The 221356-nt window shown below is 37.1% G+C and overlaps 2 protein-coding genes and 1 long non-coding RNA gene across 24 annotated transcripts in view; 2 read left to right on the forward strand and 1 right to left on the reverse strand.

Moving 5' to 3' along the window:
- Positions 1-15137: 15137 nt before the first annotated feature.
- nbeaa (neurobeachin a) lies at positions 15138-178043 on the forward strand. Of its 17 annotated transcripts, XM_048181554.1 has the most exons (59): positions 15138-15781; positions 83001-83232; positions 85009-85109; positions 88660-88755; positions 90731-90852; positions 92667-92793; positions 96378-96497; positions 96940-97086; positions 109530-109727; positions 110145-110278; positions 113148-113256; positions 113499-113651; positions 119867-120035; positions 124240-124319; positions 128505-128567; positions 128972-129069; positions 131737-131829; positions 134385-134493; positions 135789-135870; positions 135997-136120; positions 137591-137783; positions 138124-139143; positions 140322-140539; positions 140835-140988; positions 141606-141629; positions 142442-142525; positions 143310-143490; positions 144404-144528; positions 144732-144839; positions 144929-145097; positions 146229-146712; positions 150827-150981; positions 151325-151451; positions 151975-152094; positions 153717-153850; positions 156237-156298; positions 157688-157752; positions 157942-158050; positions 158168-158334; positions 158438-158562; positions 159729-159875; positions 160784-160920; positions 161148-161265; positions 161362-161464; positions 161954-162069; positions 163710-163822; positions 164180-164320; positions 164419-164538; positions 164622-164774; positions 165054-165221; positions 167517-167606; positions 168117-168309; positions 168398-168469; positions 169950-170105; positions 170194-170364; positions 170989-171090; positions 173861-174057; positions 174150-174301; positions 176193-178043. In XM_048181554.1, exons 1-59 carry the CDS (start codon positions 15497-15499, stop codon positions 176281-176283), a joined length of 9006 nt encoding a protein of 3001 aa, XP_048037511.1. In that variant the 5' UTR covers positions 15138-15496; the 3' UTR covers positions 176284-178043. The 17 variants fall into 17 exon arrangements, with proteins under 17 accessions (XP_048037511.1, XP_048037502.1, XP_048037506.1 ...); XM_048181545.1 differs by lacking the exon at positions 142442-142525 and having other exon boundaries at positions 168132-168309; XM_048181542.1 differs by lacking the exon at positions 142442-142525 and having other exon boundaries at positions 15139-15781.
- An 11700-nt stretch (positions 178044-189743) lies between these two features.
- The window catches only part of dclk1a (doublecortin-like kinase 1a), a 62752-nt gene continuing 31139 nt past the window's right edge, over positions 189744-221356 (reverse strand). The window contains exons 5-17 of one of the 5 annotated variants that reach the window (XM_048181587.1): positions 220700-220807; positions 207288-207382; positions 200998-201082; positions 198711-198886; positions 198485-198604; positions 196418-196564; positions 193975-194108; positions 193739-193816; positions 193312-193408; positions 192671-192751; positions 192434-192547; positions 192174-192247; positions 190824-191020 (exon numbers count right to left, since the gene is read on the reverse strand). In XM_048181587.1, the coding sequence (XP_048037544.1) occupies positions 190963-191020; positions 192174-192247; positions 192434-192547; positions 192671-192751; positions 193312-193408; positions 193739-193816; positions 193975-194108; positions 196418-196564; positions 198485-198604; positions 198711-198886; positions 200998-201082; positions 207288-207382; positions 220700-220807 (1367 nt within the window). In that variant the 3' untranslated portion in view covers positions 190824-190962. Of the gene's footprint in view, positions 191021-192173; positions 192248-192433; positions 192548-192670; positions 192752-193311; positions 193409-193738; positions 193817-193974; positions 194109-196417; positions 196565-198484; positions 198605-198710; positions 198887-200997; positions 201083-202824; positions 207016-207287; positions 207383-208578; positions 208725-220699; positions 220808-221356 lie in introns of those variants that run through there. The other 4 variants (XM_048181589.1, XM_048181585.1, XM_048181588.1 and 1 more) reach the window with 4 other exon arrangements.
- LOC125262775 overlaps positions 220818-221356 on the forward strand; it is a 12551-nt gene continuing 12012 nt past the window's right edge. For both annotated transcript variants that reach the window (XR_007183604.1, XR_007183603.1), the window contains exon 1: positions 220818-221125. This is a non-coding gene — a long non-coding RNA (uncharacterized LOC125262775). The remainder of the gene's footprint in view (positions 221126-221356) is intronic.

Genomic DNA, 221356 nt, shown 5'->3' on the forward strand with positions numbered 1-221356 from the left:
GTCTTTATTCACAGAAGTATTGAAGGCAGAGAACACTCACTGCGGGCCATACATCATCATTAGGGAGCAAAAAAGCAATGGCATGTCTTTATACCAAAAAAGGTCAAATTTCATAAACATTGTAGACAACAAGCTATCCCTTCTGCTGCATCTTTCAAGAATGATTTTAGACGGTGCGGTTTTTTTATTTAGCTATTTTTACAAGATTTTCGAACTAATTTGATTGGAAAAAGCAGTGAATGTTTTATGCGTACTTGTCTACTACGTAGTATGCAAAAGCAGTAGGTTAAATGAGTAGAATGTCCGAATATGCAGTTTTTATGTGATTCTTAAGTGTGCGACCAGTGAACACAATACTATCCCATATCCCATACAAAAAAAAAAAAAAACTATCAAAAAATCCTGAAGAAATGTCACAAAAATGTTAAGCAGAACAACTATTTTAAACATTGATGGTATTAAAGGGTTAGTTCACCCAAAAATGAAAATTCTGTCATTTATTACTCACCTTCGTGCCGTTCCACACCCGTAATACCTTCGTTAATCTTCAGAACACAAATTAAGATATTTTAGTATAAATCCGATGGCTCCGTGAGGCCTCCATAGGGAGCAATGGACACTTCCTCTCTCAAGATCCATAAAGGTACTAAAAATATATATAAATCGGTTCATGTGAGTACAGTGGTTCAATATTAATATTATAAAGCGACGAGAATATTTTTGGAGCGCCAAAAAACAAAATAACGACTTATTTAGTGATGGCCGATTTCAAAACAATGTTTCAGGAAGCATCGGAGCACAGATGAATCAGTGTGTCGAATCTGCTGTTCGGAGCGCCAAAGTCACGTGATTTCAGCCGTTGGCAGTTTGACACGCGATCTGAATCATGATTCAATACACTGATTCATTTGTGCTCTGATGCTTCATGAAGCAGTGTTTTGAAATCGGCCATCACTAAATAAGTTGTTATTTTGTTTTTTGGCGCTCCAAAAATATTCTCGTCGCTTTATAATATTAATATTGAACCACTTTACTCACATGAACCGATTTAAATATGTTTTTAGTACCTTTATGGATCTTGAGAGAAGAAGTGTCCATTGCTCCTTATGGAGGCCTCACGGAGCTATCGAATTTCAACTAAAATATCTTAATTTTTGTTCTGAAGATCTGAACGAAGGTCTTACGGTTGTGGAACAGCATGAGGGTGAGTAATAAATGACAGAATTTTCATTTTTGGGTGAACTAACCCTTTAAGAAATGTTTCTTGAGCACCAAATCAGCATATAGAATGATTTCTGAAGGATCATGTGACACTGAAGACTGAAGTAATGATGTTGACAATTCAGTTCTGCCATCATAGGAATAAATGACTTTCAAATATATTCAAATAGATTTTTTTTTTTTTTAAATCAAATAAATGCAGCCTTGGTGAGCACAAAAGACTTCTTTCAAAAAAAAAAAAAAAGACTTTTTCTAATATTTCTAAATATCTTCTAATACTTTGAGTGGATTTTATAAATGTCCATTAAATTAGAGCATTTTTGTGAAAGTCTCACTTGTCATCATTAATTTGTATAATATTATACATATATCAGGCATCCCCCACCCTGCGCTCTAGATGTCTGCATTAGCATCTGCCTTTGAAAATCCCATATTAATCGACCACTGCTCTGCAGGCATGATACAGCGCTGCCATAGACAAGGATATGGTGACCATATCATCGTTTTATGACGCCTTCATGCTGTCCAGACTTGTTTTTGTTTTTTTCAGTTGGCATCTGACTAAATCTTTCACTCTCTTTTAGAGATTCAGTGCAGATATGCACACGGCCTCAGAGGAAGCTTGGCAGATTGAATTCCAAAAACATAAATGAACAAAAAGCAATCACTTTCTGTAGTTCTGACAATCCAAGCACAGCAATAAGGTCATTAATAAATAAAATATCAAATACGTGAATTATTGATGTTTGTGTCTGTGTGTGTGTGTGTGTGAGAGAGAGAAAGAGAGACTATGGGTGTTTTTGCACTTTGGAGAGGATAATGTCTGGTTTGGCCTTTCAACGAAACAAAACGTGCAAAACATCCCATAAACAGATCTATAGCTTAAATCAGACGGCTTCATTAGACATAATTCTCCTGTGAATAGCAATTAGCAATGTGGAGCTACAACCTTCTGCTAATTACTGTCTACCTTTCTATACTCCTTTGGAAAGCTGTGGAGGATTTAAAAAATTCACTTTGTTTGGAGTAAAAGAATCTACCAGAGACATGCAGCATGACCTCTCTTTCCCCTCCTCTCCTGTTTATTTCAGCTTCTCATGCTTTTAGAGTTGACAGAGTGTCAATTTGGTGGCTGGATATGGTCCTAATGTAGATGTATATGCAGAGAGTGAGAGAGAGAGAGAATCAAAGATGCATACATCGAGAAAAAAATAATACATGAGTTACAAACAGCCCCAGAGAGACAGACAGACAAAAAAGAGAAAAAGAGAGAAATTCAGTTGCCTTGGCTACCATTTTGTTCATGTCACTGACTTCCTCACTATCTCCTGGCCCCTCTAGCACTCTCGTCTATCGTCTTTTCTTTTGTTTCTCCTTCCATTTCCCACACAATACACGGGCTATCTGGAAGACAGGATTGAGCTCACCGTCCATTTTTCTTTCTTCCTCACCAGTCGGATAAAACCAACTGAATCATTTTTTCTTTATCAGTCTATTGTTATCATTTTTGCTTCCCATCCTGAACCGCACAACCTCTTTTGTTGTTTAGGTGTCCTTATTTACTACTGTATGATTTACTGTTTTATTTATCTCATAAGATTTTGTTTTTGAGGTATTTATTTTTAATATGATCTACCGAGGTAGGTCTGAAAAAGTCAATTCAGTCTGTATTGTTTTTCCACAACCAGCATAGACTGCAACAGTCCCAGTCTACTTTTTTAGTGGCTGTTCTGGAAGTATTTTTCTCCTAAAACTGGAAGTATTTAACTCCTAATAGGAATTTTTTTTAAAAATCTTGGAAAGGAGTTATAAGCCATGAACCAAACCAAACCAACCCTCTACATTGTAAATCATGACAAACTTTGATTTGAAGAAAAAAGGCAAAGGTATAAGCAGAGCTGGGTAGTAAGTGATTGCATGTAATCTGGATTATGTAGTCAATTTTTCAAAAATTAAATATTTGTAAATGAGTTAGGTCAAAAGTCATCTAAAAGTAATCAAAAAGTAGTCGGATTGTATTACCTAAAATGTGCAATGTCATAGATTACGTTGCTAACTACAATTTTTATAACATAATTTGTATTCCGTAATGGACTACAATTTGTAAGTAATGTACCCAGCACTGGGTATAAGATTGAGTACTTAACTGCTTCAACAAGAGAAAGAACTACAATCCCATGAAGCACCGTGAATGACAATCAAATTAAAGATGTTTATTGTGTATGGTGAATTCGGGTAAATTGGGACACATTTTCCCATTGAGATGACTGGGAAAAAAATGTTGCAATTATCTTGAATTAACCCTATATATAAACAGAGTGTAGGGAGACTGACTTGATTATTTCATTCGCAGAGTAGGTGCTGATTGGCAGAGATTTCTTTGTAGAATCATGGGTAATGTAGCTTTTCACCTGGAATTCCACTGTTAAACATGATTATTTATGACTATAATATGGTTATAAGTTATTAACAGTTCCCCTATGGAGGAAAATAATGATTCAGTTTCAGTGCAGCTTCAAAGGGCTTTAAACGATACCAGACGAGGAATAAGGGTCTTATCTAGCGAAACAATCTGTCATATACGTTTTATCCATAGACGCTCGTCTTGAACTAGCTCTCTTCTTCTTTTCTATTAGAATTCCGGCAGTGTAGACGCTGCTAAGTGTATTACTGCCCTCAACAGGTCAAAGTTTGAACTAATTGTTATATACTTGCACTAGCATATTGTATATGACAATTTAGTTCAAACTTTGACCTGTGGAGGGCAGTAACACACTTAGCAGCGTCTACACTGCCGGAATTCTAAGTTTTAACCATAGACGCTAGTTCAACACAAGCGTCTATGGTTAAAACTAGGGATGTGACGAGATCTCGTGTCACGAGAATGTGACGAGATTTCTCGTCGAGGCGAAAAGTAGTCTTGTGATATTGCCATGACAGAGTGATAGGATGATTTGGAAAGAATATGCCACCACTACATTTATATTACGCCTCCACTGTCGTTTTGCTTTGTATTTAAATAAAAAACATTTAATTCAGTTGGATAACGGTCGCCGCCGCTCCATATTTACAGAGTTACGCGCGATCGTGAAAGTGAAAGTAAACGCGCGAGCGCATTCAAACGCGATTTCAATACCCCACATTTTTAAAGCGGCTCCCTGAGGAATGCAAATATCTCTCAATATGAAAGCTATTTTAGGCTGGGCAGTGTAATTGTAACCTCTCAACTCTGTATCAAAGAAAAATTTGGTCTTATTTGCACTTTGAATATTGCGAGTGCGATTATGGTTGCACTTATTGTAAAGTGTTACCATAAAAACGAATAACAGTTTTCTCTTAATCTTATTAAGCACAAACAATAAGGTTTCATTTTTTAACATTAGTTAATGAACTATCATGAATGAACTAACAATGAATGACTATTTTTATTAACTAACATAAACAAAGATTAATAAATACTGTAGCACATATGTTGCTGCATTGTTAGTTGATGTTGGTTAATTAATGTTAATAAATGAGACCTTATTGTAAAGTGTTACCATTTTTATTTATACTGTTTTTATTTCTTTGATCAGTTTGTGGAAAGGAGTTCAGTTAGGAGGTCAACAGTTGTAGAAGCTCATAAATCATGTACAGTAAGGTCTGAAGAGACTGAAATCATACAGAAGAGAACCCAGTCAGTTGAGTTTGTGGCAAAACCTTTTACAGTACTTGAGTATTGTTGTCTTTTACTGCATATGATAATTCAAAATCAGAAAGTAGAACTGAAATGACATTCATTGCAAGATGATTAGTTAAAACATTTCAAATACACCTGCAGAATATTTTTTCTAGTCATGTATTTCGCCATTGAGGATTTCTTAAAAATAGTGTGTAAAAATCTTGTCTCGTCTCGTCTCGTGAACTCAATCTCGAGTCTCGTCTCGCCTCGTGAGATACCTGTCTCGTCACACCCCTAGTTAAAACGTAGGATATAATTTCTTATTTTTTTAGAAAATGACCGATCGTTTCGCTAGATAAGTCCCTTATTCGTCGTCTGGTATCATTTAAAGCCCTTTGAAGCTGCAGTGAAACTGTAATTTTTACCACTATTCTCCACTATATGGAGAAAAATCCTGGAATGTTTTCATCAAAAACCTTAATTTCTTTTCGACTGAAAAAAGAAGGACATGGACATCTTGGATGACATGGGGGTGAGTAAATTATCAGGAAATTTTAATTTGAAAGCGGACTAATCCTTTAAGTCCTCAAGTTTCTGTTGATTACTAGTCAAACTGCGTATCAGGTGACTGATCACTGTCTGCATATTGTGTTGCTGCTCATTGGCATAAAGTAAAACTCATCTTTTTGGCATGTTGCTAGAAATCATCTAATTGAAAATGAATGAGTTTGCAATTGCAAGAGTGTGAACGCCTCTTCATTGTGAACCGAAAAAATACACGTCGCAACTGATTAGGATGCACAATTGTGGACCAATGAGATTCAGTTGTGGGTGGGGCCATTCCAACACGGCATGCAAGAAATACACACCAAGCAACCAAAAACATGGTTTTGATATGGTGATTTTATTGAATTCAGGATTCATCTCATCTGCTGCCCTATGACTCATTGTTCGATCTCCTTTTCTCCAACTGATGGCTTTTCTTCAACAGACAACACACACACACTCTGCTTGCTTGCGTATGTGCGAACACACTTTTCTCTCTCCCATAAAAACAGTCACGCTGTCTCTCACACTGTGGCTGTATGCTGTCAATGACGCAAGTAGCATATTAAATCATTTTCTAGGAAATGTAAAGCTATTTGCTGATTGTAATACAAGCCTTAAAGCTGGCATGTGCAGTTATGGTAGACCTGATTTAAAATAATTTTAAAAAGCTTTACAACATATAGAAATCCTATTATACCTGGGCAGTGACAGTATGGAGATTGAATCTTGAATCTGAATTCGTATTCCAACAGTATGTCATGCAAAGCTTTCAGTTTTGGGAATAATACAATATGCATTCTTGGAAATCACCATGTTATTCTAGGAATGGTCAATCCGTTTTAAGTGCATCACAAGTATCTTTCATCTTATGCCTGGTTTCTCTGATGATTGCCTTTCTCTCGGGCACACGCACACATCCTGTGAATCACATCCACTCCAGGATGTGACCAATTACTTAGACCTCTCATCAGCAGAACCTTTTACATGAGTCTCATCTGTGAGTTCCTGTGATAGCAGGTACTTTAGTCCACAGGGATATGTGTTTCTGTGTGTGTCACATGCATGTCACATACGCTGGGTTTACAGTCTTTATTGTGTGAGGATATATATGCAGCTGTCATGACTGCTCAGAGAAGATGTACTTGTTATATCCCTCATAAAAAATACTGTGGCATGTACAGTGATGGGATCCATATACACATACCATGGTATTTACTTAGGACTTCTAAGATTACCTTGGTACACACCATGCTACTTTTTGGTTATTTTTTGATAGTGAGGTCTGAACACTTTTCAAGAACATTGTGGCTGTTCCATATTCCATATTTTTGAGGGCCAGTAAAAAAGAAAATGCATTTTTATTCATTTTTGTTCTATATAATATAATATAATATAATATAATATAATATATAATTGAGGTGCTCACAAGTAAAAAAAGATTATAAATGGGTCAAAAATGTCTTAAAATTGTATACATACTTTTAGGTAGTAGAATATAAAAATGAAATTTTTGTCAATTATTGGTTATTTATTAACTAAAAATATTTATTTCTAAAAATATTATATATACAGTGTGTGTGTGTGTGTGTGTGTGTGTGTGTGTGTGTGTGTGTGTGTGTGCGTTTTTGTGACATATCACAAATTTGTATAATGACATGGGTATGGCAGGTATTACAAGGAGAGGGTGACTTATGAGGACATTACCCCATGTCCCCATTTTTCAAAAGGCTTATAATTCATACAGAATGAGTTTTTTTGAGAAAGTAAAAATGTAAACAGTTTCTTGTGATGGGTAGGTTTAGGTGTCGGGTGATAGAAAATACAGTTTGTATAGTATAAAAACCATTACGCCTATGGAATGTCCCCACAATTCACAAAAACAAACCTGTGTGTGTGTGTGTGTGTGTGTGTGTGTGTGTGTGTGTGTGAGAGAGAGAGAGGAATGGTTTGAGGTTTAGACCATCAGAGTGAGGACAAGAGTCAAGACTTTGTTTTAGGGATAAGATTATAATATACTACAGTACAGTCCAAAAGTTTGGAACCACTAAGATTTTTAATGTTTTTAAAAGAAGTTTCATCTGCTCACCAAAGCTACATTTATTTAATTAAAAATACAGTAAAAACAGTAATATTGTGAAATATTATTACAATTTAAAATAACTGTTTTCTATTTGAATATATTTCACAAAGTAATTTATTCCTGTGATGGCAAAGCTGAATTTTCAGCATCATTACTCCAGTCTTCAGTGTCACATGATCCTTCAGAAATCATTCTAATATGCTGATCTGCTGCTCAAGAAACATTTAATGTGTACAATTGTACAAAATATTTGTGTACAATATTTTTTTTCAGGATTATTTGATGAATAGAAAGTTCAAAAGAACAGTGTTTATCTGAAATCTAATCTTTTGTAACATTATAAATGTCTTTACTGCCACTTTTGATTGATTTAATGCATCCTTGCTGAATAAAAGTATTCATTTCTTTAATTTCTTTTCAAAAAAATAAAAATAAAAATTCTTACTGACCCCAAACTTTTGAACGGTAGTGTATAATGCTACAGAAGCTTTGTATTTCAGATAAATGCTGTTCTTTTGAACTTTCTATTCATCAAGGAATCCTGGAAAAAAAAAGTACACAACTGTTTTCAACATTGAAAATAATCATAAATGTTTATTGAGCAGCAAATCAGCATATTAGAATGATTTCTGAAGGATCATGTGACACTGAAGACTGGAGTAACGATGCTGAAAATTCAGCTTTGCATCACAGGAATAAATTACTTTGTCAAATTTATTTAAATAGTACACAGTTATTTTAAATTGTAATAATATTTCACAATATTACTGTTTTTTACTGTATTTTTAATTAAATAAATGTAGCTTTGGTGAGCAGACGAAACTTCTTTTAAAAACATTAAAAATCTTAGTGGTTCCAAACTTTTGGACTGTACTGTATATAAGGTTATAATGGATGGATACAAGAATGTGTGTGTGTCCATGTGTGTTTGTTCATGTGGTTCAGGTAAACCCTATTATGGGAAAAAATGTCCCCTGAAAAATGGCAATATCCGATTCCAATAAGTTTAAATTTAGGGGACAGAATATACAAACCCAACGTGTGTGTGTGTGTGTGTGTGTGTATGTATGTGGTGGATGTCACTTTAATCTAACATGCCTGTTCATTTCTCCTGCCAGTGTTGAGCATGTCACATATATGGACAGGGTGAAACGGCAAAGTGACAGCACTCCGTCCTCTCCCTCTCTCTACTCATTCGTCCTTTCTCTCTCTCTCTCTCTCTCTCTCTCTCTCTCTCTCTTTCTCCGCCCCTGTCTGTCTGCACCTCTTTCTTCTCTAGGAAAAGAACATCCTTGGTCACTGTGCATTTTCTCATCTGTTTTCTCTCTGCTTTCAGAGCTGAGGCGCATGACAGGCTGTTAGCACTGAAGGAAGTCGCTTCTACTTAAAAGTTCTTTATGAACTTCTCTCCACCAAACCTGAAGATTCCATCTTCTTGCCATAATTCAGCATACAAAACAAATGATGATGTACATCTGTATCTGCACAAGCCAATTCGTTTCCCATTCACATACGAAATGGAAATGTACAACGGCAGCTGGGACCCTGCTGTTCACGTGCTGTTTAAAGCACACACACATTAGTTCTTTGCCCACTGGGACAGTGCTGACCCATGATAACCAACAGCTGTTCATGATACCAAAACAAACGTTTTGGTGATAGATAAACATTGTTTTTTAAACAATTAAAAAAAAAAACATTTTGTTACCTTTCTGTAAGATGTCGGGATTCATTTTATATCAAACAAATAAATAAACATGCATATAAAATGATTATCCCCACAATTATGCACATATTAAGTGTTTAAATTACTTCATTAGGAGATCCGATTCAGATCTTCATTAAGAATTTGCTCTTGAGATGCTGTTTGCATTTGCTTAGTGGTTTATTGGTTTTGATTTTTTATATTTGTAATTAAATTTGGCCAGGTTAAAAGCCCTTGATGCTTATATTTCGTGTTTTACAGCCTCTGGGCATGTGCATGATAAATTATACTAGGATGTGTTGAACTCTGGGCCAAATTAAAATAAGCACCAAAAGATGCCCTGATGATTCATTCCACTAAATTGCACCACAAATATATTATCAGTGCATTTGCATTACCATATGCAAGGAAAACAATAACATGCAGACTGGAGATGGGATCTTTTGACTATAGTGCCAGTAAACAACCATCTAGAAACCACATTTGTGATGGACAGACAAAAAAAAATATATATATATATATATAAATATTTTCTGGTACACTGAAATGGTGAGAATGTGTTAACCAAAAAACAAGTGTAAAAATCTGAATGCGCAAGTCACGGACTTTAGCAGCTCTTGTGTTTTCTCCTGTTGTTTTGCTGTTGAGTCCAGTTGAGAACAGACCTGTCTGTCAAACCCACACGCTCTACGGGAACAGGGAGATGTGGGCGAGTGGTGAACGGAGCAGCTATTTTAAACATAAATGCTCCCTCCTCCTTTTTGAAGCACTCTTTCATCCCTGATATGGACATAAAGGGGTTTTTCCTCTCCTGTGACAGAAGATGTGGAGCAGAATAGTGCTATGTTTATGACATTCCCTCAGCCAACCAGTGAGAGGCCAAGTCTCAGACTTTTCCTGATCAGAACAGGAAAGCAGTTCTGCCTCACTCTTAAAGGTATAGTTCACAAAAATTCTGCCATCATTTACTCACCCTCATGTAGTTCCAAACCTCTGGCTTTCTCTCTTTTTGGACCACTAAAGGCAGACTTTACAGACTGACAATTACTATTTACTTCCATTCAACTTTTTTTCCCCCATAAATCTCTCTTCCCCTCTCACCCCCACCTGGCTCCATTCTAGTGTGTAACGACCGCTATTCATGATCAGATCAATTCTGCATGCATAAAGTCCATTGTTTCATTTCATTCAGCAAAGGTTCCAATTGGGAACTTTCAATACTTTATATGAGCTGTATGTGCTTCATATGAACTTGAAACAATCCTTCCAAATGTTGGCAGATATTCTTGTCCAGGAAACCTGTTTGGAATCATTATATTTGCAACTCTGTTTATTAAATTATTAAATAAATTACACAATGTTTTTCCAAATAAATATTTGAATATTGATGTTTTATTGTCTTGTCTTAAATACCATTTCCATTCAAAAGTATGGGATAAGTATGTTTTTTTTTTTAAGAAAATTAATAATTTTATTCATCAATAACTCGTTAAATTGATCAAAAGTTACAGTAAAGACTGAAAAAAAATTCTGTCGCTGTTCTTTTGAACGTTCTATTCATCAAAGAATCCGGAAAAAATGCATCACGGTCTCTGCAAAAATAAAAGTGCTACTGTTTTCAACACTGATAATAAGAAGAAATGTTTCTTGAGCACCATATCAGCATATTAAAATGATTTCTGAAGGATCATGTGACACTAAAGATGGAATAATGGCTGCTATCACAGGAATAAATTACATTAAAAATATATATATATATATTTAAAGACCCCCCTGTGGTGAAAATCAAGTTTTTAATGTTGTTTATATGTCTATGTGGTGTTTTTAATATGCTTTAAGACAAACCATGTGCAAACAGCATTGCTGAGTATTTTCTCTTTAAAACTGCAGTGATCTACAGACAGTTTCAAAAACGCGTTTGAAATCGCTGGTGTTTCTGACGTCACAAACTACCTTGTAACCAATCACATCAACGTGCTGACGGGCTTTAGCATATCATTAACTCTGAAGCAGGGAAGTCTCAAGAGAATTATCCCAGTATAATATTTAGCAATATAGCATCTGTATGATGTATATTACGATGTTGGGATGAACTATATGCCTTTCTCCACTGACTTTCTGAGTTGTTCAAAGCTTTTCTAAGGATATTGATATACAGACAGCTGTCTGACTCGCAAATGGGAACATGGTTTGTGTAACATTAGCAACACATTGTTAGCTGTTTGATAAAGCTAAAGATAAAGGCTAATCATATTAATAAACGTTGTTGTAAAAACCAGTACCATTGATCGAGTGGATCTCTGAGCCTGTGCGAGTAAGTGGAGGCAAGGATAATTATCATATTCATAGATCCGCTTACGTGAAGCAGTAGAGTTACATTAAAGCTATTTTAAGGCATGAAGAATTTTTTTTCACATAAAAACAAACAGATGCTGGGCATGTTTTCTGCATCAGTGTGTCTGAGTGTTGCAGGTTTCCAGTCTGGTGACGGGACGTAAAGCTCTGAATGCAGACTCAGCCTCCTGTCAGCCTTTGTATTGGCTGAAGACTCTTCCTCACTATCCAGCTGCTGGTCCCTTCTGTTCCCCTCCTCCTCTGAGCAGAGCCCATCCCCCTCTCCACCCCTCCTCCTCTCCTTCACTCCATATATGCATCTCCCCACACTAAAAAAGGAATTATGTCTCTCTCTTTACCTTTTTTTTTTTATCCTACTTGGGATAAGAGTGCTGGTAAAGTAGGAAAGAAAGGGACTTTTAAGGAAATTACTGTAAGATAAGCAAGTGAAAGTCAAATAAAACTACATCTCTTAGTTTGCTTTGTCTATAGCAGAATTTTGTATGTCAGCAATAGCTTGTTAAAGATACTTTCTATTTTGAAAGAACGGGATGCAAGCAAATGAGTGAGTGAGAGAGAAAGAGACAGCGAGAGAAAAGAGAAATAAAGAAAGAGGAGAAGAGAAGAAAGGGTGGGGGGAGGAAGAAAGAGCTTAGGAAAAGCTCACTTTCATTCAGACAGACAGACTTTAAACCGCTAGCCAGGCTTGTGCCAAAATGAGGTAGGATTCGTGTCCTTCTGAGTGAAGGAGAGCTCACGTCCCCATTCACAGCTTTCTACTGCAGTGCTAAAATTAAAACATCACAATAGCAAGGTTCTCTTCAATGGCAGGCAGAGTGAAGAAAAACTGTGAGTGTGTCTTATGTTTTCTGTGTAGTCTTCAACTCATTTTTTATGACCAATGCTGATTTCAAGACTGATATAGCTAATACAATTTAATGCAAGCAAATTTGATGTACACAAAATGGCACTTATTTTACACAATAAAGCCACAAGGGCTTTTTCTCATTAACAATAAGGGTCAAAATTCCAATTACACAAATGCTTGTTTTCTCCAGCAGTGGATTTGTATGATGCTTTCAAAACATATATTCAAAAACCACTCAAAAGAGCAATAATAATATGTAAAATTGCATTTATTTTACACATTAAAGTTTTTACAAGGGCTTTAGTTCAGTAAAAAATAAGGGAGAAAAGTCCAGGTACACAAATACTTCTTTTCTCTCAAGAACTAGTTTGCTTTGTATGCTCTCTCTCTCTTTCTATATTATTTTTCCCAACATTTTTTCATAATGAACAGTTGTTCCATGGCAGCCAATACTTTAATGTATGTCTCTATACAAAAATTGGGTTTAAAAAAAAATATAACCTACTCTGAGAAATAGTCTTTAAAGGGTTAGTTCACCCAAAAATGAAATTTCTGTCATTATTTACTCACCCTCATGTCGTTCCAAACCTGCAAGACCTTCATTCAGCTTCAGAACACAAATCAAGATGTTTTTGATGAAATACAAGGTTTTTTATCTCCCATATAAGCAACAAAATAACCACATTCAAGGTCCAGAAAAGTAGTAAAGACATTGTTAATCAGTGGTTCAACCTTCAATAATTTTATGAACCGATGAGAATACTTTTTGTGAGATTCTCTGTCAGTCTCCTACGCAGTTGATGCATGAACGCAGTGCAGCACTTCCGTATTTACGTCCGAACCCCGGCTCAGTATTGGCAGACGCTGTTCACGTGAGTGCCACAATGTATGCGTGTGATGCTGACGCAGGAGCCGGCCAACACAGTCGCCGTTCTGATGTAGAACACGCAAACTCTGCAATGTGTTTTTAACATAAACTGCGTAGGAGAATGACACTGTAAAAACAAATTTGTTCAGTTTACTTAACTCAATTGTGCAAACTTGTTGCCTTAATTCAATTAAGCTTTACTGAATTGTATTAAATTGATCTTAGTTAAACCATTTAAGTTTTGTCAACTTAATTCTATCTGTGATCTGAAGAAGTGTAGTCCCAGTGTGCATTGCGGCACAAATAAAGTAATTGCTTTGTTTTACTGTTTGTGGCTTTATTTTACATTCAGCATGCAAATGTATAACAGTTAAGTTTTTTTTAATTAAGACCAATTCAGTTTTATTTGCTGTCATTGTTGGGGTAATACTGACACAAGACAGCAAATAAAACTGAATTGGTCTTAATTAAAAAAAACTTAACTGTTATACATTTGCATGCTGAATGTTGATGTCTGTGTGTGACTCGAGCAAGGCTGATTGCAAGGCACTGGCTCAACTAGAGAGGAATCAACCCCCTTAAAAATTTGATGTTTCACAATAGTATGGTGTTTATGATATATAGGCTATGATAATGATATAATCTAATAAACCAAAATTCTACACAAAGTCTAAATTAGTTATTGGTTTAATGCCAAATTATGTCACTTTTAAAAGCGATCTATTTAATACGTCTATTCCTTTGAAACCACGAATAACTGTAATTTCCCATTTAGAAATCAATTGGAATCAACTGAAAGAGAATTATAATAATATAAGTTAAGTTCCAAGTGACCAAAGGAGATGCTAATAACTAAAATGGTGAGAAGAAATTTTAGGAAATCAGCATGAATTTATGGTCAACTTATGTGACGTTATCCCAAACGTTTTTGTTGTATTGATAATTTAACATTCAAGATCACTTTAAGAAAATGAGTGAATGCAACTAAAGGAAGAAAACTGCAGAAGTGGAAAAAATTATATTAATATTGCCCAGCCTTAAAAACCTTTTGCCTCACCCTTTTTTCTTTTCTTTTTTTTTCTTGATGAAATGGTACTCAAACCAGTCAAGTAATTTTTACTTGGGTTTTGTGAGTAACATAGCATAGCATGCAAACAGTAAAGATTACTCAATCGTTTTAAGTAAATTCAACAAATTCTTCAAGTAACGTTTACTAAAAAGGGTTAGATAGAACAACTGTTAGATGCAAACAGTACAGATTACTAAATTATTTAAGTAAATTCAACAAATTCTTGGACATTAAGTTTACTAAAAAAGGTTAGTTAGAACAACTGTTAGATTTTATGAGGAAATTGTTGAATAAAGTGGTTATTTTAGTTTTGTTTTTGTGCACAAAAAAGTATTCTCATCGCTTCATAACATTAAGGTTGAACCACTGTAGTCATGTTGACGATGTCTTTACTACTTTTCTGGACCTTGAATGTGGTTTCGTTGCTTTCTATGGGAGATAAAAAAATCCTCTGGGATTTCATTAAAAATATCTTAATTTGTGTTCTGAAGATGAACGAAGGTCTTACGGATTTGTAACGACATGAGGGTGAATAATTAATGACAGAAATTTCATTTTTGAGTGAACTAACCCTTTAAGCTGTATATACTGTGAAAGAGTGAGAGAGAATGTCACATTATGATCGCATCATTGGACTAAGGCATTATTTACAATTGTTTAACGGTCCAAAATAATCCCACTATAATTTTTATAGTCAACAAAACATTAATCTGATTTGCCTAATGCTGAGACACCTATTAATGGGACGCGCGCACGTGCTCCTGCTTGGTTACCACCTTTTGATTGACAGTCGGGCAGCAGCACGCAGGCGTGGTGAGCGCTCCCGCAGACAGGGGGCGTCAATATGGCGTCCTGAGAAAGACAACACAGTCCGACACCGCACCGATCTTCGGCTGACATCGGGAGGAGAGAGGGACCGTTTCGCCAAACATTAGACGTGATTTCATTCTGTGCATCCCTCTGAACGGCTGCAAGCATCGGGTTTGGATGTGCACATCTCGGAGGAGGAGGAGGACAGCCTTGTGACACCTGATCGAGAATTTTCCTTTTTCATCTGTATTTGATGCTGCTGCTCAGTGCTCGGTGATACAAAAGCAGGTGAGACCGAGGCGACCGCTCCTTTTTGGGATTCGGGTCGGAAATGTCGAGCGAGAAACCGGTTTTGGCACCGGGTTCCGCCTCGCTCACGGACCGAGAAGCCCCCCCACCACCAGCAGCACCACCGGGCTCGGGGCAGCAAGTCGTAACGGGCTCCGTTACCGGGGACATGATGGTGTCTGGATCGGGCGCCGTGGTTCTACCGGCCGGGGTGATAAACCCTTCGGTTCCGATCCGGAATATCAAGATGAAATTCGCCGTGCTCATCGGTTTGATCCAGGTCGGGGAGGTTAGCAACAGAGATATCGTGGAGACAGTTTTAAATCTGGTAAGCATCTGCATATATAGAGTATTGAACGCATGTTTTATTTAGCGCGCTTGGTGTTATAAGATGATGTCATATTTGAATTGATTTCTTGATCAAATGCCCTAAAGCCAGAAATATTACCCTGAGGAATGTCACCCTGTCTTTTGTTGACATCCCATTTAGATTCATTACTAGCAGCTTTGCTTTGGGGTGACAAAATATCGTACACATAACGTCATAATTCATTTTCCCAGCGTACTATTACATAGTGATCGCAAAATTGACAGTGTATCAACACGCCGGCCTGCAACAATGACTCGCCAAATAAGGGAATGCATCTTTTCTTTCGCGGAATATGCGATTAGATTAATAATTCTCGCCTAGACGACATACAAAACACAGGTCTTGTGTTATCAAAACGATATTTCCGAATATGGGTTCCGTTTTTGATGTGTAAATATGACTGGTGGGTGTTACGCGACGCAGGCATACATGGATTAATTCTCATAGATGTACAGCAGTGTGGGTGTAATTAATATTCAGAGCGCGTTAACGTGTGGTCTGTGATGCCTCTTATTTTTAAGCTTTAATAGTATGCTGTGTGTGTTTCGGCACCTGTTATATCCTCCTGTGTGCGTATATGTTAGATATGGCTGCTGTTTTTGCTCATGGAGGCCACAGGCTGGTAAGCGAGGTGGATTAAAGCGGGCTTTAACTGAATTCTTGTTATGAAACGGCTTAGAAAACGTATTAACACAGATTCAGTAATGCCCGCTGCATGGGATGCTGGGAGGATTGTTGTTTTGAAGGAAGGAATGGAGAATTTCTTTACCGACGTCCTTATCAATAATTACAATTTGCCGAGACAGGCCTCCTTAAAGCTGTACTAGCAAGCATGAAACGTTTTAACATGTGACAACGTTGCAGTCAGGTAACGTCGCAGTTAAAAAAAAAAAAAAAAAAAAGTTCTAGAAATTACACCTCAGATTAAAAAAAGACAATATGATGTTCTTTACGATGAAAACAAAACCAAAATGGAAAGGAGTGAGCGTATTTGCCTACGTTTTATTTTCTTTTCTTTTATTTACAAACTGCAAATATGTTTTTTTTTGAATGGAGGATGTTTGAATGAGAGGAAAAAAACGTTAAACGACATGAGCGGCACACGCACATTGAGTTCGACAGGTTTTCTGAGGTAAAACACTTTTACCTCAGGACAAATTTTGTTAACTTCTAAAAAGTTTTGAAAATACCTCATGAGAGTAATGTCTTGAGAATATTTAGGTGTTGGTTACTCACAGTTTTCGAAGGTAGGCCTATATTTAGTATCAGTTCTTAAAACTGCGTGCTAGCAACCTCTTAACAATGTTTCTGCAACGTTGTGAAAACGTATCTATGACGTTATCCCCATTCCACGACTTAGCAAAACGTGTTTACAAGGCTTGCTGGGTAATTATATGCACTATAGAAACCGTAAGCGTTCGATTTATGGTCACAATTGGTGCTTACTGCAGCGATAAGGCCGTTTACTCTTTAATAGAAGGCGTCGGTCATGAAGTTTCCAGTGGGTCATTAATTTAGAGTGCTGGGTGTTTAGAAACATGTCAGTGGTGATTCCAGTGAAGGGATGCTGCAGCAGTTGCTCTATGCGCAGGGATGCAGAGTTCCTGTAGCCGTGCATGTGGAAGCAGGTGGCGGAGGAGGAGGAGGGTGGGGGCTGCTGCAGTGGTGATGTGCTCTGAAACCTCGAGCCAACGCGATTTAAACTGAGGAGAGTAGCGCAGCACCACGGCGGAGAGGCGGTTCGATCCCTTTCCTAGCTGGAGCTACCGGCGGGTCATGTGACTCCATTGAGTTCGGTGTTTCAGATCGGAATGAAATACCAACGCACTTCCTATTGTATGCTGCGCTTCGGAGAATACGAAGCGGACGATGAACGTTTTAAACCGGTCACTTGACATCCAGTCAGCCCATAGCCCTTCTGTTGTTTGTTTTTGGCTAATTTTGGCCCATTTCAAGTGTAGAATATGTAAATATCACATAGTTTTTGTCATGAGAAGCTTTGTACACTCTGTAGTCTGTAACATTGTCAAGAACACATTAACAGTCACAACTAGCAAATTTTCAGTGTTATATAAAATAGCCCATATTTGTAGAACATATTCTGGCCTTTCACTATTTGCCTACTAGCAACAGTAGATAGTTATTTTGAAAATCTATTAAAGGTGCAATATGTAGTAAAATATCCAAAAACCACTAGGCCAGTGTTATATATTTTGTTCACTTGAGCACTTACAATATCCCAAATGTTTGTAACTATTTGTAAATCGTTAGAAAATTGCAATTTTAACCAAGGCTCCGGGACATGTGAGCAGTCGCCTGTCAATTGCGTCATACCCGCGCTACCCTCGGTAGCTCATCATGTTTAGTCTTATTGTTTAAATCTAATTTTCTTGATTTTTTTTTTTTTTTTTTTGCGAGTACCATGCTTTACCATGCCTCAGACAAAAACATTATTTTGTGAAGTAGCTAACATAGCATAATCAGATGCAGCTTTATTTTTAGTAACAGTAATACAGCATTTTCTCCATCATACAATACGTTTTAAAATTAATTGCATGCCATTTATCAACACAAGCCATCCAGCATTTAATATAATATTCTAAAATCGATCTATCTTACTGCAGTGTGCAACAGTGTCTCACAGCAGCCACCGAGTGAACGCACAGAGTAACGTTATAGCACCATTTTCAATACACTCAAATGTATCTAATATGATAAACAGAGCTGCGTTAACTCATACTCATGACCGGAAAAGCAGAAGCGGTACCGGCGACTGTGGCATTATAATAGTTCAGCTGCTCCTGAGGCGTGAGTTGCGCAATCGCTCCAGCGGCCTCGTTCAGATCCCACAACACTCGGTCCTGCTCTGCTTCATACTACAGCATTGTTAATAATCCATGAACACGATTTCTGCCCGAGTCCTATCCCTATTCTTTTCCACCGGACGTTGAGGTGAAGACCACATGTCCCAAGATTCCGTGCTAAAACTTGGCGTCATCAAGCTACGCCTTTGTTTTGAATAGGCCTCTAGCGACCTCTAGCGGACAGAACATTTTACATATTGCACCTTTAATCAAATTTGAACACACTCTCTCTCTCTCGCTCTCTCTATTTAATAATATTTAATAGGCCTACTCTTCTTGTATGAAAGGGTATGGGGCTTTAGATGTCGTGTATTATGATAAAACTACATGGTAACAAAAGCACTACAGCACTTTCCCAAACATGTGGTCCTGCAACAAATTGATTTTCATATGTGGGGAGGAATGGATTTGTCGTGATGATGTGCATTGTTGGCCCATATTGACTGCTTCAGTCACAATGGAGAATTTTTTATTTGTGAAATGCACATTGAATGGTTTCAAAATACCACAGTTACTAAGATTATTGTTACTGCAAGTCTACACAATTCATCAGTCATTAATAAAAATGTTTTACACTAAAGGGAATCCCTTTGATTATTTTAATGTTGCAATAGTAACAATAACTAACAATTATGGTATTTTGGCAGAAATTATGGTTGCCATCGTTTTTTAAGAGAGAATGCTGCTGGTCAAAGAACATAATAGCCGTATTATTGTGCACTAGGGAAACAGAGAAGCATCACATGGCGTTTGGCACAATGCCGATACACAGCTGTAGGTGGGGTAGACCTTATGTATTATTCAGCTTCGTCTGAAACCGCTGCTTGTGCCTGAGTACAGCCAGTATCGATTGATGGTGAATGCCATTTAACAGAGCAGATGTACCGATCACCTTAATTAATTGGCGATTCCGCAGGGCTTGGGAGAGGTCTTATGCGTTTCAGGAAAAAAAAAGATACTCCGAACAGGATTCACCTTTGGTTTGGTTGTTCTGCTTTTGAAGGCATTTGATGAGTTCGCATATGATGGATTGTTTCTGTAGGCTTCGTCTTTTGCCAGTTTCTGAGGGCTAATTCGTACAGTGTGCTAGATTCAAAAGCCCTTTTTTTTTTTTCAGTGTCTCCCTACTTGCTATTGAAATTCAGACCAGAGAACACATGTTGTGAAGCACTGCTGTTAGACCCTGAATGTAATTAGACTCGTCCTCAACCTCATGGCCTTACAGTGGTATGCCAGACATCCCTGCCACCCAGCTTCTGAACAAATGACACACGCAGGAGGTGTTGAGAGGGCTTGATCTGGCAGAGGGATGAAAGAGTGTCCTGTGGCCCTCTTCATGAGGGCAGTTCCTTATAATGTGCCAGACAGCATGCAAGCATGCAAATGTACTTTATGCTCTAGTTTATTACGAGCAATTGATGAGCAGCCTAGCTACCAGATGTATTTTAAGACTCAATTTCTTACTGTAATCCTACCGCTGGTCTATTTTCAAATCACTTCTGTTGATGTGTATAGGGTCACAGTGTCTTTTATTTAGCGTGGCTCATATGAAGACTTCCCTGACTGTATGCAGGGCTCACAGCTCCCTGTGGATCTGACATAGTTACTATTGTAGTCGTCGCTGCAATCTTGCGGAGTTCACCCTCAGATAAATCAGGAAACGGGCTTCGTCTTTTTGATTGCTGTACTGTATTACATTAATTCCAGTTTACTTTACATGGTTACTGGAAATATGTAGGCTGAAATTATAATATTAGTGGCAATTTGGGTGCATGGCGAGGGAGATGCAATGTTGTTTATACAGTAATTTTATTTGCCTTTCTTTGATGCGTAGTCGTCCTTCACCTTCCGCCATTCAGAGAGGCACACTGAGCCAATCTGCTCACTGTCTGTCGTTTTTTCCCCTTTGCTTTTCTCTCTCTCTTTTCTCTACCCCCACGTAACGCACACACATGCACAGACTGGCACCGAGGGCCTGACGTTTAGTCTCCCCTGCCATTAGTGAAGCATCATAGTTGCCATGGAAACGGCACCATGGGATTTTGCTGCTTGCTTCCCACCATACCAACTGTTGTCATCTTTTCCCGGCCAACTGGATCTGCTTTGCGATCTGGACAGGAGGATATACAAAATAGTTTATTTGACACTAAAGCTACTGGTGTGTGTAAAAGTAGTAAATATTTTAAACCATGTAAATGAGTTAATCTGTGTCCTTATCAGTGTCGAGCATTTTTTCTGTGCGCAATGAAAACGAAAATGCGGTTGATTTGGTGCTCAAACATTTCTTGTTATTATCAAAGTTGACAAAAGTTCTGCAACTTAATATTTTTGTGGAAACCCTGATACATTTTTTTCAGGATTCTATGATGAATAGAAAATTCAAAATAAAAGCCTTTATTTGAAATAGGATTCTTTACGAATCTTTTATAGACATTAAGAATGTCTTTCACTTTTGATCAATTTAATGCATCCTTTCTTAAAGGCAGGGTAGGTGATTTTGTTCCAAAAACATTTTTTTTGTTATGCTGGTTGAAAGTCTCTTCACATCCTGAAAGCAAACACTAAGTTAAAGGCACAACATGTCATTTTTGCCATTAGAGGTTGCTTATTCAAAACAAAGGCGTAGCTCGATGACGCCTTGATTTCGTGGAATCATGGGAGGTGTTGTCTTCACATCTACAGCCGGTGGAAAAGAATCCGATGAGACTTGGGCAGAAATCATATTCATGGATGAGCTAATGTGTTAATGATTTATTTACATTACTGTAGTATGAAGCAGGCTGTAGCTGAACAAAGCCGCTGGAGCGATTGCTAATGAGAGACGAGCACAACACACGGCTCGAGAGCAGTGAAGCTTTTATTATGCCGCAGACGAGTGCTTCCGCAACTTCCGGTCATGCGTATGTGGGGTAAAGCAGTGCTGTTTTATTTTAGATGCATTTGTGTGTTGAAAGTTGTTATAGTGCTACACTCTGCATTTGCTCTGCGGCTATTATAAGACACTTGTTGCACACTGCAGTAAGCTAGATGGATATTAGGCAGGGTATTGCTGTAAATCAAGAAAACAATATTTAAACAGTAATATTTAATGTGTTGAGCTATATAACAATGATTAGTTTTCTGTCGATGAATGTATCCAAACAGTTGCTCACCTGTCTAATAAAACACATCATATATTAAAGCGTCTTTGGTGTTTCCATGGTTTCTACAATATAAAACTGGAAACCGAGGGTAACGCTGGAACGATGTCACTGATAGACGACACATGGACATGGTCCGTCTCCTGCTTAAAGTTGCTTATTTCTCTGGATTTAAACATTCTTGGAAACATTTGGGATAATGTAAGTACACAAGTCAACAAAATATATAACACTGTTCTAGTGGTTTTTGGATATTTTAATCTAAAAATCTTGCATATTGTGACTTAAAGTGGTCTAAATGTATTTATTGAAGGCATTGGACCATAAAATGTTTGTCCTGCCTGCCTGTCAATGTACCTCCGCGCACCCTGCTCGCCCAGACATCACATGTCGTCAGTGTGTTTCATGCTATGCAGAGGTCAGTCACCAAGCACCACAACCAAAACAGCAGCCACCCTTTTACAGTTCCTCCACCTGCATTCACACCATAACTACTGTAATTTGGAAGAGATGGAAACCTGTGATGTTATACCAAAGACCTATAGAATAACACAAGACGTGTCACTCCTATTGTTTTGAATGGGAGAAAGTGTAACGCGCAATATGGCGGAATAAGTCCCGTCTTCTAAATAAGAGCCAATCGCCGACTGGTAAAGTCATCGCGTCACTGCAGCAGCCGTTAGAAGCACCGGTTTCTATAGAAACAGTCAGACGCGCGCCTCTGAAACATGGCAGAAGAGACGCGCATTTAGGTCTGCGCATGCGCATTAGCTTGATCCAGCCTAAAAAATACAGTTTTTTGTCATGATTCGAGCGTTTGGATACAACATTTATAAGACAGCTGTTGTCAGAATTCATTGGTGATTTCAAATATGAAATGTAATCATAAGGTTGGCGAACAGTTTTGGAGAATTTGATGTTTCCCCATTCAAAGAGATAGGGCATGATGCACACTATCAAGGCCGAAATAAATTTGCAGCAGTCATTGCTCTTTAAGTTGTTTGTTCATTATTATTGTAATGTTATGTGCTTTGAGACATAAGGTAGTTTAACGCGGTCTTTCGTGACGCTTTTTTTGCTCCCCGCTGTATGCGTTCATGTGTTTTGAAGGAGGCGTGGCTTTGGAGGCGCTTTGAATGGAGGGTGGGTTCTTATGCTTTCAAAGCTAGCTCGCTATTGCTAGCCTCTCCAAAATTGCCTACCCTACCTTTTAAAAAAAGTATTAATTTTCTAAAAAAAAAAAAAAAAAAAAAAAATCTAAATGACCCTAAACTTTTGGCAGGATTTTATGTTGGGCGAGGCTCCGTAGTGCTATGCGATGCACTTTCTCACATCACGTCTAGTTAGTATGCGTTTTAATATTGAAATGTATGATATATGCTTAGAGGTGTCTGTTTGTATCTTAAGTACACATTAGGAGCATCTTTCTCTCCCTCTCTCTTTCTTTCGCGCTCTCTTGTGGCTGAGCTGTTGTTGTCTGTCCAAAGGGATCATCTCATTATTCACATCCACTCTGCAGAATCACCAAGGTCAGGATGCTGTGCACAGTCAGCACAAACAGTCCTCGTTGACCACAGAGACAGCAGCACAGCTCTATAACGCTCATTCAGGACGTAGCCATGAACAGAACGCTATGAGACCGCACAGCGTAAGACAAAGAACATGCAAATCTTCCTTACACTGGATCAGTAATCTCTAAGGTCAGAAGAGCACAGGGGAACGTAAAATGGCACAGCGCAGGTAGCCTATAGGATCACTTTGTTTGTCTGCAGAACTAATCAACAATAGCGGATATGAAATCAGACTCTCACAATCAGATAAGCTGCATAATCAATTAATTAATTGTTTACTGTACATTTACATTTCAGAGATCAAGCAGATGTGACAGTAGCTAATGAATATGTGAACAAAGCCATGGTAATCTTCTTTACCTCCTACTGTAAGACTGATCTCTTGCTTTAATGAAAGTGCTTGCATTAACCTGTGACAGTGCTGCATCATCGTTCAGCGCTGAAAGCTTTCAGAGAGAAGGGGATGTGTGCTCTCTGCCTCTGCCACAGTGGAGTTAAAGACCCTGCAAAATGTAAATTGGTGTTTTGTGGTTTTTAGTGCATGTATTTTAGCTTTGAGGTCATTTATATGCGAGTATTCATGAAACATTTAAAATCACTTTTAGCTAATGTACACGATACAGTTCAGAAGGTGGAGGTCAGTAAGATATTTTAAGGTTTTTGAAAGAAGTCTCTTATTCTCACCAAGGCTGCATTTATTTAATCAAAAATACAGTAAAATCACTCATATTGTAACTCATATTGTAAAATAACTATTTACTATTTTTATATATTTAAAAAAAAAAAAAAAATTCTGCAACGGCAAAGCTAAATTTTTAACATCATTACTTCATTACATCATTACTAGTCTTCAGTGTCACATGATCCTTTAGAAATCATTCTAACGTGCTGATTTGGTGCTCAAGAAACATATTTATCATATAATATTTTTATGGAATATTAGTTGGTTAATTGATTTGAAATTGTAAAAGGACAGAATTTATTTGAAATATAACTTATTAATATAAATAATTTACATGATACAATAATTTACATTACATAAAATATGTAAAAATACATAAATGAGTCCTTGCTGAATAAAAGTATGAATTTCTTAAAAAAAAAAAAAAAAAAAAAATCTTACTAACCCAAACTTTTGAATGCAAAATTTATAGTCTTTCTCTTTGGGAAAAGGGAGACACAATATTGTTGACTCATCTTGCACTACACAGATTTCTGTCCAATCAGATGCCCTCTGGTATGAGAATGTCCCTCCTTATCACCACCTGCAGCTGGCGTAACTATAGACCATTGGATCTAACAAAAAGATTTGTCCTTCCTTCTCTATGCCCAAACTTCCTGTTTCAATGTAAATTGCTTGAGCTTGAATTATAACATCTGTCTTTGTGAAGACCTTGAGACAAGAATTTCATTAAATCTGGCGGTTTCATTAGAGACCAAGTGCATACAGGCAAGGTGCAGCTCCTGGCATTCGTCATTATTGACTTCACTCATTAGTTATGTAGATGGAAGTGATTCATGCTCTTGTCTGACATGGAGAATGCTTTGTGAGCAATGTATCGTGATAGATTACATTCATAACAAGGTGCAAGGGCCACTCTCACTAAAATGCTTTATGAATCACATTCAGGCATACAGTTCTTTAGCTGGCAGGTCTGTGAAATATTTTATATATGTAGTAAGTCAGATGAACAGTATTGTGAGTTTTAATGTAAAAATTATCATTCCAAGTACAAACGGAAAGATTAATTTTATCACCAGTGTATTAGATAGAAAATGATTTGGGATTTCCTACATGAGCATCAGGGCTCAACATGGCTTAATAATGTGTGGTAACCTCTAGGTAAAGGTTCTGATATGTTATGTCGATTTTAAAAAACAGACACAACTATTTGACATTTAGTTTGCTTTAATATGCATGTACAAAATGTTTATGTTGATGTACACACACAAAGTCATCCAGTAAAGAACTGCATAACATCACTCAGTATGAGACTGATTTGTTGGGAAGGACGAAGCTGAACATCTGCGGGTGTCACAGCTTGCTGTGTCCATATTTTATCCTCGGGCAGATGGACATAAAGCAAGGACACAGGCATTGATTAAAATCATGTTACAGTACATGACTATGCCTGATGTGCAGATTTACTACAATATTTTTTACCTTGAGCTATAATGCGTTTATTGATTGTAAATCAAGACAACTTTGTAGTACTTCTCTCATGCTCTTTTTCACTTATGTATGTGTTTTTTTTTCTCCTGTGACCATCATGCTTATTTTGACACGTTTCATGTTAAAGCAGTGTCCTGTTAGCTGCCCGCGGCGAGCATGACTGGGGGCTTTTAGCACTTCTGCTCTTCCTTTCCACACCATGACCAGTTGGCCACTGATATTTGCATCCAATGTTTTCTCAAAAGCTAAACTATTAGTGATGTAATTTTCCCAAAGTGTGCCCAATTTCGTTGTGACTTGTTTCTTGTCGCTGTCCCATATTAATATGGAACAGGTAGGGTTTATCGTTTTTGTCATATTGTCTCTGGTTATGACCCAGTGTTAAGGGCCATTCACACCAAGGATGATAAAGTTTTAATAATCATTCTATTTCTTTGAGAATAGAAAAGTCCACACTACAACTATAATGATAACGACACAGGAATGATATCGTTGGAATCCTTTTCACAATGATTTTTTTCCAGCTGATGAACAATAAACATTTAAATCAAATCAGAATCCATATGACTTTAAAGAGCTCGAGCATTTACTGCAGCAGCACTCTTATAATAAAAAGAACATTATCACCCATTGGTGTGGATTTTCAATACTAATGCATGTTACCACTGTTTGTGTCTTTTAGGGTGTGTTCACACTTTTAGTTCGGTTCGCTTGGTTAGTTTCATCCGGACCAAAACAAAAAAAAAACCCAAAACAAAACATTTTTCTCCTGGTCTGCTTATCGTTCACATTGGCATTTTTAACAATGAACCTAAAGATACCAAACCTAAAGGCATAGGGATATGTTCACAACCTGATTGGTTGGCTTTTATGACATATATATATATATGGTGACGAAAATTACCGAACATTCAATAGAATGCTGTGTGCTTGGCTAAATGTTATTGTTGTATGTGCATAGTTTATATGATGGTATTTTGACCAGCTGCACTCAAAAAAATGAATTGTTGGATTTACTTAACAAAAGAAGCGTCAAGTGGTTCCACGCAAGTATATTGAGTAATTTGTACAAATAACAATTTAGTTGTATGAACAAAAGCATTTTAAAGTAAAGCTGACAAAATTTCTTTGAGTAAATACAAATAATTTGAATTTCACTGTTACATAATATTTATATGTGCAGTTTATTAATAATGTTATGTTTATTATGTAAGGTGAACACATTTATTGACTTAATTTACCTTATTAAATGAACTATTTGCTCTACAAAATGCACTCAAAAAATAACTCATTGAACAGACTCAATTGACCCTTCGTCGGGAGTTTGATTGACAAGCGATCTAACCAATCAGAACGCCAAACACCGACAAAGCAGTCAGGAGTTATAAAATTAACCTCGGTGGAGTTAAACTTGAAAAATTGTGTATATTGACATCTTTCCGCGTTTGAAACAACATGCATTCTCATATTCATTCATGTTTATTTGATCCTATAAATGGACTAGTAGTAAGAGATGATCAGTTTACGAGTCTCTTGAGCTGAGGCGCTACAGCATGACCATGGTCACAACACATTAAAGAGCAACAAAACGTTTTTTATTGTTTGAATTTCTTAAAAAAACTACACAGTTTGAAACCTGGGACTTTGTTTAATATCATAAGTAACTTGCTTTGTCTTGTCTGTCGATGTGTTGTCCGTATCCTCTTTGCTCCACGATGTATTTTTTACTGTGCGTGGCATGACAGCGCCACGGCTTGTCGGACAAAGCAGCAGTAACTAAGGGGGGGCGGGTCTTTGCGAAGGGTCAATTGAATTGAGAGCAGGAATTCTATCCTAAACATGCATGTATGAGGTTCACAGCCTAAACACAGGCAACACTCTTCTGCATAATGGTAACCACAAAATTAAAAAACATTACAGAAACTACTCTAAATGTCCAACATAAATGAACATTAAACACTAAGATAAACTAACAACATCTTTCCCTTTACTGAAAAACACATAAAATAATACTTTAATCCCTAAATTTACTCTCCTAATGCAGTCCCTTGCAAAGCATGCTGGGAACTACGGATCCACTGCCCAGTCAACATTAATTTGTGCGTTTCACTCAGCAATATTAAGTTGACTGAACAAACACTTACTAAGTAAATTTGACAATACTCATTTTTAGTAGAAACAATGCAGTTAAATTACGTTCATGTTGTTACATGAGTTTAAGTAATGTGAACAAGGGTGGTTTGAGTGAAACTAACAACAGTGAAAGTTCATTTTATTGAGTGCAAGAACTCATGAAGAGCTTATATATAATTGTGTAAAGTAGTCAAAACAGCAGCAGGAATCCCTCCGTCACACATAAAGGAAAATCTGGCCAAGTGGCCGTTGTTCTGATGTCTGTACCAAACTGTAATAGGGCATATCACGACTATAATGAGAAAAAAACAGGTATGCTTGAGCATTCTGTCCATTTTAGGGTCGCATCTTGTGACATCATGTCCTGTTTTTGGTTTGTTTACACGTCTTTGGTCTGTGTTGCATTCATATTTCATTCGAACCACACCAGAGTTCGGTTGGAAGCAGACCGAGACCCAACTTTTCAGCGGCTTCGGTCCACTTGTTTGGTGCGCACCAGGGTTTAGATGGCACACTTATTCAAATGAACCGCACTAATCGAGCAATCGCACCAGGGTTCATTTTAATTGAACCAAACATGCCAAGTGTGAACACACCTTTAAATACATAAATTGACATGAAAATAGCCATAGATGCTGGTATGGCAAAAATAAATAAATAAATCACTCATTGGTGTGGATGCTAATATAGTTTACGTTCTTGGTGTAAACGGGCCTTTGGGCTAGATCACTCTCAGCTCCCTTTAGCACATTTTACCATGTTTAAATCCATATTTGCTCAACATCAGTGCAGCAAATGTTAAAATGTCCGCAGATTCCACCTAGGTCTGGGCTAGATGCACAAACATCATCCTTTTCCCACGATTTTCATCTTGACCTTTTGTTTGGATTTAAAATGGCTGCTATATTCCACTTGATAAGGTTGCAACTTGGGCAGTACCCCCTTTCATAAAAGAGCTTTTCATATTGAGAGGCCCTTATGAAAGAAGAGGGTTTTAAAAAAAAGAACTGTAACATAATTCTAGGTCGGTACAGTCTTCCTGCCAATTTTGGAACCAGTGCCCCATCATGACGTAGTTCAACCAGTGCTTCACTGTCCAGGGCCTTCTTTATAAAGCTTCACGAACACGACTCTTATCTCTGCCAATGAGAGTCTCTATGCATGTAATCTCTATGCTATTTCAGAGCTGTTTCAAAACAGATAAGTTGGTATTGTCTATCATCAAGCTTCTGCACACTGGGAACGATTCTCTTCAGCATCCCCTGGATGAAAGCCCAGAATCTGACATTGAAGTTAGATTTTTGAGTCGGAGACGATCATAAATTTGCTTGTGTTTGACGGCAGCAGAATTCTAACCTCAGCGTAAGTGAAACATGTACCATATGGAACGTATTTCAACTGAATCATTCCACACTTCTTTGTCGATGTCAGCTGTCCATTGGAAAATAAAGTTGGTAAAGTGCTACACAGCCATTACTGTTATATTTATACTGTTATAGTTATTTTGCCTGGCTTTACTGGTTTTGTGAGGTGGAACGTTTTGCAGAGGTTTAGCACACAAATCAAGGGTGAATGGAGGCAACTAGGGCTAGGTTGAAAATATAGATTTCTCATGTCTCATGTAATCACTCAATCAGTGTTTCAACAGTGGGAAGATGTCAATAAAACAGCTTCTAGAGAGGAGAATCCTGGGAGTGTTTGCTGCAAGGTCAAAACACATTCATTGATGTCAGAGGCCAGACAATGTGATGATAAAGGACAAACCTTTTCATAGAACTTTTAAACCATTCTTGTCCTAAAGGCAGTGTAATGGTGGTGTACACACACTGTGTACCACCTGGCTTCCAATTTCTTTCTGAATAATCAGAACCTCGTTTGGCTAGACGTGAGGCACAAATGCTGGGAGTAAGCATTAAAAAAACAATCAAAAAATGAAATGATAAACTGAATAGAATGGAATGATTCTGACTCCTGAGTAGACAGTCTTTGTCACGCCATCTGATAACAAAGCTCCTGCTTCTGCTGAAATGATTGAAATTGAAAATAGATTTGATGGTTTTCAGCTGCAAACAACTTCAGTTTGGGAACAATAATAGGACAAACAAATAAAAATGCTTATATCATAGTGTGTTCATTGTTATTGCTGTTCATGTTTTCATTTTTTAATTAACTGCCATTGCGCTGTGAATGAAATGGGTTCGGTTGATTTGCGAGTCGTTATTTTCCAGGTTGAATTTGGGAATGTGAAACTGCAATGTCACAATCAAATCTCCAGATAAGTTGGATAAAACTCTTTCTTGTTCCCGATAGTGAACAAAGTTGTCTCTATTTAGCTCAGACATCCAGTGCTGGCAGGAATGTCATGTACGTCCAGGCATTACAAGCCTCTTGGAAGCTGTGATCGGCAGGTATGTGTCGGATAAGCTGTTCTGCACCAAATGAGATGTTCTTGAGAAGAAAATCAGGGCTCAAAATATACTTATAAAGCTGTAAACCACTCACCAAATACTCAAATGGGTATCTGAATATCATACTGCACTACAGAATATCATGGTACATTATATTCAGGACCTAGACTTCACATCGAACATAAACCTGAAGCAAAACCTGTCGAGTGTCACTGCTGTATTGATGCACATTTGCCAATTTGATGTTGATTCATATGCATTTGATTTAGATTTTAATCGGATACAATTCAGTTTTTGTTTGATTGGGGTTGGTAAGATTTTTTTAAATGTTTTTGAAAGAATTCTCTTACTTTCACCAAGTCTGATCAATTATTTGATCAAAAATAGTCAAAAACAGAAATATTGTAAAATATTATTACAATAATTTATGTGATGGAAAAGCTGAATTTTCATTACGCCAGTCTTCAGCATCACATGATCCTTCATAAATCATTCTAATATGCTGATTTGGTGCTCAAGAAACATTTCTTATTATTTTGTGGAAACTGTGATACATTTTTTACAGGATTTTTTAATGAATAGAGTCTGAAAGAACAGAAATTGAAATCTTTTTAACAATGTCAGAAAGTCTATACTGTCACTTTTGATCAATTTAATGTATCCTTGCTGAATAGAAGTATTAATTTCTTTTTAAAAATGGTTATGATGTCTTTTTTGCTTGTATATAAAATAAATTCTCTCAGATATTGCTGTAAATTATACAGGTATCCTTTGAAATTAACTGATGAATTCAGTGAGTAAGGAAGGATTCGTCAGACTGATTCAAATAGCCGTTTTTGAGACATTTTGAATGATTCATTAAAAAGACAGGATCAAAAAATAATTTGTTCATGAATCAGACTATCAGACTAGTTGTGCTATATATTTTTGATTCACTAAAAAGAATTGGTTCATAAGAGCCATTGGACTAGAATTGAATTAGAATAGAATTGAATAGAACTAGACTACGCTGGTCACGCTTCATGTCACTCTGAGCATCTTATGAGGAAAGATGTGTCTTGCATTTATTTCATAGCACATGCCTATTAATACATTCAATTCAGACTGGATTTTAATTATCGATATTGAGAATGTTCAAATGAGAATTACAATCCATCTGTAAACGTATATTTTTACCCAACTTTAATCTTGAATAATGTTTGTCAAATAGCCAAAAAACGTAACGGTGCTTTTCAGCATCTAGCAAACCGCACCCTCCTTTTCAGACACCCCACCCAAACAACAAACCCCTCTCCTCTCTCTCCTTTAGATTACACACATCTACTTCTCTTACTGCATTAACACAAAGGCATTTGATGCACATTGGCTTGTTTTTCTATCTCTTGTGAGTGTGTGTGCTGTTTGTGTAAAATCAAACACATCAGTGCAGGCACGACTAGATGTCCATCTCCTCAAAAGAATTGCTAAAAGGTCATATTTCTTTAATTCAGTGCTTTTCAGAAAAGAGGTTCATTTCTCCATCAGCATGTTCCAGACAGCAACGGATCTATTATAGAAAAGGGCAGCAGGGAGAAAATATGCTTTTAAGTCCCACTGTCGAACTGTTCGAGGAGAAGTGCTCGCATTTACATGCACGTGTCTCTCTGCTGCTGGAGTGATTTTTGTTTTTCACGTCTGACCAGAGGCACATTTACACAAAAAATGACAAGTGCTTGTGTAGGGAGATGATTTCGGATAGAGTAGCCAGGCACTAGGATTCGTTTTGAGTTCTGCACACGTATGTAGACGCTAGCATGTGTCTTTGTTTGTGAACGAGACCAGGTGCCTGCTCTGATCATACACAAGCTCCATCTTTTTGCTGCAAAGAGTTTCGCTGATACTAGTGTCTGGGTCACACACACACACACACACACACTTTTGTGGTGCAGACAGCCAATTGCATTCTCCACCACACTGCATATGATGCCGGATTTACTGATTTTTTTCGCTCCACCCGACCCAGCCCCCCACTACACACACACACACACACACATCTTTCTTGTACTTGGTGAGAGTCATATGAAATTCATGTTGGCCTAGTTTTTTGCCTGTCCGCTGCCTGCACCCGCTAAAAGCAGCATGGTATGCTTTATGGACTGAATTAAACAGGCTCCAATGATGTTTCACCCCAGCTGGCATTTTTGTTTTACCTAAAGACTCTGCTGTATGGGGTCCATGTGACTGTATAAGCCTGACAACATATCGTTAAGTTATTAAAAATATAAATGCAGGCTGCAGATGGAATTGATCTGTTTTATAAAGTGGTGCGATATGAGTGTAGTGTATTATCTAGGTCATTCAAATCTGAGGTAAATAGTCATACAATACAGTACAATGCAGCTTTATTCATATCTGAAGATTAGTTTAGTGGGTCTTGCAATAATTTAACCCACAACAATTTTGGGTAACATCTAAGATAAATTATCTATACTACATATTGACAAGATATGGCAGTTGCAGGAAATTTTGTGCAGGGTTTTTTTTTTTTACCTCCTAAAAAAAAAAAAAAAAATCAGATTGGACTAGGGGTGTAATGGTACACAAACATGACGGCCAGGTATGTACTTTGGTATTAAAGTCACGGTTCGGTTTGGTTCGGTTCGGTTCACATAAAGTGCTTTTTTATTAAACAGTGGTTTATTGAAATAAATTCAATTATAATTAGACTTTTTTTATCCGTAAGAAAATTTGATCTCAGCTAATGCTGTAAACTATGTTCAGAGAGCCCTTTCTTGCACATTACCTGTAATATTAAAGGTTACAATTAACAATATAATTTCAGTTGCTATTTATTTTTTAGATATAATAAACACTGAACCTAAAAAAAATAAAAATAAGGCAGGATTTGCATTAACTTTCTAATTATAAAATTATTTTTCAATAATTTTTGTACTCCAATTCATTTTTTAAATATAATCATTTACACAGTTGCTGTCATAACTTGTTTTCATGACAAATTTATTTAAGCATATTTTAAATAATTAAGACATCACTAACAGGTAAATATAATGAATATATAAGTGCATATATTTAGCAAAATTCTGCCCTCTAAAGTTAATTTCTCTAGTGAACTAATACGCTGTGGACACTAAATGACTTGCCTGAGGTAAATGTAATGCTACGTGAGATATTATTTTTATGCTGCGTTCACACCGAACGCGTCTGGGGCGTCAAATTCGCGTCTGACGCGTCTAGTTGGACGCTTGAACATTTTGAAGTCAGACGCGCATCAAATTCGCTCTATTCACGCGTCTAAACAAAGTGTGTTCATACGCGAATTCGCGTCATGGGAGGGGCTTCCATGTCTTTCTGCACAGATCCTCTGAATAAACACGTCTTCTTGTCAGTTGGAAGCTAGTAGCGGCAATTTAACTCTGTTATGCCGGCCGGCTTTTCGATAGCGAGCAGGTGGGCTATGATCAACGGCTAAAATCATGCAAAGCGTTTTACAACTAACCAGATTGTCTGAATTTCTTCGCTTATCCTCTTCCAGGCAAGGTCCTTTTTATTCCTGTCTCGATAAAAAAATATGATGACACATCATAGGTGGCCACACACAGACTATTATCATTGTTCTGGTCTCCACCGCTGATCACGTCATAAACACGTTACCAAAGCAGAGTCCCTGATCGGTTAACGTGCCGCGAATTTTCGCCAAAGTTCAGATTTTTCAACTTGGGCGTCTAGGGCGTCAGACACTCAATTCGCGCGTCAGACGCGTGAACGGTCAATTCGCGCCGTGCTATACGCTTGATTCGCGCCGCAGGATGACTAGACGCGCGTTTACATTGACTTAGCATGTAAATCAGACGCCCCAGATGCGTTCGGTGTGAACGCAGCATAAAGCTGTTTTATTGATGTCTTTCCGTGGTTGAAACACTTTGAGATTACACGTAAACATATCTATGCATAGATCGTCTCTTCTGTGCTTTTTCCTGTTGTGGCAGTTACTAAACAGCATTGTATTACCACATGCGTCCTCTTTTGGATTGGAGTGTGGATCACCTGTGAATGACTGTATTCGTCGCCTGACTGTATGCACCGAACCGTGACGTCCGTACCGTGACAGTTCAGGATGAATACATGTACCGTTACACCCCTAGTAAAGACTGTTTAAGAACTTTTTAGGACAGATATCATGGCGCAAATGCAATTAGCATGCCAACTGAATCTTTTGAACATTAAACATCATCAATAATAAAACTCATATATTCATTAGTCCTCCTTCAGAGCATCATTGTGTTCATACTAGAGCTCTTGCATGCAAACTATACCAAGTCAACCTTTCCAACTTGTTTTAAACTTTCCAACATTTTAAATAAAGATCGAAAGAGTTGTCAGAATTATAGTGATAGTGACGTTGCAGTCATGCGATCGTGGTGTAGTTTGTTTATAGCTTCACATTAGCTTTTTACTTCTAGAGATTGTATTGGGGCTTCAAAATTCATTAAAGTTGTGTTTGTTTGTGAAGATTATCTTGATGAACAAAATGTGTAAGAATCATAAACTGTTGTTGGTCACAGAGCATATTTTCTGCAATAATCAAAAAAGCCAATGGAAAAATCCTATTTGACTTTTTGTCGAGGGAACCTGGGTGATGCTAACTTCCAGGTTGGAAAACTAGCATATGGCAGCACTCTATTGTCATGGTTAAACAGTTCTAGAGTTTAGTCTTTCTCTCTTTTCTTTCACCCTTTTTGGGCACATGCTGTGTTTCTCATTTAGTTTTCCCCCCTTCAGATGGGGGAAGTTGGACCAACCCTCTGAATTCTGAGTTCACCCAAATCCCTCCAACTGCCACAAGGTCTCGCAGTGGGCTCGAACTCAGTCTGGCCTAGTAAAATCTTGCACCGGTAAAGGGTCTGTCCTCCAACATGCCCTCTGGCGTACTCACCGCTCTGACTCATTCTTCGTCTGGCATTAGACTAGAAGAGGGAGGGCGGTAGAGAGAGGAACAGAAAGGGGAGGGTTAGAAGAGAGAACAAGAGTGAAGAACCGAGGCAGCGATGGAGAGGAGAAGCTTTCCGACTCTTGTTTCCAGCACTACAGGGCCATTGTGTTGCATGCTGGGGGAATAAACAGCTCAAGAGGGTTATTTAGGACCCACATTATGTTGGTTCTGGTGTTGAGAGCACAGTCCTGCGGGTTGGAAGGCAAAGATAAGCCAGACAAGAGGATTTGAGTCGGCTTTGTGGGCTGGAATGCTGATCTTTTGACTCATTATCACTTTGTACATTTGAAGTGTCGCTACATTTGCTGGGGATATGTGGACGGCTCACAAAAAAGGGGGTTTGTTGAGTCAGATCCAAACAAGTTTTAGTTTTGGTCTTTTTACCACTGTAGGGACAGTAGAGCTAGATTTGAACTACTGTTGCTTGCATGAGCACTTTCGCTCAATGTGTAAGAGCACACTGTTAGACCTGTTTATAAGAGAAAGAAATGATACATGATAAATGTTATGCCTCTGGTATTACCACAAGAGTTTTCAGTCTGAATTATTCACTGTCAACATCTGCGAATGTCCTCTAATACGTTTTATGCAGATTTTCATCGGTCATGTTATTTGATTCACCTCAATTTGTTCTGTCTTCCCTTCTCAACTCAGTACAAACCAGCCACCCATTTAATTCCACATCGATTAAGGGTAGAAAAAGCATGGATTGCAGTCTGTATTTTCATTGCAGTCCTGACTGCCAATGGGCATCTGATCTATAGTCATGGGTAAATGTAGAACAGAAAAATGTTACATTCAGCTTGTTTTCTTGTTCAGAAAAGGTGTGGGGCTCACATCGAGCGCATATTGAAGATCTTAAAACACTCTATTTTGACTCCCAAAAAGGACGATTCCTGGCAAACATATTTGGCAGAAGTACAGTATCTCACTTTCCATCTCTTTGTGTGTAGTCTTTCATTCCAAGATTAGTATGTAAAACACAAAGATATGCCTGGATGTCTGGCCTAGTGTCAAAGCCTCAGTTGATGGTATTTCTTTTATAGCTATTTATTTTTAACATGTAAATTGCATCTCAAGGTCACTTATATGCAGTGTTGTTATTGTATAAACAGATTATTAGTACCTTTTTTTTTATTGAAATATATTTTTCATCAAAATATATGATGAAAAACTTAAAAATAATAAAATAATTAAAATAATTTTATGTTGAAGTACTAAAACTAAATTAAAGTTAAATCTTAAAAAATGAATACAAAAATTACAAAAGCACATAACAAAATTACTAAAATTTACTGATTACTAAATTACTAATTTTAATTACTACAATTAAAATGAAAACTGAATATATATAAAATTAAAGAGTATATAAAATATAGGGCTGCCCGCTAATATTCGACTAATCGTTATTCGACTAGAAGAAGCTTAGTCGACTAAAAAATGTATTAGTCACTTTTTCGCAGGGGTAAAAAAACTTGTGGCGAAGTTACACAATCCGCGAGGGACAGACCGTTAACAGCGTCTCAATGTATACTTGCCTCAAAGACATGAGAAATATATCTATAGAAAGCTTGAAATGTCAAGCAATTCTCAACCAATTCAAGTGGAAAACAAATATTCTCAGATATATAACTCGTTACGGGCATATAGGCGCACCCACTACTGTGGAGATGGCGAGTCAGAAAACATTATCAATAAATTATTAAAATGTTTAGACAGTCTCCTTGCTGTTTTTTCACGACACATTCATAATTATTGTTTTTGCCGGTGCACTGTGGCAAGCTTTGTGTGTATTATATATAGGCAATTAAAGGTTCATTATTATGATTTATATGGCTTACTAATAAACACGTGCGATTAGTCGACTAATCGCTTAAATGAAGTTTGTTGATGCTAAAGTTCTGGAGTTTTTTGATTTATTATCAATGTTTTGTCTGCGATTAAATATGGTGTCTACCCATATAAGGTCGATAGGACAAAGTTGTGTGTGAAAGAGTGGGTGAAAGCTTTTAAGAGCCTTCAAGGTCCCTTTTAAACTTGTGCAAGTGCTGTTGTGTGGCAGTTACTGGTGTCTGACATTATTTGATGGTTAATGCAGTGAGCACAGTGTGACCCAGATCACCTCATTAGTGGAAGCTAATGGCCTTTCTGTCATTTAATTAATATTGTATTGTTCTTTTATTTGTGTTTAATATTACAATGCCATAAATGTATTTTCAAAGGTCATTTATATGATTTTTTTTTTCTTTGTGTATCATCATTCTCATCATGAATATAGACATCATTTGGCTTTATATTTAAGTAGATATGCTGCCATTTACGTTGACTTGAGTGATTCTGAAGGTTTGGTTTTCTGAACGGGTTATGGCATGCCGGGTGGATGACCCAGGGTCAAAGGTCAAGCCCTTGCCTCATTCAGCCTTAGCAACAAGCTCAGTTCCAGCTTGGTCTTGTGATGCCGGATTACTCCAGCTTACCCGATTGTTGTTTTTCTCTATAACACAAGTGGCTATTGTTCAGCAGGCCATGTGCTTAAGTCACAACGTTGGGGATCGGAAGTTAGAAGAAAATAAATAAAAGGTCAGGAAGGTAGAAGAGGCTTAAGTCAACTTTGATGAAATAAACACAACGTGAGAGTTGTCAGTACATGCAGGTGTATAGTAGGCATGTAACTAACATAGACTATGCAAATTGATTTTCCTTTGTGGCTTTGCCTGCTGTAATCATCAATGAGAGATACTTTCCCTCACCTACATTTCACCGTTACATCAGAATGCGTGATAATTGCTGGTGTGCCGTTGTGGATTACGTGACTTTGAGGTGTTGAGAGATGATTGTGTGTGCTGTCAGCCTCATCCAAGTCTGGCAATATTTCAATTCTTATTGGTATATTTGGTTCTTGTTAGAGTAATGCATCCCCTCCGGGTGAGAAACATGAGAAACATGGTCATTTATCAGACTGTATCAGTGTGTCCCTGCGACCTCTAACCGTTCATTTGCAGCAAGTTTGTCTGCATAAGATATATATATATATATATATAATATATATAGCAGAGGTGCATTATGGACCAGCATTTCCTCTTTCTCTGTCCAGCTTAGTCATCTTCAGAGGGAAATATTTACAGATGCTGTTTGGGTGTTGTTTGTGTCTTCCTAATTTGTTTTTTCCCATGCATTTGCTATATGAAATTGTTTTGATATGCTTTTTGTACGACCTAAAAAAAACTCCATTTGAAATGACAGGAAGCAACATTACAAAGCTCTTGACTCATCTGAGCTAATGTACCTGCGCTTCTGTTTTTAATAGCATGATAGCCCCCTCACCTGTTTCCATAGGAACCCCGAGATGACCTCCCACTGTGCAATAACCTTCATTTACTGTGGTTTCTGAGGCTCTTATGGTGGTCTGCTTTTAATGTTGTCAAGCTCTCATACAAATATTACTTAAATCTCAGGGTCAGGGCAGTAATGTTAGTATGCGTGTGTGTGTGTGTGTGTGTTACGTGTGTGTGTGTGTGCGCTTGTGACACAGCAAGCAAAACAAAAAAAAGACCTGGATTTTTGTTCCTACAGCTTTTAAAGTCCCACAGTCATGGCTGGACAGATGCCAGTGGTGTTCTTTCATTGATCCAGAGCTGTGGCTGTGCCCTTGAGGTCCTTCTGCTCACTAGAGCTCCAGCCAGTAGGGACTCGTTCTTGCTGCTCACCACAGCCCCTGCTGCCAGCCCTCTGCCAATCAGTGAGACACTTGAGTCTATTTATGTAATCGCATACCTGTTAAAAATGGGGCCCCTTTTTAAGGATACTTTTGTGTTTATATGTAGAAATGTGTATTTTATATATAATACTAGAGAGCTCTTGAATGCTCGAATCTGATTGGTAGACCAACGTTCTAAGGTGTACAGTTATTTTCAGGGAAACGTTAGGCTAAAGTTGTTCTAGGCAGGTCTTGACATCATTGCAGTTTCATATCACTTCGGCAAATTATTTCAGTTATTTCAATAGGTCCTACAACCTCAAAAGAAACACAACCCACAACGACACAGACCAAGAAAATAAATATAGTAAACAATAGGATGAAAACGACAAATTTGCAGAATCATGCAGACTCAGGTAGACTAATTCACATATGCTTATATTCTCTCTCTCTCTCTCTCTCTCTCTCTCTCTCAACTGCGTTAATAACTGTATCAACTGTATTATTCTGCTATCAAGGCTCAAACCTCCGTTACTAGCTCTAAAATGATGTTTTGGAATTAGCAATGGAGGCATGGGATGAGATGCGTAAGAAATTAGTCCCACACCCAAAAGTGTTTTAAAGATTAAAAACCTGACAAATGTCTTGAAACACAACATCGGAACAGTGTATTGAGGTGTGGTAACCATAGTATAAGTGGAATAAGAATTCAACGGCCCATCATCAATTATTCCTTACATATATGTGACCAGTCACGGAAAGTAGGGACACAATTCGGTTCTGGGGCATTTTGAGTTATTCACAGATTCTGAAAGTATAGTCTCCAAGCTTTCCAATGATGTGTAACACATGGAAATCTGATAATATTTGGAGAAGTTGTGGCCATTTGAAGGTAGGCACTCAAAAAATCTCAAAGGGCAGAAAATGACCTAAAGATTTTGCACTTCTCGCCTGTTCTCACCTGCTGGGAGTGACAAAAGGGCTCATTTACATCTCATTTAGATAAGCCATACCCCCTGTAAAGCTGCATGGTTGCAAAGCAACGACAGACGCAACGGGAAAAATCGGACCGCATACTATTAATAATAAAGGATAATGTGCATTGTAAATGTCAGTAATTTATCTTTTTTGACATTAGGACCTTTTGAACAGGATTCTGTGATAAGCGCATAGTCCTGGTTTAGACCTCAGTTGGTGGTTAGACCTGGTTTGAGTCAAAGGATTAAAAAAATCCTGTACATTAAACTCTTTAATAAATACTTTTACTTTTGACTTATAACGCACATTTTACGGCTACGGATACTTTATACTTTTACTTACGTAGGAATTTAATCTGATACATTTACTATTACTTTAGTAAATCCTTGTTAAGAAGTAGTAACTGGCTAAAATTATTAGCGTCACATTCAATTCAAGAATAGTAAGGTTTACATGAGCTAAGTCATTCACACCAGTCAATTCAAGCAGTTGAAGCGTTATTCAAATTAATAGCAGATGCTAACATTACCATCTAAAAAGCCCATTATAGTAATGGGGTTTTTTGGCAAGTTATACGATGCTAACGATTAAAATTAAAACGACAGTCCTGAGCTAGCTAATAACAAAAGACACATGAGATAACGTGTAGCCTATGTGTTCTTAGAATGAACACAAAACGACAAACTTTGATGTTTATGGAAACTCACCCCACAAGAAACAGAAAAGATGAAATAAGTTGTTCGGGCACACTTTCTCTTTGTCGGGGTCTTCTTTGTGGATGTAACCATCTCCGAAGTTTGCACTATGCGTCTGTTTGCCTCTAAATGTCCAATAATTCACATGTCCTGCCACTCTTTTTCCGCAGCTAAAGAATCCAGCCGTATGTTGTACTTCAAAACATTTTCGGTGTAACGGCCACGGTTCAGCTCGTCTGCGATATTCTTTGCGGTCCATCTTCATTAAATTTTGATATCAGCTAGAGCCGGCCAGAGCGCTGCATAAATAAGTAGCCACGCTTCCCTTGGAGGGCGGCGGCAATAACAAAAGAAACAAAAGCCGGCGTATCCGATTCCAGTATGGAAATACAAACAGACAATGACACGCCCCTACTGCGAGATAGAATCCCAGAAAAACAAGCCGATTTCAACCTCAAAATGTACGTTTTTAAATAAACCAATACTGCTACCTAAAACATGGAGATGCTTCTTCATGATCTCAACTAACAGATTCTGCAAAAAAACGAAAATCACCAATTTTGAAAAAAAAAACGCTTCTTTCTCAGTTTGCGACTTGTGTCCCTGGTTTCCGTGACGGGTCACATATACGCGCTTTCTCGCTCTCTCCTCTCTCCGACAGCGAGTTGACACACAAACCCACCTCACCTCACTCACTCACTTCCATTTGCTACGGATGAATATTGCTGATGTTCCAGGGCTTGATTTTTTTTGGTGAGGGATTGCGCGTATCGTGCCTAATTTTACTCATTCCGGCAGATTTTGTGCTTGCGTCCAAAGAGTGGCACATAAAGTTGACTCTCAGTACTAAATTGAGTTCTTTTTCGCTGCTTATTGCACGTAAACAGTCAAATACACACAAAATAATGTCAAAATGCCGATCTTGGTGAGTATTCACATAAACGCAGTCAGTTATGTTTTAAGTGTTATGTTTTATGTTTTAAGTGAACGTTAACAGTTGTGAAAGAAACGCATGTGTAACAGTGTAATGGATTTGTGCGTCAGGTCTTAAAGTGACAGCAGCCTAATATACCTGCTGCCAAATTATGAGATAATATTAAAACATATCTATATGGCAGTTGTTCTCCATGGTATCGGTCAAAATTGTGGCCAGTGAAAATGCTGGTGAGCAAAAAAAATTAATGTCAAGCCCTGTACTTAGAAATAATATTTAAAATAAAATAAAAAAAACATTAATTTAAAAAATTGCTGAATGCCACAGTTTTTCTCTCAAAACAAGAGCAAAAAATAGGTAGCATTAAAGCTTAAAGGTTTACAGAAGCAGACACATGAAGTTCTTTTTAATACAATAGCGTCCTAAGGCCATTATTGTTGGCTGCGTAATGTCTTTTGATGGATCTCAGTTGTATTACTCACCGTAGCAACTGCAGATGAGTCAGCAGAGGCTGGAGCTTCACAGCTGCACCCTGACATTTCAAGCTTCAGCTTTGTGCTAGTCTGATGAACAGTTGTCGCCTTGTTCTTTGTTATTGTGGAAAGAAAGTGCACAGTTGAAAATGGGCCTCATCATCTTCCACTTCCACAAACACTGCATGATTCCAGTTGTGTTCAGATAAAATGTGTACCCAGCTGAAAAAAACGGGTCATACCAGCTGGAGGTGTGCCAAAAGTACTATGGTACTACCTTGCTCAGTCCACAAATATTTTCTGTATAATTTCAGATCCTTCTAGATCAATTCATCTCTATTTTTGAAACTAGCTTAATTGCTTATTTATGAGTCACCGTTCCTGGGGTTATACAAATTTGCATGACGCTACTTGTAGTTTGTGTGTAAGTGAGTGGTAATGGATGTTTAATTCCGCAGATGGATCACCACAGATGGAAAATTGTCAAACTTCTGCCACTCCGTTCTCGTCATTGCCAAGTTCCTGTCACACTATCCTCAGCTTGTTTTCTGTATGTGTGTGTGTGTGTGTGTGCTTGGTCACAAAACTGCATCTTTGTTTACCCATTTCGTATGGGTCAAACTTCATGAAGTCCACTGAAGTTGCTCTTTTTCTCCTCTTGTGAAACTGAGCTCCTTTGGTTTTGAAGGTTTCGCTATTTTTAGAAAGTAATTGTTACCGCTTTCGCTCTTAGATGTTCAACAACAGAGAACAGTACAGTTTTGTATCCCCAGGCACAGGATTTGTAGCGTGCTGGAGTGTTTGTTCCAGAGTGTAGGTGTTTTCATCTCACACGTTCTCGTTAGACCTTAGCAATGCTCATTAGCGTCTGACAGGATTCACTATTTCCACAGGCACATTTTTCCTGAGTGCTGCTTCATATATTGACACATTCACTGTTGCATAAAGGGTTAGATACTTTCGGCTAATTTGGTGAGCCGAACGGGATGTACTTTAGCAGCCCACACCGTTTCATCGGTAATGACAGTTCTTCATTAATTTTGTCACACCTGTAGACTTGAAACTGTTTTAGAAGCAGCAAATAAGTCCTCGTTATGGTTTTCACAAGTGTTGGGCATTTTAAAGGGGACTTTTATGCCCCTTTTCACAAGATGTAATATAAGTTTCTGGTGTCCCCAGAATGTGTCTGAAGTTTCAGCTCAAAATATCGCACGGATCATTTATTATAGCTTGTCAAATTTGCCTCTATTTGGGTGTGAACAAAAACACGCCATTTTTGTGTGTGTCCCTTTAAATGCAAACGAGCTGCTGCTCCCGGTCCGCTTTCCAGAAGAGGGTGGAGCTTTAACAGCTTGCGCTCAACAACAACAAAGCTGGAGAATCTCACGCAGCCAAAATGACGATCGTCAGTAACGGTGTTCAGCCTTACATTGTTCAATCCAGAATCGGACACTGATGGAGAGACTCGGGTAGGAGTTACAACTTTTAGAATGCAGCTGGATGTTTCTGAACAGTTAGTGGTAAATTTATGTAGTTGCTGTGGAGTTGATTCAACTCATCGACTAGCATGTGCCGTCATGTTAATCTTTTGTGCAAATCCAGCATTGAATTCACCCTCATTTGTGAAGCAGTCCGGCGTGAAGTGACGGCATGGTAACAACACTCTACTACAGCAACTCTTCCTCTTCTCTAAAGCAGCCCAACATGGCCTCACCCCCTTTGTTGAACTGATTAATTATGTTTTTGAATTTCTTGAATACTGTACTCCTCACACTGACACTTGAAAGTAAATTATGAAGTCTGTAAAAGAACCTGTGAAGCATTTCCAACTAGAATCCTAGCTGTCAGTACAGCGACATATTACTTTCTTCCTCTCAGTGTGCTCTGACCCCAGTGGTTGTGGGGAGTGTTTCTGTCTCTGTGGAGATCAGGCAGCAGAGGTTCAATCTTAGTTCTCTGCTCTAGGATGGCATACTGGAGCGAAACAGGGAACGGAGTGAAATACAGAGAAAGAGAAAATGAGGGGGAGGATTAGAGAGACGTGTCGTAGAAGACTTCTGCTGATGCTGAGAGAAGACGATTGAAGCTCCGTGTGCTCTCTCAGACTCACACTGGAAGCTGCGGCTTCATTACTGACGACTATGTGCATTTGTGCGTGTGCAGCGCAAGTGTGTGTGTGTGTGTGTGTGTGTGTGTGTTTAGCTCTGTCTGGGGGGCATCTGACTCTGCGTCTCATTAAATGTACCATGCCTTTATTACCTTTGTGTCTGATTCAGAGACTGAAGGATATTTCGCATTTGAATGAGCCTCTCTCTCTCTCTCTCTCTTTTATTTAGTCTTATAAATGGGCATTTGTCTTGAATAGGGTAAAAAATATAGAGCTGAAATATTAAATATATATAATTTTTCAAATGGTCAGTGAAAGGTGACCATATGAAAATATTTCATAATATATGTGTGTGTTTGTGTGTATATATATTATTACATTTAAAGGTGCCATCGAATTGAAAATTGAATTTACCTCGGCATAGTTAAATAGAGTTCAGTACATGGAAATGACATACAGTGAGTCTCAAACTCCATTGTTTCCTCCTTCTTATATAAATCTCATTTGTTTAAAAGACCTCAGAAGAACAGGCGAATCTTAACATAACACCGACTGTTACGCAACAGTTGGGGTGTACACCCCCAATATTTGCATAATGCCAGCCCATGACTAGGTAAGCAAGCAAGCACAACAGCGAAAAATGGCAGATGGAGCAATAATAACTGACATGATCCATGATATCATGATATTTTTAGTGATATTTGTAAATTGTCTTTCTAAATGTTTCTTTAGCATGTTGCTAATGTACTGTTAAATGTGGTTAAAGTTACCATCGTTTATAACTGTATTCACGGAGACAAGAGCCGTCGCTATTTTAATTTTTAAATACTTGCAGTCTGTATAATGCATAAACACAACTTCATTCTTTGTAAATCTCTCCAACAGTGTGTAATGTTAGCTTTAGCCATGGAGCATAGCCTCAAAATCATTCAGAATCAAATGTAAACATCCAAATAAACACTGTACTTACGCGATTAGACATGCTGCATGCCTCAAAATAGGCAGTTAAAAAAATTAATTTAAAAAAATCTATAGGGTATTTTGAGCTGAAACTTCACAGACACATTCAGGGAACACCTTAGACTTATATTACATCTTGTAAAAAAAACGTTCAATGGCAACTTTAAATAGATTATATACATATGTGATGTGTATAGTGCTGTCGAATTATTGCATCTAAGAGAAAAGTTTGTTTACATAATGTGTGTATATATTATTACATTTATATACATTATATATATGTGTGTATGTGTGTATATACACACACACACACACACACACACACACACACACACACACACACACACACACACACACACACACACACACATATTATGTAAACAAACCTTTGTTAGATGTAATTTTGATTAATTGTTGCCAGATATTTGATGTTTGAAACAAGGTACTTTTCATTCTATGATTGATAACAGTAGATGAGGAGTCATTGAGCTTTATGGATTCAAACAATGAGCAAAATTTTAATAATAAGAGTAATTGACCCTGGTCACTGGTCAGTCTCATTCACGTGCACTTTGTTGGTTCAGTTAAGTTGATGTGTTTGTGTGGTGAGAGTCCTTCTACTTCTTTTTAATGAAGCTTAAATTTAGCTGCAGAATAAAAAACGAATTTACATCAGAGGTCGTTGGTTACGAACTAGAGCCACAGGCTGAATGGAAACAATGGCATTCAGTTTAACAAGCTCGAACGGGTCGTTATCTCAGCTCCTTGCAGCTATGACCGTACCTCAAAGGATACATAGACAAACACACAAAAGTTTTACATGAGTCTGTTTGCAGGATCATGTTCCCAATACAATATTTTTATTACACCATTTTCATAAGCCTAAGTCATATCTCACAGCTGTTCTAAGAAATGGTGGCCTCCTCTGTGTCCTCATTTGTGAAGTTTTCCTTTCTTCCTTTTTTGGTGGTGGCATAAATTGGGTTTCCCCTACAAGTCTCTGGATGTTTTGATGGCTCTGAAGTTAACCTAATTTAAAGGGATAGTTCATCCAAAAATGAGAAGTCTGTCATTTGCTATCTCTCATGTCGATCCAGACCGACTTTTTTGTCCCTTGGGCTGGGCGATAAAATGATAACGATAATTATTGCGATATAATTTTCCTTGCTAAAACGATATCAAGAGTTTGATAAATGTTCAATATAATGTTTATGCGGCAAAAGTGGAATGAAACAAGCTACTCATTTGAACCGCGCCACACTCTGCTCAAAGTTCAAATGGCAGCAGTTTTGCCAGGTTTTCACAACAAAACCCACCCAATTGCTACTCAAAATTAGGTCCCACGGTAAAAATTTCATTTTCAGGGGAGGTAAATTCTGCATTTTTGGCGGGGTACCCCTGGTAAAATTCACATTCCAAGGGCTAAATATCATTTAGGGACGCTTCAACCCACGGACATGAAAAACAACCAGCGGCAACAGTGTGAAAGTAGCCCAATTCCATGGGAAAACCCTAAACAGCAGCGCGAGCTTACTAGCGCAGATGCGTTTACTCACTGAACAATCTCACACTGAACACTGTGAGATCCAGTGAGAAGCGCTTGAATTGAACACAAATGTCTTGAAACTAGTTTTAAGTCAGATTAAACAGGAGAAACACACTGCGCAACGATTACAGTCAGAAGGCTTTTCAATCTACAAATCACCATCATTTACCATGTATTTACTGTAGTAACACTAACTGCACAATGGCATTGTGACAGAAATGTGGGATACACGTATCGACTTTTATTATATTATTTATGTAGACATATTAAATGTATTAAAGGAGTAATAATTACATTATTTTTTGTGATTTAAGCTATAGGTTAAAGTTTTTCATACAGATACCATAGAAATCACATAGTTACATTTTACCATGTTTATGTTTGGTTTTAACCGTGGTTATCATGATCTAAATGTATGCTACTATGGATGACCAATGGTTAATTTTAATAAAACTCAATCAATTTAAATTTTGGTTGTTAAAATTTTTACAAATCGTCGCTGCCCGATGAAACTCACATATGTCCAAAACGGTTACTTTTCAGGAAGTGAAAAAAACACCGTATTTCAAAAGCAGTTGAATGTAGCGTTGTCATACTTGGTACGGAATCTTTACATGTAATCATATTCTTGCCAGTGTAATGATATAATCCACATTTGACCAAAATTGAGTTTAAATGGACATACGTGCATATTTTACAGTAACGGTGGTCGATACGCGTTCTTCCGATCATTAATTAGAATGGCCAAGTCGCGTTTCATATTGACAGATGAATACGCTCAGTTTATTAAATAGCCTACGTCTTAGTTTATTAAATGCGCTTAGTTTATTTAATATTAATTATAAATTTATTAAATGTCTCTTGCAAACTATGAAGGGACAATGAATCAATACACTGACATGGTAATGCTAGACAGATACTTTGTTTGCACAGTCCTACCGTAATTTTGTCACTCCTAGACGTACGTCTGGCGTCAGGGGGGAAACGTTTACTTGAGAACAGTTGTCAAAAACAAACGTTTGCTGATACTTTACCTCACAGTGTTATTCGGCTATCCAGTGCTGAGCTTCGATGAAACTTCACGAGACCGGCGAGATGCTTCCACAGGGTGGGAGATACGCGGCGTGATTGACAGCTTTGACACCAAATGGATATACGTGAAAATCAGATGACATGATTTCACAACTTTTCATTGGCCATTTAGATATGTGAAGCATACTGTATACGGAAATGAACCTGGACATTCAATCCGTCGAAAAATCTCAAAATCGTCAAAATGGACATACGTGGTTTTCATCGGACAGCGACGAAATATTAGCTGTTTTTGTTAATGAAACACAATTAACAGTCTGGTTTCTACAACTTTCACTATAGGAGCAAAAATCTGCCTTTGAACTTGAAAGAAAATAAAGATTTGACATTTATCGTGATAATTTTCGTTGTCAACTGATATGATCATTTTTATTGCGATAATTTTTTTTTGTGGCCATATCGCCCAGCCCTACGTGTCCCCAACTAAGCAAGTCAGAGGCGACAGTGGCAAGAAATCAAAAATCCATCGGTGATGGAATGGAGAGAAAAAAAAACCCCTGGGAGAAACCAGGCTCAGTCGGGGACCAATTCTCCTCTGGCCAAATGAACTAACAGGTGTGGTGTGATTTCCAGGCTGCATCACAAGTCAGATTGCGGATTGGTATCATTCAGAATATTTCTTCTAGTTCCTTCTGCTTGAAGACTGATGTTCAGGAGTATTTTGGGTGAACTATCCCTTTTAAAAGCCTTGTAGTTTACTTTTAAACAGGTCGGAGCTCTGTAAAACACATCAATTAATAATAACCTTTTGTGATATTTTTTGTGTGTGTATTTGTGTTCATTATTCAGAGGACTGAGATGGCAACTGTTTTGTTTTCCACTGCAGAGGGTGCAAGAATCTCAAGAGAGTGTTTTAGTCTCGCAGTGCAGCAGAAAGAAAAGCCTAGTCATGTGTCTGGAGGGGGCGGAGGAGAGAGAGACAGTTTATTTTATTTGTTGGCTCAAAGACATGTGATTGGGCTTATGGTCCATTCCCGAGACATTTAACTCTTTGAGACAATCTGGTGCACTTCTGTCAACGCCTTATGTATGTAAAAGTATTTAAATTATCAGTGATGCTTATGTATATAAACTTAAAGTATATAAAAATATACAAGTTTGAGGTGTCCCACAATGACTCTGCATTGATCGTTTTTGATGTGTGTCATGAATTGGCTTTTGGGTGTGAGGCTGGGATTTGCAAGTATGATCAAGGCTTGCTGTGTATTACATCACTTTAGTTTGTCTAGCTGAGTGGGCCTCTGTCTAATGTCAATGTCCTTTATCTTGATCTCTTGTTGTTTTTTTTCCTCAGGCTCATTCTTACTGTCAAATGATCGCCCAGAAGTACTTCCACAAGCATATTAACATTTAGATTATAGTATTATTTAGATGTAGCATGCTTACATTAGGGAAGGGTCTGATGGCACATTTGGTTAACCTACTGTAAGCCTACTGTATCATGTTTGATACACGCATATCTAAGGCCTATAAATTATCAGTGTAATAATAACACAATCTTCTACATGCCTTCTGTTGTCTGATTAATAGTTTATACTTTTTAAGCATGTAAAAAAAGGTATTTTAGCATTATTTTACAAATGTCCACCTTCAGGTTGTTGTAGACGTGTCTGGATAAAATTACGGTGTGACATGGGCAACATTAGGTGGGGGAGGGCCATTGTCGCAGATATTTATACCCCTCCATATATATTGTAACGATTCAGTTTCCTTATGTGAGCTCCACTACAATTTTGGATTTTCCATGTTTTACTCTCACTCACCGTTGAGCACACGAGCCTTTCAAAGTATACTCCTTTGGCTTTGAGTGTGGAAAGACGCATTCGGTGGACTTTTCAAGCGTTCAACACACATGCGCTGTTGTATGCGAACCGTCCATGCGGTCAAAAATTCGGCTGCATGCGGACGGGGTGTGCAGACATCCGCGGACCCTCCTCATGGTGAAAATTACATCACACGGACAGTGCGTGGATTGTCGCGGAATGCGGATGGGCGAAGTATACTTTGGGTTTGAGTCAGGCCTTCACAGAGAGTCAAAGCCAGTCCACAGTCTAGTAAACGTTGCCAAGCTCTTTACGTTTTTCTTGACTGTGCCGATGAACATCTCATCGTGTGAAAGAAAATGTTCTTGCTTGCGCCAGCTGAAAACAAATGTAATTTGCTAATGCAGGTACAAAAAGAGTTGATTTTTTTTTTCTTGCTCCATCCAAGAGTCAAATGTCGCCCATGGTATCAGATATGATACTCAACAAAAAACACACATGCAAGCTTTTTTTTCTTCTTTTTTTTTAAATAGATTTTATCTGAAGGTTCAAAAAACTTCCAAAAATGTATATTTTTCAGATTATTATTTCATATGTAAGGCTTTACAGGGTTAATAACTGGTTGAAGGGTTCATATACTTTTAGTAGCTGTTGAACGATTTCCTGACCTGCCCAGAAACTACTGAGCCATTTGCAGTCCACTGCTAAGAACCGGAGTCTCTGATGTTGCTTTCAGCCTTAACACTGCTTTTAGTTGTAGGATGACTTTTAGTCTTAATTAAGGCCCAATCTGATCTTTCCAGAACAGCTCCAGTCATATCACAGAGGAGATACCCGTCAATGGACTGTAATAAGGCTGTTATCGACTTATTTTTTTGATGCTTACAGATGATTACACCTCCATGTCTCTGTTCCATTCTCTGTCTATCCGTTCTCCACGGCCTTGAGAGCTTCTTTTGTTCTTTTCATCTCAGACGGTCTTTTTCCACCCTCTCTTCTCTTCTTCATTTCTCACCATCCCCCCTTTTGCCGGTGCCGGGGTCTGTCCTGCATGGTAGGCTTGGAGGCTTTGAAGTGCATTTAGTGTGTAGCACACAGGCTCCTTTGTTCCTCTCCTTGTTCTGCTGTAATTCGATTGGCCAAAGCCACTGCTCTGCCCATAATCGCATATCACTGGATGAGGAACACCACACATGCCTCTTGTCACCAGGGCTGGAAAACGTACGGTTAAACCCAGAAAGAGGGGGAGTACGGGACCGCAGGGAGGGGGAAAGGGGCCCCTGAAGACTAGGTGCACTAGATATGTCATCATATCCCCCCAAATCCATACATCATTTGAACAAAGCAGACATATTTACCGACTCTATGCTTTAGAAAGGTGGAAAAATATGTACTGTTCGCTCTCCAAGGTCCTGAAACCGAGGCTGGCCTCTAGACTGACTGTCGGCACATTGACAGGCTACCCTCTGGATCAAGTGTGGATTTTTGTAGTTTTCTCTCTCTTTGAGAAAGCAGATGTTTCCTCTGGGTTCAGAACAGTCAGATGAGAGTCTTGGGGCCTCTACAACTGCTTGTTTTTTTTTCTACAATGATTAGGCAACTGGCTGTAGAGTCTTTGAAGAGGTTGTTTACATCTTTCTTCCATGAAGCTTTTTTTCACAAGTCTGTGAGTCATGTGGGTTGATGCCATGAGCAAACGCCTGGAGCAAAGACACTTTTTTCCTGAGTAGAAACTATAGTCATACCTGCAGTAAATAATAATGACTTACTTCCTGTTATCCTCCCTTTCTCTCTCTATCTCTCTCTTGTTCTGTGAAACACTCTCTAACCACAAGGTGGCAAAGGTTTAATCATTAGTTGTTGTTTCCATGGCAAGCATCGCTATTAGTGTTGCTTTTTATGCTGTTCTCTATTATTATTATTGCTCATAATTAGGGTTATGAGTTTGAACAACCCCTTAACCCTATGCACTTTATTAAACTTTAAAGCACTTTTTCTGCATTGTTTGCGCTACGAATATGAATAAATCTTTGGTCATGCAGTTTGTTGAGTGGAACTGTTGTTTCTAAGCAGTCAGACTTAATTTTATTATTGTTGTTATTATTGATGATGATGCTAATATTATTATAATAATTATAAAGTTTTTGAATTTTGAAATCCCAAAACTTAAAAAAATTATATTATATTATATTATATTATATTATATTATATTATATTATATATTTTTTTTGAATTTTTATTTTTAAGAGTTTTTAATGACTTTTTTTTTCATCATATGAACCCTATTAAAGCACATCAAGTCCAAGTTAAGCAATCTTCCAGATAAGCGCGTTCCGTTTAAACCTGTCTGGCTGCGATTTTTTTCTTAGTCTGGCTCTTTAATAGACTACTCTATTATTAGTTTACTGTTTGTTTCTTAACTGGCACAATTATGCTTCATTCCTTTCATCACAATTTGTTTGAAGCCATTTATATCACTGCATCTATTTTTAACATTGATAAAGTAGGGCGCATTAGATTTAGCTGCATAGAAATAGAACTGTGTGGATTTATAGCACCCATCAGTTCACATTGTGTTGCTGCATTACAGTGAATCACTGATGCCAATGGCAAATCCCCCAGAGAGCTTTAGTGGAAAGGTGGACACCCTACAGTGATCGCAATAATGAATGCAAATTTAATAACAATATAAGAAGGGCTTCAGGATCAAATTCCCTTCACAAGGTGATCTTCAGTCCTTGGCACTGTCAGCCTGAGGCAGAACTCTTATCACTATTTATTAACCTGCCGTTCTTATAGAAGTCAATTAAATGTGATCTAAATTGGCATTTTGAAACTGTAGGCCTGAAGCATTAATAATGATAGATGCTAAGATCTTTTCTTACCGGATTACAATCACTGCAGGTCGTAGACAGACAGCTTGACATTTTTAAAGAGCGTGCCTTGAGGTAATTGTACCAGCCTTTTCGTTATTTTTACTTGAAAATGACAAGCCACTTTTTCACATACTCAGGCATTGTTTTGATCTAGTGGTCAATGAGTTTTAAAGTGCTGAAATAAATTTTCCGTTTCTCAGCTGAGGTCGGCTTCACAGCCACGTCGCTGTTCAAGGATACACGGACCTCGTTTGCTGTCTAATGGAGACGACAGGCGGCAAGCGGCTGATTTGTTGCCTCCCATAAATTTCATTGGCTTCCTTCAACATTTTCAATGCTAAAATAGCAAGATAGATTTTCTGCTTGCCCTTCATGGTTTTATAAAGGGCACAATATGGAAGTGTGGGTGTTGAGATACTCTGTGTGCTTGTGTGTACAACTTGCAATTTAACTTGTAATTTTTCAACAAATATATATAAAAAAAAAAAACTATATAAAAATGCATTTTTTTTCAGACCGTGTGGGTAGATATGAGAATCAATATTTATTTGAGTTTTGTTTTTGATTTGTTAGTTTGACACCAAAAAATCTCCAGGATAAACTCTCATTTGTGTTCTTGTATAGTGACTAATGCCTGGCTCACACTACAGGAATTTTAGGCCGATTTATGCCCGATTTATGCCCGATTTTCCCCTCCCGAGAATCAGAGAAATCGGATGTTTGGCACAGATTATCTGGTAAAGTAACTGCTCTCACACAAGTCGGGGCCGCCCCGATGATATAAAACATGTTTGATATTTCGGATTTTAAATCGGGAAGATTACGTCATTTCTTTAACAACAGCCAATGAGAGAAGTGAATAAGAGCGCTTTTAAAATTGCAACCGCGAAACCAGCTGCTGCATGGGTCCGTTGGACAGTGGGGATGGCGGAACGGTGCGTTGAAGTGTTGCAACAACACAACTCCTTGACTCACACGTCTTCAAAAACATGACACAACCGTACGGACAAAGAGAAAAGCTGAGGAGAAATCACTATGGTTTTGAACATACCTGGTGAGTGTAGAAAGCTGCTAGCAAATGTAAACTTTCCTTTTTATCTCATTGACGAATATGTTTAAATCCGCTTCCCAATGAAATCACGTGAGGCTCTTCTGGGTATGATAATCTTAATAATATCCTGTAGTGTGTGCTGCTAAAATCTGTGAAGATTCTCCTTATATGTGTGCTGCAACCAGATTTCATATTCGGTTAGGATTTAAAAACTCCTCTAGTGTGAGCTCGGCTTTAAAGGGATAGTTTACCCAAAAATTAACAGATTAAACTTTAATCATAGATCTTAAAGCCTTTTAGATGCATTTGATGTTATACTGGCTACTGGCACCATTCTTCATGGTACCTATGCAGTTTGGAAAAGAATGGAATTTGATTTGAATAATTTCCAGGTTGGATAAGTATGGGGAAAAAAAGAAAACCGAATTTTAGAAAATATATTGTTGTCCGGACTTATTTTCTAAAATATAAAATTAATAATTTCTTTCATACAAGTAGTGTTTTCTACTTTCAGGCTTAGTTATTTAGGTGAAAGACCACCTCTACAGAAGAAGATCAACGCCTACTTCTACATCGTTACCGCTGCAGCCCCACCCACCAATTCGCACACGACAAGTAGTAGTAGGCAAATAACAGACCTGATGCTGGATGCTGAACACTGAATCGAGCAACTAAGCCATAAACATGCCTTTGAAGAATGCAAAATGTCATGCAGTGGCAGGTTGTGGAGAGCTAAACACCTAAAATTAAAAAAACGATGATGTGCCTTCTGTATTAATTCCGACAGGAATGGCGCAACACACTAATGCGAGTAAAAAAGTTTACTGTTTCACTATTGCTTTGTTACAGATCGCTTGATTTGTACGGATTATGTGTACATGTTTAACCAAAATCGCCCGTGACCAGTGATTTCAAATATTCATGTAGGCTTGCAGACAGATGTTTTTTTCTCAAAATCGTTTAGTGCTAGTAAATCAAATCGGCGTCAACTTCACATTGTTTCTCTTAGTAGAATAAAAATAATCTGTTATTTAACCTGTGATTTAATTATATATAGAAAGCGATCAAAGAACGCTTCCTTTACAATCGCTGGAGCTGTCAATCAAACAGCGCTATGTTCTGGACACTTGCCAAAACTCCCATTAGAATCAACGAATCTCTTATTTTCATTGTGTTTGCACTGTTAGTTATGAAAGCATTCGTTAGTGTGCAGAAATTGAGTTACAATGCCAAGATCACTGGATTCATGCACTCAACATGTCTGTGATTAGCTACATGCTCATCACTGCAACCTTTCATTGAACTATAATGCTATAATCAACACTTTTCACGATTAGTAAACCTTGAGAACTGTAATAGTAAAAATTTGCTTAAAGTTTTAGAGAGAATTTCACATAATACTTAGCTTTTTCCATATGCAATGATGTTAGCGAATCACAGCAGTGGGCGTTTACACTGAAGTCTCACAGCAGTCACACCCCTTCAAACAGAGCGTTCAAATCAGAGGGCTAAATCAGGGTAGGAAAAATGCCTTTTATTTCTAAATTATGAGAATTTTTGTTCCTCATTCAAAGCTATCATTTGGCTTCAGAACATTTGCAATACAGTGCTCAAGTTGTATGGGCTGTTTTTTTTGGTGCAAAATCCCATTGGACCAGTCAACTGAGGGCTCGATCAGGGCAGGAATGACCAAATGAGCCTAAGTCATTTGTATTTAGTCTGCGCCTAACTCTCTCTATTACGGCATTCGCTTTCGCCTGGAATCTCGTTCTTATTTTGAATTAATTTATTTATTGTTTGCTTGGGTAATTAGTTGTAGTTCCAAGACATTTCCCCCCTCAGGTGTAAGCAAAACATGCAGGTTTAATTATAGGGTCATTTAAAACCGTGCAGTGTCATTTTGTATTCAGGGCAATGCCTCTGTAATCATTCAGTAATTCATGTTTGGTCACATTATTTGCCTGCAGCAAAATGCACGATGCTCAAGGACACTATAAGGTAATGCGTTTCATCCATAAACATAGTTAAAGCATAGAAAAGAGACCGGATCCATGTTGAACTGTGCAGTGTGGCAGAACAGATCTCTTTAGTTGATGAACATTAAGACGAAGTGAGCATTAACTGACCTTTGCACAGCATGAAATGCTACAACTCCCTTATGAGAGAGAAAATTACTGTTCCCTGCCGCAAAAACACTGAAACGAGCGAGCGCTCTGTGCTCGGTTTTACTGCCTCACTGTCCGTTATAGAGGACACGGTTTTACTAGACTTTTCTATCCTGCAGTAGAGCCGCGGGGATGGAGCGAGGCAGCAGCGGAGTGTGAGCTAGAAACACAGTAATCAGCTTCTTGTCACAACCCAGCAGCAGGGATTTGGGAAGCCGCTCCACATCTGAAGCCCCATCACTCCACCTGCTGTACTTTCCTTCGTCTGTGCACCTGCATGTGTTCCCAGGCACGTAAAACACGTTCAAGTCACCCGTGTAGTGTGGAGACACCACAATCCATCTCTCCACAGTTCACTGCTACGCACCAGCTCACCTTGAAACTTGTTCTAGCCTTTTACTGCCCCATCACCATGGTTACAGCAGCGGCTCTGAGCTGGATGGGGTAGAGGGGGGCGGGGGTTAAGAACTGGCGGAGGTTGTCTACAGGCAATTGCGTCATTGTGCTAATTCCACTGGCTTTTTAGATGCTTATGATTTGATTGTGGGGAGAAAAACAATAAAAAGGGTTGGAAAGAAGTGATCTCTGCAAACAAAAATGGATCACTTGCACTTTAATTTTGTGAGCCTGTGTGTGAGAGAGAGAGGCCATATATTGTAATAGTATAACACAAAAATACATAATATATACACTATAACAAAAAAAAAAAAACAAGAATAATCATTCATAATCTAGGTCTGGCTCATGTATTAAGTGAAGTACACAACAAAAACTAATTTACACACTGATCACAATTAGGAATGTTCATTTTGTCTAATTTGGGGAGCAATTTCTACTGTTTATTTTAAAGGTGCCCTAGAATTAAAAATTTAATTTACCTTGGCATAGTTAAATAACAAGAGTTCAGTACATGGAAATGACATACAGTGAGTCTCAAACTCCATTGTTTCTTCCTTCTTGTGTAAATCTCATTTGTTTAAAAGACCTCCGAAGAACAGGCAAATCTCAACATAACACATTAATATCATTAATATGTACGCCCCCAAATTTTGCATATACCAGCCCATGTTCAAGGCATTACACAAGGGCAGGACGTCTGGATGTGCACAGCTGAATCATCAGGCTAGGTAAGCAAGAAAGGACAATAGCGAAAAATGGCAGATGGAGCAATATTAACTGACATGATCCATGATATCATGATATTTTTAGTGATATTTGTAAATTGTCTTTCTAAATGTTTCGTTAGCATGCTGCTAATGTACTGTTAAATGTGGTTAAAGTTACCATCGTTTCTTACTGTATTCACGGAGACAAGACTGTCGTTCTTTTCATTTTTTGAACACTTGCAGTCTGTATAATTCATAAACACACCTTCATTCTTTATAAATCTCTCCAACAGTGTGTAATGTTAGCTTTAGCCACGGAGCACTATCAAACTCATTCAGAATCAAATGTAAACATTCAAATAAATACTGTACTTACACGATTAGACATGCTGCATGACGAACACTTTGTAAAGATCCATTTTGATGGTTATATTAGCTGTGTGAACTTTGTTCATGCTGTTTAAGGCAAGCGCGAGCTCCGGGGGCGGGGAGCACGAGAATTTAAAGGGGCCGCAGCCTGAATCAGCACATATTTAATGATGCCTCAAAATAGGCAGTTAAAAAAATGAATAAAAAAAAATCTATGGGGTATTTTGAGCTGAAACTTCACAGACACATTCAGGGGACACCTTAGACTTATATTACATCTGTTGAAAACACGTTCTACGGCACCTTTAATTGCTGGTCTGTGCCATTGCATTGTGTCTCGCACCTCAGTCACTGAGCTTTATAGCCATTCATGGTGCAGTGTCAGGTTGAAAATAGTTATTTTAAAACACTTCTTAGACCACTGCTGCATTCTGTTCTGTTCAGTTATGCTCCTTGTACTTATTCTTAAAAGGAAGGCGACATCCTGTGTGAACGCTTTCTAATCTTCTCCTGAGTGTTGAGTGCTGAGTGCTGTCACTTTCTTGAACTAAAATTCACCGGCAGTACAAATTGCTCTTTGATAAAATTGTAGCACAGTGTACCACTGCCATGAGTCACGGCATAGCTACTGAGGAACCCATATTGGTTGACCAGCATATTTTATTATAGTTCATTTAGTGTCTATATTCCAGTGTTATTTTAGTATTATTTATATAATATTATTGTATTTGTTAATATTTTGAATTCGATTTTATTTTTATAATGCTAAATTTTCCATATATTGTAATCATTATTTCCTCAACTTGTAATAATTACTTCAATAAGCTCATTGTTTCTGCCTTAAATTAATACATTGTTAGCTAACTACGTGATTTGTGTATGTATATTGATGAAATACATTACTTGGACAGAGTCACCTCTGATAACAGATTACTCTAAATTGTAATGTGGACACATTCATTTTCTGTAAAGCTGCTTTGAAACGGTAGGCTATGTATTGTGAAAAGCGCTATACAAATAATTGTGAATTAAATTTTTTCATATTAAATTTTAGTAATTTTGTTGTGTTTTTGTCATTTTTATCAGTTTTTTAAGCTTTAATTTAGCTTTATTTTTATTAGATTTAGTCATTTTTCAGCTTAAACTTATTTTGTTTCAGTGAGTTGCCAAGGCGACATTTATAAAAGTTTAAAGTTTGTTTCTGATATTTACATTTTATTTTATTTCAGCTTTTTTCAATTTAATTTCAGTAGTTTTAGTTAACAATAACACCACGGATACGTTCATTGACACCTGTCTAATAATTCACAATTTATTAATTGTGCAACTTCTCTACAGTAAATTGCCCCAAGCCATCTGTTGTATCTGCAACAGTCCCCAGTCGAGTATGAAGACCGCAAACAACAGAAGCTCCATCCATCTTCTTCCCACATCCCTCTTAAAGTCCATTCACAGCCCAGCAAGACGCCTTTGATGTTTTACCACATCTCAGGAGCTTGGTGTGATTTTTGGAGCACCTTTGATCCAGAGCTTGAGTGAGCTCAGCTCACCAGTACCTAAAAGCTCTACCGTATACAAGCTGTACGAAAAGACCGGTTATTTTTACTTGTGTAGGTGTGTTTCTGCGAGAGGTGTTCCACCGCTGCAGCTGATGTGATGTGGTTTGTTCTCTGCATTTCACCTGTGTGTTGTCATTCTGTGTGTTCCTGCTGACACACTGTATGAGATCACATCCAGGCGACAGAGCAAACAGCCTCAAGACCCAAAGGAGGGGAAGTGAAGAAACTAGAATTTTGTTTGAAATAGAGAATTGGGACAGACAGATGTGTAAAAGTAGAGTTGTATGTGTGGGTGAGAGAGATAGAGATGCTGCCTCGCTGCAGTCTCAGAGGAAGCTCAACAGTGCATGTAATGGGGGGAAAAAAACGTGTTTTCAGAGCCTGCAAATAAAGGAGAGCATCGCCATCGACCTTCTGCGGCAAGCTTCCTGCTAGCCCCACTGGGTGATAACGAGCAATTTACGGTTTAATTATGTCTCCAAATAGATCCAGCTGCACGCTTGCACAGTCACCTAAGCATGCCGACTACGGGTTTAAGGGTGGGGCTTGGTTAGCAAAACACCATATTTACAGTAAGTAAGTCATCACTTGTTAATCTCCAAGCTCTGCCATAGTCTGTTCTGTTCTGGCTGGAGGATGTTTCTTTTTTTTTTCTTTAATGTCTTGGAAAGGTTAAAAAATATTGACTAATTGACATTAACTGGCTAAATTCACAGTGTTTAGGACAGACAGTTGGACTTCAAGTCGGCATGAAACATAAGTTGCTATAGTCTTTTCTTCTCTATTGTGATGTATATCCAAATGAAACAGCTTCTTGAACAAGAAAAATGTAGGGAGGGACTTGATTTTGTTCATTGATTGGATCATTGATTGCTATTGCTGTGATGTCATGTCATGTGAGTGACTGGTTTCCCTGCCCTTGTGGCAGTAAACACGTCATCAGAGAAGAGAAGAGATGTTGCTGCAAGAGGGAGGGGAACTTTTTTTGATTAAAGACTATGAGGGTACATGAATTTAAAAAAAAAGAAGATTTTTTTTTATTTTTTATAATAAACACCGCAGTATTCCATAAAAAATAAGAATTGTCGATTGTGACTTTAATAACAGTCGTGACTATCAAAATGAACTGGCAACCAAAGTCAATCCTATTCTCTAACTTGCAAATAATGTCTGTACCATTGTGATAGAATATGATACTAAAGATCAAGGCTTTCAGATTGTGTCTTTACAAACTGTTTGACATTTTGGGAACACTTTTCCCCCCTTCTCCTTCACTTAGACATTTAACAGGAGATTTGTCTCACTCTATGACCACAAACAATACACTTATTTTCTGCCGTTTGTCATAACCTGAGAGAGGTTGACAGCCCTGACATTACTGGTTTAGAGAATAAGAAAAACCATGTCAATCACATGAAAATACTCTAGAGGTCAACTGATATAGATATTTTGATGGCCAATGCTGATATCTTAGAGAGCAGAATGGCTGATATAAGTGGATAGATATATCACACAATTTAATTGAAAGATACTAAATAGTAGTAGTAGTAGATAGTAGAAGTTGCTGAATGTTGGCAGTATATGAGAATTATAGTGTTTGCCTCTCTGTTACTAATAATAGAAAGGCAAATGTGTCTCGATGCTGTTAAGATAAAAATCCTGTTTCCGGGCACGCAGAAAAACTTATCGGCTGATGCTGATAATTAAAAAATGCCAAATATCGGCCAATTATATTGGCCTTGGTGAGTGGTCGACCAATAAAACACATTCAAGGAATCTCCAAAAACGGCTAAAGATACACACACCCACAGCAGATGGTGTGTTTTGGTGTATACACATTTTTTCATATCTTGTGCTTTATTAAAAGGGGGTTGTGGGCAGTTTTAGGGTGAAATTTATGATTACTGTGGTGCATTAAATGAATGACTGAAGCTTGCAGTTTAGGGCCTTAATTAATGGAAATTTATACAATGCATCAAAGTATGTTTCCTTCTCTTTCTGTCTATCACCTCCTCTCTCTTTTTGTTCATCTCCTTTCCTCTCCTATTTTTTTTTTTTTTCGCCAGGCCCACATCCTCAAATATAATTACCATCGTATGAAGGTTATGGAGCTCTGTATGATGCTCTTAATCTAGAATGCCATTTCTTTGCATAATGGAGATACACACACACACACACACACACACACACACACACGTTTGTTTTTGTGAACTGTGGGGACATTCCATAGGCGAAGTGCATGAACATTTTTAACATTTAAATATATAACTTTTGTCTTGTGGAATATATTTAAATATCCATTATACAGCTTCTTCAGGCAGATAAAAAAATAAGATAAAAACAAAAAATAAATTTAAATATTTAACATTTTACAGATTCTCCAAAACTTATGTGCCGCGTATATCAGAGTGGATGTGAGACTATTTGTATATATGTGGTTATGTGTATTTGTGTGTGTGTGTGTGTGTGTGTGTGTGTGCGTGCTTGTTTTCATGATTTATGAGGATACAAATTTGTATAATGACATGGGTATTACACTGGTATTACGACATGTATTAAACACGTTTTATGAGGACATTTCATGAGTCCTCATATTTAAAATAAAAACATGGGTTATGTAGTTGTTGGAATGGGATGCTTATGTGCACATGTTATTATTTTGTCTTGGGGAATGCATGCATGTAAAATATCCAAAAGCTTCATTTGGGAGAGAAAAAAAAATCCTTTTTATGACTTCTCCCTAAACTTATGAGTAGAACTGTGCAGTAAACCCTCTCCCCCTTCCTCCATGTCGATTTGTGTTCAGTTATGCATGCCTGGCTCAGTTTGGGGTCTTGGGTATGATTGACAGGTGTGTTCTCATGCCTGGAGGGCAGACGCCCTGTGCTCGGTGTGTAATCAGGCCTGATTGGGGCCGGTAGCGGCTTTGCCTGCTGGTGATAAAAGAGTGTGTGGGTAGATCCTCTTGGCCTTCTCTCTCTGTCTCTCCTTCTCTTCGTCTTCATCTTAGTGAGTCATCCTCATACATTTCCTCTGTTTTCTGTCCAACGTATCTACTGTTATTTCATGCTTTCCTCTTCAAAAAGGATTTGCTGTGGAATATAGATATGTGTGTTTGTGGGTGAGTGTGCTCTTGTTCACGTATTCACGTTGCGATTGAGAATTCTCCTTTGAAGATCTTCAGCATTGTAAATACATCACAGAAGACGTGTTGAATAGAGATGTGGATGATATTTACTGTAAGTTATTGACGCTGTTATGTGAAATCTGTAACAGAGCGATTTCTGCTTCCATGAAATTTGGCCTCCATCATTATTAAATTTCATACATATATAATTTATTTCATATATATATATATATATATATATATATATATATATATATATATATATATATATACATATATACATATATACGTGTGTGTGTGTGTGTGACCCGTGCTGGCAAAATGAGTCGGAATGCGCACGGGCTAATTACGAGCTACAGGCAAATGTGTGTGGTGGGTTTAGTGGGGGGCAATTGAGAATTAATGGGGGAAAGTCACATGAGAGGAGGCAATACCACCAACGCACTATGATTGGATGTAATTAGTTATGATTGGATATGATTGGTTCATGGGATAAATCCCCTAAATCTCTTGTTTTCGTGCTCTTTCGCGAATCAGCCAACTCAATATCCCGCTTAGCACCACTTTGTCACATCAACTTAGAACATTGCAATAGAATATTTTGTTGTTTATAGAGATGCAATGTTTTGTTGTAAAATATTGTGCTTGTTTTTTGAAATTAGAATTTGAACTTGATGTGAATATAGTCCCGTCTTGCCCTGTATAGTCAAGTTTTGATGTTTAATATACTGACCTGCTATTAAAAGCAGATAAATTGTCACTCAACTGTGATGTCACCCTTTTATTTGAAGAATGTTAGACTGACACCTTTTGGTTGTTTGGAATAACACTGGAAAAGTCTTTGTGTATGGATTTGTACACCTGACAGACAGAAAAATATGTGTAGATGTATGTATGAGTGTTAATGCTGAAGCGCGTGGGCAGTACAGTATGAATGTTCGGTAATTAGTGTGCTCTGGGTGCGACGTGGTCTTATTCTGCATGCTGAGTTCAACAGGCACACTGCAGATGTAATGAACAGGTGTGCTTAATATACATGACCCGCCTCTGGGCAACTCAGAAGACCAATTAGAGAGAGTGAGAGAGAGAATGTCACATGCTTCTGTTCGCAAACAGCTTGTGAATTTGTGTTTTTGCGACAAAATGCATTGATTCACTGTTGTTATACAGAAAACTTGTTGTGTGTTTTCTTTAAAAAAGAACCTACAATTGAGGTTATGAGGCATCTACATTAATACTTCTGTAACAATGTGTTTTATTTAAGGGTGAAAGATTTCCCCATGCAGATTTTGCAACTGGTCAAGTTGGTGACATGCATCCGAGCTGCTCTGTTTGAAAGTCTCTTCTGTGTGAGCTGTGCTTCATACCGCACTACACTACTGCCAGCAAAATTTTGAATGCTGAATAGATCAAGGAGGATTTTATCATAATAAATATTTGCTTGCACGCTCGTATCAAGCTTTCTCTGATTACTGCACTATCACAAACCCACATTTCTATTGGGGATTCCTCTCTCTGTCTTTCCTTCTCAGTGGTTTCCTTCTGTCCCCTGCTGATACATTACTGCAGTATTCAGCGATCAGGAAGGACATTCTTTCCTCTTAATCTGAGAAACGTTGACACAGCACCAGCAATGGCAGAAGCTTTGTGTGTGTTTGCTTGTAACACAGTAATAGATGAGGGTGCAGGGCAGGCATTCATAAAGCCACAAAAGCAAAGAGTTGGAGAATGAGGTAATTAACCTTGATGTTGGGGCACAGTCTACTTGAGGTTTGGGGCGATAGTGGTTTCTATTATTTTGTTAACAAAGTAACGGGTATCACAAGAATGGGCTCGCCTGCTCAGTTTAGGCAGTTTTCCCTTTTTTTTTCTTTTTTTTCTTCTTTGTACAGTGTATTGTTTTTGGTTTATATTCAACTAGATTTTGACATTTTCAGACGCAAGTATGAGTTGCACAAAACATGCCGCCATGAAAAAAAAAAAAAAAAGCTACAAGGACTTCAATGGCTACCAGCGGGTTGAAGGTCCAAACTGCAGTTTCAGTGCAGCTTCAAAGGGCTCTATATGATCCCAGTAGAGTAATAAGGGTCTTATCTAATGAAATGATTGCCCGTTTTCTAAAAAAAAATAAAAATGTATATACTTTTTAACCACAAATGCTCATCTTGCACTAGCTCTGTGATGTGCCACGCATTATGTAATTATGTTGGAAAGATCATGCGTGACATAAGCAGAAGTACAGAGCAAGTGTTTACAAAGCAAACGTGCAAAGACTAAGTCAAATGGTCTTTACAAAAAACAGCTAAAACAATGATGCCGGATGATTCTGAAGTTGGAGGAGAATATGAGATGGAGTTTTTTGCGCTAACTTGGTACTTCTGCCTACATCACGTGTCACCTTTCCAGCGTGATTACTTAAAGGGTTAGTTCACCCAAAAATGAAAATTCTGTCATTTATTACTCACCCTCAAGCCGTTCCACACCCGTAAGACCTTCGTTAATCTTCGGAACACAAATTAAGATATTTTAGTTGAAATCCAATGGCTCCGTGAGGCCCTCATAGGGAGCAATGACATTTCCTCTCTCAAGATCCATTAATGTACTAAAAACATATTTAAATGGGTTCATGTGAGTACAGTGGTTCAATATTAATATTATAAAGCGACGAGAATATTTTTGGTGCGCCAAAAAAAAAAATGAAATAACGACTTATATAGTGATGGCCGATTTCAAAACACTGCTTCAGGAAGCATCGGAGCATAAATGAATCAGCGTGTCGAATCTTCTGTTCGGAGCGCTAAAGTCACGTGATTTCAGCCGTTTGGCGGTTTGACATGCGATCCGAATCATGATTCGATACACTGATTCATTTATGCTCCGATGCTTCCTGAAGCAGTGTTTTGAAATCAGCCATCACTAAATAAGTTATTTTGTTTTTTTTTTAATATTAATATTGAACCACTGTACTCACATGAACTGATTTAGATATGTTTTTAGTACCTTTATGGATCTTGAGAGAAGAAATGTCATTGCTCCCTATGGAGGCCTCACGGAGCCATTGGATTTCAACTAAAATATCTTAATTTGTGTTCCGAAGATTAACGAAGGTCTTGTGGGTGTGAAACGGCACGAGGGTAAATAATAAATGACAGAATTTTCATTTTTGGGTGGTCTAACCCTTTAATGTGTGGCGGCTGGCGCATCGCAGAGTTAGCGCAAGATGAGCATTTGTTTAAAAAGTAAACTAATCATTTAAGTGTGTGCTATAGAAATTGTGGTGCTTACTCCCCTAAAAACAAAAATATTATAGTTGATTGTCATTTCCAGGTTTGTTTGTGAATGAGAGATGCTCAGTTCTAGATTTAGCTGCCCACTCTCTATTTCACTCACATGATGACGATGATCAACTGTGGCATATTGATTGACTGCGGCTATACTTGAAAGCGAAGCAGAAATGGTGGGAGCTCACTGAACCCAAGGACTGCATTTCCCAGGGCCCTTTGAGATCAAGTAAATGACCAGATGGTCATCCAGACAGGATGCAGCTTCTGCTCATGAAAACCTAATCACAGATAACAAAGACACTCTGCTATCCTCATTGATCAGAGCGTGTGTGTGTGCGTGTTGGTCTGACAGCAGGAGATTGGCTCCTCTGTTTGTCCTCGGCCTCTGACGGCTTGCGGGTGTTGACACTCTGCGTTTGCTGGATGTGCCAAGGGACCAAATGGAGAGCCAGGGAACTGTTCAGACAGAAATGCGCCATCTCCCCCGTGACAGGCCAAGAGGTTATCTGTTGGGTTGGAAAGCTGTGAAGAGCGCAGAGAGATGGATCTGCATTGGCATAGAAGGGAAAAGGAGTCTTACTGGAATGTATGCTGAGGGACGCACGATCACGCAGGCAAACAAAGTTAGTCCGATGTACAAACACACAGGAAATTAGGTTATGTATCACTAACTGTTGAACTGCCTGCCTTTATGCATGTGTTCTACATAGCGGTTTTCAGAGAGAGACAACAAATTATAGAGCCATATGTAGTTATGCACAGATATTTCGGCAACCAAAAATAGAATTTTCGGTTATGGCCGAAACGATTTTGGAGTGCTTGAAATTATTGTCCGTGTCAGCGTCACACAATGTGGATAAGATACAACAGGTAAACATGTCAGCTGAGTGGATGGCTGGATGCTAGAGCTGGGTTAACAATATTGATTTATCGATTTGAATAAGTCTTCATTTTGGTGAACGTGTATTGGTTCTTGAATCCCAAGGATCTATCTTTTAGTCTACTTCACTTAATGTAGTAAATGTAATGTAAATGAAAACTTAACTAAACATTATTTGTAGTGCTCCTCCTATCCAGTTTTCACAATAAGCTATGTGCTTTGTAACTTTTAAAATAAAGCAAAGGCTCAGCTATCACAGTATGTCAATATTCAAATGATAAAAGTCATTTTGATGCTCTTTAATGTGGCTTGACATGTCGCTGTAGCCGCTTCAGTTAAAGCACAGAACACACGTGAACCAATCATCTCTTCCTCTTTACTACTAGTTATAGCACAAAATAAACATGTATGAACATCAGAAGGTATGTTAAAAGATACAGTATAACTTGAAATAGCATGTCTCGTAAACACTCAATCAATGTTTCAACCATGGAAAGACGTCAATTAATCAGCTTGTGAACGTCATGTAATGTTACATTTACCTCAGGAAAGCCATAAAATGTCTATAAACTTGTTAGTTAGCAAAAATAACTCAAGAGAGCAGCATTTTGCTAAATAACAAAGAGTATTCAGACCCCCTTAAATTTTTCACTCTTTGTTATATTGCAGCCATTTGCTAAAATCATTTAAGTTCATTTTTTTTTCCTCATTAATGTACACACAACACCCCATATTGACAGAAAAACACAGAATTGTTGACATTTTTGCAGATTTATTAAAAAAAGAAAAACTGAAATATCACATGGTCCTAAGTATTCAGACCCTTTGCTGTGACACACATACAGTACAGTCCAAAAGTTTGGAACCACTAAGATTTTTAATGTTTTTAAAAGAAGTTTCGTCTGCTCACCAAGGCTACATTTATTTAATTAAAAATACAGTAAAAAACAGTAATATTGTGAAATATTATTACAATTTAAAATAACTGTGTACTATTTAAATATATTTGACAAAGTAATTTATTCCTGTGATGCAAAGCTGAATTTTCAGCATCGTTACTCCAGTCTTCAGTGTCACATGATCCTTCAGAAATCATTCTAATATGCTGATCTGCTGCTCAAGAAACATTTAATGTGTACAAAATATTTGTGTACAATATTTTTTTTCAGGATTATTTGATGAATAGAAAGTTCAAAAGAACAGTGTTTATCTGAAATCTAATCTTTTGTAACATTATAAATGTCTTTACTGCCACTTTTGATTGATTTAATGCAACCTTGCTGAATAAAAGTATTCATTTATTTAATTTCTTTTTAAAAAAATAAAAATAAAAATTCTTACTGACCCCAAACTTTTGAACGGTAGTGTATAATGCTACAGAAGCTTTGTATTTCAGATAAATGCTGTTCTTTTGAACTTTCTATTCATCAAGGAATCCTGAAAAAAAAAAAAAAAGTACACAACTGTTTTCAACATTGAAAATAATCATAAATGTTTATTGAGCAGCAAATCAGCATATTAGAATGATTTCTGAAGGATCATGTGACACTGAAGACTGGAGTAACGATGCTGAAAATTCAGCTTTGCATCACAGGAATAAATTACTTTGTCAAATATATTTAAATAGTACACAGTTATTTTAAATTGTAATAATATTTCACAATATTACTGTTTTTTACTGTATTTTTAATTAAATAAATGTAGCCTTGATGAGCAGACGAAACTTCTTTTAAAAACATTAAAAATCTTAGTGGTTCCAAACTTTTGGACTGTACTGTATATTTAAGTCAGGTGCTGTCTATTTCTTCTGATCATCCTTGAAATGGTTCTACACCTTCATTTGAGTCCAGCTGTGTTTGATTATACTGATTGGACTTGATTAGGAAAGCCACACACCTGTCTATATAAGACCTTACAGCTCACAGTGCATGTCAGAGCAAATGAGAATCATGAGGTCAAAGGAACTGCCTGAAGAGCTCAGAGACAGAATTGTGTCAGAATGTTTTTTTTTTGTTTGTTTTTTTATTACAGCAAACACATTTTTTTTTATTACAGCTGCCACTTGTCTGTATGAAATGTTTTTATTTGAGTGTGTATTATTAAATACTTTTGATTAATTAATTGATTATTAAATAAACTTTATTTTCAGTTTCAGTTCTTGGCTAAATTAAAACTCATTTTGGTTTTGGTGTTTCTGTAGAAAATTGTTTTAGGTGTATCACTAGCCATAGGATGTGTTGGCCTTCTCATCATCCTTTAAACCCTAGTCTGTCTGTACGCCTTCTGCTCGGGCCCTGTTATTCTTCTTTCCATCCTCCAATCGACACAGAATAGCCAGTTGTTTAGCAATGCCCTCGCAGCCACCCACAACACCCTTGCTTCGTGACTTTGAGGTTTGCATGGGCAGATACCTCTCTGACTTTCTTCAAGTTGTCTAGTCTCACTGCAGACTTCAAACACCGTTAATAACACTGATGTATAATATAATGTTGTTACCTACCTTAGACCTGAACCAAAACCAAATAAAGACAGTATTATGTATCTGAAGCACTGTGTCATTACCTCTTGTACTTTTTCTCACACTGTCTCTTTCTGTTCCCCTCCACCTCCTCCTCCTACTGCACTTTGGTTCTGAAAAGCTCTTCTCCTTTGGCGTTAAGTGTTTAATCTGTGATCTCATGTCTTGATTCAGCCTGAACAGCACAATGGGTGCAAATTACCCCAGGCAAACGAATACGTAATTAGCCCACTCTGGCATGACACTCAGCTGCTCAGGCCTTTGAAGGCCTAGATTAATAATACAGCTCTTCAATGGGCCTTTGTCCCATCCACAGGCTAATGCTCGCTAATGGCTAACCAGCCGCACACTGGTGTCCTCTCACCTCTGACCAGTGTGCACAAGGTGAGAGTGCCAGCTTGGATACACATACTAACTGGATCATTTAAGCTGAATTAATACCCAAGGTATACACAGATTTAGGACATTGTAATCAACATAACCCATTTATTTTATTTTATTTTATATTTTTTAATATATATATATATATATATATGTATGTGTGTGTGTGTGTAGTATTATTTATTTTTTGTTTACAGGTTCTTTACTTCTGAATTGCTAAATTTTACTTATTTTACTAATAAGCATTCTTAAGTGTGTAAGGGAAAATGCATTAAGCATATGACTCTTTCCCATATGTCTTTTGTCCCTCATTGTCATTCGTGGTGCTTCTGCAGGAAGTTAGTCTCAAGACAAGCGTGTTTGTTTATTATTAAAGCTGTCACTCCACTGACAGCTGTCCTCTCAGCATGGTATTTCTTGTTTACACACAAATTCTGTATTCCTCCCTCTCAGACGATTTATCAACGTTCAAGTTTATCCATTCAGAATGCCTCATTAAATCACCTTCCTCTGGCATCTTTTTTTTATCTCTGTTGTTGCCCGTCCTGCTGAGCTGAAATTACATATTCTTTCCGCAGAGTGCGTCCTACTGACTCTAAGTCACCGCTTTCAGTCATGCCTATCTCTCTAGTCTTTCTCATCACTCTGTCCCAGCCTTCCAAACATAGATATCAAACAGTCGTCTCTATCGAAATTCTCTTCCTATTTCCGAAAGCCTCGTGTCCCACCTATAAGGTCCAGCCAAGGAAAGTCGTGCGCGGGGAGGACTGTTCCCTTTTGAGAATTTACATTGAACGCCTAACCCAGAGAAATCGATTGATGACCTTTGTGGCAGGCTGTGATGAAGAGAGGGTGACCTGGTGGCGGGGAAGCCGCAATCTCAAACTGCGCATTATGTGAACTAACAAATGCATTCTGCGAGTGGCCAAGAGGGAGAGTGTGTTAAACCAAAACAGCTGCACTGCACAACAGATGGTAAGGCCGCAGTAATCCTTCTAAGATCTCAAGTGCAAGCAATTGAAAACCGCAATGAGAAAACTGAATCTGAAAATGGCCTCGCGGTGACTGCTCTGCTGAAGGATATCTCCCAGCCACAGCCCAAGTAAACAAACTCGGATAAGACTTCCAGACTAGCAGAAGATAACTCACTCTGATCTGTAATGTTTACAATCTCATTATTTTTGCTTTTCCTACTTTAGAAATACTTGTTGTTTGAACTTGCTCCTCTGCTAGAGCTACCAAATGGAAAACTGCCAACTTAAGAATATTGATGTGAGGATTGCGGTATGTTTCCGAGATTAGACAGTCCCTCGGTTTACCATACTGTCATAAACGTGCCACATCTTATTATTAAGTGGCGCATCTCTGTCATCATTTCATAAAACTGTCTTCATAAAGGGACAGTTAAAATTCTGTCATCATTTACTCAACCTCATGTTTTTGAAAAATGTTTTCATGTTATTTTTGGCCATAAACTGAAAGTCAGTGGAGTTCAGGGTTGTTTTGGACCCCACTGACTTTCATTTTATGTACAAAAACAGTTGAAACATTCTTCTTTTGTGTTGCATAGAAAGAAAAAGAAAAATCATACAGGTTTGATGACATGAGGGTGAGTAAATGATTTAGATTTTTGAATTAACTGTTCTTTTAACTGAAATTACATTTTGTAAATTGAGTGATTATGTAATGTGGAACCAGGGATATTATAGTTAACTAACACTAAAACCACACAAAAACTTACGTTAATTGAAATAAAATAAACTAAAATAAATATATATTTTTTTATTTTAGCTAGTTGCCAAGGCAACATTTCTCATTTTCATTTAGTTTAATTTGATGTACTAAAATAACTAAAACTGAAATAAAAATAAATAAATTTTTTTTTTAAAATGACAAAAACACAACAAAATTACTAAAACATTAATTACAATTAAAGGATTAGTTCAAACTAAAATTTCCTGATAATTTACTCACCCCCCCATGTCATACAAGATGTTCATGTCCTTCTTTCTTCAGTCGAAAAGAAATGAAGGTTTTTGATGAAAACATTCCAGGATTTTTCTCCATATAATGGACTTCAATGGCCTCCAAATGGTTGAAGGTCAAAATTAGTTTCAGTGCAGCTTCAAAGCGTTCTACCCGATCCCAGACGACGAATAAGGGTCTTATCCAGAGAAACCATTGCTCATTTTCTTAAAAAAAAAAAAAAAAAATTATATACGTTTTAACAATAAATGCTCATCTGGAACTAGCTCTCTTCTTCTTCTTCTTCTTCTTCTTCTTCTTCTTCTTCTTCTTCTTCTTCTTCTTCTTCTTCTTCTTCTTCTTCTTCTTCTTCTTCTTCTTCTTCTTCTTCTTCTTCTTCTTCTTCTTCTTCTTCTTCTCTATTTGAATTCCGGCAGTGTAGACGCTGCTAAGTGTAGTACTGCCCTCCACAGTTCAAAGTTTGAACTAATTGTTATATACTTGCACTAGCATATTGTATATGACAATTTAGTTCAAACTTTGACCTGTGGAGGGCAGTAAAAGTGTCTACACTGCTGAAATTCAAATAGAGAAGAAGAAGAGAGCTAGTTCAAGATGAGCATTTATGGTTAAAACGTATGATTTTTTTTTTTTTTTTTTTTTAGAAAATGAGTGATGGTTTCTCTAGATAAGACTCTTATTCCTTGTCTGGGATCATGTAGAATGCTTTGAAGCTGCACTGAAACTAATTTTGACTTCAACTGTTTGGGCTCCATTGAAGTCCACTATAAGGACAAAAATCCTGGAATGTTTTCATCAAAACCTTAATTTCTTTTCAACTGAAGAAAGAAAGACATGAACATGAACTAATGACAACAGAACATTCAAAAATAAAAAGTATAATAGTATCCCAGTAATACTAAAATAACAATAAAAACATCAGCTGCTGAGTAAATTCAGAAATGCCCTAAGCGAATGACAGAGGTAGTGTTTTCTCAGTAAGGTCACAGAATCCCCGTCCTTGCTCAATCTAACGGCAGGAGACTGCAGCGTTCCAGCGACTACGCCGACGCAGAACTGCCAAAACCCTGAGAAACCCGTGCCAATTGCCGCCTTCGCCTCTTTTGGCTCAGGTCTTTGTGAGAGGATTGCTAGGCTAGCAAGTGCATAATTACTTGCTCAGTGGTCTATTGGAACAGGTTTCCTCACACCTTCTTTCCTTTGCACCAGATGAAGTATCTTTTCTGAGGACGGCGGTAAATTAAACTCCAGGAGTCATCAGGATGCAATACATTTACATAACTTGCAGTTCCATTTTTTTCTTGTCAAAAATTCTTAATTACTGCTGCATTTAAAGATGTTCAGCTACAAAAATTGAATATTTAATCATGTAAATATTAGGATTTGGTTGATAAATGAATGCTTGCTCAATACTGTATATTTTGAGTGCCTAAATATGGCTTGGATCCCTCCGATGTAAATCTGACTGGGTTGAGTGATGTGATGAAATTTGTCTTTATTTTTGAGCTATTGTAATAGTGAGGCTTGCCTTATGCACTTGAGGGAACATCATTCACTGTCCTGGGAAAGCAGAGTGTGCTTAACAGCCTGACCAACTGTGAAGTGAGGCTGTCCCTGCCAGAACCTCAGGCAGTTTATGCCTTTCTTGCACAGACCGCAGTGCTAATTGCAGCGGTTGTGTTGTACTGGGTGTGAGCAGAAGTGGCCAGTGAGTGTATAAAGAAGTATTTGTATATGGAGGAATGATGAAAGTTATATGGCAGATGAGAGTCTCCTGCTATTCCACCTCTTCTTAGGGTACCATCACACTATAAATTACATTCCTGTATACATGGTGTGTGATTAGAAAAACAGGATTATAGATTACTAGTCCTCTACCAACTAAGATGGCCTAATCAAACCACTTTATTCCTATTTTGTGGATGTTTAATTAATTATATAAATATTATTAAATTAATAATTGTTAATTTTTTTTTGATCCTTTTGAGTTTAAAGGAATAGTTCACCCAAAAATAAAAATTATCCCATGATTTACTCACCCTCAAGCCATCCTAGGTGTATATGACTATATTCTTTCAGACGATCACAATCGGAGCTATATTTAAAAATATGCTGACTTTGAAGCCCAAAAAAAATACATCCATCATCATAAAAATAATCTAAACGACTCCAGGGGAGTTAATAAAGGCCTTCTTCTGAAGCAAAGCAATGTGTTTTTCTAAGAAACATATCCATTTTTAAAACTTTATAAGTTAAAATAACTAGCTTACTAGTATGTTTTTAAGTGGGAGGTGTTAACAGGATTAAAAAAAACGAAATAACCGTCATGGGAAAATTACGTCGTTTAGAGGTTCTGAATTTCGGTTTCAATTACTTTTTGATTAACCGTCCAGCCCTAATTAAGTGTCACATGATCCTTCAGAAATCATTCTAATAGACCCTTTTCACAGACTGTGATGACGTGTTTTAACGGTCGTCAATATCGTAAATCCTGCAAAGTTTTTTATATTTTCATTTTTAAAAAAACATATGTACATTTATATCACTATACTTAGTATTATAACAAAAAAACTAGTTAACGCTGCTGTGAGGGTGTTTCTAATACAGCAGCTATGGGAGTGAAGGTAAAAATGACATCTTTCTCTCTTCTGACTGCCGTTATCAATCGCTTTCTGTTTTTTTCCTCTTTTTGAAAGTTGTGAAAACACTACTGTATAGGGTTTTTTTGGTTTGTTTTGTTTTTTTGCTATTTATTTAATGTATTCTCTCATTCACCACTATAGGATTTTACCCAACTATGACGACTTCTGCTTCGGAGAAACCTGGAAATGTGAAAAGGGTCTATAATTAGCATATTTGCTGAATTTTTATATATATAGTACAGTCCAAAAGTTTGGAACCACTAAGATTTTTAATGTTTTTAAAAGAAGTTTCGTCTGCTCACCAAGGCTATATTTATTTAATTAAATATACAGTAAAAAACAGTAATATTGTGAAATATTATTACAATTTAAAATAACTGTGTACTATTTAAATATATTTGACAAAGTAATTTATTCCTGTGATGCAAAGCTGAATTTTCAGCATCGTTACTCCAGTCTTCAGTGTCACATGATCCTTCAGAAATCATTCTAATATGCTGATTTGCTGCTCAATAAACATTTATGATTATTTTCAATGTTGAAAACAGTTGTGTACTTTTTTTTCAGGATTCCTTGATGAATAGAAAGTTCAAAAGAACAGCATTTATCTGAAATACAAAGCTTCTGTAGCATTATACACTACCGTTCAAAAGTTTGGGGTCAGTAAGAATTTGTATTTTTATTTTTTTGAAAAGAAATTAAAGAAATGAATACTTTTATTCAGCAAGGATGCATTCAATCAATCAAAAGTGGCAGTAAAGACATTTATAATGTTACAAAAGATTAGATTTCAGATAAACACTGTTCTTTTGAACTTTCTATTCATCAAATAATCCTGAAAAAAAATATTGTACACAAATATTTTGTACAATTGTACACATTAAATGTTTCTTGAGCAGCAGATCAGCATATTAGAATGATTTCTGAAGGATCATGTGACACTGAAGACTGGAGTAATGATGCTGAAAATTCAGCTTTGCCATCACAGGAATAAATTACTTTGTGAAATATATTCAAATAGAAAACAGTTATTTTAAATTGTAATAATATTTCACAATATTACTGTTTTTACTGTATTTTTAATTAAATAAATGTAGCCTTGGTGAGCAGACTAAACTTCTTTTAAAAACATTAAAAATCTTAGTGGTTCCAAACTTTTGGACTGTACTGTATGTGTGTATATATATATATATATATATATATATATATATATATATATATATATATATATATATATATAAAATCAATGTTGAAAAAAGTTGTGCTGCTTAATATTTTTGTGGAAACTGGCAATCTTTTTTTCAGGATTCTTTGATGATAGAAAATTCAACAGAACAGCATTTATTTGAAATAGAACACTTTTATAAAATTACAGATGTCTTTACTCATGTTTTCCACAAATGTGTCCTTGCTGAATAAAATGATTAATTTATTTTTTACACTTGCCACAATCCATCCCGTGATTGGCTTATCCACAAAATACACATCGGAATTGGGTGATTTGTTCAGGGTTACAGATCTTGGTCTTTTTCAGATTGAAAATGAACAACAAATAGGCTTGTACATGAAACAGCAGCATACAGAACATACAGGCTGTGTGTTGTTTGTATAGAGATGTTAAAGTTAGCGATATTTCTTCTGTGTATAGAAATCTTAGAAATGTTCTCCCCGCTCTCTCTCCCTCTTGTCAGATTGCTCTGTGTTTGCGTCATATCCAGTGTCACGGTAAAACATTATAGCAGTAGCTTCAGACCCACGTAACTCCTACAGACAATTTCTCCAGTTCTACAATAGGATATAGTGAGGCCTGTGTTCTTCAGTTCTTGATCAGTACCTGCTCTCCTTTCTTGCTGTCATGTCCTGTGTTTAGCATAGCACTCACGTTCTGAAAATGGACTTGGACTTCATGGTGTATTGTTGAATAGATGGTTGCCAGGCAACCTGATATGTTAGGCATTGTACCATCAGTAATTTTCAGTCCCTCACAGTTGCCCCTTCAATCATTGTATTCGTCAGCATGTAATCAGAGCACCTAATTAATACAGTGATTTGAAATGGTCTCATCTCCTTCAGATACACCAGGAAAAATGAAGATGTCGAAAAATTGGCTTGTGAGGAGGTGTTGTCCCGTGTCCTAATTGGGATCCTCGACGGAAAAGAGAAATTCAATATGAGGAGAATTAATTCTTCCCGTGCAGCTTGCTACCTTAAGGCTTTGGCCTAATTTCAGCTGATGGATTCTGTATGGCGGGGATCAATGCTTGTGAACTAGCCCTGCCTTTGCATAAATGTGTGGGCAAGCGCAGATTAGTTCACTTTCGGGCTTTTTGTTCTTTGAATAATTTATTCTGTACCCTATTAAATGTTCCCCCAAAAGCCACCCTTCAAACCTCCCACCTAAAGAAAAATCGATCAACAAATGCACCGACGTTCATCTGTCGCTAACATGCGGTTTACTATGTTTATCGTGTTATCTGTTGTGTAATTTAGCACTCAAGAACACTTGTGATTTGCTTCATTTGCCCACAGTTGTTTTTCAGCACTGGAAAAGCCTTTGCAAATCAGATTCTACCCCTTTCATTATTGGGCTTGTGGCTTGTTTCGTTTCGAGATGAATTAGCTCGCTTCCAAACACAACTGTCTGTCTGGAATGTAATTGATTATTTGGAGTGGGAGTAGAGGAAGGGGGCCCTGTGGAAAAATAATTTGTTGCTAACTGCTTTAGTGCTGCACAGAGTGTAATCTCTGACAGTGAGTTAGCATGCCATACAATAGCTTATGGCTACAGCTGTTATTCTCTGAAGGGAAGGATGAAATTAGCATTCCCAGTTAACACATGTTTGGCAGAACATATTGTGCCTTATTCTTTCTGAATATATGTCTGTATTCTAAATATGTGTGTGTGTGTCTGTGCTTTTGTGATTTATGAGGACACAAATTTGTATAATAACATGGGTATTACACTGGTATTACGACGTAAACACGAAATATGAGGACATTTCATGAGTCCTCATATATAAAATAGCTTTAAAAACATACTAAATGTAGAGGGATAGAATGTACAGTTTGTACAGTATAAAAACCAATACACCTATGGAAATGTCCTCACTAAGATAGCAAAACAAACCTGTGTGTGTGTGTTTTGTTTAACTCTTTAACCAAGTTTTTTTTTATTTTTTATATATATATATATATATATATATATATATATATATATATATATATATATATATATATATATATATATAAATATAAAGTTGCCAGTTCTTTTTTTTTTTTTTTTTTTTTAATCAAAACTTGAATGTGGGTAAATTTCATATAAAAAGCAACATTTTGAGCAAAAAGCTGAGAAAATTGCATTTTTGTCAAAGACTACGTCTGGATCAGATTTAGTACGATGATCAAAACATAGATGGAGTAATTCAAGTCCATCAACATCCCCAAAGCTTGCACAGTCCCAACCACTTCCTGGGTCGACATTTCACTCGGTAACATTAGGCTGTTTTTGATTTGTATGCTGTTTATTGTTGATGATCGCGTTATTTTTCATATACATCTGCTTACATATGAGATCGCTTGTTTCTGCTGCTTCTTTGCTTGTGTTTTGATCTGGAGATAATGTACTCATCCAGAAGATGTGTGATAGCGCCCCCTAGTGTATTAAAGTGTAAACATGGAAAACCGTAATGGAATCGTTTTTTCATAAAAGACAAGATAACTTGTCAGTGGCGGGGAAAGAGTTAATGGTCCCACTTTATATTAAGTGGCCTTAGCTACTATGTACTTACATTTATATTAATCATTTGATACAACGCACTTATTGTGTACATACATGTTTTTACATTGTACTTATATTTTAAAAACACCTGCATGTAATTACATCTGTAATTAATTTCTGTTATTACATTTGTAATTACACTGTTGACCCATCCCTTACACCTGACCCCTACCCTAAAACCTACCCACACCACCAAAGCTTTCCCTAACCTTACCCGTATCCCACCTCAATAGCAGCAAAAGTGTTTTGCAATTCAATATTAACCCAATAAGTACATTGTACTTATTTTTGATGTAAGTACATAGTAGTTAAGGCCACTTAATATAAAGTGGGACCGAGTTAATATACAGAAACAACTATATAGTAAGTCAGGCATTAATTTCCCCCATTTTACCTGTTACGTTGCTCTGTCTTTTTTATTTTTTGGGTTTTCGATGTTCAATGTGCAGAGACTAAAGTTTTTTCCCCACATCTGTTCTTACATCTAATATTCTTCTTATTGCCATTTTATCTGTTGATGCTAGTGGCTTAGAAATTACACAACTTCAGCATAATTTTAGTGTACAAATATATAATAAACCTATTTTAAGGAAGCAGAAATATGTCTCAGAACATCTGCTGAATGGCGTTCTAACATCAGACAGGGAACGCCTCGGCGATGTCTTGCAGATGAGCAAATGTTCTAAAAATTAAATTTTCCAGATAAAATCAACACATCGGTCAGAAATGGTGCCTGGTGTGTAATGCATCTGGCTCGGATTGTTTCCCGATCCCATCCGCCATATCTGCCAAGATTAACTTAAACAGATAAAGTCTGTTCCCACTGTAATAAAACATGACCGAAGTGGTGAGGAGATTGTGAGTTAATGTGCTGGAGGCTGTACTGTTCTCTGTCTGATCTTTGTTACAGCTTCTGCATTCTGCTGTTGTTTAAAAATAGTGTTTGACACCACTGTCAGTGTTCATGGGTCACAAAGAAACTCTAGTATTATCCTTAGTCTTTTTGTGTTTGTGCAAGTCTGTTTTATCCCATAAGCGTCGTGTGTAGGAGGTAAACAAGTCTATTCTTGTTATACTGCGTCCTTGTATGAAGTATTCTACCGATTTCACAATAATTTAGTGTGTGTGTATATCAGCTTTATTTTTTCATAAAGACTTTATTGGACTGGCATTGTCTCTAAACGTTGTGGATTTCCACATGCAAGATCACATGTTCATTTTGTATCCCAACCATTTGTGTGAAAGCTTAATTGCGTTTTTGGTTGTCCACTAAACAACCCCTGGTCTCTCTGGGTTTCAAAGGCAATTATTGACAAGTAAACGTCTCGTAATGAATCATCTATTCACTAAAGGCCTCTGGGAGTGATGAACCATGACAAATCAATAGGATTGTCATCACCGCTGTCCTTTTGTTTGCACTGTATGGATTGTAAATAGTTCAATGGGACTATACCTTGGTAACACTTTCAAAATAATCTTGTCTCACCCTTCTGGAAAAAACAGACCAGTTTAAGATAGCTTAACAAGTTCAGACCAGATTTGACCAGCTAGAGACCTATTTAATATCACTAAAGTTAACTTACTTCCTCAGCAAGATTCTCATCAGACTGTTTTTCCATCACAACAGCAGTTGACCTAAAGGAGGAAAATTAGCATAGAAGACAATTTTATATAATGCTGGCTACAGTGACCTTCCAGCACTGAGAATACGATGCAATTAATGCTTTCTGACACATTTTGGAACACAGTGATGCGTGAAATCAAATTTGCATAGATAGAAGTGTTCAAATACTTGCACAGAGTACTTTCAGGCTTTCAGGCTCATCTTCGGAACACAAATGAAGATATTTTGAATGAAATTTCTGTCCCTCCAGTGACAGTCTATGTAACTTTTGTTTTATTCGCATATAAACATTCATCAGTGAACATAACCAGAAACTCAACCGTATTTGCTTGATGCGTGAGAACAAACCTCATTGGTTCTTGCGGAAGCTCAAATGTGCTGCGTAACATGAGAATGAACCTCAAAGGTTCTCGCATGTCAGGAAAGCATGCTTCCGTTTATCATAACTGATGTGTGCGTTGATGAATGATTATATGTGAATAAAACCCTAAATTAAATCAGTCCATCATATCGAGTGATCGTGTTTTTCAATGTCTTTATGAACTTTTTGAAGTGGTAGTGCGTGAACTGTCAACGGAGGGACAGAAATCTCTCAGATTTCATTAAAATATCTTCATTTGTTTTTCGAAGATGAATGAAAGTCTTAAAGGAACACTCCACTTTTTTTGAATATGGCTCATTTTCCAACTCCCGTAGAGTTAAACAGTTGAGTTTGTACCGTTTTCGAATCCATTCAGCCGATCTCCGGGTCTGGCGTTACCACTTTTAGCATAGCTTAGCATAGTTCATTGAATCTGATTAGACCGTTAGCATCTCGCTCAAAAGAATGACCAAAGAGTTTCGATATTTTTCCTATTTAAAACTTGACTCTTCTGTAGTTACATCGTGTACTAAGACCGATGGAAAATGAAAAGTTGCGATTTTCTAGGCTGATATGGCTAGGAACTATACTGTCATTCCGGCGTAATAATCAAGGAACTTTGCTGCCGTACCATGGGTGCAGCAGGCGCAATGATATGATGAGATAAATCTCAACTGTTTAACTCTAGGGGAGTTGGAAAATGAGCCTATTTTCAAAAAAAGTGGAGTGTTCCTTTAAAGGTGTCCAAGAATGCTTTTTCACAAGATGTAATATAAGTCTAAGGTGTCCCCTGAATGTGTCTGTGAAGTTTAAGCTCAAAATACCCCATAGATTTTTTTAAATACATTTTTTAACTGCCTATTTTGGGGCATCATTAACTATGCACTGATTTTTTTCAGCGCGCCGCCCCTTTAATTCGCATGCTCCCTGCCACACGAGCTCTCGATTATATTACAGCACATTTACAAAGTTCACACAGCTAATATTACCCTCAAATGGATCTTTACAAGATGTTCGTCATGCATGCTGTATGCATGCTTCGAATTATGTGAGTAAAGTATTTATTTTGATGTTTATATTTGATTCTCTATGAGTTTGAGGCTGTGCTCCGTGGCTAACGGCTAATGCTACACTGTTGGAGAGATTTATAAAGAATGAAGTTATGTTTATGCATTATACAGACTGCAAGTGTTTAAAAATGAAAATAGCGACGGCTCTTGTCTCCGTGAGATTCAGTAAGAAACGATGGTAACTTTAACCACATTTAACAGTACATTAGCAACATGCTAATGAAACATTTAGATGGACAATTTACAAATATCACTAAAAATATCATGCTATCATGGATCATGTCAGTTATTATTGCTCCATCTGCCATTTTCGCTGTTGTTCTTGCTTACCTAGTCTGTTGATTCACCTGTGCAGATCCAGACGTTCTGCCCTTTTCTAATGCCTTTCATAATGTTGGGATCATGGGCTGGCATTTGCAAATATTGGGGCGTACACCCCGACTGTTACGTAACAGTCGGTGTTATGTTGAGATCCGCGTGTTATCCGGAAGTCTTTTAAACAAATGAGATTTATATAAGAAAGAGAAAGCAATGGAGTTTGAAACTCAATGTATGTCTTTTCCATGTACTGAACTCTTGTTATTCAACTATGCCAAGGTAAATTAAAATTGTGAATCTAGGGCTCCTTTAATGGTTTTGAATAACATGAGGGTGAGTAATTAATGACAGAATTTTATTTTTGGTGGGATCTAACCCTTTAAGGTCTTTTGGATCACAAGAAACTTCCAGGCAGGTGTGTTGGAGCTAAAGTATGCAGGAAAGTGGCCCCCCAAAAGCAGAATTGGACACCCCTGGACTAATATATGAGTTTTTTCTTCCGTTGACAAGATGAACAACTTCATCCGATGTCGTCTAGGGATGGGAAACATGGGTTCGCAGATGACTGGTAAGGCCAATTCAAGCCCGGAAGTGTCTCTGGCAATGTGAGCAGATCAGGTGAGCTGGAGTGCTCTCTGTTGCTTGCTCGGGCTTTGCGTTCAGCTCTTTTTTCTTTGCTGTCTCAATGTGCAGCTGCTCTGAAAGCGTGGCCCCATTGGTTACAGCAAGGTGCCACGCTGAGTGTTTTAGGGCAATGTCTAGCCCTGGTCTAGTACTTAGTACATAAAAGCAGCAGTGGATCTCACAATGTGATCCTAATGATCTGAATCAAATTCAAGACCTTATTTGATAATGGTTGTAAAGTCATGTTTAATGTCCTAACATGGATATTACAAATACTCAAGGTGACTGTTCGGTCAAGGTGAGCGGCACGGACAAATTACATGTGCTAAGGTTATCGACGGCCCAATTACAGAATGTTCTAAAGCTCCAGAGCATTCCCAATTTGGCTGTATTGGGTGAGTGTGAAAATCAATAGTTATCCCAGCGCACTCTTAAGGAAGTTCTGCACCTCGGCTTCTCTACGCTCTCTTTCTCACCAAAATGTAATTTACAGGTATTTCAGCCTTTATTTTCCAAATCACCTGCTTATTTACTTGGAGGTTTGGAGTTTGCATGGCCAAGAGCTGGCCAATTTCATGCCTGTTGAACTCCAAGACTGATGCCATTGATTATTGTTTGCTGCAGAGCAGGAACAATCTCTGATTGGTTTGTCCATTGCTCTCCTCTCCATACGCAAGTGTGTGTGTGTGTGTGAGGTCATTATGTTCTTTCTACCCCAGCATTAAATGACCCTCTCAAATCGCAATCACTGTTTATCAGACTGAGAGTGCTGCTCTCTACAGATGCAACCTCAAAACTGATCCTTTAATAATTCTCTCTGTATTATTTTTCTTTTGCTCCCCCCCCCCCACATCCACTGCACTTGCACAACCTCTCCAATTCCCTTTTCTGTTCAAATTCATTTATTCTCTCATTTCATTATTACATTGCTCCATCTCATCTGTCCATGTCCTACATGTCAATCTCACCCACACCTGTCAAATCAGATCACTGAATAATTGAATTAAAGTATATGAATAATGACACTACTTTATATTGTCTTCTGTAGAGCTGCTTTATAGTTAAAATTGAAGTTGTAATTATAACTAAAATTATTTGAATGATTCCGATTTTAAAAATTTTGCAACACTGATGTAGGTTTTCCTTTCCATTACTGTAAAGCTGCTTTTGAAGCAATCTATATTGTATAAAAGGCTATATAAATAAACTTGACTTCCATCCATCCATCCATTAATGTTTAGTTCGTAGTTTTTTTTTTTTTTTTTTTTAATTAGTAGTTCTTGTCTTTTGATGAAAATTAGTGATTATTGTGTTAATTGATTTTAGGCAATTGTACTCTGACATTAAACATTTTAAATTAAATAGTTTTTTCTCATATTTTTGTGAGCAGTATATTTTTACCATATTTTAACCTTTTCCCCACCAGTTTTTTAGTTTTAAGTTGCCAGCCAGCGCCAGCATTTTTGATCATATTCACAAAATTTTTATGGCCCCCAGAATATGTTGTTGTAAGAAAATTTGAACAGTCAATATATCAAAAGAAAGAACAGAGCTCTGCTTTAAATATATATATACTATATATATTCTAGCTTCATTATGTTTTTATCAACTCTTGAATGCAAGTTTCATAAAAAATAAATATGTATATATCAAATGTTCAGTTTTGATTTATATGCTGTTGGCTTACTTGTGTGTAAACAACTTCTATCCGCTCCTTCTGATTTATCTTTTTCTTTGCTTGTTTTGGGATCCGGAGATGCTGTACTATTTCAGAAAATACGAAATAGCACCAATGGCGGGGAATATTATCACCATGATGTGTATTTTTCATCTTCATTATGGTTGATTGAAAATAAATATTTAGTCGATGAACATTTTCCTCAGTAATTTCATTTGAGACTAACACTGGATCTCTCTCTCTCTTTCTTTCTCAGCTGGTGGGTGGAGAGTTTGACCTGGAGATGAACTTCATCATCCAGGATGCAGAAAGCATCGCCTGCATGGTGGAGCTGCTGGAGCACTGTGACGTCACCTGCCAGGCGGAGATCTGGAGCATGTTCACAGCTATCCTGCGGAAGAGCGTTCGCAACCTACAGACCAGCACTGAGGTGGGGCTCATCCAGCAGGTGCTGCAGAAGATGAGCTCCGTCGACGACATGATTGCAGGTGAGCACTAAAATAAAGAGTAGTGAGACACTCTCAGCAGAGTGCAGGATCCAAACCTGGCATGAAATTTCAAAAGTCATTGTCTGGCTTTTACATTCAAATAAACTGTTATATTTGTAATATTATAAACATTATTAGGTTATTTGTAAAGTAAATGCCTAATAATAATTATTATTATGATTGATACTAATACTACTCCTATTGCTAATAATAATAATAACAATTAAAATAAACATAATAATAATAATAATAATAATATGGCATTTATATAATATAATAATTTTCATCATCATTCTATTATAATTCTATTATAATAAATAGATTAAACATTATTTTGCAGTATTGCAACATCTTTTTTTGATTTTGGTCGTTTGTAAATTTTGCCTAATAATAACAATAATAATTATTATTATTGATTATTATAAATAATAATTATCATTTAATAATAATAATTATTATAATAATAAGACATTTATGTAATATAATAATAATTACCATCGTCATTATATTGTAATTATTATATCATAATAATAAAAATAAACATTATTTTGCAGTATTGCAGCATCTTTTGGTGACTTATTATTATTATTATTATTATTATTATTATTATTGTTATTATTATTATCACCATCATTATTAGTAGTAGTATTATCATTATTATTATTGATAATAATAGCATTGTTATTATTCATAATAAAAAAAACAACAACAGCTTTTGGTTTTGGTTCTGTGTGAAATAAAGAATCAACAGTTATTTTTTTAAGTGTGCAGTGATTTTAAGTGTATTGTTTTCCACTGTTCTTATTCCTGTTTAATACCGTTCATGTCACGTCTATGTAAACTCATCTTTTTCGGTAAATATGCCTCTTCTGTGCTTCTTAGCAGTGTAAAGACCCCACACTTTTTTCAATTTCAAGGCACTTTGGTTCTGAAAATATCTATTGTTTACACCAGTGCCTTCAGTTCAAATACTTCAGTCAAATGAAAATCCAATTCACCGAAGAGAAAAGAATCAGTAATTTCTGTGATAATCTATGTTGTATCACATGCTTGTCCATATGTTCCAATCCTCTATGATTTGGCTCTGTTACGTTTTAGAAAAATAGGTTTCACTGTCTCGCTAAACCCCTCATTGTGCATTCTGTGTCCAATATTTCTGTGTAATTACGATCAGTGGACCATGGCCGTCGTTTATTGCAGGGGTAATGTGTAAAATTGGCTCTGTGAACACATTTGGGAGAAAGCTTCTCTCTTACCGTTCTTTAGACAGATTTGCGTGTTAGAAAATACCGCTGCTAATCAGACTATTAGTTCTCATACGCTTCCAGCTTCTGTCCATTTTTGACCAAATTTGTGGCCTTTGAGTGAATGGCGTGTAACTGGGTTATTTTGAAAATCAAATTACAATGATATTACGGCACGACAAACATGACTGCTAAGGGGTTGTTATTTTTCTCGAAATTAGATTATTTCATGTCTCGCGTTTTAAAGAGCTTCTAAATTCATAACGCAGATGTTTTGCAAATTACATCAGCAGACAGTTTGACACTGAGCCATTACAGCCAATATGCGAATGAATAGACTTGGGTTTCCATGCCTTTGAGAGCCACGATCCGATGACTAAAGGAGCCTCAAGAGAACATGCTGTAGATAATGTTCCAGCGGAAAGATAACGATTGGCTTCTTGCCCCGAGTGACATCATCCTCATGAGTCGGCAATTCTGTGCACCGATAATGCTGAGTCATTTTGTTCTCTTCTTTCTCTGTCTTTCTCAGATCTCCTAGTGGACATGCTAGGGGTTTTGGCCAGCTATAGTATCACAGTGAAGGAGCTGAAGCTGTTATTCAGCATGCTGAGGGGGGACGGAGGCATGTGGGTGAGTCTTCTTGCACCACAAACTCTTGACCCTTTTACACCAACTGGATGCCGTTGCTTTCCCTTTTCATCAAAACAAAGTGTTATGAACAAAAATCTGTATAATATTATTTTTTACTGTATTTCTGATCAAATAAATACAGTGAGACTATAGTGAGACTTCATTTAAAACATTAAACGTTATTTTTAACTGAATAATTCTTGTTACAAATACAAGTTTCGTATTTCTGTCCTCTACATCTCCCTATGGTGTCCCATAGACTTCCACTTCAAGAGTGTAAATGTTTTTGTTTGTTTCGTACAAAATAAGAGATGAGTTATGTTAGATTAATCTGTGGTAATCAACACTACGCCAGACGATATTAGAGCATAAATTGCTTTTAACCTAGAGTATTAAATACAACTTTAACAAGGTCAAATTTGTGCAAAATCGCTGGTTGATTATATCGCCTCTGTTGGGCGGAAACCTTCCATGTCCAAAACCGCTACTTTTCAGGAAATGGAAAAAACACTGTATTTTTTTAATAATTAAATGCTTTGTTGTCAATGTTGATATCGTGGCTTCAAATTGAGTTAAAAGGTTTTTGCGCAGAGAATGTCGGACTTATGTGTTTTGTCCATCATTAGAACAACCACATCTTAGGCAAATATGGCCCTGTTTCCACCTGGTATTAAGAAGCGTTTTGGTCGATTGGATCATAAGTGGACGATGCTTAATACAGGTGTAAACGTTTTGTGCTTGTCCACTTTCAACCACTTCCAAAGGTAGTTGAAATCGTATTCGCCCGGATAGCTTTCGTAGTGTAGACGCTCATGTGGTCGAATGTGTTTGATCAGTCACAAAAGACCACCTACTCTTCGCCTACTTGACCTAACATGTAAACATTATGGGAAGGGCACTAGCCAGACGGGATTTAAACTTTGTCGGCTGAAGACCCAAGTTTGGTTTGAAGATGGAAAACATGCCAAGCACAATGTTCTCTCACTATTTCTAATTTCTAACACACACTCACAGCGTTCGACGTGGTCTTGCGGCTGTCAGAGCATAAACAAAAGCTGCTACTCTCCATATAATTTTCGTCGTCTCCGGGCGCATTCATATGTAAATTGTGCGATCTTATTTTGTCCATTAGATCGAAAGATCTGAAAAAACCCATACATTTACCCACCCATATACCCTCCCCTCTATGAAATCAGGATAGAAGTGGTTGAAAGTGGACAAAAGAGACAGATTAAAACACCAGGGGCCGTATTCACAAAACATCTTAAGGCTAAAAGTAGCTCCTAACTTGCCGATTTAAAAGAAACTCTAAAAAATCATGGGCGTGTCAGTTCTAATTTTAGGAGTCCTAAATTTCTGCTCTAAGAGTATTTCACAAAGCATTTTAGCGCTAAAACTAGCTCCTAAGCCTGTGAAACGTTAGGAGTAGTCAAGAGGACTCCTAAGTCACTAAGACCAAATCACAAACAGTCCTAATCCACCCAAAGACACTGTACACCATTGAGGCAATAGCGATAGAGCCTTAGTTGCTGATCTTTTTCTTCATAAATGCAATACATTTTGATTTATAGATCTGAATCTAAGATGAGACGGCAAAAAAAAAAAAAACTTTAACAAATAAATAAATATTGTCTGATTACCTGTGGCAATGGTTTTCATGAGTTCACACTTACAAATGATTGAATAGAGTAATAAAATATATAATAAGCGTATTTGGTGTGCTGTCCAAGGGGATCGAGGGCTCCGAGATTGGAATTTAGCCCAAACCCAAAGTTCTCCCCGTATCCCCAGCCGAGAGCGAGGAGCGGGTTGGCGGAGGGATGCAGAAAACTGTCGAAGTAACTATAGGCGAGTCGGCTCTCGTCTGTGTATATATTCCTCCTCTCGAGCTGATTAGAAAAACTGTTTGAATGTGTTTCTCCCAAACTTTGTTTATAAAACATAATTTGTCGCTTGAATTCTGCATTCTCTTGAGATGCAGACATCCAAGAGGTGGACAATTATCTGTATATACTAGTTTAATTAGTGAAACTTAGCCTACATTTTAAAACCTTTATGGCAACATTTGATTTTGACTATGGCAACATATTTTGGCAAAAATATTTATTTTAATAGGGCAACATTAGTATTTTAAAACCTTTATTTTAATATGGAAACATGACACCTAATTCTACAATATTCCTATGATTAAATCGCTGACTCCTCCCCCATCAGCCAATCACTGTGTGTTTACTCCATAGCAACGAGGTCAACCCCGCCCTTTCTCTTAGCTTAAGACTTCTCTCCATTCCTTAGTAAAAGTTTGTCTCAGCAGCTTTGTGAATAGGTTTTAAGAGAAAACTCTTAGCTAAGAACTTTTACTGCTATTTAGGAGAACTCTTAGTGGTAAGATAAAATGTTTTGTGAATACGGCCCCAGGTGTAAACGGATATGTGTCTCCTTCATCTACTTGTGATCCGATCGACCAAAACACATCTTAATACCAGGTGGAAACAGGGCCTAAGCTCAACTCATTGCATTTTCATCAACTTACTGGTTATAAAGTTTATTGTTGCTATGTGGGTGCTCAGTTTTTTTTCTGTCATTTGGCCAAAATCTCATGTTATAAAAGATGAAGTGGCTATTTAAGACAGTATTGGCTTTGACTTGATGACAAATGATAGACTGAGACACTCTTCTCCGACACTACATAAAACATTAGCCTTTACCCTTGCATTGCAAACAAGCAGAGACGGTCCACATGTGTGGCACTTCATTCATGATAGAGGCGGTGAAGTTATGAGGTTTAGTCACAAGGTCTTTACAATACTTTTAATTGGTTGAATATGTGCAAAACCCACAAAAAGGGTGACCAATGTAATGATTCATGAAAAAAAAAAAAAAAGACGAAATATGGAGATACAAGGTTTCCTCCCAACAGCAAGGATATAATGTAGATTTTGAATGGTTCAACAACATCACAGTGCGAATGGTGTTATCACCAGGTGGACTTTTTGAAATTTTTTAAAAGAAAATATTGTATATTCTCCATGTTGAGGCAGCGGTTGCACAGTATTGAGGGAGAAGACATTGGCTTGGTTGCTATAAATTTTACTTGTTATATGGATTAATAACTTATGGCAGTAAAGATTGGCATGAAGCCATTGAAATAAAATATGTTCTTAAAATTTCCTAAAAATCTGATACGTGCAGATCATTAGCCAGCTCCCTTTAGAGACTTCCAACAAGCCCAGCCAACGATCTCCTGTCCGCCAGTCCTCTCCATGGACACATCTGTTTGGGGTTGCCTGTGTATTGATTTCAACTGTGCTGCCATGGTTAAGGCTGATGGACAAGCTATTGATTGGCTTAAGTAGAGTGGTGGATTTGCTGGGTCGTTCATGATGGTTACTATTAATTTATTTATTTTTGGCTCTCATGAACATATATATATATATATTCCTCTGTTGTTAAAGTCTTCATTATAATTTCCTTTTTTATCCCTCTCTCTCACTAATTACAATGTTCTCTCTTAATTGTTTTCTTCCTTCTTGTGTCCCGTTTCCCTTAGCCGAGACATGCCATTAAGCTCCTATCAGTGCTGAATCAGATGCCTCAGCGGCACGGCCCTGACACCTTCTTCAACTTCCCAGGACGCAGTGCGGCGGTGAGACTCTCCCACACCTTTTACAGCAAAGCTTTTGTAGAATCATTCTAGACATTATAAGTGTTGAAATGAGACTAGTGTGTTATGATTATAGAACACCAACAACAGAAACAACACTGAAAGGGAATATTCTACCATTTTTTTCCTACACTTCACTTTCCTTAATTTGCAGAGACTAAACTATACTATATGTATACACTACTGTAAAAAAGTCAGTAAGTTTTTTTTTTTTTTTGAAAGAAATTAATATTTTTGTTCAGCCAGGATGCGTTATTTGATCAAAAGTGACAGTAAAGACATTTATAATGTTCCAAATTTTTTAAATGTTAAATAAATGCTGTTCTTTTGAACTTTCTATTGTGTGGCTTTCTAAGAACTTTCTAAGAATCCTGAAAAAAACAACAAAAAAAAACCAAAACATTTTTAACATTGTAAGAAGAAGAAGAATGTTTTTGATCATCAACATATTAGAATCTGTAGGATAATTTGACACTGAAGACTGAAAATTCAGTTTTGCCATCACAGGAATAAATTGTAATAATATTTCATTTCAGTATTACTGTTTTTACTGTATTTTAATCAAATAAATGCAGCCTTGGTGATAATTTAAAAAAACAAAAACATTTTAAATCTTACCAACCCCAATGTTTTGAAGAGTAGTGCATTTAAATTATATATTTATACATTTAAATTATGTACATTTTAAAGCTGCAGTCCGTAACTTTCTTTGGTTAAAAAATTATCCAAAATAATTTTTTGAGCAAGTACATAACCAGCCAGTGTTCAAAACTATCTAATTATCTTGTCTCAATTCACAACGGTAAGCTTGTAATAATATTTTATAATAAGAGCGACATGGTGGATTTCCGCGGGAAATTCGAGCATGCAGTAGTTCGTCTGTGCGTCATTACGTCACGTCCATAAACAGAAAGGAAGGAGTCCCATCCAGGCTAGTCGGTTTTATCATGTGAGGATGCTGCTGGTAGTGGATCATTTATAGCCTGTTCTCACAGCAGCTGAAATAATTAAACTTATCATTTTAATGGCGGATTGTAATCCAGAAAGATCCAAATGACAATCATCAGTGACAACTGGAGATTTACCTGTAGCCAAAAAGCAAAAGACTTTGGACTGTGGAGTGACTACCGAAATTGAAATCTACAGGTAACGCTAATACACACTAAATACTCAGTCACGCAATGCTGATGTTGTTAACATTAACAATTTGAGAACAATATAACAGTAATAATAATTTGCACGGTTTGGCATGATCCGAGCTAAGCGATCGTTAGTTTTAATCATCATTGGCAGCGCGATTTATTGTAGGCCTAATGCTTTTTTCCTCAGTTGGTCAGAACAAAAGTGTCAGACAAGTTACTTACTTGTTCAGATGATATTTTCCAGTGAAAATTCTTATATTGATCATACTTTCAAGACGTAGAATCTGTGATTCTGATGTACAGTATCCACACCGGTGCGGTGATTGACAGCAAGCATTAGATTCATCCGCGCTGACAAGCTGCGCTGAGGCACAACGCACGTACAGATAACTGTTCCGCATATGACTGCAATTGCAGGTTTCAAACAGAGATGGCGACAAAGAGGAAAAATCACGGACTGCAGCTTTAAATAATTGTATTATTTTAAAATATTTTTTATTGAATAATTCATGTTACAAATACAAGCCTCACATTTCTGCCTATGGTTTCTCATAGACTTACACTGTAAGTGTGTACATGTTTTCGTACAAAATTATCTGAAAATATTGTCCGTGGTAATCGACACTATGCCACAGATGCTGTTATTAGAGAGCAAATTGTAACCCAGATTATTAAATACCACTTTACCAAGGTAAATTTATACAAAATGGTCTGTTGATTATATTTCATATTGTTCTGCAAATGTTGTTTTAATTCTTTTTGTGATTGTGCAAATATGCGGCTGCTAATTTCCTTGTGTTTTGCCCCCCCGGCAGGCCATTGCTTTGCCGCCCATTGCTAAGTGGCCTTACCAGAACGGATTCACTCTCAACACTTGGTTCCGAATGGACCCACTCAATAATATCAATGTAGACAAGGATAAACCATACTTATACTGGTGAGTATAATATGTATGACGCGTTAAGGAAGAGCAGAGGTACTGGTATGGCTTAATGCTGACCAGTCGTCAGTCAATAAAATGTAAATGCCAGGACTGCAGAAGCTCTAAGCGACCTAGACCAACACCTGTGAGCCTCAAGCTTCTCAGTGTGGAAGAAACACGGGAGATCTGTGCATATGAAATATTATATTACCATTTCTGTTTGAAGTGGTAAGTGTCTCTACAGGGCTGGCCCACAAGAAGAGACTGCTAATTTAGGAGTGATGAGCCCTGCCCTATTTTCTAGTTTCCAAAAAAAGCCTGCCGTACCAGAGGGCAAACTAGAGAAATTCACAAAATTCCTAAATGTCATAAGAGAATGACTAAAGAACCTCTGGTTGTTTTTGGAAACCAGCAAGATGCCTTGCAGAGTAGCCCTGAGGATCCTTGTTAGTTTTGACCTTTACTTTAATGTCAGTGCTCAGTTCAAAGGCCCGTATTCTACACTTCTGTAGCATTTTATTCTTTAGTCTGGTTTTAATGTTACTCAAAAACATGTTGCACAAAAACAATCATAATCCCCTTTACGATTCCCCAAAGAACATACAGTACAGTGCAGTTCCCATTATGCTTGGTGTCAAGAGAACAGATAGGATGATCTGTTGATGCACTCTGTCGAAGGCTGCAAAATGAGTTTGAATATACAGTTGTAATTTAATTTTACATAATTTCCTGTAGCTCAACTAATAGAGCATGCCGCTAATAGAGCCAAGGTCATGAGTTTGATTCCCAGAAAAGAGACATATTTTAAATGTATGACTTAAATACACTGAATAAACTGGCCTTGAATAATTACTGTATACATAAATATGACTTATAATGCTCGAATGCTTATAAATAAAATTAATTAATCTATATGGCTGTAGCAGCAGTTCTTCAAAAGAAATTTACATATATATATATATATATATATATATATATATATATATATATAATATATGTGTGTGTGTATATTTACAGTTACAGCAATTATTGCATTAATTTCTAGCATGTTTTATAACACAGTTCTCATCTTGTCCAGTTTTCCTAGCATTAGCAGTGCACCTCGGGCTATAATGTAGAATTTGAATGGTTCTACAACATCACCGTGGCAACAGCGTTACCACCAGGTGGTCTTTTTGAATATTTGTAACTGCAAATAATGTATATCCTCCACGCTGGGGTAGCAGCGGTTGCACTGTATTGAGGGAAAAGACATTGAAGTTATAGATTACCACTTCAGAAGTCTGAGGGCCACTGACCTCGCTTAAATCAGCATGTAATCCTGTTTCCTGTTTCTATGTTACCGTGGTGAGCTCAGCATAGCATTATGTAGGCGCAGAGCGAGAGAAACAGCACCGCTTTGAGGTCCGACTGATAGCCAGTCACCTTATCGACAGCAGCCAGCGCTCCCAGCAATCACTGCTGCCAATGACTCAGTCAGCCATGTTTGTTTTCCCTCCAAGAATAAAGCCTGACATCCTCCCTCCATATTTTCAATGAGTTTTCACATCTGACTATAAAAGTGCAATTAATTTTTTCTGGAAAACGTGTTGAAATCAGATTATTCTGTAGTTGTTTGAGGCAGGGAAAATGTTGTGAATATAATTAGAGTTTGTTTTTGCTGATTCATATTGAAAGAAACCCTGTGGAGTGGGCAAGTTGCTATTTTAAAAATGTTGAAATATTGTTTCATATTGCCTTTTTTTAACTTCTCTTTGAATATATTCTGTTTTAAAGCCATTGTGTTCACTAATATATATATTTTTTTCACTCTTTTCTTTGTCCCCTAGTTTTCGAACCAGCAAAGGGATTGGCTACTCAGCGCACTTTGTGGGGAACTGTTTAATTGTGACATCACTGAAGTCAAAGGGGAAAGGCTTTCAACACTGTGTGAAGTACGACTTCCAGCCCAGGAAGGTGAGTTTTGGCCTGTCTACAGATAAGTAGACATAACTAGACTACAGCAAGGGTTCTACAGTACAAATATATAGTCTTTTCCTTTATTGGTATTACTATTTTTTTTATATTTGGGGGTTTTGAAAAATCTGAATTTTGTTGAGTTGAGGCCAGTATCCAGCAGTCTAGCGACCACATATATGTGAAACACACTAAAAAAACACCTTGACAACTGCATAGCAATACCCTGGCAATGCATTTAACATTTAGTTGCAAGTTTTCTTCAAGATTTTCTTTGGAACATAATCTATATATATAGAAATCTAGATATTTATTGATCTTATTGTAAACGATTCAGCCATGCATATCGTTGCCGTTGGGCGAAAACCTTGTATCTCCATGTTTCTTGTGACTAAACTTCATAACTCCATTGGAACCTCAAACTGTCGGTAAAACCTCATAACTTTACCCCTCCTCCACATTTTGGACCATCTGGTACTGGTTTGCAATGCAAGGGTAAATCAAGAATTGGTTGTTTGAATTAGTACAGTGTTTTATTTACTCAAGAAACACTATATATATACTGTATAAAGGCTAATGTTTTATGTATTTTTTGAGAAGCGGAAAAGAGTGTTTTAGTCTAGCATTTACATTTATTCATTTGGCAGATGCTTTTGTCCAAAGCAACTTACAAGTGAGGAATACAACATGTGATTCATCGTGAAGAGGCGAATAGACACAAGAATGTCCATTGGATGTCCATTACAATATGGAAGAAAGATTTGTCGCTACTTTGGTTACATCACAACATGAAATTTTTTAATTTTTTAATTTTTTACACAACAAACATTATAATGGAAAATGATTTTTTTTTTTTTTCAATGGTGATTTAATATGAATTATATTGTTCTGAAAATTATTTCTGGGAAGTGAATGAACAGGTAATCAGCACAAATAACTGTATGAGCCTCTAGGCGGCAGCAGCTGTATAAAACCACACCTGTCTCTCTCTCTCTCTGCCTTTTATCTTTGCACAAATTTGATGTGTCCACTGAGTCAGCAATACCTGACGTCCTTCTGACTTGTTAGCTTCTGCATTTATGTACAGAAGGAACAAAGGGAATTCCAGAGGGATTTATTCCCATAGCACCCCCCCCCCCCTTTAGCACTCAAGATCTGTGTTTATCGCTTTCTCTTTATTCTTTTCTCTTTCTGTTTTTTTTTTTCCCTCACTCAGAGTAGGCTGATACAGCAACATCTGGTTTTTGATAACTTGGCTCCTCTTATTGTCCCAGCGGGATGAATTCGGCTCAGTCGCACGAGTTGTTAAACGACAAATGAAAATCAGTTTGGCAAGGGATGTTTGAATATGATACCTCATCCTGTCTGCTCACAGAGTAGGACGACGAGGGAGGGTTGTGTGCCAATTAGAATGCAAGCTATACCCCCTTCGCCCAGAAACACACACGCTAGTGTGAGAAAATGTGTACTTGGCCTAACAATGAACTTCACAACTCACCCAATTAGTCGGCACTTTGTTTTACTATTGAAACAGAGTGCGGTGGGACAAAAGTGCTGGATTTTAATCAACCACTTTGTTAGTGACTCTTAGATTTATATTAAACTTCCTTAGATATTAAAGAGGGGAAGAAAAGAGCCAAAACAAGGGATCAGAGAGGATCATAGAAGTGAACAAAAAAGAAATGTAATTAAATTGAACTGAGCTAAAAGATCTGTTCAGAACTTAAATAGTGCAGTTGTTCACAGCTTGTTATTGGTCAATGGAGACCAAGGGCTCACAAGAAAAGTTCAGCAATGGAGGACTACTCTAGGGCTGTGATTTGCAAAATCCAAAGCCCCGTCTAGACGAAGACGGCCCTCTCTTGCATTTATGTAAAATCTTAACTGGCATTAAAAGCTATGAAATCTCAATTATGGGATGGATTTTCAGTCTAGTAGATTTTGGCTTATCCTCCCCTCCACCTCACTCGAGCTAATATCGCCTTACGTTTTAATAACATGCTAGGAAGGTGGAGAGGATATTTGGGAAATTAGAACTTTTGAGGAAGTTTGCATCATCTAAGTCTCCTGATTTGTGACGGCCAATTCTAATTTCCCCAGCTCATCCTTTTGGGCTCCACCCTGCGAGAGATCAGTTATTTATTTGAATTACGGATACATGGTTGACACTTTTACATGATCCGTGGTGTTGTATTCCTCACTGGAGAGCTTTCAAATGTCAGGGCTCTGATCTTTAATTCATATGCCAAAACAGCTTTTAGCATTGCTGCAATCAAACAGAATGATTCTGTTTCAGTAAATTTAGCTCTCGGTTTAGAAGCATGTAATGAGATGATGTTTTATGTGCTTGATCTTAAAATTGAACACATTCATTTTGGAGCTGGGTCATTTCCACTGAATTTTCTTGGTCCAAAGATTGAAGGAATGGTTCAGAAATATTGAATACTGAAATAAGCATTTCATGATATAGGCTGATACTTTCGTCCACAAAATGAGGCACCCCTTAAATATGATATAAACTCGAAATTGTAAGAAGTAAATTGAGAATTGTGTTCAATGCAATCACAACTATTAACTCAAAATTACATAAACTCATAATTGTGAGAAATGAAGTCAGAATTGTGTGCTTATAATCTCTCAGTTCTGAGGGTTTGAATTGCGAGATGTTAACTCAAAATTGCGAGATATATACATTTGGAAGTGCAGCAGTAGTGTTCCGGAAGTAAAAATTCCATTCATTTTCTCCATAGGGAAATTGATTTTGAACAATAACTTATAAACCTTTAAAGACAGACCTACTGTGAGCGATGAGATTGTTAATCCATGGTATTTGCTTCTGATGAAACCATCAGCCCACATTATTTCATCTTATTTTTAAAATAATCATGTTTAACAGTGGAATTCCTGGTGGGAAAACTACATTACCCATGATGCTCTACAGAGAATTACACCAATCAGAGTCAAAAAAGCAACATGCACCAAAATAGCTCTTTAGCTCCGCCTACTCCATGAAGCGCCACGAATAATGTAATTGAATCGTTCTCTTTACACTCTCAAAATACTTGTATAATATATGCATATTTTGCAATAAACTTAAAATACATTGTTTTTATATAATCAACATTTGTAATCCATCATTTTTAATTTGATTATGCTGTTCACGATGCTTCATGGGATTGTAGTTCCTTCCCTCACTAAAGCTGTTAAGTACACAGTCTTGTAGCTTTGTCTTTTTGTCAGATTTTCAAGAACTTCTTTGCTTTGAAGTTCAAATCAAAGTTTCTAATGTTGTGATTAACCTCATTGCTGATTGGCTTGATTCATTGCTTAACTCTTTAATGAGGACTTCTTTTTTTTCGATTCTTATGGAAAAATTAATAGGGAAAAAACACTACTGAAATCAGTGCCACTGACTATTACTTTTTAATGTAGTTTTTTTTATTCTGTGGTGGAAATGGTCTTCCTTAAAGAACACTGTGTTTGCTAATATACCTTTAAGACTTACATAAATGACCTTTTATGTTTGACTGAGTGGGCTGTGTGAATGTTGAATACATATTTCTACTTCCTGTCTTCTCCTGCAGTGGTACATGATCAGCATAGTCCACATCTACAACCGTTGGAGGAATAGTGAAATCCGTTGCTATGTCAACGGCCAGCTGGTTTCCTACGGCGACATGGCATGGCACGTCAACACCAATGATGTAAGTGTTTGTGCTGCTAGCAGCTTTCCCACCTTTTCACTGCTTTTGCATTCTCGTTGTTTTCCGTACACAGCCTCGAGAAGCACATGATAATCTCGGGTTGCCAAAATCATGAACTTACAATCAACTTTTTTTCCTCAGCTTTAAAAATAGAGTCCAAACAAAATGCGATTAGATAAGCACTTGTCTCTACGGATCAAAGGGATATGGATTAGCCATAGTACCCCTCTTTCCCTAAGGCAAACCTTTAAAGTACATTGTGACTAGACTAGCTAAAGTAAATCAGAACAAGATGACCAGAAGATAGCAAGTAAACAGCTCCAGAGGGCCTTTTCAGAAAACTCTCAATCCGTTGAACTGATAAAAAGCTCCACTTTTGGTGTCTTTCTGGGGTTTTTTTTCTTCCTTTATCCTTATTCTCTTCCTCTCTCCCTTCCTGCAGAGTTATGATAAATGTTTCCTGGGCTCTTCAGAGACTGCGGATGCTAACCGGGTGTTCTGTGGGCAGCTCGGTGCCGTCTATGTCTTTAGCGAGGCGCTGAACCCCGCACAGATCTTTGCCATTCATCAGCTCGGACCCGGATATAAGGTACAACCCCTGAGATCACTTCTGAGAGAGTGTCTGAATGTATAATGGTCATCCAGGTAGATTTCTGTGTTGCTGTGAGATACTCCACCATCTTAACTGCTTGATTGTTGAAGTACAAAATTGCCGTTTTGTGTTTGACCAAATACTTAGTGTGAAATTACACTCCATGCTGAGAACATTCAGATGGATTAGTTTTGAAACTGACAGGCGGTGTGTGGTGAGAAGCAGGGCGGGGTCGAGAGCCGCGGGAACGGAGTGAGGCCCGTGGTGCGAGTGTTAATGAGCGTCACCTGCGTGCCACACCAGTCCCGAGTCCCACAGAGGAGCTCGGCTAGATAAAAAGAGGAGTGACGACAGTAAGGGGCAAGAGAGGTCCAGGCCTGGGACTGTTGTTTTGTTTTAGTTTATGCGACAGTCATCCATGAGGGTCTGCCACTTTACTTTCCTTTTGTTGTTTGTTTTATTAAACCTCTAAAAAGTGTTTTTTTTTAAATTACATTTGCAATCACTTAAATGTCTTTTGAAAGAGAGGCAATAAAGACCAGTGTTGCTATAAAATACAATAACGATACAAAAGTAAATTAACAGAACATAATAAACGTAAAAATTTGTCTTAATATTTGACACAGAAGTGATAAAATAACTGACTGCGCCTCTCACCTCTAATTCCCGTTGTAATCTGTAGAATCCATACTGACCACGGCCGCATCCAAATGTGCTTGGCTTATTTTTTGTGTTAGCTACAACGACACCTTCTGCATTCATCTGCACATCCATAGTTGCGTCCCAAATGACGCACTATACACTAGACACGTATACACTATGCATTGATACACAATGTACTCATCCATGTAGTGTATGAATGTTATAAGGTTATTTTGTCATTCAACATCAAAGTCTAATAGCCCCTCCCCCTCCAGTGCGTAATTAAAGCTGCAACAGTTGAGTGCATAAAGTGTCCAACATTCCACACTTCACTTTTTCCCATTAATTTAGTGCATCATCCGGGTATTTAAAGTGCAATTTTTCTTTTTGGAATTTTCTGTGTGAATGCCTTACTCGCACTATTCATACTTAAAGCTGCAGTCCATAAGTTTTGCCTCTCTGTCGCCATCTCTGTTTGAAACCTGCATTTGCAGTTAAATGTGGAATTATCATCCTTACGTGGGTTGTGCCTCGGCACAGCTCCTCAGCGCGGATGAATCTAATGTTTGCTGTCAGTCACTCACCTCACCGGTGTACTTCAGAATCACAGATTGTAGTCTTGAAATATGACCAAAGTAAGAATTTTCACCGGAAAATTTTGTCTGAACAAATAAGTAACATGTCTGCCACTTTTGTTCTGACTGAGGAAAAAAAAAGCATTACAATAAATCGCACTGCCAATGGTGATTAAATCTAACGATCGCTTAGCTCATATCACATCAAAATAAAGCAGCTGCTGTGAGAAAAGGCTATAAATGATCCGCCTCACATGCGATATAGCCTAGTTAGCTGGGAGTCGTTCTTTATGTAAACAGATGTGACGCAAAGACGAATGGCGACATGCTCAAATTTCCCGCGAAAACCCACCAGTACCACCTGAATTATAGGGGTGGGAATCGGAGGGTACCTCACGATACGATACGATCACGATAAATGGCTCACGATAATGATAATATCGCGAGTCAGCGATTCTGCGATAAACGATATATCGCTAGACAATCCTATAATGATACATCGCGATATTGGTCTTAATATGGAAACAAAATGCACGTGAAAAGGTTAAGTGCAGGTTAACGGATAAATCCGATCTTATATGAACATTTAATAGAGTTCACGTCACCGAAAGCAAGAAATATGAGGTGCATTTTATTGACCATCAGTTAATTTCAAAATCAAAGACTGCAATAGGAGAGAGCGGCAACAGCACTGGTATAAGGTCTCATTACTTTTAATGAAGATAATTGTGTGTTATGCGTCTGCGACTTACTTTCACTTTCATATGCAGCCGTTGGCGCGTCAGCTTGCTGAAGAGATCTGCGGCGATGTGTGATGCAGTAGCGTTGTCATATCTGACTCTCACATGTTTCAGTTTTAGTATTTTTGGGAGAAGTAAAATTTACATATGTAGTTTCAACAACCAGATGCATTTAGACTGAGCATAGACAGTTTTGACTGGAATGCGTCCCAGACCATCTCCTGAAGTGGTTTGAGCGATCGGATTTAAATCCGTCTCAAATGCGTATTTAGGCATTTAGACCTGGTCTTTTCACGATAGGATAGCTATCCGATCAGAGAAAATGCATGAAGTCACCAGGTGCAAACAGACCCTTTGACGTTCTTCAAGCGCTTAGATATACACGGGAGCGTTCGAAAGCAGGCGTCTATCAGAGGATCCCTAATATATGCTTTCAAACGCTCCCGTGTATATCTAAGCGCTCGGTGAAGAACGTCAAAGATGTCTACGACTGTCACATCAATGGTATAAAAGTGCGTCAAGACTTTGAACTTAAACGTGGCTGGGGCATCTATTTTACTCACACTGCTGTCCGCCATCCTGTTAATAACCTCTTTTTCTTAAGCTAGTTAACTTAAGTTCACGTTTCCCTCATTCATGTGTCGAGCGCCGCCTTGAAGTAGGACGCTTTGAGCAAAGAAATCTATATATAGCGCTTTATTTTTTTTAAAATTAAAATATCGATATTTGGCGCAGCGATACAATTCTCGTATCGCACAGAGAAGGATGACGATATATCGCCATATCGATATTCTGTCCCACCCCTACTGAATTATAAAACATTATTACAAGCTTACCATTGTGAATAGGACTAAGGTAAGGAGATAGTTTTGAACACTGGCTGGTTATGTACTTGCTCAATAATTCATTTTGGATCATTTTTAACCAAAAAAAGTTACAGACGGCAGCAGCGAATTGGAACGCACCTCATGTTTTTTTCAACTGTCTGTGTTCTGAGTTTGTTGTGTTTGGAATTATTTGGTCTGGTAGTGATCCTCAGTTGTCTAGTGTGTGATGCCCAGTTTTTCTCTGTAACCATTTACAAAAGTCGGCAAGTATATGATGCACCGATCTATATAAATGTGCCATTTGTGGAAATCCTTATTTTTTATTTCTTTTGACATTTATTTCTTTGATATTTTTTACTCTTTGTGAGTGTTATCTCTTGCTGAACCTTTAAAAAACGCTCATGTCAGGAGTGCATCTATGAAATAGAGATTTTTTTTCTAGGTGTACTGATAAAAAGCCCTGTCTGTTGCATTGCATTCATGCAATCTGATTGCGTTCCAGTTTTGTGTGCAGCGTGTCTGAGAAGATCAGTGAACGGTCATTGGGCAGTCAATGTCTGTCTAAGGCTGAGACAACTATTCCTGAAACATGTGCCGTGCTAAAGTACTTTCTCATTACACTGGCTCTACATTTCCCTGACAGATCTGTTAATAATACCTGATGTTCCACTCTCTTCTCTCTTTCTCGTTCATTAACCGGACTCTCACCTCTCAGACGTGCTTGTCTCTCGGGTCTATGTGCACGTGGGAGCTGATTGCTGCTTCTGCTTGATGAGCTCAAGTGTTTATGCCAAAGCAGCGCTTGAATTAGATGAACCCTTAAAAAAATCCCTCCTCGGTATAAAAACGAAGAGTAAAGGATAGATGATTGATGTTAATCGCTGTCTCGTCTTTTCCGGTTGACCAGTTAATGGCTGTGTTTCAGAGAGGAGCGTTGAGGGGAAATACAAGCCGTCAAGTTGGATTTTTCTCTCTTAACTAAAAAAATCTCCCGCACAATGTTTCTGTCCAGCCAAGCGCGAGGCTCCCTAATTTAAGCTAAGCTCACAGGAAGCATGCGGACAGGGCTTGTTTACCCGGGTCAGATGATCTGATGATTATAAGCAGCTTTTGTTTACTTGAGTCAGATGATGTTGTTGTACATTATGGCTAAATGGACAGATTATTAACAGCATCTCTCAGTTCTTATCTCTGGGTTGTTTTTTCATCAGGCAAAGCACAGCTTGTTTTGGTTGCTGCTATATAGGACTGGCTGATGTATCTAACTTTTACACCGAATTTGCTGTTGATATAATATCAAGCAACATGATATATTTATCTCTATGTGCTTTTATTTGACAGTTTATTAATTTAATTAAAGTACGTTTTCTGAAGTCTATGTCATTTGACTAATTTCACAACTTTTGCTTCACTCGCAAGTGTGAGTGTGTTATTTGAGATGTTTTAATAGATCTTAGTAAACTTCAGTAGCAGAAACTGTGTTGGTTCATTTCACTTTGGTTCAGTTTGATTCGTTTCAACTTCACAAATCAGCTTCAGCTTCGAAGCTTTACGAATCTTTTGTTTCGAATCAGTGGTTCGGAGCGTGTATCAAACTGCCAGAGTCACGTGATTTCAGTTAACGAGGCTTCGTTATGTCTTAAGTGTTTCGCAACGTTTCGAAATTTCAGTGGTTCATGTGACTTCGACGCTCCGAACCACTGACACGAAACAAAAGATTCGTAAAGCTTCGAAGCTTCATGAAGCAGTGTTTTGAAGTCGCCCATCACTAGATATTGTTGAATAAAGTCGTTATTTAGGTTTTTTTGGTGCACAAAAAGTATTCTTGTCACTTCATAACATTAAGGTTGAACCACTGTAGTCACATGAACTGTTTTAAATACGTCTTTAGTACCTTTCTGGGCATTTGAAAGTGTAAATTAATTTCCTGGAATAGAGGCCTCACTGAGCCATCGGATTTTATCAAAAATATCTTAATATTTCACAACTTTTGCTTCACTCACAAGTGTGAGTGTGTTATTTGAGATGTTTTAATAGATCTTAGTAAACTTCAGTAGCAGAAACTGTGTTGGTTCGTTTCACTTTGGTTCAGTTTGATTCGTTTCAACTTCACGAATCAGCTTCGAAGCTTTACGAATCTTTTGTTTCAAATCAGTGGTTCGGAGCGTGTATCAAACTGCCAGAGTCACGTGATTTCAGTTAGCGAGTCTTCGTTATGTCTTAAGTGTTTCGCAACGTTTCGAAATTTCAGTGGTTCATGTGACTTCGACGCGCCGAACCACTGATACGAAACAAAAGATTCGTAAAGCTTCGAAGCTTCATGAAGCAGTGTTTTGAAGTCGCCCATCACTTGATATTGTTGAATAAAGTCGTTATTTAGTTTTTTTTGGTGCACAAAAAGTATTCTCGTCACTTCATAACATTAAGGTTGAACCACTGTAGTCACATGAACTGTTTTAAATACGTCTAGTACCTTTCTGGGCATTTTGAAAGTGTAAATTAATTTTCTGGAACGGAGGCCTCACTGAGCCATCGGATTTTATCAAAAATATCTTAATATTTCACAACTTTTGCTTCACTCACAAGTGTGAGTGTGTTATTTGAGATGTTTTAATAGATCTTAGTAAACTTCAGTAGCAGAAACTGTGTTGGTTCATTTCACTTTGGTTCAGTTTGATTCGTTTCAACTTCACGAATCAGCTTCAGCTTCTAAGCTTTACGAATCTTTTGTTTCAAATCAGTGGTTTGGAGCGTGTATCAAACTGCCAGAGTCACGTGATTTCAGTTAGCGAGGCTTCGTTATGTCTTAAGTGTTTCGCAACGTTTCGAAATTTCAGTGGTTCATGTGACTTCGACGCTCCGAACCACTGATACGAAACAAAAGATTCGTAAAGCTTCAAAGCTTCATGAAGCAGTGTTTTGAAGTCGCCCATCACTTGATATTGTTGAATAAAGTCGTTATTTAGTTTTTTTTGGTGCACAAAAAGTATTCTCGTCACTTCATAACATTAAGGTTGAACCACTGTAGTCACATGAACTGTTTTAAATACGTCTAGTACCTTTCTGGGCATTTTGAAAGTGTAAATTAATTTCCTGGAACGGAGGCCTCACTGAGCCATCGGATTTTATCAAAAATATCTTAATATTTCACAACTTTTGCTTCACTCACAAGTGTGAGTGTGTTATTTGAGATGTTTTAATAGATCTTAGTAAACTTCAGTAGCAGAAACTGTGTTGGTTCATTTCACTTTGGTTCAGTTTGATTCGTTTCAACTTCACGAATCAGCTTCAGCTTCGAAGCTTTACGAATCTTTTGTTTCAAATCAGTGGTTTGGAGCGTGTATCAAACTGCCAGAGTCACATGATTTCAATTAGTGAGGCTTCGTTATGTCTTAAGTGTTTCGCAACGTTTCGAAATTTCAGTGGTTCATGTGACTTCGATGCTCCGAACCACTGAGACGAAACAAAAGATTCGTAAAGCTTCGAAGCTTCATGAAGCAGTGTTTTGAAGTCGCCCATCACTAAATATTGTTGAATAAAGTCGTTATTTAGGTTTTTTTGGTGCACAAAAAGTATTCTCGTCACTTCATAACATTAAGGTTGAACCACTGTAGTCATGAACTGTTTTAAATATGTCTTTAGTACCTTTCTGGGCATTTAAAAGTGTAAATTAATTTCCTGGAATGGAGGCCTCACTGAGCCATCGGATTTTATCAAAAATATCTTAATTTGTGTTCCGAATGAAGTGTCCTACAGGTGTGGAACGACATGAGGATGAGTAATTAATGACAGAATTTTAATTTTTGGGTGAACTAACCCTTTAAGATTATTAAAGGGTTATTTTAAGGAGAGATTATGAACCTGTTACATGTGACGAGGCTCTAAAATAAAGTGATAAAGTGGTAGTTGCGTGGACTGTCAACGGAGGGACAGAAATCTCTCAGATTTAATTTAAATTGTCTTCATTTGTGTTTCGAAGATGAACGAAAGTTTTACATTTTTGGGTGAACTATCCCTTTAAATTAAACCAGGATAACAGGGACAGAAAGTCTCCTCATTAAATCTGAGAATTAAAAAGGAAAGCATGTCATACTGTTTCTCTTCCTCTCTCACTATTGGCACAGAGAGCTAACTGCATCTGGAATTATTGAGGGATTTTTAATTATTAATCCTTGGACCCACGTGGCTAAAAGTTCCCCGGCGCCTGATTGCAGCTCACTTTAGCTATAGAAGAAAAATCAAGAGAGCAGAGAGTGTGGATTATTCATGGGCTTTATGTGTGTGTACGTTCTCTGATGTGTGTACAACGCTCTGACGCTCTGTTAGTGGAGAGAGACCTGATGTATGCAGTGAATGTTTTATATTATTGTGTTATTGTGTTACTTTATATTAATGTTTTATTATGAAGTTGATGTGGACACTCGTTTTCTGTGACCAGTAATTAAGCCCCGCCTTCTTTGATTTGATTGGCCAGTTCACTTATGACAGTGATGAGCGCTGTTAGACCGCTGAGGCAGACCAGCCTAAAAATGTAACTTTTAAAACTTTTTTTGTCATCCTAACAACAAACAGAGCTGTGAATAATGGAGTACAGCAGAGCAGCATCAGTAATATCAAATATTGGATGGTACAATTTGGTCATTTCTAATTATTGTCTATGGTGGTTATGGCCCTGTTTTGTCAGGATTCTTTGAAAGTTTAAAAGAACAGAATTTATTTGAATTACAAATCTTTTGTATCAGTATAAAAGTTTTTAATGTAATTTTAATCAATTTAATCTGTCTTTGATGAATAAAAGCATTAATTTCTTTCAAAAGAAAAAATCTTACTGACCCCAAACTTTTGATCAGTAGTGAATGAGACAGTATTCAACATGCAACAATAAATGATACAGATACTGTAATTAGTATTCAGTATTGCTCATTTCATTGCTTGTTCATTTCAACCCCCTTGTATATTATGCAAAGATGAACGTTTCAAATAATAGTATGCTACACTGATCACATGACCTCAGTAGATTGCATGTTGGAATAAACACCATCTGGTCAAAAGCAGTTATTTTGTATTAATAATTAAATTTTGTGTGAAAATGCCAACTTTTGGAAGTCTGATTAAATAATGAGTCAAGGAAAAGATGCTAAAAATCATGGTTGATTGGTCACACTTCAAATAAAGGTCAATTGTATATGCTCTGTATACTGCATATTACTGCATAAAATGTACAGATTCAGATAATGTACACATACTGCGTACTTAAAAACTAGAATGTAGTGGATTATTTTGTTAATATTGCATGCACATAATTTATTTGGAAATTCAAGGCTAAAATGTGTGTGCTCATTTGTGTCCTTAGCTGTCTTGTCTGTGAAAGTTTGGGTGAGAGTGCGTGTTGCTGCTGCAGCCAGTTGATGTGGTCCTTGTACCAGAGGAAGTCCAGATGTCTGGTCAGCATGTGACAGCCAACAAGCTGCTCTCTGGCTGTGTGTTGCCGTGGTAATTAGTATGTGAGGTATGGGGCACTTGGCATTGTTGCAAAGAGAGCCGTCTGGACTGGCACCTTTGTGTGTGTGTGTGTGTGTGTGTGTGTGTGTGTTTATAAGTTATATAGATCATCTGAGAGTATGAAAGCTCTGCTGGATTCCAGTGCTGTTAGTCTCTGTCAGCTCTGCTGGTGCGGCTGTCCTCTCATGGGATTGCAAGGAGCAAAAGAGAGAGAGAGACGTCAAGGAAAAAGTGTGCTAGCTTTGCAGCATGAGATATCATCCATAGGGTGTGTCGAAGCAGTGACCCATTTCCCTGACAGCTGGTTGAATTCGCCGGTGCTACTGTGACCTCTGTGCCTGACCATATGACCATATTAATGGTCATTCTCAATCTCTCTCTTTTTTCATAGTGTATGTGATTCTGACCTATAGTAGTACCTATAGTTTGATGCAGTGTGTCTCCAGAAGTAAGATGAACATTTTTTTTGGGATGTTCTCAGGGAAAAGTGGTAAATATTAGAGATGAGTCATGGTGGTGAAGATGATGGTCATAAAACAACGGACAAATAATTAAAAGTTCACTCTTTAGTTATTTTTATATTGCAAAAATGCTTATTTTAGATATATTTTTTTGGGTTATATGTAGATTTTTTTAAATGCTTTAATTTGTGTGCTAACAGCATGCTGTGCTTTATCTGTTATTTATTGGTTATTTTATATATATACACAGTACAGTCCAAAAGTTTGGAACCACTAAGATTTTTAATGTTTTTAAAAGAAGTTTCGTCTGCTCACCAAGGCTACATTTATTTAATTAAAAATACAGTAAAAAACAGTAATATTGTGAAATATTATTACAATTTAAAATAACTGTGTACTATTTAAATATATTTGACAAAGTAATTTATTCCTGTGATGCAAAGCTGAATTTTCAGCATCATTACTCCAGTCTTCAGTGTAACATGATCCTTCAGAAATCATTCTAATATGCTGATTTGCTGCTCAATAAACATTTATGATTATTTTCAATGTTGAAAACAGTTGTGTACTTTTTTTTTCAGGATTCCTTGATGAATAGAAAGTTCAAAAGAACAGCATTTATCTGAAATACAAAGCTTCTGTAGCATTATACACTACCATTCAAAAGTTTGGGGTCAGTAAGAATTTGTATTTTTATTTTTTTGAAAAGAAATGAAAGAAATGAATACTTTTATTCAGCAAGGATGCATTAAATCAATCAAAAGTGGCAGTAAAGACATTTATAATGTTACAAAAGATTAGATTTCAGATAAACACTGTTCTTTTGAACTTTCTATTCATCAAATAATCCTGAAAAAAAATATTGTACACAAATATTTTGTACAATTGTACACATTAAATGTTTCTTGAGCAGCAGATCAGCATATTAGAATGATTTCTGAAGGATCATGTGACACTGAAGACTGGAGTAATGATGCTGAAAATTCAGCTTTGCCATCACAGGAATAAATTACTTTGTGAAATATATTCAAATAGAAAACAGTTATTTTAAATTGCAATAATATTTCACAATATTATTGTTTTTACTGTATTTTTAATTAAATAAATGTAGCCTTGGTGAGCAGACGAAACTTCTTTTAAAAACATTAAAAATCTTAGTGGTTCCAAACTTTTGGACTGTACTGTGTATGTATATATATATATATATATATATATATATATATATATATATATATGAAACTATGAAAACATTCATTTATATAGTTATTATTTGTTTTATTATTTGTCTTAGTTTTTATTCGCATAGTTCATTTATCTGTATACATATTATTATTTGCTGTTTTTTTATATTTCAGATATTTTTAGATATATTTTAGATTTTCAGATTTTGTTTCATATTTTTGATGTTTAATTAGTGTGCTGACAGCATGCTGTGCTTTAGCTGCTAGACTCTTTGCACAGTAAAACTTCTCATGCTGTTCTTCATAATGTTCATAAATAATAGAAGGCTAAGATATGTCCCTATTTAGAGAGCTAGTTAATATTGTTTGTGTGTGTTTTGTTTCTGGAGTGAGTGTGTGAGTAGTGTCTGGTGGATAAGTTTTGATGCTGTGTTCAGTGCCAGTCAGTGTGTTGCTAAGTGGACACATTGGCTATAGTCCTGAGGAAACTGCAGCGAATCTCAGTGCCAGTGCAACGGCTTATTTGCATCGTACTGTTTTTTGAAAAATTGCTCTGTGTGTGTGTGTGACTGTGTTTGTGCTGGTCTCATTACTAATGCATCTGTCATTCCTGTTCAGAAGTGCTGCTGTAGACTTGTGAGGCAATTAGATGTTGCAGGTTGTTTTGGTTATGTGCATGCCTATAATATTGCCTATAATCCTTAATATTCAGTCCGATAGAAAGTTCAAGGAGTTGTGACATAAGAAATCAAATTTTTTGATCTTTTGACAAAAGCAAATAGACCCCATTATAATCACTGACGCTCTCTACACTAAATACAGTATACAGGTGCGCTTTCAGTTTCTGACATACTCCACGCACTTGAGTGTCGACAGCAGGACAAATGGAAGAGTGAAAGAATGTTCGCTTTGATTCATCCACCTTGTTAAACATCTTTTTTCCCTCCATGTGTGACAAAATTTTGCCTATAGACGCATTGTCCCAGCTCACCCAGCTGATGAGAGCTGCCATTTCTGTTACACATAATGCATATGAGAATCCAATGGCGTTCAGTGGTGTGGAGGAGGCACTTTTTTTTTTTTTTTTATTTTTTTTTAATCAAATGTAAATTCATGTGCATTACTCCTAACACAGTAATGCTGTGTTAAGATGGACTAGGAGATGTTGACACATTTATGAGCGCAGCGCGAGCAAGGTTCTGGCACACCGAACCAGTTTTATATGGATAATGTTTTCAAAACACTTACTTGCGTGCAATAGCGAGTGGTTTGATACTGTTACCTATACAATGATGTGTTAGCCAATCATAACAGTGGCCGTTTACTGACAAGCCTTAAAGGAGTCGCTAAAAAACGGATCATTTTAGACAGGTCAGAATGAAGGTTGAAAATAATTGTGTATGTACAGTCAAACCAAAATTTATTAAGACACCTTGAACATTTCATTCATTAATACAGTTTATTCACTATAATATTAATTATGTCAGATAACACTTAAGCAAGACATGGTCAGGTCAAAGTGTCTGAATAATTTTTGGTTCCAAATTTTTATCAATTTTATACTAGTAGTCCACTGTATGATGAATTTTTGCGTATAATATGTCATAATAATGTGAGATGGGACTATACATTAGGATTTGTTTGGTCTTTGGATGACATTTTAGGCATTTTATACTTTGATATTATTGGTTAATCTATCCTCTCTTGGTTAATCTGTCCCCTTTCATCAGCAAAGAAAGTCTTAACATTTATTTATTTATTTATTTATAGAATATCCAGCATATTTGACATGTCTTTAAATTGGCCACCTGTCCAGGATTTTTTACCTGCCTGTGGCTGGAGATGCTGGGATAGGCTCCAGCATCCCCTATAGGACAATTGGTTTAGAAAAATGGATGGATGTCTTTGAATTACACATTTATCTGACTAAAACACTTACACAAAGGCTGTTCACTGGGTAAAATGCATAAAAAAATTATAATTAAATAATAAAAAATTGAGATCAAAATAAATAGTTTCCAAACATCCCATATATAAAATCTTGGGGGAAAAGCAAATCAAACGGTGAGTTGAAAATCCTGTCATGCACAGTCAAGAAATTCTTCATGATCTTATGTAAGTCCATCTTTCACTCCCTCAGTTGAGTAGATGACTAGTGGCACAAAGTGCTTTACATGAGAGAGATTTTGCAGATACATGCACATTTACACACACATGCTCATACCGGCACACACTCAACATTCAGAGCCATTAGTGAAATGGCACATTTCTGCAGTCAGAGCTTCATTAAGATAATGTACGCCTGTGTGTGTGTGTGGCTGCTCTGTGCCTCAGTAATTAAAGCTTTTTTATTATTATTATTATTATTATCAGTCCTCTGGGATGCGGCCCAGTCCCTGGTGTTTTCCACGAGCCCGCTGCCAAGAGAGACTGAAAGAGAAGCAAAATGTGAGAAAAATTTTGTTTGAAGGATGTTACTCATTTACTAAACCTGTGTTGTCTGTCTTCACAGAGCACGTTTAAGTTCAAGTCAGAAAGCGACATCCACCTGGCTGAGCACCATAAGCAGGTTTTGTATGATGGGAAGTTGGCCAGCAGCATTGCCTTCACCTACAATGCTAAAGCCACCGACGCACAGCTGTGCCTGGAGTCCTCGCCCAGGGAAAACCCCTCTATATTTGTGCACTCTCCACATGCCCTAATGCTGCAGGTCTGTTTGATTCTCTTACGCAAAAATATCATATATCATGTTTATCACTGCTGTTGTTCACTGATTCTCTCTTTTGTTGCAGTGTTGACAAAATAGACATATTCTACATGTATTAAATGAAATAGCCATTTTTTTTTTTTAGGACAAACTTAAAATGAGGCAAATTATCTATGAATCCCAAACAATATCTTTATAATTTGGGTAATGATATTGACATATCATTGGTGTAACACAGAAAAAACACAAGGTTTTGAGAGACTGCTATATTGTAAATGTTCATGATCATACAACTGATTATAATGCACATTATATTGTATACTGTATGTGTATATAGCACATTATGACCTTCTATAAAGGTTTTCTAGAAAATGTTTTATGTTCAATTTTCTAATAAGCCATTTTTGCATGTGTGTGCAGGATGTGAAGGCTATCGTCACTCACTCCATCCACAGCGCCATCCACTCTATTGGAGGAATCCAAGTTCTTTTCCCACTCTTCTCACAGCTGGACTACAGGCAACCCAACGACAGCCCTGTGGAGACGACCGTCTGGTGAGTATCGACCATACAGACTGCAGATTCACTGAGCTAAATTTAGAATTTCAACTCTCAGGGTTCATTAGATCTTCAATTTTTTAAATCATAATATGACATTTATATAATGAAGAAAATATTCTACCTTTTTTATATGCAGAGGCTTTACTGTACTAAATGCATTACTGTTCAAAGTTTGGGACCAGTAAGATTAATTTTATTTAGCGAAGGACGCATTAAATTGATCAAAAGTCACAGGAAAGATATTTATAAAGTTACTGAAGAATGAATGAATTTCTATTTCAAATAAATGTTTTTTAAATCTTTCTATTCATCAGAGAATCTTGAAAAAACAGCACAACTTTTTTCAACATTGATAATAATAGGAAATGTTTTTTGAGCAGCAAATCAGAATATTAGGGTCATGTGACACTGAAGACTGGAGTTATGGCTACTGAAATTCAGCTTTGCATCACAAGAATAAATTACATTTTAAAATATGTTAAAATAGAAACTAAATTGTAATAATATTTCACAATATTACTGTATTTTTAATTAAATAAATGCATCCTTGGTAAGCATTAGAGACTTCTTTCAAAAACATAAAAAATTTTACCGACCTCAAACTTTTGAACGGTAGTGTAAACTATAAGCAATTTTGAAAAATAAGCCTTTTTGTTTGTTCATTTGTTATTTTTGACCTGTTTGTCTTCATCGCTCCATTGAAAGGTGCCCTAGAACCGGTTTTTACAAGATGTAATATAAGTCTAAGGTGTCCCCTGAATGTGTCTGTGAAGTTTCAGCTCAAAATACCCCATAGATTTTTTTGGGGCATCATTAACTATGCACCGATTCAGGCTGCGGCCCCTTTAAATTGCACGCTCCCTGCCCCCCGAGCTCTCGACTCTATATACAGTGCATTTACAAAGTTCACACAGCTAATATAACCCTCAAATGGATGTTTGTCATGCATACTGCATGCATGCATCGGATCATGTGAGTATAGTATTTATTTGGATGTTTACATTTGATTCTGAATGAGTTTGAGGCTGTGCTTCGTGGCTAAAGCTAACATTACACACTGTTGGAGAGATTTGTTGTGTTTATGCATTATACAGACTGCAAGTGTTTAAAAATGAAAATAGCGACGGCTCTTGTCTCTGAATACAGTAAGAAACGATGGTAACTTTAACCACATTTAACAGTACATTAGCAACATGTTAACGAAACATTTAGAAAGACAATTTACAAATATCACTAAAAATATCATGATATCATGGATCATGTCAGTTATTATTGCTCCGTCTGCCATTTTTCGCTATTGTTCTTGCTTGCTTACCTAGTCTGATGATTCAGCTGTGCACAGATCCAGACGTTAATACTGGCTGCCCTTCTGTAATGCCTTGAACATGGGCTGGCATATGCAAATATTGGGGTCATACATATTAATGATCCCGACTGTTACGTAACAGTCGGTGTTATGTTGAGATTCGCCTGTTCGTCGGAGGTCTTTTAAACAAATGAGGTTTACACAAGAAGGAGGAAACAATGGTTTTTGAGACTTACTGTATGTTATTTCCATGTACTGAACTCTTGTTATTCAACTATGCCAAGGTAAATTCAATTTTTGATTCCAGGGCACCTTTGAAATGAATGGGATCTTTGTCACTGCGTGTCACTGGCGGTGTGAACGGGGCTTTAGATGTTCCGAATGCATTGCGATTCTCTTCTCTTGCGTTCGATTGAATCTGAGAATGTACTTGCACCTCAGAATGCTTTTATGATGTGAGATCAATGTAAACAGCCCACTGCAAACACCTTTTGTAATTCGCTTCAACCTTTATGAATGATTATTTTATAGAAGTGGTGTGTGTAAGAAATTGGAAGTAAGCAGAGTACGGCTGTTTCTAAAGCACACAGTGCAGTCTGCTATTAAAAACTAAGCCCAGAATCGATTGGGGAAGAAAATCGCAATGCGTTCGGAAAATCTCAGAATCATTTCTTGATTGGCGATGCATCGATTTATTGTCCCAGCCCTAAGTAAATGTCAAAGTAATGTCTACATGGCCCTCTCAAAGCTTGAATCCAAAGCTTCTAGTTTTGAATTTCATAATAATAAGTTGCTGCCATAATGTAGACTGAAACTCAAGTCAGTCACTGTCAGGGATGTCTGCCATGAATTATAAATGGAATCTGTCATTCTCGGATAGAAATAGAGCGTGACAGATAGAATGTGGGATTTTGAGAGATTCATGGCATTCATGTTCATAGAGACACTAGACTGCTCAAGGAGGGATGGGAGGCTGGTATGGCCATACCCTCATTTCTCAGGTCACTGTGTGGTTCTGCTCTGGAGCTCACAGGCATGGCGAGTAGATTAGAGATCAGAAGTGAGCTGGCAGGCATAATCAGCGGAGCAGAGATCTGTGGGGTATCGATCAGTGGTAATGTTCCCCACTGGGGTTTACGGTCTTCGGGGAGATGGGTGAGGTCACCAGCCCATCCGTCGGCTTATGGCAGTTCAGAAAGAGAAAGAGACATTTCATCAGCAATCTCATCACCTCAACAACATCATTTAAGAAACTAAGACATAATTCGTGCTCGCTGGTAATATTGCTTCTAGGAGGAGATCCATCTTTATGTGTGTGAACTGTACCTTTTTATTTTATACTGTTCATTGGGATATATTATCTTGTCCTTGAGGTGTCCCTAAACATTTGGCCTCCATAAGAAATATAATGAATTTTGGAGCTGTGCTTTAGTTGTTGGCGAATGTCCTGCAGATATGTTGAGCCTTGGTGCTCATGTTAGAGATGAAGGTTCCAACTCATTACTCATTGTATTCTAATCCCGTTTAAATGCATTTTTTTTTTCTTTACACTTGCAGTGCCACTCTCCTCGCTTTCCTAGTGGACTTGTTGAAGAGTTCAGTAGCCATGCAGGAGCAGATGTTGGGAGGAAAAGGCTTCCTTGTCATTGGCTATTTGCTAGAGAAGGTAAGATAGTAATCAACTCATTAATTTTTGTCCAAAATTGTGTCTGATTCAAACTTGCACTGCTTTTATGATACAGGGTTGAGTCCAGCTTGCATCATGCACCAAAATCTTTTGTCCCTTGTCTAGTATTTCTGTTAGTAAAAAGATTAGAAAATAATTATATGTTAAAAGCCTGAAACGCATTATCTGTCTCGCCTCCCAAACTGTGTCTCTCACTTTGTCTTTCTCTCTCTCCTCATCAGTCTTCTCGGATGCACATCACCAGGGCAGTTTTGGAGCAGTTTCTGTCCTTTGCCAAGTATCTGGATGGCTTGACTCATGGAGCTCCTTTACTGAAGCAGCTATGTGATCATGTTTTGTTTAATGCTGCCATCTGGATCCATACACCAGCTAAGGTGAGCTCGTCACACGTGAAGAGTCACGTTTCACATCTGTGTCCATTGTTGTTAAATGTTGCAATGCCATTGTCGTTACTTTATAAATAATATTTCAAAGGATTGCAGATTTTACACGAGTTTTCAAAAGTCTGTAAGATTTGAGAGTTTTATTAGAAGTCTCTTATGCTCGCAAAGGCTGAGATATTGTGAAATATTATTACAATTTAAAATAAGTTTTCTATTCTGGTATATTTTAAAATGTCATTTATTCCTGTGATGGCGAAGCCATTATCAGCAGCCATTACTCCAGTCTTCATTCATTCTAATATACTGATTTGGTGCTTAAAGTGGAAATGAAGCAGTCAATTAACAGTATTTAGTAAATGGATTTCCACTCTAATCAAAAATGATAGAACAAACACGATAAATGTAACTGTTTAAAAGGGGGGAAAAAAGAGATGTTTTGCTGTAGCTTTTGTAGCAAGGGTGCCGCCATCTTAGTACTATAACCTGTTGACTGACTGAATCATTTCCACTTTGAGAAACATTTCTGATGCTTTTTTTTTTTTTTTTTTGTGGAAACTTTTTGAACGTTCAAAGAAAAACATTTATTTGAAATAGAAATTTTGTGACACTATATGTGTCTTTACTACGGAAGAGGATTAGGGCCAAGCAATAATAAAAAAATAAAACCATCTCGAGATTAAAGTTGTTAAATTTCGAGAAAAAAGTCGAGATAAAATGTTGAGAATAAACTTGTTAAATTACAAGAAAAAACTTGTTAAATTTCGAGAAAAAAGTCGAGATAAAATGTTGAGAATAAACTCGTTAAATTACGAATTTGTTCTTATAATTTAACGACTTTTTTCTCGTAATTTAATGAGTTTATTCTCAACATTTTATCTCGACTTTTTTCTCGAAATTTAATGACATTTTTCTCATAATTTAACGAATTTGTTCTCGTAATTTAATGACTTTATTCTCAACATTTTATCTCGACTTTTTTCTCGTAATTTAACGAGTTTATTCTCAACATTTTATCTCGACTTTTTTCTTGAAATTTAACAAGTTTTTTCTCGTAATTTAATGACTTTATTCTCAACATTTTATCTCGACTTTTTTCTTGAAATTTAACGACATTTTTCTCATAATTTAACAAATTTGTTATCGTAATTTAACGACTTTTTTCTCGTAATTTAATGACTTTATTCTCAACATTTTATCTCGACTTTTTTCTTGAAATTTAACGACATTTTTCTCATAATTTAACAAATTTGTTATCGTAATTTAACGACTTTTTTCTCGTAATTTAATGACTTTATTCTCAACATTTTATCTCGACTTTTTTCTCGAAATTTAACAAGTTTTTTTCTTGTAATTTAACGAGTTTATTCTCAACATTTTATCTCGACTTTTTTCTTGAAATTTAACGAGTTTTTTCTCGTAATTTAATGACTTTATTCTCAACATTTTATTTAGACTTTTTTCTCGAAATTTAACATGTTTTTTCTTGAAATTTAACAACTTTAATCTCGAGATGGTGTTATTTTTTTATTATTGCTTGGCCCTAATCCTCTTCCGTACTTTACTGTCACTTTTGAATGTAATTCAACTTATTAAATGTAATTTAAACTTGGCATCTTACTGATTCTAAACTTTTGAATGATAGTGTACATGTTTTTTTTTTGTTTGTTTTTTTTTACAGGTAATTGTCACACTGTATTGATATACAAAGGATCAGTGTTTTAAATACATTTTTCAAATAAATTTATAGATTTTATATGTAATATATTAGGGGTGTCACGAGATCTCGCGAGACTAATATGTGACGAGATTTCTCGTCGAGGCGAAAAGTAGTCTCGTGATATTGCCATGCCATGAGTGTTAGGATGATTAGGAAAGAATATGCCACTGCTACGTTTACATTACGCCTCCACTGTCGTTTTGCTTTGTATTTAAATAAAAAACATTTAATTCAGTTGGATAACGGTCGCCTCCGCTCCATATTTACAGAGTTACGCGCGATCGTGAAAGTGAAAGTAAACGCGATCGCGCATTCAAACGCGATTTCAATACCCCGCATTTTGAAAGCGGCTCCCTGAGGAATGCAAATATCTCTCAATATGAAAGCTATTTTAGCCTGGGCAGTGTAGTTGTAACCATCTCCTAGCTCTGTATCACAGAAAAATTTGGTCTTATTTGCACTTTGAATATTGAGAGAGTGCGATTATGGTTGCACTTAATGTAAAGTGTTACCATAAAAAATGAATAACAGTTTTCTCTTAATCTTAAGCACAAATAGTAAGGTTTCATTTGTTAACATTAGTTAATGCACAGTGAACTATCATCAAACTAACAATGAATGACTATTTTTATTAACTAACATAAACAAAGATTAATAAATACTGTAGCACATATATTGCTCATTGTTATGTTCATTGATGTTGGTTAATTAATGTTAATAAATGAGACCTTATTGTAAAGTGTTACCATTTTTATTTATACTGTTTTTATTTCTATGATCAGTTTGTGGAAAGGAGTTCAGTTAGGAGGTCAAAAGTTGTAGAAGCTCATAAATCATGTACAGTAAGATCTGAAGAGACTGAAATCATACAGAAGAGAAGTCAGTCAGTTGAGTTTGTGGCAAAACCTTTTACAGTACTTGAGTATTGTTGTCTTTTACTGCATGTGATAATTCATACTCAGAAAGTAGAACTGAAATGACATTCATTACAAGATGATTAGTTAAAACATTTCAAATACACCTGCAGAATATTTTTTCTAGTCATATATTTCGCCATTGAGGATTTCTTAAAAATACTGTGTAAAAAGTCTCGTCTCGTCTCGTGAACTCAATCTTGAGTCTCGTCTCGTCTCGTGAGATACCTGTCTCGTCACACCTCTATAATATATACAGTTTTTGTTTCAGTGATAGAAACAAGTGAAAATTGCAATACATATATAGTCTTGATACCATCTGTGTACAATGGAATGACCAAAGGTCTTTTTGTAAGTGTTAATGACATTCTAACCCAAGCAGTCTGCTTACATTATGCATGCAGAACTTGTGTACTTGATGATGCACAAAGCATGCTTCTAGATATTTTTATCCATCAAGTTTACAGGGTGTGAAGTTTGCGAGTAAACTTTGCATTCAAAGACACTTTATTCACTAATTTGGGAAAAAAAAAAAAGTTCTTTTCCTCTACAAAAACAGGGAGGCTCAATTATTAGATAATGACCTGGGAAACATGACCGCAGGAAGAAACGATCGCTCGCTTTTGTTCCTTCACCCATCCATTGAATATCCCACAGCGACTACAGCCCTTTATGATAGAGAGAATGAAGAAACATCCAAAGGGAATGAAAGAGAGAGATAAAATGAAGGCTGGAGTACAGGAAGGAGATATGTGAAAGATTACTTCTATAGAGATAAAACGAGATTATAGATAAAGAAGTTATAGATCAGGTTCTTTGGATTGAGGCAGATTTCACACTTTTTAATATTCTACCTTGATCTGAAGGAATACATTTTTTCAAATCTCTCACAGTTCATTAAAAACCCACCCGTAACACCTTAGCAAATGTATTGCAGTGAGTTTTGTTCAGGCACTACTTACATTTTCAGTGTAAAATTGGATTCAGCTTGTCATAAGAGGTCCTCGTTGTCTTGCTTTCTCTTTGACCTGCTTGCAAGTAAAGCTGTAATTTAGTTAGGGGGGAAATGACCCCATGATATTGACCTGAATCAGCAGGCTGGTTCAACATGAGATTAAATACATTGATAAAATGTGGTTTCCACGGCAGCCTCATTAAGCCTGAGCCTAATTAGTATGTCCATGTTGATCAGTGTATGAAGTGGCTGTGTGTAAATGTGGGATATATACGTGTGTGTGTGTGTGTGTGTGTGTGTGTGTGTGAGGGTCCCACAGGGATAGTTTCAAGGGAATGGGTTTTTACACAGAATCACAGGAACTTTTTCTTTGCAGAAACAACTTTGTAAATGGGAAAAATCTGTAACCCAGATGTGTTGTGTTTTTCATGCTTATTTGTTGACTCTTGGAAAGTTAATCAGTTGTTCCAGCTGAAGGAACAGTAGGATAATATACACTACCATTCAAACATTTGGGGTTAGAGAATTTAATTTTTAAGTAAATTATTTACTTATTTTAGTTTATTCATTTACTTATTCGGCAAGGATGCATTAAAAGTGACAGTAACGGCATTGATAATGTGACAAAAATTATATTTCAAATAAATCTTTTTCTTTTGAACTTTCTATTCATCAAAGAACTATAAAAACAAATGCATCACGGATTCCACAAAAATATTAAGTCGCGTTACTGTTATTAATATTGATAATAATGAGAACATTCAGGTTTCCCAGTAAAGGAATAAATTATATTTTAAAATAAACAGTTATTTTAAAGTGTAGTAATGTTTTCACTGTATTTTTATCCTTGGTGAGCATAAGAGACTTCTTTGAAAAACATTAAAAAATCCTACCGACTCCTATTCACAAATGCCTTGAGTGCCTTATTGCTTAATTCTAAAGTTTTATTAAGTGTTAATTAAAAGATTATGTGGTTTTTATAATCAATTAACACTTTCTTTAACAGGATGAACAAAATTTGTCACCAAAAATGTGACAATGTACTGAATGACAATATTTTGAAACAATGCTAGTTAGCTAAGAAAAGGACAACCAAACACATGATATTGACCGCATGACTTCCCTTTATATTGGTTACTCTGAATGACATCAATGAAATTCATTTTTCCAGACATTCTTTCTCATAACAAAGCATTGACTTCTACAAATAATTTTAATACCATTTTGCACTATGTTGATATATAGTGTTATAAAATCATGCCAGAATACAAAATTAATACATTTATTATATTTTAAGATATTTTAATCACAAAAGAAGTGGCGGTATTGTATTATTTAAAAATATAAAAATATATTAAAAATATATTATAATATTAAGAAAAGATGTTCATTAAAATGTTGTTTTATATAGCAAATTATTTTAATACATTAAAATGTATTATTTTTACTTTATTATAAAATTAGATTTTATAATATTATTATAATATACATAATTATATAATTATAATATATATATAGTTATTATAAAATTAAGATTTTTTTACATTAAAAATTAAGTGTCATCCTTCCAGTAGAACATACAGTACAGTCCAAAAGTTTGGAACCACTAAGATTTTGAATGTTTTTAAAAGAAGTTTCGTCTGCTCACCAAGGCTACATTTATTTAATTAAAAATACTGTTTTCTATTTGAATATATTTCACAAAGTAATTTATTCCTGTGATGGCAAAGCTGAATTTTCAGCATCATTACTCCAGTCTTCAGTGTCACATGATCCTTCAGAAATCATTCTAATATGCTGATCTGCTGCTCAAGAAACATTTCATGTGTACAATTGTACAAAATATTTGTGTACAATATTTTTTTTTTTCAGGATTATTTGATGAATAGAAAGTTCAAAAGAACAGTGTTTATCTGAAATCTAATCTTTTGTAACATTATAAATGTCTTTACTGCCACTTTTGATTGATTTAATGCATCCTTGCTGAATAAAAGTATTCATTTCTTTAATTTCTTTTCAAAAAAATAAAAATAAAAATTCTTACTGTCCCCAAACTTTTGAACGGTAGTGTCTAATGCTACAGAAGCTTTGCATTTCAGATAAATGCTGTTCTTTTGAACTTTCTATTCATCAAGGAATCCTGAAAAAAAAGTACACAACTGTTTTCAACATTGAAAATAATCATAAATGTTTATTGAGCAGCAAATCAGCATTTTAGAATGATTTCTGAAGGATCATGTGACACTGAAGACTGGAGTAACGATGCTGAAAATTCAGCTTTGCATCACAGGAATAAATTACTTTGTCAAATATATTTAAATAGTACACAGTTATTTTAAATTGTAATAATATTTCACAATATTACTGTTTTTTACTGTATTTTTAATTAAATAAATGTAGCCTTGGTGAGCAGACGAAACTTCTTTTAAAAACATTAAAAAATCTTAGTGGTTCCAAACTTTTGGACTGTACTGTATATGCCTTGTAAACTAACTGTGCTATGTATTTTAGAAACTCTGAATTGACCAATCATCATCTAAGACGGAAACGATCCTTTTTACTATTACCCTTTCAGCCCATTTTAAATCTTGCGATCCATTGTGTGTTTTCCATATCTCAGGTTCAGCTTTCCCTCTACACATACCTGTCAGCTGAATTCATTGGCACTGCCACCATCTACAGCACCATCCGTAGAGTGGGCACAGTCCTGCAGCTCATGCACACCCTCAAGTACTACTACTGGGCCAGCAATCCTCTGGAAAGCAGTGGTATCACCCCTAAAGGCCTAGGTGAGTTCTCAAACACGCATATACTTCCAGTGTTTACATCCATATATGGATCTTTTATACTCCACGTCATACTGTTCAACTGTGCTGTATAGTTGCACATTGCTCATCACAGATCAAGAACCAAAATTTGCCTAAATGAAATCCCTAGATCTTGAGATCATATGATCATTTTGATTTTGACAAAACAATAGGAAATACACGTTCTGGGAACAGCTGAGCAGTTCAGAAGTCCTTGCACACACTAGCCGGTGTGTTGTGGCAAGGTGGAGCATGTGTCTACAGAAAGACAGCCTGTAATATTAAGCACAAATGAATCTTGAAACACTGCCCACTCCATTTTTCCCCCTCCGTCTCGGTCTATTTTCGTATCCTATGCATTTTTGTTCTTCAGACTTTTGTTCTCTCGTCATTCTAAATCTTGTTTTTCTCTCAAGATTACATTCTCTCTGTCTCGTTCTTGTTTTCCATTTTTCTTTTTCCTATTTTATCATTTTCTCACTCGCTGTAGTTTTCTTTCATTTGTTTCTCCTTCCTTCTTGCTGTTTTCCCAAATGCCACATGCAAAATCTGTCAGTTCTTCCATCTGTTTGCCATCTCTCTCTTTCTCCGTCCTGGGCTGTCATTCCCAGAGGTGAGTCTCTGAGTTAGATAGATGGTGTAGTGATGCTTTAAAGTCTGAAGTGAATGATTTGTAGCATCCAACATCTTTAACAGCATCATGAGGTGTTTTACTGTGTCAGCTGTGAGCAGTAATGATCTGACACACTTACAGTATAAGCATTGCTCATTAGCCCCCCCCCCCCCCAATACAGATGATCACAATGAACCTCTTGTTCAACTAAGCATGTAACATTTTAGTTTATATAAAGATGCACTGGTATTAAAATTCTGGCCAGTACAAATAAGCCAATAATTATTTTGAAGTCATGGCCAAGAACCAATAATTGGCTAAAATTACAGTTCTATACTGTTTTGTCTAAATAAATTAAAAATCAAAATCCATTGTTTTGAATATTACCTTAGGCATCACAAGATGGCTGCAAAGGTTCAAAAGTTTGAAATCAGAAAAATTTGTTATGTTTTTGAACGTTGTCTCTTATGCTGACCAAAGCTGCATTTATTTGATCAAAAATACAATAATAACAGTAAATTGTGAAATATTATTACATTTTAAAATAACCATTTTCCATTTTAATATATTTTGAAATGTAATTTATTTCTGTGATGGCAGCTGTATTTTCAGCGTCATTACTCCAGTCTTCAGTGTATGGAAGCCCGTTTCCGCCACTAAATAAAAACGGTAATTGCGAGTTTATATCTCAGAATTCTGACTTTTTTTCTCACAATTGTGAGAAAAAAGTCAGAATTCCGAGATATAAACTTGCAATTGCTTGATATAAAGTCACAATTCTGACTTTTTTCTCGCAATTCTGACTTTTTTCTCACAATTCCAAGGTATAAAGTCAGAATTCTATGAAAGAGGATTAGGGCCAAGCAATAATAAAAAAATAAAAGATTAAAGTTGTTAAATTTTGAGAAAAAACTCGTTAAATTTTGAGAAAAGTCGAGATAAAATGTTGAGAATAAACTCGTTGAATTACGAGAAAAAACTCGTTAAATTTCGAGAAAAAGGTCGAGATAAAATGTTGAGAATAAAGTAATTAAATTACGAGAAAAAAGTCGTTAAATTACGAGAACAAATTCGTTAAATTATGAGAAAAATATTGTTACATTTCGAGAAAAAAGTCGAGATAAAATGTTGAGAATAAACTCATTAAATTACGAGAAAAAGGTCGATAAAATGTTGAGAATAAACTCGTTAAATTACGAGAAAAAACTCGTTAAATTTCGAGAAAAGGGTCGAGATAAAATGTTGAGAATAAAGTAATTAAATTACGAGAAAAAAGTTGTTAAATTATGAGAACAAATTTGTTAAATTATGAGAAAAATGTTGTTAAATTACAAGAAAAAAGTTGTTAAATTATGAGAACAAATTTGTTAAATTATGAGGAAAAATGTCATTAAATTTCGAGAAAAAAGTCGAGATAAAATGTTGAGAATAAACTCATTAAATTACGAGAAAAAAACGTGTTAAATTTCGAGAAAAAGGTCGAGATAAAATGTTGAGAATAAACTTGTTAAATTACGATAAAAAAAACTCGTTAAATTTCGAGATAAAATGTTGAGAATAAACTCGTTAAATTACGAGAAAAAACTCGTTAAATTTCGAGAAAAAGGTTGATAAAATGTTGAGAATAAACTCGTTAAATTACGAGAAAAAACTCGTTAAATTTCGAGAAAAAGGTCGATAAAATGTTGAGAATAAACTCGTTAAATTACGAGAAAAAACTCGTTAAATTTCGAGAACAAATTCATTAAATTATGATAAAAATGTCGTTAAATTTCGAGAAAAAATTGAGATAAAATGTTGAGAATAAACTCATTAAATTATGAGAAAAAAGTTGTTAAATTATGAGAACAAATTCGTTAAATTACGAATTTGTTCTCATAATTTAACGACTTTTTTCTCGTAATTTAATGACTTAATGAGGAACTTTACGTGAACAGGATAATTCTAAAAATAGGGTAAATGAGCATGCACATTTTTATTATATTATTATATATTATTATTTTATTATATATATATTATATATATATAAAATATGCTGTGTGCATAAAATCTGTGCGTGTGTTTCAGTTTTTGGATGTTGTCCATTCTATTCAATATATATATAGCGGATGTGTTGATTAATTTAGACAAAACAGTTAGTTGCATTTCTTTCTTCCCTTCCCTGTGTACTTCAGATAGCACTGTGACTTGTGGCTGCTTATCTGTGTTAGATGCAGAGCCCGTGTCACCATGGCAACCACGTTGCCCTTCCCATGATGCTGCATGGGTCTGTCACATTGTAGAAGGAGTGTGTTTGTTTCCACGTAAAGTACTGTAGTGTTCATTTTCGCTTTTTTTTTTAATTTATGTTTAGTCTTAATTGGATTTTAAAATCCAGGCGATGTAAAAGTGTAAATGTAAATTAAATGTTTGGTCGACAAAAACAGTGTTAATCTAATTCTAATTGCGTTTCACAAAGGATTTATTTACATAACTGTAAGCACATTTACACATTGACAAATATTTTGTCATATTCTTGCGAATGCTGCATCTGTGATGATAACAGATGGCACTGATTGAATGATTGTCCTAACTGACTTTGCTTTGACCCTTGGGATGCTGTTGGGTGGTCATCTCGCTGAATACGGTGAGACACACATGCCCTGACCCAAGACAAATCTCTCCTTCCAGATCTCTCTAGCAGAGCACAGTCTACACTCACGGTCATCAATTCTCTCACTGCACCAAATCACTGCAGCTGGGAAAGGTCAAGGGATATACCTGGGTACAAATAGACCTTGACCACGTTCATAGCATACAAATGCTCACCGCCAAAGAGCGCTTGTGTATATAACTACACACAGGGTTCAGAACTGCAGTACAAGGACAATGACGACACACACCATCACACACTCAATGTGGGGATGAACGTGGCTTGAGATGGGAAGCCGCTGACCTGCTTCATTACATCACACGCACGCACTGAGCTGTGGCTTTTCATATAGGAAGTCATGTGAATTTTTTATAGCGACTTTGTAATGTCTGTGCGCTGCATGTTCAATAAAAGATGAGGAGTGTGTTTGTGTCTATTTGAGAAAGATAGTGAGGGATTGTAAGAGAAATAGGTGGTTGTGTGGTTTGGAAATGGGGTTGGTGTGTCGTTTAGGGGCTCGTATTCCCTAAGCTGCGTCTTAAGTGCTGTTGTGTGTCACTGTACTAAATTCAGTTTGAACCCATCGCAAGAAACCTGCAGCTTTGAGCTGCGGCTTTTCCCTCATCCCTGAAAAATGAAACGAGTAATTCCTTACAAGCTCCGGGTTTTAGTTTGTTCATTAATAGCTGAGTCACTAGCAAAACATGTTTTTTGGGGGGTTTTTTAGCTGTCAGTTTTGGGAAATATTCAAAGAGAGTGACATATTTTATAACGTCAGCCCTGCTGAATGGTTTTTTTTTTTTTTTTCAACATTAGCTTTTTGCTCATTTTGGTGATCTTAAGCATCTCAGGTATATTTAATTGCCATACGCAAGTGTTTATTAAGAATTTAGATGTGTGCAACTGATGTAATTGTTGTAAATCACTGTGTTTTCTTACAGATGGTCCACGGCCCTCTCAGAAGGAAATTATATCCTTGAGGGCGTTCATGCTTCTTTTCCTCAAACAGCTCATTCTCAAGGTGAGACAGTACAAAATCAGTATATATTTTTATAGATTTTTATATAAAAATATATATACTCTGGGTTTGACAAGATCTCGTGCCACAAGATCTTGCGAGATTAAATGTGACAAGATTTCTCATCGAGGTGAAAAGCTGTCTTGTGATAGTGCCATGATGGAGTGTGAGGGTGACATTAGGATAGAATGTGCCACCACTCCGTTTACAATATGCCTCCACTGACGTTTTGCTTTTCATAGAAATAAAAACCATTTAATTCAGTTGAATAAAGCTCACTTCAATTCCATCCAGTTCATACAACACAATCTGCTGCACTGTACATAGTGCAGCAGGAATCAGAGTTCACTGATCACGTGACGAGAGTAAGTGAGATGACTGACAAGACCATGGCGGAGGATTTGTTGCACAAGAGCCCAAGCATCTGATAAATGTCATATCTTGTAGAATGCATGCTCAGTACCGCTGCTCACTATTCACAGAGTATGCGCGATCGCAAAATCGAAATTGAAAGAAAAACGCGAGTGCGCATTCAAACGCGATTTCAATATGCCCTGCATTTTGAAAGCGGCTCCCTGATGCATGCAAATATCTCCCAATATGAAAGCTATTTTAGGCTGGGCCGTGTAGTTGTAACCGTCTCTTAGCTCTGCATCATGCTTTAAGAAAAATTTGCACTCTGCACTCTATTTGCACTTTGAATATTAAGAAAGTACTTTGATTGTGGTTGTACTTATTGTTTACACTTAATAAGACTAAGAGAAAACTGTTATTCATTTTTATTTATACTGTTTTTATTTCTATGATCAATTTGTGGAAAGGAGTTCAGTTAGGAGGTCAAAAGTTTTTGAAGCTCATAAATGATGTACAGTTCTAAGGTCAGAAGAGACTCGCATGAAATCATACAGGAGAGAAGCCAGTCAGTTGAGTTTGTGGCAAAACCTTTTACAGTGCTTGTATATTGCTTATATATTGTTGTCTTTCAATGCATATGATAGATAATTCATGCTCAGAAAGTAGAACTGAATGACATTCATTACAAGATGATTAGTTAAGACATTTCAAATGCACCTGCAGACTATTTTTCTAGTCATGTATTTCGTCATTTTTACTGTGTAAAAATCTAGTCTCTTGAGCTACATAATACTATTAAAGTACTATTTTATTAAGTACTATATATTATATTTAATTGTGCATTTTATGTATTTGAAAGAATTTTTTGATATTACTACGTTTTATTAATCAAAGACTATATAACATAGGAATAAATCATATCCCTGATGCATATTTTGAAGTTAGACGTTTTAATAAAACTTGTCATACATTTATTATAAAAAGTGTTACATCTTTGACACACATGGTATTCCATTTCATTTCTGCTTCGTCTTGCTATGCGCATCAACACTTTGTTCTTCAAAACTGATTATATTTGACATGTCATTGCAATGAATCGGGCAGCTTGAATAAAATGCATTAGTTCCCAAGCAGTGACAGCCGGAAGACACATCTGCTTTGTTAAAATAACACAATTTATCCTCAATTTTCCCAGAAATTTGATCCAGTTTGTAAGGCAGTCATGCAGAAATTTGTTTATTTGCCTTTGTTTGTTTAAAAACAACACAAACGGCTTGATGGGGCCAACACAGAGAGAATTGCATTATGGATCATCACTCGACACAAAGAAATGTGTGTGTTGTTTGCACTCTAGGCTATTGTCCTGTTTTGAGAAACGCAACGTGGTTGCCAAGCAGCGCGTTTTATTCATTTAGCCGCTGCCTTTTTGTTTTGTTCCTATTATATTCTGCCCCCTTTCCACATTTTCTGGCTTTTCGTGCAATTATTAGTGTTGTGAGAGGCCTGTAATAGTGGCCCCAATCCATCACAAACACCCTTCACTTCACCAAACAAAGCATTGAGGCTCACTCGCACTAATACTACGCAAACACCCGCAACATCAAATGATTTTACCTATTCGTTCAGAACCTTAAAATACCCAACTTAATTAACAGAAATTAAGTCAAATTATTATATAAATATTAAAGTATTTCCTCAAAAGGCAAAACATCATAGAATATTTTAAAACCAATATTCATGCAATGAATGCACGTGCAAGACACATTGCAAGATCTTTAATCGGGTGCCTTAAAGGTGCTGTAGAACGTCTTTTTAAAAGATGTAATATAAGTCTAAGGTGTCCCCTGAATGTGTCTGTGAAGTTTCAGCTCAAAATACCCCATAGATTTGTTTTAATTAATTTTTTTAACTGCCTATTTTGTGGCATCATTAAATATGAGCTGATTTAGGCTGTGGCCCCTTTAAATGCTCACGCTTCCCGCCCACAGAGCTCGCGCTTGCCTTTAACAGCATAAACAAAGTTCACACAGCTAATATAACCCTCAAATGGATCTTTACAATATGTTCGTCATGCATGCTGCATGCATGCTTCGGATTATGTGAGTATTGTATTTATTTGGATGTTTACATTTGATTCTGAATGAGTTTGAGGCTATGCTCAGTGGCTAACGGCTAATGCTACACTGTTGGAGAGATTTATAAAGAATGAAGATAGTGTTTAAGAAGTGTGTTTAATAATGAAAATAACGACGGCTCTTGTCTCCGTGAATACAGTAAGAAACGATGGTAACTTTAACCACATTTAACAGTACATTAGCAACATGCTAACGAAACATTTAGAAAGACAGTTTACAAATATCACTAAAAATATCATGTAATCATGGATCATGTCAGTTATTATTGCTCCATCTGCCATTTTTCACTATTGTTCTTGCTTGCTTACCTAGTCTGATGATTCAGCTGTGCACATCCAGACGTACTGCCCTTGTGTAATGCTTGAACGTGGGCTGGCATATGCAAAAATTGGGGCCGTACATATTAATGATCCCGACTGTTACGTAACAGTCGGTGTTATGTTGAGATTCGCCTGTTCTTCGGAGGTCTTTTAAACAAATGAGATTTACATAAGAAGGAGGAAACAACGGTGTTTGAGACTCATTGTATGTCATTTCCATGTACTGAACTCTTGTTATTTAACTATGCCAAGATAAATTCATTTTTTAATTCTAGGGCACCTTTAAAACTCAAACATCAACAAAGCAAAACAGCGATGTTAATTGGAAATGTTAAAATTGAAAATGTGTATATTTAATTTTTTTTAATTACAATTATATTTCAGGGCTTGACATTAACATCTGCCAACCCGCCAAATGCGGGTGGATTTCAGCAGTGTTGTGTAATGCAGTCACTCCTACTACTTAAAAAGGCATCTGAAATGATGAACTAAGTGCAATGTTGTGTTGTCAAAAATACATATCAATACTGAAATATCTGAAACACTTCCAATACTCATTTCTACAGAATAAATACACGATACCAGCTCTCTCATCTCTCCGACAGTGAGTTGAAACACAAACCCGCCTCCCCTCACTCACTCGTTTCATTTGCTCCGGATCAATATTGTTGGTGTTATAGGGCTTGAATTTCACCGTGGGATTGCGCATATTGCGCATTATTTTACTCATCCCCGCAGATTTTGTGCTCACACCCAAAGTGCGTGCACATAAAGCAGCCTCTCAGTACTAAATTGAGTTCTTTTTCACTGTTTATTGCACGTAAACAGTCAAATACACACAAAATAACATCATAATGCTGGTCTTGGCGAGTATTCACGTAACGCAGTCAGTTATGTTTTAAGTGAACGTAAACAGTTGAGAAAGAAAACGCATGTGTAACAGTAAAATGGATCCATGCATGGTCTTAAAGTGACATCAGCCTTATATACCTGCTGCCAAATTATGAGATAATATTAAAAATATCTATATAGCAGTTTTTCCCCATAGTATCGATGTCAAAATTTTCAGTGAAAATGCAGAGTGGCTAGTAACTTTGGGAAAACACTAGCCACAGTGGCTGGTGAGCAACAAAAGATAATGTCAAACCCTGATTATAACGTTTTATAACTGTGGATACAATTTCACATGAGATCATACAATGCATTACAATGTTATAATTAATGTATTATATTACTTTATAATGCATCATTTATAAAGGCTTTAAGTGTTACTAACATTTTTATCAAAAGTAAAATTAAAACATTGTCAAATTTAACACTGAGAATGGGCCTTCTTATTATAAATTTTGTGGGTTTTTTTTTTCTTTTTTTCTTTTTAGGACCGAGGAGTGAAGGAAGATGAGTTGCAGAGCATATTAAACTACCTGCTAACCATGCATGAGGTAAAACTGATAAGTAAACAGAGCAAAAGGTCTTGTGGGCTCAATTTCTTTAGCCTTTATTGAACAAGCCATGTTCCATGTTCTTTATGAAAAACAAGCTGCTTTAATCAGTCTGGAAGGCTGAAATGTTCACCTCAGGTGTCAGAAGTGCAGAAGTCTTTGAGTCCATCGGGAAGGAGCTATATTATCCTGAAAGCTGCATTAATGTTTTGATTGAGTCCCTTGAAATTGCTGTAATGCACCATCTCTGCAGCCATTTGATTGAAAACACCAAATGAATCCTGAAAACTGCTAGTTAAGTGCAGTATTATATAACACCCAGACATTTTAAGGGTATCTGGTGGATCATTACAGTCTACTCTGGTCTGGTTCAATGTCTGTATGTTCATTTTTCTCTCCTATAGGACGAAAACATCCATGATGTGCTACAGCTCTTGGTCGCACTCATGTCTGAGCACCCCGCCTCCATGATCCCTGCCTTTGACCAGAGGAATGGAATACGGTGAGGCCTCAGGGACAAACGGCTCTTGCATGGTCTGGTTATGTAACTGAAATAGATTTGGATTGTCACAGCTGCATCAATCACATTTCCTCTTGCCTCACAACCCATCACAAGGGACCTAAGTGCTTATTTGAACTGCCTTCCCTATGAATTCTTGTTTGAACTGCCCTCCCTTTAAAACATTTTATTACTAGGGCTGCCATTCGATTCAGATATGTAATCACGGTTATTCTCATAATTTTTCTGTGGTTAACCCTCTGGTGCTCTTCGTGTTGCAGTCAAAAATTACCAGGTTTCTTTCTTTCTTTTTTATTTCAATGAAATAAATGCACCATATTTTAGTTCAATAATGTTTTTTATTTAATATTTGTATTTTTAGGAAATTTTATGGTACTAAAATATATTTATGCAGTAGCTATAATTAATTTATTCACTTTTTGAGCATAGACCTGAAAATGAAATTTCCAGCTTAAACTGTCATAAATCTTGAATGCTTTGGAGAACAGACTTAAGTTTGGTCTCTTTTTAAAGATGATGCTTGGCAGATTATTGCTGAAGTGAAACAAGTTTTAAAAAGTGAACAAAAAAGTTATAGAATTGTATGTTTATTGTTATGAAAAATGCTAAAAAATTCTATTTTCTATTAACTATATATTTTATAATTTTATATTAAAAAAAACACATTTTACTCTAAAACTGTGAGGAAATCAAAGCCATAAATGAGAACAAGCTGTGTTCCAAATCCGCTTGATATCTCAAAAAATGAGCTTTCAGTTAGATTTTGTTTGGGCGCAGTACCAAAAGTTTCCACTAGATGAAATTTGTTTCCCATTCATGCAGTGTGACTTTTTTTTTTTCAGGACCATTTAACGTTTTCAAATCATGTCCATGATTTTGTTTTGTTTTTTTCGCATAGCAAGTGCCAAAATCTTTACCAAGTTTCGTACATTTCTGATGAAGTAAAAAATTCTAAAGAACATAACAAAAATACAAACCCGATTCCAAAAAAGTTGGGACACTGTACAAATTGTGAATAAAAACAGAATGCAATGATGTGGAAGTTTCAAATTTCAATATTTTATTCAGAATACAACATAGATGACATATCAAATGTTTAAACTGAGAAAATGTATCATTTTAAGGGAAAAATAAGTTGATTTTAAATTTCATGGCATCAACAAATCTCAAAAAAGTTGGGACAAGGCCATGTTTACCACTGTGTGGCATCCCCTCTTCTTTTTATAACAGTCTGCAAACGTCTGGGGACTGAGGAGACAAGTTGCTCAAGTTTAGGAATAGGAATGTTGTCCCATTCTTGTCTAATACAGGCTTCTAGTTGCTCAACTGTCTTAGGTCTTCTTTGTCGCATCTTCCTCTTTATGATGCGCCAAATGTTTTCTATGGGTGAAAGATCTGGACTGCAGGCTGGCCATTTCAGTACCTGGATCCTTCTTCTACGCAGCCATGATGTTGTAATTGATGCAGTATGTGGTCTGGCATTGTCATGTGGGAAAATGCAAGGTCTTCCCTGAAAGAGACGACGTCTGGATGGGAGCATATGTTGTTCTAGAACTTGGATATACCTTTCAGCATTGATGGTGCCTTTCCAGATGTGTAAGCTGCCCATGCCACACGCACTCATGCAACCCCATACCATCAGAGATGCAGGCTTCTGAACTGAGCGCTGATAACAACTTGGGTTGTCCTTGTCCTCTTTAGTCCGGATGACATGGCGTCCCAGTTTTCCAAAAGGAACTTCAAATTTTGATTCGTCTGACCACAGAACAGTTTTCCACTTTGCCACAGTCCATTTTAAATGAGCCTTGGCCCAGAGAAAACACCTGCGCTTCTGGATCATGTTTAGATATGGCTTCTTTTTTGACCTATAGTTTTAGCCAGCAACGGCGAATGGCACGGTGGATTGTGTTCACCGACAATGTTTTCTGGAAGTATTCCTGAGCCCATTTTGTGATTTCCATTACAGTAGCATTCCTGTATGTGATGCAGTGCCGTCTAAGGGCCTGAAGATCACGGGCATCCAGTATGGTTTTCCGGCCTTGACCCTTACGAACAGAGATTGTTCCAGATTCTCTAAATCTTTGGATGATATTATGAACTCTAGATGAAGATAACTTCAAACTCTTTGCAATTTTACTCTGAGAAACTCCTTTCCAATATTGCTCCACTATTTTTCGCTACAGCATTGGGGGAATTGGTGATCCTCTGCCCATCTTGACTTCTGAGAGACACTGCCACTCTGAGAGGCTCTTTTTATACCCAGTCATGTTGCCAATTGACCTAATAAGTTGCAAATTGGTCCTCCAGCTGTTCCTTATATGTACATTTAAATTTTCCGGCCTCTTATTACTACCTGTCCCAACTTTTTTGGAATGTGTAGCTCTCATGAAATCCAAAATGAGCCAATATTTGGCATGACATTTCAAAATGTCTCACTTTCAACATTTGATATGTTATCTATATTCTATTGTGAATAAAATATAAGTTTATGAGATTTGTAAATTATTGCATTCCTTTTTTATCCACAATTTGTACAGTGTCCCAACTTTTTTAGAATCGGGTTTGTATTTACAGAAATGCATCAGAGGTTGAAATGATACACATTTTGTATTCCCTACAATTTATGAATCTTCAATATTTCCTTTTCAGAGTCATCTACAAGCTCCTGGCCTCCAAAAGCGAGAGTATACGAGTCCAAGCTCTAAAAGTTCTCGGCTACTTCCTGAAACATCTTGGACACAAGTGCGTATTCATGATCAAAACATTTGTTTGAAGGATGTGTGGCTATTTTGACTTGTATATGAGCATACAAAGCTGTCTGTGGTATGTTAGCAAGCAAAGAAACCTTGGCTGGGTCATTCCTACTATGCAGTTAATTTTCATGTCCCCATCATACTATATGTCTTAATATATTTTGTAAAATATTAAGCTCACAATTTAAAGGTGGAAATCTTATAGTTCCATATATTTAATCTTATTTTATCACAAATAGTGAACACATGGGTTGAAATTTAATTAACTACACTACTTCACTACATTTTTTACTTCATTATGCTTTCAAGACATCTGGTTTGTACAGATGATGCCATTTTATTTTTTTCTTCTGTTCTTCTGCTATATTGCCTTCTAACATGAAAAACTTAACAAGTTATTTAGAAATCTTTTTGCATTTTTGCATTTATCTTATTTGCATTATTTGCTTTAAATATTTTTAAGGTGTTAAAGTGCCCCTATTATGCTATTTCAAAGGTTCCTAATTTTGTTTAGGAGGTCTCCTACAACAGATTTACATGCACCCAAGGTAAAAAAAAAAAAAAAAAACACTTTCATTTTCACATAATATACACTGCACATCAATCATTACATTTTTCAATGATTCTCAAATGACTCGTCGGATGAATCAGTCTCTTTAAATCCCTCCTTTCCGTGCTCTGCTCTGATTGGCCAGATGGCCCAGTCTGTTGTGATTGGTCTGCCACTTACAGCTCTGGAGGCTTCCTAAAGCTCAGCGATATAACACACTGTAAAGACAATAACGATGGCGTCGATTTTACCATATCAATCTGAGCGCGAGTCCAACGAACAACTTGGAACAACTTGTTATTCAAGCCAAACCTCCATCACAAGGACGACTTGAGCAGGACGTTTCTCAGTGATTCTCAGATTAAATATGTCAATAATTAATCACACTTAAAGGTTGTGATTCTGAGGAGCAAGTTGGTCCAAATAAAGCAGGTACTCTCCCATCTTTAACCATTGATCTTCACATCCTCATCCTTTGGACGTGAAAATAAACCGAATTTCCTTTCACAGTGCAGCGTCTTGTCGACATGTTATCCACACTAATGAGCTAAAGCGTTTGAGAGAGGTTCAAGTTTTCGTGGGATGTCCATGCAGAACGTAGGCGGGCATTATGCAAATGTACTAACACGTGTATTAACGTGTGAACTTCGTGGAAATGGGATTCAAATTACAAACGACTCATTTAAGCGGTTCAGAGTCGACTTTCTTTTGAGAGACGACAACTTTATTTATGATGCACTTTCAGCTTTACAACTTTGCAGCTGCATTACACACTGCATGAAAGGTAATTTTCAAAAATCCATAATGGGGGCACTTTAAAAAAGAAAACATAAACTGCAGAAATGAACATGTTATTTTTGACAGTTCTATTAAAAATATCTCAAACTGATCTGAACTCTCACTGAGCAATGGCTGACTCTAGCACTTTATTTATATCCTGTTAGACATGCTGTTAACTTTCTTTATTTTAAGCTCTTGAGCTTCAGCAGTGCATATTTCTGAAAGCCTGGTTTAGTATAACCTTTCATAGAAATACTCCCTTCGATTACAACACAGCCACATTCATGTTTTTGGAGTTCAAACGGTACTGCACAGGCAGAGATGACCCGGCTACATGAACCGGCCCTTTCAGGAGGGGAAGAGAGCACATTTAGAGAATGAGTGTTCTGTGGCTGACAGGACGAGTTAAACGCATAGGCTACTGCCGGAATAATCGTGCCGACAGAGCGTGTGTCCGCAAAGGCAGAGCTTTAGACAAGAGAAGAAGATGCTACGAAGGTTATACTTGATTATTTAGACGCCCATCACTTTCATGCTTACATATAAAATGAGATTTAAAAATAAATCAATAATTTTTTTGCACTTGTTTATCCACCAAATAGTACATAAAATCTGGTTGTTTCCTCATCTTCTCCCGTCATTTCCTGTTTTCTTCCGTCTTCTTACCTATAAGTAAAGGTGACAAAATAGCCCCCAAAAAATGCATAAATAATAAAAATAAAATGTATCCGTGTTTATATCTCTGTTATTACAAATTTTTAGAAAGTTCAAATTAATGTTAGACACGCCCACTTGCAGAGCTGGTGTCATTTATTTGCATATTAATCGGTCATATGCATATTCCGCCTTTTGTGTGTGTGTCTGAGAGGTGAATTAAATGCATTTGACCGGCGGTCTTTGTGCTGTCACGTCCCCTCCCCCTGACTGACGTGCTCGGGAATGCTGATGTCTCCGAGAGGCTGTAAGAGGGCCACTGACAGCTGTGTTTTTGTGTGTGTGTGCCCTTGAGGAGCGTGGTGTCACTTCTAATCGCATCAGTGTGCCTGTAGCATGCGTCTCCTCATTGATCTTAATGGTGTGGAAGACTTTGGGGTAAAATTGAACCTGTGAGGAAGATTATACCCGCCTTTGCATCGCCAGTGTCACCGCAAACAACATAACACATGCGCCTCTTATCTTACTTCCCCCTGCTCTGTGTATGTGTCTGTGTACAGGAGGAAGGTGGAGATCATGCACACACACAGCCTCTTCACGTTGCTTGGAGAACGACTAATGATGCACACCAGCACTGTGACCATCACCACCTACAACACGCTCTACGAGGTATCAGCCTGTCTGCATATATTTTTAGCAACACCTTCTATGATGCCTGTATGTATGATGCATTATAAAAGCATTATCCAAAGGAGCATTGGGTATTTTTTGTTTATGCCGCTCTAGGCAATGTAGCAGTTATCATGAATGACATGGATGTAGATTCTTGCAAAACAAAGCAAACGTTTTCAGTTAAAAATTATCTATCTGGTTGTATGATTATAACCACCATGATTAAATTTGACCAGAAGCAAGTGTCTAATAACAAGAAATACACGTCTTTATGCATAAAAATTTTGAAAGAGGGAAAAATGCAGTTTAATGCATTTTAATAAATCCAGTATGCCTGATTATAACCATTGTAATCATTTATATATTTTCATAAATATTTATTGCCACAGTTATTAAAGCAATGAGCCAAAAGAGGCTATCCATGCAGTGATTTTACCAAGAGTAAAAGGGTATTTTTAAGCATGAAAAAAGTAGCAGCAACAGCATTATGATAAGCAACATTGTTTTAAATGGTTAATAAACAGATAATATGTGACCCTGGACCAAAAAACAGTCGCATGGGTATATTTGAGGCAATAGCCAACAATACATTATATGGGTCAAAATTATTGATTTTTCTTTTATGCCAAAAATTATTAGGATATTAAATAAAGATAATGTTCCATAAATATATTTCGTAAATTTCCTACCATAAATATATCAAAAAATTACTTTTGTAAGTAATATGCATTGCTAAATACTTCATTTGAACAACTTTAAAGGCAATTTTCTCAATATTTTGATTTTTTTTTTTGCACCCTCACATTCCAGATTTTCAAATAGTTATATCTTGGCCAAATATTGCCCTATCCTAACAAACCATATCAATGGAAAGCTTATTTATTCAGCTTTCAGATTATGTATAAATTGACCCTTATGATTGGTTTTGTGGTCCAGGGTCACATATAGTTCCAAGTAAAATTGTGTATTAATATAGAATGTAATAATAGAATATAATATATTAAATAATAATAAAATAAATAATTGATATAATAAAACAATTATTAATTATATACATATTTTTTTTATAACATTAATCAAGTAATGTGTTTTCAAACATATTATTGTTATTATTTATATACATACAGTATATTTTTAAAACACATTATTAAGACTTCATAGAAAGTGTTATGTAGATTTCTCTCTGAAACATTACATTTAATATATTATAAGAATGATGATTATGTGTATGTAAATAAAGTGTGAATAAAACTGAATTCTGGACTAATCAAACTGAATTTTGTCTAATATAGATCTTGACAGAACAGGTTTGCACTCAGGTGGTGCACAAGCCTCACCCAGAACCCGATTCTACAGTCAAGATCCAAAACCCCAGTGAGTGTCTGTTGTTTATTTAATTTCTAGTGTACTATTCTGTACTTTCATTTAAACTACTGTCTAAATGTCCAAACTCTTGTCCCTTCCATCTTACTCTCTCATTTTTCTTTCTGATTCTCTCAGTGATTCTTAAGGTCGTGGCTACGCTGCTTAAAAGCTCTTCCCCCAGTGCTGAGCTGATGGAAGTGCGACGCCTCTTCCTGTCCGATATGATCAAACTCTTCAGCAACAGCAGAGAGAACAGACGGTAACACACACTAGTAGCGATTACTAAATCTGCGTTTTGGTATTTCTGTCAAAAGTAAAAGTTTGATGTACACAGTTTTTCAAGTTGAAGACCAACAGAAATCATTAAGCTTAGGATATCAATTAGCAGACAATTCTGTTATATATTTTTAAAAAGCATATTTCATATTTTATTTGAGAAGGCACTTCCTCCTTTACCTCCTCTGAGAAAACACCCCTGTACAAACAAACCCAAATATTTATAGATAAACATACCACATATAAAAAATCACAAGATAAAGCACACAGCCGTACACACTACTTGTACATACAAACATTCCCACAGAAACCCAGACATATGCAGACGTTACAATATTTTTTACACACGCAAGCTGTATGCAAACATCAGAAACATTTAGCATCTCCCTCTCAGTGGGAAAGACGCTCCCTCCTATTAAATCAATTAGTGTCATAATTAATGCATTGAGGAATAAAGATTTGAAGTGGCATTCTCCCTGCATTGTTCCATTTCATGGGCTCCTGCCGAGACTAAACCTGATTCTCACCTGTTGAACTCAGGTTAGCCTTATTTGCTCATTAGTAAGCTTAAGGTACTGTGTGTGTGTGTGTGTGTGTGTGTGTGTGTGTGTGTGTGTGTGTGTGTGTGTGTGTGTGTGTATACACTCTTCTATCCTAAACAAGCCCATGGTGCACCACGCACCCAGGCCCACTCAGTCAGCTGCTGCCATGGTTACAACTGCATACCAAAATCGCAATGCATATTTTAGCATTGGTGAAGTGGGACTGCTTGTTTCTCTGTTCCATAACAAGCCCAGCATTCTGAAGTGAGCAGACATTTCGGGAATCTGAGATGTGAAGGAGTGTTTCCAGCAAGTTCCAATCGTAAACCGCTCCCTCCCTTAGCACTTTGTGTAGGCCGTTTGTTTTTGTGTGGTTCTGATGCACTCAGCATTTGTTTACTGAGCAATTCTCTAAGTTTAGATTTGATTTAGTTCTAATTGCGGTGAGCGAAGGTTTCCAGGTCGTTACTGGAATGAATTAAACATGGGGTCATAAGTAGGTCATGTGAAAATAATAGTTTTTTTTTACTTTCACATGCAATATTAAAAAAAAAAAAAAATAAAATCTCCATTGAATCACAACATTACAATGTACAGAGTGAAAATGGATATTGATTTTGAAATTTGTTGAAGATTACATTTAACAGTGTCGTTAGTGTTTTGGAAGATTAACTTCAAATGAGCATTAGATTACCCAAAGGTGATTTAAATGTAAAAATAGAGGAAATCAGCAACATCTAGTATCTTCTGAAAACCACTAGTTTTCCATTAGAATAGCCACTGTTAAAAAGAGGTGGTGTAAAAATTTAGAGCCAGAGCTTTTAACTCAGTTAGCATTCTGCTGGAGTGACTAATTAGTCCGTTCCATCTAAATTGGCATTGTGGTATCATTGTAATGTGTGTGTGTGTAGGTGTCTGCTGCAGTGTTCAGTGTGGCAGGACTGGATGTTCTCTCTGGGCTACATTAACCCAAAGAACCCGGAGGAGCAGAAGATCACAGAAATGGTCTACAATATATTCCGAATCCTGCTCTACCATGCCATCAAGTATGAGTGGGGAGGCTGGCGCGTGTGGGTGGACACACTCTCCATCGCCCACTCCAAGGTTAGAGCAAGCTGGTCTGCAGCTTTTATCCCTTTTCTTGATTATATTTAGTTTTGTAATATCACATCTAATGGTTTTAATGCATTTCTTACATCTGTGAAGGATGAAACGTTTGTTATTTTTACTGTCTCCACTCTCTGGCCTTGTCTTTCGGTCATGTTCATGGTAATAGCATCTGATTTTAGTTAAACACGGATTAGCCTGTTTTTGCTTAATTGGATAAAGTGTTGCAATGATCCAAATGAGTCCATCTAATGGGGGAGATGGTAAGATAAATATCTGCTAGGAAAGTAAACCAACACCAAAGTACACTCACAACTACTACCCCTGACCTCTTTAGGTGACCTACGAAGCGCACAAGGAGTACCTGGCAAAGATGTACGAGGAGTACCAACGACAAGAGGAAGAGAACATCAAGAAAGGGAAAAAAGGTTCCGTCAGCACAATTTCCGGCCTTTCTGCCCAACCCACTACTGTCAACGGAAACCTAGAGATCCGCGAGATTGACGACACATCTCAGACGCAAACACCGGAGAGCGAGGTGGACTATGGAGAGAACGCAGACTCTCGAAACCTGCTGGCTGAAGCCAAAGGCCCGGAGGGCGAAGCTGAACGGTCGGCCGCAGGGGTTCGCGTAGAAGTCCATGACTTGCTGGTGGACATAAAAGCAGAGAAGGTGGAGGCTACGGAGGTTAAATTAGACGATCTGGATCTGTCCCCAGAAGTTCTTGCAGGAGGAGGGGGCATGGAGAATGGCCCCTTGGTGGAAGTAGACTCGCTGTTGGACAGCGCCTACTGTGCAGCAGTTCACAAGCTCAATGGGAGCCTTGTCCCCAAAGAGGAGGAAAGCGTTGTGGTGGGTTTGACTGAAGACGATGGGAACCTGGGTCCTCTAATCACACTCGCAGATGAGAAGGACAGTGTTCCCAGCAACAATGGCTTCCTGTTCCCCAAGGTGGATGAGAAGCTGCTTCCGTCATTGGCGTCAACGGAGCCCCTGGTGCTGCCCAGCCCTGAACAGCCCCCTTGTTCAACAACTCCACATACTTCAAGCGCCAGTGATGACCTCAGCCTGTTGGCCCACATGACTTCTTGTGGTTCAGACCTGGTTCAGACCCCAAGTGGCCTAGCAGAGGATGATGGGTTTAAGTTGCAGAGCTCCTTGGCGGACATCAGCACGCTGGCAGAGGCCGAGGCCCAGGCTGCAGCCAGGACAGCAGAGTGTTTGGAGCAAGAGGCTGGGGAGGCCAGAGCAGGAAAGAGCGGAGGGGACGCAGCCAGCACTACTTCAGACACGGAGAGATCCGATGATGGAAAAGACAAAGAAATGAAGAAAATTCAGACCACAGCCACCACACAGGTGCGAATCACTAATTCTCTCTTTGATTTTGTCCACAAATGGCAACTCTTGGAAATGTTTACTCACCCTCATGTTGCCAAAACATGTATGACTTACTTTCTTCTGTTGAACAAAAAGAGATGCTAGGCATAATGTTCATGATGCTCTTTTTCATAGAATGAAAGTAAATGGGGATGGATGCTGTAGACCTTTAAATGACAAAACAATTCTCTGTAGTCCACATGACTTGAAACCATACAGTAGCTTTGTTTGAGAAACAGGACGAGATTTAAATAATTATCCACTGAAATTTCATTCACACTTATGCATTTCAAAACTGGTGCATTGTCTTCAGTAAAAGGGATTGTTTACCCAAAAATGAAAATTCTGTTATGATTTACTCACCCTTATTTTGTTCCAAACCTGTATGAGTTTCTTTCTTCTGTTGAACACAAAAGATGTTTTGAAGAATGTTGGTAACCAGACAGTTGACGGTAGTCTTTGGCTTACAAAGTAGGAAAAAAAAAATACAATGGATGTCAATGACTACTGTCAACCTTCTGGTTACCAACATTCTTCAAAACATCTTTTGTGTTCAACAGAAGAAAGAAACTCATACAGGTTTGGAACAAAATAAGGGTGAGTAAATCATTACAGAATTTTCATTTTTGGGTAAACAATCCCAAAAGATACCTCCAAGAGCCTGTCCCTTGGAGTCATTGTCATCAAACCTAGTGTAACACATCTTGAAGTGCTATATTTCAATATACAGTACTAGGGGTGCCAAATCCTGCTTTTGGAGAGCCACCATCCTGTGGAGCTTAGCTCCAGCACATCTGTCTGGAAGTGTCTAGTGATCCTGAAGACCTTGATTAGCTGGTTGAGGTGTGTTTAATTGGGGCTGGAGCGGTAGGAGCAGCATTGGACACCCCTGGAATATATGTTGACACAACTGAGATTTGAGATCTGCAGACAGGCGGAAGATCTAGAGCAAATAACGTTCTAACATTCTTCCGAACATCTCCTTTTGTGTTCCACTGAGGATAGACAGTTATATGGGTTTGCAACAATATGATGGTGAGTAACCTCAATCTGGTTTAGAACCATAAAAAATAAACTAACAAATTAATGGCAGATAAACTAATAAGCAATCAAAGCCCATTGCTTGGACGAATGATTGAATTGGTGCTTTCCTGCAGGCTCTTCATGGCCGTATGTCGGGTCAGATGGAGCGGGACCTCCGTGTGGATCTGGGCTTCCGTGGCATGCCGATGACAGAGGAACAGAGACGCCAGTTCAGCCCTGGCCCTCGTACTACCATGTTTCGTATCCCAGAATTCAAGTGGTCACCCATGCATCAGCGCCTTCTCACTGACCTGTTGTTCGCCTTGGAAAGTGACGTACATATGTGGAGGAGGTATGAGGGTTTGTGGCCTTCAGAAATGACAGACTAAGACGTGTTCCTGGGTGAACGTCTTGAGTTGGTCCTGGAAAAACTTTCCTGATCCCCAATCCTACTCTTTTCCCTATCCGTAAAATCTGATTGGTTGAAAAGAATGTTGTTCCAGGACCAACAACATGGATGTTAGAATCAAATTTTCTGTAACCTCATTTGTGTTACTTGACAGTAAAATGCAGAAAAGATGAACATTGCATTCTTTTTACATGGTCTTGCCTCACTGCTGTCTTTCTTTGTTCTGTCTTTCTCTCAGCCACTCTACGAAATCTGTCATGGACTTCGTAAACAGTAACGAGAACATTATATTTGTCCACAACACCATCCACCTCATTTCTCAGATGGTTGATAACATCATTATAGCGTGTGGTGGGATCCTGCCCTTGCTCTCTGCTGCCACCTCCCCATCTGTAAGTGGCACATGATCGCCCCCTAGTGGATATTCACATCAGTACAACCATCTTTGAATTGTAAAACCACTTTTTAGTGGCAGGTGTATCATTTTTGGTTGGAAGGGATGTAATGGGAACATTTAGAGTCTTCTAGAAGAAAAAAAGTTGTTCCTGTTCTAGTTCCTGAGTATTGTTGAAAGTTGTAAATGAGGGTGACAATGCATGTCTCATCTTATACTGATGAGGTGCTATCACCAGGACACATTTCAAGAGTAAGAGTGCTGACTCCAGATCAGTATTTTTTGCTACACACAGAAATATCCTTGAGTGCTGCTGATGGCAAATTTCGTCTTACCCTGGCCTGAGATGCTTATCTTAAATATGAACGCAATCCCTAATTTTGCCGCTTTCTTCTCCTATGTTGTTTGACATCTTACCTGCAACCTAACCTTTTTATTTCTGGCAAACATTCTTACAGCTTTATCTGAAATTTTCTCTTTTTACTGACTCTATTGTTTATTAGCCATCTTTTTGTGTTGCTTTTATTGTCTGTATTGTCTCTAATTCCTTTCTTTTCCCCCTTCCCTCTAATACTCTCTCTGTTTCTCTTTTTTTGTTACTTTTTGCATGTACAGAGTTCTAAGGTTAGTGCGAACCCTGTAAGTTCCACTTTATTTATTCTTCTGTAATGTTCTGTGTTTTTTTTAACATTACATTTTAATATCACTAATATCACAGTCCGCAGTTTAAAATGTATGATCCATTTCAGATCATTTCCATCTTTTTCAGCCTCAGACAGTCTTCATTCATTCATTTGAATCACAGAAATGTTATTAATTGTGTATTAAAGTTGCTTATGTTGTGCTGACCAATATCCCTGTCTTCTTGGACTATAGAGGTATTAGAAGTTCAGGGTCATGCAAGTTTTTAGTTGCATAGGAATGCGATATGTGCTGTCAGCCATGATTACTTTATTCTATAAGCAAAAGTGTCCCATAAGTAATGAGAAGTATCTGGCTGGTCATGTGATTTCAAAATGGCCCCATGTAAGTAGTAAGTGAACATGATTTTAAACATATTTCAAAAGTACTATATGTGTCTTTGTGTATAACTCTTTTCATTAGTAAAACATACTGAATGCACCTTAAGATTATTGATATGAGATTATTGATGTATTATAATGCAGATTTATCAGTATCAATCTTTTACATGCTCTATATATCATCAGTGGTCATATCTGATAAAAGCAGCTTATCACACCACCCACATGTTTGTGTTTCATAATCATAGCCTGTTATTCATGACAAACCTTCGCAAAGACACATATACTAATATTAAATTGCATTAAATAAATGAATATGCACCATGGTGCTGTGCCCAGCCCCCCCAGCTCTATTGGTCCGTTAAGGGTCCGGTAAGGGTCTTTATTAAATGTCAACTTCATTTGTTCCCCTCTGTCTTGGTCATAAAGACACGAGGAGGTTCTTGCTTACAGAAAGGGGCAAAAAGCAATGAAGTTAATAGCCTGCCAGGAAGCTCTGGCACAGGGGCAGAGGTGGGTCTGAGCTGTCGCTCCTATACATACCCACAATGCACCACTGCGTGACCTCTTTATCTACCACTATTATGTCTCCTAGCAACGAGCATGTTCCCAGTTTTCAACATCAATTATGTTATTTTCAGCACTCAACTCTGGTCACTACGCTTAAGGTTTTAAGTTTGGTAGTAGTTCATATCTCCATCACCCTGTTTAAAAGTTAATATTTTTCAAAAGAAGCTTTTCAAAGAGTTTAAAAGCATATTTGCCTCTGCTTAAAGGGTCCCACATTTCTTTTAAACATCACAGTGGGTGTCTGTTCTTATGGACCTTTGATTTTATAAAAAGTTTTTCCTTTCTGATATACCATGTAATGTCAAACTTTTGATATTGATGTTGCAAAATGGTGAAGTGTTCCCTGACCACTGCAAAGATGAAGTGCACACAGCACCGCAGCACTGCATGTTCACACTCAAATGTGTATCACTCTGGTTTGAAAGCACTTCCTTCTAAGTGGTGTGAAGTTTTGTTTTTCTCAGCACCTTCCTCCCCACCACAGGCATTTAAATGTGTTTGAAAGGCATGTTTCATGTGAAGTTGGCCTGGCATTATTGATTTGCTGCTATCACACATTTGTTTGTCTGTCAGCACATTGTCAACAGTATAATTCTGTATAGGTGTGAGCATTACTGTGTTTTAGTCTTATTGTGTGTGTGTGTGTGTGTGTGTGTGTGTTTGCTTTGAAAATGTATTTGGATATGTTTCTAAACTTCTGGATTTTGGTTATGTGTGTGTGTCACAGACGGAGCTTGAGAATGTGGAGGCGACCCAAGGTATGTCTTCAGAGACGGCGGTCACGTTTCTCAGCAGGCTGATGGCCATGGTGGATGTTCTTGTGTTCGCCAGTTCTCTCAATTTTAGCGAGATCGAGGCTGAAAAGAACATGTCGTCAGGGGGGCTAATGCGCCAGTGTCTACGATTAGGTATGTATGATAAATCTTACCCATGTACTGTTTCAAATATGTTTGTACTATATATGTTACCTGACTGAATAAAGTACAGTGTCTTAAAGTTGAAGTGTGTAATTCCTGTGGAAAAAAAACTTACACCATTGATTGAAACGAAGTATGAGTACCTGGAGTAGATATGAGTCACATTAAACAAACAGACCTGCAGTGCTCGCACTGCTCAAATGGCTTATTCATATTTTTGTCTCTATTGAGACCAGATAAAAGAGATTATTTAAACATTAATAAAACAAAAACACACCTCACCTTTAAAATGGGTTCAAAGCACAAGGAAAAGGCCAGGATGTGTAATCTCAGTACACTACCGTTCAAAAGTTTGGGGTCAGTAAGATTTTTTGTTTTAAGCTGCATTAAATTCTTCAAAAGTGACAGTAAAGGCTTTTACATTGATACAAAATAAAATGTATTTAATAAAAAAATGCTTTGGATTCTTTCTATTCATCAAAGAATCATGAAAAAATGAATCACAAAAGTATTAAACACTGACCTTTTTCAACATTTATAATAATAATAGTTTCTTGAGCACCAAATCAGCATATTAGAATGATTTCTGAAGAATCATGTGACACTGGAGTAATGATGCTGAAAATTCAGATTGCCATTACAGGAATAAATAACATTTTAAAATATATTAACATAGAAAACAGTTATTTGAAATAATAGTAATAATATTTCAGAATATTACAGTTTTTACTGTATTTTTGGTGAAATAAATGCAGTCTTGGTGAGCATAAGAGACTTCTTTCAAAAACAAAAAATATCTTACCGACCCCAATCTTTTGAGTGGTAGTGTAGTTATGTGTCTGTGTGGTGTGGTGGGAATTTAATCAAGGCATAGGTTCTAGTAAAACTGTTTTTCTCTTCTCAGTATGTTGTGTAGCAGTGAGGAACTGTCTGGAATGCAGGCAAAGGCAGAGAGACAGAGGCAGCAAAACCTCGCTGCCAATCAGCAAGACCCAGGAGAACCTACAGACTGCAGCGTCCGCCAGCAAGGTTATACACCTGCACAAAAACAAGAAAACAAATACATGTACGGATGCAAAATGCATCCACACACAAACGCATTCTAGAGAGTCTCTGAAAACACATCAAATGCACATCAGAAACACAAAGACGCGAATGCAATTGTGCATATAATTAAACAGGAAGTGTATGCTGCAGTATAACGCATGATTTTCTCTCCCTCTCTGCCGCAGACTGTCATACAAAATGTCCCGCGTAACCTTTCCCCCATCAAAGACCCAGACAGACTGCTGCAAGACGTGGACATCAATCGTCTCCGAGCCGTCGTCTTCAGAGACATGGTGAGACACTCGCTTAACTGAGCCGAAGCAAAACATATGTATGATAACCTGAACAGAATGATTGTTAACTGTGCTTGTACGTTCAATAGGATGACAGTAAACAGGCTCAGTTTCTGGCTCTGGCCGTGGTCTATTTCATCTCTGTCCTTATGGTGTCCAAATACCGGGACATCCTGGAGCCACAGCGGGAGATTGGCAGGTCCAGCAGCCTATCAGGGAGGAGCATTCGACAAGAGATTAATTCACCCACCAGCACAGGTGAGCATACTGACTTAGCATCTGCAGTGATTATGTGACCTTGTTTGTACTCAGTAGTCAGTGTTATGTATTTTTAGGTGTTTACCACATAAACACCCCACAAATGTTAATAAGTGTTCATCGCACAGTCAAACACCTTCCACTTTTCTTAACAGTCTCAGATTGTCTACACTATATAGTCACCCAGTTACTTCCCGCAGGGAAGAATTCAACAACTTGAGCGTGCAAGACATTATTGCAAAGCTTTATCTGAGTGTGAAATTGTATTAATATTCAGGTTGGAAAGAACTGGTTGGCATACGCTGCAGTGAGCAGTTGCACTTTGAATAATTGTACTTTTTTTAATGTTTTGTAAGTCTCTTGTGCTCACCAAGTCTGCAGTTTTTTCATCAATAATATATTATGAAATATTATGACAATTTAAAATAACTGTTTTCTATAGTAATATAATTTAAAATGTAAGTTATTCCTGTGATGGCAAAGCTGAATTTTCAGCATCATTACTCCAGTCTTAAGTGTCACATGATCCTTCAGAAATCATTCTAATATGCTGATTTGGTTCTCAAGAAACATTTCTTATTATTATAAATGTAGAAAACTTAATACTTTTATTCAGCAAGGCTGCACTCAGTTGATCAAAAGTGACAGTAAAGACATTGCATTGTTACACTTCTGAAACATTTTTGTTTTAAATAAATGCAGTTCTTTTGAACTTTCTATTAATCAAAGAAAAAAATGTATTATGGTTTACACAAAAATATTAAACAGAAAAAACAGTTTTCAACATTTGATAATATTTATTAATAATTGAGCATCTACAATAACAGGTAATAACTGAGCACCAAACAGAATAATTTCTGAAGGATCATGTGACTGAAGACTGGAGTAATGGCTGCTGAAAATTCAGCTTTACCATCAAAGGAATAAATGACATTTTAAAATCTATTAAAATATAAAACAGTTCATTTAAATTGTAATACTATTTCACAATATTTTACTGTATTTTTGATACATGCAGAAATAAATGCAGCCTTGGTGAGCATACAAGACTTCTTTCAAAAACAAACAAACAAAAAATCTTAATTATTACAAACTTTTTGACTGGTAAGTGCATGTTTGTGCAAATTGCAGAGAACCCATCCTCCTTCTCAGACAGTGTACGTGGAGACCGACAGGCTGCCACCCCTCTAGAAGATCTCCCCCTGGAGGGCTCGTTGCCTCACACTGACTCCGGCATCGGGGAGGAGCAAGTCACCAGTGCTCTCAATGGCTCCGAGCTGGGTGGAGACTCAAGCGGATTGGGCGGGAACTCTGGAGGTGTTGGCCCAGACGTCATGAGCGAGTTGCTGTGCACTCTGTCATCGGAGGTGAGGAAGTCCCGTGAGTCCCTGCTGGAATCGCCTCCTGGTGTGGAGGTTCTGAAACCGGCTGCGTCGATCTCCAGCATCAGCCAAGCTAACAAGGGAATCAATGTGAAGGAGATCCTGAAGAGTTTGGTGGCTGCACCAGTGGAGGGGGCAGAGGCAGGGCCCGAACCCCAGCCGTACCACCCTGACCCCGCCCTAAAGAGGGAAGCTGCGGCTATGCTGCCCATGCAGTTCCACTCATTTGACAGGTGGGCAGCTCTAGTGTCTAGCACATAAAAATAACACAATGTGTATTATGCTTATCTGTCATGTACATGTGCTGTTACTATTAACATAAACAAAAAAGGTGGCTGGCCACACACTGAATCCAATGAAGACTGAAGAGGAAAAGCATAATTTATTTTTATAAATTGCATGGTGCAAAAATGTGCAAAGTGAATTAAAAACAAAAGAGCACTTTTGCTACCTTTATGTTCAAGTATTTCCTTTGGCTCTATGCACCTGAAAGAAAAATAACTTTTTATCAATTTAGAGCGCAACAATTTCCTCTGATCATGTGCTGTTACTAACTTTATTAGCATACAAGAATGTCTTGTATGCTAATATATATATATAAATATATATATATGCATCATATAATACAATACAAGTTGTACATATACAGTGGGTACGGAAAGTATTCAGACCCCCTTAAATTTTTCACTCTTTGTTATATTGCAGCCATTTGCTAAAATCATTTAAGTTCATTTTTTCCCTCATTAATGTACACACAGCACCCCATATTGACAGAAAAACACAGAATTGTTGACATTTTTGCAGATTTATTAAAAAAGAAAAACTGAAATATCACATGGTCCTAAGTATTCAGACCCTTTGCTGTGACACTCATATTTAACTCAGGTGCTGTCCATTTCTTCTGATCATCCTTGAGATGGTTCTACACCTTCATTTGAGTCCAGATTATACTGATTGGACTTGATTAGGAAAGCCACACACCTGTCTATATAAGACCTTACAGCTCACAGTGCATGTCAGAGCAAATGAGAATCATAAGTATTCAGACCCTTTGCTCAGTATTTAGTAGAAGCACCCTTTTGATCTAATACAGCCATGAGTCTTTTTGGGAAAGATGCAACAAGTTTTTCACACCTGGATTTGGGGATCCTCTGCCATTCCTCCTTGCAGATCCTCTCCAGTTCTGTCAGGTTGGATGGTAAACGTTGGTGGACAGCCATTTTTAGGTCTCTCCAGAGATGCTCAATTGGGTTTAAGTCAGGGCTCTGGCTGGGCCATTCAAGAACAGTCACGGAGTTGTTGTGAAGCCACTCCTTCGTTATTTTAGCTGTGTGCTTAGGGTCATTGTCTTGTTGGAAGGTAAACCTTCGGCCCAGTCTGAGGTCCTGAGCACTCTGGAGAAGGTTTTCGTCCAGGATATCCCTGTACTTGGCCGCATTCATCTTTCCCTCGATTGCAACCAGTCGTCCTGTCCCTGCAGCTGAAAAACACCCCCACGGCATGATGCGGCCACCACCATGCTTCACTGTTGGGACTGTATTGGACAGGTGATGAGCAGTGCCTGGTTTTCTCCACACATACCGCTTAGAATTAAGGCCAAAAAGTTCTATCTTGGTCTCATCAGACCAGAGAATCTAATTTCTCACCATCTTGGCAAACTCCATGCGGGCTTTCATGTGTCTTGCACTGAGGAGAGGCTTCCGTCGGGCCACTCTGCCATAAAGCCCTGACTGGTGGAGGGCTGCAGTGATGGTTGACTTTCTGCAACTTTCTCCCATCTCCTGACTGCATCTCTGGAGCTCAGCCACAGTGATCTTTGGGTTCTTCTTTACCTCTCTCACTCTTCTCCCCCGATAGCTCAGTTTGGCCGGACGGCCAGCTCTAGGAAGGGTTCTGGTCGTCCCAAACGTCTTCCATTTAAGGATTATGGAGGCCACTGTGCTCTTAGGAACCTTAAGTGCAGCAGAATTTTTTTTGTAACCATGGCCAGATCTGTGCCTTGTCACAGGCAGTTCCTTTGACCTCATGATTCTCATTTGCTCTGACATGCACTGTGAGCTGTAAGGTCTTATATAGACAGGTGTGTGGCTTTCCTAATCAAGTCCAATCAGTATAATCTGGACTCAAATGAAGGTGTAGAACCATCTCAAGGATGATCAGAAGAAATGGACAGCACCTGAGTTAAATATATGAGTGTCACAGCAAAGGGTCTGAATACTTAGGACCATGTGATATTTCAGTTTTTCTTTGTTAATAAATCTGCAAAAATGTCAACAATTCTGTGTTTTTCTGTCAATATGGGGTGCTGTGTGTACATTAATGAGGAAAAAAATTAACTTAAAGGAACTTCAGCAAATGGCTGCAATATAACAAAGAGTGAAAAATTTAAGGGGGTCTGAATACTTTCCGTACCCACTGTACATCATATAATACAATACAAGTTGTACATATAAACAGTACAATATATAATATAAATTAACAAAGACACAAAACCCAAAATGACTGAATTACATCATTTGCAATGCTTTATGAGATAAACATACTCAGATATTGGGTACAGTAATCAGTTTAAATTTTCTGTGGATAGTTGTTTGAATATTTAAATTTAGCTATTTCCCTCTCTTTGTCATCAGTCTAGATTAGTTTTTTTCTGAGCATGTTGCAATGCATTCTGTTTACTTCTCTTTGAAGCATACATATGCTGCCATGGATTTTGACCAAAATTAGATATTTCATGCCACCTGCCCTTTGAAACATATTTTGCTATGAAAGTGCGCTTATGATGCCTTAAATGCTTCCTACGGAGGCAGCTAACTACATTTTGGAACAGAGCGATTGAACCAATAAATCACTCATAAATCAATGCGGTTACACTTACACTTCCTGAGAACAAATGAAAAAGTCAAAAACACCTCAATTACACATATGAAAGCACAAGATGTTCCTCTCATTGTTGATGCAATCCATTTCTCCATGTCTAGCTTCTCATTACCGCACAGGCGTCTGCAGAAATGCCAGTGGCTCTGTGAAATAGTGTGCTCAGGGCTCAAGAGACTGACTGGCTTAGTGTATGGGATCCACTGATACTCTACAGCACAAACTAAAGCCCCTCTGAACATCAATCCCCTTTGTTCTTCCCAATTAAGAGAACCTGATGAATAAATTATACATAAGATTATGCTGTTCATCATTCTCAGGCTCCTAAGATGTCAATAATTCATTAGGACAGGTGAATATTTTATCAGGAACTCCATTTTTCACCCTGAATGGGATGAAATGGTTTGACTCACCAAATATCCAGATAGCAATCAAGCGGATTTGAGTTGCATACAAGTTGTATACACTACCATTCAAATGTTTGAAAGAAACTTTTATTCAGGAAGGATGCATTAAACATTAAACTAATCACCACACACCTGCCTCCTCTCACTCACTTGTCTCATTCACTCCGGTTGAATTCCCACAGGTTTCGCACTTACACCAAAAGCACTCACACCAATGATCTATATATGTTGCGCTCTCATAAAGCCACCTCTCAAACAGCCTCCCAGTTGTCTTTCATGGGTTATTGCACTTAAACGGTCAAATACATACAAAATAATGTCAAAATGCTCATCTTGCAGAGTATTCAGGTGAACAGTCAGTTTTGGAACATAAATATTTGAGAGAAAACGCATGTTGTGTAACAGTATTGGATTTGTGCATAAGCTCTTAAAGTGACAGCAGCCTAATAAACTGCTGCCTGTCATGTTAAGAAAATAACAAAAAACCCAGAGAAAATCACTTGCTGCTCTTTACTGAATAACTTTTGTAATTGTAAGCAGCATTAATCTGTATTTAAATTTTATAATGAAAACTATCCAGTGTTATTTTACATTTGATTACTTTCATTTCTGTAGTATTTATTACCTAAATACTACTGTTAGACCCACCTGAAAAGCTTAAAGCCATGTTTATTTCATTTGTCTCTTTATTCTGTTGTATTTATTTGTCCTATTGTTTGCATTTTTATCAGTTGCAAGTTTTATTGTTGACTGTTTACTTGTCTTTTTTTTTTTTTTTTTAAATGTAGTTTCAAATAAAGCCTCCCTGTGCTGTGTTAGCTATTACAACAAAATTACCCAAATTATCAAAAAATTATAAGAAAATAACAAATTATCTGTATGGTGGTATATATGGCAGTTTACCCCATGGTATCGAATATCGATATTTTTCAAGGTATCATATCGAAGTTGGAAATTCCAGTATCGTGACGACACTAGTTTGGACAGCATAAAAATCATTGTCTATGGAAAGTACCCGTAAAACATGGAAACCCAACGTGTGTGTGTGTGTGTGTACTCACAGGAGTGTGGTGGTGCCCGTTAAGAAGCCCCCTCCAGGAAGCCTGGCGGTGAACACAGTAGGTACACCCACCACCAGTGGAGTGCCCTCTTCAGGAAGTACGCCCAATATCTTTGCTGCTGCCACGGCAACACCTAAAAGCATGATCAACACAACAGGCAAGTCTTTTTGAATATTTCTTAATATCATCTTCTGATGTAGTCAGACGAGCATGTACATATGAAATACAATGTGTTGGTGTATATGTGCATGTGATGCCTGTATATCAGTTTAATTTGGGTGGTTAGACGGTGGTATTATTTTTGTGATGTGTTGATTTTTTCCATTTGGTGATGTCATGGACTTCATAATTTTAAACTCTTTTCTATTTATAGTGACCATTTGATATAGTCAAGCATGCTTTGTAGCACTACATACAGATTTTTTCTTTAGTATAGTCAGTTAACTTTCCTTGTGCTTAATCAATCCTTTCTCATGTGTCTCGTCCGCTATGTCTAACAGGTGCCGCTGACTCTGCCTCTTCCTCATCCTCCTCTTCATCAAGCTTTGTGAACGGTGCCACAAGTAAAAACCTCCCAGCGGTGCAGACCGTTGCACCCATGCCTGAAGACACAGTGGAAAACATGAGGTACGCACACACACACAGAGCCTCCACCCCATGCTCTCCCTCACTTAAAACCCCAAATCATGCATTATGACCTCACTTCCTCTGCTCGTCCTCTTTTTTTTTGGCAGCCATACTTCCTCCTATGATTCCCATAATCCATTAGTTTCTTTACTGTCTTTATCTTCTGCCTCCTCTCTACACTTCCCTACATCTATCTGTGTATCTTTGTAACCAGCACACACAGCCACAGATTCCCTCACAGACACATACTGAGGTCTCTCTGTGCGTTTTTAAAGATGCACTTTGAGGTACTGATAGTTTCCTGCCAAATATGGATGGGTTCATCTGTTCTAATTTGAATGCAACAGAATTGATTTTGTTCATTTTTGTGTCTTTGCATGTATGACACGGAAGCTTTGGGGCTCAATCATCCTTCGATTTGGCACAGATCAACACACAGGGATTACGTCACACTATAGACTTAAGAGCTGCAGTGAATGCCTGTACAGTCATTACTGTCTGTTTGTGCCCATTTGTATTGCAGTGCCTTTTGTGAAGTGGACCAGTGTCCACTGCGAACCAGGCTGACGCCTCCTGAACTCAAATCCTTTAGTTCGCTGACAGGATTCCAAACAGCCCCCAGAGATGCAGGACAGTTTCTTAGGCAAGGAAGCTTGAACTGGCCCCCTTACCCAGTGCTACCAGCTTTACATTCCCTTCCCTTCTTTCTCTCTGTCTTTTTTCTCTCTCTCTCTCTTCTTCTCCCTTTTTTCCTCTCTTTCCTGGTGGATGTGAGTTTTCAAGCTGGCCAGCTACACCACCGCTGCTGCTTTCATTCGTAACGGTTCTGCTAGATTTGATTCTGTCTTTTTTTGTACATATTTACACTGTCCAAACCAGGTATGATACGATAAAACTTCAAGCATAAAAATAAAATTTCTTCGATTTTAATGGTTTTTTTTCCCCCCTAAACAAGCCATAATGTTTCTGTGTTATTTTAGTATTTTGATATACTATTATAGTATTTGTTAATATTTTGAAATGTGCTTTTTATTTTATATTTTTCTGATTTCATTTTAATTGTACTTTAAGTTTTAGTAATTTTGTTATGTTTTTTTTTTCTTCATTTTTACTCACTTTTTATGTTTCTATTTAGCGCTTTGTTTTTTTGTTTGTTTTTTTTAGTAATTATAGTAGTTTATTTCAGTTATTGCCAAGGGAACATTTTTATTTTTCTAATCTAATATTAATATATTTTTTAGCTTTATTTCATTTGCCAAAAATGATTTTTAATAGTTTTTGTTTTTGTGTGACTAAACATTTTGCTTGTTTTCTGTTTTCATTGCATTATGCTGCGTAGCCCCGCCCAATGTGAAATCTCATTGGTCCGCTTCTCTGTATTTTTTGCTGCGTTCACATCATATTTACTGTAATTACATGATGATGATATGGGATTCTGTTTTTGAGCCGTGCATATCTGCGGACTCTAAAACATTAGTTGCTATGGCAATATTCAACACAAAAATAGATCCATGCTTGTCTTTGTTGTCCACAGCCAAACACTTAAATTACCTGAGAAAGAGCATCAGAAAGCACCAGCTGCTGCCATTTTGGTTGTTTTTACATGACAATTTCAACAAAGAAGTTAAATTTTTTTACTAAGACCAACTGGTATGGTTGCTCAAGCATGATGTGAATGCAGCATAAACATCAGATATGCTCTGATTGGCTCTGATTTTCAGTATTTCGCTGTCAGTTTGTACTGAAAAGATATGCCTGGTGAGGATTTAGTGTCAGTGACATGAGTTTGATAATTGATAATCCATAAAAGGCATACATGCTTCAAATCAACAGTTATATTTACAAAGAACTTGACAGAATCAACCCTGCTAGCTCGCCATTTCAGTAGAGACATTGTCATTCATAAAGTCATTCCTTGTTTGTCCTCGGACCTTTATCTCAGATTTCTTTTTCTCATGAAACCTTTCACACTCACCCTAATCTGTTTGCATCCCTGGTGCTGCAGTTGTAGTCTTAGTGCAGGTTCACACAGCTTGTAGCTAAGCGCAGTGGCACTTATGGGTGATGTGTGCATATAACAGGGTGATATGCTCTCTGCCTCCCTGTGGTTGAATTTCTGTAGGATGGCTTTAACCCAGTAGTGACTTTGCCACATACTAACCAGCTGTAATTGAAAGGAAGTGTGATTTTGAACTGGTCTCTGTATGTTGGAGCTAATCGGACCTTCTTTTCTGCCTCTTTCTGTCTTTCTTTTCCCACCCGCAGTATTACGACTAAATTGGAACGTGCGTTAGAGAAGGTGGCCCCCTTGCTGAGGGAGATCTTTGTGGATTTCGCCCCCTTCCTTTCGCGGACTCTGTTGGGCAGTCATGGGCAGGAGTTGCTCATAGAAGGTACAGGTGCTGTATAGTGCTCCTTTTCTTCTCTACCTGGTGTCTCTGTGGAGTCCCTCACTGTCTGCTGTGTGTGTGTGTCCACTGGCTGCCTCATACACACACACAATTGTGCAAGTACATGGACCCAGAGCAGGTATGAGAACAACAGAACTGCTTAGGGTCAAAGGATGTTTTAAAAATGTACATTTACTAGGGCTTAACACAATGAAGGGACTGAAGGGAGAATTGCATTGCAAGGAAGTGTTTGAAACGATGCCAAAAAAAGGGCTCAACAATATTTTTTTTCTTGAAGCCTAGTCATGCACTTGCCTAGATAATATTTTCCCAATGAAAACATACATTTTCAAATTAAAATGAATAAATAACTAAAAATTAATAAACATATAATACAAATTATATGCTAAGACTTCACAATAAGGTTCCATTTGTTCATTTTAGTTAACATAAACAAATAAAAACAACAAAAACACTTTTAAAGCATTTAATAATCTTAGTACATATTATTTCAACATGTACCAATACATTATTAAAATAATATTAATACATGTTAAAATAAAAAGTTCTATTTTTATACTATACTATATTTTGAACTAATGTTAATAAATACTGTATTGCTCATTTATGGTACATTTTACATTTACATTTACATTTATGCATTTGGCAGACGCTTTTATCCAAAGCGACTTACATTGCATTATACTTTACATTTGTATCTGAGTATGTGGTAGTTAATGGATTAATGGAACCTTATTGTTAAGTGTTGCCAGTTACATAGAGAAAATTAAATATTTATATTTTTCATTAAGCATTTTCTTTACAAAAAAATGTATGCAACAAATAAACATATACAAACAAGGAATTGTTTTTAATTTGCAATAATAGCTGTTAGTGCTAATTCCATCAAATAGCCAAAAACTTGCTCACACCAGTCCTGGTCCATCAGGCCATCTTTATTGTTGAGCCCTGTGACGTTCCTATCGCCATTCGTCTGAAATCAACATAAGCCCTAATTCTGAAAATCCAGATCTAGTGTGATTCACTTTTGCTTCTTGTTCCACCACTGTCTTTTGTCTCCTTATATTTCCTTTTTCTCCCCCCCCTCCCTCTTTATTGAATCCTCTCCCTCCCCTCCCCTTCCTGTTGTCCTGTCAGGCTTTAATGTCTGTGCTCTCACCTTGTCTTGACCTCCTCACAGTTTAATGTTTGTCTGTTTTTGTTGTCTAATTAAAGCAGAACTATGTAAACAGATCCGATTTATCACTTTAAACTAAATAAAAGTGTAATTTTATATTACACACATGTACAGTGGGGTTCAAAGGTCTGCACTTAATATCTGGGATTTAAAAATTCAATTTAAACCTAGAAATACACTAAGGGCCCTGTCATACACCCAGCGCAATGCGATGCCAGGTGCGACGCAAATGTTTTTTGCTAGTTTCAGCCCGACGCAGTTATCATTTTCACATCCTGCGCCACATTGTTTAAATAGCAAATGAACTCGTGCCCCTCTTTTCTCCCATGGTCTGAAAAAAAGGTGTGTTCAGGTGCATTGTTGGCATGTTGCTATTTTGAGGCAACTGAAACCATTGATCAACAAAAACCTAGACGAAAGTTAATGCCGCAGTATTTTATTTTATTTTTTTATTTATTTAAAGAGTGCGTTAGTAATACGCGCCTATAGGCGGGTAACCAAACGCGCATAAACTCTGCTTGTTACACACATAGGGATTCACAGAAGCACAAAAACATGCCAAATATTAAAAATTAAAGGATTACAATGTAAAAGATTATTATTGTGTACATAAAGATAAAAATGCCTACTTGTCATAATGGTTAGTAATTGCATGTATCAGAATTACCTATTTGCAGTAATGACAAATGAAACTGGCTAATTATTTGACCAATCGTGGCAATACACACGTATTTAAATCAGGTTGAGAGTGTCTTTATTCCACCATGTAAATAGAAATCTGCCATGGAGCAAGCGCACCTGGCTTTTAAATTGAATGGGAAATGACACTCTGATTGGTTTATTGCATCTTACGCCCAAAACACACCCATGACTTATTAAGAGAATTGTTACAACCCTTTTGGACCATGCATGTGGTTGGCTGATCATTTTTTCCATCGTTAGACTAGCAAAAGTGGATTCGGACACGCCCTGTGCCCTCTGCTTCAGACCATACGCTTAGATCATTAAAATAGGGCCCTAAAACATTTAGGATTTTAGACAAGTTAAAAATGGTGAATGTTATGATGTAGAAAAGCTAATAAAGTTTTAGCCATTTTTTTGCACATTTAGTGTTTCTTTTGGAACCCACTGATATTTATTCACATCTCTTAGACGTGTGCATGCTAAAATCTGTTTTCTGTCAATGCACTGCTACAGGTTTAGTTTGTATGAAGTCCAGCACATCGGTAGTGGAGCTTGTCATGCTGTTGTGCTCACAGGTGAGATTTCTCTCTTTATTCTCTCCTAATCCATATTGACTATTTTATTTTGTCTTCCTTTTATTCTTCAGACTTTAAACCACCAAAGAGCCACTGACTTGTGCTGTTTTCTATCACCTCTACATGTTCATTCAAATTTCAGGCTTTATAAAGTCCAAATAAAATAAACTGCATTTAAAATGTTGTAAAGGGTCAGTCCTGCAACATTTCGCCAGGATCCGATTTCAGACCCACCCTAAAGTATGCTGAAGCTAGTGCAACTATCACTGCATACTTTTAAACGAGACCCATTTGCTTACATTTATGCATTTTGCAGGTGCTTTTATCCAAAGAATCTTGCATTGCATTCAATTTGTACATTTTAGCAGTTCATGCATTCCCTTGGAATCAAACACAAGACCTTTACTAGCACCATGCTCTACTGTTTGTGCTACAGGAATGCTGCTTTAGCTTCCAATAACACCTCTAAACTTCAAGTGTCAAGATTCTAAAAGCATTCCTGTTGTTTTCACAGTCTTTAAGTGGAATATGATTAACAGTGTCTGCAATTATTTTTTATAGTTTATTTTTATTATTATTTTTATATATAATTTATTTTTTATAGTTTTTAGAAGTGAAGAATTTTCACTTACCTTTAAGTGAAACCATGAAAATCCACCACTGTGCTCCATAATTGCCATCAATATACATAAGGAGAAATGTCACTTTTCTTACCACTAATCAAACATTTAAAAACCAAATGATCATACAGCTACATCTGGATGTCAGATTCTCATACTAGGAACCTCACTGAACCTCTCTGAACTCTCCTGAAAGATCTAGATTTCTGACTACAGTATCTCAGCAGGCTTCCTCTGCCTTCAAAGTTGGAGTTAAGATTAGGAGGTTTAGGGTGTAGCAGTGGCCCATCCAATGTTTGATGCCCTCTCATCCTCCTCTCCCCTCCCTCCCCTCTATTTCCCATCATCACTCCATCAGCACATATAGTATTACTGAAGCTCCAGGCCCTCCATTAGTGGCTCAGGGGATGAAACTGTACCCTAAATATTGATTGGCAGGAAGCAGAAGGTAATGGGAGCTGACTGTGGTGTGTCCTTCTAGAAGCTTCTGCAGCGGATGCTAAGTGCATTCTGCCTCATTCTCAATAATCACTCTCGCTTATGTGGCAAAGAGCCAATCAGGAAAGATCATCAGCGCGTCTCTTCAGCAACCCCATCAGCCGCCTATTTCATCATCAAAAAAGACACAAACATTGTCTTTATTATCATAAAAATACGCAGTATTTTAGCATTTTAATCTTCACATATTTAGAATTTCAGCACTGCACTTGGCTCCAGCACAATAAAATGTTTTATTTAGCTCCATAATGGTTATTTTGTGGTGTTTCAGGAATGGCAGAACTCCATACAGAAGAACGCAGGACTTGCATTCATTGAACTTATTAACGAGGGGCGGTAAGTGCAAATTATTTTTAAAAAATATTTATATAAAAGCAATGTGCACTGCCTCCATTTGGATTTCTTGGGGGATTTGGTGCAATATATTGAAAGGAGATGTTCATTATGCAGACGTTTATGAAAATAAGAGTGTTAATTTTAGGCTATTGGTGTCATTTACATATGTCAATTGGTTCTTTGTTTCAGGCTTCTTTGCCACGCCATGAAGGATCACATTGTCCGTGTCGCCAATGAGGCAGAGTTTATCCTCAACAGGCAGAGAGCAGAAGATGTTCACAAACATGCTGAGTTTGAGGTCAGTCAGTCTGTGTGGATCACTGTGCCATGGGTTCATGGCTAATTGCTTACATTACATGAAGTACAAAAGGGACTCCACCATGTGAAGATAATTTCCTTTGTTCTTCCGTAATAGTCCAACTGTGCCCAGTACGCTGCAGACAGGCGGGAAGAGGAGAAGATGTGTGATCACCTGATCAGTGCTGCTAAGCACAGAGACCACGTCACTGCAAACCAGCTGAAACAAAAGATCCTCAACATTCTGACCAATAAGCATGGAGCGTGGGGAACCATGTCACAGAGGTTCACAATCTCACAGCTTCCTGTTAACCTTTGCTACAGGTTTTCTGCTTCTTCCTCTTGTTTTCTGAATATTCATCACCTCTTCTTCTCTTTACCACCTCAGTCAGCTGCATGATTTCTGGCGTTTGGACTACTGGGAGGATGACTTGCGCAGGAGGCGGAGATTCGTACGCAATGCCTTTGGCTCCACCCACCCGGATGTGGCTCTCAAATCTCTGGAGGAATACGGTCAGCCACAACACAGCCTTATCCCCTCACTTTAATTTATAGTGTTCAAATATGTCTCTTCTCCTATGATCATACACATTAAAGGTGCCTTAGAATTAAATATTGAATTTATATTGGCATAGTTGAATAACAAGAGTTCAGTACATGGAAATGACATACAGTGAGTCTCAAACTCCATTGTTTCCTCCTTCTTATATAAATCTCATTTGTTTAAAAGACCTCCGAAGAACAGGCAAATCTCAACATAACACCGACTGTTACGTAACAGTTGGGATCATTAATATGTATGACCCCAATATTTGCATATGCCAGCTCATGTTCCCAACATTATGAAAGGCATTAGACAAGGGCAGAACGTCTTGATGTGAATCATCAGACTAGGTAAGCAAGCAAGAACAATAGCGAAAAATGGCAGATGGAGCAATAATAACTGACATGATCCATGATAACATGATATTTTTAGTGATATTTGTGAATTGTCTTTCTAAATGTTTCGTTAGCATGTTGCTAATGTACTGTTAAATGTGGCTAAAGTTAACATTGTTTCTTACTGTATTCACGGAGACAAGAGCCGTCGCTATTTTCATTTTTAAACACTTGCAGTCTGTATTATGCATAAACACAACTTCATTCTTTATAAATCTCTCTAACATGGTGTAATGTTAGCTTTAGCCACGCAGCATAGCCTCAAATCAAATTTAATACATCCAAATAAATACTATACTTACATGAGCCGTTGTATGCAAGCAGCATGCATGACGAACATCTTGTAAAGATCCATTTTGAGGGTTATATTAGCTGTGTAAACTGTGTTTATGTTGTTCAAGGCAAGCGCGAGCTCCAGGGGAGGGGGAGCACGAGAATTAAAGGGGCCGCAACCTATATATCGGTGCATAGTTAATGATTCCCCAAAATAGGCAGTTAAAAAAATGAATTTAAAAAAATCTATGGGGTATTTTGAGCTGAAACTTCACAGACACATTCAGGGGACACCGTAGACTTATATTACATATTACAATGTAGTGATATGTGTCCATTACATTATTTGAATAAAACATTCACATTCTTGACAGAAAAATAGATATTTGTAATAAGTTTTAATTCTAGACATGTAATACTTAAAACCTGCAAAATAAATAAATAAATTTTTTTGGTTGTATGGGCAGGCCCTGAGGAAGAAGAGGGAATGAAGTCAAAGAAGTCATTTCGCAGTCATTCGGTGGTCAATCAGAACCCTGAGACAGAGCTGATGTTGGAAGGAGATGATGATGCTGTCAGTCTGCTGCAGGAGAAAGAGATCGACAACCTTGCAGGTATTCAGCGTCTCTGCTGCACTCAGGAGGCTATTACTCACAAGCAGCCCCCTCAAATCCCATTGTAAGGGTGCCATAGCATTATTAAACAAATTAGTCTTAAAGGCCAGCCTGAACCAACAGCGCCGCTCTAGTTGTTTGTTGAAACCATTAGTGTGGTGGTGGTTTGATGTATTGTTGATGCATGTGCTAATGTATTCAACTGTACTTTATTCCCAGTGGCTTTTCGTCCGAGGGTATTTATCTCAAGAGGCAAGTTTGGTCTTTCAGTAAATGAGTATGCTAATTAATGTTTTAGCCCAGAACGAGCTCCAGCCCCTCTGCCTTTTGATGCAGATCTCAACTGAATCCGCACAAGAGTGTGATTATGAGCTTAAGTGCTACATCTGATTTTGACATTGAATAGCCGAATCACTAAATTAACCAATTAACGCTTATCAAAATAACCACTTATTCATTATCTTAATGAGCCACTGACTGTATTTAACATATTATGGCTATTTAATCAATATTTAATTAAACTAATGAGCTTGTTTTTTCCTTAGATTTTTCTTTTTTACAGAATACTTTCTTAATCAGTTGGATCAAAGAGGTCTATGTCTATTCATCTCAACATGGAGAATGTGGTTTGAAATATAATGTCTTTGATCATGTGAATTCATGAGATCATGAACTGTAGGAAAATAGCATGTTGATAACAGAAATCAGCTGATGGCACTACTAAAATGCAATTTTTTAAAGACCATTAATGGTGAAAGACACTTTGTAAACTAGATGTTGTTGTATAAAATTTTACTGGTCTGGAAATCCCAAGTTATTGGAAAATCTAACTGTAATCGCTTGTGATTTTTACTAATTCAGGACTTTTAAATGTAAAATGTCTCATTCTGTGGCATGGTTTCTTTCAGGTCCAGTGGTTTTGAGCACTCCGGCCCAGCTTGTTGCTCCTGTGATTGTTGCTAGAGGGACGTTGTCAATCACCACAACAGAGATCTATTTTGAGGTGGATGAGGATGATCCAACTTTCAAAAAGATTGATGCAAAGGTATGTGCCACTGCCAGTGTCACTCTATGAGTTATAGCCTCATTTTTTTTTACATTGGAGATTACATTTTGCACAGAATTATTGAAGATTTTATCAGTTGTCAGGAATATTATCCGGTCAGAATTTCATAATCATACATTGCTGTAGCTATTGTCTCAAACGCTGTCTTCTCTGCTAACTACAGTTTGTTTGTTTGTATCTAAATGCTGTGCTTGTGTGTTTGTCAGGTGTTGGCGTATACTGAGGGTCTGCATGGGAAGTGGATGTTCAGTGAGATCAGAGCAGTTTTTTCCAGACGCTACCTGCTCCAAAATACTGGTTTAGAGGTCTTCATGGCCAACAGGAGTAAGATGCCAACATGCCAAACAGCAATGTCAAATTGATGTTTGATTCAAGGTTTTCAAATAACACTTTTTTTTTTTTTTCATATCATCTCCACAGCATCCGTCATGTTCAACTTTCCGGATCAGGCCACAGTAAAGAAGGTAGTGTACAGTTTACCTCGGGTCGGAGTTGGCACCAGCTATGGCCTCCCTCAGGCAAGGTAAGGTCTTTGATTCTGGCTTTTTAAAATTTAAACTGGTTCTGTGATATGAGATCAGTTTAGGAGTGGTTCTTATTTGACTAAATATTTAATTAATAGTAACATTAATTAATAGTACATAATAGTGTTATCAAAACTACCGACTTTGGTGCAAAGTCGCTACTGAAACTTTAAAAATGTGACATTAGTAGCATTTCCCCCTAGCATTTTGCTTGTTGAAGAGCGTCAAAGATGTCTATTTACAACATGTTTTTGAAGCGTTGATCATTGTAGCCAATTGAAAGCCTGAACACAATGGCCAGTCAGAGGTGTTTAAGAATCCGCTCCACAGCGCTCAAAATGCTAGGGGGAAATGCTACTAACGTCACATTTTTTAAGTTTCAGTAGCGACTTGGTACCGAAGCCAGTTTTTTTGACAACACTAATAGTAAATGTGTTATTAGCCTATGCTAACTGATTGTCCTTGTTATTTTGCTGTTTTTCCCATAGACGGATCTCTCTGGCAACCCCAAGACAGCTCTTTAAATCATCTAACATGACTCAGAGGTGGCAGCGGAGGGAGATTTCAAATTTTGAGTATCTCATGTTCCTCAACACTATTGCAGGTACAATTGTTTTCTTTTCTGCAGAAATACGTTTCCTGCGATTGCAGCTAATAGTTTTATCACTATAAGCGATATAATAAATCTAATAGTGATATACAGTGGGTACGGAAAGTATTCAGACCCCCTTACATTTTTCACTCTTTATTATATTGCAGCCATTTGCTAAAATCATTTAAGTTCTTTTTTTTCCTCATTAATGTACACACAGCACCCCATATTGACAGAAAAACACAGAATTGTTGACATTTTTGCAGATTTATTAAAAAAGAAAAACTGAAATATCACATGGTCCTAAGTATTCAGACCCTTTGCTCAGTATTTAGTAGAAGCACCCTTTTGATCTGATACAGCCATGAGTCTTTTTGGGAAAGATGCAACAAGTTTTTCACACCTGGATTTGGGGATCCTCTGCCATTCCTCCTTGCAGATCCTCTCCAGTTCTGTCAGGTTGGATGGTAAACGTTAGTGGACAGCCATATTTAGGTCTCTCCAGAGATGCTCAATTGGGTTTAAGTCAGGGCTCTGACTGGGCCATTCAAGAACAGTCACAGAGTTGTTGTGAAGCCACTCCTTCATTATTTTAGCTGTGTGCTTAGGGTCATTGTCTTGTTGGAAGGTAAACCTTCGGCCCAGTCTGAGGTCCTGAGCACTCTGGAGAAGGTTTTCGTCCAGGATATCCCTGTACTTGGCCGCATTCATCTTTCCCTCGATTGCAACCAGTCGTCCTGTCCCTGCAGCTGAAAAACACCCCCACAGCATGATGCGGCCACCACCATGCTTCACTGTTGGGACTGTATTGGACAGGTGATGAACAGTGCCTGGTTTTCTCCACACATACCGCTTAGAATTAAGGCCAAAAAGTTCTATCTTGGTCTCATCAGACCAGAGAATCAAACTCCATGCGGGCTTTCATGTGTCTTGCACTGAGGAGAGGCTTCCGTCGGGCCACTCTGCCATAAAGCCCCGACTGGTGGAGGGCTGCAGTGATGGTTGACTTTCTACAACTTTCAACTTTGACTTCTCCCCCTCAGCTCTAGGAAGGGTTCTGGTCATCCCAAACGTCTTCCATTTAAGGATTATGGAGGCCACTGTGCTCTTAGGAACCTTAAGTGCAGCAGAAATTTTTTTGTAACCTTGGCCAGATCTGTGCCTTGCCACAATTCTGTCTCTGAGCTCTTCAGGCAGTTCCTTTGACCTCATGATTCTCATTTGCTCTGACATGCACTGTGAGCTGTAAGGTCTTATATAGGCAGGTGTGTGGCTTTCCTAATCAAGTCACATCAGTATAATCTGGACTCAAATGAAGGTGTAGAACCATCTCAAGGATGATCAGAAGAAATGGACAGCACCTGAGTTAAATATATGAGTGTCACAGCAAAGGGTCTGAATACTTAGGACCATGTGATATTTCAGTTTTTCTTTTTTAATAAATCTGCAAAAATGTCAACAATTCTGTGTTTTTCTGTCAATATGGGGTGCTGTGTGTACATTAATGAGGAAAAAAATGAACTTAAATGATTTTAGCAAATGGCTGCAATATAACAAAGAATGAACATTTTAAGGGGGTCTGAATACTTTCCGTACCCAATGTATGAGTTATATGCTCATACACAACATACCCTGTTGATATTTGTTTGCAGGGAGGACCTATAATGATCTGAACCAGTATCCTGTCTTCCCCTGGGTCCTGACTAACTACGAGTCAGAGGACCTGGATCTTACCTTGCCTGGGAATTTCCGGGATCTCTCAAAGGTGTGCCACTCCTGTTTTTACCATAACTAATTTAAAGCTGCACAACTCACCCAGAATTTAGTATGAATTGTAATAAAATAGTTGAATCAAATTTAAATCAAATTTACAGTGATTTTTGGAGCCCACTGTTTGTTTTAGTCATTTTAATTTAATTTAAAATCAATTCTTATTAGTATACTGACTCCAAACATTTGAATCCTACTGTACATAAAATAAATATAACACTTTAAATATAACAGCATACCCAACATACAGAGCCCTGAATCCAAAGTGAGCCATAGATTGTTTGGTTTTTTCTTCTTTTTTTTGTCATTTGGTTAATATAATAACAGAATTCTCTCTTTTCTGTTAATGTAGCCAATTGGAGCCCTGAATCCAAAGCGAGCCGTGTTCTATGCCGAACGCTATGAGACATGGGAGGATGACGGAACTCCGCCCCATCATTACACATCACTCTACTCCACTGCGGCGTCCACTCTCTTCTGGCTCGTCAGGATAGTAAGTCCTCATTATAGTCCATTTTTATTATATTGTCTCTCATAACTTTAAAATCTTGATTGTACCCTAAACCCTAACTCACTTTTTCAATCGCGCAGGAACCATTCACCACATTTTTCTTGAATTGTAATAACAACAAGTTTGACCATCCCGACCGGACGTTTTCTGGCATCGCACGCTCTTGGCGAAGTTGCCAGAGGGACACGTCTGATGTTAGGGTGAGCTAAAGTTTGAGATAAAATGGTGCTGTAACTGATTGTATTTCTGTGCTGTGAAGTCAACATGTTTGTTTGTATGACAGGAATTGATCCCTGAGTTCTACTACCTCCCTGAGATGTTTGTGAACAGCAGCGGATATGACCTGGGGTTGAGAGAGGACAGGACAACCGTGTGTGACGTGGAACTACCAGTCTGGGCCAAAAAACCAGAGGATTTTGTTCGCATTAACAGGATGGTGAGGGATGGAAAGATTATGAGTGTATTTAAGCACTTTTGTTTGGTCCACTTTAATGTGTATTTTCAACTGCCGTTAGGATAAATAGTCCAATTCAGCCAGTTTTCTCAAATGTGTCAAGAATCAGTCAGACGTGGCCAGTTCCCTGAATAGAGCCTCTCTAGTTTATAGAGAAAAGAAATAAACTTTGAAACTCATGCAGCCTTTACAAGGCTAGTAATTTCTTTTCGAAGCCCTGATTGTTCCTCGTATTAACCCTGTTGTCCTCTGCCATGTCAGGCGCTGGAGAGTGAATTTGTGTCCTGTCAGTTGCACCAGTGGATCGATCTCATCTTCGGCTACAAGCAGAGAGGCCCGGAGGCCATTAGGGCTCTCAATGTTTTCCATTACCTGTCTTACGAGGGCTCCGTGAACTTGGACACCATCACCGACCCCCAGCTCAGAGAGGTAAGACCCCTCGTCTCAGAGGTCAGTGAGCATTGATTCAACTGAGGTTATTGATCTAGGAACTTGTTCTACTTGTGTGAATCACATTAAGCTGTTGTTGATGAGTTTCTGTCAGACATTGACCTAAAGTGCATGAAGTACTTGAATTTGAAATTTAAGTGGTTTCAATGGAAACCATTGAAAACAGCCATATGAAAGAGGTACTTTAAAAGTTCTTGAATTATTGAAATACAATATATATGAACTTATTGTTTAATTTTTTCCAAAAAAAACACAAATTCAATCTTTTTGTGCAAAATGAACTCTGCAGCCCCTCTGAGATAGAGACATTTAGCATGGCTATGACATTGATATTAAAGGATTAGTCCACTTTTAAATACACTTTTCCTGATAATTTACTCACCCCCATGTCATCCAAGATGTTCATGTCTTTCTTTCGTCAGTCGAAAAGAAATTAAGGTTTTTGATGAAAACATTCCAGTATTATTCTCCTTATAGTGGATTTCAATGGCTACCAACAGGTTGAAGGTCAAAATTACAGTTTCAGGCAGCTTCAAGGGCTTTAAATGATCCCAGACGAGGAATAAGGGTCTTATCTAACGAAACGATCGGTCATTTTCGACAAAAATACAACCGTTTATGCTTTATAAACAAAATATCGCCTTGAACGTATTCTCCACTTCCGCATTCTTTACGCTGAATGTCCTACGTCTTCCCTATTCAACTTAAGGAAAAAAACGAAACTGCCGCCGCGTTCGTTCCGTAAGTAGAATAGGGAAGGCGTAGGACATACAGCGCAAGCGTTTTGAAGAATGCGGAAGCGGAAAGTACGTTCAAGGCGATATTTTGTTTAAAAAGCATAAACGGTTGTATTTTTGTATAAAATGACTGATCGTTTCGCTAGATTAGACCCTTATTAGTCATCTGGTATCGTTTAAAGCCCTTGAAGCTGCACTGAAACTGCAGTTTGGACCTTCAATCTGTTGGTAGCCATTGAAATGCACTATATGGAGAAAAATCCTGGAATGTTTTCCTCAAAAACCTTCATTTCTTTTCGACTGACGAAAGAAAGACATGAACATCTTGGATGACATGGGGGTGAGTAAATTTATCAGGAAAAGTGTATTTAAAAGTGGACTAATCCTTTAAGTATATGATGAGTTATTTTATTTTTCAGTTGCGCCTTATAAGGTGTTGTTCAAAGTTAAAATAATTAACTTGTTTACAACCTTGCTTCATTCCAGAATAAATTTAATGAAAATCTACTAACTTATTCTTAAAGTCAGTCCCTTGCTGCCACCTACTGGCCTAACTATGTAACCTGCATTAAAGTCGCGATAAATCTCCATCATTAAAGGTATATTTCATCTAAAAATCAAAATTCTGTCATCATTTACTCACCGTCAAGTTGTTCCAAACCTATATACATTTCTTTGTTCTGCTGAACACAAAGGAAGATATTTGGAAGAATGTGTGTAACACAGCATTTGCATTTAATGTGCATTATTAAATAAGTTTTAAGTTGTGTTTTTGATACCTTTTTATATCTGTAATTTGAGTTGGATTTGAATTGAATTGTTTGATAAGTGCTGATTGTAGTCCTTGAAAAAATAAAAAAAAGTAGTGCTTGAAAAGTCCTTTAAAGTCCTGGAATTTCATTTTACAGAATCTGCACAAACCTTGAAAATAAATAAAATGACTTTTTTTTTATTATTTAAATAAAAATAAATTTAAAAAAATTAAATAAGACAACACAAATATATTAAATGTAATAATAACATGATATTGAATAGTACATATAATAATAATTATTATTCTTAAAATGCTTGATGTCATTAATTAAGATTGACAAAATGCTTAATGGTAATAGTTAATCTTATTTTTTAACACCTCAAAAAGTCTAACATTATTAATACTTATAATACATTTAATTTGTTTAATACTTATTAAACAAATTAAAACATTGAACTAATTTACCTGTGAACACCATTGTTTCCTGTTTAACACAACAGTGCAGTGCTGTTGTTATTCATTAGTAGATCTGATATTAGAACCAATAGAATATTAGTTAAAAAAAAAAAAAGATCAATCATGATCATCAGTCTTTAATGGTGTCCCTGTCAATGTCCTTCTCTCCTCTGTCCAAAATGCGTGAATATGTATTTCATTTCTAAACGCAGCATGCTGACAGCAGTGCTCTACTTGTTTTTCCATGTCTGTCTGATGTGAGGCAGCTCAGAAGTCTGTCAACTAAAGACTTAACAGCTTGTTTTGTCTCTCTTGTCATCTCTGTAGACCATGGAGGCTCAAATTCAATCATTTGGACAGGCTCCGTCACAGCTGTTAATAGAGCCTCACCCTCCACGCAGCTCCGCCATGCACCTGGTGAGACTTTTTTTTAGTCTTTTTTGAGACAGCTCTTTTATTGAGATCTATATTACATCTCTTTTATCATGATTTGTCTTTATTACATACCTTTTATGTAGATCAGTATTACACTGTGTGCGATGCACCAAATTTGTATGGCTTCATAAATGCGAAATGCTGCCAAGAAGTGACAAAATCACTAGCAGGTAGTACATAAAATTCAGATTATCATGCAGTAGATGTGATTAGGACACGGATTTACACCTAGCGAGGCTGTCTAGGGTTGGATGTTATACACATCATCACCCAAACTCCTCCCCTTCCTGACAGTCCAAACCAACCCAGAACTGATCCTGAACTATATCCTTACCCACAATCCTGCCCTGTGATTTTCACCTTGTTTGCTCCATTGTAATTTACCTTTCTAATTCCCTGTCCCTTCCTCTCTCCTTTTACTTCCCTGTTTTTCCTCTTCTTCTTCTTCCTCCCTTCCTGTTCCTGCTCCTCTTTCTCTCTTCTGCTCATCAGTGTTTCCTTCCTCAGAGTCCTCTGATGTTCAAGGACCAGATGCAGCAAGATGTAATCATGGTGCTAAAATTCCCCTCCAACTCTCCCGTCACGCACGTGGCGGCCAACACGCTGCCTCACCTCAGCATTCCTGCTGCGGTCACGGTCACATGCAGCCGGCTGTTCGCCGTCAACCGCTGGCACAACACAGTCGGTGAGCCACAGCTTAACAATTCATCTGAGGATCTTTATTATTGTTCGGAGCAAGTTTTTTCACAAGATTAATTGTATGTTTTGTCCAGGTCTCAGAGGTGCTCCGGGATATTCTTTAGAACAGGCTCATCACCTCCCTATTGAGATGGACTCTCTGATTGGTGAGTTTCTCAGATCATGTGTCCATGTGTTTTTACTTTTTACATCACTAGGGACAGTTCTGAAATAGTTGATAGACAGATGAAGCTTGTTTGTGTCTTTAAACCAAAGACACTAGATATACAATGACGGTACACTCATATTACTTATGAATGGGAGAAAGTGCAACGTGCAGTATGGCAGAATTAGTCCTCCCTTCTAAGTAAAAGAACCAATCACCACTCGGTAAAGTCATCGCGTCACTGCAGCTGCTGTTAGAAGCTCTGGTTCCTGAGACACATGCTTAGGACTACACAAGCGCATTGGCTCATCCAGCCTGAAATATTTGCTTTTTAACATACAGTTGCAAGAATAAGTATGTGAACCACTTGCAGAATCTGTGAAAATGTGCAAAATTTTAACAAAATAAGAGAGATCATACAAAATGTATGTTATTTTTTATTTAGTACTGTCCTGAGTAAGATATTTTACATAAAAGATGTTTACATATAATCCATAAGACAAAAAAATAGCTGAATTTATTCAAATGACCCAGTTCAAAAGTTTGTGAACCAATACTGCGTGTCATTACCTGGATGATCTACGACTGTTTTTTTGTTGTGTGATGGTTGTTCATGAGTCTCTTGTTTATTCTGAGCAGTTAAACTGAGCTCTGTTCTTCAGAAAAAATCTCCAGGTCCCAAAAATTCTTCAGTTTTCCAGCAACTTTTGCATATTTGAACCTTTTACAACAGTGACTGAATGATTTTGAGATCCATCTTTTCATATGGAGGACAACTGAGGGACTCAAACACAACTATTATAAAAGGTTCAAACATTCACTGATGCTTCAGAAGGAAACACGATGCATTAAGAGTCGGGGGTGAAAACAAATGCAGGAAAACTGAAGAATCTGCAGTACCTGGAGATTTTTTCTGAAGAACAGAGCTCAGTTTAACTGCTCAGGACAAACAAGAGACTCATGAACAACCATCACAAAACAAAAAAACAGTCGTAGATCATCCAGGTAACCACAAACAGTATTAAGAATCAATGGTTCACATACTTATGAATGTGGTTATTTTAATAAATTCAGCTATTTTTTTTGTCTTTTGGATTATATGTGAACATCTTTTATGTAAAATATCTTACTCAGGACAGTACTAAATAAAAAATAACATGCATTTTGTATTATCTCCCGTATTTTGTTAAAATTATTAACATTTTCACAGATTCTGCAAGTGGTTCACATTCTTGCAACTGTAAGTAACAACGTTTGTGGAACAGTTCGTCTCAAAATGTTTTGCCTGTTTGAAATATGTAGTTTAAATCTGAGTGTGTCAATCAGTTTTTGAGATTTCAGAATTTCCCGATTCAAATAGATGGGACTTGCCCAAAATAGCTGGCGAGTGCACAGACTTTCCTTGAAAGGGACTTTGCTTTAAACTCAAAACAGACATTTTTTTTTCAATATTCACACCTGGCCTGTGTTTTCTTTCCCAGCCAATAACTCTGGCATTAGTAAAAGGCAGATCACAGATTTGGTGGATCAAAGCATCCAGATCAACACGCACTGCTTTGTGGTGACAGCTGACAACCGCTACATCCTGGCGTGTGGTTTCTGGGACAAGAGTTTCCGTGTTTACTCCACCGAGACAGGTGCGTGTGTCTTTTGTGATTTTGTATGTCAAGTAACAAATATAAAATGCTTTCACTCTTTGTGCTGACCTGGTCACTCCTCATTCAGGGAAGCTCACTCAGATCGTGTTTGGCCACTGGGATGTGGTGACTTGTCTTGCGCGATCTGAGTCCTACATTGGGGGGGATTGTTACATCGTCTCCGGCTCACGAGACGCAACCCTTCTGCTGTGGTACTGGAGCGGACGACACCACATCATCGGAGACAATCCCAACAACAGTGAGCACAATGCTTTTATCCAAATGAGCCAGTGCACATGAGCATTGATTTGATTAACACAACTCTGTGTTCACCAAGGCTGCATTTGATCAAAAATACAATAAAAACAGTAATATAGTAAAATATTGTTATGATTTAAAATAACATTATTTTCATATAATTTTAAATGTGATTTATTCCTGTGATGCTTTTCAGCATCATTACTCCATTCTTCAGTGTGCAGAATATGAAAAGACAATGCAGAAAAGCTGAGCGCATGTGGTGAAAAAGATTTGCTGTAGTTAAAATTAGGAGATAAAATATAAAAGCAATAGAGCAAAGCACTGAGCTGTAAGCAAGAGCGAAGCAGGAAGAAAAAAAAAAAGTAGTGTGTATAATTTCACATACATGTGACATATTTTAATATTTATTTGACCTGTATCGAGATTAAACTACAAGAAAAATGGCCTCTAAAGTTCTTTCTAAATATATTAACAAACATGGTTAATTTTTTCTCCTCATTATTCCATTTTTTGTTGCATACTTGCATACCTTCTTTATCTCATCCACAGTTAATGAGTTTTAATTATGTGGCTCTTAATAGAGGAGATTTTTAAGATAGCCTGAACTTCTGTTGTTTTGTAGGTGATTATCCAGCACCTAGAGCGGTTCTGACAGGCCATGACCATGAGGTGGTCTGTGTGTCAGTGTGTGCTGAACTGGGACTCGTCATCAGTGGGGCCAAAGGTCAGTCTGAGAGGAAGCAGTCTGAATATTAGCTTATCTGAAATGAGCTATTTTCAGACTAGTATTGGTTTGCAAGAGATATATATATATATATATATATATATATATATATATATATATATATATATATATATATATATATATAAACCCATTAGGGATTAAATACAAACCCGATTGCAAAAAAGTTGGGACACTGTACAAATTGTGAATAAAAACAGAATGCAATGATGTGGAAGTTTCAAATTTCAGTATTTTATTCAGAATACAACATAGATGACATATCAAATGTTTTAACTGAGAAAATGTATCATTTTAAGGGAAAAATAAGTTGATTTTAAATTTCATGGCATTAACACATCTCAAAAAAGTTGGGACAAGGCCATGTTTACCACTGTGTGGCATCCCCTCTTCTTTTTATAACAGTCTGCAAATGTCTGGGGACTGAGGAGACAAGTTGCTCAAATTTTCTAATACAGGCTTCTAGTTGCTCAGCTGTCTTAGGTCTTCTTTGTCGCATCTTCCTCTTTATGATGCACCAAATGTTTTCTATGGGTGAAAGATCTGGACTGCAGGCTGGCCATTTCAGTACCCGGATCCTTCTTCTACGCAGCCATGATGTTGTAATTGTTGCAGTATGTGGTCTGGCATTGTCATATTGGAAAATGCAAGGTCTTCCCTGAAAGAGACAACGTCTGGATGGGAGCATATGTTGTTCTAGAACTTGGATATACCTTTCAGCATTGATGGTGCCTTTCCAGATGTGTAAGCTGCCCATGCCACATGCACTCATGCAACCCCATACCATCAGAGATGCAGGCTTCTGAACTGAGCGCTGATAACAACTTGGGTTGTCCTTGTCCTCTTTAGTCCGGATGACATGGAGTCCCAGTTTTCCAAAAAGAACTTCAAATTGTGATTCGTCTGACCACAGAACAGTTTTCCACTTTGCCACAGCCCATTTTAAATGAGTCTTGGCCCAGAGAAAACGCCTGTGATGTGATCTTCTGGATCATGTTTAGATATGGCTTCTTTTTTGATCTATAGAGTTTTAGTCGGCAACGGCGAATGGCACGGTGGATTGTGTTCACCGACAGTATTCCTGAGCCCATGTTGTGATTTCCATTACAGTAGCATTCCTGTATGTGATGCAGTGCCGTCTAAGGGCCCAAAGATCACGGCATCCAGTATGGTTTTCCGGCCTTGACCCTTACGCACAGAGATTGTTCCAGATTCTCTGAATCTTTGGATGATATTATGCACTGTAGATGATGATACAGGGTTCCCACCTGCCTTGAAAGTTCTTGAAATTACTTGGATTTCAGACACATGAATTCAAGGCCTGGAAAGTACTTGAAAACAAATATTGGTCCTTGAAAGTGCTTGAATTAAATTTGAAATTTTGTGAAAATTATAACACGCCCCTCTTAGTCCTAGTATATTTGTTTTGGAATATTGTTTTGGAACCAAACAGATAAATATATCAGGAAAAATAATTACTATGGCAGTCAATGGGGGGCGAGATCTGTTTGGTTACTGACATTCTTCCAAATATCTTTCTCTGTGTTCAGCAGAACAATGAAATTCAAACAGGTTTGGAACAACTTGAGGGTGAATAAATGATGACAGAATTTACATTTTTGGGTGAACTAACCCTTTAAAAAGTCAGAATTTCTTGAGTATAAAGCCTTGTGTCTTATAAAATCAGAATTGTGATATATAAATTGTAATTCTGATTTTTTTTTTTTTCTTTTTTTTTTCTCAGAAGTGCTCATTTATATCTCTCAATTCTGACTTTCTTTTCTCAGAATTGCAAGCTTATATCTAGAATATATTGTATATATTCTGACTTTAAGCCACAATTACGATCCATATACTGTAATCCGTTTTTTTTTCACTCAATTGCAAAATGTATTTTTATAATATTCTTTCTATATTATAATGTTTTTACTCAAGTAATGATTCATAAAAAATGAAAACCAAAATTAGTATGGATTAATTGTTAACATTAGGTATAAGAAAGCTGCAAATGGTTTTAATATATTTCCAAAATTAATGTACAAATGATTTTGGACCTCTTACGGGTTAAAATGGATGCAAATGCAATAGGAGGATTAAAATGTTATGTATTGTAAGAGGTCTTTCATGACGCTCCATATGTGATGTGAATTTGATAGGTGCTTGATATAAAATAAATGGTGCTTGAAAAAGTCCTTGAAAGTCCTTGAATCTGGTGTTCATGAAAGAGTGGGAACCCTGATGATAACTTCTTTGATAAATTTTTCTCTGAGAAACTCCTTTCTGATATTACTCCACTATTTTTCGCCGCAGCATTGGGGGAATTGGTGATCCTCTGCCCATCTTGACTTCTGAGAGACACTGCCACTCTGAGAGGCTCTTTTTATACCCAATCATGTTGCCAATTGACCTAATAAGTTGCAAATTGGTCCTCCAGATGTTCCTTATATGTACATTTAACTTTTCCGGCCTCTTATTGCTACCTGTCCCAACTTTTTTGGAATGTGTAGCTCTCATGAAATCCAAAATGAGCCAATATTTGGCATGACATTTCAAAATGTCTCACTTTCAACATTTGATATGTTAATTGTAAATAAAATAACTAAGTTTATGAGATTTGTAAATTATTGCATTCCTTTTTTATTCACAATCTGTAGTGTCCCAACTTTTTTTGGAATTGGGTTTGTACATCTTAAATGTCTGTGTTTGCTGTCTAATGACAGAATTGAGCTGTTTTTGATGTTTTGTTTTACAGAGGGGCCATGTTTGGTGCACACCATCACAGGAGATTTACTGCGGGCCCTCGAGGGCCCCGAAAACTGTCTCCAGCCCCGCCTGATCTCTGTGTCCAGTGAGGGCCACTGTATCATCTACTATGAGAGAGGACACTTCTGTAACTTCAGCATTAATGGAAAACTCCTGGCACAGATGGAGATCAATGACTCCACACGTGTAAGAGGAGACATACAGTACATGTTTAAACAGAAAAAAATACATTCATGCAAAACAGTCTCTATATTTATCTTAACTTCATTTTCCCCCAGGCAATTCTGTTGAGCAGTGACGGTCAGAACTTGGTAACAGGAGGTGATAATGGTGTTGTTGAAGTCTGGCAGGCCTGTGACTTTAAGCAGCTGTATATTTACCCCGGATGTGATGCAGGCATCAGGGCTATGGACCTATCCCATGACCAGAGGTGAGCACACCTGTACTAAAATGAATGCCGGGATGACAACATTCAAAAGTTTCATGATATATACAGTGCACAGCATAAATGAGTACATCCCCTCTGAAACTTCTGAAAGTCAGCAATTACTCAATTACTTAGAAGACATGTTAGGGTTCTTTAGAGATATAATGTTTCAGCAAGTCTGCTTAATCAATTACCAAAGAAGCATGTCAAAATTATTCCGGAAAATAAGATTTTCTTATCGAGGTGATAAAATGTTGTGTAGCAAAAATGAGTACACCCTCCTAAAAGTTACTAAATAAAACGAAATAAAAAATTTCTGGTGTAAGTTTAAGGCAACAGGTAAGTATGCTGAACCAAAACATTTAAAGAGAAGTAATTTCTTGACAATTAAAAGTGTTATATAGCCCACTGAATCATTTTCAGACTTAATGCTGACAGCAATGGAAGCACTTGGGAGAGAACTATCAGGAGGCTTGTTTCTGAGCACAAAAGAAGACAGTGGGGCAAGAGGATTACCAAATCATTGTTTTGACTGTGAAAATATAGCAAAAGTAACACAGAAATTTAAAAAACAATTGATTTGTGACAAGGCCCCTGAAATAATCAGGCCTTCATTTTAAGCTTTCATTTAGTGATGAGGGATTTTTGCTAGACAAAGAGCAGGAGAAATACCAAGCGAGTGTCTCAGAGCCAGCAAAAGCTATTAAAAGAGTGACTGTTTATCTCACAGAGTAAGATGCAGCCTGCAGAAATGACATGCATGATTGTTGTTCTCACTGGAACTACCTACTTGTAGCCAAAGCACAATAAAGTCAGTTAGCCATTTCCAAAGCCCATATTTACAAAATATAGATTCTGGGAATCAATACTCTGGTCTCATGAGACCAAATCAATCATTTTGGATCTAACAGCATCAAAAATGTTCTGGTGTTGCTAGAGGAGGAGTACAGTGAGAAGTGCCTGGTTCCCACAGTAAAGTTCAGTGGTAGTAAAGCTCTTATACAGGGATGTATGAGTGCTGAAGCTGTGAGGGAGATGTGCTTTATCAATGCTGTAATAAATTCCCACACCACTGTGTAATTTAATACACAAACTTGAAACAGAAGATGTTACCCTTTCCTCATTCCCTGCATTATTGGGCATTTTTTCAACATGACATTGAGGATATGCATTCTCCCATGGTGAAAAACCTTCTGTGGACATGTATTGCACTCAATCTTAATACCTGTGGGGGATTCTGTAGAGTCGAGTTGAGCAACACTCCCCATTAAAGATCATGGCATTTAAGGAGCTCATCATCCAGGAGTTAAACAGGACAGATGTGACAATTTGTCATGAACTTGAACACTCTGTGCCAAGAAGGGTCAGAGCAGTATATTCAAAATTATGGAGGGCATACTAAGTACTAGAATATTATACATTTGTTGAATTAATAGGGTGTACTCATTTCTGCAATCCTTAATTTAAACAAAATTGGCTAATTTACTTATTTTATGGCTATTAATGACATATATTTCTCAGGTTTTATTATGTATATGTTTAATACATTTTAGTTTTGCCATCTTTCCATGAATTGTATTAGTGATCATAAAGAAAATACAACTTTTGTATTTGTTCAGAGGAGGTGTACTCATTTATGCTGTGCACTGTACATATGCACATTATACACACATACAGTACATACGTTAGGGCAGTCATTTCAACAGTTTATTACATTTAATGATAAAAATTAACATATAATTCATTTAAAAACAATTATAGTAATATATTGTGAGTACATACACACACTAATGATTTAATGATAAATATATACATGATATAATCTATTTATGTATGTATGTTATGGAAATTTATAATTTTTTCAATGAATGTATTTTTATATATATATTTGCAGGACTTTGATCACTGGGATGGCGTCGGGCAGCATTGTGGCGTTTAACATTGATTTCAATCGATGGCACTACGAACATCAGAACAGATACTGAGACAGAACAGAGAGACAGAGACAGGAGGAGAGAGGGACCTTGTTTAGGGCTCGCAGATGAAGCAGTGAGAAAGGTCGAGTTCATTTCCTGCTAGACAGTTGATGGTGTCCCTGTAAGTTCAGGGTGGAGTTAAACCCAGATGAAAACACAAGACATATCTCTAACGTTACTTAGACCTTTAGGGTTGTCCTTCACTCCCCACATACTATGATGAGTTGCCTAAAGTCCTTTTGTCTGCAAAGATCTTCGTAAAGGATCGAAGCCAGGAGGACAGCAGGACTGGATGGACTGTACCGCAGTTCCCTGCAGAAGAGGCTTTGAGATAAACCACCAACAAAACAGATTTTTCGGGAGGGTTGAGGGAGGGGAGGGGTTCTGGGATGAGATTAAGACGCAGCGGTGAACTTAATCTTTGTAAATACAAACTGCAACAGCGCAGTTCCTCACAGCAAGGGGATAAAAATCATACTTCCCGCTTGCTCTCTATTACGGAAGATCCCATCACCTTTAATTTATTAATGACTTGCTGTAAGATATTGTGTAGCTCCAACGAAATGATGATGAAGGCCTGCCGATTCACAGGGAGGAAGTGAACTGATCTGACAGGAAACAAGCTTCTCTTTCCTCTTTGTATATTTGGTAATTGTTTTGTCATATATGTAAATATTGTGATGGTTAGGAAAGCCAGGCATGTAAGCGGGCCATAAAAAAGAAAATAAAGAGGAGAAAAAGCAACAAAAAAAGAAACCCTCCCTCACTCACACGTTTCATTATTTATGAGAGAAAAAAAAAATATTAATGTTAAAGTTTTTGTATCAGACACTTTGCACCGATAACTTCCCATAATTTATCAATGTATAAGGATTTTTTTTTTTTTTTTTTTTTTTTGGGGTTTGGTTTTTTGGTTTCCTACCATATTTAGGCCCATTCTCCATTATATAATTTGTGCATTGATGTTTGTTGTATTTAAATAATATTATAATCATATGTGATGATTACGTTGTACAACCACAGCCACAGTAAGCAATATCCTTGTAGCCAAGAGTGACTGCAGAAACGCAGTTTAACACGTGGATTAAGATATTTGAGATCCGCATACACGCATACTGAGACATTTTTTTTCATCCCCCTCTTTAAAAAGTGTGAGAGAAAAGAGTGAGAAGAATATTTTTTCAATCAGCAACACTATGATACTGAAATATAGTCGTTTTACTACAGAGGTGCAATTACTAGTCAGCTGGAAGCTTAAACGGAGTTCAGAAATGAATAAATTATGCAAATGATTTGTTGATCTGCCTCGTCATTGGCCATTGGATGTGAATATAGATGAGACAGTGGTGCATACATAACATGCAGGTCTGTCTCAGTGTAGGTGAGTGGTCAGTACTGTATATTTGATTTGATTTGTACATTTGCTAAATATCTTTTGTTCATTTATTTTGCAAGATGTATCTGATCATGATGATTGCATATAATTTTAATTTATTATTTTATCTTATTTGTCTGCATCGTTTGTGGAGAGGAGAGGAATAGTTTATTGGCAGGAAGTAAATAATGGATGATTTATTCAGATTCAGATGTAATTTTTAAATTCAGTCCCCACCTGCTGTTTCATGCATTTGCTGCAACTTGAATAAGCCAGAATCTCACAGGTGTCTCAAAATGTTTAAATATTAATTCATGCCAATATATAGATCAATAACTGTAAAATAAAATTGTTTCCTTTTTGTCGTATTTACAATAAAACAAGCCAAAACATCTTTTTGAGGTATTTGTGTTTTTTTTCTTCTTAAACAACTTGTGACAGCAGTCCTGATTTCAATGAGGTCACATACTTTTGCTTTTTTATGATCTACGCGTTTAAACCTCTTCACAATAGCTTACTGTGAAACCATTTTGAATCAGTTTCAGTTTTGTCCGAAAAGAATACATTCATGTTAATGGCATTTAGTGATATCAATTACAGTTTAATGAAAACGCCTGCTGTTGTTTTGGGTTGCTTACACAGCTTTGCAGACATCAGACTTCAAGCAGAGTTTTTGCCAATTTAAACTATATTTACAAATACTGTATTTATTTGGTCCAATATATTTTATTGGTTAGTCTTTTACAATCCAGCATGTTGTGACTGGCTTGCAAAAAAGTCACAGCTAAGAATTTTTGGTTCCCAGAACGTAGTTTTTATGGTTTGTTTTTGGTTAGCCAGGAAAGTTTTCTTAACGTTCCCAGTTTTTTTTTGTTCCAAGAACGTTATTCTAACGTGAAGCTAACGTTCTCATAATGTTAATATAACGTTTCCAGAACGTTAGTTTTTGGTTCCCAGAACGTTATTCTAACGTGAATCTAACGTTCTCATAACGTTAATATAACGTTTCCAGAACGTTAGTTTTTGGTTTGTATAACGTTATGCTAACGTGAATCTAACACTCTCATAACGTGCATATAACGTTTTCAGAACTTTAGTTTTTGGTTCCCAGAATGTTATTCTAACGTAAATCTAACGTTCTCATAATGTTAATATAACGTTTCCAGAACGTTAGTTTTTGGTTCCCAGAACGTTATTCTAACGTGAATCTAACGTTCTCATAACGTTAATATAACGTTTCCAGAACGTTAGTTTTTGGTTTGTATAACGTTATGCTAACGTGAATCTAACATTCTCATAACGTGCGTATAACGTTTCCAGAACTTTAGTTTTTGATTCCCAGAACGTTGTTCTAACATGAATCTAATGTTCTCATAACGTTAATATAATGAACTGGATCTGTATGGTCACCTATACCCTGCTAGAAATTGTACGTTCCCAGAACAATCTCAGAACGTCCCCACTGGTGTTAAGGACGTTATCTCGTAACATTCCCAGTACGTTCAGAGACGGTCACAATGTGGAGTTCTTTTAAGGTTTGGGGGACATTCAAGATGCTCTCTGAACATTTAGGGAGCCATATTTTATTTGGAAATGTTCTCAGAATGTCCCTGCTGCCCTTTTAAAAAAATTTAATTGAAAATTAGAGCTAAATTGACAAACAAAAGTGGCTGTTCAAACAAAAACTATTTTTTCTTAAATGTTTTACAAAAAAAGCTCTTTACAGATAATTCCTGGATTAATATTATGAAACCTTTTCTTTAAAATGCAAATCTTTTGCAGTAAGTCTTTAGCTGACAACAGCACATGCATGAGCTAATATAACTGCTGTATCACTGCATCAGCAACTACACAGTTACTGTAGCCTTTAAACAAATCAACATGCAGCAGAACATCAGTGTTTCTGGATCATCACTGACTGAAACACAGGCGCTACTCTCCAGCACAATGGTGACCTCACAAAACTCAGATAACAGAAACAGAACATTAAACACTAACAGATCTCTCTAGATCTTCACTTATTACAAACCACTCTGTTTCTTTCATACAAATCTTCAATCATACAAATCATGTTTTATCAAAATGTATAAATGTCACCATTACGGAGGTAAGCGCTTGCTTTAGTCGCACTCCTGACCCTTGACGTTTTGACTTTACTTTTCTTCCGGTTGTTGTAACTGTGTGTTTCTAAAGCACAATTGCTACAAAGACGGTTGTGAGAAAAAAAAATATGATCAAATGGATTTGGTTGCTTGTTGTTGGTAATTTTATCATTGTACAGTGGTCTTATTCACTGATCTCTGAATGTTATAGTCTTTTCATGGGGTTGTAATCCTATGACAATGCATAAAACCTTGTCCTGCTTTGATATTTTGAAAGTTTTTCATTGTGCAGAAATGATTCAGAGAGGATCATGCAGACTCACACAGACATCAAGATTAAGCATGTGAACCTCAACAATGGTGACAAAATTTTCAGATAAACAGATTAACTTTGATCGGCAGCTTCCCGGACAGGGTTTAAATTAAGCCAGGATAGGCCTCAATCCAGAATAGTTAATCGTGGTTTAAAAAATGGCTTTCTGAAACAGTACAGAATACTAAAAACCTGGACTATGGAGTCTTGAATTAAAATAAACCAGATTGATTTAAAACCAACTGTGCAAATCTGAATTAGCATGAGAGAGGTTGCCTGTAAAACATGGAATGAACCAAGAAAAGCTTAAAATTGCATGGAACTGAGAAGCAAATCCAAGGAAAACAATGGCAGCAAAAAAGACTCCAATATAAATACTAAACTAAACAAGAGACATTTATTTTAAAGCAAGCAAAACACATCAGATGTGAAAAAAAGAAATGCCAGGAAATCTGTTTGTAACAAATTATTTTTAAATATATGAATTACATATAATAATCTTATGATTGATGTTTTTGATTTGTCCTTTACACCAGTGATAATCAGAGTTGAAAGCCTAAAAATGATACTATTTTGATCCAAATCACAATCAGAGTGATTATTCCTTTATGTAAAAATGGTAATTTTTCAGGTCCTCAACCCAAGCACAAGCTCTACACTTCACCACAACGGTAATCTCCAAAAAACACTAACATATCAAAAACTTTTACATAATAGAACATTAAACAGTAAGAAGTCTCTCCATATTCTCATCTTTCTAAAAAAAAAAATGCATATAATACTTTTTCAACATTTACTCTCCCACTTCAGCCCAGTGCAAAGCATGATGGGAAGTGAAAGTGCTGTTTGAGAAAACATCAAGTGAGTTCTAGTAACCATCAATCAGTCAATTTAACTTGAAGCAATCACATTTGAACCAGAAACAATGGTGTTAAATCAAAATAAATATATATATATATATATATATATATACAAAGCCTCAATTTAGTCCTGGAGTAGCTCTAGTCTTCCTCCAGAAAATCAGCTTATTAAACTCTGGACTAGACTAAAGGCCCCGGTATACTTCAAACGAAATCGAAGAACGAACTGATATGACGTCATTTCGAACAAAATCAGGCCAAAACGAAGTTTTGTTCTTTTTGGAAGTTCGAAATGGCTTGTCAAAGTGAACTTTCAGGAAAAGTTCGCTCCAGCTGCAAAACACCTTCATGCCACCATTGGTCCGTGACGATAACGTAACAGGAGGTGTGCGCTGATGCTCCGCCTTCACTCGCGTGGGACGCGTCTCTTTGACTCATTTCGTGTGTTTGAGTTTGTTGAGGTAAGAGCTCCGCGGGTGAAAACATGAACACACTGGATAGCCGCTTTATAGTACAAAATGAAGTTGTGTTTGTAAAATAATGAGGCACTAACACTGTTTTTCATGTTTGATACTGTAAAGCTGCTTGATTAGTCTAGGACTATTTTAAACCATGACAGAGAAAGCAGATTTTAAAGGGCCATTTTATTCTAGGACTAGGCTTAATCTATATCCAGGAAACCGCCCCATGAGTATCAAAAGTTCTAAAGGTGATGAAAATTTTGAACCTTTACTCTACAGTGACCCTCTCTGAACGGGACATTCTGGGAATGTAAAATTTCTAGCGGGGTAACCTGTCACCTTGTTACGTTCCCAGAACGTTCAGAGATGGTCACGATGTGGAGTTCTTTTAAGGTTTGGGGAACGTTATTTGGTGGACCTTCAGGGAACATTCAGGACGTTCTGGGAATGTTTAGGGGACTATTACTAGGAGGTTCTGTTAACTTCCCAAATGTCCTCTTTGTAACATTCTTTTTTGACCATAAAATAACCAAAATGGAACGTCCCCCTAAACTCATATAAGGAACCTTAAACTGCAGCACTTCCATTACCTAAAGAGGACGTTTCGGAATTTTCATCACCTTTAGAGAACTTTTAGGGAACGTCGCCTTCTATGTGGGAATGACATCAACACAAGGGTCATTCCTGGGATTCAGTAATACTTCAGTCCCCCAGACTTTTTAAAGTGGTGGTTCACCAAAATGAATTATTAAAAGCTTTTCACAATACATTGGTATGTCCAGTACATAGGTCCAGTATAATGAATAAAAATAATTTTTGCATAACGTTATTCTGTTAATCTAATGTTATTTTTTATGGTTTGTTTTTGGTTCCCAGAACGTTATTCTAATGTGAATCTAACGTTCTCATAACATTAATATAACGTTCCCAGAATGTTAGTTTTGGTTCCCAGAACGTTATTCTAATGTAAATCTAACGTTCTCATAACGTTAATATAACGTTCCCAGAATGTTAGTTTTGGTTCACAGAACATTATTCTAATGTTCTCATAACGTTAATATGACATTTCCAGAACGTTAGTTTTTGGTTTGTATAACATTATTCTAACGTGAATCTATCATTCTCATAACGTTAATATAATGTTTCCAGAACGTTAGTTTTTGGTTTCCAGAACGTTATTCTAACGTGAATCTAATGTTCTCATAACGTTAATATAACGTTTCCAGAACGTTAGTTTTTGGTTTCCAGAACGTTATTCTAACGTTCTCATAACGTTAATATAATGTTTCCAGAACGTTAGTTTTTGGTTTCCAGAATGTTATTCTAACGTGAATCTATCATTCTCATAACGTTAATATAATGTTTCCAGAACGTTAGTTTTTGGTTCCCAGAACGTCATTCTTACGTAATTCTAACATGAATCTAACGTTCTCATAACGTTAATATAACATTTCCAGAACGTTAGTATTTGGTTTCCAGAATGTTATTCTAATGTTCTCATAACGTTAATATGACGTTTCCAGAATGTTAGTTTTTGATTTGTATAATGTTATTCTAACGTGAAACTATCATTCTCATAATGTTAATATAACAATTCCAGAACGTTCGTTTTTGGTTCCCAAAATGTTATTCTATCATGAATCTAACTTTCCCATAACGTTAATATGACGTTTCCAGAACGTTAGTTTTTGGTTCCCAGAACGTTATTCTAACGTGAATCTAACGTTCCCATAACGTTAATATGACGTTTCCAGAATGTTAGTTTTTGGTTCCCAGAATGTTATTCTAACGTGAATCTAACGTTCCAATAACATTAATATGATGTTCCCATAACGTTAATATAATGTTCCCATAACGTTAATATAACATTCCCAGAACGTTAGTTTTTGGTTTGTATAACGTTATTCTAATTTTAATCTAACATTATTTTTTATGGTTTGTTTTGTTAGCCAGGAAAGTTTTCTTAATGGAAATAGAACGTAAGTTTTTTTTATTTGTATAATGTTATTCTGACGTTATTTTAACGTTCCCCTAACCTCTTCACTCCGATATCATTACCCCGCTGTATGTCAGTAATTATCCAGCACACCCACGACGCAGCATAGTATAAGTGGCATGGAAAGTGGATCTGTATGTTCACCTATAATCAGTATTATAAAAACCATATCTTGTTTTATATTGTTTAATTCATAAAAATGTTCTGAGCACATTAACCTTGATATGTAAGATTAAACACATTTAAATTTGTCTATTAATATGTAAGATTACGGGGTAACGTTACCAAGATTTTACATTTCTTCGGCACCAAATAACAATTCTTTAACACTATGAAGAAAACTTCAACACTATGGTTTTTAAAATATGAAATTTATTCACAGACATTAAAATGAATGAATAAACCATTATTTGACTTAAAGTAGGTTATCAGTAACGTTAAGCTACGTTTATTTCTTACCACTGAAGTGTGCAGTTTGTACAGCGGGACATCTTCTTTTAGTCCATAAACCAAAACTTCTCAATAAACATCATGTTCTCTTTGGTTAGGCGTGTCAGCTCCCTCCGAAATCATATTTAGGCTACTCTCATCATAACTATATTAATTTTAAGTAATTATTCAATGAGGTTGATAAAGGAATGAATCAGTCAGCCAGTAAAACGAAATGTGGAAGACAGGTGCTACTGCATGTGCTGAAAGAGGTGAGCAGTAAATTAAGCAGCAAAACCATGAATTTATGATTCCTCTTATCACTCTATGCTTATTATAATTTAAAACACGTTTTAATTTATCTAAATGTCTGCAATGTTTTAATTGGAAAGTTTTTACATGGTTTAAAAATTCTGTTATTTTTAGGTTATTTTAACTATACGCTATGGTGCAGGGGTGTCCAAAGGTCGGTCCTGGAGGACCACTGTCCTGCACGGTTTAGCTCCGGTGTTACAATATATTCGGTTCCTGAAATATTCTATTCCACTGGGTGGCGCTTACACGAATATTCATGATATCCTGCTATTGTGGGCGTGTCCTTGAGACATCGCGCAAGTAAATGGAACTGAAAATATTAGCACACGGTCCTCAAATTGCAACGGTTTAATAGATTATTTCGAAAAGGTAATAAAATATACAATGTTAGTCAACAGTTCACATGTTCAAAATAATGCATAGTTTGTGTAATATGATAAATCGTCTAAGCTATTTTGCCTGATTGAGTACTGGACAGGCATTCAGATAAACGGTTAACCTAAGGATACAGAGCAAACATGAGCCAATAACCTTGTTTTGCACTGATGTGTTTTATGTTTAGCTTTTTTATTATTATTGAGGCTTTATTTATTTATTTATTTTTGAATAGTTTGATTAGTCTGCTTTCTTCGTTGTCATTCTGTGACTACGGTCCGTGTACGTTTTGATAGTTTGTTTTCCAATTTGAAATGAAATACGCAGAAACGAGAAAACGGTCGTTTCCCGTTTTTTCGTTTGTTAAAAAAAACGGAAAAACGAGATTTTGACTCGATTTTCGTTTTTTTCGGGTCACGGATAGAAAACGGGAACACGACTTCAAAACTCGTTTTCCACATGTGGGCGGTCATTACACGCCCCTTTCAGCCGATTGGTCAATCAAATCTGAGCCAGTGACGTCATCTTCAGTTCGTTCAACAAAATAATAGTCCTCTGCCGCTATATCAGTAGATGTCATAAATCGGCTTTCTTCTGTGCAACCTAACGCGTATTTCACAGAAATATGTTTGCACAGATAAAAAAGTTTAAAAAACCTAGTCTGTTTTTAAGCTGTCATTGTTTTTTTTAAAATGTAAAATGTAAATGCCTCTACATCTGTTACCAAGCGCATGACATCCTTTGGGATACTACCACCGATCAATAGGCTATAGTACATAATGATAGATTCTCTATAGATCAGTGGCTACTGGACTCATTTTTTTTTCTTATTTTAATGTTTTGTTTACATTTTATACATTTAAATTCAATCATTTAGCAGACGCATTCCTTGCATGGCTATATAGTAGACTATGAAGTCATATTAGAAAATAGGCTATCCACTGTGTGGCAACACCTAATAACGGTATCACCATCGGGGGCCTTTTTAGTTTCCTTACTTATAAATGGCCATGCAGATTTTATCTCTTAAATTAAACACTTTTATGAACACAGTGAACATTATTATACGTCACAGTTTACTTGCTATCCTCACTTTTTCTGTCTTTCCTTCGCTTTTGAATGAATTAAATGGCCCTGAACATTTTACTTTCAATTTCGATTTAACGGCAATTGGCGATTCTGCGTCAGCTGCTTTAGTGGACAACAGCAAAACAAAAACTCTTGTATATTGAACATAGAACTTTATTATCTTTGTAATTATTTTATTATCTTTTATTATCTTTGTAATTATTTTATTTTGTAAATATTCGTGGCTTAAACAGCGGGAAAATTTACTGTATGCATATATGATAAATGTCTGTGAATCATTAAAAAAATCCAGGGGGTTAGTTTTAGCCTACATGAACAAATAGCAGAATAAACAACAGAACATGAGGATTCATCATCATCACGCACCTGCCGCGCTTCTGTGAACGGAGAAAAAAAGGATTCAATTATATAAAACGAATAAATAGCCTATGCGCGAAATTTATTTCACTTAAGTAATTAACATATTACCAAAATGAAAGGGGAAAAAATGCGACAATATGAGTGTCGTTCATTTTTGAGACGTTCACAGAAAGGAAACCGAGACGGCAGAAAATTTCTTTGTTTATTTTACGAGCAATGTTTTGTTTTTATTGTGAGTGTACAAAAATAATAGGCCTATTTAACCCTTCGCAGATTCGAATGGTATTACATATATTTGACCATAAATGTCTGAGTATTTTAAGTTGTTTCCGCTTTTATAAGAAAATTCAAGTGAACGCGTCGGCGCCTAACGCGCACACACATCAGTTTTAGTAACTTGACATCACAGCCTGTTAACTGTCAAAATAACATAGCCTATTCAACCAAATATATAAAAAGTTATACTGCTCATTTTAAGTAGTCTGTAGGCTATACAATAAAAGCGTTCAAATAATAAATATAGTTTAGCCTCCAAATCGTGAATATTGAAACATTTGGATTTGTGTCAAATTAGAGAGGTAGTTATAACGCCGGTTTCTGTTCAGTTCAGCTTTAAATTAATTCGTTTTATATATATTATTTTTGTAATAACTAAAATAGCTATGTAAGTGTAATTTTAATCTTTAATGTTTGATCTTTACATATTCCCTCAATCTTTTAACCAAAGGGTTATTAACATTAGCCTATATATTCAGCAGGCAATGTTAGGCTATATAAAATAAATAGAGAGATGAGCTATTGTTCGTTTTTCAAAACTGCTTACACTACTTATTTATTGTGATTTATTCTATTTATTCAAAATAGAATAAATAAAAACTAGTTTTTTTTTTTGTTTGTTTGTTTTTTTAAATCTGTGCTTTACCCGCTCCTCTGTGTGGGTAGCGCAGTTTCACTATGCATATTAAACTACAAACCGCATTACAACAGTCTGTGTGCTGATTAACATTTCTGAAATAAATATTTCTGTGAAATACCCGTTAGGTTGCACAGAAGAAAGCCGATTTATGACATCTACTGATATAGCAGGAGAGACTGTTATTTTGTTGAACGAACTGAAGATGACGTCACTGGCTCAGATTTGATTGACCAATCGACTGAAAGGGGCGTGTAATGACCGCCCACATGTGGAAAACGAGTTTTGAAGTCGTGTTTCCGTATTCTATCCATGACCCGAAAAAACGAAAATCGAGTCAAAATCTTGTTTTTCCGTTTTTTAACAAACGAAAAAACGGGAAACGACTGTTTTCTCGTTTCTGCGTATTTCATTTCAAATTGGAAAACAAACTATCAAAACGTACACGGACCGACTACAGTACTGCATAGTGTTGACAACTTGAAATAAACCTCAAATGTATCTGTGACCTAATAAAAATAAGGTATAGACTGGTGTGAATATTCGATGTCAACCTTAATTTCTTGATTATTATTCAATCAATATTGGTGCACATTGAGTTTTTCACTTTCAACTGTTTTCCAGCAAACGTGTAATGTTTGTACAAACAAAAAGATTCAACAACTGAGACATAAACTGAACAAATTTCATAGACGTTCGATGAACATCTGAAAGTCTGATGTGGCACCAGCTATTTTACAGAGCATCTCATCCTCAGCACCAGATTTGCTAGAACTTGCTGTGAGATGTTCCACTCTTCCATCAAGGCAATTCACATTCTCAAACATGTCTGGTGGGACTTATGGTTTGGCACTGGAAGGACAATCAGCTGTCCTTCTGTCTCCCTGTAGCACTGTCTCAGGTATCTTACAGACATTGCAGTTTATTGCTCCTCTGTTCACATCGGCAGTCTTCATACCTCCTGCAGCAGGACTAAGGCACGTTCACAGGTGATCAGAGACCCTGGGCATCTTTATTCTGGTGTTTTTCAGAGTCAGTAGAAAGGCCTCTTTAGTGTCCTAAGTTATTGTAACTAACCTTGATTGACCTATAGGTGCATGTGCAGTTGAAAAACATGACAAACATTGTTAAAACCCTTTCTAAAGATCTGTAAAGCTTATTTGGATTGTACAAAATTATCTTTAAAATATTATCCTGAAAATTGACTTCTTTTTTTTTTTTGTTTAGACTTTTTCATTTTTTCTTATTTTTTTATTTCAATTTTTAAAACAACAAATCCAGTTGTAGCTTTTTAAAATATTAATTACATTAAATATTATAACAAGTACAGAAGTAATTACTCTATGAATGTAACTCAAATTAAAATTCAAAACAATGTGTGAAATGAAGCAATGCAAAATGTGAGCTTCTGAGGTAAATATTTAAACAGGGCCTTGACACTTGGGAACAGCCTTCATGCATGTCCAGATCACACACTGCCAAGACTTCAGCTCTCACATCCAATCTGAAACAGACAGTGACTTTCAAGATGACGAGTATAATGTGGAATCATAAAAGTAAAACAAGACCATATTATGACATTGTTGATAATAACAAGTAGGCTATAACGTCATCTTGTAAAGTAGCTGTCTATTTTTTTCTGTGCATTTGTGCTGCATTACCTCAAATAAATTATATTATTATCAGAATTATTTTATTTGACTGCTTTAAAAATTGTTTTAAATTAGGCTACATAAGGTTGTTTGAGTATGTGTTATGTTTGACACATTTAAGGGTTTTGTGCTGCAATATCCTGCCTTGTCAAACTTTCAATAAAACGAAACTAAACTATAATTTCCTATCATAATTATAATATTTTAAACAAAAATAACATTCTTTAAGTAGCTGCTGGCATGAAGACTGTCATCAAAACAAAGCTCCAAAGGTTTATATTTCAAAAGAATATTTTATTAACATTTCGAAATAATCTATTAAACAGCTGCAATTTGAGGAGCGTGAACTAATATTTTCAGTTCCATTCACTTGCGCGTTGTCTCAAGGGCACGCCCACAATAGCATGATATCATGAATATTCGCGTAAGCGCCACCCAGTGGAACAGAATATTTCAGGAACCAAATATATTGTAACACCGGCTTGCCTCAACACACCTGCCTGGAAGTTCCCAAATACATTTCTGGAGCCTCCCCAACACTGCATGTTTTCCATGTCTCCTTAATCGAACACACCCGATTCAGATCATCAGCTCATTAGTCGAGACTCCAAGACCTGAAATGGGTGTGTCAGACAAAAGAGAGATGCCAATTGTGCAGTGCTGGGAGGCTCCAGGAATGGGATCGGGAACCACTGATCTAGTATGCCTAGTGAGACCTTGATTAGCTGTTTCAGGAGTGTTTAATTGGGGTTGGAACTAAACTCTGCAGGACAGTGCATAATAAAACAAATTGAACATTTCTTTCACTTGATAAACTGTTAATTAAATAATAATAGCCTATTAAGTGAATAAATTAACATCAGTACATTCTTTTTATAACTGAAATATTTTGACATTTAACACATAATTGCATTAAAGATGATTGTGAATACATGTATGGCAAGTGCAAGTGCGTGTATAAACTATCAGGCTAATCGGGTACATAACTGTATGCTATGCTAGTACATACGCTAACTAATACAGACATTAATGGTCATTGTAAAGTAGTTCAGCATTTATCATAACATGATTTTGTAGTAATGGTAATCAGGCGCTAAAGAGAGTGCCTATTAAAAGTTATTTGAGCGGATTCGATTGGCCCCTAGTGGTGAGGTGGTGTCGGCAGGGCTGAAGGTCATAAAAGCTGATGAATAGCCTAGGTCAAACAGCATCAATAAACAACAACAAAATGAGGTTATGGTATATTTTTTAATAAGGTAATGTCTCAAATTATAATGTAAGAGCCACTCTGTATTCCATGCACTAATGAGAGAATACAATGACACCGTAAGCAGGGCTATGAGTTACTAGAACACCTCTTACTGCACTTCAGGAACACTCAACCCTAATCTAACCTCCTGACACCAACAGCAGCGCTTCTCATTACACAGCACTACCACTGAATGAATGTCCTGCATTAATGAAATGGAATTAATCAGAACGAACCGTTGGCATTTGTATTTCCAAGAGCTGACCCTGTGTTAAGGAATGTTGCTTATGTCTTTCCCTCAATGCGTTTGTGCTTATGTTCCATATACTTAAAAACTGCAAAAATGGTTAAATGTGACTTACACTGTCTAGATAAGATAAAGAAATATATTGTCAATATCAAAATAATTGAAATTATATTATTTACACTGATTACAAAACAAGGTCCCCATCTCACGTATGAACAAGTGCTGTGCGTCCAGTACTGTGACCACAAAGGGAAGGAAATCCAGATACGAGTTTATCTCTTAAGAGGTATCGGCAATTCAAACCATTTTCGGTTTTTGGAAACACGGCATACTAATTATCAGGAATGACATTAGTTAATCAGTTATAGTGTCCTTACAGTTTCCTTCTGGAGCTTATGAACAATACCGGACCAATAAAAACATCAAATTTCTAAGGTGCTTCAACAGAAAAAGAGGACATTTTTGAAGTTGAATAAAAAAGAAAATGTATTCTTTATGTATAAATAGATGAAAAAGTTATTATAATGACCATAAATAAACAAGAAACCCCCTTCTTGACGGTCATCGTTTACCCTGCACCTTTATGTGATCGGATTACAAAATGGTTCGGTTCAGTTCATCAGTCCACTCGGCCGCGTTCCGAATCCTCATAAACCCTTCTCCTCTTTTAGTGCCCTTTCCACTCGCTCTCTTTCCTTTCAGTGCTAGAAAGGGGAGAAGAGGGAGCGAACAGTCTCCGTGGAGCAGGCGGAAAAGTCTTCAGACTCGGGCGTGGTGGTGGTGGCGGTGGTGGCGGTGGTGGTAGAGGGACACGGACTGGATAATAGGGCTGGAGCAGGAAGTCCAGTGGGCGGCTGGGACGTGGGGTCAAGGTACAGACCGGGGCACAGACGGGGCGTAAAGGCTGGAATGTGGAGGCTACAGGTCGGCTGGGTGGTCCAGGGAGCTGCGCTCACATTCTGGTGGCGTCCTCGTCGGAAAATCTGCCTCTCCTTATCAAGAGCGGTGGTCTGATGGAGGAAATAAGGAATTTTATTGTAAGTTACAATAGATTACAATAGATTTTGCAATGTCATTCCAATTCTGTATTATGTCTGAGACAGAATGTCCAAACTCAAAGAAAGTGGATAGTTGTCAAATTCTGCTTGGCTTGGACATTGTGTCTTTAGAAGACATATATACACTGGAATAATATGAGGGTGACAACAACAATAATAATAATAAAAACATTTTTGGGTGATCCCTATAATTAAAATTATTTTTAAAAAATGACATTTGACAAATTCAAAATAATAAAAAATTAAAAGTAAATACACTATCGTTCAAAAGTCTGGTGTCAGTAAGATTTTTTTTTTTATGTTTTTGAAGTCTGTAATGCTCACCAAGGCTGCATTTATTTAATTAAAAATACGGTAAAAATGGTAATATTGTGAAATATTTTTACAATTTAAAAGAACTGTTTTAATATATTTTAAAATGTAATTTATTCTGAAAAAAAGCATCATTACTCCAGTCTTTAGTGTTACGTGATCCTTCAGAAATCATTCTAATATGCTGATTTACTGCTCAATTTTTATTATTATTATTATTATCAATGTTAAAAAACAAATGAGCTGGTTAATATTTTTGTGGAAACTGAGATACATTTGTTCAGGATTCTTTAAAGAATCGAAAGTTCAGCATTTATTTGAAATAAAGATCTTTTGTAACATTATAATTGTCTTCACTGTCACTTTTGATTCATTTAATGCATCCTTGCTGAATAAAAGTATTCATTTCAAATAAAAATCTTATTATTTACCCCAAACTTATGAACAGTAGAGTACATTTAATACTAATAAATACATGTAATAAATATATTTATTAAAAGTGAATTTCTACTAAAAAGCATATTTTTTTTCTGCACAAGCTTGAAGGTCATGAGAAGCTGGTTAGAAGCAGGACAGTGACACAAGCAGCACATAAAAATATCGCCATGATGTTGAAGCAGATCATGCACATTCTTTCCACCTGGACTGAGCACGTTCACACACATGGGCTGAATGACTGTAGATGGCCAGAGCGCAGCGGCCATCTTTGATCATGACATGAGCAGGATTCAGTGCTCACACTGGGGTTCAACAAGACAGGGGCTGGCGTGCTACAGTGGACACATGTCGTTACCTTATCCAAAACATGCCCGGGTTCTGATAGAAATCCAACGACCCTGATCTCTGGATGGAAAAGTCATGGTCGAGCTAAGCGAAGAAAAATCAGTGGAGCTCAATGAACAATGCTCAGATAACATTACAGATACACTCAAATCATCAGCGGTAGTATTCACAGTATATTTCAACTGTCACACATGGTGTCTGGTCTTTAATGTTTATTCTTAACTTCAGGCATGAGAACAGAAGCTGTGTCTGGTGTCAGTGTGGGCTTACCGTCATGACAGACACTCCTGGGGTGTTGTTGCTGGGTTTGGGCCCGGTGTTAAAGTGCTTCTTGATCTTTCCTGCCACTGACAGCTGGTGCTCGTTTTCTGACAGACCGTCATTCTGAAACAGCCATTGATCTGATCAGTTACTGCAGTTATTAAACAAAATGTGTTAAGACTGTGTCATTGTTATAATTTATCAATAAAGATTCATATAGAGCCGAGTTTAATCTGAATTACTCACAGTGACCCAGGGATGTTCCAGCACCTGCAGCGCTGTGTATCTCTGATCCACTTCCACCTGCAGCATAGACACGATCAGCTCCTGAGGAGACGGACGGGACACACAGAGTTAGTGCCAAACCCAAATGCCAGTAAAAACATATTAATGCTCATGACCTTGAATTGCTGAACACAATGACCACATTAAACATTATTATTATTATTATTATTATAAATAATTATAATTAATAATAAATAATTAATAACTAATTAAAATAAATAATTATTATAAATAATATGATAATAAATAAATAGGATTTTAAAGCAAAATAATATGATAATAATAAATAATATATAAGCTTTTTAAAGGAATTCCATTTGATTTTGAACATTCTATATTTCTAAATTAATTTGTCTATAGCGATACACTATTTCCTAGTCAAGAAAATAATATATCACTAAAGACAAATCAAAAAATTATCATATTATTTATATGATAATTTTATTTTGCTTTAAAAAAACATTATTTATTATCACATTATTTTGTTGTTGTTGTTTTCAAAAATTCCTACATATTATTTATTATCATATTATTTTGCTTTTCAAAAAAAACATAATATTTATTATCATATTATTTTCCTTTTTAAAACATGTTCCACTTACTTTGGCTGAGTCGGATACATTGTCCCAGTAAGGGGGAGGGAATTCTAACTGTCCCAGCAGTATCTGGTCAAACAGAGCTTCTTGATCATCAGTGCTCCTGAAATACAGAGTGCGACTTCAAATATACATCAACAGGGGGAGCTCGTTGCATTGCGTTCACGGATAGTACCACAGATAGCCACAGGGAGGCGCAATAACATCTTACATAACCTTACAGCTTTGATTACATTACTCAGTGCACTACATACCAGAAAGAATGTATTTAAGAATGAATCTTTGACATGTGACCCACTTTTTTTTACTGATAAAATCATTGTTTTGATGGTAATTACAGGATTTTTTTTTAAACTTCAAAAATCAAATAAACGTTAAAAAATGAAAAAATATATAATCTTTAGCCACATTTTCTCATTCACACTGAACTTACCCACGAAATGGAGGAAAGCCACAGAGGAGAATATATGTGATGACTCCAGCGGCCCAGATATCTACCTTAAGGCCATACCTGCAATACAGCAAACGAAAGAGTGTTGTTTTAGTTTTACTGCTCTAAATAAAAGAATAATAACAATCACTACTCAATGCTTAATAACATCACACTAGTCCATGAAAATATCACACATTCAATGAACCAGATTTGTGCAAACATGCTAAAATATTCACCCGGTCTCTGCGATAATCTCTGGTGCTACATATGTGGGTGTTCCGCAGACAGTGTACAGGGGTCCGTCTACCACGGTGGCCAAGCCAAAGTCGCCCAGCTTCAGCGATTTGCTTCCGTCTTGATGCTCGTACACCTGTGAATTGTGAAGTGAAGAGCAATATTAGATGAAGGAGCAAAATCAACCTAGATCCTTCAAAGCAATCTCTGAAAATGACATATCCGGCTCTCAAAAATCCCAAGGTGAGCATATCAGCGTCAAAAATATGCACTCGCTTCAAATAAACAGATATTTGTGCATTTAATGTCTTTAACCTAAATCCCACTGATGCTAAAAAGGAACCGAATCCATTGAGCATCCTAAGCTTGGCTGGTTTTGTGTTTGCTGTTATATAATATGTAAAGTGGTGCGTTATGAAAAAACCTCATTCTGCATTGCAAGGTGCATTTGACATGCATGCTTCCAGCCACAAGCAATTATCTTCGACACACCAAGAGTGAGCGAGTGCATATGTGAGCCAGTGCACGGCTCTTTCTAGTTCACTGGAGTGCATTTGAGAAACAGAGTCTTATTTACTGCTACCAGAACACATTTTCAATTGTAAGATCCACAGCATTAATAGACAAATTCCCCAGCTCATAAACAGGGCTTAAAGGGATAGTTCAGCAATAAATGAACATTTTGTCCTTACTTACTCTCCTTCAAGTTGTTCCAAACCTGTATAAGTTTCGTTCTTCTGTTGAACACTAAATAAGATATTTTAAAGAATGTTGGTAACCAGACAGTTGACAGAACCCATTGACTTCCATAGTAGAAAATTGTATTGTCTGGCTATCACCAGACCAAGCTCAGTTTAAAATTGAACATTGGTCTGGGGAGTTTTCTATGTATTTCCTACTGCACAAGAGGCGTGATCAACGAGCATTATTCACGCAATTGGATAGTCCTTCAACCAATCAGATCAACGATCCGGGTGACGTACTTTTGCAGAGCGACGCGAAAACTCCAGACAGGTTTAATTTGTATTGGTTTGTAGCATTGATCAGCGGTTTACAGAAGCAGCAATGGCATCGAGCGATTTTTGCAGGTTGTGCAAAAACACATGAAAGTGAGTGGTATTTACACCCACTCGAGCGATTTGTTTGCTAAACTAAAGAAGTCATTTAGCATCGTCGAGAGGTTAAAAGGAATTGGATTGACGGTCGCGCGAGAGACGGCATCGTGTTATACCCGCCCAGAGCCATAGAAAGAGCTCTGTACCCGTCTGTGATTGGTTCCTGCAAAAGTGTAACTGATGCAGCAGAAATGAATGTACGGGTTTCCAGACTGAGTTGCCGGGCGAAATCAAATCGCCGGCAGATCAGGCTGGGTTTACCCAGTCTACCTTTTGTATTCAACAGAAGAACAAAACTCATGAGGGTAAGTAAATGATGACAGAATTTTCATTTTTGGGTGAACTATCCCTTTAAGGTTTTAATGCACTGGTCCATTTTGAGATTTTCTTGCCTCCATAACTTGCCTTCTTTCAGACTAGTGGGAAAAAAAACATTTTATTACACTATCTATTTGTCCATTTCAAAAGCACGTATCATTTTCCAATCTATATTCTGAAGTTTTTACAAAGGGGTTTGTTTATATATAATTTGCCTGATTTATATAATATAGATATTTTTACTGGCAGTTCACAGTATTTTCTGATTTATGGAGTGATAAAAAGTAATTTACGCTGTAAAGCTACCTAACTCTAATATGCCAAAGTTCAGATTTATGTTCTGGACTTTTATGCAAATGAGTGCATATTTATTTAGATAATGCCTCATTTGACTATTTATTCATAACTTTTCAGAAAACTTGTAATACAAAACAATTGTCTTAAATGTACTGATTAATCAACTGGGGAACTTGAAGTATGGTGATATCTAATTGTTAACAGTTTTACCCTATTCACCTGTGGTGTCTTGCCTTAATAAACAACGCTTCCATCTTAAATCAGTAGAGGAAGTGGCTGCGTATCAGCCATTGATTCATGAATGATGCTCTGGTAAAAGGTTCATACGAGAACAGCCTTGGAGAACAGTACAGTCTGTGAACTGTCAATGTGTGAGTCACATCTCAGTTCTTCCGCTGCAGAAGTGATATCACACGTATACAGTCAGTCAGTAGGTGGCTGGTCTAGACTCAGTCAAAGAGCTCACAGCAATCATCTCTCTTTCTCCAAACACACTTATATAGTTCCAGCCCACAAGACCTATGAGTTTCATCCGTTCCTTTCCTCTACACAACACGTACACACAGGAACACACGTTTGTGGAGGCTGGTGATCTTTAGGATGTGATAACAACAGCGCTTGAGTGTTAGACATGAGATATTTGCTCAGGATGTCATTCTCAGAAGTATGTTTTGGAAAGGAAGGAAAGAAGGAACGACGCATGTTGATATCTTACCAAAAGGTTCTCTGGCTTGATGTCTCGGTGAACGATGTTAAGGCTGTGTAAGTACTTAATAGCATTGGCCAGGTTGTACAGCATGCCACTGGCGTCCCGCTCAGTGTATCTGTTGGCCGAGGTGATGGCATCAAAAAGATCTCCTCCCTAAAAATAAGAACAAAGTAAGAAATTGAGTAGTCGTCTTCACTGTATTAAATATGCATTGGTTCTTATTAATGCTACTAAAGCTATTCAGCCAAGAGAAGTATTTTATTTTATTTTTGTTATTCGATTAACATTTACAGCTTAGACGGCAGCAGGTATATTAGGCTGCTGTCACTTTAAGGCCTAATGCACAGATACAACGCACATCCGATTTCTTTCCCAACTGTTTAGGTTAACCGACTGTGTCTACGTGAATAATGCCATTTTGACATATTTTTGTGTGTATTTGATTTGAGCGCGCTTGTGGCGGTCATCGCGAGTACAGCACTGAGTTCTTACTGCGCTTAATAAGAGCTGGTTTGCGTTTTTTGCGTTAAAAAACACAAGATGCAGGGCAGTGGAATGGGGAAAAAAAGCAAGGTCTCGAGACTCATTTTTAGCTTGAGTGCCACATTTTCAGAATGTACGAGAATGCATGTGCGAGACGCAAGGGGTCAAAGAAGTCTGTCTTGCGCATTTTAAATAAAAAACAAAAATACATTCTGTGTGAACGGCCCCTAAATCATTTTAACATCTTCTCATTCAAGCATTTTCAAGCACATTTGCTTATCTACGGTATTAGAAGAAAAAAAATCAGACGGAGAATCTCACCTGCGCATAAGCAACTTCTTTCCACTTGACTGGTTAGACTCTCAACTTACTCCACCCACACACGTACAGTGGAGAAAATGTCAGAGACAGAGACTGTTATCTCTAATATCTATCCTTAAAGAAGTTAAAATTTGCAGTATGGGAATGAAAATGGAATTAACGCAGATGTCACGTAAAACAATAAATCAATTCGCGACATGGTCTGTGAATATTAAAGCGCAAAATGACTGCTATATAAATAATCTGCTTGTTCTGCATGTCTTTGTGTGAATGAGCTGCGCCGTTTCGTCTACTACACACTCGAGTACGCGCGACGCTCGTGGTGTTTTCGGTGTCTGACGTCTCACAATATGAGGACGTGAACACATGAGCATCTCCAGAACTTCTCTGAGAGAAGGCTTAATAAACATTTTGATCATTTTATTAGAGAAAAACTATTGTCAAATACACTCTGAAACTCAAAGGTCTTACAACCCCTCAAAATAAAGGTTTGGTTTAACTTGAAGAAATTATGACAGAAATATATTACTATATTACTATTGTACAATATTATGTCCTTTATTATTTATACATTATACTTTTTGTCCATGTTTTAACTTAAATCTCTAAAATAAATAAATAAAAAGAATAAAAGTTGTTACATTCTCATTTGATTGCATTTTAAAACATTAATTAAATTGTTAGTTTTATGCATTCATTTGTTAATAATATATTTGTATTAAATCCAAAAAAGAAAAAATAATTTTCTGAATAAAATGGGACTCTATTATTCTTTAAAAAAATATATATATATTAATGATAAAAATAAGTTGTTAATCTAATCCACAATCAATTATTACATTTAAATGATTAGACATGTTTTTGATGACTGAAATTTGAAAAAACATAACAAATGGTTTCAAGTTTGTTATAATAAAGCATTTGTTCAACCAAAAAATACAGCAATGTGGTATTTCCACATTCACAAAATGATCCACATCACAAGAGTTTTCTTGAGGTCGAGCAGTTTATACACAGCAGGCAGAAAGTTCATGGTGGCCTGGTTTGCCGTTCGTGTGGCAGAAATCCCCTCAAAGAGTCGAGTAAGTAGAACAGCAGCTTAAAATAACGCTCGGTTCAACACAGCCAGCACAACTGCACAAGGAAGCCATTACATGGACCCACCAAGAGCTAAAATTCATCCGGACTCAACTCTGTAACTGGAGTTTCGATTTACATTTGTTTTCACCTCAGGTTTGAACAGGTGCATTAAAGTGCTATAGTACACACCTTTACAAGCTCCATGACGAGGTAGAGTTCACTGTAAGTGTCCATTTCCTCAATCAGCAGCACAATGTTTGGATGTTTCACTCTTCTTAGGATAGCCACCTCATTCTGGATCATATGCTCCTGTGCAGGAGAAAAAAAATCCGAATAAAAATGTATCGCATAAATCTTCATAAAAATAGAAATATAAGCATTTTATTGACAATATCACAACGCTTCCATATCTCACCTTCCCTCTGCATTTGCCTTTGTTGATGATCTTCAGAGCGTACGCCCTGCCAGTCGAGTGCTCCACACACTCATGGACCACCGCAAAATTCCCGTCTCCGATCATTCGGCCGACTTTGTACCGATCTGAAATGGAGCTTGGGACTGTGGGTATCGGCGTCTCCTCCAAGGGCTCGGCTGCAGACGGTAAGGAAGAAAATTAGAGCAAGACTGAGTGGGCCTCATTCAGAATCTGTTTTTATGACTGAAATCTCTGTAGGCAGTTGAGGAATTTGATTCCAGACCAACATTCCTAGTCTGAGAATCTCTTTGAATGCAGCTCAAAGAACAAGACGATGAACATGTATTCGGTTCACACCTCATGCGTCTTTCATTACAGTCAGCTACACCACGTACACTGAAGCGGAAATTATTGTATAATGAACACCTATGCAAAGCCTTCAGTGTTGACCTTCACTGCAGACATACTCTTGAGACAACTATAAAGCTTTCATTAGTAAAGGGCCTTCTCATTAATAAATTCATCAAGCTGCCATATCTGCATAAGATCACAGTTCTTGAACAGCACAAATTTAGGCCTTGATCTCTTTGTAAGGAAGTCTGAATACATGTATATTGCATGGTCATGCATAATGGTCGATTGACTGCCATGCTTAAAGGGATATTTCACACAAAAATGAAAATTATCACATCTGTGAATGGGGCTCCACACGGCTCCAGGGGGTTAATAAATGCCTTCTGAAGCGAAGTGATGGGTTTTTGTAAGAAAAATATCCATATCGTATTTATAAGAAAAATATTGTACCTTAAAATATAAACTATAATAACTGGCTTCCAGCAACGGCCATATGCAAGTCGAGTTCTGGTTATTATAGTTTATTAAGTTTTAAATATGGATATATTTCTTACAAAATCGCATCGCTTTGCTTCATAAGGCATTTATTAAAGGGTTAGTTCACCCAAAAATGAAAATTCTGTCATTTATTACTCACCCTCATGCTGTTCTACACCCATAAAACCTTCGTTAATCTTCGGAACACAAATTAATATATTTTAGTTGAAATCCGATGGCTCCGTGAGGCCTCCATAGGGAGCAATGACACTTCCTCTGTCAAGATCCATAAAGGTACTAAAAACATATTTAAATCAGTTCATGTGAGTACAGTGGTTCAATGTTAATATTATAAAGCGACAAGAATATTTTTGGAATATTTTTAAATAACGACTTATTTAGTGATGGCCGATTTCAAAACACTGCTTCAGGAAGATTCAGAGCATAATGAATCAGTGTATCGAATCATGATTCAGATCGCGTGTCAAACTGCCAACGGCTGAAATCACGTGACTTTGGCGCTCCGAACAGCAGATTCGACACACTGATTCATTTATGCTCCGATGCTTCCTGAAGCATTGTTTTGAAATCGGCCATCACTAAATAAGTCGTTATTTTGGTTTTTTTTGCCGCTCCAAAAATATTCTCGTCGCTTTATAATATTAATATTGAACCACTGTACTCACATGAACCCATTTAAATATGTTTTTAGTACCTTTATGGATCTTGAGAGAGGAAGTGTCACTGCTCCCTATGGAGGCCTCACGGAGACATCGGATTTCAACTAAAATATCTTAATTTGTGTTCCGAAGATTAACGAAGGTCTTACGGGTGTGGAACGGCATGAGGGTGAGTAATAAATGACAGAATTTTCATTTTTGGGTAAACTAACCCTTTAACCCCCTGGATCCATGTGGATTACTTTTATGATGGATGCACTTTTTTGGGCTTCAAAATCTCAAGCTCCATTCACTACCATTATAAAGCTTGGAAGAGCCAAGATATGTTATAATATAACTTTGATTGTGTTTGTCTGAAAGAAGATAGTCATCCAGGATGCCTTGAGTGTGAGTAAATCGTGGGATCATTTTTGGGTGAACTAACCCTTTAACAGTCTAAACCTAGTGATGCTATTGTTAACTAAAACTGAAACTATAAAAAATAGTTTTTGTGCTAAAGCTAAAGTAAAATTTAAAAAAAAAAACTTAAACCTAAAAATGTTTTATTCCATTTAAAATTGAAATTTTTGTTTACGTTTTTCAAGTACTAACATTACAAAAACTGAAATAAAAATAATTTTAAGCTAAATAGAAACAATAAAAAACTAAATAATAAAAATGACAAACGCATGTCAAAATTACTCAAATTTATACAACAAAATATAAAAAAATACTATAATAGTATATAAATAATACTAAAATAATACTGTCCAAACCAGCTTCTCTCGATCTCTTACCATCGCTCACAGAGCCTTCCTCCTCATCCATACTGCAGACTTTGGTAGAGGCCAGAGACGCAGAGGAACCGCTGTGCTGGGATCCCTGTGAGGAAGACAAGATGCCATTAAACCAGAAACCAACTACACTGCTGTACATGTTCAGTGTGTGTGTGAGAAACAACTCCAAAAACCACCGACAAACACCTAACTTCAAAAATACTGAAACTGAGAAACCGCTCCCTGGGTAGTTCGCTCACTTTCTACCTGTGCTGGATATCCTCAAACTGCCGCGTGTGCTATTCCCGTCAAGAGACGGTCGGCACCCTCGGGACACAATCCTCATTCTCACTTTTAAACACAGCAGTACCGTGTTAGGACAAAGCCAGTTAGCGCATCACTGTTTCTTTGCTGGTTTCCATGGCAGCACCAAGTGTGAGCGGAGTTGCTGGCTGTGCTGTAAATTGGTTTTCGCTCCCGGTTGCCGCCAGTCAGGGTGCAGGGACCCTTTCAAGTCCACGCGGAGTGTAATTGGAATGATGTCTCCGGGAGCACCGCGCTTTCCCGACTGCTGGGAGAACTCAAATGGATTTGATTGGACGGTAGCGGAGCGCGAGTGCTGCCCCGGTCGCACCTCAGAGGGACGGCGGCGGTGTAAGGAGCTGCTAATGGCGAGAACGAAGCGCAAATATGCCGAGGCGAAACAGTGGATGGGTCAGGGAGGGTCAGCACTCCTACACACACTGTTTGATAATGTCAGTTTGAGTGGATGCATATGAGACGGGCAAGGCAGGGCTGTTGTTTAAGTGTCATCAGAAACAGTTTTGACTCGAGAGAGTGTGAGTGCGCGCGCTCGAGCGCGTGTATCCGCATCCTTTTTCTATTTCATTCAGATCACAGTTTGTCCTGGCGCTATCAAAACTCTTGTTACCATGGAAACTGTTGGAGTGTACTAATAATATTTTCCCTCTGCGAGACAGGAAGCAGCCTGAGACGAGCCCATATAAGGCATCTTCCTGTTTCCTGGCTAGGTCAGATCACTCCAAACAGATTTTCACAGAATTTCTGTGCTCTTTCTCGGGAGCGAAAACAAACAAAACGTATTCAATCCTTTATCCTTTTTGATTTGCCTCTCATTTAATTTTAGAATCCACTTATCAATATTACGTTATGTTATATCCATGTGCAGTAGGCCTACTCAGTTGCATAATAGTCTGTTATTCAGCATCTGCGCAATTATGGTGCTCATAACACAAATTTACCTCAATGATCCCAAATTTAGTGTCGCAGTAACACTATCAAACCATTCTTTATAAGTGAAACAATTAACAGGCTCAGCATCAATAACAATGACGCATTATTACATTTTAAGGTCACTCTTGTCATTTTTGTGGCAGACTAATTACATAATGGCTTGAATGACTGATTTAATGCCTGAGATGATTTTGTTTTGTGGAGATTGTGATGCAATGGGGAAATTTAATGCAATGGCCGGGCAGGATCCTGCTGTTTTCATCAGAATCGCTGCTACTCATTCCCTCGCTCTGGAATCTCTGAGGTTTTGGGGAAGAGATGTAGACATGCTTCTTAGCTGCAACAACATTAAGACTCCATAAGAGTCACTTCAGGACATTTGGTAATTACACCTGTAATCTAACTAACTCTACGACCGACCACATTCATTTGTTCTTGAAATGCAGGACCATCATTAACGCTAATGATTGTGCAGTGCAAAATACAAAATTTGGGATAAATGAAATGTGATTAAAGCAACTCTGAACCAAACAGTCCCAAATAAACCAAAGAGGACCGAAAAGATTTTGTAAAGAACACCCAGTTGAACTCATATTAGATAAAGAGACTTACTGTTTAATGTATTTAGCATCTTCAATCATACGTGCGTGATGGAATGGTTTCATGACATGCTTTATGGAAAATAAACATAACTCTAGACAACACATTAAAAACAATGACCAGAAAATGACATGATATTCTTTTCCTACACATGAAAACCTCTAAGAATTATGATACAAAACTAATAGAAAAACAGAGGTAACTGCATGATTGACAATAAAGCAAAGATATACAGGACAATATAACTGAGCAGAAACAATAAGGTACAACAAACAACCAAAAAATGAGAACCAATGGAACACAAGAGGACTGAAAACTACTGCACAGACAGAGAAAAAGAAGTAATATTTACATGGTATCAGACAGAATACAAGATGTCTATATTCTGAAATGAATATGAAGTGACCAGTTAAAGGAATAGCTCACTCAAAAATGAAAACACTTGACTTGAGACTATTAATTTGTAAATCAATGTTTATGGAATGAATGAAAACACATGCACACATACACACAATGTCATTTAAACATCCAAAATGAAAAAATACAGGTGAAAAAACACCAAAGGAAAATGTGAGGAGCATGCAACCCAACAGACAGTTTGAGGAACATCATTACATAGAGAATGTGTTTTTATGAAAATCTGAATTTGAATTGACCACACCCACAGGATGTGGAACGAAGAACAGGAATCTTTGTCCATCACAACAACGAAATAAGAAAAAGAAGGAATCCTGCTTCCCGTTTGCTACCTCAAATCTGAAAACAGGTGCATTCTCAATTCAATCCTGAACAGCACTCAGCTTCGATAGAGAGAGAGACAGGTGTGATTTTGAGAATGATGCTGAGCTTAATGGCCTCACTTTTCATGTTACGCAACACACAAAACACAGCCTCCCTAGTTAACCAACCATACAAAACTGACAAACAAAATCTCCATTTAATCTCAGCTTTGATACAAATGAAATTGTAACCTCATTTATCTCGATCCCACCTTGTTTACCCTGACTGAGATGGATTAGCACGCTACGAATCAAGTTTCATTCCTGTTTTAGATGTGTTTTGACATGGATTAAAAATGTATTTGTCGCCATTGCATCAATTGTTCCATATTCTTCCCTAGAGAAATGGAGGGTTCATGGAAAAAAAGAGAGACGAAGAAGGGGATATGCCTAAGGATACAGAGGCCACACACACACACACGTATATATTCCCAGTATAGAGCCTCCACTCTTGTGTGCCTCATTTCTGAAAGTGGGTCATGCATAGAATCCAATTCACAGCCCAGGCTTGAGCGGTAAAGCTAATTAATAATAAATCAGTAGTAATGATCAGTGTTTAAATCATTCAAGTGGAAGCAGTAAGGTCATTTAAAACTGTAGCATAAGCAATCAGAGATGGATTATAATGGGTAATTTTGGATTTTCAGGAGAATGTATTGCTAGCGGAGAACTGCTGTAATCACACACATTAGCAGTGTATTTGCGTACACTGCAAGCTAATTCACTAACCAAACCACAAAGCAGCAATAACAACATTCGGAGACTCATATAAATTCATAAGCCAGATAAAGAAGTGCCTGCTTCTTCCGAGCCATTTGGAGAGAACATTCAGTTCTTTTGCATTTGTATCATATTTATGTAAATGTTTTTTCTCCCTCCTTCATTCACAGAACTCCACTGGAGGGAGGAGGGGTGGGGTTCAAAGCCTGACCCACTTATGCAGGAGATGGTTGTAAAGACGCTGAGATGCGTCTCTGCTTTGGGCAGATCTGACTGTCCCAAATTCTCATTCTGCAACAGCAATGAGCTGAGAGCAAAGCCATCTGACAGAATCAAACCGCAGAGAGATCATCCAACTTCAAGAGCTCAGACTGCGGTGCGAGATAAGTGAAAAGTATGAGGAGAATCTGAGAGTCTTTCCCAGTGGGTGGAGGGCGAACACAAAGTGCCGAGCACGTCTCTGTCTCTCTGCCGGCACGTCGACTCAATCGCTTTTAGAATCATTAAAAGTCAAGACTCTTCCACAAGAGGAAGTTTAGCCAATTCTATTCAAATCTGGAACGAATTCGAATATAAAAAGTTGAACATATCTGTACTTTCTCTTAAAGGTGCAGTCAAAAATTTTTTGATTATATTAGTGAGGATTCAATGTCATTTTCAGTTTTCAGCCACAGTGCTACTGTAGAAATACCATATTTGCAGTAAACAATTAATTTATTCTCTGAGCGAAATCATTCAATAATAGTAGGGTCACAAAGAAAAAATCACGTGATCTCAACATGGTGGAACCAATATGGCAAACCATGTAAAATAAAGTTTATTATACTACTTGCTTTTATTATGGTTCTGAATATGACTGGTATCTTCCTATATGAGTGTACATGATTAAAATAAAAATATAATAATGTAGTTTTTTTATGGGTTAACTTTAAAGGATAGTTTGTAACCAAGCAGATCTCACCCCGGATTGACTACCATAGTATTGTTTTTCCTACTATGGTAGTCAATGGGGGGCGAGATTTGCTTGGTTACAAACATTATTCCAAATGTCTTCCTTTGTGTTCAGCAGAACAAAGAAATGTGTACAGGTTCACTGTCAGAAAAAAGGTACAGTTCTTGTCACTGGGGCAGTACCGTAAGGTACAAAAGTGAAAAGGTAAATCTTTGTACCTTCTTACCCCTAAATGGTGCACATTAGTACCTTAAAGGTACATATTAATACTTTAAAAGTACATATTAGTACCTTTGTACCTTAAGGTACTGCCCCAGTGACAAGCACCGTACCTTTTTTTCTGACAGTGTTTGAAACAACTTGAGGGGGAGTAAATGATGGCAAAAGTTTCATTTTGGGGTGAACTATCCCAGCGGTCCACTTTTAAGAGAAAGCACTTTCTAAAGGAATGAAATGAGAACATGTTGCACATTTAAAGTAAACCAATGAGCCTTCACCATCAGAACCTATTTAAGGTCAGAGGAAAGCACCAGTTTGATAGTGGCTAAGAGTTTTTGATTAATCCATACTGGGTCAATATCAGCACGTGATTTCACTGGCTGTAAAACAGAACTTTAACTGCCTGCAGCTGGATCTGAAGAGTCCCAAAAGCTCAACATTTTGAACATTTGGATGCTGTAGTAGTACATTTTAGTCATGGAGAGCTAAGAAGAGAATGGAAGACTCTTAAGAGAGAGACAGCAAGACCGTCAAAGTAATCACTAGGATTTAAGGCTCATATTATAATCTAAGAGAGAAACTCTGGACTGGGAAGGAGAAGTTGCTACTGCATTAAACCTCTTTACATTAGTCTATCAATTGCAGGATTAGAGACACTTTGATCTGGTCACGTGCACAAACTCCTCCCACTCGCACACAAACTGGCCTCTGAAACCAAATGGTAATGCGTTTCTTGGGAAAAAATTAATAAATAAACACTTTCTGGTGAGTTGCATGTTCCTTCAACAGCATGTATGCATGCAATTTCTCTTTCTCCGCTAAACAGTCTCAATCAGGATCCAAAATTAGCACTCGCCAAGCACCAAATGTGAGTAAAAAGTAGTTTTGGTGACTAAATAAAACATTATTCGCCAGTGGGTAGGTAATAATATTAGAAACCGCAGTATATTACATGATTTGAAACAAATCCTAAGAATTAAGTCATATTTTCAATGATGTGAGCGATTCGATCAATTAAAAACGTGCATGTCTTTAACTGACTTGTACTTGTACAGTGAAAAAATGTAGGAAAAATCTAATGCAGAGTCTTTTTTCTTCAGAACTCCATGTGGTGACACTTATCAGGATATTTCTCACATTAGGTAAAAAAAAGAAAAGAAATTGCTAAAATGCTAAAAACCAAAATAAAATAAAATATTTTTTTTTAAATACAAATCATGAAAAATACAGCCTCACGGACTAAGAAATATTTATGGTACTTATTGTCAATTTTCTCAAATACTCGCCATTGGCAGATAATGGCAAAAGTTAATTTTGGATCCTGGTCTCAATGTTACTTGATGATTGCTGCTCTACTACAAGCAGAAGTCAAGCTCAAAGTCCACTAGAGACAGAAAGAGCACATCAAATCTCCAAAAGTGTTGGCCCAGACTAAGGATTGACTGTGGATCATAGCGCCACTTTGAAGAAGTGGGGAAGTTAAGCTGTGCTGTCAATGATGGCCTTGTCCATTTCCTGAGAACATAGAAGGAGCGCGTTATATAGAGCCCGAGATGGTGGCGGAGGGCAATAGGATGTTCTATCTAAGTGGAGATGGGTCTGAACACTCCATATACTGGATAAACACTGTATAAAGGACACAATTTAACACAATAGAATTGAGTTTAGATGATAGATGATATCAAATGCACCAGATGGACAGCAGAGGTTTATGTTTATATGTGATAATGTAAAAACTTGGCCTGTGAGAGTGTATTAGGGTGATTAAAGAGAGAATGTTGTCTTACCCTGCGTTTCTTCAAGCTCCCCGGGCTGGTGGGGGACGGACTGGGCGACTTTGCAGAATGGGGTGTGGACAGCTGACTAGCTGGGGTCCCATTCACTACAAAGGGAAAGAGGAAAAAAGAGTTCATTAAAAAAAAAAAAAAAAAAAAAAAAAGTGCACAAAGTTTGTGAATGAAGCTCAGCAAATATTCCAAGAGCCCCCAGGAGGACGCCAGTGCTCTTATATTCAAAGAGTGAGATTTTCAAAAGCCTGTCTGTGAGTAAGAAGAGAAGAAATCGCCCACACAGCTGCTACTGCTTCCCACATTCGCATCCCTAAACAAATCCTCTTTGGATAGAGTGCCACACACCCAGTGGCACAAATCCCTCCGTTTCTACACACTCACATCTTCCAAGGCCCATCAGTCATGGTATGACTGAGAAGACCGAACTCTCAGTCAACACCAAGCTGATTCATATTCACAGGCTACAGCCTGTATTTGCTGATACAGATTAGGAAGCATCTCATGCCAGTTTAACACTCTCTCATATGTTACAATGTCACCAGGACATGAAAAACATCCTTTGTCAAAACAGCAATTTATACAGACCATCAGAATTTAAATAGCATAGCAAAAATAAACATTAGATTTGTAACAGCACCATATTCTTTCTTATTCACTAAAAGCAGCAGCTATGAGCGTATGAATGAATGGAAAAGGTCAAAGCTTGTAGTGAAGTTATACAAAAATAAATCAATGTGTTTTCATGCAATGAATTTTTAAATATATATAAATTCTAAAATATTAATTATGAACTAGGCCAAACTAATTATGTCAGATGCTACTGTCAAAAATTAAAAAACACCATATATATAAAACACTGGAAACATATAGCCTATATATGGCTATATGTAGTAAAATCTTAAAATGACATGAGGGATGACATAAACATTCTAAATTCTCATTCATTTACATTCTAGTGATAAATTGTAAATTTCTAAACTATTTTATTTTGTAGCAGACAAATATGGGAATATCATATCAAGTCTGAGAGACAGCGCAAAAAACAAAACAAAAAAACAACTCAGTTAAAGCCATTTAAACAAAATGTTTCAACACTACTCGGTCTCCTCTATAAAGACTAACTAAATTAGAAATCAATACCATACTGATTCACATATAAATGAATCCACATCAAATAAAAATCCTTCTGGCATCAAACCCAGCTGAATAAACATCACTACCAAACTCTGCTCATTAAAAGCCAGCTTCCGATGTCTCCGCAAAAGAGCACTGAATCCGCCTCTCCTACCTTCGTATTGCAGCATCTTGAGACACAGTGCTATTCCAGGGGGCAGAAAGCAGCAGCACTCGCCGAGCGCGGATTCCAATGAATGGAGCGGCGGAGAGCAGAGCGGAGTACAGAGCGTGAGCCGCTGCTCGCTCATTGGCTCGCAGTCTGCTTGCGTAGCTGTGACGCGCGCCTGAGCCAGTGCAGTACGGTAAGTGGGAGGCGCGCGGGCTGAGGTAATGGTGGAAACGCGCCGAATATTCTCACCGACAGACCTTTAATGGCACTCGAACCACGGCCAGATACAAACATAAACACTACCGTATTTTAACATGGAATAGTAATTTCTAAGGTCTCGCACCTTATGTGTATTAAAAAATAATGTCAAATGACCAATTCTCTTCAATTAACCTACTTAAAATGTGGCGTTATTTAGTTGGTTGTTATTTGATCTCAGGTATTTATTCATTAACTCAGTTATGTATTATTTGTTTTCAGGCATTTATATAATTATTTAGTTATTGATTCATTTATTCGGTTTCTGAATAACACCTAGTAGCTAACAAGTGAATAAGATGCTTTAAAAAGCCTTCTTTATGAAAGCAATTTGTCAGCATGACCCTGTGTGATCTATGTGGTGTTTACAGGAAACAGATAAAGATCAGTTATAGCTTGTTAGATGTCAATACTTTCAGCGTTCAGTCTACTATTATTGAAAGTGATTAATTCTAAATGGCTTCCTGCCAAAAACAAACACACTGAACTGAAGAGTTTTTGAGTTCACCAAATTCTCTTTGAAATGCATGTGGTGAGTGTGTTTACAGATTTTGCTATACTTGTGAGGTTACAATCTTGGATTTTTTCCTAATAAATATAGTGAAATTTATAAAAAAAAAAAAAAAAAAAAACGTGAAGATATTTAAAAGGCTCAAAATCATCCAATCATATTTTGTTTTGAATATCAAGAGGCTTGTATAAAGGCCAAATTTTCATCTCAATATAAAAACCACCTCATCTATGTCTTCGCTAATATGTAAAATTAGTGTGTGTGTGTGTGTGTGTCAGACTGGGGGGAAGAAGTACAGTCATTAGCACAATCTGTGGTGCTTCATTAATTTGATGCAAGTGATGCTTCACAGACAGACTCATCACTGTTTTATTTTGGGGTTAGTTCTCCAACACGTTCTCAAAGTTCCCAGTCAGAAATGGCAACAAGCTGTCCTACCCCCTGAGACGAGGGTATCCAAATATCCTTAAACCCTTTTTTGGGAGATCAAAGTACGTCTAAAGCAAGTTATATTCAAAACTGGATTGGGTTGGGCGCAAAGTATCAGTTTAAGAATAACTGATTCTGAAAAATATTCCTCATATTATCACAATGTTTTCGTTATGAGCGTAAAGTTTGACAGCTCAAATGTACATCCATTTTCATGACTGAAAGTGATCAAATATCCCGTTCATAACCCAACCTGCTGAAGTCGAATCTATTCCCCCCTTCCAGCACTCCCCCATAAATACACAAACATAAATGACTGCATCTATAGAGGATGTTACAGCATTGCAGGAGACTGCTGGGAGAATGGCCATATTTTATGTACTGTATGGGATATGAGTTCAGCATAGTTTATAATACAAATATAAATTTAGATAGTGAAAAGAGAAAAATGACTCTGAGTTTGCTCTTGTGTAACATGCTCAGCTGTGGGAGGATGGATCCAGTGATGTGACCTCTCTCATCTCTCCTCCTCTCTCTCTCTCTCTCTCTCTCTCTCTCTCTCTCTCTGCTGTTTACTTCTCTCTTTTTCACACCAGGTGCAGTTTGGTCCGCTGTTTGCATCTGACCCTTTGTCCATAATTCAAAACGAGGATATGATTCAAAAGGGACTGTAAAAGAGGCACAGCGTCCTCCCCTGACATACCCCTGTCCTGATCTAACACTCCCACTACAGCTGAACAGAAATAACCTCTGAATATGAATGACTTATGATCAGTCACAGAAGAGATGATTATGTTTGCAGGGATTTTAATTGATTACATGTTTTTATTAAATTCATCACACAAACATGAGCATAGAAAAGCCTGAAGGACAGTTCAAAAGACATTACATTACTGGTGCAGATGAGTAAATCACTGAATAGACATTACAAAAAAAGTGGCTTTATAAATCAATAGCAAATATGAGATGTTCAAAAAAAAGAGAGAGAGAAATGATAGTGGAAATATAATTTACAAGGCATAAGAACGAACATATTATATGTTTATACACAAATTATGTAATACACTATATATAAACACACTACTGCATTATTAAAGTATATGAAGCATCCAGATAGTTGTTCTGTCTGTCTTCTGGGGCGCTCTGCTCTGAGTACATTCACGAAAGCGCATCTGTCTCACAGTGGATATCATTTTTAATGAAATTTCTATTTATGGTGCATCTATGTGATATGCACAACAGGCTTTCAGAGAGAAGATAGACAGAGTTGACCAGGATACAAGTAATATCAGTCTCTGTGCAATAAGGGCTACGAAAAAAATGTATTCCACTAACATGCAAACAAACATGACTTTTCATACGTTTTTATTGCAGACAAAGTGAGATGCAGACGGAGAGCTGATAATTCTTTTTATGTTACAGTCAATATTATGCATCTGTTTAGACTTTTTCTTTTTAAATAGCATTCCCATTGTAGACTCCAATAATTGGCATGATTAGTATAATAACAACATTAGAATATACAAAAAAGATAACTACCTAACCTAACAGTATTTTGAAATTTGTTGGAACTGGGCTTCTTATCTGTTTTCTGATGGATCATTTAAAAGGTGCCCTAGAATTAAAAATTTAATTTATCTTGGCATAGTTAAATAACAAGAGTTCAGTACATGGAAATGACATACAGTGAGTCTCAAACACCATTGTTTCCTCCTTCTTATATAAATCTCATTTGTTTAAAAGACCTCCGACGAACATAACACCGACTGTTACATAACAGTCGGGGTGTACGCCCCCAATATTTGCATATGCCAGCTCATGTTCAAGCATTAGACAAGGGCAGGACGTCTGGATGTGCACAGCTGAATCATCAGACTAGGTAAGCAAGCAAGGACAACAGCGAAAAATGGCAGATGGAGCAATATTAACTGACATGATCCATGATTACATGATATTTTTAGTGATATTTGTAAATTGTCTTTCTAAATGTTTCATTAGCATGTTGCTAATGTACTGTTAAATGTGGTTAAAGTTACCATCGTTTCTTACTGTATTCACGGAGACAAGACTGTCGTTATTTTCATTTTTTAAACACTTGCAGTCTGTATAATTTATACACACAACTTCATTCTTTATAAATCTCTCCAACAGTGTGTAATGTTAGCTTTAGCCACGGAGCACCATCAAACTCATTCAGAATCAAATGTAAACATCCAAATAAACACTGTACTTACGCGATTAGACATGCTGCATGACGAACACTTTGTAAAGAACAATTTTGAGGGTTATATTAGCTGTGTGAACTTTGTTTATGCTGTTAAAGGCAAGCGCGAGCTCCGTGGGCGGGGAGCGTGAGCATTTAAAGGGGCCGCAGCCTAAATCGGCTCATATTTAATAAAAAAAAAATCTATGGGGTATTTTGAGCTGAAACTTCACAGACACATTCAGGGGACACCTTAGACTTATATTACATCTTTTAAAAAGACGTTCTACGACACCTTTAAAAACAATAATGCTAATATTGGCCAATACCTTATATATTGTGCATCTCTATAGACAATTCATTCTGACCTTGCATATAAAGTCAAAACATTCACAACTCATTTTACTTTCGTAAGGACATTCTGAGTAAAACGGGGGGAAATAGGGTGGGACTTTATTTTATTCATTGGGAATTGAGTCGGAAAAGTGGGTGTTATCCCACAAACTTTATGACATTGAAATTAACCAGCATTAGATTAGAATGCTATCTACTGAAATTAGAAAATCTGTCTTATTACTTACAACAGCAGCCTGAAAAATGTTCTTGTAGCTGGAAACTCGAGTCTGTGGCTTGGACTTGAGTAACACTTTAGTCACAGAAAAATGACTTGCGACTTGACTTGGACTCGTGAACAGCTGACTGGAGACTTGACTTGGACTTGTGAAAAACAAGTCATTTTGGTACGGCATTACCGATTACATTCTCTATTTACTACCCCACATGACGGCATGAAACACTACATTTTACTATTCAATCTTCATTCATTCCCAATCAATATGTGCTGCAGCAAACACGCCAAGCTAGCGTTATTATACGCGTGTGATGATCTGAGGGCACATGTATTCAAGGTTCAAGGTTGTTTTATTTGTACAGCATATTTAAGAACATCAAGCATGGCTGACCAAAGTGACGCTCCTGATTGGTAACGGCCGGCTCCACCCACTTTGGGCTTCAGAAACCTACGGGTGACGTCAGAGACACTACGTCCATTGTTTTATAAAGTCTATGGTTTATACACGTTTTTTGTTAACGTCGGCGCTCACTAGAAGACTACATTACCCATCATTGCTTGACAACTACAGCAAACTACTGCAACTCAAATAGCTCAAAATACACAGAACACAGCACTTTTTTTTCTCGTGTTGACTGTTCCTGAGTTCCAAGTGGTATATTTTTATAAAAAATTTGAAAGTAATAGTTTTTGATAGTGTTTCTCAACCCTGTTCCTGGAGGCACATTAACACTACACATTTTTTAACTCTTTCTAATCAAACACACCTGAGTCAACTCATCAGCTCATTAGAAGAGACTCCAAGACTTGAAATGAATGGGTCAGATAAGGGAGATGTCCAAAATGTATACTGTTGGTGTGCCTCCAGGAACAAGGCTGGGAAACACTGATTTAAGTAATACATCTTTGAAGAAGAAATCAGTTTTGAATAGAACAAAGACTTGAGACTTGATTTGGACTTGGCCTTTAGGGACTTGTGAACATATCTGGCTCAAACAGATAATACATGGCACTGGCAACACCAAGGTAAAGGGTTTGATTCCCAGAGAATGCATGAACTGATAAAATGGAATGCAATATATATGCAAGTCACTTTGGATAAAAAATAAAAAATGCCCAGATGCATAAATGTAAATGTTAACCGCTAGCTTTTGCAGGCTACACTATAAGAAAAAATTCTATAGGAAAAGATACTGGTACTTTTCTGCCAGAACATTATCTGTTAAGTTTATATATATTTCATTCAAGCATAAAACACCTGAGAAAAATCAATACATAAAATTATTTTCATATTAACCTAGTACATAGTCCTATTTTACAGACTTTACTGAGAGTGTAGGTAACATCTGTTGAAATAAAGTCATTTCCAATGTGGAACAATTGAATACACTTTGATTAAAAAGATGGAATAACATGCACCAATGAACCGTACACAATAAAGAATGTGCGTTAACAAAAGTTATAGTTCAGTTGTCCTGCAGTAGGGCACATGATAATGGATTAATGAGCTGTTTGTGGGTTTGCCAGTAACAAGCTGAGCGACTGGCCAGAATTACACAGTAAGAATAATAACAAGGTCTCTGAAATGGAGTGACAGGAGCAGCTCTGCATTTCCTGAGGACAGTCAGCCAGCGGTGTTTCGAGCTGATTAAAGATTGCTCTCTGGTGCTCTAATTAAAGTTTACTCTCTGGATAAACTGCTCAGATAAAAATTCAGTCGACTACGAGGCCGAGCTCCGCCGTGCAAGTTCAAAGGAAAGCTTAACAGAAATTCGTGAGGAGAACGACCAAAGATTATAGATCAGAAATCCATTGGAAGGATGCCTTTAGTAAATAGGACAGGCACAGAAAGAGATGAACAGTCAGTAATGAACCATCTTCGCCATCCCACACAGCTGTTGATAAATATGACAGAGAGAGGCTGTTTATGTCTGTCTTGCTGTGTCTCCTTTGTTAAAGCACCTCTAAATGTGTTGTCATGCTCAACACTTGATCGCGCCGCTCAAACTGTGAATAATCCGTAGGATGACATGGGCTTCGGTTTTTCGTTGTGTTAAAAAACAAAAGGCTTCTCGTAACTGTACACAAACAGTACATCGGGGCCATTTGTATAGAAATTCATCAGGTAAAGTGTGTTCATGTGTGTTTAAAGGTGTGCAGGCCACTCTCAAACAGAAATCAATGTGCTATACTTAGCTTGACAGGGTGTATTATATAAACAGCACTCATACAGTGAGCAGCTTCTCTCAGAGAGAGCACTTAAAGTAAGCACAGCTAACCCTTTCTTGAAATCGCTAATCTGAATCATCCCAAGAAATATCTCACATTTGACCTACGCTGTCTGACAGATTGAAAGGCAGATGTCTGTCTGTCTATCAGCCAGTCTGTTTGATCCTTTCAGTGAGGGGATTTTTAGTCTATAAATTGACCATCAGTTTTTCCGGCAGCTGTGAATGCAATGACATTGACTAGAACCTAGAAGTAGCAATAAAAAAAAAGCAACACAACAGCTACAAAACTGCAAATGCAATCATGTCTGTCCAGTGTTTTGTCTTGCTGAGAAAGTACAGGACGCCTCCACTAAGCATACACCTGCCCACACCAGTGTGGGACTCCTAGTAGGTGAGCGAGAAATAAAGACGATGTAAGGCATGTGTTTGTATGCTTTAGATGTGGGTGGAGACTACATTAAATAACTAAAAAATAACTATAAACTTAACAGACCTAGAGACCACCAACCCAGAGTTAATAATAATAACACTTAATAATCATTTTCATTGAGAACTTAAAGGTGCAATATGTAATATTTTTGCAGTAAAATATCCAAAAACCACTAGGCCAGTGTTATATATTTTGTTCACTTGAGCACTTACAATATCCTAAATGTTCCCAACTATTTGTAAATCGTTAGAAAATTGCAATTTTTTAACCAAGGCTCCGGGACGTGTGAGGAGTCGCCTGTCAGTTGCGTCACAGTTACCCTCGGTTTCCGTTTTTATTTTGTAGAAACCATGGAAACACCAAAGACACTTTAATATTTACACGTTTTAATAGACAAGGGAACATCTGTTTTGATATATTTTTAGACAGAAAACTAATTATTGTTATATAGCTCAACACGTTTAGTCTTATTGTTTAAATCTAATTTTCTTGATTTTTTTTTTTTTTGCGAGTACCATGCTTTACCATGCCTCAGAGAAAAACACTATTTTTTCAAGTAGCTAATAGCATAATCAGATGCAGCCTTATTTTTAGTAACAGTAATACAGCATTTTCTCCATCATACAATATGTTTTAACATTAATTGCATGCCATTTATCAACACAAGCCATCCAGCATTTAATATAATATTCTAAAATCGATCTATCTTACTGCAGTGTGCAACAGTGTCTCACAGCAGCCACCGAGTGAACGCACAGAGTAACGTTATAACATCATTTTCAACATTCTCAAATGTATCTAATATGATAAACAGAGCTGCATTACCTCATACTCATGACCAGAAAAGCTGAAGCGGCACCGGTGACTGTGACAATAAAAGTTCTGCTGCTGCTGAGGCGTAAGTTGCGCAATCGCTCCAGCGGCCTCGTTCAGCTCCCACAACACTCGGCCCTGCTCTGCTTCATACTACAGCATTGTTAATAATCGCATCCATGAACATGATTTCTTCCCGACTCCTATCCCTATTCTTTTGCACAGTCCGTTGAGGTGGAGACCACACGTCCCAAGATTCCACTCTCAAACTTGGCGTCATCAAGCCACGCCTTTGTTTTGAATAGGCCTCTAGCGACCTCTAGCGGACAAAATTATTACATTCTGCACCTTTAACATTACATAAAAACACATAATGAATAATTGTTCAAATAAATAAATAATTACATAAAATAAACTTGTGTGACTTTTTTTTCTTTTCTGTGGAACATAAAAGAAGATATTCTGAATAGTTTAAATTGTTTTTGTTCATACAATGAACAAAATACCACTGAAAAAAAAAAAACAATTTTCAAAATATCTGGTGACAGATATTTCACCAGATATTTCCTTGACGCTGTGAAGGAGCGTGAGTGATGGAGTGACATCTTCACCTCCACTGCCGACGGAAATCAATCTGACGGGACTAACAAATCATGTTCATGGTGGATGAGGTAATTAATAAAGTTTTATAACTTATGTTTGATCACATTATTTTGTTTCATTCTAATGAATTAGCCGCAAGTAACGTAATATAAATGGTGACAGAATTTTAATTTTTTAATTAAATTTTTTAACCCTGTAAAGCCTGACATATGAAATAAAAAAATCTTTTTTTAAATGAAAAACTATTGGACCTTTAGACAAAATCTTAAAAAAAAAAAAAAAAAAAAAAGTCTAAAAAACATTTGGAGTATTTGTAATATTGAGCTCATACTGAGACAATAAGCACAAATAGATGTACAAAAGCCTATGGATAATCAAGTAAACCTAGTAAGTTGCTTTTGTCCAGTAAATGTTCATCTTGAAATGATTACTAACAGTATAAAAGTTATTCTTGCATTTACATTATAAAAAATTAAAAGCAAAAAGTCACGTGTACCACGATCTGACATTTATAGAATTATACTAAAAGGCCTTTTATTTGCTAAAAAGTTTCAACTATCAGTCAGATGACAGAAGGCGTGTGGAAGCTTGTGTACAACAGGTTTTTCAGCAAAGTTTTGATCATGGAGATAATTTAAAGTCCTTAGAAATTTGAAATCAAATATGATATATAGGGGTAAGAACATTAAAGGGTTAGTTCATCCAAAAATGAAAATTCTGTCATTATTTACTCACTCTCATGTCGTTCCAAACCCGTAAGAGACTTTCGTTCATCTTCGGAACACAAATTAAGATATTTTTAATAAAACATGAGTGATTTCTGTCCCTCCAGAGACAGCTTCACAATCACTTTGACGCTTCAAAATGATCATGAAGAGAACGTAAAACTAATCCATATGAATTGAGTGGTTTAGTCCAGATTTTCTGAAGAGATTGATATCTTTATATGCTGAACAAATTTAATTTAGGTATTTATTCACAAATAAACATTCATCAAAACATGCTTGCTTGACGAACCAATGAGGTTCATTCTCTTGTGTTACGCAGCACATGTCAGCTTCTGCAAAAACAAGTGAGGTTTGTTCTCGTGCGTCAAACAGGTTCGGTTTCAAGGACGGGGGTGGCTACGGGACCCGAGCTACTGCCCCTTTGCCCTCTTTGGGCAGAGATGCACCTCAGTATATGAGCGGACTCAGCGGACTGGATTTCAATCCACGCTAAATGGATTCTATAATGACTGCTGCTCCAGATCCAATCCGGGGTTTCCATTTCTCGCTCGCAGATTTCTGCCTTCCACGGTTATGCAAGAAAGAAAAAATATCGATAAATATATTATTCTAATTATGGGTTGCTAATGATAGATCGAAAAAAAGTCTCATTAATACTTGATTTGTCTTCACTCTGACGAGAGTGATTTTTGCTGCGCGGCTCACACAGAACTCCGCAGACAAAACGTTGCGGCACAAAAAATGCACTATAAACCTATTTGTCAACATGATCTTTTGCAATATATTTATAAAGCAGCACAAAATACTGAAGTGAAGTGAAGTGCTATTGGGATTGATGTAGAATGAACGGGGCTTAAACACACAGTAAACAGTACAGTATGACACAGTCTGGAAATTTAAGCAGTTTATTCTGCAATTTGAGGTTTGTTTACACTCAAAAATATTTGTTTTTAAGATTTACACATTTCAATTATATGACATATTTTCATCAAAATGAATGGAGTAATCTTTAAATGATATAGTCTTGTTTCAGTAGGGGCAAAACTGCCACCAAAATGAATAAAAATGCCTCAAAATTCAAGATATGGGAGCAAGATATCATACGAGCAAGAGAGCTGTGATTACCAGCATGATTGCAAATGTGATATTGATTTTATACAACAACAGTTCAATAATAAAGTTTTTAGACATAATACTGTCAATACAGTATATTTTAATTTTCACCAACAAAAATAATTCCAAACAAACACAGCAGAACAGATGCGCGTTCCGAGCAACACTCAGTGGGGTTGTTTTGAAACAAATCATGTTTAAATAATAATTAGATAGCAAATAATGGAAAAGCTCATTTCTGACACTGTTTAGGACTTAAAATAATATTGATGTTAATACATCATAATAGCCCATGTGATTGTGATTAACTTCATGATTTAGCAATATGATTTTTTTCACACACCACCTTTATTTTGAGGGTATTATTGCAGTAATGTCCATTTTACTTAATTTTAATGTTATAAATAATTATTTGTATTTGGTACACAAAAAAAGTTGTTGTTGTTGTTGTTGTTGTTTTTGCCCTTTTTCTTGGTTTGGGCCATTACCCCTCAAAATTTGGACTAAACAGCTCAATTCATTTGGATTAGTTTCATGATCTCTTTTGGAACTTTTTAAAGTGGTAGTTGTGTAGCTGTCTATGGAGGGACCGAAATCTCTCCGATTTTATTAAAAATATCTTCATTTGTGTTTTGAAAATGAACGAAAGTCTTACAGGTTGGAACGACATGTGGGTGAGTAAATGATGACAGAATTTTCATTTTTGGGTGAACTATCCCTTTAACTAACATATAACACTTAGTTAGACAATAGTTAGAAATTACATTACAATTAAAGAAAATTCTAATTTTTTATATATGCTCTCCACGGACCTTCTGATTGAAAACCCTGGCAGCTAAAGAATCAACATAACCAGCATAACGTCTATGACTTTTTAATTTATTTCAAAACTATCATCAAACTTTGCATACTGCAGTATATTTATCCTTAAACCAGACCGGTAATGAAACCTTTGCAAACATGTGTCAACCTGGCATATTTTCCCTCACCCCGGGGTTTCTTAAAGGATTAACAGGCTGAATGGTGAAAACTGATGACTGGCACACCAAGCACTCGAAGCGAAACCGATTCCATGCTTTTATCACGTCTGCGAGTGTCTGCTGAGAAACAGCCGCCTGACTAGAAGTGATGAGCCGCACTCTCTGAGCCTGCTTCCGCTAAGCCTGCCAAACAGGAAGGGACGCCCATATATGGGCACCTCTATTGTCTCCAAGGCACAGCTCCCTTAGCCGGCATCTCCATGACGACCGGATAGAACTCTGAGCCAAACCTCTACTCATAGAGATTCAACTCGTACAATTTAAACCAATCATATAACAGACGACTTGGCTACTGGAAAAAAATATCAACCAGCAGCTTCTAGAAGTCTCTGCCTCTATCTTATAGAGGTGAAGATGCAAAGGCGGCGTTTGTTGGAAAACTAGTGCACAGATACACAGAAAAGCATCAATAGGCAGTGCATGTGTTTTCTGTTTTATCCATAAACAGCTGACAAAAATGTTCTAGAAACACTCGTTAATACCTGCATATCTAATATCTAATAAATAAGCAAGTAGTTGATGCACAGTCTGGTTTGCAGTACAATTTAGACTCTGCATTCAATCCAAAGTACCATGTTTTTTAACACTAACATGATGCTAAATCTATTATCTTTTCGGAATATGGAGTAGTATGTATTGTAACATGGCATTTAAATATGGTAATCACCAGTGCAAACTGGAACAAAAGCAAACCGCATAGTGCCTATAATTCAGATCACACACAACGGTGTTCATTGCACAACAGTTGATGTGGATCTGCAAAACTGAGTCACACTACCCCCCTCCATCTCTCTCTTTTTTTCTCTCTCTCTCTCTCATCACCCCATCTACCTCCCTCCCCCATGCCTCAATATCTCATATCTCTCGTCTTTGACTCCTCTCCATCGGGATGTGCCCTTCTGAATCAGACAGCTATATCTGAACGCAATTCTACCTCGAAGCCAGCAAACACACTCCGCTCCAGGGGTGCACACACAGAGGGGTGCTTTATTGCACGGAGAGCTGTCACACACGCATGACTTCCTATTAGTTTGTTTATTATCTGATGTGAGAAGTTAATTATATTCTTTTACCAAATGTTCAATCAACAGAGAGAGGATGTTTGAGAAGGGAGTTCACATGCACATGGGAAACTATTCAGAGAAGCATTTGCTGTTGCAAAAACACGCATATACATGCACACGTGATCATTACCTGATCCAGAGGGAGACTTGCTGCGTCTGGAGAGGGCAACACTTCTGGGAGAGCTTCTGTTTAAAGACCCCATCTTCCCATAGGACGATGATTTAACCACTCGGCACTCTGTCACAGAACAATATCATATTAGGTAGCGAAGTCCAAAAGTCTGAGAAACTAATGAAAATACTTCTACTTTGCTGATACTTTGGCAGCTAAAGAGTTAACATGCAAGAAAGAAAGGTCTGGAACAACATGAGGCTAAGTACATGGTGCTGTCAACTTTTAGGGTGATTAAAGGCGCAGTATGTAAGTTTCGCCTCTAGAAGTCGCATATTCCTTGACGCTGTGAAGGAGCATGGAGTGATGGAGTGACATCTTCACCTCCACTGCCGATGGAAATCAATCCGACGGGACTAACAAATCATGTTCATGGTGGATGAGGTAATTAATAAAGTTTTATAACTTACGTTTGATCACATTATTTTGTTTCATTCTAATGAATTAGCCGCAAGTAACGTAATGTTTAATGCTAAATTACTACTCATATACATGTCACTTTATTTGTCTAATTAAATGATGGGGTAACGCAGCACAGTTTTACGTGTTCAAAACAACCATGCTAAAAAAGGCTGACTTAGTAACTTAGTACAACACATACTGTATTTAATTACT

Source organism: Megalobrama amblycephala, linkage group LG2 (assembly GCF_018812025.1).
Source record: "Megalobrama amblycephala isolate DHTTF-2021 linkage group LG2, ASM1881202v1, whole genome shotgun sequence".
Taxonomy (NCBI): Eukaryota; Metazoa; Chordata; class Actinopteri; order Cypriniformes; family Xenocyprididae; genus Megalobrama; species Megalobrama amblycephala.

Coding starts and splice junctions, on each gene's coding strand:
- nbeaa (XM_048181554.1), top strand. CDS start 15,497: ATGTCGAGCGAGAAACCGGTTTTGGCACCGGGTTCCGCCTCGCTCACG. Junction 153,851..156,236: donor GTTGCTCATAGAAGGTACAG/GTGCTGTATAGT, acceptor GCACTGCTACAG/GTTTAGTTTGTATGAAGTCC. Junction 170,106..170,193: donor TGTTTACTCCACCGAGACAG/GTGCGTGTGTCT, acceptor CTCCTCATTCAG/GGAAGCTCACTCAGATCGTG.